Source organism: Urocampus carinirostris, chromosome 8 (assembly GCF_059441175.1).
Source record: "Urocampus carinirostris isolate Australia breed hairy pipefish chromosome 8, RoL_Ucar_1.0, whole genome shotgun sequence".
In the NCBI taxonomy this organism is placed as follows: domain Eukaryota; kingdom Metazoa; phylum Chordata; class Actinopteri; order Syngnathiformes; family Syngnathidae; genus Urocampus; species Urocampus carinirostris.
In genome coordinates this window covers 18,749,441-19,037,798 of record NC_142356.1, presented here as the reverse complement: position 1 = coordinate 19,037,798, position 288,358 = coordinate 18,749,441, and the positions used below count along the sequence as shown (strand labels likewise).

The following is a 288,358-nucleotide window of genomic DNA, read 5'->3' as shown; positions in this document are numbered from 1 at the left end:
AGAAAGTCAGCCATTTTGGATGGATCCAACAGACGCGGTTTGATGTTATCATGTGTTGTGTTCTTTGCCGTTTCAATGAAAGCGGAAGGTATAAAGCATCATTTTTTTTGTTTCCTTGCAAGAATTCTTCTCAGGGTAATAAAAGTAGGGAACTGTCGACGAGGAGGCCGAGAACATGGTTATTGAGGCTTAGCAGATGCAGACCTAACACTCACATCGTATCCATATGTGAGAGTCTGTTCTGAAAATGGTGATCAGGAACACAAAGTCATTTTAGAGTGAATAATAGGGAAACTTGGTTGTGTGCCTTGTTGATTGTCTTTTAGGTACCATATTTTCCGCACTATACGGCGCACCGGGTTATAGGGCGCACCCCGAAAAAATAGTTTTTGGTCCTATATTTGACATACATAAGACGCACCGGATTATAAGGCGCTACAATGGGAACGTCGACAAAACAGTCAGATAGTTCAGTCAAACTTATTACACCCTTAACATTCCGAAAGCTTGCAAAGAAGCAAATACGTGTCGAGAACACGTGCGGATGCGGTGTCCGTACGGTGTCACTCAAATGCATCGTTCCAAATGTCATTCGGAAGGTTAAAGTCTTGGGATTCAAGAAATGCCAACCATTCCTTAGTTTCTATTTTCTTTTTCGCTCGCAACTTTACTGTGCATATGACAATAAACACTTGGAATTGAGTTCAATTTAAAAATAGACACTCCATTCCATCCATTATCTGCACCGCTTATCACAGAAACATCGAGTTCAGTCTGAAACAAGATACAGGGAAAATATATAGCCGGAGTAGCTTGGCATTCGGGGGGAAATCTAGTCGGCGGCTGCTGCATTAGTTGCAAGACTTTGCGACTTAGTATTGATCCATAAATAAGGTGCACTGTATTATAAGGCGCATGGTCAGCTTTTGAAAAAATAAAGGCTTTTAGGTGCGCCTTATAGTGTGGAAAATACAGTAAATGGTTTTCACGCCAGAAATTTGTCTTTCCTGCCTTGTGCCAGCTTCAACATTAGCAGCACTTGGTCTCTTCCGAAGGCTAGCCACCGACTATCAGGACCTTTCTCTGATTCTCTCCACATAACTCAAAATAGTTCTGTCAAATATAGAACCACTAAAGGATCTGTACACCAGCTTGAGCTAGGCAGATGCGCTTTTTGTTACTTAAAGTGACTTGAGCTACTTGCAGTTGATTTTAATGCGATCTAAAGTAACAACGCTCAGAACAGTTTTCAGGTTAACTAAAACAATCCTCATAATCTTAGTTAAACTCTGTTAGAATGCGCGGAGAGCTAAAGACACACACGAAGTAAAGGGACAAATACACCAGAGTAAGCGCAGTCATTAAAACCCTTTACTACCTGAAAGACATCGCCATCTATCTCAAAACACCTCCAAATTAGATGCACCACCCATGGAAAAAAACAAGAATAACAATCAATGACACACATACAAATGCTTGGGGCGGCATTAGCTCAGGAGGTAGAGCACTTGTCTTGAGATCAAGAGGTCGCAAATTCGATTCCCGGCTCCTAAATGTTATACGACAAAGTGTCCTTGGGCAAGACACCTAATGCCTAATGCCCCCGATAGCAGGTAGTTGCCTTGCATGGCTGATGCTGCTATTTGTTAGTTAGTGTGTAAAAGGGAAAAGGGTGAAGCACATTGTAAAGCGCTTTGGGAGGTCTTCATTAACCTGAAAAGCGCTATATAACTGCAGACCATTTACACCATTTGTTTACAAATTGAAATTATACAGCGTTAAACTCCCATTGAATTAGTTGTTAACGTTTTACTCAATTTTTATTCAACATAGAATAGAATAGAATAGAATAGAATAGAATAGAATAGAATAGAATAGAATATACCTTTATTGTCATTGTTACAAAATGGGTTAACATATTGTGACAACAAAATTGGGCATGACACTCCAGTTTCACACACTCACAGTGAGGTAAAAAACCCAAGAAGATAAAGGAACAGAGAAGATAAGGTTATAAAACAAGGAGGATAAGGTTATAGTTATAGTTTACACAAAATTTACACAAGAAATGTCGGCACGTAGGATGTTACATACAGTTTGGTATCGTAAGGTGCAAAAATAGTCATCATAGTGCAAAAATAAGATAGTCAACATTGTGCAAGGTGTGCAGTAAACATAGTGCAGTCAACATTGTGCAAGAAACATAGACATGAGTATCATTTACGTTCGTATGAGGTAGTGTTTTTGCAAGAGTTTTTCAGTTTTTTGTGCGGTGTGTGTTTAGGGTGGTAATGGTAACTGGTAACTGTCTCTGAGTCTGTTTGTTTTTGTTTTGTGTGACCTGTAGCGCTTGCCGGAAGGAAGCAGGTCGAAGAGGTGGTGGCAGAGCAGGCAAAGTCCTCCAGACTGGGGAGAGAGAAACTGATGATTTTCTGGGCTGTTTTGATGACCCTCTGGAGCATTTTCCTGTCTGCTGCTGTGCACCCAGTATACCACAACGTAATGCAGTACGTCAGAATGCTCTCCACTGTGGCTTTGTAAAAGGACACCTGTGCAGCTGCTGTTTTAGATGTTTTTTCCTGAGCACTCTCAGGAAATGCAGTCGCTGCTGGGCCTTCCCTACCACCGCTTTGGTGTTTGCAGACCAGGAGAGGTCGTTGGAGATGTGCACACCCAGAAATTTGAAGGAGTGGACTCTCTCTACACAGTCTCCTTTTATGATGAGTGGTGCTGGATTCCTGCCATTCCTTCTGCCTTGTACTACGATGACGACACATACGGGGTCCCTTCTCTCAAACTTTTTCGTGAAAAACACAATTTGCCCTACCCTTACTCATGTGAACTTATAAGAAAATGTGTTAATAATTTCACACAGAAGTCGCACCCAAGTATAAGTCGCATACCCGGCCAGACCATGACAAAAATTGAAGCTTAAAGTCAGAAAAATACGCTAATGTGTGTATGGGTAAGTACCAATCCGAAACAAAACAACAGCATGTCTGTTTGGTTTCGGTTAGTTGTGCAATACAAAGCTATGATATCAAATGCGCCTCCTGAGGGGAGCATTTGGACTTTTATGAGTGTCGTGTTTGGATGCCAGCGCATCATAATCTTCCTTCGCTCACACAAAGTCGAGGACGCTGTTCCACATAAATCATCCTGACGTTTACAGATGAGATATAATGCCCACAGCACGCGTTCTGACACGGAAAAATCTTGTTCTTCTGCTTGGAATTCCGTGGGGAGGCGTTGCGGCTAGTCGAGATGAGCAAACGCGTTTAGATTGATTTTTACTGGATTTTGTCAACATGACGGGCCAAGGATATAATCGGGGACACCTAAAGGCCACTGCTTTTGACAAGTACATTTTGAAAAACTATTAGGACAAAAAAAGATAAAGAAACTTGGCCGGATTTCATTTTGTACGCCTGTCCTAAATGATCCACAGACGCTCCCCTACATACGACCATTCAACTTACGAGAAACGGTAAATACAAACATTTTTTTCGGGATGTCGAAAGATATACGGACATTTCTGTAAATTGGATTTTCTTATTTCTGTGCACCTTTTTCCGAGTAGAGGACAGTACTGTAGTGCTTCTTTCCGCCGCGTGGCGCTGTGAGAGGTCACCCAGCATCCACCCCAAAGAAGAAATCCGGTTTCTACTTCCCAGTTCGTGTGTAAACATACTACGTGTACTGTATCCCCAGCGCGCTAAGAACATTTTATTGTTTAATATCTCGTGCATCCTTTCAATATGGTTGGTGTAAAGTGTAAAGAAGAGGCGAGGCGTTTCTTTTGAAACGAAAGTGGAATAAGAAAGCTTGATGCGGTTGAGGAAATGTTTGGATTGCTTTTTTTCAGCCACTTTCTACCACGGAGGAGGAAGTAGCCTAACTCTTGAAGCCCATCTTCCACAAGTAAGTTAAACTTCACTTCATTCATCTTTATAGAGCATATTATTTTATGAAATGTTTATTTTTCAGTACAAAACAATTCAGGTTACTTATGCAAGCCTTAGACATACTTATACAAACCAAAATCATACCTGATGTAGCACTGAAGCAACTTACGAACAAATTCAACTTGTCTCGGTCGTAAGTAGGGCAGCCTTTGTATTATTTCCATCACAGTTATGTAAGTATCGGAATTCTCTATGATTTTTTATTGATCCAAGTTTCCTGGTAATGAAGAAATCGCCAATACCAATACTTCAGAGATGTTCTTTTTCTTTATTTGTATTTCCTCTAAATTCCTGGTGTTGATTCATGATAGTGTATTTTATGGTCTATTTTTTTAATTGAATTGTCTTTGTGGTCATTGCAATGTCAGGATAAATAGGCAAAAATATTGAATATGTAGCGCATAGATACTGCCCTGAAATATAATAATAGAGCAATGAAAAAAACGTCCGTGCGATGAAAAGGAGTGCAATAACATTTTGCAGCAACAAAAATTCCCAAATAAGTCACAAGATATGTTTTCCAGTTTTTTGCGCGATTGTTCAGGGTGGTGATGGCCCTGGGGAAGAAACTGTTTTTAATCCTGTTAGTGTTTGTTTTAAGGGAAATGTGTTTTATGGGGATTAATTAAAACATATTTTAAAAACAATATTAAAAAAATGAGCAAGATGATATGTCAAAAGAATTATCTTCTTTTCTGCACTGTCAAAAAGACCATGTTTTTATTTTTTTAACTTATCTTATTTTTTTTAATATTCAGGAGACAGATTGTGTTTTGCATGTAAAATTAGAGTGTACGATAACACCTACCACCTTTTGATGTTAAAAGGTTGACATGTATGCTTTAGAACCAGAAAATTCCAGAAATCCAGTGAACCAGGAATCCCAGTTTCCAATGGTAGGGTTAAGAACCAATCCCTGTTCACCTGTTTTCTTTAAAAGACCCGTGATTGGCCCCCACCCGAGCCTTGAGCAACTGTGATGTCATCTCAACATTTTTTTTTTTGTGCAGTAATCTCTGACATTTTGAAGCAAGATGTTTATACCTTTTTTGAGGCATTGTATAGGTCAACAGGAAACCACAACTTCAGTTTTCTGATGCCACCATTCGCATATTTTGGTGTTATCAGCCAAATCTCAAAGTTTCAGTTTGTTTTTTTGAGGCATTGTGTAGGTCAACAGGAAACCGCAACCTGAGTTTTCTGCTTGCACCTTGGTCTCGTGGTTTCTTGACATCAGGCTGAACTTTGTTCTTTCACTTCAAGTTCCTGACATTAGTTTGAACTTGTAGTTTGCATTGAAAATATCCATTTATAACAAAAGCTGATATACTTCATATACAATAGGTCTACAATATCATTTGATGTTTTACTTTACATTTAAAGGCAATGAAAGACATTTTTCTACTAGTGAATTTGTATTTGTGAATGTAGAATTTCGCTATGATGATGATAAGATTGACAATAAAGGCTTCCTTTGCCTTTAACTTACATGTCTCTGAGTCATATATGCCGAGTACAATATCTTTCCAAAATAATTGGAGACCATTGCCAATCTTATCAGCAATAAAGTGACAGATTTCAGACCGGAACTTTTTCCCATCAAAGCAGGGCCAAAGTGTAAAAATGGCCGCCCCCTAAGATTGATTAAACTACCGGTAAGTGACTTTTGTTGCTTAATTCACATCATGTTTGCCTCTAGCAGACCTCTTGTTAAATGACGGAAAAAAAGGAAAAGTTTTGTGATTAATAGTGAGCCACATATGAAGACTGCTTGTAAACAATAACGTGCAACATATGAAGAATAGTAAAAAAAAGTTAAATCTGCTGTTGACAAGTAGAAAAAATCCTCTTATATACCAAGAATAATTGCATTTATTTGATCCTAATATGTCTTTCTTACATCAGAGGACTTTTAAAAAGCGCTGGATGATTTCAATCATACATAAAACAACATGAAAAATTGTTGCGTGGTTGGCACTCGACAATGCTCAAAACAATTATTACATATTCTTGCAAATTATTTGATGCCTGTTGAGTGTTGACCTACTTTTGAAATTTCTGTTTTGTGTTGATTGCGTGGCAACTTTAAGGCCACAATGTTTGGTTTTATGGTTGATATGTACAAAAATATGATGAACACCAAACGTTTGGCGTGTGTGAAAAATAATGTGTTCTTTGTTCTTATTACCCCTCTGGTGATTACAATTAGTAAACCACTGGCAGATATTTTTTTGCACAATTTAAGTATTGTTTTTGTTCTCCATTCAGGCTCTGGGGTTGTGGAATGCTCTGCCTCCTGAGATTTGATCTGCAACCTCCAGGGAACTGTTTAAATCTAGGCTTAAAGCACACTTCTATTCTATGGCTTATGAATGACCTATATTTCATGTTGACAATATCTGTGTATCGTTTGTTATCGCAACATCCGGTGCAGCCTGGTCATTATGGAAGGGGGATTAGCTCATGTGCAGCCCCTTCTCAAGGTTTCCTTATTTTCCTTATATTGAGGTTTTTGAGTTTTTCCCTTGCCCTCATGTAGGTTTTAGATCAGGGGATGGTGTATAATAGCCTGTGCAATAATCTGTGATCTGTGCATCCCTTTGAGACTCCCTGTGATTAAGGGTGTCACAAATAAACATGACTTGACTTATTTTTCTAAAAAAAAAAAAAGATGAAAATTGTGTAAAACTTAAAAAAATCTGGTTAAAAATGCCATCAAATTCCAAATGGCACCAAAAATATTAACCAAATTGTCAATTTAGGCAACATCCATCCATCCATTATCTGCACCGCTTATCCTCAGCAGGGCCGCGGGGTGCTGGAGCCCATCCCAGCCATCTTCGAGCAGTGGGCAGTGGACACCCTAAACTGTGTGCCAGCCAGTCCCGGGGCACACAGAGACAGACAACTCGCTCATACACAACTAGGGACGATTTGGACCGGCTATTTAGCCCGACATGCATGTTTTTGGAATGTAGGAAGAAACCGGAGTGCCGGAGGAAATCCACGCTAGCACGGGAAGAACATGCAAACCCCGCACAGAAAGGTTGGTAGCTGGGTTTTATCCCATGACCTCAAAACTGTGCCGTGGACGCGCTAACCACTGAGCTGCTGTGCTGCCTTAATTTAAGCAACTGTATCATAATAATTGAGGTTTAAAAACAGAAAACATGAAACTAGTGCCAGGAATTAACTTTTAAATAAATGTATAGTGTGCCTCGAGATTTGTTAATGAAAAAAAATGTATTTTGATTCAAAAAAGGTTAACACTGGATTAAGCCACTGTTTTAGGAGGATTCTTATTATTATGAGTGTTTAGTGGTCTCTTTTATTGGTCCTTTATTTTGCTTACCCACCTGCTCTCCTTTTTTTGTTTATTTTACAGATTTCGATATAAGTCGAATCACCAAGACAAGCAGAAAAAAGGCAAACTGCTGTCTGCACATTGAGTTATATAAAAACAATAAAAGTCACAGGGAAGGAAAAAACAAGATTCATGATCATGGCAACAGAAAAAGAAAGAAATAACATCATGCTTGCCTCCCTCTGGACTTAAATCCTCACTTTGACTTTTCCGGAGCGTAACACAGACCCCCTCCTCTGTAACCCCCCCCCCTTCCATTCTTAGGTCAAGGCAGATACATCTTCAATTCATATGTTCCCTTTTTCATTCTGCGCCTGTGTTTCACATTTACATCCCGGGGCCTCAACTTGTATTCGCCACAGATGTTCTGTCTCTCGCTCCTTTTTTTGTTTGAGTTTTGATGCCAGAAAATACAAAATAAGCAGACTTGATCTAAGGTAGACACTTTCTAATCAGTTTTTCGGAACAGCGTGGAAATGTTTGGTTGGGGCGGTGTTGACGGATTTGAGTCCCCTTGTGGTCTTTGGACCTGGACTTTGTCATTATCCGTCAAGAGCAGCCCAATTGTTTTATGACCAAACCATCAAGAAACGCTCCGGGAGCGCTCATTGGGGAAGACAGCAAGTTTGAAATAATGCACTCCACCAAGACCGGAGCGTGAAAGGTCATCGGTCGGGTTTGTTTTGTTGACATAAGCGGTGAGCCGGTTAATTTTTCCAAAATGGTCCACAAGCTATTGTTGTAATTTCCAGTTTGTTTGATCAGAAGTCAAATTGAGTTTTGATAACAACAAAGTGAGAAATTGTATGAAACCCGATTAAACGTGGCACTCTAAGGTAAGTCATGTAGGGTAAGTCGGGGCGGCATTGGCTCAGGAGGTAGAGGGCTCGTCTTGGGATCAAAAGATCTCAGGTTTGATTCCTGTGTCATATGTCGAAGTGACACTGAAGACTGAAGAGACTGAATCCCTAATGCCCCCAATAAGCAGGTAGGCGCCTTGCATGGCTGCATGGCCGCTATTGGTGTGTGAGTGTGAGTGTGAATGGGTAAGTATGAAGCACATTGTAAAGCGCTTTGGGAGGTCTTCATTGACTTGAAAAGCGCTATACAAATGCAGACCATTTAACATTTACCATGTTTCAAGTAATGTTTATTTGTATAGCCCTTAATCACAAAGAGTCTCAAAGGGCTGCACAGACCACAGATTATTGCAAACCACAGACTATTATGAAACCATCCCCTGATCTAAAACCTACATGAGCGCAAATAATACACAGATATTGTCAACACAAAATATAAGTTATTCCTATGCGATTGAATAGAAGTGTGTTTTAAGCTTACATTCAAACATTTCCACTGAGGTTGCAGATCGATTCTCAGGGGGAAGAGCATTCCACAGGACCGGGGAACGCTCTTGAACCTGCGGATCTCTTCTTGGCTCTTGGGATCACTAGGAGACCAGCATTTTCAGAGTGAACGCTCCGGACCGGAACATAGGGGGAAATTAAATCTGAAAGATATGAGGGAGCAAGTCCTTGCATGATTTTGAATACTACCAACAGAACCTAACAGGGAGCCAATGCAGGTTGGCTAAAAGTAATGTGATCAAACTTTCTTGTCTTAGTTAAAAGCCTCGCTGCAGCATTTTGTACCAGCTGAAGGCCCTTGATTTTGGACTTCGGGAGACCAGAGAATAGTGCATTACAGTAATCGAGACGGGAGGTAACAAGCGCGTGAATTATAATCTCCGCATCAGACAGAGAAGCTGTTCTAGTAATATTCTTAACGTGTGTTTGAAAGGACAGATCAAGGTCAAATATGGCACCTAAATTTTTGACTGAGTCACTCTGGGTGATATTACATTTGTCAATGTTCAGAGCAGTTTTTGAGAACAATTCACGGCATTTAGATGGACCAATAACTAACATCTCGGAGAGTTAAGGCACAAGAAGTTGAGTGACATCCATTCTTTTATCTCAGTGAGGCAGGCCTCCAAATTTCCACAGTTTAATGTGGCAGATTCCTCCATCGGAAGATATAGTTGAGTGTCATCTGCGTAGCAATGGAAACTGATATTATACTTGCGAATAAAATCACCCAATGGAAGCATGTAAACGCTGAAATGAAGGGGGCCAAGTACTGAACCCTGCAAAACACTGCTCAAAATAATACTCCCTAATTCAGTTATTATATGATGCTTTACACCCTCTTTACAATGTATTCAAAACACGGGAAGTTGACTAGAAAGCTCCAAGATTTTTTTCCTGTTCATTTTAGTATTTTTTTTTCATTTTTATTTTACTGGAATAATATGTGATATGTTGGATAAATCATGTAAGGGTGAAATAAAATATCAATTACTTAAAACGAGCAAAATAATACTGCCAATGGGGCGAGATTGTATTTTATATAAAAAAATTACAAAAAAATACTTGCACATTTCTTTTATGGTGTTAAAAACATCACAAGCATTCGTTTAACATGTAGATACATACAAAAATGTATGAAAAACAAGTGCTTGCTTAAAACTGCTTTTTTGGGGCCATTTTCTGTTTTATTGTCAAACAAAACAAACATAAACCAAATAATATTAATTATATTAATTATATCACTTAGATTATGGCTTTATCCTTTGTACTTTTACAATGAATTGTTACCTCTGGAATTTAAACTTAATGTTTTTGGCTTGAATATAGAATTTACAGTAAGTGTGATTTTAATATAGATAGATAGATAGATAGATAGATAGATAGATAGATAGATAGATAGATAGATAGATAGATAGATAGATAGATAGATAGATAGATAGATAGATAGATAGATAGATAGATAGATAGATAGATAGATAGATAGATAGATAGATAGATAGATAGATAGATAGATAGATAGATAGATAGATAGATAGATAGATAGATAGATGGATACTTTATAATAGAGGCCCCAAAGGTTTTGTTTTAGCATGCAGCTTAATGAGAAAAAAAACGTTCTGTTTCAGATTATTACAACCTCAAGTTATTTCCAGGGGGATTTGAGAATAAACATTGTCATAAGGATTAGAAAAATTAATGTTGATTAACATTATTATCAATGATAGTCCCACCCTTGAAATGATTCACTCACTGGTTATCAGCGAAAGACTTAAGCGACTTTGTTTCATGCAGGAAATGGGAGGAATTGTCTCAAATTTGCACTTTTTCTGGCCCCACGACTGGGTTGGCCCCGGGCCCCCAGGGGTTCGACGATCCGAGGACTGACTTTAGTTCAAGCGGAGAGAGCACACGCTGTCGATGGTTGTAATAAAAACCAAATCTGGGCTCAGCTTGCGGCCATCTGTCACCCTGACAGCTACTGTTACCTCTCGACTTAGCTGCGGCCTCCTGCAGGTGCTGCTGCTGAGGTCCGCCATCCCAAAGACCCCCGCCCCATTTTTTTTTCATGTCTAGCGGACATAAAGCCAACTTTCCGACCAACTTTAGTACTAGTTATTTTCAAAAGGCTTTTATAGGGGAGCAGTCTGTAGCTTTGGCTACTAAAGACAATTATTAGTTACCGTTACAGTTAAATGTATCTCAGTTAACCCCAAAATTACTGACACCAAAAAGTAGCACGTTACTCCGAAAGCAAAAATGTAGTTACAAATTACCAAATGTACTTGCATAAAAGCCAACCCCTTAACAGTCTCTGAAACTCATGACATAAAGTTAGCGGACACCAGCCATAGGGTTCCCTGCCCCATTTTTCACAACTTGAAACACAATGAGATGACTAATCGCAAAAAAAAGACATTGTTGCAAAGTATTAAGGCTTGATTATCAGAATATATAACATAGCAACACTTTAGAATTAAGTTTATTATAAATCTACTTGTACCTGTATTTACTTATCTTCATTCATGCAATGTTTGCGTTGTGTCGTCTGCTACAAGCCACGTGAACTCCTCTTTCCAAGATGCTTTTAATGTACGTTTACGTTTTGTAGCGTCATAAATTTTGTTAGCTTCTTTTGAATCTTTCTTCTGAGGCTGAGTTTTTGGCTTGATTCCTAACCATTTATCCATTCTTCTTACTTTGGAAAATGATATGCAAATGCGCAACCTTATAAGGCTCGGGAAAGTCCAGAAGCACGATGGTATTCGATGCAGGCTTCTAATTTGCTGCCGAGTGTGCAAATTGCCAAAAGAACTGAGATTCCAAAATTTCCAAACCGGACGAAGATTATGAAATTGGAATAAACCAAACGTTTGATTTGGGGAAAAAAAAAAAAAAGAAAACGAAAGATTTTTTTTTCTTTCTTGAAAAAGTTGTCAGCCACCCGGGCAGAGACGTTGTGTAAGTTGTACGCCAGACGTAAAATATGCACACCCCGGGCGTCCGGGCAGACATTATTTCAGACACTGCCCCTAATACTGCTTTACCATAATCACATATTAAAAGCAATAGAAAAAATATAAACAGCAACCTGTGGAAGCAGTGAAACCTTCATATTGGTTTGTGCAGTCTTGAGAGTTTGTAAAAGAATACTTTGTCGAGACACTCCCAGCCGTCTTCTAGCAGTGAGCAGGGGACACCCTGAACTGGTTGTCAGCCAATCAAAGGGCACACAGAGACAGGCAACCAATCATACGCTCATTCACACCTAGGGACAATTTGGACCGGCCAATTAACCTGACATGCGTTTTTGGAATGTGGTAGGAAACCGGAGTGCCCGGAGGAAACACACGCAAGCACAGGGAGAACATGCAAACTCCGGAACAAGTGTCACACTCGTAGTCCGTACAATGTGTTTATTGAGGAATTTTGTTTGGTGCGATTAAAACAAAACGAAAACGTGTGCACAGCTGGACAACAAACTGGACTGGACTGCCAACACAGAAGCTCTATGTAGGAAAGGTCAAAGCCGACTTTACTTCCTCAGAAGGCTGGCCTCCTTCAACATCTGCAAAAAGCTCCTGAAAATATTCTACGAGACAGTTGTGGCAAGCGCCCTCTTCTATGCGGCAGCGTGTTGGGGAGGCAGCGTCATGAAGAAGGATGCCTCTCGTCTCAATAAACTGGCGAGGAAAGCGAGCTCTATTGTGGGCACAGAGCTGGACAGCCTGACAACAGTAGCTGAAAAAGCTGCGGTCAATCATGGACAATTCATCACATCCACTACACAGCATTATATCCAGACAGAAGAGCAGCTTCAGCGACAGACTGCTGTCACTGTCTTGTACCACGGACAGACTGAAGAGATCTTTTCTTCCTCATGCCATGAGGCTCTTTAACTCCACCCGGCGGAGTAAAGGCCCACATTAAACCACACCCCCTACATTGCATATTACCGTACTTTTATTGCAGTGTGTATTTTATGCAGCACTATTTAAATACTCTATACAACACGCTACAGTGGGTATTAGCACGTCACATTGGGTATTTGTATATTGTATTCCTTTTGCTATATTATTGCATTGTTCTCAGCTCAGGGATGCTGCTGGAAATGTGAATTTCCCTGCGGGGATGAATAAAGTATCTATCTATCTATCTATCTATCTATCTATCTATCTATCTATCTATCTATCTATCTATCTATCTATCTATCTATCTATCTATCTATCTATCTATCTATCTATCTATCTATCTATCTATCTACGTTTTGCATGAAGGGGGGTGAGATTCTGTGGAAATTAGCCTTAACGAGTCATGCCAAATGCTGGCAATTTGAGATTTGATGTCACTCTGGATAAAACACATTAGCACGCACAGTTAACGTTAGCGTCTTACCTTTGCAATCATGGGGTGCCTCTCCCCGTCAATGAGCAACGAGTACCGTTAACTCAATCAGCAAGGAACTGGTAAGCATCCAGACTTTTATAATCTTCTAAATCAGCAACCGTGTATGAGGATCTACATCTACAAAATAGTAGTACTGTACAGATGATGTGGACTGAAGTTGGGCATACTGGACAATTTGTTTAGATATGTGAGTATGTCAGGAGCAGGGTTGGGTAGGGTTACTTTAACTGGATTACTTTCAATTACTTTTGGATTACTCCAATACCAAATATGCTAGTAAAAGACAGAAGAAACTAAATATGAATAAAATTATGACTGACAACACGTGGTAAGCTTTCTCTCCTGGCTTTGATCTCTTTGATCTCCGGCAAAACTAACATAAAATACGACAGAAACAAAATGAAAATAACTCCAAACAGCTGGCCAACATCATTTTTGCCGTTCCATGTATTCCGTTACTCCCCAAGCCTGGACAAAATTTAGTCATTTTATTCATATTTAGTTTCTTTTGTCTTTTATTAGTATATTTGGTATTGGAGTAATCCAAAAGTAATTGAAAGTACCCAACCCTGGTCAGGAGGAAGACCGTATGGGTCGGTAGCTAGCCCTGCTATTACTATCCTCAGTTTTTCTGAAAAGCGCTCTTTGTGGTTTCCGAGCCATCTCATCCGACAGCTGCACAATATTCGTTTGACTAACCATTGCCAATTGTGTCGAATCATATAGCTTCTTTTGTTGTTGTTTTGTACTGTTTACTGGCCACCAATGTTCCCTCTAATTTTCCACGGGTCTGAGTGTTCACACTAAGTCGGTGAGCAACGCTTGAAACAACAATGAGCAACAGCAATCCCAAGTGTGGCAACTAAGTAATTATTAAACACGTCCAAAACATGACATCACGTTGCATTTTGCTGAGTTCCCTGCAATGCAAAATTATTTTTCACTTTTGAATGAATTGACTAACGTATGATTGCAAATGTTGCAGGGCCTACAAACGTCATTTGTTTTTACAATTCTTTCACAAGATTTCCATTTCTTTTATTCCTAGTATCTTTTGTGGCATAATACTAACATTTTTGCGGGCTTATTCAGTCGGTTGCACGATACACAACTGTATTTAATTACATTTATTAGTGGAAGTACAATGTTGGCAACAATATTAACTTGATATAATTGAAAATTATTTGAATGCAACACAAAATTTTTCCTCTTTTTCTTTGTTTTTTTCTCCTTTTTTTTAATTCCTTTTTAAAAAAATCTCATTGTGTTTATTTTTTCCTAGCTGTAACTTTTTTCTTGCTTTTTTGTTCTCTATTACATTTTTTCCCTTTATTTGTTTCTCTCTTTTCTTCTGGCTTTTTTTCTGAACTTTTCCTGCTCTTTTTTTCTCTTTTTCTCTCCTTTTTGTATAGTTTTTTCTCAGCTTTTCACTACTTTTTCATTTTGGTATCTTTTTCTTTTTTTTCTATCCCCCCTTCCTTTAAGTCATTTTGTGCGCAATTTTACATAGTATTTGGTTGTGTAGGGATTAAAGAAGCAAAAACAACCTGAAGAGCCGTTTGGGACCTGAAAGAGCCGGTTCTTTTTAGTGAGCCGAGCCGAAGAAGCCGGTTCTCGAAAAACTCTACTGACTTTACTCAACTTCGTTCTACTTCGACATTGACTTCAAAATACCACATTTAGAACACAGCGTCAGGGGAACCCGTGTATTTTTACCTTCATGCATTGTAACTTTGACTTAATTCGCTTTTCAATTAGCAATTTCGAGCCCTCGTTTTTGTGAAATGGCTATATTTTCTTGTGCGCGGAAAAGCTCTGGGTAGTGCGCAATTGCGCACACACGCAGCTTAGAGGGAACATTGCTGGCCACCATTTGCTAGTTTACTGCCATTTGTCATGGGGTTGTCACGTTATTCTGGCACCTGTGTACAAAGGGTCATTAAATAAAAGTAATCTGCTGCCACCTACTGATAAGGATGAATCTTACAGTTAATCTGCATTTTAATGGAAAAAGCTAATATACTGAACAACGGCACGTGTTTTTGCGTCATTCTGAAGAATACCAGAAAAAAGTCTCGCGGCACACAGTTGTCATGATTACTAACTCAGATCACCTGGAGCAATCATGTGGCGCCTGGGTGGGCACCTTCTGATTGGCTGGCACTTCTCTCTTAAGCGCGTTGCGTCCAGATAACAGTGTCAGAGTGTACATTTGTAACTCTGTGTGTTTCTCCTGATATCCCGTTCATTTAAGAACTCCGCTTACCCGTTTCTGCCTGCCTCCGATCCGACCTGTTTCTGTCCCACGCCTCCTCTCCAGACCCGGTAAACACGACCTGCCTGATATCCGCACTCCGATTGCCCACTCGATCCGGAGCTATCTCACTGGCACCGCTGCTGACGTCTGACGGCCATCGCGTCTTCAGGAAGCCCTGAACGCTTCCTTAATAAAAGAACTAAAACGAATGCTCTGGGGTCAACTGTTCTGGTTTCGTGATAACAGCTCGATAAACACTGGTATAGAAACGTTTAAAACTCTATCTTGGGCTATGTCAACCTGAAAATAGAACAGTCGCATGCAAAATAGAAAACAGGAATAACATTCTTAAGGAATCCACATCTTCTGACCAATGAATTCCCCTTGAGCCATACATTTTTATCAACAGTGAATATAAATACAAACACCAGCCTTTTTTTGTTAGCATTTTTCTAATTTTCAACGAAACCGTCGTTATAAAAGAAAGGCCCGTTTCTCTCAAATCTTTTTCTACCAGCCTGTCATGTTTAGACACACGGCCTTTTCATTACTTTTATTTCAGGAAAAACAAAGCGCTTGTTATCATTCAATATCGGAATATTTGTTCAACAGAACGAAACGAGTTCTACTCAAGTCTCGGCAGATGAATATGTTACAAATGAAAGGGATAAACAGAGATAAGGTGTCTGCTTCTAAGATTTCAGGCCACCAAGGCAGATGTAGTATGAGTTGGGCACATGAGTGAAATGATGTTATGATTACATTCTTGCATGTGTTGTTTCATGTTGGTGACTCTTTTCTTCTAGTCTGTATGGTGGCCTGGAAGGTCAGCACATGTGCTTTTCATCAGGCAACAATGGCTGCTTGTAAATCCTACCAGCAACTTAAGTTCTGGCAACATGTTCAAGAGGCTCACGTGGAGGATTAATCAGTTGGAAGGAAGATTGCGGCCGAGATAAAGTTACTTTTTTCTACGGCAGAAATATTACTCAAAGTACAGTTTGATATTAAAAGAATGAGCTTGAGGCTCAATCATAACAAACCAACCAAATTATCTTTTTTTTAATATTAGATCAATTTCAATTTTGATTTCTAAAGTTTATCAACTTTTCCTTAAAGATACTGTCCGGAACTTTGAAATGTTCTGCTCGCAGACGCCATCTTATGGCTTATGTCTTCATTGCAGTCTTTTTTATTTCGGGTGGCTAGCATTGGAATGGTTGGAACAATGGAACAACGGCGTCTCCTTTTGGACAGTTCCTGAACGTACCAATTCACCATGTACCATAACTAAATCTGATAACATGAAGTTTTGACTAAGACTAAAAAGTTTGAGCATATTACTCCTGTATTGGCCAACTTGCACTGGCTCCCAGTCCACTTAAGATGTGACTTTAAGGTTCTCTTATTAACATATAAATGTTTGCATGGACTTGCGCCCTCTTATCTCTCTGATTTTATTTCCCCCTATGTTCCTGCACGGAGTCTGCGCTCGGAAAATGCAGGTCTACTTGTGACTCCGAGAGCCAAGAAGTCTGCAGGCTTGAGAGCGTTCTCCATCCGGGCCCCCGTGCTATGGAATGGCCTGCCTCCGGAGATAAGATCTGCAACCTCAATGGAAGTTTTTAAATCAAGGCTTAAGACACACTTCTATTCCAAAGCTTATGATTGATGCCCACCTCATATTCTCTATTGTCCTGTCTTTTTCCGACTGCCTGCCTGGTGGTGATACGAAGAAGGACGAGTTGAGATGAGTCAGTGGACCAGCGCTTGACCTGAAGCATGTGAACACCTGCATGGACCAGCTGGCAGAGATGGGAAGCTAATTTTGACTTGACTTGACTTGACTTGAATGTAATACCAACATCCAAGGCTATGTATTGATAAAATAATGTTCTTACCGTACGTAATTATGCTGATTAGAGGGGCATTCTCAAGTACAGAAATTTCTCATTTCTTTGGCTTTCTAACAAGTTTAGCAACTTCAAACACCATCATCCGATCCTGGTGGTCTCAGATATCTGAGAGCACGCCCAAAGAGGCATAATCTGGTCAAGCATCCCTGGTCCATATAAAAAGAGGAGCTGAACTGTGCACTTAAGTTCAGCACGTGGGCCACACGTTGCGACCATCTGGAGCACGAGACAAAATCTCGCCGCAACATCAAGTAAGAGGACAATTCCAGATTTAACACCATATTTGCTGGTTCTTGGGAATGAGCGTTTTTTTTTTTTTGAACAAGGGAATCTCCCCAAATCGACTGGCATTATAGAAGGAAACCTTTTTGTGCTAGTTACTTTCAGGGGTCGAAAACTCCCATAATCTCCGACGCCTCCTCACCCCTAATTTTTTTCCATCATTAATTCTCTGTTAACAAATTGTGTGTGTGTGTGTGTGTGTGTGTGTGTGTGTGTGTGTGTGTGTGTGTGTGTGTGTGTGTGTGTGTGTGTGTGTGTGTGTGTGTGTGTGTGTGTGCTATTTCAATCAGCCTGGTTCATTGAATCAATTTTCTTGGGATTAGTAATTCATATCAGAACTTAAAGAACTCAAGTAATAATATAGTTTAAATTTCAATCAGTGTAGGAAATTCTAGCATCCTTCAAGAAAATAAAAAGATATATGGTGGAGCACAAGCAACACCTAGAGGTAAATGTGTTTACTGATTGCAGTAGAGAATAATTTGTTTCAATCCCAACGATTTTCAATATTAAAGCGAGAAAAATCCCTACATGTTGGCGTTTGGACTGTATATGAAACAGTTTTTTTTTTTTTACAGTCGACATTTTTATGCTACACTAACAGAAAACTGCGAGGACGAGCACAAACGTGAAGTGGAGAAAAATATATCGGATATTTTATACTTTTATTATCAAGTAAAGAACTGAAAATTGGGGTGTGCAATATTATCCGGCCGGTTTACTATCAGTGCCGAAAACTCACTCCAGAAGTTCGGTGAGGTTTTATGAATGATCTAATATGATCTTTAAAGGCTGCTGATGATGAATAAAATCCACAACCTTGTATTCAAATCTCCTTATAAATACTACATAGTGTGAAGGAGTGATACTCTGTCTGGGAAGGCCTCACCTCTCACGTAAATATTCAATTAAAAGCATTCAAAATGGTAATATTCGTTCAGTGTTTAGGTTCTTTCACATGTTTTTTAATTTTCTTTTTAAAATTGCGTAAATTTCTCAATATATCATGAGTAGTATTAATACAATTAGAATGTAACGTACTATAGTGCTGAGTGTCTGTAGCTGCCGAGTGAGGCATGCAATACTCCTGCCTAATGGCAGGGGGTGATAGTGAGACCAGTGATTCTTATTTGGCGCACACTTCATCCCAAAACAAAAGATTTCGTTTTTACGTTAACAAACTAACAGCAAGTCAAGGCATTTATTAATTTTTTCATAATGGAGGATTACCTATCTATTGATGCTTTGATTCAAAAGGGACAGTGCATAGACTTCAATAAAATAAGATACTACAGTTTATATATCACTTTCTTACTCTGCCAATCAAATGATGAATTTCTATAGGTTAATTCATTTTTAAATCCCACCGGACACAAACATCCCCGCATAACACTGATCTGAGGGTTTAAAGTACACAAAGCATCATAATGACCAAGGAACGCTCCAGTAGGTCTGAGATACTTTTGTTGGGAAGTTTAAAACTTGATATGCGCTCAAAAATATTTCCCAAGCTTTAAATGTCTCAAATGGAAATTTAAATGGAAGCAGAATCAGACCACTACATATTTCCCAAAAACGAAAAAAAAAAAAAAAGTTGTGCCTTTTACTCATCACAGATCCATCCTTGAGACCCATGATCAGTCTGGAAGAACGGCAGAGAACTACAGCTGATGTGGGAAGAGTCTGTCCAAGGGACAAAATCAGTTGTAAACTGCACAAATCTGGCTTTTAAGGAAGAGAGCCAAGAAGAAAGCCATTTCTCAAAGATACCCATAAAACTGCTCGTTTAAGGTTATGCCACAAGCCACATGGGAGTCACACAACGGATGGTTGAAATTGATGGGAGGATGAATGGAGCAAAATACACGACCGTTCTGGAAAAAAAACTGTTGAAGTCTGCAAAAAAACTCAAACCAAGATATATATCTATCTTCTAACCAGACAATAATCCAAAACATAAAACCAAATCTACAATGGAATGGCTCACAGATAAAAGCATCCAGGTGTTGGAATGGTCAAGTCAAAGTCCAGACTTGAATCCAATGGAGAATCTGTGGGCAGAGCTGAATACTGCTGATCACAAACGATCTCCGTTCAACCTCATTGAGCTTAAACTGTTTTGCGAGGAAGAAGGGGAAAGAATTCCAATCTCTCCATGTGCAAAACTGATAGACATACCCCAAGCCGGCTGCAGATGTAATTGCATCCAAAGGTGGAGCTATAAAAGTATTCATGCAAGGATGTGAATTATATTGCACGCCCCAAACTCAGTTTTTGTTTGTTAAAAAAGTATAAATAATGTATCCAAAAAATTAGTTTCCACTTCACACTTTGGGTTGATTGTTGACAAAAAATTGAAATGGGAAAACGGTGGTACATTTAGTAAATGAATATACAGTGGAACCTCGGTTTTCAAACGCCTCTCAGTTCGAACAAATCGGAGTCCGACCAAAAATTTCGAAAAATTCTTGCTTCGCTGTTCGGTCGAAAAATCCGAGTTCGAACGCCGGGGTGGATGTTTCACATCACGTTTTTTTACTCGTTTTAATTTTCTCAGGTGCAATTGCACCTCCAATACAGTAGGGGACGTCCGAGATTAAACAAGTGTGTAGAAAATGGGCCGAGTTGCAGAATTTCACCACACCGATGAAGCTGCAGCCACCAGTCATCATGACTTTAATGACACTGTCATGAACCACTTCCGAAAAGTGCTAAAAAGAAGGCAGAAGCAAGTGTCATTGGATAGATATTTTAAGAGAAAAGAACATCCTGTAGCAAGTCATCCGTAGCAAAGAGATTTGAACGTGTGAGCACTCCTCAGACAGAAGAGCTCGAAGTTTTTATGGAAACAATAATTTTCCTTCCTCCTCCATCCACGCTTTCTGCTGACCACCAAGAAGGTAAAAATCCTATTCATAATTCTTTTCTTTATCCTTTTTTTTTTATTTTTACACGTTCATGTTAGCGTAATCTTTCGTACGGAAGATTACGCTAACGCAAACGTACGATTAGCCTGGGTTACATTTAAGTCATTTGCGTCTTAAAGGTAAAAATTCAGCATGTTGGAACGGATTAAAACGATTTACATAATTTGTAATGGGAAAAATTATTTCTGGGTTCGAACAAATCACTTTTCGAACAGGGTTCTGGAACGGATTATGGTGGAGAACCGAAGTTCCACTGTAATTAGAATGATTGCACTAGTCTAATTTTATCTCAGAGCCATATGTACTTATGAAATGAGCCATCTATGGCTCGCGAGTCCTGTGTTATAGAGAAGTTTGTCGAACAGGCATAGGAGGAGCGTGCTGGAGGTGCAACCTCGCACGTGTTCCCCATGCATGGCACCGTTTGCATCTGGGAACCAGCTGCCAGCCGCTCGATGCGTTCACTCTTCAAAGAAAGCGAGTGTGCCGGGGGCGGAGGACACCGCGGCTAGGTCAAGCGTGGGGCTCATTTAACACACAGCTGATTGAGTGACAGCGGGGAAAGAATTCGATTCGGAGCCGTGCAGCCGGACGTGTGCGCTTTCTCAAGGTCAACGCCGACATCAAGTTTCATACCCCGAGTGTCAGTTATCTTAAGCAGAATGTTCTTGGCGCAAGGAAACAAACGAGCATCCTGGTTTAGGTTTAAAACGCTTTATTGGACAAGGAAGCTTAGAAAGGGTATCTGTCCCGTGCTGGTGAAGATGAAGCGGCTGATTACACGTGTCGGGGATGAAATACCACATGGAAAGGATTAGCAACCACAGATGGGATGTAACAATATACAGGAGAAGCACAATAATGCACTTTTGCCTTGTTAGGAGAATAAATACACAATACATTAAAAAAAAGGTTAATACATCGATAAGTGGATTCAACATACTTTTGACGAATGTTCCTGGACCTATTCAGATTCCATCACTTATGTTTTCTTATAACCAAGGCACTCAACATTTACAATTAATACACACAATTGCAGTAGAAAGACACTCTGCTGGACATTGAATTTTGTTACCCGGAACACCGTAACTTAAATCTACTCAAGTGTCTACCTCAGGGATGGGCAATCTTTTAGTCACAAGTCGCATTGGGTACAAAAATTTGGCCTGGGGTCAGGTCACGAGGAAAAACTTTGTTTTTTTTTGTTCTTGTGTTTGCTGAAAGTTTCAAATCAGACACCTCAGCAATAAAAGAGGAACTAAATTAAAGTATATTATGAAATAATAATACTAATACATTTTTATTTAGAAATGCCTTTCAAGACACCCAGTCACTGTACAGCGTATAGAACAATGATATCAATAAAAACGATAATAAAAACAGACTAAAGTAAAAAGGAAAATTTATAATAAGGTTGGGTGTGGGGTTGGTTACGTCAAGTGAAGCAGTTTATGACATATAAATTGGTCTATGTCAAGTCATGCTTATTTGTATAGCCCTAAATCACAAAAAGTTTCAAAGGGCTTCACAGACTACTATTACACCATCCGCTGATCTAAAACCTACATGGGTGCAAGGGGAAAAACTCAAAAACCTCTTTTAAAGCACTACATTTACTTTTGTGCATTGAAAAACTCTAAATGCAACAGGACTGATGAAAAACAATAGCAAGTACAGAAAAATATAGCTATTTGAATCTTAAGCGCAGCAAATATTAAACTTTTATGAAAACCCCATTTCTTATTTGGGTTGCACAAAAATGGACACAGGGAACAAGAATAATTTTTGCTAGCTTTTCACAAACATTTTTATATATATATATTACAATGAAACATTTTCGTTGGGCAGGCCTGATTAAACAGCCTGACGGCCGTTTGTTGCCCACGGACTGCAGATTGCCCACCCCTGGTCCACCTAACAATTAATAAATCCACCTTCCAGGTTGCTTTATCTTGTATGGGCTCATGTATGGTCCCTATGTTGCGCGCCATGGATTGCCACATGACCAAAGTCCAGGAAGTAATGTAACACAACCGTTGTGTTTTCTTTCCCACCGTTGACATAGTTTTTCACCCATTAAGATATTCAAGTTTTGAAAATAATACAATGTAAATGTTAACAGCAAAATATGTAAACTTGCTGACAGGGTGGACATTTTTTGTGCGGTTTTCTTAGTAAGCCAACCGTATTATTCAGTTTCTATTTTCCTGAAAGGTTTGTACATTAATCTTCATTTCAGTATGACAGAGTGGTGATGTTAACACGTTCATGGCCGCCAACAGCATATAATGTTGATCATCCAATTTTTACCGGTCTGATGCTGAATGACTAACTCAACATTCTTATCACCAATGAAGAAATAATATACAGTAGTGACGTGCAGTCAAGGGAGGCACAGCCTCCTGGATATATAAAATAAAAAATATACAGTATTAAATGCTTATATTTATTCAGTGTTAAATTTCTCGCTTACAATTTGAGGATTTTCTTTTTCAAAATTGCTAATCTTTGCATTATAAATATTACTCATACAATTATTATGTATCATTGGGCCGAGCGTCTGCAGATAAGAGTGAGGCACGCAACTCTCTTGCCTCATAGTAGAGGGCGATAGTGAGACCGAGAATTCTGATTTGGCATGCACCGCAGTTCCAAACATTAGAATTAGTGATAGTATTAGCAAGCCAACAGCAAGTCAAGCACTTAACCACTAGGGTGGTAGGGGCACCATTTCCTGTGGTGTTTCTTGGGGAAGTACAGCCTTGTGGCGCCCATCCCTCTCCAGGCCAACAAGTGTAAGTTTCATTTATTTATAAATCTGATAGCCACTAACCTCACAGCACGTCACTGAAATATTGGTAGTAATGACACTGAAAAGTGAGAGTTAAAGCGGCAAAGTAGACACATGCAAATGTTTTTTAGAGATATATGCTCGAAACATCTTGTTGATCAAATCACTTAAGGACAATAACATTGATTTTTTTTTAAATCATTTGAACTATGATATAAAGATTTGGTATAAATAAGAGCAGGCCTGAACTCAACAAATATACATCCAATGGATTAAACATGATAGTGAAGGAAATTCGTAATCTCATTTCATCCGCTTGTGCCCAAATATATCGCAACAGTCACCGTCCTCCTACAGTTACATGAGTGTTAACTATATTTGAAACTAAAAGAAGTGTTAAAATACTAAGCACCACGCCGTGAAGAGTAACGACTGAATGGTCCCAACACAGACCCGTATGAATGGCAATGAAAAGAAACCAATGTTCCCAGTTTTCCCAGCTGTCGTCTAGCCTAAACCTTTTCCAGGGACTTGTAGTATTCTTTGAGCACAGCCCAAGCCTTGGGTGCCATGAAACCGTCTGGAGGATTGTCTCCTTCGCGGGCCATCCTGCGCATGCGGGTGCCAGAGATGAACTCGTAGTCTTGATGGCTGTAGGGAGAATATGAAAATATTGACTTTGTGTTTGCCTCTACGCATTCAGGACAGGGGTTGGGAACGTATAGCTCACAAGTCAGATGTGGTTCATTAATACCTTATATTCCGCTCTCTAAAGCACATCGGATTATAAAGCACATGGAATCAAAACTACAGTAAAGGCTACCCTACCCTATTCATGCAATTTATAAACTTTCGGTATGAGTGCAATGATTGACAATAGAAAATTGTAGCTGGGCAAAATCACAATGATTGTATGCAACGAGAATTGAACCTGGGTTGTGGCGGTAAAAGCACCAAAACCAGAACTAGACTACAAGTGATCACACTTTTTTACGGTGCCAGAGACAATTGTTGGAGAACAGAAAAAAACAAAGTCTTCCATTTAAAAAAAATAAAAAAATAAAATAAAATAAAAAAAAGAACAGAGGGGAACAACTCTTTGGTGTATGCTATGATGAATCAGACTGTTTTGATATTTCATTCTCTAACGTTTGTCTATTTTACCGTAAGTGATAATGAGATAAGACCCTTGTCATGTGTATCACTGTTGGTCTCTCACTGTACTTTTTTTTTATTTTATTTTTTTTGTAATTTCCCATTTCACACAATATTTTGCAATTTGTCTAGGATTTTTTTCAGATTTAACCAATCACTGCATAAATGCAATAGTATACTGTAAAACCTCGAGTAGTAACGCACACAAATAAAATTCTATGCATTCCCAATTTCATTTACCAGTATTTTCCAGCATATAAAGCGAACCGGATAATAAAACGCACAAACTAATTTCTGGACATTTTGGAGTTTTTAGCTACACCTTATATTCCAGAAAATACAGTATGTCTAGCTAGGAAATTAAAATAGTGAATTTTATTAATTTAGGCTGGTAGAGAAATACCATGTTTCTACCACTAGCAGGAGTAGCGCTGTAGTTTTTTTTCCTTTACTGGTGGGAAGAAATGTATTTAGTATTTTTTTCCACGTTTCTTAGCCAATGAGATACATCAGGATAGACATGTCAGTATGACATTACCTTCTACAATTTCTTGTAATTTTTTTCAAGCGTGTGTATGAGTGTATATATATATATATATATATGTTTACGCATTTAATGAGAATGCTTTTTATGAAATAAGGGCTTTTCAGAAAAATGTTTTTAGATTTCAAAGACTCACATCTATAGAACGGAGTTGAAGACAAAGAACTCTGCTCGCACCATGTTTTGAAAACATTATTTAAGACAAAAATGACAATGATCAAAATGAACCTCAACAATCTTAAGGCATTAAGGAATTTTGATCTTTTTGACACGCTGCCTTCACCTTGGCTTTTGTCATTATTGCAGCCAATCAGTTCATTTATGATGCACGTTCATTTCTTAGATGCGCTTGAATAAACTGTTTCATCTTTCTTGGGGTTCGGTTTGGCCTTTTCTTACTTTCACCATTTTCACGCAACACTAAAATAAAAAGAAAATACCATTAGCATAACATCACTCCACAACACCCTCCGCCTTCATTCCTCCGAAAATAAACCATAAGGGCTCTTAGAAAACAGTTGGGCATTGTTTACATGCAACATGGCTTTGAGGAATTTGTCTTAATTAGAAATATTTCATTTCACGGCTCTTTGGAGTAAAAGTTTCCCGGCTCGTGATTCAGAACATACAGAAGTTGAGGTTTTGGCAAGGAGTCTTTAAGTAGGAATATAACAATGACATTATGGCATTATATGATGCACTTGATTATTTTTCACAAGTTATTTCAGGCCATGTAAATAACTTAGAAGGATTGGTGCTGAAGTTTGGACCGTATGATTTTTCCCCGTCTATTGTTTTCCCTTAGAAGTATTACGTTACCGTCCCCTCTAAAAAAGAGAAGCATGAATGCGCTGACTTGAACCATGCCCAAGCACTATTTCTTTTGTGTACACTTAATTCAAAATTTAATGAGAAACAGCTTTGCTGTAAGCTGAACCACGACATGTTGGCCAAACTGTTGAGAAGTCACAAGAGTTGACTGAACAGATCGAGCTGCTCGGACCTTTGAAGTCCTGGGCTAGGACTGGATGTTCCTGATAAAGTCGACGGCGTCATACGTTGCGCACCGCTGACGAATAAAAATAAGTCACGGTCCTTATCAAATTTCTTATTGTTCTTCCTTTTCCGTTTTGCTCCTGGCAGCGAGGAAGTAAATAACAAAATCAAGGAATGGATATAGATTGAAAATTGAGGTATTTACTTTTTGGGCTCATAGAAGTCCATGGCTTTTTTCACTTTGTTGTAAGCGGCGACCTTGAAGGGGACGATTTCCAAGGTGATGAGGCCCGGGGCCATGGTAAGCACTTTAGCTCCGTGGGTAGGCTCGTACAGGTCCTTCCCTGTGTCGGGATGGGGCATGCCGGCAGGGTCGCGGCCCACGATGTAGAAGTTGGCGCCGGCCACCATTCGGGCTCGGCAGTGCCATTGCACCTGTCAAGGGGAGAAGAAACGTGCAGGGATTTTTAATATGTCTGCAATTAAGCACAGTTTTAACAGTAGACATGTCAAAGACTATTGAAATGATGAGTTCATATTCATATAATCATTTTTTTCTTAAATCTAGCATGAAGTGGATTTATTTACATGATACATGACAATAAACAAGTAAAGCGGGTACAATTAAAAAAAATACATCTTTTATTTTAACATACAGCGATTTATGTAGTGCAGTGGTGAGCACAATCGCCTAACACGCAAAAGGTCCCCGGGTGGAAACATATGTTGGCCTGAATAGGGATGGTCGCCACCAGGCTGTACTTGCCCAAGACACACCATAGAAATGGTGCCCCTACGATTCTAGTGGTTAAGGGATCCATCAAACCAAACAACTGTGGAATTGTGGGGAAAAAAGAAAAAGAAAAAAAAAAGCCCATTCAGAGTCGTCAATCAGGAGAGACATAAGTCCATTAATAAACATCCGTCCATTTTCAGGGACGGGAATATAAATAATAAACTAAAATCAAGTAAACATTTTTTATCCCTGTAAACCAAGAACAGGATTATTAGCAGCAGGCAAAATATAGAAAAAATATGTTGTGCATTATCTGTAACAAAAGTACGTAACATTCTCCAAGGATAAATGATTTGTGGTTCTTTTTTTATTTTACGGTTCAACAACGGATGTTTGTTCTTCGGATTGGATGAACTTCATTTCAAATGTTTGTCAGGCAGTGTGGCATAACACTCAAGCCCTCTTTTATAGCGAGATATGCGTGTTACCATGTAAAATACATGTCATTAAAACTGTATTTGCTTGAATGTTACTTCAGTCTAACCAAGGCGACAGTTTCATTCAACTGTCCGACGTGTTCCCCTTTTAATGTTTGTGCATCACAGAGGTACTGCCATGATAAAGTCTGTGTAGGTACATTTTCTATTTGACATTTTCAGGCTTAAATGCCCCCAAACATCAGAAGTTTTGGTATTTGATGTTGACGCCGCTGTTTATGTATGTACCCGCTCGAGACAAGAGACGCCATTTCGCATGAGCATCTCTCAGCAGAGATTCTAATCATGTGAGATGCCTCACTCTGTCGGAAAAACCTGTCTGGCTACATTTGTCAACAATGAAATGATTGTTGAACTATCCCCGTTGACAATGAAATGAATGTTGAACTATCCCCATTATCAATTTTTGAGAACAGCGTCAACTAAACCTTGTAGTCGTAATTTTTAATAATAACCCAATGGGGGCTAGACCAGGCAGATTTTGATTCAGAGAAAATTTAATTTACTATTTGATAGTTATACACCAATTCTCCAAATAGGGCTTAATTGAAGCAGGAGGTTGGGAAATCTGGATACAAAATCGCCTTTATTAGTTGATGTGAGTAATTCATTATTTTACTAGACATTGAAATTGACCTTGAGGATAGCTCAATCTATAATTGAATTTTCCTAGGGTATGAATATGAATCCCAATTGCAACAAAAACCCTTTTATAAACAGGTATCAATTTCAATCTTTGATAAAAAAACGAGAAAAAAAATAATAGAAGGGGTAAATTTTCATATTTAAATAGAAAATATCAAGGTTGTTTTCAATCAAAGTTAATTTCTCAAATTATCCAATAATTAATGGGACCTAGTATATTCTTAATAAAAAGAAAAATAATATTGATTTGAATAATAAGTGAAAAGAATGGAAAAAAAGAACTATCCTAGAAACAAGATTTTTTTAAATGCTTGTAGGTCAAGAATTTTGTATTTGTTTTACGTAACATGAGGGAGCTGACATGATAGGCTTCTATGGGTTACTCCAAAAAACAAAAAAAACGTGTGAAAATAATGGTGCGGTTTGGTCACTCGGTAGTTTGTATTTTTTCTTGTGTTTTCTAGCAATCGTTTTTGGTTGCACTACACCACATGTGTGAATCTAATGACCCGCCACATCATTTGATGTGGCCCGCGATACAATGCTGAGAGAAGCAAGAGAAAAATGAATGTCAAAGAATGACTTGCAGTTTTAAATATGTCTAATAGACGTCACCTAAGCTAAGCGCCACTCCCAAAGGTGTAAGTGATGACTATCAATAATCAACTAGAGAACATTGAGGAAATCCATCCCAATGCCATTTTCCTTAAAATATGTAACGGATGCACTCTTTAATACCAAAAATACAAAATTAAAAAATTAGCACCTGGGTGTCAGAAGTTTAAAGAAGCTTGAACTTCCTCTTAAAATAGATATGAAATTTGTTAGATTTCATATCCATTTTACAAATGCCCGGATGATAAACACAGATTAAATGTAAGTGAAAAAAGGAATAAAATGGAGTAAAAATACCCATAACTGTTTTATAATTAGATCCTTCATCCCTGAATCATAATTTAATTGTGAGCCTCCAGCTAAGGCACGCTTCTTATGCCATTAATTTACTAGTCTGGCCCCCATTAGAATGTTTTCCTACCATGTGCCCCCCTCCAAGCTAAATGAGTTTCACACCCCTGCACTACTCAATACAGTGACATCTATTGGTCAAACATTACACAGTTATGATTTGGGTCACGTCACCATTACATGGTGAAATCATAATTTAACGGTTCAATTTAAACGAATATGCACTCATTTGGAATATTGTTTCAAATTTCTTTCCAGCAAAACTTTTTCTGTGAAGATCAACCAAATACTTCTTGATATTTGATAGTAGATTAAGGTAGGCCATGCTCACTTTTTTTTTTACAGAAAATATATATATGGCTAGTTGTAGTTGCAAAACCCCCGCTGCAATTGACCTAAATTTTGAGAATTATGTTGTGCCAACAACCAAATAAAACATTAAGATCAAATCAAACCTGCAAGACAAAATCCACTAAGTGGTGATGCCAACAAAGGAAAAAAAAAAAAACATTCACCTCTGTTGGCCCGGCATACATCATGGGTGAGGGGAAGATGGCCACAATGGTGGAGTCGGGGTTCAAGACGCCCTCCTCCAGCACAGCGGCGTGTTGCTTCATTCGCCAGGGCAGAGGCACATCGTCGTCCTTGGTCCAGCCCCCCAGTGGGTGCAGCAGGAGCACGGGCCGGCGGTAGCCCCGCTCGGTCAGGCGCTTGTGGGTGTCCTGCATCAGGAGGGCGTGCCCGTTGTGAACCGGGTTCCGCAGTTGGAAGGCGAATACAGCATCTGTGGAGGGCGGAAAATTTGACAATGATTAGGTGTTTACATACCGATCTTCTGCAAGGGATCATATTAGGTACAAGGATGAAGTTTCTTGTTGAGAAAGTGGAACTCAAACATCCACAAATACCTGCATTCATTTCTTTAAACTTCTGTTTGAGCTCGGTGGGCGTCAGTCGGTACTGGTCAAGTCCGTCGTTCCAGTAAATTTTGTCCAGGACCTGCAGATCTCCGCCGACGAGCCAGTCACCGCTCCCCATCACCATCTGAAACGGAAGACCCGGGGGCGATCAGCGCTCAACACAAACATAGCTCAGACACGAGAAAATCGAGGGCCGTAAAAAAAAGAAAAAAAACTAAAGCGCTGAGGTACAATGCCGTGGCCTCATAAAGCTTAGACTTAATAGGACAAAATCTGCTGGGACGTTAACAAAATTGATGCAGAGAATCCGCTGCAGCAGACAAGCTTTGATAAATGACTTGGTGACGCAGCATGTGGCTGATTGCCCAAGGTTATGCTCTTCTGTTCCATGTAACTATCAACAATCAGATTTTCTGCTCACAAGATGGAAATAGAAGTGAGACAACAGCTGTCATGTTAGTCAGAGGACATTGTTATACTACACATGTGATTTCTGTATGTGTCATCAACTCCTACAGCCATAAAACCTGTACTATGTTTTTATTTTAAACTCTAAATGTGGAAGAATTTGGGTCGAGCTATTCCTAAAGTTAAAAACGTCACCATTTGTCGTTTGCTCTAGTGATATAGGACTAGATTAATTCAAGCTCTGTTACCAGCACGTTAATGAATCCCAAACCTTTGACGAACTTGATTGGCTGCATCAGCCAAGAACTCTATGATGGGGAGTGGAAGATCGGAATAGGCGTGCAAAAAGGCTTTGGCAAATAAATAACTGACCCCCCTCAGAACAACAAAATAAACACGTTAATCACGATGAGTACCTATTTTTAAAACTACAACCTGAATGCATCCTATCGCTACCTGCTACAGTAAACCCCTGGGATACGGTGTTGTTGATATGATGAGTTACGGCTCTAAGATGGCCATCTGCTATGGTCAACCTCATAAAAAATGCTGGTCTGCAATCACAGCATCATGCAAATGCATGATTGCCATTGGCCAAACCACTTTCAATAATGACTCTCCTCAAATTCAGAATATTGTGTACTACTTAAAGACTTTGCAAATCATTCATATAATGTTCTTTCTTTCTTTATTATTTATTTGCTAGCTGTCCCAAGGCTTGCAGTGATTGTAAAGGGGAAGCAAAAACATGGTAATCATGGAAAGAAAGCGTGTGATCATCAAGATATAAGCAGTAGTCGCACAAATAACTACCCTTACTAAGTTCCATGGCCAAGACCAAACATTAATTATTATGGATAAGGAGGCAATGAAACCATTAAGACTCCTAAAGGCATGACAATCATCGCAAGAGTAAGTTTTGTAATCAGCTTCATTTTTATTCTATTCTATCGACGTCTCCTCCCCACTGCATCCATCCGCTACTCAAGTCACACTAAAGGTAAAAAAAAAAGTTTTTAATTTACATGTATATTCATTTATAATTTATATTGTTATCATTACTCGTAGGTAGTACTTACTACATACTAGTTTGTTATCTAATGCTTTTATCTGAGGTGCCAGGGATTCGGGAGGCTTCAGCTACACAATTCCATAGGTTTCGATCCTCCACTATACAGCAATTTCTACTATATGGTGCAAAAAAAGAAAAAAGAAAATATCCATTATTATGTCCACCTGATCCAGGAAACACCACATCTGAACACTAAACAGACAATGCAGCAGAAGTGAGTCAGCATCCCGAAATAAAACCTGCAAAAGCACTGCCCATAGAGGAGCCGTTCAAGTAATTGGGTTGGCCGTGCGGGCAATGTGGAAAGAGCGCCTGACCCCAACTATCAAGTGTTTTGTCTTTAAATCAGCATTTGTTATTTAATGGAGCAGGTTCTGACATTTTAAACTACTTCCAAACTTAACCTACCCTGTTGCGTTTGTCAGAAAGTGAGCTAAACCACCTGTGTTGCTAAGGCTAAATCCACACATACACATTGCTCATTCTTCCTCCCTTAAGGAAACTTGTGTTCTTTTAATGAGCTCTGGGCCTTTTTGCCCACACGCAAAATGAGTGTTGAAGGGCAGGAAAGTGCGTTTTTGGAAATATCTGGTCACAGTCAAAAGAAAGTACCGGTATACTACATCAAAAATAGAGGAACAGCATTACTTTGAGTAATGCACATTTTCTACAACAAAGATGTAATGATACTAATGTCACTGTAGTGTACTCTAAGGATAGGTTCACAATGCATAGCTTAATGCTAAACTCTGATTTTTTGGGGGTGAAATCTGATGTTTTTGTGAGATTGTTCACATTTCCAACTAAATGCTGCTTAATCCCAGGGGAACGGCACAAATGCGCAGAAGGGTACGCGCGACTTCAAACACAATGCGGTCAGTGTTTAAGGAAGTATGCATGGGTCCTAATGGCGAAGCGTATCAAGCATATTTAAAGTTATTGTGCTACCAGAGGCTGAACAATGGCATCTTGTCACAAACAGGTTTTATGAGGAATATGGCAGGCGGCACGGCAGCTAAGTAGTTAGCACGTCGACGGCACAGTTCTGAGATCATGGGTTCGAATCCAGCTACAGGCCTTCCTGCTGAGTTTGCATGTTGCTCCCCGTGGTTGAGTGGGTTTCCTCCGGTCTCCTCCCGCATTCCAAAAACATGCATGTCAGGTTAATTGGCCGGTCCAAATTGTCCCTAGGTGTGAATGAGCGAGTGAGTTTTCTATCTCTGTGTGCCCTCGTCAAGGCATCAACCCAGTATGGAGCACAGAAAAAAACAAAAGTAATGACCAACAATCGCCAAGGTATCGCCACAAACCTCAGTATCAACCACTGAGAGCTAGAACCGGTCACCATATTTAAATATCTTGGAACTGTCATATCAGAAGAGGGGTCAGAACCAGAAATAATGGCCAGGAAAACTCGAACCACAGCCGCACTTGCCAGACTTAAACCCATCTGGAAGGACAGGAACATGGCAGTGAATTCAAAGATCAGACTCATGCAAGCGCTGATTACTTCCATCTTCCTCTACGCTTGTGAGACACGGACTCTCACAGCAAAACTTAAAAAGAAAATCCAGGCGATAGATATGTGATGCAGTAGGAAACTTCTAGGCATCAGCTACTTAACCCATATGAAATGATCTGCATTTATATAGCGCTTTTCAAGTCAATGAAGAATTCCCAAAGCGCTTTACAATGTGCTTCACATTTACCCATTCACACACACTCACACACCAATAGCGGCTGTGCAGCCATGCAAGGCGCCAACCTGCGTATTGCAGGCATTAGGGGTTCAGTGTCTTACCCAAGGACACTTCGACATGTAACACGGAGGAGCCGGGATTCAAAACTGCGATCTCTTGATCCCAAGACGAGCGCTCTAACTCCTGAGGAATGGTGCGCGACACCATCGGAGGTCACATTCGATCCAACGAAGAACTGTTGTCAACCGTGCGGAGATGGAAACCTCAGTGGAATGGTCACGTCACAAGATCATTTGGACTTACCAAGATAATTCTCCAAGGCACAGTCAAAGAGGGCAAAAGGAGAGGGAGACCAAAAGAACTAGACCGACAACATTAAGGAATGGGCTGGTGAGAACTTTGCCTCGACCCAAGAACAGGCCAGGGACCATCAACAGGTAAAAAGGCTGTCCAATGTTGCGTCTTCATTGGTGCCCCAACAACCCATGCGGTTAAGGGATCCGTGAACTTTTGAGTTTATGTGGCTAATTAATAAAACCAAAATAGCCTGCACAGATTTGAAGCTAATACATCTAGTGTACTGTAATTCTGCTTATTAAAAGCTGAAACTAACTTTTTTGTAGCTGTGCCTACTTTGGCTTTTACAACAGTGGGAGTGGAGCACACCAAGCTCAACCCCCCCATTTATTGCTGTTTTTTAATACAGTGTAGTATCTTCCAAGTGGCAAAATATCTGAGATCATGCAATCTGAGGAGACACTTATATGTAAATTAGCTAGGGGAAAGAAATCTTTTCAAAAAAGACTTTCCATTTCATATTTAAAGCTTTGAAACTATTTGTATCCCGGCCAAGAAGTCTCATCTCTTCTTAAACACAACTGAATAAAACAATGAAGGCCTATTAAAAGTACCTTGATATAGGGGTGGCTCTTGCAGGTAGTACCCCACTGCCGGGCGCAGCGCTCCTCCTTGCGGTGCTCGTAAAACTCCGGGTTGCGAAGGATAGCCACTCGCCTGCCTTCATAAACCAGAGCCATCGCTGTCACGCCATCTAGGCGCTCTTTATCCTCTGAAGTCACTGGCAATACCACCGGCACAGAAAGGTTGATCACGCCACCTGCAGCACGAAATCAAGATTTAATCGATAGTCGTTCACAGGTATGGAAAAAAAGTATTTGCTTCGAGAATGAATTTCAAGACCCCTAAAACATATTGAGATATATTTGAAAAAAATATCAGAAACATCATCCGTTATGACTTTAGCTGCTGGAAACAAATAAAATTGGCCTTTTTAAGGCGCATCAGTACAATTGAGTACTCTCAAAAGTAAACACATCACATAAGATAGGATGGATGCCGTTGGCGTGGCGTCAGGAGGAGAGGCCGTGTGCTGTCGTCTAGTCACAGATGAGCAGCTGCTTCACATTAAAACTCAAATAAGCCAGGAAAAGCAGATGCAAACAGGACTTTGTCTTGTTTATCTTAACAGAGTGTTCAGTTTGCTGCTTTGATTGACATTGAGTGAGGAATTCATCGCGCTCCAGCAGATTTTTACTGGCACACGCCACTACATGTCAATCTGTGTGGTGTAGACACTTAATTTACATACTTGAGTAATCATCTGTATGATTTTTTTTATTATTGGTTGGACAGCTGTTCTGAGCGCCAGCCAAAATTTTTAAACGATACGGAGCCAATGCAAATGTATTCTCCTCATAAGTTTTTTATGTATGTGCACGTAAGAAAAACATTTGGCAGAACAACCAGGAATTGTGAAAACGTCATCAGGGAGTTTTAGAACATTCATGAATAATGAACTCCAGTAATTCCACTCCAAAAATAGAGTGGCTTTTGCCAACACAAAGTACTGAAAATGTTTTTTTAAGAAATCGTTGACAACTGATTACTTTAAGAAAAAATGAAAATATTTAGGACAAATCTCGTACTATTACCACGTAGAATAATTCTCCCGTGGTATTAGTCAGACCGTTTACCAGTCTCAAGGTGAGTAAATGCGTCATCTTAAAGATAAGCGCTGGACGCCATCCAGTGCCCCCTAAAGTGTACTGCAGCCATCTACTTTTTCCACTCAAATTGCGTGCTTGTACGGTACTAGCAATAAGATTGCGTTTACCATCCAGGAGGCAGTCAAAGTGGAGACATTGAAGATACTCTCGTTCCCTCATGAAACCGTTAAGTGGTGTGGCCCACCCTTCAGCCAGTACCTGTACCCACTGCATATCGACCTGAAAAATCACACAAAAGCAACAACTAAACAACTATGTCTACTCCCTGTTTATAACGTAAAGACTGTATCACAGTTAAGCTTGTAGTTTACCAAGAACCAAAAATACATTTCATGTGATTTTGCTACATTTTTAAATATTAAGATTTGAATATTTGTGTGAGCACAATATTTGGTGCAGCTCATGCAATGACTCCATTTTTTTTTGTAAAGAGGTATAGCATTGTTTCTCCTCAGCATAAATACAATTACCTTAGGGCTGTGTCAGTGTTTCTGGAAAAAGGACAAAATCAAGAAACCTTTCCAATCTGAAGAGCAGGCAGGGTCTTTGCATCAGCCTTGGCCAAGTCCAGTTTGTTCTCTTGAACGTACAACTCTTTCACCTCGTTGGAGGCGTCCACGGGTACAATATCCTGTGATGGTGACAAAAGAGTGTTACTGGTCAGAATATGAACCCACTGTAATTGAATTTTTGGCCATGTATTCACCCTCTCCTGAAGCAGGTCAACCAGTTGCTGGATGCACTCATTCACATTGCATGAGTCAGTTTTCAATACCAGTTCAGGTGCCTCAGGTTTCTCGTATTCAGAATCGATTCCGGTAAAACCTGCACAGCAGCATGAAAGTGTACAATCTCATGACTTGGGTTTAAGAATCATATGAAGAATGAACTGTTTCCTTAGACCAGGGGTCTCCAACGTGCTGCCACCCAAGGACAGCTGACCTGTTCTGAAAATAGCTCACATGTGCTGGGTCATTGTGAATTTCTTGTAAAATAATTTTTTAGTGGTTGACTGAGTCTATTTAACCGTACTTGCGATATTCTGTCACCATTCAGATTATTGCCACCGTGTGAAGACCCCCTTTACAATCACGGCAAGTTTAATTTGAAGGGACAGTGTGTAATATTTAGTGCCTCCTGGTGGTACAAAAGCTTTCATTCATTAAAAGAAAAAACTTGATATCAATACTTGGCAAAAATACATGAACTATCATAGCAAGGTTAATCTTTATTAACATCATAGGTCGGGAAATTTGTATTTATTTTACACCATGGGCGGCATTAGCTCAGGAGGTAGAGAGCTCATCCTGGGATCAAGAGGTCGAAGTGTCCTTGGGCAAGACAATGAATCCCTAATGCCCCCAATAAGCAGGTAGGCGCCTTGCATGACTGACTCCCTAAAGCGCTATATAAATGCAGACCATTTACAATTTACTTCCAATAATTCACCCGATAACAGGTATTAGAAATGCATATCAAACTTGGTGCGCTTTGCACTAATTAAACATAAAAAAGCTCTCGGCTTGAAAAAGGCTGGTCTCTCCTGCTTAAGCCACCGACCCTGAAAATGAGTAACTATAGTTTTGTTTAATGTTTAATCTAATATGTATAAATCTAAGCTTAAAACATACTTCTACTCTATAGCATATGGATAATTATATTTTATGTTGATAATATGTGTATTATTTGCCCTCATGTAGGTTTTAGATGAGGGGATGGTGTCATAATAGTCTGTAATAATAGTTTGCTCGCTGCATTTTGTACCAGCTACATACCTCGACATAACTAAGCAAACCTCCTATTCCATGAATAATAATTGCAATCCAACACAGAAAGATATTTAATCATCCTTCCTCTGTTCAATGGATTACACTTCACAGATTTAAAAAAACAAAAATAAACTGTACCTCTTATTTCGCCAGCTCTGGCTCTCTTGTAGAGGCCCTTCACATCTCTCTGCTCACACACATCCAGTGGAGCGTCCACAAACACCTCAAAGAACGGGAGACCAGCTGCTTCATGGATCTTTCTGGCATTCAGACGATCCTGCAGACAACTCGTTCGTTAGAAAAATTCAAGTTGTGTGCAACTGGTTTAGATAATTGATGACAGAAAACCTCAATAAAATGTCTCAAAATAGACATGCAAGCACTTTAAAATACATGCATTACTTACTCTGCTGTAAGGGGAAATAAAACTGGCTAGGCAGACCAGACCAGCATCTGCAAAGAGCCGTGCCACCTCAGCAATGCGCCGGATGTTTTCCTCGCGGTCCTCGGGGCTGAAACCCAGGTTTTTGTTTAGCCCTTGCCTGATGTTGTCCCCATCCAAAGTGTAGCACGGTATGCCGTGGCAAACAAGATACTCCTCCAGGGCCATACTCACAGTGGTCTTCCCAGCACCGGAAAGACCTAAACCACAAAAGGAGCAATCGTGAAAAATCTTACGAAACGAGCTTGATGCTGTTTATAGACACTGCCTGGCTTCAAAACTTACCAGTGAGCCACACAGTGCATCCTCTAAAGCCACCTCTTGTGCCCACCACTTGCCCACGCTTGTTCCTGCTTACATGGTGCGCCTGGTAGGTGACATTTGTAGCACGCTGCGCTCCCTGTATTGATCCAAGGGTAAAAATTAATTTGTCATTTATTTCACCATTGGGAATAAGGCGATTTTGTGCTGTATGTATCAGATAGACTTATTTTTCCACAAGACTGAAATGAAAGAAATTTTTAATTTGGATTAAACATCAACATACACTACAGTTCAAAATATGTCGGTCCCTTTAAAATGTCCTTATTTTAGAAGGGGAAAAAAAAGTTTTTTCCAATAAAGACAGCATGAAACGACTGAACAATACACCCCCGATACATGGTTACCGTGGTAAATGACTATCCTAGCTGAAACTCAGTTTTTTTTTTCATTTCAATATCTAGAGGCCCATTCCCATCAAGCAACACTCCAGTGTTCTAAGAGTACACTGTGTTTGCTTACTGCGTTAGAAGGCAATTAGAAAACGCTTGTGCAATGTTCACACAGCTGGAGACAGTTAAACTGGTAAGAGAAGCTATGAAACGGACCTTCCGATGAGCTTGTTAAGTATCTGGATTCTGGAGAATCACATTTGTGGGTGTGAATAACCCTTGAGAAGAACAAAATGAAGGATATTCCATGCCAGAAATCGCCAAGAAACTGAAAATCTCCTACAACGGCATGTACTACTCCTTTCAGGTAACAGCACAAAAATGCTCAAACCGGGTGAGAAAGAGGAGTGGGAAGGACAACCAAGCAATTGAAAAATAGATGCTATGCAGTTCCTCAACGAGCAGTTTCATTAAATAGTACCCACAAAACACCAGTGTCAACATCTACAGTGAAGAGGCGACTCAGAGATGCTGGACTTCGAGGCAGAACGGAGTAAATCAATGTCTGAGACTGGCCAACAAACGGAAGACATTAATATGGGCAAAATGAAATGGAGATTTGACAACTTATTTCATAAATAAAAGTATGACTTTTTAGGAAAAACACGAAACAGACTGGGTGAATTTTAAACGGTAGTGTATATAAACGAATTGTATTCAACTTATAAAGATCTTTTACAAGCTATTAGAGGCTAACAGAAGCCATACAAACAAGCTCATTGTGTCATTCACAACGACAACAGAACTCCATTTATGCTTAAATTAAAAAGAAAAGTAATGGTATTTCTCGTTGAATTTGAAAAGGTTGACCATTGCAAACAAACTAACCCAGTTCTGCGGCGCGTTGCTCAGCTTCTGCTTCTTGTGCAAGTTCCCATACGTCTCCATGTTGTGCCTAACGATATTGCACCGTTTTGAACACTTTTAAAAAGCCGACGAGCCTTTATCCCACGATTTGGTCGTAATTTGTGCCCGACGCAGCGGTGCCCGCTATCACTACGACGACGCGGGTGGAAACCTCAGTCGACAACCCAAAAACTGAGAAGCAACAGGAACCGGTGAATAAAAATGGCCACGTCGCCAGGTAAAAATGTGACGTACATCCGTTTGTTATTCTTCGTTGGTGTCTATTTCATGGCAGTTTGCGTTCCACTTGCTGCGTTAGCGCCCCCCTATTAAGACGGAATGCAATGATGGTTGATATAAGGCAAACTAAATAAAACATTATAATAAAGGAAGAAAAACAACAAAAACTGCATAATATTAATACACTTTGAGATTTGTTTGAGTCATCATGATAACGCAAAGGTACGAAAAATAAAATAATCCAAGCAGGCTTCAAACAAAACGATCAAAGGAAATAATATCATACCTGTCAATCTCCACGGCTCCATGCCTTTACAAACTGTCGTATTTTCAATTACAAAATACAAAATAATCTTAAACTATTTATTTTTTTCCAAACGTGTTTATTTATGTAGTTTAACAAGTTATATTGTACATGTGTTTCGTTATATCATATTGGCTCTCATCCGGATCGTCTCGGTCACTATGAGAAGACAAAAACGTCATCGTAGATTGCTGATAAAGTTGCAGTACACTAGCAAACGATTATCCTCAATCAGGCTTTTTTTCCTGCCTGTATAGCGGCTTTGTCGATACAGAATGATATGCGCACGTGTCTTTTTATATTTGTTTGTATATATTTTGAAGTCAGGCTTTTGTGTTATAATCGAAACGTACACCCATTATAGACGTGAAAGTACCAAGAAGAAAATGGTAAAGGGTCTCCATTTATATAGCGCTTTTCAAGTCACTATAAAGACCTCCCAAAGCACTGTACAATGTGCTCCACACTTACCCTTTCACACACACACTGACACACTTATAGCGGCATCAGCCATGCAAGGCCCCTACCTGCTTATTGTGGGCATTAGTGTCATGATTACCGGCTCGCTGGCATTGGTTTTTCCTCTATATCTCAATAAACCTGTGAGTAAACGTTACGCATCTGGGTCCTCTTTCTGTTCTGGTCTTGACAATTAGGGGTTCAGAGAAGAAGAACTCAAGTATCAAGTTGATAGAAAAAAAATAATGGGAATTTCTCCAAGGAGATTATAGTAGATGGATTAAATCGTCAAAAAAGGTCCTCATTTCTCATACTGCGTGTTGTGTAAAAAGGAAGTGAACTTTTCTGCTAGTGGACTTCTATGTGTAATAAGCAGGCTCGGAGAATAACAGAATACATGTAACAGAGTTAAGCTTAACTCAAAAAATATTCTTCTTTCTGAGATCTTCTGGTTGAAATCATCATTGCAGCCTCTGTTTAGCTGCCTGTGTGCCCCGTGCACGTACCTATTTCTCTTAGGCTAGCTTGAATAAACTCTCCTTTTTTCATCTTTTGGGGGTTTTGGATGGCATTTGGACTGTATTTGAAACAGTTCTTTTCTTACTTTCACCATTTTCATCATAGAATAAACAAAAACAACAGAACCCCCACCGTCACCGTATGTCCAACCTAATGCACTCCGTGGCCGAAACCCAGATGCTAAAAGTAACATAAAAGCAGAAAGGTGAGGTAAAAAAAAAAAGGTATACAAAGACTCTTTGAACTCAGTTGGGCATCGTTAACACGTGCTTAATAGAAAAAAATATTTCATTTTAAACTTTTTAAGAACACCTCAAACTACAAACCCTGCCTAATTAGGTAATTATGTGTTAATGTAATTGTATTCTGCACATTTATTAACAGGTAACTAGTAACTGTATCAGAATACATTTTTTAAAGTAACCAGCCCAACACTTATTTACTGCAAGCGGGGATATAACTAATCAAGATGCTGAAAGAATTGTTTAGTTTTTCGGTTTAAGGCGTCGCACTGCTGAACGTTATCATTCAGGGATGAGCTGCACCTCAGCATTAACGGGCAGCGGCTTGTGACAATACTGAAACTAAATCCTATATTACTGGTAAAAAAAAAACTACTCTGTTCCCAACATGGACACCAACAAAAACAGTTGGGTATTGTGGGGAAGTTGCGTATTCATAAAGTGCTGTGAAATTGTACTTTCTCTACTGACTAGCACAACATACAGTAGAGCCCCAGGATGCGGTGAACTCACCTTGTGGCACTTTCATTTTGCAGTGTGGCATAAGATGTTTTTGTGGCCCTCTTTGTGGCATTTTACCCACATAGACACATTAAGAACTGTAAGGTTTCGGGGGACATTCATTGAAAGTTGGGCAATTACACTCTCTCTCCTTACTACCGCGAGAAAAAAAGGACCCTCGAGATACGGCAACCCTACCTTATGGTATTTTCACTTTGCAGTGTGGAATAAGATGTTTTTGGAGCCCCTTTTACAGCATTTACTACACTACATCAACAACAAATTATTTTCCACACCCAAGTTTGTAAAAGAATATTAAACATATTACCCAAATGAAAATAAAACAGAAAAAGTCCATCCATCCATCTATCCATCCATTATCTGCACTGCTTATCCTCAGAAAGGTCCCAGGGGTGCTGGAGTCCATCTCAGCTGTCCTCAGGGAGTAGGCAGGGGACAGCCAGTCGCAGCGCACACAGAGATAGACAACTCATTCGTTCACACATTTTGGACCTGCTAAGTAACCTTACATACATCTTTTTGGAATGTGGGAGGAAACCCACGCAAGCATGGGGAGAACATGCAAACCCTGCACAGAAGGTCTGGCAGCTGGATTTGATCCCATGACCTAAGAACTGTGCCGCGGACGTCCTAACCACTCATTTGCCGTGCCGGCCGTGACTTGACATGATTAATATCACCCAGAGACACTCTTTCGTCCTAATGCTGTCTCAGTCTGCTGCTGAGATTATAATCTATGCGCTTGTTACTTCCTGTCTCGATTACTGTATTGGACTACTCTCCGGTCCCCCAAAGTCTATCATCAGGAGCCTACAGCTGGTACAAAATGCAGTGGCAAGGCTTTTAACCCAGAACGTTTGATCGCAGTACCCAAATTTTAGCGAATCTGAATTGGAACCCTGTCAAGATGTGATTTTAAGGTTCTGTTAGTCATCCATCCATCCATCCATTATCTGCACCGCTTATCCTCAGCAGGGTCGCGGGGGTGCTGGAGCCCATCCCAGCTATCTTCGGGCAGTGGGCAGAGGACACCCTGAACTGGTTGCCAGCCAGTCGCATGGCACACAGAGATAGACAACTCATTCGTTTACACATTTTGGACCGGCTAAGTAAACTTACATACATCATTCACACCGAGGGAGAATTTGGTTAGGCCAATCAACCTGTCATGTTTTTGGAATGTGGGAGGAAACCGGAGTGCCCGGAGGAAACCCACGCAAGCACGGGGAGAACAAGCAAACTCCACACTGGAGGTTCGATCTCATGACCTCAGAACTGTGCCGCCCACGCGCTAACCACACTGCCGCCATGCTGCCCGGTTCTGTTAGTATTAAAATTATGCATGGATTTGCCCCTTTATATCTTTCAGATTTAATTCCCTCCTATGTTCCTGCTCGGAGCCTTCTCTTGGTAAATGCTGGTCTGCTAGTGATCCTAAGAGGGGGTCACTCAAGGGGGTCTCGCCCAGATAGTAATTTAGTCAAGAACGGCCACTGCTTTCACAAAAAAACATTTTTCTTCGAAGTTTTTTCAGGAAACCTAGCAATGTCTAACTGTTGTTTATTGAACAATGGTAAAAGCTAGAAACAACCTTTTTTGTCTAATGAAAGATGAGAATTCAAGCATCTTTTGATATATATTTATTCATGTCAACCTGTACGTTTTTGCTGTACAAAGTACGTTTATTACGCATTTTAGGACGTGTACGTGTAAGACAAGAAAATCTGTACAGAAAAACGCACATTTTTCAATTATGGGTACCGTACGGTATACACCGACTATCAGGAAACGTCAAATCAATCAAGTCAAATGAGTTCGCCGCAGTAGCCTCTATCTCGGTATCATTTTATTTCGTTGCAAACGAAGCGAGCGGTTTGATGTAGTGAAAGGAAGTCCGTATCTTTTTTTAGAGAACCGGCTTTTTCGGCTCAACTCATTAAAGAGAACCGGCTCTCAAACGGCTCACTTGCTTTGATGCATTATATTACGAATTATTATGCTGTATAAAGAAGTTGAGAAAAAAAGGACGTATAAAAGGAGAAAATGAAAAAAGACAGGTTTGTGGTTATCCCTTTAATCAGTATATTACCAACAATAATTTAATGCAGAAAATGATTTAATAACTTGAATAAGAAAATGTATTATTCTACTTAATTATATTTGCATGTATTTTTTCCTTCTAAAGTGAACGTCCAAGCTACTTATTTTGGAACTGTTTTAATAATAAACCTCATTCATGTCGAGCAACTCAGGATCTCACAACAAAGAGCTAATTAACCATATATATGCTATAACAAACGCATGTACAATATAACATGTTAAACTACGTAAATAAACACGTTTAAAAATATGGTGTAAGATTATTTTGTATTTTGTAAGGGAAAATACGACAGTTTGTAAGGGCATGGAGCTCTGGAGCTTGACAGGTATGTATGTTTGCCCGAGTGTCCTGTGCAATGGCTACAGAACTAAACTATCTGTTGGCCTTTAAAAATGGGTTCAAATGGCAAAAAAACATGGCTGGCACCCTCACCCCACATTTGAGAGAAACGTCTGGCATTGAACGAGTTAAGCCGTTTCCCGTGATGTGTACTCAAAGGATGACGCGCACCGACGGCGTCATCATTTGACCAGTATGACGCGAATATGAGGTCGACTAAAAAAAAGCCAGCTCGCAGCACACTAGGGGTCGCTCTATAGCCGCTCATGTGACGTCGGCGCTGGGTGAGTCTGCGCGATCGACATTCGGAGGGACGGAATGGGATGGACGCGAGCGAAGTCTGCTTGGCGCTCGGAAGAAAACGATGGGCGGCAGGGAGGAGCGAGCCCCGGAAGGCGAGGGTTTGGCCCTTGAGGTGCTGGAGCACTCCTCTTTCTCCTCCTTCTCCTGCTCCTCCTTCTCATCCCCGAACTCAAAGCTCTCAGCATCATCACGTTCTCCTGCTGACGCTGCGGCGACACGAGACACTTACCAGAGGCCCGACGAGGACAGGTAGGACTTCTCCAAAACGAGCGATAATTGACACTTTCCGAACTCATTCTCTCATCTAGACATTCAACAATGTATTTGTCGTTTTTTATACTTTACATTGCTGTACATTAAAGTGTTGTCTCTTCCTTGTCAAGGACAAAGTATTCGTAATCATAATGTTGTAGTGTTACATCATTATTTATTGGTGGCTTTTTCTCTCTTGACCGTTGAATCTTAGCTAATCTGCAGTTTGTAGGTCCTCTGAGACTCCAAGAAAAATTTAACAAGAGTTAATAATCTATCTATCTATCTATCTATCTATCTATCTATCTATCTATCTATCTATCTATCTATCTATCTATCTATCTATCTATCTATATCCATCGTTCAATTGAAAGTAAGGTTAGATAGACTCAGTAAACCACTAAAAAAATAATTTTACAAGAAAATCACAAGGACCCAGCTTTTTTCAGAACCAGTCCGCAGGCTACCGTCCTTAGGGTGCTACTTCTCAACAAGGCCCACTGGTAACTCATGTGGTCCTTAAAATTTAACTTTTGTTTTTTTGCCCAGTGGCCAATCACATTTCTCCTTTAGAATGGGCCAAATATTCGTCCGGCCCCTTTAATTTGTAGTTTTCATGGTAAATGGCCTGCATTTATTAGCGCTTTTCATGTCAATGACCTCCCAAAGTGCTTTACAATGTGCTTCACACTTACCCATTCACACACACACTCACTCACACACCAGCTCAGTAGCCTAGATGGTAGGGCGCCCGCTTTGAGACTGGGAGGTCGCTGGTTCGCGCCTCGCCCGAGTCATACCTAAGACTTATAACATTGGTAAAATGGCGGCGCCCTCTGTTGGCTGCGGCTGCATCGGCTCGCTACAACGGGTCAGGTGTATCGACATTTCGTTCTGTGTACATTGTTACAAAGAATGACAATACAAAGGAAATTATTATTATTATTATTATTATTACCATGTCATCCACAAGGTTCTGAGCCTTTTTCCCCAAGTAGTCATCTTTTCAGCCCATATTTTTATTTATCATTATAGTTACACTTGAATGTTACCCAAGACAGTGTAAAGCAAAACAAGTGTTGGGCAGTTGTCTGTTGTTCCTGCAAAACCCAGTGATATTGTTTATTTTGCATCATTCTGGTTATCTACCTTGCTGCCATGTTTCAAAATATCCACATGAGCTTTATCACACTCAAAATTGTCTCTGTTTGTAAGAATGCTTAGTTTGTGTACATGTCATGCTTTTCTCTCATTAAAAAAAAGATTGGTTTGGTGCCCTTCGACTGGCCAGCAACCTGTTCAAAGTGTCCCTTGCCCACTGCCTGAAGTCAGCTGGTATGGGCTCCTGAGGATAAGCGGCACAAAAAATAGATCTGCAGATGGATGGTTTGGTTGCTCCTACCCTTAAAAGGAAGTGTGCTAAAAAAGATCCCATCCAAAATTATGCGCTTTTCATTAATCATAAACTTAAGCAGCATGAAAGGAGTGTTTTAAAATGTTCTAAAAGCTAACATTTTAAATCCCGGCTCAGCATTTACTTTGACGTTGAACACCACAATGTAGGAGGTCTGCTTGAAATGGAGAGTGTAATTACAAAACTGAGCAAATGACCTGTTGCCACACCCACTTGGAACATAGTGTTTAGCACTGGGCGTTTGTTTGAGAGAACCAGTACAAGGCAGCTCTCTTAAAGAGGAGTTTTGCCTGTCATTACTGATGATGTAAACCTGAGGTGTACCATCAGGACCCTGAGCCTAACCTTTTGTTCAAGACAAGCTTCTCTAAAATTTGCAGTTTTCCAACTTTACCCTCATGTGTTTAAATCCCTCCAGGTCTGCCCTTGAGGCACCAATTGTTGATCCCTCCAGGTCTGCCCCTCCTTAAGGCACCTTGTGTTAAGGTTTTGAGGGTGATGGACTCATGAGGGGAAAGCAAGAACTGCAGGTGGAGGTGCTCAAAATAAGGGATTGTATTGAATAACAAACCACTACCAAAGTAGCAAACAAAGAAGTGGGCACAAACCAACTAACAAAACGTCCAAACGAAAAACAAGAAACAAACATAAAACTTGACAAACTTCAAACTAGAAACAAACAATTGTAACTGGAAACTGTAATTAGCAAACAAAACAAAAAAAAACCCAGCATGCCAGTGGAATGAAATGCAAAGACGATGCCAGAAAAATAAAAAAATGACCTGACAAAGTTATCAAAATGTTCTTTTAAAGGGTTTTAAAAATTGGGCACAGGTGTGTGATCATTTCAAACACCTGTGCCCATTTCAAACGCCGCCTGGGGCCCTCTAGTGGTAGGAGGTATGTCAGACCCTAACACCTTGGCTCACTCAACATCTTACTTAATGTATTTTCTTCATGGTTTGAGGTACCCTCATGTCGCTTCATCATAAGTTTCACCAAGCAGACTTTACCTGTTTTCTGAGGCCCCTTCAAGATCTGCTCCACATCGATATATGGTCAAATCAGGCGTGTATGTACATACCCATCATATCTTAAGCCAGTATTTTTAACCACTGTCTTGTGAGATATTGTCAGGTGTGCCGTGATAAATCATCCGATTTGCGTGCCTGTGCGGTCTAGCAAAAGCTATCTTTCATTCTGATTTACTTTTACCGAATATGCAACGGCACTTACTGGTGGTATAAAGCGGGACTTTTTCAATGACAGCCATGTGCCATGGCTCAAAAAAGGTTGAAAAACACGGTCATAAGCCAACAGGTTGTCAACACCCCTTTAATATCCACATCCCTATAGACATGCCTTTCCTTTATATCAGGGGTGGCCAACCCGGTCCTCAAGAGCCGCATGTCCTGCATGTTTTTGGAGTTTCTCTGTTCAAATACAGGTGAGTCCAATCACCTGGGTCATTATCAAGCTCCTGCACAGCTTGCAAACAATCTTGAAATTTGCATCACCTGAGAAACCTCCAAAACATGCAGGACATGCGGCTCTTGAGGACCGGGTTGGCCACCCCTGCTCTATACGGTCTCTGGCACCCTGGCCCACTCAACTTCTAACCTATACGCTCAGTAACAGGTCATCTCCCGATGTGATCTAAAGGCCCCACTGGTGTACTAAGCGGTCACTGGTTTACCAGAAGCTTGGAACACCCAACTCAACCTTATCTATTTTTTTGAGGTCCCAACTTATGCCCTAATATATTATCAGACTAGGTCCGTCTAATTATGTCTACCCTTCTCACTTATGTCTTCGGCCAACAGGTGATCTACGCCCCAACATCGACCCCATGTGAAATTGTCTGTCCCGAATATCTCTTTTTTTAAATGGCCAGAGAACATCTGCTTAGGTCAGACCCACAATTGGGTTACAGTCTTCTCCTTAGTGTCCATTCCTCTAGGTTGATGCCAAATGTACTCTTCCCAATTGCACCCTACCTATTGTCTCTTGTTAGAAGAGACTTAGGCCTACTTATGACCCGGGTTCCCCCATCATCCAACCTTCACGCCACACATCTTATGGTATGTAATTAGATTAAGATTTAGCAATGCGTAATTCAAGAATCAAAGTTCCTTTTCTGTTGCCTGTGCAGTAAAATACTTACAGATAATCTCAAGCATCGTGCCATTCCTCAGATTACTAAAAAAATTATCCTTTACGACCATTGTAACAAATGTACAGAAACACAACACAAATTATTCCTACATGAGTAGAAACTGACTCTTTGTACAGCGTTCCACATGTGCCCTGCCCGTAACATCACTTATTTTTATCATTCTCTTTGATGGAGACGATCAACATGGCGCCTCGAGGCAAATGAGTGGGGAACAACTGCAGCGTGTTATTACCGAGGCCCCAAAATGGAGGCCCAGCCCTGGTCCATGCAGAACATAAAACACAGCCTTCAGCCGGCCGCTCTGGAAATAGCCTGACCGAGCAGGGCTGGGCCAAGTTATCCATTACGCCGTGTCGACGTGTGGAAGAGCTGCTTTTTTCAGTCATTTTTCCATCACCACCCATTCGCTCTAGAGTACTGGCGGGCACAGCTGCTGGTGGGAGAAAAAAAAACTTGCTTTCCTTCAGAGCAAACAAAATCTTGTATCCTGTTTATGGGTTAGTCAACCATAATGCAAGTTTTGAAGGGATATTTTTTGGAAAGAAATGATGTGGTTAATCTTTTCTACAGTAAACTGCAACAGTAAGAAGAACTTTATCCTCCATACAGAAAATGGGTTACACATTTTAAAATATTTTCTTACATGATGCATGTTTCACTAATGCCCCAGATGAGTACACAGAGCCCTAAATTTTAAATGTGTTTACAAATCAGTTAATTATATTCTCTTGTCATGGGTGTATTACAATTGGCATTCTATTCAACTGTTAAGAAACAACTTTCCTAAGTATTAACAACTGATCTGAGGGTCTCGCCATCCCTGCGTGGGTTTGAATTTTAACTGTTTGCAAATCAGCTAATCATGTTCACTCGTCATAGGTGTAATACAATCTGCATTCTATGTAGAAAAACAACTTTCCCGAGTTCCAACAACAGATCTATGGGTCTCGCCGCCCCTGTGCAGGTTTTTTCGGGCACAATGGTTTCCTTTCACTTACAAAAAACATGCATTCAGGTTAGTTGGTGAGTTGAAATTGTCCCTGGGTATACATGTGAGAGTGCATGATTGTCTGTCTACCTACGTCTCTCTGGCTACCAGTTTAGAGTGGCCCCTGCCCACACTCGAGAACAATGTACACTACATTGTAATCAATGAGAACAAAGAAAATTCTATATCAAAGGTGTAGAAAACGCTTGTCCTCGAGCCACTAAACCAAGACCCACCCCCACCCACAAACTACCCCAACCGAAACCTAATTCAATAATCTAAGCAGGCTTCTACAGAGCTCCCTGATGAACAAATCATTTGGGTAATTAATGTTGGAAGAGGCCCTGTAATTGGCTGGCAACCAATTCAGTGTGATCCCTGCCCACTTTTCGAAGTCAGCTGGGTAGCCCACCTCTGCTTAAGATCAGTGAATCAAGTGTGATAGAGGACAGAATAAATATAGTGCCTCGAGGACAATGGTTTCCCTTCAACATTAATAGAAAATTGATTTGTTATTATCCTTATCACGTACATTGTTAACAAAGATTAGACGTGGCACTCCAGGGTAAACGTGTAACAGACTCATAAGATTAAGATATTAGGGTAGATAGGTCCATGTCATCAAAATTCTCCAGGGTAAAATACTATTCCAGTTATTTTCGTCCCAACTGTCTGACAGCAGAGACATTTCGTCATCTCACGAACGGCTAATGACCTTGTGTTGTTTGTGTTTGGTGGGTAGTAATCGGCCTCCTGACTCCTTGCCGTCTCTCAAACATGGCCATCCTTCAGCTGCACTTTGCCTCTTACATCAGTCATTCTCAGACTTGAACATCACTCTCAACTCCGCAAAAAAATGGATCCAGTGCAACTTGATACCGTCTATTTCTAACCGATTCTCATCTCGGGTGCCATGTTTGTCCACAAGTAAACATCTTATTATCTATGCATCCTAAATGGTTCTCAGTCAAATTGAGTATCCCTGGAGCCATTAGGCACGAACGGCGCCCTTTTAAACCTTTTAGATGTGAAATAATGAAAATATTGAGAGTGGGTTTTGTCATAGGTTGATGTAGGACTTCCTATAACCATTAAGCAGAGCAGGCTAAAAACGTTATGATTCTAGTTTATAGGCCATTTTGTCTTCTGGGTGCGATTTGGCATGATTTACCTCTTGCTTTAGGCACTCACGCTTACTGTTTTGTTTCGGGCAACAGGTGGTGACATGTTTCCTCGTTGATAAGAGTGACCTGAATGAGCATGTATTATTAATATGATAGTAAGACCTTGCAGGTAAAGACTGTACAACCCTGCCACAAAATGTGCCCAACTGATGGTTAATTTTCCGCATCTTAATAATAATAATAATAATAATAATAATAATAATAATAATAATAATTTCCTTTGTATTGTCATTCTTTGTAACAATGTACACAGAACGAAATGTCGATACACCTGACCCGTTGTAGCGAGCCGATGCAGCCGCAGCCAACAGAGGGCGCCGCCATTTTTACCAATGTTATAAGTCTTAGGTATGACTCGGCCGAGGCGCGAACCAGCGACCTCCCAGTCTCAAAGCGGGCACACTACCATCTAGGCTACTGAGCTGGTTAGGTATCATTTTTTTATATTTTATTGTAAAATTGAAATGTGTCACTGGATATTTAGTCATAATTTTGTGAGTTTTCGAGTTGTATCCCTATCAGTAATTAGTTCATCGCATCAATATATTAATCAAGTTAATCATTTAGTGGCAATCAAAGCACCTTATGATTATCCATATATTAGAATGTAATTATTTACTTAGTTGTTTTACAGCTCTACGTTATTCTAATTGGTGTTCTGATTTAGTGGGGGGAGGGGGTTGGCGTTGTTTTAGTCTTATCAAACCACCTGCACGATTCAGTCTGGAAAAAGGACTGGTGTGTAGATGGTGTTTTAGGAATTTTACATTGATTTATGTTTTGTTTTTGTGATGTTCCCTTCCTTATTATTGTCAGCCATTTTGAAAGCACACTTGTGAAACCATTGAAGCCTTGTTCTGTAACAACAAGCACAGAATATTCAGTTTTATTTGTTTTCATCTGCTTTTTTTTCTATCATAAAATCCTAAATAGTACTGCTGAACTCCAGCACTTTTTTTTAGCCATCATGTCACACAACCCGAATGGTAAATGAATATGTGGAGGAAGAAAATGCTATTCTCCAAGTTTTTTGAATTTTATTTATGTAAGATACCATTTTTAATAGGGACACAACACTTTTTTTTACATTCTGACGTAGTTGTTTACAGTTGCAGTGAAATTATACAACTTTGGCAAACTTTACCATTAAGTAGTGATAGAAACTAGAGCTCGTCTTTAACAATCAAAAGAAACCTACAAGACATTGCCCTTTTAATGGGGAAAATATTCCAAATAATATTGCTCATTTTAAAAGGGACACAGAGAAAACCCCATGGAAGCAGACCACACCAAAGAAGTTGTTGATCGATTTTTTTTTGCTATTTATTGGGGGTGCCTTGTAGCAGAACCTAGCTAAAGACACTTACAGAGGCCTAAAGTACATTCATGGAAATTTTTACAGACATCGGTTCAGCCGTTTTGGAGCTTTTAGATCACATACAAACACAGAAATCAGGATTTATAAAGCAGTTTAGATTTAGATGGATTAAATAAATATATTTTTTTACCTATGAGTGTTTAAAATAAAGCACATTTATATGATATTTTTTTACCACTAGGAGATGCAAAATAAAACACAATGCCCTTTTAAGTATCATTATTCTTATTTAAACAGAAAAATAAGATAAATATACCGTACATTATGTTGTTCCTTTGTAGTAGCTTAGTAATTCTCATTGTGTTTTATGTGTTGTATTTTTTTTTAAATACTTTTCGCAGTGCCGACACCTCCGTTCAAAGGGGCCCCAGCTGTGAATGGACAGAGCAAGCGGTCATGTCGTCGTTGCAGGCGGATAGCATGAACTCAAACATGGAAGGCGGCGGGGGACACGGCGGCGAGAAGAAAGCCTGCCCCGTGCACACCTCGGGTTCGGGCGACGCCAAGCGGGGCTTCCGTAAGAGCCGGCACAACGATTACGTGAAGATCTCCATGAAGGAGCCCGAAGTCAACCGGCTGCCGCCCGAGTGGTGGAAGACCACACTTCTCTTCTTCTACGCCGGCCTCAGCCTAGTCCTGACCACGGTGGTCATCACGGTGGTCCACGAGAGGGTCCCGCCCAAAGAAAGCATACCGCCGCTGCCCGACACCTTCTTTGAATATATTGACAGAGTCAAGTGGGCCTTCACCGTTACAGAGGTCAACGGCATCGTGCTGGTTACCATTTGGTTCCTGCAACTCTTCTTCTTCAACCACAAGTAAGAATTCTACACTTTCAATTTGAAATACAAATGGGGGTGGGCGTTACTGGGAATTATGGTCAGTTTTGAGTACATTACTGAAAATAAATTATTTACAGTTGTTAGTTACTTCGTTTAAATATGTAATTGTTATACCCCCAGAATACTGATACCCTAAAGTAGTGCATCTAGGTACGAATGACTGTATATACTCAAATTGAAGCTGAAGCCTGAAAACTGCTTAAAAATAGCCACATAATAAAATAAATAGTTGTCCACTAACCTGTGTAGGCGGTGAATCGTTTCTATTTATTTGCTAGTGCAGTATTGAAAGCCTGCAAACTAACAACCTAGACATTCCATCTTTTTTTTTGTCTTCAAACCACTCAAATAATTCCTTCTCCATCTCTGGGTAATGCCCAAGACAATATCAGGAGGGAAAAAATAAGCATTCTCATACATTGTTCTTGAGACGCCGTAACTGTATTCAGTTGTATTTCTACTAGATATAAATATGCCACCTTACTCCAAATGTATATGCAGTGTTGAGTTGCTGGTGGACTGAAGATTGTATGAAACTTCACAGAAGTTGGTACCATCAGATAAAAGAAGACATTGTAATCCATAATGCTTTTAAAAAGTAGCGGAGGAAGGCACTATGTTGTAAAGATAACACTTGGTTTGGTATCCAAGTAAACACATGGTAGTATTGATCGGTACCAATCTGATATCAATATTTGTCGCAGGAAAATGTTATGATCATTGAATAATTGTAGCCTTCCGCCCCTTGGGGTAGTTTTTTATTGCAGCACAGATCTTGTAGGAACTGAAAATGTTTAGTTTTGTGTTAAATAACTATATAAAACACGTGAACAGTATAAAAAAATAATTTGAAATATTTGTATCACAACTGTTTCAGAACAAAAGCCAAGAGAGTCAAACCAAAAAAAGCAGTAATATAGGGAAAATACTCATACCATATAACAATGTCATCTAGAGAATTAAAATACTTTCCATTGCACAAAATTTCGAAAATAAAGTCGGTAATGCATAAGTTCAATTGTCTCTCATTGGCTCCATTACCATAGTGACAACTGATTTGCAGGTTTTTGTTCAGTAACAGTAACATGTTTACATTTTGGTTGCAGCTTGTTGTTCTGCAGGGAGAGCTTTTTTGTGTTTTTATGTAAAATTGTGGTGTTCACTCAGTAGAAGAGCACCTCACCCTACAAATTACACCTGGCATTGTTCTTTTTTTTAGTTGGAAAAAAGTCTGCTTTCAAATTGTCTTTGTCATTTTTAGCTCCTAGTAGGGGAGGGCGCATCGATTTGGCCCTCTCTTCTGCATCACAGCCAGAATGCAGCAGCAGGCCAGGTAGGGAGAGGCGCTAAAAGTGTGCCTGTCAGTTACACTCAGGCATAAGCGTAGAGTGGCCAAAGGTGCTGGGTAAGGGAGATAAGGGCAGTGCTATTTACATAGATAAGCGGCGCTTAGAGGAAATTAGTGCAGGCGCGAAGTAGCAATCCCACCACAATAGTTTGATCTGATACAAGTACTTAATAATATTGATATTTGGATTGATCCGCCCACCCCTACTGACCAAGTCCATCACTAAATACCATAAATTCCAAACTACAGAGCTTACCTGATTAAAGGTCCCATGCTCAAACTTGGGAAAAATCTCAATCATTTTAGATTTTAAGGCGCAAGTTCAGCCCACAACTCCCACCAACCCAGTATGATATTTTGGTGTCGACGCCTTTGGCTGCAGAACGGCAACAGCACCGTGCGCCCTCACACCTACAATTTGAGCTCTTTATTTCCAGACAATCGCGCCAGGGCAACCTTACTGTGGAGAATAGTGCTATATTGCAACACAGACGTGGTTCTTGTGATGTTGTCATTGGTGGTTGCGCTGTGACGAAACAAATTGTGTTCACTTGTCCTCGCTCCTCGAGGATTAAAGGAATCACAGCGACCTGACAATGACTCTGATGATAAGGAAAGAGAACAAAAGTGTTTTTTATACCCACCAACACTACTGGGTTACACATTAGCCTACCACTTTTTCCCCTTAAAACACCTACCGATTTTATTTAAAATTTACTGTGTTTTCAAATTCAACATAAACAAAAAAATCTTCACTCAAGACTAGTATTTTAGTCCAGAGGTTCTTTATTTCAAAGTCTTTGTGCGTGAATAAACCGCTGCAAAAATCGCATTATATTTCAGTTTTGGTAAAAGTTTGCCACCTCTGGTCTTAAACAAGCACATGTTTTTTTTAATATTCTGGAGACATATTTTAATTTGCATGTAAAAATAGAGAGCATGATAACATCTACCGCTTTGTACAGTATGTAACGTCTACTGCTGGTCAATACAGACATTGAAATTGATTTCATCCGTGGGTTGAAAAATTGAAATATCGTAAGTATGTTGTCAATATTAAATAAGTACCAGCAAACCCCCCGTTTTTTGTATTATATGAATAATGTCGGAAAAAACAAAAACTAAGTTCTCCACTAGAAGGGCACCAGAAATGTTTTTGGACCTTACTTCAGTGTTTTGTATTTAGAGCACATGTGTCGTGGTAAAGGGAAGCTTGTCCTTTTTATTCTGTGCCCCCCTACACTTGAGGAATATACAATAATGGCAGTTTTGAATAATCCTACAATTTAAAGGACCTCTGTGAACTACTCATTTTTTTAATTGCCTTAACTACTGTTGCTGGGCAAAATTTTTATCCCACCACGAAAGAAAAAAGAAAGGTTTAAAACATAGCAAAAAGTGTCGGCTTGTTGTCAGGAACTTACGATAATTCATATTTTGCAGGTCCATAGTATGCAGACGCTACTTCTTCATCTTGGGGACCTTGTACTTGTACCGTTGCATTACCATGTACATCACGATCCTGCCTGTGCCTGGTTTGCACTTTACCTGTGCGCCCAAGGTAAGATCATCATAATACCTCTCGGTGGCAGCAGCATCTCTGATAGAGTCATGGTTGATTTGTATTTTTTCACACCAAACAAAGACAATTGAATTCATCAACTCATTTAACGACATTACGTTTCTAGAATAGCAGTCAATAAGTGACTGTACAAAAAACGACAAGTGTCATTTTGCTCATTCCAAATAATCTTCTTATTTTATCATATTTCAAACTTCTTCTTGTCGTCATATATGCAATGTTGTCCTTAATAGGACAGTGTATTATTTTGCGCCTCATAGTGGTTAAAAAATACTTCAGCAAAAAATATATCTGCTGATCTAAAAATTAAGTAAAAATAAATAAACTATCTAGTAAAGGTAAATACTCGTACGTCAAGAAATTCGTATTCATTTTAGATAACATGAGCCTCGCTTAAAGGAAACTGACACAATTGTCCTCCAAAACCTTTAAAAAGGCTGGGCAAAAAATGAGAAGAAAAATGGGGCGTGTGGATCGCTTTGAGTGTCCGTAGTTTGTATTATTCCTTGTGCTGTGTAGTGTTCCTTCTTCAGTTGCGCTACAATATACAGCGGCATCTAGTGGTCAAATAATCCGTAATGTCCCTTTAATATAAGCAATGATCTAACAGGAGAAAACTGACAATTATTTTCATTTTAAAAATCGTGTTTTTTAATAAAGTTAGCAAAATACTTAAACAATTACTTTGTTTTTATAAAAATAAAAATAAATAATACTAAAATGATCAGAACTTCCTGTCATTTGCTTTTTAAAATGTATTCGACCACTAAAAAAGTTAAATTATTTGCCATTTTTACAAGATGTTTTGCAGGATATACAGATCAAATTTTTAAATCTAAATCTTTAGATCCAGCGTCCTCTTAACTCAGATTTGTTATCTTACTACTTTTTGTTAGCCTCACAACTGCTGGCATGTTGACTTTATAAGGATCCCTGAAACTAAACACCAGAATACAAAATCCCAAACTTATTTTTTTTTTGTATTTTCATTTCTGCCAACATTTTTCCATCTAATTTGATTTTGACACAAAAATAGGAGGAAGTAAAAGAACAACCCACACTAAAACTTCCTGTTTCTCATTGCCAGATGGCAGTGAAGTGCAGTCAGATCACAAATGAATGAACCCACATCTTGTTCGTCATTCAATTGGAAAAAGACAATATATAAATTAAGCAATATACAAATTGTAGCATAAAAAACATTTATTGTCTTACCTTAACTTAAGGTCTATGACAGGGGTGGCGAACACGTTTGACAGAAAGAGCCGAAATTTTTAACTGTGAGAGTAAAAGAGCCACACAACGTACTGACCTGCCATGACAGACAGACACACACAAACACACACAATTAAAAACATATTATTTCCCATAACACACATAACATAACACTATTTCTGTTTCGCTTTGCATTTTGCCATTTTGACCATGAGGGTAACAGTCTGCACGCTCATGAAATGTTTACTTAATTTCCCGGCATTAGGCGTAACCTACGCAGATGATTGGCAGTCAGTTATGTGTCCGGAGCAGTATAAAAACAACAAATCTGCCAAATTAATTTCCAAATATTATTTATTATTTGTTATTAACTCTGTTGGATTTAAGTGTGTTTTAAGAGGGGGGAAAAAACTAAACATGAAACAGCCATAGTATATAGAAAATATGATGAGGCAAAGAGCCGCATTCTGATTGGCCAAGAGCCGCGTGTTCGCCACCCCTGGTCTATGAGATGCTTCTTTTGAATAATTTAATGGAAAAGTAATCCACTTTTGTGAAAAAAAGTCCATGGAACAAGAAAAAAATTACTTTCGCTAATTCTATTGTTTGGGCCTGAGTTAATCAAAATCCTTGATCTCACTATCGCCCCCTGCCATGAGGCGGGAGACTTGAATGACTAGTTTGGCATTTCCAGGCACTCAGCAAAGTAATATGTTACATATAATTGTAATAAAAATATTCATAATATCCATCCATCCACCTATTATCTGCACCGCTTATCCTAAGCAGGGTCGCAGGGGTGCTGAAGCACATCCCATCTTCGGGCAGTGGGCAGGGGACAACCTGAACCGGTTGTCAGCCAGTCGCACACAGAGACGACAACTCACTCGCTCATTCACACATAGGGACAATTTTTTGACCGGTCAATTAACCTGAAATGCATGTTTTTTCAATGTGGGAGGAAATTGGAATGTCCGGGGTAAACCCACGCAAGCACGAGGAGAACATGCAAACTCCGCACAGAAAGGCCGGTAGCTGGATTTCATTCATGACCTCAGAACTGTGCTGCGGATGCCCTAACCACTCAGCTGCCGTGCCGGCTATTCATAATATACATATTTTTAAGTTAAATAAGTTCTAATCACAATATGCAAAAACTATGCGATTTTGAAAATGAAAATCCAAAAATTGTGATGTTAAATAAGAAAGAATTTTAACACTATAAATAGTTAAAACATTTACATATTTTTTATGTTGTATTTCAATGATGCCATCCCTGCATGTCACTGCCAGTTAGCAAATTAGCAAACAAACATTTTCATCAATTTCACCGATATTCACAAGCTCACTCAATATACTTCCCCTTCAGCTGTATGGAGACTCGTACGCCAAGTTCCAGCGAATTCTGAGGTTGATTTCTGGCGCAGGGCTGTCCATCACCAAGTCCCACATCATGTGTGGGGACTTCCTGTTCAGCGGACACACTGTCATGCTCACCCTCACCTATCTGTTCATTAAGGAATGTAAGTCATTTTTCCTTGCAAATAGAACATACTGTAAATTCCTGACTACAGCGCGACTTTGATTAAAAGCTGCATGCCCAAATTTGTGAACAAACTCTACTTTATCTTTGTACAAACCTCACCGGATCTTAAGCCACAAAATGAGCTAATTGATGTCCATTTTTTACATTTTATGCCCTGTGCACAGCAAGCGCCAACCTTGCGGAGAATCTGGCATTGACGCCTATCTCTGCAGAACAACAGCTCTGTGCCACCGCACACTGTTTTCTGCTGCGTAGTTTTTCAGTTCTGCTCCAAGTTGTTTCCGTCACAGGTTTTTGTATCATGTGACCATTCAACATGGCAATTTCAAAGACCAGCATATATTCACTACTGCGACAAAAGAAAACTTGAATGAGGGCTACGTCGCGTAAAATGTGAGCCCTGTATTACTAGATGACAGCGCCAGTACAACCATACTGTGGAAAATAATGCTAAATTGCAACACAGACATTTTTTTGTGTTGTTGTCATTAGGGGTTGCTGCGGCAATGCAACAAAATGCATTTTCTTGTTATCGTTCCTCGAGGATGAAAGGAAACTTCAGTGACCTGCATTGATGCAGATGATATGGAAATAGAAGTGTAATGTTTTTGACAGCAAACTTCCACAGCTGTGTAATTCGGATGTGTAAATTGAGGACTTGATATGCGGCTGAAAAAAGTTGTAAATTTCGTTGTAAATATTGGAAAAAGGACTATAAAACCTCCCATTTTGCTTCTGTTACGTATTAAAGGAATAATGTTTGCAAAATCATGGACTAATTTCTCTTAAAGGGCGTCATACATGTTTCCAGATGTCACCACGTTGTTTTGTATTTTCCTAGGTGCCTCCATTAAAATCTATCTATCTATCTACCCTGGTCATATCCCTCCAGAGGGGTGACCGACAGCCAGACAAACACATACAAAAATAAAGAAAATGCAAAAAAGGGAAAAAGTAGCAAAAAACAGACACAAAATGTTTTGGACCATGGCCAACCCAAAAGCCCAAACACCCAAACAAGTTAATCACCTCGGCACCCAAGTTGGTCATGCTTTCGTCCCTCCAGATGAAACGGGACACAAGAAAGCGGCCATGTCACTCGGGTCAGGGTGACACAACACACTCCTCTGTTCAACAGCAGGGCCCGACAGCTTTCACTGGTTTACCCCTGCCGCATCATACGGGTGCCCTGCCCATCCCTTAGTTCGCGTCCAAAAATCCCACTATCCTTTCACAACACCTCTCCACTCATTCCTATCACCAACAAGAGGTCTAGCTTCCATTATATTTAGACCTCTTTCCTGCAGTGCACTTACACTATTCCTCCACGTCAATCGCGGCCTTCCTCTTGGTCTCCTTCCATTTACTTCTGCTCTGTAGATCCTCTTCAACATTCATTCCTCATCCATCCTCTCCATGTGTCCAAACCAACCGAGTACTCTTTTATCCACACACTTGCTCGGTTCCACTACTACTCCAGTTCTGTCTCTCACAATTTCATTTCCCAATCTATCCAATCTTGTCACTCCTAACATACTCCACAAACACTTTATCTCAAAAACATTGAATTTCCTTCTCAAATCTGCGTTCAGGCTCCAAGTCTCTGCACCAAACAACACAGTCGGCACAATCAGACTCTCATACAGTCCCCTTTTAACATCCATACTCATACTCTTGTTGCTCATCACTCTCCTCAGGGTACCCAAAACCTTGCTTCCTTGATTCACTCTGTGCAACACCTCGCACTGCATTCCACCAACTGCAGCCACATCACAACCCAAGTACCTAAAGCTTTCAACCTCTTTCAGCACATGCCCATGCAACCTTATTTCTAACCATGAAAATAAAAATAAATAAAAAAGTTGCGGTTTATGGATGAAAAGCAACCCATTGTGAACTGAGGGAAGAGATAACATTTATCAAAGCTAGAATAAACACTAGGAGTCCCTCTTTTAATGACGGACTTTCCTCGCAGACTCTCCTCGATCCTTCTGGTGGTACCACTTGACGTGCTGGCTCCTGAGTGCGGTTGGCGTAGTGTGCATCCTGGTGGCACACGAGCACTACAGTGTGGATGTGGTGGTGGCCTACTTTATCACAACACGACTCTTCTGGTGGTATCACAGTATGGCCAACAGACAAGTAGGTCTTTTCCCAACTTTTCGTTTATGTTTATATTTTTACACTTTAACTCTCTATCAAATGTTTATTGCATGATTTTTAAAGCAGATTTAAACTCAAAATTTAAGCTCTCATTGTATTGTGAATGTTTCTGACACTAAAAATAAGATCATCCATAATTATTTCTCAAAACATTGTTGGTGTATTAAAATAATATTTCTTGGGCTTATGATTGGCTGGCAACCAGTCCTGGTTTTTCCCTGCCCACTGCCTAATGTTGCCTCCCTTATCTGTTTTGTTTGTATGTGCAGTGTCAGTGTTCCTCCAGCAACTACCTCACCAACACTTGGTGGAACCCGCTGTTCAACTTCATGGAGCGCAACGTGAGCACACCCGTACCACGCGTGTATGGCTGGCCCGTCAGCTGGGCGCCCGCCTGCATCAAGAACCCTTGCAAGAAATACTCCATGGTACAGAGCACACGTGATGAGTGACGGAGTGGGCGGTCTTCCACAAACTAATGTGCCTAGAAGGAGAATTACGCTTTATCTGTCTGTGATTTTGCTGTCTAATTTAAATAGTTGCCTTGTCGTATGTGTGTGTGTGTATACTGTACATACTTATGCCAGCTTCTAGAGCAGAGGTGGGCAACATTTTGAGAACTTTCCTGCAACATAAAAAACCCCAATGTTTTCAACAAATGCTCTTAAAGAGACACTGTGTAATATTTGACCATTTGTCGTCGTTGTGTTTAGTGCCACCAAAAAAACAGTGCTGTAAAGCACAAGGAAAAATACAAACTATGCAGATTCAAAGTAACCAAACTGCAACATTTTGGTATTTTTTCTACCCTGCCTTTTACTTTTTTTTTTACCCGTAGCAGTAAGTTGGCGTAATCATGTCAGCTCCCTGTAGGTGAGCCTCATGTTATGGAAAATAAATACAAATTCCTTGACCTTTTTATTTTGTATTCTATTTTTTATTTTTAAAAAACGTTTATATGATAGTTCATGTATTTTTGCTTAGTATTTAAATTTCCTTTTTTTAATGAATGCTGTTTTTTTTACCACTAGTAACTGCTAAATAATAGACAATCTTCCTTTAAGATTAGGTCTTGACTGACTATAATCAGCCCAATATGGTCATTATCATATCGACCTAAAATAAAACTAATCAAACAACTACAGTAGAAGTCATCAATCAAATAGTCATTTTTATGATGCTGCATATTGATATGGTTAATAAAAAATCCACATTGGTCAGCCTGTATATAATATCCAGTACATATTAGTTCCCCACCTCTGTTCTAGGCAATTTTAGAAGCATTTATAGTGACTTCACCTCCCAAAGTACCATTTTTTTGTTTTGTTTTTGTATGATCGGACCTCACTACTAGCGTCACAAGGTGCCTTAGAGCAGTGTATTCTGTGCTTTGTAGCGTCAAGACAACATATTAGTATTAATTAACAATCAAACTATATTTTATTCTGGGTCATAATTTTGTCCGTCACAATAAAACATTTCATGGTCGGCAATGTTTGACAATATAAACAGTCTGTGCTTATTTAATGTACCAGTCAGCCGACCACCAGTGGGCGAACACAACTGGTGAAAGCAAGTCGTGCTCAGACAAGAAAGTACAGCAACAATTAGAGTTGAAGAGCACCTTCATGAAAAACTAATCTATCGCCTGAACTTTGTGATCGGGACTTGGCCAAGTGGTGGGAATTCACTGCCTTTGTAGGTTCATGTGTGTACCAAAACTGCCTTGATGATTATGACCTCATTGTATGACTGAGAATTATTGATGATTAAACTTGATTCTAGAACGCTTTGATTTGTGTGTATCATCGCAGTGGTCTGAACATTGTATTAAATGGAATTAAGGACACCCAAACGTCTCATTTGCACTCTTGAAACATCAAAACACAGTATTTGTGAAAGTTCTTTGGATGAATGAGTTAAAATTACAATGGCTGGTGGTCCCAAAATGATGACCCACTTAAACCCATGGGTTCAAGGTACAAGAGGAGGCGCGTCATGCAGAAATGCTAGGCCGACTATCAACAGTCCTGTATTTCCAATTTATTGTCTGAGGAAACCAACTTTATAATCATGAGATAAAACGTGAAAAAAGACGAATTGGCTCTTCAATTTGCAGTTTTCTTGCATCTGGAAGAGTTTTTTCGTTCTATTTTTGTTTGCAAGGACTGTTGAAATCGTAACTATATGTGGGAAACCTTTGGTCTTCCTATAAACCAAGGATCCCCAACCTTTTTGAAGCTGAACACTTTTTTTGTTAATGATTCATGGGAAGGCCTACCAGTTTGATATGCATTTCAAACATGTTATTACTATGTTGTTATCAGGTTCTAACTATTAAATCAGGTTCAGTCAATCACTAAACATGACAGTTAAAAATCAAATTTCCTAGAAAATCATAATGTCAAGTCATGCTTATTTGTATAGCCCTTAATTACAAGAAGTTTCAAAAGGCTGTACATATCACAGACTATTACAGACTAAAGACTATTATGGCACCAACCCCTGATCTAAAACCTACATGAGGGCAAAGAAAAACTCAAAACCTCAGCATGATGTTGTATGATATATGTTTGTAGGACATATCCCTGAAAAAGTGAATTTTTTGAGAGAATATGTACAGCTGAAGAGCTCTCCCAAGTCCAAAATCAAGAGCCTTCAGCTGGTACAAAATGCTGCAGCGAGGCTTTTAACTAAGACAAGAGAGTTTGATCACATTACCCCAATTTTAGCTAACCTGCATTGGCTCCCTGTTAGCTTGAGATGTGATTTTAAGGTTCTGTTGGTATTATACAAAATCATGCATGGAGTGGCTCCCTTATATCTATCCTCATCAAATTTAATTTCCCCCTATGTTCCGGTCCGGAGCCTTCACTCTGAAAACGCTGTTCTACTAGTGATCCCAAGAGCTAAGAAGAGACCCGCAGGTTCGAGAGCGTTCTCCATTCGGGCCCCGGTAAAGTGGAATGCTCTTCCCCCTGAGATTCGATCTGCAATCTCAGTGGAAATGTTTAAATCTAATCTTAAAACACACTTCTACTCTATAGTATATGAATAATCTATATTTTATGTTGATAATATGTGTATTATTTGCCCTCACGTAGGTTTTAGATGAGGGGATGGTGTCATAATAGTCTGTAATAATAGTTTGCAACAGTCTTTGATCTGTGCAGCCCTTTGAGACTCTTTGTGATTCATGGCCATACAAATAAACATGACTTGACTTCACTTGACTTGACTTAAACTACATTCTGAATAATGATATATTTTCAGACCCAGTCCATTGTCTACCTAGGTGGTGTAAGGGGGCTATCTGGTGCCCGTGGGCACCACGTTGCAGACCCCTCCGACAGACTGAAGAACTTATCAAAAATACAGCAGGAATGAGCCCAGACCTGAATTTCAGGTTGAAACCAACGGTTTTTTTTTTTAATGAAAAGTTATTGTACCACGAGGAGGCACTAAATATTACTGCCCCGTTAGGATACCAAAGCAATGAAAAATACAGCCTATCAGAGATTTACATTTCTTTGACCACCAATAGGAGAACAGCTCCTCCCACAACACCGGAAGCATGGCTACGACCTTTGTTTACAAACACAACATGGCTTAGTTTAGTTTACTTTTCGATCTTAAACACTATGATCGCGCTTTTTAGCAACTGGCTACTGAATGTATTAAACGTTGCTACTCTGCTCGTCTTCTCCTTTGTGTTTTTAACCGTGCACTACTACCTGAAACGCCGCCACTACCTGGCCAACATTCCTCCAGGTCCAAAGCCGCTGCCCTTGGTGGGCAATTTTGGATCTTTTCTCATTCCTTCGTTCATCCGAAGAGGGTTCTGCAAGGATTCTAAGCCGCTTTTATCACCCGTGGAGGCGCTGACTCAACAAGCAGCGGTGCATGGCGACGTGTTTAGTTTATTCGCAGGCACGCAGCTAATTGTGGTGCTGAATGGTTATGACGTCATCAGGGATGCTTTGCTCAACCATCCCGAAGTGTTCTCAGACAGGCCGGACATCCCATCGGTCACCATCATGACCAAACGTAAAGGTGCGTTTTTGCAGACGTAGTTTAGTCATTTTATTTGAGGAAGAATATCATTTATTTACTGTATTATCCAGACGATAATCTGCTCCAATATACCCGAAATTTGTGACTGTGATTTATAATCCTGTTCACTTCACCGTAGAATGTAATAGATAAGATTGGAAATAAATGCAGTATTGTATTATTGTGTGAGCGTAACGTTATGGTATACTTTCATATTTTAGCAGTGTTTGATCAATCGATCGTAATTGCTGGCCCAGAATACATTATACGCAGCGACATTCAAACATGGATCCTGGAGGTGAGGTTGCTGATACTTTACCACCAGACCTCCAGTGGTACAGCTGACCTGAGAAAAGGAATTGGTGCTTAACTCACGCTGCCAGAAACACTGATTTGCATAGTGCATTCTGTTTAAACAGTTTCTCCACTTCTTTACTTGTGTGTCAAAAACATTGAGAAATACAGAAACTGAACACAAAGTCTTTAAACAAAATATACAATCTTTCTTACGTACATATGTATTTAACAGAGGATATTGACCAATTAAGATTTCCGTTGTAAACAATAGTTTACACATTTTATCAGTGATACTTGACGACTGATAAATCACTCCACTATTATATGCCGTAAGTGTATTAAATTATCAATGGTTACACACAAATAGTAGCTTTTACTGTAGTTTTTATTTCATGCGCAGAGGAGACCAAGTATATCGACTACGACATTAATCGAACAAGAAAAAAACGTCATACATGCCAAAACTAGTTACTAAGAAGGATTACAAAATAATTATCGAAATGACAGTTTTCGTATTGACAACAGACAAATATGACGTCGCGGTTTTTGTCCCGATATGAAAAATATATCTGACAATTAGTCATCTCCTGTCACACTAAGATATATTATCAGCTGACACGACTTTTTAGAAAAAAAATCCAAAGATTTGTATAATGATTTTTTTATGTAGTATTAGCAATACTAGCCACTCCTTGCACATCTGTTCTCTTCTGCACTATTGTACTACAGTGTTATTGTTACTGTTTACCTGACTTGTTTAGCTGACTGCCCATTTTGCACATCTGGTTAGCTGTTCCTCTTGCACTCTTTGCACTACTGTAAAATACTATACATAGCCATAATTATTTAGTATATTATTAGTACTCAATACTCCAACTCAATACAACATTTTATTTATATCTGTACATTCAAGGAAACGGTGCGGGTCAGATGTATCGACATTTCGTTCTGTATACACGTGTACTAGAATGACAATAAAGTAGATCTGAATCTGAATACTTGGTCTCCTCTTTATCACTTTGGCATGTGCACAAGAGATGGGAGAGCTTAAGATCAGTCGCATGGCTAAGCATGTGTACAGGCTGTTATGGTTGTATGAGCTTCTGAATTTTGGTCTGTACAGTATATTGAGTTTTGTTTTGAGAAAGTTTTTGTCGCATTCATTCATTTATAGTTAATGCCAATTGAATTAGTAGTGACTGCTGCGGACACAGTCTACATACGGGTGTCTTAATCACGGCACAATGTGTTACTTTTCTGCACTAGACATTTCCCCGCGGTTTTTCTCAATATTAAAAAAAGCTATAAGCTTAAGACTTAAAAACTGGTAAGGTTTGTAGAAAACCAAAGTTGAGTTTCTCCCTTAAATTTACATGTGCCCTTTAATCAAGTACACTCTGTAGCCTGGAATTTTTGGTAAATGTTTTTTCTGTTGATGATTATTTCCTAAAGGAATTGTCTTTGCTCCATATGGGCCTGTGTGGAGAAAGCACCGCAAGTTCTGCCACGCCTCTCTTCGGAGTTTCGGCGTGGGGAAGCTTAGCCTGGAACCGTGTATCCTCCAAGGCCTGGAGGCGGTCAAGAGCCAGCTCCTACGACTGCCTCCAGACATCAATAGATGTGGCACGGACCTTACACCGCTAATCAGCAATGCAGTCTCCAATGTCATCTGCTCCTTGGCCTTTGGCGAGCGCTTTTCTCAAGACGACCCCCAATTTGCGACTCTTCTGGGGTTGATGGTGCGAGGCCTGGAGCTGTGCGTCAACAGCCCCGCTTTCCTCATCAACGTCTTCCCTCCACTCTACCATTGGCCCTTCGGCGTCTTTGGAGAGCTCCGTCACGTGGAGCGGGACATCACCATCTTCCTGAAGACAATCATCCACAAGCACCTAGACACGCTGGACCCGGATAACCCGAGAGATTTTGTGGACATGTATCTGGCGGAGATGATGAAGCAGAGAGCCGAGGGAGTGAAGGACAGCACCTTTGACGAGGACTACCTCTTCTACATCGTCGGGGATCTCTTCATTGCGGGCACTGACACCACCACCAACTCCCTGCTGTGGATTTTGCTCTACATGGTTGTGCATTCTAATGTCCAAGGTACAAAGAAATCCTGGTTTAGATGGGTTCCAAACTAATATTCAACTTACAGACATTGCATCGTAGAACAGTGGGTCCAACCTTCTATAAATGCAGTACACCATGATTTTTTTTCCTGCCAAGAACCTTTCTTCAAAAACAAACAAACACCCCCAAAAAACTGAATGATCAGCTGATGAGGAAGGTTTTTCTTAGGGCCCAAGCAACAACAGTTTTTTTTTTAAATTACGTTTGTTTAGTTTGAAAAGAATGCTCTTTGCATAAGAAAAAACACATGTTATCTTCAAAAAAGAGTAAAATTGCCTGATATAGCAGACACTTTCTAAGTATATATAGTTTTTAGTGTAGTAATGAATATATAGTTTCTTTTTTAAGGAGATTGTGTGTTATTCAGCCCCTCCTAGTTGTTAAAAACATTATTCATTAAAAAGAAAAGCAATGTCGATTTGAATAGTAAACATAAGTACATAAGGTACCATATACATGGTAATTTAAGAAAAAAATATTTGCATGGGAAAAATAAATTTAATCCTCATAATAAGCTGATTTGAAAGACAATTTTTAAGTATACATATTTTTAGTGTAGTCATAAATGCTATTGACGGTTTTGCCTTCTTGAAGGCTTTTTTGATTGAATTTTTTTGAAAACATGTTTGTTTTACTTCAAAATAAGTGAGGAGTACTGTCAAATTGGAAAAATGTTAACTTATTATATTACTGTATTCTATAAGAAAAAAAAGAAAGTAGTCTTTATATTTTTTAATATGATTTGTTGTTTTTATTATTCAATTATATCCAAATAATTTGATAAATATCTTTTTTTTGCTTTCAATGACATTTTACTCTATAGTCGAATAAATATATGGGTTAAAATGAGAAAATATATGTGTATGTATTATGTTATTATCTTGTTTATTTTTTTACAATCTTGGTCAAAGGATACAAATGCTGTGATTTTGAATTTGATCTTTTAAAAATCTCAAGTACCTCTTTAAATACCCATAAGTTCCTCCAAAAAACATAAGTAAACCCATTTAAGGACCACTCAGGTACTATGTTCTGACGATGAACGGAACAATAACATTTTTGCTTCAGAAAAGGTCCAGGCGGAGGTGGACGAGGTAGTCGGAAAAGGCCGTGCTCCGTCTTTGACTGATCGAGGTCGTTTGCCCTTCACCGAGGCCACCATCATGGAGGTCCAGAGGCTAACTGCTGTCGTTCCTTTGGCCATTCCGCACATGGCGTCCAAAACCACAGGTGACCTGATACACACACAAAAACACAGTTTAGTGCTAGAGTAGTTCAAAAATACAATAAAAACTGAAGAATGCAGTTCAATGTGGAATAAAGAATAATATGCATCTAAACAAGGTTTATGTGATATTTGCAGTGGAACATCATCAATTTATAACTGCACTTCATAACAAATGCAAAATTACCTCTATGAAAAATATAGTAATTGGTAATTAGATCTACCTCAATCTCAGTAGAAATGACTTAAACACATCTTACCCCGATCTATGATCCGGAAACGATCACTCTTTATCTCCTCTACGTCGTGAACGTTGTAGTTCATTCATGTCAGCCACTGGTTCGAATTGATATGGCTGTGTAATGAATTCCGCGGCTTTCTAGCTGTTCTTTTACCTCTAGACATATCAGACAGGGACATTCCTTTTTCATAATCGACCATAAAATCGAGGTCAGAGAAACTTGGTTCCCTGCAATCGCTGTTTGTTTTCACAGCTCCGCTCACATGTTAAGTGAATGGGTGTCACCATTTAAGCCAACTTTTAGACTCAATTTCACGATTCCCCTGGTGCGTGGAATATTTTGCAACTTTTCTGTTTAATTGTGGGGAAGAACACTACCAACCAGTTGTTTTAATCTTTATATATACAGACGCTGCCCTACTTACGAACGAGATCTTTGCTTGTTGAATTTGTTCGTTAATTGCTTCAGTGCTATATTTTGCATGTTTAAGGTTTACATAAGTATGTTTAAGGCTTGTATAAGTAACGTATATTGTTTTGTAATAAAACATAAACATTTCATAAAATAATATGCTCTGTAGAGATAAATAAAGTTAAGTTTAATTTACTTTTGGAAGAGTTCCTCCTCCGTGGTAAAAGTGTTCCGACCATTTTCTCAACCGCATCAAGCTTTCTTATTCCACTTTCGTTTCAAAAGAAACAGCTCTCCTCTTCTTTACACTCTACACCAACCATATTGAATGGATGCACAAGATATTAAACAATAAAAATGTCAAAGTTTTTAGCGCGCTGGAGATACAGTGTAGGATGTTTACACACAAACTGGGAAAAGGAAGTGGATTTCTTCTTCGGGGTGGATGCCGGGTGACCTCTCACAGCGCCACCAGATGCCAGTAGCGGCGGAAAGAAGCACTACAGTACTGTCCTTTACTCGGAAAAAGGTGGCCACAATACAAAATCTAACTAACAGCAATGTCCCGATATCTTTCGACATCCCCCCAAAAATGTTCGTATGTACCATTGTTCGTAACTCGAATGTTCGTAAGTAGGGGAAACATCCGTATGTATAAAAACAAATATCTATATATATATCCATCAATTTTCTGCGCTGCTTATCCTGGAGCATGTTTATGGAATGTGGGAGGAAACTGGAGTGCCTGAAGGAAACACACACAGAAATGGGGATAACATGCAAACTTTGTACGGAAAGGTTGCGGTAGCTGGCTGTACTTGCCCAAAACACACCTCAGCAAATGGTGCCCCTACGACCCTAGTGGTTAAGGGATCCAACCAATCATCCAAGTAACCAACCAACCAACCAGCCATATGTATCCAGCCGTTTATTATCTGCATTGCTTATCCTCAGTAGAGTCGCTGGGGGTGCTGGAGCCCATCCCAGCTATCTTCGGAAAGTTGCAGGGCACACAAAGACAAACAACTCACTCATTCACACCTAGGGACAATTTGAACCGGCCACTAAACCTATAATGCATGTTTTTAGAATGAGGGAGGAAACTGGAGTGCCCGGAGGAAACCCACCCAAGCACGGGGAGAACATGCAAACTCCACACAGGAAGGTTCGATCTCATGACCTCAGAACTGTACCGCAGACACGCTAACCATACAACCGCTGTGCTGCCATTCAATGGCATAGAGGGTAGAGGTTTCTAATTCACGGAATTTTCTATCACAGGTTCATTTTGAAACATAAACCCCGTAAAAAACGAGGGTTTACTTCGCACGGAATGAAGAGACTATTGTTGTTGGTACTGCATTAATTGAATTTGATGGCAAAAAAGATTCTCATTTGCTTATTTTCGTGCAACACTTTGGTAGACTTCCGGGGCTTCACCATCCCGCAAGGAACAGTAATCCTGCCTAACCTGTGGTCTGTCCATCGAGACCCATCTGTATGGGACCAGCCCGACAGCTTCAGACCAGAGCGCTTTCTGGACCACGAGGGCAAGCTGGCAAGAAAAGAGTGTTTCATGCCTTTTGGGATCGGTACGTTACTCTGCACGCTTGACCAATCCTGGCATCCCTTTCCCATGTTCCACTCCCTGGTCATCAGGTCGACGGGTGTGTATGGGCGAACAGCTGGCCAAGATGGAGCTCTTCCTAATGGTCACCGGCCTGCTGCAGGCTTTCAACTTCCGGCTGCCGGCAGGAACGCCGCCACCTCTCATGCACGGGCGTTTCGGCCTCACGCTGGCACCGTGCCCCTTTGCCGTTTGCGTCAGCCCCCGGGAGTGAACCTGGGAAGAAAGGATAGGCAAAGAGCCCAATAGAAATGCACTTGACACTTTATTAGATCCACTTTGTATTTGTAGCGGAGAAGAAAAAAGAACAAAATCCACACTAATGATATTACTTTTTATGCGGGGATGTTAAATAATTGGGGCAGCACGGCGGCGCAGTGTTAAGCGCATGTGTGGCACAGTTCTGAGGTCATGAGACCGAACTTCCTGTGTGGAGTTTGCATGTTCTCCCCGTGCTTGCGTGAGTTCTTCCGGGCACTCCGATTCCCTCCCACATTCAAAAAACATGCATGTCAGGTTAATTGGCCGGTACAAATTGTCCCTGGGTGTGAATGAGCGAGTGAGTTCTCTGTCTCTGTGTGCCCTGAGATTGTCTAGCAACTAGTTCAGGGTGTCCCCTGCCCACTGCCCATAGATAGTTGGAATGGGCTCCAGCACCCCCGCGACCCACTGAGGATAAGTGGTGCAGATAATGGATGGATGTTAAATAATTGTTTTTATTCTAGGAATTTCACGTTGTCTCACACACACAGAAAAGTATTAGAGCTGCTATGACAAATCCACAACTAATCCAGTATTAATTAATTACAATATTTTCACAATTTATATTTTTCAAATAAGTAGATTATTGTAAATTGTCCTTTAAGCTTCCCAAACATAAACGTGTGGATTTTTGCAATCCAGTATACTTCGTCATTGTTGTGTTATATTCTTTTTTTTTTTAAACTTGGCAAACAAAATTAACATATACCATTTTTTCCTGACATGTAGTGCGATATACAGCTAATCGCATTTTCCCCACCTTGAAATCAAAAATGAAAAATTAAAGACACAGAAATCAAAACTCATCTAGTAAAATCAAATTCATTGACAGTTATGGACAGATTTACTATACTGAAATAATTGTCTTCAATCATAATGTATGACATTAAGTTAGAGCAGTGATGTTTAGGCTGTATCTCAAAAATTGCTTAAAGGGACAGTGAGTATTACTAAGGGTATCTCAGTTGTAAAACAAATCTCTGATTTAAATACAAATTCAAAAATCCATGAACTACCATATGAAAGTGCATTTTTTTGGAAATCCTGGTAGGTTAAGAAATTTGAATAAATTTACATTACATGAGGCTCAACCAAAGGGAGGTGACGTGATTGTCCACCATCTTGCTGCTACGGGTACACCAAAAACAAAAAACCTTGCATAAGGCTGAGCAAAATGAGATAAAATGTTGCATTTAAGGGACTTTGCTCTTCTTAATTTGTATTCTTCCTTGTGTTTTGTAGCACTTACACAGTATAGCGACATCGAGTGGTCATATACTACACAGGGTTTCTTTAAAGCTTGAGAGGACTGGAGCATTTTGTTCACAATTTCTGCTACAGGTGGCCAAAAACCTCACGGAAGGCTGGGGGGGAAAATGAGAAGAACAAAATGGTTTTCACTTTAAGTATTCATAGTTTTTATTCTTACTTGTACTGTTCAGTGGTCAAATAACACACACCGGCCCTTTTAAAACTAAGGTTTATTTAAACCTGTTTTACTGTATTTATGTGTCAACTGTGTAAAGATGTAGGGTTATACGGTCAACTCGCTGTGCACTGGATTGCATTGTGCATTGTGTTCTGCATTCGGATAGGCTAAACAGTTTCTCTGTTTTAAATTCATTGAATATTAAAGAGACATTGTGTATTTAGGGTCTCCTAGTGGTAAATACATCTTCGAGAGGAGATGACACGATTGTCTGCCTTCCGGCTGCTACGCGTACTCCGGAAAAAAATCTGAAGCTGTTTGGTCACCTTGAGCCGCCATAGTTTTTATTCTTTGTTGTGCTTTGTCAAGTCAAGTCAAGTCATTTTTATTTGTATAGCCCTAAATCACGAAGAGTCTCAAAGGGCTTCACAGATTATTACACCATATTACACAGACTATTTTTCAGCCGACGAGAAGAGTAGGTTATTATTCATATGCAATGGAGTAGAAGTGAGTTTTAAGTTTAGATTTAAACATTTCCACTGAGGTTGCAGATCGGATCTCAGGGGGAAGAGCATTCCACAGCACCGGTGCCCGAATGGAGAACGCTCTCGAACCAGCAAAACACTTCTTTGCTCTCGGGATCACCAGAAGACCGGCACTCTCAGATCGTAGGCTTCGGACCGGGACATAGGGGGGAATCAGATCTGAAAGATAAGAGGGAGAAAGTTCATGTATGATTCTGTATAATACTAAGAGAACCTTGAAATCACATCTAAGGCTAACTGGGAGCCAATGCAGGTTAGCCAAAATCGGTGTTATGTGATCATACTTTTTTGTCCTAGTTAAAAGCCTCGCTGCGGCATTTTGTACCAGCTGAAGAGACTTGATTCTAGACTTCGGGAGACCAGAGAGTAGTGCATTACAGTAATCGAGACGGGAGGTAACAAACGCATGAATTATAATTTCCGCATCCGACTGAGACAGTATTGAACGGATTTTAGCATTGTTACGAAGATGGAAGAAAGCGGTTCTAGTAATTTTCTTTACATGCGTTTCAAAGGATAGATCAGGGTCAAATATGACACCTAAATTTTTAACTCTGTGTGATGTGAGATTTGTCAATGTTCACAGCAGTTTTTGAGAATAAGTCACGGCATTTAGATGGACCAATGACTAACATTTCGGTCTTTTCAGAGTTAAGACGCAAGAAATTGAGTGACATCCACTCTTTTATCTCAATGAGGCAGGCCTCCAAATTTCCACAGTTTAGTGTGGGAGATTCCTCCAACGGAAGATATAGTTGAGTGTCGTCTGCGTAGCAGTGGAAGCTGATATTGTACTTGCGAATAATATCACCTAATGGAAGCATATAAATGCTGAAAAGAAGGGGGCCAAGCACTGAACCCTGCGGAACACCACAGTTAACATTAAAGGGCTCAGATGTCATTTCGCCATATTTAACACAGTGCGTCCTATCTGAGAGGTAAGATCTGAACCACAAGAGGACGGTTCCTGAGAGACCAATCCATTTTTCCAACCGTTCTAGTAGGAAATTGTGGTGCACTGTGTCAAAAGCAGCACTAAGATCCAGCAGCAGCAAAAGTGATGAAGCGCCAGAATCCATTGCCAGTAGGAGATCATTTGTTACCTTGATCAGAGCTGTCTCAGTAGAGTGGTTAGCCCTGAATCCTGATTGCATAGATTCAAAAAGGTTATTCTCGGATATGAAATCATTCGGCTGCTGTGCCACTACTTTTTCAAGTACTTTAGAAAGGAAAGGTAGGTTTGACACAGGTCTATAATGACATAAGATTTCTGGATCAAGGTTGGGTTGTTTCAGCGTGGGTTTAATAACGGCGGACCTCACCCATTTTTAGTTGCACTATACCAAGGGTTGATGACCCAAAATGTTGAATGAGTCCAATTGGAACCTCCCAAAAAAATACAACTGCATATCTTGTTGAAAAGTATACGCTTTCTATAAGGGGGACAACGTTAAGAATGTTTGTGTCATGTTTGTCCTTCTGCAGAAATCATATGATTTTCCATAATCAAACATTGTGGAAAAGGCGCCAGGGAGACACTACAAAGCACCTAAAAGCAGAATTCAGTCCAGAGCCGCCTGTTGACGACCGTAGCACCACACAATACAGCAACATGTATTCAAATATTACACAGTGTCCCTTTAATATTATTATTTTACAGTACAGTACTTATTTGTAGAAAGAAAACGTTTGTACAATATACTACTTGAGCCTGTAAAAGAGTTTCTTATTTGGTTTCAATATATAATACAGTAATTGTATCATGGTTCATGGATTCCTTAACCAAATAGGTTTTAAGAGCATCACTTCCTGTGGTGTGTCTTGGAAAAGTGCTGCTTGGCAGCGCCCATCCTCTCCAGGCTGTTTTTGGGTAGGGGTTTGTCCCCCTACATGAAACAGATACTACTGGTTTCCATGATTACCCATAACGGGAGAAGCCTCTAGATCTGACTCAAATACAGCACCTTCATCATATGGTCACCGTCGTTTTTTGAAGCATCATCCTGCTCCCTTAGCTCATTCAGTTATAAATACCTTTTCTGAAGCGTTGTCCCTGAGTTCCATAACATAAAAATACGTTTTTGGGGGGTTTTATTTGAAAAGACGAACACAAAAGTTTAGGCTCAGCTCATTAGTAGATATCAAGCCACTGGGAGTTATTTCAGTAAGAAAAATCCCCATAAGATGGCAGCAGTGACTTTGAGCAGATCTTCGTCCACACATTAAGGAAGCCCAACTTCCTAGTGTATAGAGTGTGGCTACTATTGGCTACGAATTGTTTTGTTTTTGCATCATATTTCGCTTCTCATGGGTGCTTTTTTGTAAGTAACCCCTTGATAAATTAACGTTCATTGTATCGATAAATCATCATGTGGAAAACAGATCAGATAATCAACCATACGATTACATTCATGCCAACCTTTTGACATTGAAAGTGCTAGATTTTTATCGTGCGCTTTATTTTAACACAATCCTTCTCCAAAATATTAAAAACAAACACCATTTGCGTGTTTAAAACTGAAAGTGGAAAACTTTTGCCAAAACGGAAATTTAATGTGGGCAGCACGGCAGCGCAGTGGTTAGCGCGTGTGTGGCACAGTTCTGAAGTCATGAGATCGAACCTCCTGTGTGGAGTTTGCATGTTCTCCCCGTGCTTGTGTGGGTTTCCTCCGGGCACTCCGGTTTCCTCCCATATTCCAAAAACATGCATGTTAGGTTAATTGGCCGGTCCAAATTGTCCCGACATTTGAATCAGCGAGCGAATTGTCTGTCCCTGTGTGCCCTGCGATTGGCTGGGAACCAGTTCAGGGTGTCCCTTGCCCACTGTCCGGAAATAGCTGGGATGGGCTCCAGCACCCACGCGACCCTACTGAGGATAAGCGGTGCAGATAATGGATGGCTGGATGGATGGAAATCTAATGTGATTATCAGAGCGGTTTATCAACGCACAAAGACTTTTGTCTGCCTTCAAAATAAAGCAGCTGTAGACTGAAATACTAGTTTTGAGTCAAGTCAAGTTAAGTCATTTTTATTTGTATAGCCCTTAATCACAAAGAGTATCAAAGGGCTGCACAGGTTATTGCACAGACTATTATTTCAGACTATTATTACACCATCCCCTGATCTGGAAACAACATGAGGGCAAGGAAAAACTCAAAAACCTCAACATGAGGAAAATGAAGAAACCTTGAGAAGGGACCGCACATGTGGTATCCAGGCAAAGGATGTTGCAATTACAAATAATACAGAGATATTGTCCACAAAAAGTATAGGTTATTCATATGCTTTAGAGTAGAAGTGTGTATTAAGCTTAGATTTTAAACATTTCCACTGAGGTTGCAGATCGGATCTCAGGGGGAAGAGCATTCCACAGCACCGGTGCCCGGATGGAGAAAGCTCTCGAACCAGCGGAACACTTCTTGGCTCTTGGGATCACCTACCTTTTTGTCCTAGTTAAAAGCCTCGCTGCAGCATTTTGTACCAGCTGAAGACTCTTGATTCTGGACTTCGGGAGACAAGAGAGTAGTGCATTACAGTAATCGAGACGGGAGGTAACAAACGTGTGAATTCTAATCTCCGCATCCGACTGAGACAGCATAGGACAAATTTTAGCAATGTTGCGAAGATGGAAGAAAGCGGTTCGAGTAATTTTATTCACATGTGTTTGAAAGAGCAGATCGGGGTCAAATATGACACCTTAATTTTTAACTGAGTCACTCTGTGTGATGTGACATTTGTCAATGTTCACAGCAGTTTTTGAGAATAAGTCACGGCATTTAGATGGACCAATAACTAACATTTCGGTCTTTTCAGAGTTAGTCATTAGTCAAGTTGTTATTGTTTGAAAAAAGAAAAAGCGGTAGTCTAAGCAGTAAAGCAATAGTGTAAGCGGTAAAGCGATAGTGTTAGTGTTATGCAATTAGAGCAAATCATTAACATTGTTGTTATTCGATATTTGCGCGTCCTCGGGTGGCACCTGTTTTGTGACGTCATCAAAGTGGGGCAAAAGTCATCCCAACCTCTTGACGTCACGCCTCCTGCGCCCGTCCTCATAACTCGAAGCGGTTGTCACCTACTTAGCGGTCGTCATGGCGTTTTTCGGGCACCAAATATGCAGAACGTTTTCCTCCTCTTCGGCCATCAGGAGTGCAGCCATCAAGCATGTGGTCATCATCGGCGGGGGACAAATGGGTGCAGGAATCGCTCAGGTGGGTACGAAATGGAGCTTTCGAGTGTTAGCAGCTAGTTGGCTAACAAGTGACAAGGAGAGAATGAATCGGTGCCCTCAAAAATCGGGGTTTTAAATGCAAAAATTATACAAGTATTTGCAAATGGCTCTGCTTCAAAAATAGAATGTTTGCCGTAGCTGGGTTGTTAAACTGCATAATGCTCTTAAATATGCAAAGTTTTTAAAGCGAGTGTAACTTCGCAAACGTAGCCACTAGATGTCGCAGTTTCCGTTTCTATTTCGTCAAAGTTTATATTTAACCATTAAAGTCAATCATTTGCATATGTCTACCAATTCTGATCCTGTTATTCCAGTGTGGAGTTAATGGAAAATGTCTATTTGACTAAAGAAAATGGTTGTTGGGAGCGCTACACGCAATTCATACGGGACTGTCTCACAAAATAAGAATATTGTTTAAAGTTCTTAATTTACTGTATTCAACTGGACTATTGTAAGGCTTTTATTATTTCTTGACGATTATGGCGTAAATTCTACTAGTATACTTTTTCATTAAATTCTAATATATTGAGATGGGATTTTGTAGTTTTTGCCATCTTGAGTAATATTAAAACGTATGACAGTTTTGTTTTAATAGTATCACTAAAAATGGTGAACTTTATCACAATATTGTAATTCTCTGAGACAGTTTGTTTCATTGCCGTTTGACTCCTTTCTTTTCTGTTAGGTCGCCGCTTCGACCGGCCACCAGGTGACGCTAGTGGACATGTCAGAAAGCATCTTAACAAAAGCAGTTAAAGGCATGGAAACGAGCCTGAAGAGGGTGACCAAGAAAAAGTTTGCAGACAAGCCAGAGGTAAGTTTGCTAATCTTGGCCCAAAAAGTTGCCTAAATAAATGCCATGTGTGTATTTTGCTTGCAGGCGGGCGAGGCTTTTGTCAAGAAAACTCTGCAAAACGTGTCTACAGCCACAGACGCTGCTAAAGCCGTGCACAGCGCAGACTTGGTGCTTGAGGCCATCGTGGAGAATCTCAAAGTCAAACAGGATCTTTTCGGCACGCTCGACAAGGCGGCGCCTGCGTAAGTTTAGTGAATTCAACGGTTTTTAGCTGCAGGCAGTACCACGTTACAGTTGAACATCAATTAGTGTGAAAATATTGATCAAAATCCTTAAAGCAGGCAAAGGAGAACCTATCGTACATTTGGCCCAAAGATAAATTGGAACTTGCACATTTTGATCTGACTTGATACATGTATAGCTCATTGAAGAAGATGCAAAGCCAAGACCTCACTAGTCACTGAAGGGTTAGGTCCCGTATAATCGGGCCCAGTTTTAACAATAGTTTCCAGTTAAGGTGTCATACCAACAGACCCTATTTGGCTCTACGTGTCTAAAGAATCCTTTATATGGAAGCTTATTAAAAAATATTTGTTAATTGTTTGGACACTTTATGATATAAAGCCACAGAACAAACTGTAAACATCCAAAAACTCTAGCCAAGCACCCAGAGCAATTTGATAAGGTGAGTGGTAGAAATGGACAGAGCTATACACAAAGTCTGTTCATTCTTCCTCCTCGCCCATCTATCTGCACTGAATGTAAATACGATATTTCTCTAGTTTGCAGTTTTGCATTTGTGACATTTTGACTAAAGAACTTTGCTCACACCTTATTTTGAAACTTTTATATAGGACAAAAATGAGCTTCAACTCTCTTGAGTAACTGTGTGAGGGAGACACTTTTTAAGTGATAAAAGTGCCATTATTATTCCATAGACTTTATCAAATCATCAATATATTATGTATTGAAGAGTTTGCTTTTGTTTTGAAAGCGGGTTCAGCAGTTTTTTTTGAATTTTCTCTTAGAATATATATGGTGTGCCTCCCTGGAAAAAAAATCTAAATATTTGAGCTTTTATGGCTCTTTCGGTCAAAAAGGGGCACTGTGCATTGTATGACCACTAGATGTCGCTGTATTGTATTGTGTAATGCAACTGAAAACAAGCGGTGCAAAGCACAAGGAAGAACACAAACTACAGAGATTTAAAGTAATCAAACTAGACAATTACTCTCTCATTTTTTGACCACTGTTTTTCGGGTACCCGTAGCAGCAAGATGGCAGACATTTATGTTATGTAGAATAAATACAAATTTCTCGACCTTCACGTTTCTAATAATGTATTATTATTTGTTATCATTGTTTTTTATGATATTGAAAAACATGTTTATAATTAAAAATGTATAAATGAATAAATAATATTACCATTATTCTATCAATGAAATAGTATTTTGCATTTTTTTTACTTTTAAAGTATAATTAATAATTATTCAATTTAATTATGCAAAATATAATATGAATGATAACATAAAATATTATACTACTACTCTTAAAATGTTAATGAGTAAAATTAATACTGGTAAATATTAATAATAGTTTATTAAAAAATATATATATATTTTGAATCAATAAAATAATCTAAATTCCAAATTAAATAATTTGTTATAATAATAATTATTATTATTATTTATATTATGCTATGGCTTCTTTCATTGGTTTGACATAAATCTTGAGAAAAATAGATAATACAAAAAAATACATACGTTTTTTTTTTCAACTTTCCCATCCAAAAACATGCCTTGTTTTCCCTTTTTCAGCCCAAAACAGTCTTTTTGAACTTTTGAACACCTTGACCTCAACGCACCAAAAAAAACCTGCCTTAACTTTGGTTTCAGACACACCATATTTGCAAGTAACACATCGTCTTTGCCTATTGGCGACATCGCCAGCGCCACTTCCAGACTGGACCGCTTTGGTGGCCTGCACTTTTTCAACCCGGTTCCCATGATGAAGCTTGTCGAGGTTAGTGATTAACAAAAAACTTCTGGCCTGCTCTGAACAGGGTTCCTACAGGTTTTAAAAATATTTTTTGAATTACACAGTTGTGTCTTCTGGGATTGAAAGGCACTTAAGTTTTGGACTAAGCGCTTGTAAATGCTTGACATTGTTGCCATGTTTCACAACAGGTCTTCATACATATGCACTGCTCTCTTTTGGCGGGTCCTTTTCTTCTTCCCTTGTGATTAACGGCAGCTGGCCTTACTTTGTATGGCATTCTCCAATGATGCATCATCGCCCTAAACAGGGCTTTATGAAATGTGTTATAGTGTAAGGATTACCTGTCAATTATAGAAATTATTTATGGGCTTTGCAAAAAAAAACAGTTTTTCCTGTAGTTAATTGTCATGGGAAGAACCCCCTGCAACTGAAAATGTATATCGTTTTGGGAGACCCAGCCACAACCCGTCTTTAATGCTCTTAGGGCAGGAGGTTGTTCCCCAAAATCTCAATACACGGCCCCAGTCATTCTCTCTTTAATGCAGTGCACTCGTCCTGTCCCATGTGCAGAAAAACACCCCAAAGCATGATGCTACCACCCCCATGCTTCAGAGTAGGGATGGTGTTCGACGGAATGTACTGTTCATTCTTCTTCCTCCAAACACACCTAGTTGAATTATGATCAAAATTTTCTATTTTGGTTTCATGTGACCACAAAACTTTCTACTATGACTCCTCTGCATCATCCAAATGGTCACATGCAAACTTAAGACGGGCTTGACATGTGCTGGTTTAAGCAGGGGAACCTTTCTTGCCAAGCATGATTTCAAACCATGACGTCTTAGTGTATTGCCTACATAACCCTGAAAACGGTGGTCCCAGCCCTTTTCGGGTTATTGACCATCTCCTGTCGTGTAGTTCCGGGCTGATTCCTCACCTTTCTTAGAATCATTGAAACCCCACAAGGTGATATCTTGCACGGGGCTCCCCTCCAATTGAGATTTACTGTCATGTTTAGCTTCTTTCATTTTCTAATGATCGCTCCAACAGAGGACCTTTTTCACCAAGCTGCTTGGCAATTGCTCCGTCGCCCTTTCCAACCTTGTGGCTGTGTACAATTTTGTCTCTGGTGTCTTTGGACAGCTCTTTGGTCTTCTCCGTGTTACGAGTTAAAGTCTTACTGATTGTATGGGGTGGACAGGTGTCTTTATGCAGCTTACGACCTCAAACAGGTCCATCTGATTCAGGATGATACATGGAGTGCAGGTGGACTTCTAATGGGCGGAGTAACAGGTCTTTCAGGGTCAGAATTATAGATGATACACAGGTGTTCAAATACTTATATGCAGCTTTATCACACAAATAAATTGTTAAAAAATCATGCATTGTGATTTCTGGATTTTACTTTTTGGTTTATCTCTCTCACAGTGGACATGTACCTACGATGAAAATTTTAGACCCCTCCATGATTTCTAAGTGTGAGAAATAGCAAAATAGCAGTGTTCAAATACTCATTTTCTTCACTGTTTTTGTACACGATTCACCCCGCATTTCTTATTTTAATGGTACTGGAGAAATTGAAAAATTGGCTTTGAAAGTCCTTAAAAAGTGCTTGAATTAGGTGATTTACAAACCCTGTCTGAATGTAAAAGTTCCTTCAAAATGCATCATTTTGCTCCCACAGGTCATCGGAACATCTGCCACAAGCCAAGAGACGTTTGATTCCCTGGTGGATTTTAGCAAAGCATTGGGAAAAACCACCGTGTCCTGCAAGGTGGGTTGGAGGCGGGGTTAAATGTTGCCATTACTCAAACTAGCACGCTAACAGCCAGTCTTCTGTTCAGGACACACCAGGATTCATCGTGAACCGCCTGCTCGTCCCTTACATGCTGGAGGCTGTTCGTCTGCACGAGAGAGGTCTAAAACTTGTGACATTTTAGAGCCCACCTGGCTTATAGGATACTGAAGGAAACCCATCTAATGTAGGCCTTTGTATACATTGCAGGTCACGGCTCTAAAGAAGACATCGACGTGGCCATGAAACTTGGCGCCGGTTACCCGATGGGACCTTTTGAGCTGCTGGACTACGTGGGCTTGGATACAGCCAAGTTCATCTTAGACGGTAAGCTAAAATTGCTACGGAAACATGACGGATGAAGCTTCCAAATGAACATTTCGCTTTGTGATTAGGTTGGAGCGCCATGGACCCGGAAAATCCGCTTTTCACCCAGAGCCCATTGCTCAACAAACTGGTGGCTGATGGAAAGTTTGGTAAAAAGACGGGAGAAGGGTTCTACAAGTACAAGTGAAGCTTGATGAAATAAGCTTCAATAAGAATGATGCGTGCCTTTTTTTTGCCAATGATCAGCTCACGAAATGTGCTAATAATAGAAAGAGAGGAAACTGATCCACTGGTTGATTGTAGCCTTTTTTTCCTTTTTTTAAAAAAAAAAATACATTCGGACAATAAAATATCTTCTTTTCTCGCATTTCACTCCTTATCCCTAAATGTTTCACCCCGTTTTCCTGGAACATGTTTCTATACCGCTTATGAACGCAAGGTGGTGCTGTTTTTTTAAAAAGTGCACGACTGAATTTTCTTAAACCGGTGATAGTAGCGAAACATTACGTTGACCGTGTTTAATAACTAAACGCTCAAAAAAGTTCATACTATACTATTAGATATGACCTACTATTCCTCCCCAATGATCAGTGGCGATCCAAACGAAGAAAAAATGCCCCCTTCTCAAATGTATCCAATGAAAGAATGTTGCAATTCAAAGCAAAGAAAGTAAAATATATTCCTTTTTTTCTCCAAACAAAATTACCAGCAAAACCACACCAAGTACCGTATTTACTCACATATAAGCCTACTCGCATAAAAGCTACCCCCTAAAACTGCTTTAAAATGAACAAATACTAAAATAAAACAATATTAAAGTGTGCACCGAAACATAGATATTTATTTATGTAGTTTAATAAAGATTAATATCCTGGTAAAAACCTAAAATATAACATTTTGAAGCCGTTTACTCTAAATTACAGAAACGCTTCAATGGCATACACTCGTACACCATTTTTATATTTCGCGTTCGTTTCCTTCTTTGACTTGATTTTTCACTTTTCCTACACTTGTCACTGTCTTGGAATCCATTATGGGAAGAAAAAAGGAAATAAAATCCCAATAAAATGAATGGTGGTCTCTATATAATCCACGGATTGAATAAACAGATGTAAGAGATCGAGCAGAGCATTACCGCCATTTACTGTTAAGGAGTGTAAGTAACCCACCTTTTTTTCTTCTTGGCATTAATTTGCCAAGGAAAAGTCCCTGACACACTGATATTGGGCTCACATCCCACTTTTGGGTCCTGACCCACCAGTTGAGAAACACTGTCTTAGAGCAGGCATGTCAAACATTGGATGGTTTAATCCGATTTTAATATACCGGTAATCTAATTTGGAAAGATCGTTTATTCACAATTGGTACACAATATGCATTTACAGGGTTCCCGCGGATCCTTGAAAAGTCCTGAAAGGCATTAAAGTGGTTATTATAAAAATAAGGCCTTTGTTTGAACTAAAAATAATTCAATTTTCCTTTTTTTTTAAATAATACACCGATTTACTTTCGTGGCAACATCGAGTGACCACAAGAACGGAACTATCAAAACAGTGATTTAGTTTCAGATGGCCTTTCAGAGCAGACACATGTCTTCAGTCTATTCACAATACACATAGCAACTCCTGACAAAGAGGTCTACTTTGGACCATGCTAAACTGTCTGTCTAATGAGAAGTTGTTTTTTGTCAACTTGGTCTGAACTTTGATTTCAAAGGGCATTAAAAATATCCTAAAAAGTCTTGAATTTAACTTCCCTTAATCTGCTGGACCCCTGATTAGAGAAAAACGTTTTTTCATACCATACCCTTTTTTGAGCAGTAGGGACATCACTTGTATCAACTGGTAGGATGCCGGTGTAAAGTTGACTGTTTTTGGATGTGTATTTCTCAGACTTCCATGCTATGAAATTAACCTGTTTTTATATTGAGGAATATAAAAACCATCATCCCACACATACACATGGTCACGTTTCAAAGATCAGTCTAATTCCATTTTCTTTGTAAATACATTTCTCAATTTTATTTCATTTTCTTGTCAAGTCGCGCTTATGTGTGACTTAATTTCCTGTTTATGTGTCAAGAAAATAAACCACGCCAACTGACCGATAGGGTGGAGTACGGCCGGGGATTCTGGGAAGATGGCTGCTCGGCCGTGCCTGTTCCATTCGCGAGGGAGGTTAAAACCTAAATGATATTGCCAACAGAGAGTATATCTTGTATATCGCTCACATCTTGTCCTCCACACACACACACAGGGTTGTGGATTTTAGGGTAATGGGTTTGGTTTGATCTAGAATTAGGGTTAGAGTTTTGGTCCTAAATAAAACCACCATTAGCGGCTCAATTGCTAAGATGCTTATGTTTCACTCAGGATCCTGGGTTCACGCCCCAGTCAGGACAGTATACCTGTAAACCTCTAGATTTAGAGTTTATGTTGGAGACACCAAAACCCTATCTCCAACTCAAAAGTCTTACCGTAGAATTTATATTGCCTGAAACAAGACTCGAATCTATAATGCTGTGACTGTAATACCGGCCCCATACTATCTGAACTGTGCTATTTCAAACATCTTCTTAAACTCTAACCCTGACCCCAGCTTCAACCAAAACCATAACCTTTGTTACAGCTAAAACCCCTTACTCTAGCTCCAACCCTAGTGACAGCAAAAACCCTAACTCCAACTAAAACCTAAACCCTCTATAACCCCCAAAATTAACTGTTCTCCAAACTAAACCCCAACACTATACAGGCTTGACTTGGGATTGAATCCCATAAAACTGAGTCTAATACAGGTATCTTACCATTTCAGCTACCTGTGCTGTAACATATTGCAACCAAAACTCTAACCCTAGCTCCAACCAAAATCATGACCCTAGTTACAGGCAAAAACCCTAATCCTAGGTCCAAAATTAAACCCCAAATTCATACTGGCTTAACGTGGGACAGGATCACAACCCTCAATTATCTTACCTTTGGAGCTACTAGTACCTCTTCCGTCTCTGAGCATAACCCTAGCTCCAACCAAAACACCAACCCTAGGTCCAACCATAACCCTAATACTAATTCCAACACTAACCGACTAACTATGGCTTCAACACCAGGGCCTTAACAATATTGTAATGTCGATATGGATGCTAGGAAATTAAAGATACAAACACACCAAATAGATCATTATATAGTGTGTCGGTGTTGAATTAGGTATTACGCCATTTTGTCTGATATGTACCACGACGATGTGGTGTACGATTGACCATTCTCTACCCTGATTGGCTAATAACGCAGAAGTGTGGTTTGATTCGTTCTTCACTCGATCCTCGCTGCTAACTTCACAGTTACACTGCCAAAAAGGTAATTACTTCTGCTTGCCGGGTGGCACTAGCTCAGGAGGTCAAGCGCTCGTCTTGGGATCAAGAAGTCGCAGGTTCGATTCTCTGCTCTTCCGATTTAAATGTCCTTGGGCAAGACACTGACTCGAAGCTAGAAGATGGCAGCAAGGTAACACACCATTTGTGTGCATTTTAGACACGCTCCAACTGACTTGTCTTTTCCCATCTTTTGGGGGTTTGTTCTGCCCCGAACAGGCCTGATAAAAGGTAAATTATATCAGATGGGCGCCATGGCAACTAAAGCATAAGGGCAATGAAGGTATACTGTAGATGAGCAAAACCGTGATCGGGGTCGGATGCAAATAAATAAATTGTAATATTTTAACGGAGTGTAAAATATATTATGTCGGAATTGTGACTAGTGTGGCTTTGTTCTCTTCTCGGATGTGTTGGGGGAGTCGCGTCTCATCTGTCCAAATGTTGAATTAGTTTCGGTATGCTGCTATCGGTTAATTAGTGTGTAAAAGGGAAAGTGATTTGGGAGGTGTGGTGTCGTGTAATACACTCCCCTTCCTGAGGTGTCGCTGAATACTAATGTGCAGTCTTGTACTTGTGCTTGAGAACTACCGAGGAAGAAGTAGTATAGCCGTAAGCAAAATACACCAGCAAATTTTCATTATTTATAATCAACACTGCGGAAGTTGCAGTGCCACTGTTTGCCAAGAGGGGTAACCATTTATAAAACAACAGGGGTTTAATATGTGCGTATTTCTTCATTTATTTGTTTTGCAAACAGCATGTGAAAGAATGCCGTATCCGTCCAAAAGCGGCTAGTCCGAGGCCAACAAAATAGCAAAAACATTGCTGGAAGTAAAAAGCTTACAGCACCTGGTATTCCCAGGCGGTCTCCCAACCAAGTATAAACCAGGCCCGACCCTGCTTAGCTTCCGAGATCAGACGAGATTTTTTTTTTTTTTTTTTTTTTTTTAATATGTGCGTAATTCTTCATTTATTTGTTTTGCAAACAGGTTGTGAAAGAATGCAAATCCGCCCAAAAGGGGCTGCTCCGAGGCCAGAAAAAAATACCAAAAAGCTTGCTGGAAGTAAAAAGCTTACAGCACCTGGTATTCCCAGGCGGTCTCCCATCCAAGTACTAACCAGGCCCGACCCTGCTTAGCTTCCGAGATCGGACGAGATTTTTTTTTTTTTTTTTTTTTTTTTTTTTTTTTTCATTAAGACAAACAGGCACATTGATTACATCACATCTGGTAAAATTATTCTTACACCCTCCCAAGTTATTTGCACAAAAGGATTAGTAAGAACAAATATTTTGTTAAAAACCTCTAAAATTCCGTTATTATTAAAATAGACATACAGTGCTTCCATTATTCTTTTCAATTTGCTTTCAAACAGTTTGCATATATCCAGTTTCCGTCCTTTATTCTTCAAAACCGTTCTTCTTACCCACACTGTATGCCTAGCTACTGACAAAACTATATTGAGTGCCTGGTTATTTTTTCCTTTTTTACCTTGTATCATCCCAAATAAAAACATCTTCTCCCAATTTTCATCAACATACTGTTCATTCTGTCCAAAACCTTTCGTCATTTCCTTAAGCACTGCGGTCAGTTTTTTCAGTTCCTCACAGTTAAAGAACATATGCTTTAAGCCCTCTTTCTCCTTCTTGCATATTTTGCATGTTTCATCCCTCGCAAGTCCCATCTTAAAAAGTCTCATTTCATTAAAAACACAGTTGTGGGCTAAAAGGAAATCAAAATTTTCTAACGAAGGGCATTTCAAACCGGTTCTGATGTTTCTCCACACATCTTTTGTGTTAAAATCTACAAACATCTTTTCCCAATAAGAATTTGCTCTCGGTTGTATAAAAGCCATTTCTCTAAAAACAGAATAGAAGTCTTTTAAAACAAGAGCACTAAAAGGTGTCCCTGTGTCCTTCATCTCTATTCTCATTGGACCTTCCTCTTGTTTCTTTTCATTTCTTTCTATAATTGTCCACCATTCTTTAGGAACTGCTTTTTTTATTGTCATGTACTCATTCCTGATTTTTTCTTCATTACATTCGTCTACTGTTGCACCAATCTCGTCAATGAAAGCCTGAAATGGCAAGAATCCCGGTCTGACCTCGTACAAAAGATCTCTGATTTTTCGGAATCCTGCGTCAAACCAGTGCTTGTAAAAGTTCCCTCCTCCAATTCGTAAATTCGGATTTAAGAACAAGGGTTGATTTAAAATTTCTTCCTTTCCCTCCGGTTTAAAAACTACATGTCCTATAAAATCACTCCAAGCCCTTAAAACTTCCCTATAAAAGTCTGGGATGCCGTTTGTCATATATTCTTTTGTTTTCATCCACAAGGCTGAAGGCCCCATTTTAAAAGTTTTGTCTAAAAAGTATTCCAGAATTCGCGTCGATTCTTTGTCTCCCTCCCTCATGAAATTTTTAACAGTTTTTATTCTTAAAGCCTTCAGTCTTATGGATGGATCGAGCAATCCCAGACCGCCCTCCTCCACCCTTCCAATCAGAGTCTCATAGGCTATTTTAGCTGGCTTACCATCCCAAATAAAATCAGTCACATACTGCTTCAGAGTTTTAACTGTGGGTAATGGCAAACACACTGATCCAAGGACACTCCATATTTTGGATAAAAACAGTGTATTAACAACTAAAACTTTTCCCTTCAGAGTAAGACTTCTCCTTTTCCAAAATGCCAATCTATTTCTTATTTTCCCGATTGTCTCCTCCCACATCAGTTTCGTAGTTTCTTTTTCATTTGGCCCTACTCTCACCCCCAGAATTTTAAGGTTATCTTTTACTTCTTTAAAAGGCAGTGTCCTTGACAAGGCGGTTTGCTTTCCTAATTTTAAAATCTCAGTTTTGCCAACATTCATCCGAGCTCCTGAACCCCGGCTGTATATTTCTATGGCATCCAACGCTTTAAAAATGCTGTGCTCATCTTTTAAAATTAGGGTTGTGTCATCTGCATATTGATAAATTTTGGTTTCTGTGTTAAAATTCTTAAAACCTTCAATCTTTACCCCTTTTATTCCATTGTCAGCATTGATCGCAAGTCCTAAAGGTTCTGCAACCAAAGAGTAAAGTATTGCTGACAGTGGACAGCCCTGTCTTATTGACCTGGTTAAAGGAATAAAATCTGTTAAAAAACCATTGCATTTGACACAACTCTTGGCATCAGCGTAGAGACATCTCAGACACCGGATTATGTTTTCTCCAAAATCAAATCTTTCTAAAACCGCAAATAGAAAATCGTGCTCTACCCTATCAAACGCTTTTTCTAAGTCTGCATTAATTAAAAAGCCACTGACTCCTGCCTTCTCCATGTACCAGACTTTGTCCCTCACACCATTAACTGTGTCTGAGATGTCTCTGCCTATTACCGCATAAGCCTGGTTAGTTTGGATGACTGTTGGTAAGACCCGCTTCAGTCTGTTTGCCATTATCTTCGCCAAAATCTTGTAGTCACAATTTAAAAGGCTTATGGGTCTAAAATTCTGCAGCTCTTCCCTGTCCCCTTTCTTTTTATATATAATTTTAATTAAACCTCTTGACATCCTTGAGCTGAGAGCCCCTCCTTTCCACACTTCTTCATACATTTGTCTTAAAACAGGAACAAGAGAACCTTTAAAAACCTTGTAAAATTCACATGTTAAGCCATCCAGACCAGGACTCCTGCCGTTTTTCATCTCATCTATGGCTCTCTCTATTTCTTCACTATTGATGTCTCTATTGCACATTGTTTTATCTTCCTTACTTACTTTACTCTCAATATTATTCAATAAAAAATCTTTTGCACCCTCTTCCACACCTTGTTTTGAAAATAAGTTGGTATAGAATCTTTTTATTTCCTTTAAAATATTGTCCTTATCTGTCAATCTCTTTCCTTCTCCATTTTTAATACATTTAATTTCTTCCGTTTTCTGTCTGTTTTTTTCCAGTTCAAAAAAGAACTTTGTGCATCGTTCGCCTTCAATCATATATTTCGCTCTACTTCTTATCATAGCTCCCTGGAATTTCTCTTCTTCTATTTTTTTAAGTTCATCTTCTATCTCCATAATTTTATTCGTGTTTTCATTTTTCCCATCACTTTGTTTTAGTTCCTCTTCTAGTTCTTTTCGTAACTTTTCTTCTCTCCCCCTTTCCTGTCTTCTCAGTTTTTTACAAAACAAAATCGAATGTCTTTTAATATCATACTTTAGATTGTCCCACCATATTCCCAAGTTACTTTCATACTTTGTCATGTTCTTTATGCTGTTCACAATTATATTTTCTATTTCCATTTGATAAAAATTGTCTTTTAAGACTTTTGTATTTAAAATCCATACCCCCGGCCCCTTCTCTATTTTATTCAGATCTATATTAAAAACAATAAAGTCATGATCACTAAAATTACATCTTCTGTAGTAAATACTTTTAAAATTCTCCATAAAACTACTTTTTGCCAAAACAATATCAATTCTGCTTTGCTTAATTTCATCTAAAACAATTTGTCTTCTGCTAAACTTTCTAACTCCTTTATTCCTTTCTCTCCATACATCTATTAAATCGAGTTCTTCCATTACCTGTATTAGTTCCTTTCTTCCCCTTTCTGCTCTAAAAACCATATTATCTGCCACATCTTCTTTCTGTAGTGCTATATTAAAATCCCCAGCAACCACAGTTTCCCCCCAAGCCTCGATTAGAACTTTTAATTTCTTAAAAAATTCAACTTTCTCTTTCTCTTCATTCGGTGCATGTATGTTACAAACATTCATTTTCTCATTACCTTCTCCAACACTTATAGTTAGTATTTTTCCTTTTTTATCATTATATATTTCTGTTACTTCCTCAACCATATTCCTTTTAATTAAAAAAGCCACTCCTCTACCTCTTCCCTCACAATTATTAAATAAAACCTCCCCATCCCATCGTTTTCTAAAATCCTCCGCTATCACACTTGTCCAGTTCGTTTCTTGCAATAAAATATCATTTTTCTCAGTCTCTCTGATTAACTTCTGTAATTTTTCGGGATTCGCCCCTCCCCTCATGTTTATTGAAATAAAATTCCACCCCATTAAAATAATAAATGGCAATAAATAATTCAAGCCAACAAAATATTTAAGAAACATAAAACCAACCATTACTATGTACCACCATCATCCTGTAAAACCTCAAATCTCCCTCCAGTTATTTCTATTTGTTTTGCCTTTCTTCTTCTCTCCTGTGCTTGTAATACCTTGTCTATGTTAATACTTGGTTTCAACCTTTTCCTTTTGGTCGTAAAATTGCCCCACTTGTTTGAAATGTCACGGTTAATTTTTCCTTTTCCAACTTCATCCAATGATTCTTCTTTATTTAGTTCCTTGTGTGTCTGGGTCTCCTCCTCCCTCTGCCCCTTCTCCCCCATTGTTTCAGCCCCAATTATTCCAGTTAAAATCCCAATGTCCATGCCTGAGTCCTCGCGCTCTGAGTCTTGTTGTCTGGGGGCCTGAGCACAGGGGGGATCCTCTTCAGGTGACGGTTCCTGGGAGGGACCCTCATCCCCCGCCTCTGATGCCACCATGTTTATCTCCAACTTGCTTACTTCTCCCTCTCCCTCAGCAGAAGAAACGCATGTACAGTGTATGAATGCACGGCAGCAATCAGGGCATCTGAGAGCGACGCATTCCCGGGCATAGTGACCCTGCCGCAAGCACTCCCTGCACGTGAACTCCGGACACTCCCGCAGCACGTGACCAGGGTTCATGCACAACCGGCAGATTTTCACCTGCCGGTCGTGAATCACCCGGCAGTACAGGGGACCGTCCGGAGTCTCGAACCTGGTGGAGTACGGCAGGGAGGCCACATCCTTGGGGAATTTAGCTTTGATGAACCTCGTTCCGTCTTCTACGGATGTGCCCGGGTAGAAGCGCCGCCTCAATGGAAGGACAGGGTCCACTCCCCACCTCTGTAGCTTCTCCAGCACCTCTTCATCCGGTATGAACAGGGGCAGTTGCAAAAAGGAGACCATGATTTCGTTCACTTGAAGTCTTTTTGTCCGGATTAAATTTCCCTTGTATAAAAGACCTCCATCTAAAGCTTCGCACGCCTCCTCGTTTTCCAGCGTTGCTTCATATTGATTATTTTGCTTAGGCCGTAGTCCGAGTAGTTTCCCTGCCCCCACCATCCTCTCAATTTCCTTAATTAAGTCAATTGGTGCTATGTTCTGACTCCCCTCTGTTTCTAAAAGCATTGTTAGTTCCCTCAAATATTTTCTTTGTCTTAGTCTTTTCACATTCCCCATATCTTTTTTTTCTTCTTGGTTATTCTTCTTTTCTTTATCACGTATGTTATGTTCCTTCCTTCTTCTCGCGTCCAGTCCATCGTCCATTTTATCTGCATCATTATTCCGTCCTTGCTCAATCAGATCCGTTGTTTTATTAATTGATCCGTTCATATTATTCTCATCCGCCTCACTTTCTTTCTCTTCACATCGAGCTACTTTGTTAGAATCATTGTCCATGCTCCTTTCCTTTGTGTCCAGTCCGATTTCATTCACAATTTTCGACTTTTTAAATACCTTGTTTGTAGCGTAGTTCTTCGACGTTGTTGGTTTCTCATTGTCGAGTGCCACCTCATTCCTTCTATCAGTCCCCGGAGGCAGATCTACAACTCGGCTGCTCGCCTCCACTCCTTGATTGACGCCACGCTGTCCGTCCATTGTCCTCTCAAAAAAGGAGAGAACCCAAAAAGGCTCCCCAGACAGACACCAAGTCCGCTGGGGACGCAAAAAACGAAAAAAGTAGACAAATCAAAGTACTTAAACTTTCAAATAAACCTTCAAAGTAAGAAAAACAAAGAATGGGGAGAGCCTTTCTCTCCCTACTGCAGCCGTCTACTCGCAATCACACACCTGCAAGTGGTTGCGTTCAGGGTAGTATGGCCGTAAGCGAAAGAAAGGGGAGAATATTCAGTATTTATAATCAACACTGCGGAAGTTGCAGTGCCACTGTTTGCCAAGAGGGGTAACCATTTATAAAACAACAGGGGTATAATATGTGCGTATTTCTTCGTTTATTTGTTTTGCAAACAGGTTGTGAAAGAATGCCTTATCCGTCCAAAAGCGGCTAGTCCGAGGCCAACAAAATAGCAAAAACTTTGCTGGAAGTAAAAAGCTTACAGTACCTGGTATTCCCAGGCGGTCTCCCATCCAAGTACTAACCAGGCCCGACCCTGCTTAGCTTCCGAGATCGGACGAGATTTTTTTTTTTTTTTTTTTTTTTAAATTATAAAACAACAGTGGTTTAATATGTGCGTATTTCTTCATTTATTTGTTTTGCAAAAAGGTTGTGAAAGAATGCAAATCCGTCCAAAAGGGGCTGCTCCGAGGCCAGAAAGAATACCAAAAAGTTTGCTGGAAGTAAAAAGCTTACAGCACCTGGTATTCCCAGGCGGTCTCCCATCCAAGTACTAACCAGGCCCGACCCTGCTTAGCTTCCGAGATCGGACGAGATTTTTTTTTTTTTTTTTTTTTCTTTTTTTTTTCCTTTTTTTTTTTTCTTCTTTTCTTTCCTTCTCTTTTTTCCTCTTCTAAAAAACAAACAGGCACATTGATTACATCACATCTGGTAAAATTATTCTTACACCCTCCCAAGTTATTTGCACAAAAGGATTAGTAAGAACAAATATTTTGTTAAAAACCTCTAAAATTCCGTTATTATTAAAATAGACATACAGTGCTTCCATTATTCTTTTCAATTTGCTTTCAAACAGTTTGCATATATCCAGTTTCCGTCCTTTATTCTTCAAAACCGTTCTTCTTACCCACACTGTATGCCTAGCCACTGACAAAACTATATTGAGTGCCTGGTTATTTTTTCCTTTTTTACCTTGTATCATCCCAAATAAAAACATCTTCTCCCAATTTTCATCAACATACTGCTCATTCTGTCCAAAACCTTTCGTCATTTCCTTAAGCACTGCGGTCAGTTTTTTCAGTTCTTCACAGTTAAAGAACATATGCTTTAAGCCCTCTTTCTCCTTCTTGCATATTTTGCATGTTTCATCCCTCGCAAGTCCCATCTTAAAAAGTCTCATTTCATTAAAAACACAGTTGTGGGCTAAAAGGAAATCAAAATTTTCTAACGAAGGGCATTTCAAACCGGTTCTGATGTTTCTCCACACATCTTTTGTGTTAAAATCTACAAACATCTTTTCCCAATAAGAATTTGCTCTCGGTTGTATAAAAGCCATTTTTCTAAAAACAGAATAGAAGTCTTTTAAAACAAGAGCACTAAAAGGTGTCCCTGTGTCCTTCATCTCTATTCTCATTGGACCTTCCTCTTGTTTCTTTTCATTTCTTTCTATAATTGTCCACCATTCTTTAGGAACTGCTTTTTTTATTGTCATGTACTCATTCCTGATTTTTTCTTCATTACATTCGTCTACTGTTGCACCAATCTCGTCAATGAAAGCCTGAAATGGCAAGAATCCCGGTCTGACCTCGTACAAAAGATCTCTGATTTTTCGGAATCCTGCGTCAAACCAGTGCTTGTAAAAGTTCCCTCCTCCAATTCGTAAATTCGGATTTAAGAACAAGGGTTGATTTAAGATTTCTTCCTTTCCCTCCGGTTTAAAAACTACATGTCCTATAAAATCACTCCAAGCCCTTAAAACTTCCCTATAAAAGTCTGGGATGCCGTTTGTCATATATTCTTTTGTTTTCATCCACAAGGCTGAAGGCCCCATTTTAAAAGTTTTGTCTAAAAAGTATTCCAGAATTCGTGTCGATTCTTTGTCTCCCTCCCTCATGAAATTTTTAACAGTTTTTATTCTTAAAGCCTTCAGTCTTATGGATGGATCGAGCAATCCCAGACCGCCCTCCTCCACCCTTCCAATCAGAGTCTCATAGGCTATTTTAGCTGGCTTACCATCCCAAATAAAATCAGTCACATACTGCTTCAGAGTTTTAACTGTGGGTAATGGCAAACACTCTGATCCAAGGACACTCCATATTTTGGATAAAAACAGTGTATTAACAACTAAAATTTTTCCCTTCAGAGTAAGACTTCTCCTTTTCCAAAATGCCAATCTATTTCTTATTTTCCCGATTGTCTCCTCCCACATCAGTTTCGTAGTTTCTTTTTCATTTGGCCCTATTCTCACCCCCAGAATTTTAAGGTTATCTTTTACTTCTTTAAAAGGCAGTGTCCTTGACAAGGCGGTTTGCTTTCCTAATTTTAAAATCTCAGTTTTGCCAACATTCATCCGAGCTCCTGAACCCCGGCTGTATATTTCTATGGCATCCAACGCTTTAAAAATGCTGTGCTCATCTTTTAAAATTAGGGTTGTGTCATCTGCATATTGATAAATTTTGGTTTCTGTGTTAAAATTCTTAAAACCTTCAATCTTTACCCCTTTTATTCCACTGTCAGCATTGATCGCAAGTCCTAAAGGTTCTGCAACCAAAGAGTAAAGTATTGCTGACAGTGGACAGCCCTGTCTTATTGACCTGGTTAAAGGAATAAAATCTGTTAAAAAACCATTGCATTTGACACAACTCTTGGCATCAGCGTAGAGACATCTCAGACACCGGATTATGTTTTCTCCAAAATCAAATCTTTCTAAAACCGCAAATAGAAAATCGTGCTCTACCCTATCAAACGCTTTTTCTAAGTCTGCATTAATTAAAAAGCCACTGACTCCTGCCTTCTCCATGTACCAGACTTTGTCCCTCACACCATTAACTGTGTCTGAGATGTCTCTGCCTATTACCGCATAAGCCTGGTTAGTTTGGATGACTGTTGGTAAGACCCGCTTCAGTCTGTTTGCCATTATCTTCGCCAAAATCTTGTAGTCACAATTTAAAAGGCTTATGGGTCTAAAATTCTGCAGCTCTTCCCTGTCCCCTTTCTTTTTATATATAATTTTAATTAAACCTCTTGACATCCTTGAGCTGAGAGCCCCTCCTTTCCACACTTCTTCATACATTTGTCTTAAGACAGGAACAAGAGAACCTTTAAAAACCTTGTAAAATTCACATGGTAAGCCATCCAGACCAGGACTCCTGCCGTTTTTCATCTCATCTATGGCTCTCTCTATTTCTTCACTATTGATGTCTCTATTGCACATTGTTTTATCTTCCTTACTTACTTTACTCTTAATATTATTCAATAAAAAATCTTTTGCACCCTCTTCCACACCTTGTTTTGAAAATAAGTTGGTATAGAATCTTTTTATTTCCTTTAAAATATTGTCCTTATCTGTCAATCTCTTTCCTTCTCCATTTTTAATACATTTAATTTCTTCCGTTTTCTGTCTGTTTTTTTCTAGTTCAAAAAAGAACTTTGTGCATCGTTCGCCTTCAATCATATATTTCGCTCTACTTCTTATCATAGCACCCTGGAATTTCTCTTCTTCTATTTTTTTAAGTTCATCTTCTATCTCCATAATTTTATTCGTGTTTTCATTTTTCCCATCACTTTGTTTTAGTTCCTCTTCTAGTTCTTTTCGTAACTTTTCTTCTCTCCCCCTTTCCTGTCTTCTCAGTTTTTTACAAAACAAAATCGAATGTCTTTTAATATCATACTTTAGATTGTCCCACCATATTCCCAAGTTACTTTCATACTTTGTCATGTTCTTTATGCTGTTCACAATTATATTTTCTATTTCCATTTGATAAAAATTGTCTTTTAAGACTTTTGTATTTAAAATCCATACCCCCGGCCCCTTCTCTATTTTATTCAGATCTATATTAAAAACAATAAAGTCATGATCACTAAAATTACATCTTCTGTAGTAAATACTTTTAAAATTCTCCATAAAACTACTTTTTGCCAAAACAATATCAATTCTGCTTTGCTTAATTTCATCTAAAACAATTTGTCTTCTGCTAAACTTTCTAACTCCTTTATTCCTTTCTCTCCATACATCTATTAAATCGAGTTCTTCCATTACCTGTATTAGTTCCTTTCTTCCCCTTTCTGCTCTAAAAACTATATTATCTGCCACATCTTCTTTCTGTAGTGCTATATTAAAATCCCCAGCAACCACAGTTTCCCCCCAAGCCTCGATTAGAACTTTTAATTTCTTAAAAAATTCAACTTTCTCTTTCTCTTCATTCGGTGCATGTATGTTACAAACATTCATTTTCTCATTACCTTCTCCAACACTTATAGTTAGTATTTTTCCTTTTTTATCATTATATATTTCTGTTACTTCCTCAACCATATTCCTTTTAATTAAAAAAGCCACTCCTCTACCTCTTCCCTCACAATTATTAAATAAAACCTCCCCATCCCATCGTTTTCTAAAATCCTCCGCTATCACACTTGTCCAGTTCGTTTCTTGCAATAAAATAATATCATTTTTCTCAGTCTCTCTGATTAACTTCTGTAATTTTTCGGGATTCGCCCCTCCCCTCATGTTTATTGAAATAAAATTCCACCCCATTAAAATAATAAATGGCAATAAATAATTCAAGCCAACAAAATATTTAAGAAACATAAAACCAACCATTACTATGTACCACCATCATCCTGTAAAACCTCAAATCTCCCTCCAGTTATTTCTATTTGTTTTGCCTTTCTTCTTCTCTCCTGTGCTTGTAATACCTTGTCTATGTTAATACTTGGTTTCAACCTTTTCCTTTTGGTCGTAAAATTGCCCCACTTGTTTGAAATGTCACGGTTAATTTTTCCTTTTCCAACTTCATCCAATGATTCTTCTTTATTTAGTTCCTTGTGTGTCTGGGTCTCCTCCTCCCTCTGCCCCTTCTCCCCCATTGTTTCAGCCCCAATTATTCCAGTTAAAATCCCAATGTCCATGCCTGAGTCCTCGCGCTCTGAGTCTTGTTGTCTGGGGGGCTGAGCACAGGGGGGATCCTCTTCAGGTGTCGGTTCCTGGGAGGGACCCTCATCCCCCGCCTCTGATGCCACCATGTTTATCTCCAACTTGCTTACTTCTCCCTCTCCCTCAGCAGAAGAAACGCATGTACAGTGTATGAATGCACGGCAGCAATCAGGGCATCTGAGAGCGACGCATTCCCGGGCATAGTGACCCTGCTGTAAGCACTCCCTGCACGTAAATTCCGGACACTCCCGCAGCACGTGACCAGGGTTCATGCACAACCAGCAGATCTTCACCTGCCGGTCGTGAATCACCCGGCAGTACCGGGGACCGTTCGGAGTTTCAAATCTAGTGGAATACGGCAGGGAGGCTACATCTTTCGGGAATTTTACTTTAATGAATCTTGTTCCATCTTCAACGGACGTGCCCGGGTAGAAGCGCCGCCTCAATGGGAGGACAGGGTCCACTCTCCACCTCTGCAGCTTTTCCAACACCTCTTCATCTGTTATGAATGGGGGCAGTTGTAGGAAGGAGACCATAACTTCGTTAACTTGTAGTCTTTTAGTCTGAATTAGAACCCCTTTGCATAAGAGACCCCCATCTAAAATTTCACATGCCTCCTCATTTTCCAACGTCGCTTCATATTGTTTATTTTGTGTAGACCGTAGTACCAGTAGCTTCCCCGTACCCACCATCTTCTCGATTTCTTTAATTAAGTCAATTGGTGTTATGTTTTCAATCTCCTCTGTTTCCAAAAGCATTGTCAGTTCTTCCAAATATTTTCTTTGTCTTAGCCCTTTCACATTCTCCATATCTTTTTTTGTTTCTTGCTTATTTCTCTTTTCTCCATCACGCATGTTATATTCCTTCTTTCTCCTCATGTCCAATCCATTGTTCATTTTATCCGCATCATTAGACTGTCCTTGTACAATCATTTCAGTTGTTTTGTTAATTAATCCATTCATATTATTTCCATCCGCCTCACTTTCTTTCCCTCCATGCCGAGCTACCTTGTTGAAATCATTGTCTATACTCTTTTTCCTTGTATCCAGTCCGGTTTCATTCATAATTAGCAACTTTTTAAATACCTTGTTTGAATCACAGTCCATTGTCGTTGTCGGTTTTCCATTGTCCAGTTTCACTTCACTACATCCATCAGTTCCTGGGGGCAAATCCACAACACGCTTGCCCGCTTCCACTCCAAACTCGATGCCATGCGGTCTGTCCATTGTTTGTTCAAAAAAGAGAGAACCAAAAAAAGGCTCCCCAGACAGAAACTAAGTCTGCTGGGGACGCAAAAACGAAAATAAATAAATAAATAAATAAATAAATAAATAAATAAAGCACTTAAACTTTTAAATAAACCTTCAAATAAATAAGAAAACCAACAAAGAATGGGGAGAGCCTTCCTCTCCCTACTGCAGCCATCAACTCACAAACACAAACCAGGAAGTGGGCGTGTTCAGGGTAGTATGGCCGTAAGCGAGAGAATGGGGAGAATTTTCAGTATTTATAATCAACACTGCGGAAGTTGCAGTGCCACTGTTTGCCGAGAGGGGTAGCCATTTATAAAACAACAGGGGTTTAATACGTGTGTATTTCTTCATTTATTTGTTTTGCAAACAGGTTGTGAAAGAATGCCGTATCCGTCCAAAAGGGGCTGCTCCGATCCCAAAAAATAGCAAAAACTTTGCTGGAAGTAAAAAGCTTACAGCACCTGGTATTCCCAGGCGGTCTCCCATCCAAGTACTAACCAGGCCTGACCCTGCTTAGATAGATAGATAGATAGATAGATACTTTATTCATCCCCTAAGGGAAATTCACATTTCCAGCAGCATCCCTGAGCTGAGAACAATACAATAATAAAGCCAAAAGAATACAATATACAAATACCCAGTGTGACGTGCAAATGCCCACTTTAGCATGTTATATAGAGTAACTAAATAGTGCTACACAGAACACATAATGCAGTAAGATTCGGTAATATCCAATGTAGGTCGTGTGGTTTAATGTGGGCCTTTACTCTGCCGGGTGGAGTTAAAGAGCCTCGTGGCATGAGGAAGAAAAGATCTCTTCAGTCTGTCCGTAGTACAAGACAGTGACAGCAGTCTGTCACTGAAACTGCTCTTCTGTCCGGAGATAATGCTGTGAAGCGGATGCGATGGATTGTCCATGATTGACCTCAGCTTTTTCAGTGCCTGTCTCTCAGCTACTGTTGTTAGGCTGTCCAGCTCTTTGCCCACAACAGAGCTCGCTTTCCTAGCCAGTTTATTGAGACGAGAGGCATCCTTCTTCTTGACGCTGCCTCCCCAACACGCTGCCGCATAGAAGAGGGCGCTTGCCACTACTGTCTCATAGAATATTTTCAGGAGCTTTTTGCAGATGTTGAAGGAGGCCAGCCTTCTGAGGAAGTAAAGTCGGCTTTGCCCTTTCCTACATAGAGCTTCTGTGTTGGCAGTCCAGTCCAGTTTGTTGTCCAGCTGCACACCCAGGTATTTGTAGGTCTGGACAAATTCTACACATTCTCCCTTGATGGTTACAGGAACCGGGTGAGTTCTGGTTCTCCTGAAGTCCACCACCATCTCTCTGGTCTTGGTGGTGTTTAGGTGCAGGTGGTTTGCGTCGCTCCATCGGACAAAGTCCTGAATCAATTTCCTGTACTCCTCCTCCTGCCCGTTTCTGATACATCCCACGATCGCAGTGTCATCTGCAAACTTTTGCACATGGCAGGACTCAGAGTTGTACTTAAAGTCCGATGTATATAGAATGAATAGGAACGGAGAGAGAACGGTCCCCTGCGGAGATCCTGTGCTGCTAACCACGGTGTCCGATGTACAGCCCCCCTGTTTCACATACTGCGGTCTGCCTGTCAGGTAGTCAGTAATCCATTCTACAAGGTGTGAGCTAACTCCCATCTCTGTCAATTTCCTACTCAGTAGCAGAGGCTGTATGGTATTGAAGGCACTAGAGAAGTCCAAAAATGTAATCCTCACAGCCCCCTTCGCCCTATCCAGGTGAGAGAGGGATCGGTGTAACATGTATAATATAGCATCCTCCACTCCCACCTTCTCCTGGTAAGCAAATTGCAGTGGGTCGATGGCGTGACGGACCTGTAGCCTCAGGTGGTGCAGCAGCAGCCGCTCCATGGTCTTCATCACATGTGATGTCAGGGCGACTGGCCTGAAGTCGTTGAGTTCCTCTGGTCTTGATTTCTTTGGGACTGTGATGATGCAGGATGTTTTCCACAGCTGAGGGACCCTCCCCTGTTCAAGGCTCAGGTTGAAGATGCGCTGTAGAGGGTCTCCCAGCTCAGACGCACAGGCTTTCAGCAGTCGGGGGGATATTCCATCCGGACCAGCTGCCTTGCTGGTTCGTAGCCTTCTCAGCTCCCCACACACCTGGGCTGAAGTTATTTTTAGTGGGGGGATGTCTTCCATGCTAGTGTCCAGAGGGGGAGGGGGAAGGACAGCTGCACAACTCAGGGGTGAGGATGAGGCGGAGTGGTCAAACCTGTTGAAAAAGTTGTTCAACTGGTTGACTCGCCCCACATCTATATCCACAGCCACACTCTGCTTGGTGCTGCAGCCAGTAATTGTTTTCATCCCTTCCCACACCTCCTTCATGTTGTTGTTCAGCAGCTTTTTCTCCAACTTCCTCCTGTACTGCTCCTTCCCTTTCTGGAGCTGGACTTTGAGCTCCTTCTGTACTCGTTTTAGCTCCTGATGATCACCATTTTTAAAGGCCCTCTTCTTTTGGTTCAGAAGGCACTTGATGCACCTGGTATTCCCAGGCGGTCTCCCATCCAAGTACTAACCAGGCCCGACCCTGCTTAGCTTCCGAGATCGGACGAGATTTTTTTTTTTTTTTTTTTTTTTTTTTTTTTTTTCATTTTCTTCTTCTTTCTCTAAAAAACAAACAGGCACATTGATTACATCACATCTGGTAAAATTATTCTTACACCCTCCCAAGTTATTTGCACAAAAGGATTAGTAAGAACAAATATTTTGTTAAAAACCTCTAAAATTCCGTTATTATTAAAATAGACATACAGTGCTTCCATTATTCTTTTCAATTTGCTTTCAAACAGTTTGCATATATCCAGTTTCCGTCCTTTATTCTTCAAAACCGTTCTTCTTACCCACACTGTATGCCTAGCCACTGACAAAACTATATTGAGTGCCTGGTTATTTTTTCCTTTTTTACCTTGTATCATCCCAAATAAAAACATCTTCTCCCAATTTTCATCAACATACTGCTCATTCTGTCCAAAACCTTTCGTCATTTCCTTAAGCACTGCGGTCAGTTTTTTCAGTTCTTCACAGTTAAAGAACATATGCTTTAAGCCCTCTTTCTCCTTCTTGCATATTTTGCATGTTTCATCCCTCGCAAGTCCCATCTTAAAAAGTCTCATTTCATTAAAAACACAGTTGTGGGCTAAAAGGAAATCAAAATTTTCTAACGAAGGGCATTTCAAACCGGTTCTGATGTTTCTCCACACATCTTTTGTGTTAAAATCTACAAACATCTTTTCCCAATAAGAATTTGCTCTCGGTTGTATAAAAGCCATTTCTCTAAAAACAGAATAGAAGTCTTTTAAAACAAGAGCACTAAAAGGTGTCCCTGTGTCCTTCATCTCTATTCTCATTGGACCTTCCTCTTGTTTCTTTTCATTTCTTTCTATAATTGTCCACCATTCTTTAGGAACTGCTTTTTTTATTGTCATGTACTCATTCCTGATTTTTTCTTCATTACATTCGTCTACTGTTGCACCAATCTCGTCAATGAAAGCCTGAAATGGCAAGAATCCCGGTCTGACCTCGTACAAAAGATCTCTGATTTTTCGGAATCCTGCGTCAAACCAGTGCTTGTAAAAGTTCCCTCCTCCAATTCGTAAATTCGGATTTAAGAACAAGGGTTGATTTAAAATTCCTTCCTTTCCCTCCGGTTTAAAAACTACATGTCCTATAAAATCACTCCAAGCCCTTAAAACTTCCCTATAAAAGTCTGGGATGCCGTTTGTCATATATTCTTTTATTTTCATCCACAAGGCTGAAGGCCCCATTTTAAAATTTTTGTCTAAAAAGTATTCCAGAATTCGTGTCGATTCTTTGTCTCCCTCCCTCATGAAATTTTTAACAGTTTTTATTCTTAAAGCCTTCAGTCTTATGGATGGATCGAGCAATCCCAGACCGCCCTCCTCCACCCTTCCAATCAGAGTCTCATAGGCTATTTTAGCTGGCTTACCATCCCAAATAAAATCAGTCACATACTGCTTCAGAGTTTTAACTGTGGGTAATGGCAAACACTCTGATCCAAGGACACTCCATATTTTGGATAAAAACAGTGTATTAACAACTAAAATTTTTCCCTTCAGAGTAAGACTTCTCCTTTTCCAAAATGCCAATCTATTTCTTATTTTCCCGATTGTCTCCTCCCACATCAGTTTCGTAGTTTCTTTTTCATTTGGCCCTATTCTCACCCCCAGAATTTTAAGGTTATCTTTTACTTCTTTAAAAGGCAGTGTCCTTGACAAGGCGGTTTGCTTTCCTAATTTTAAAATCTCAGTTTTGCCAACATTCATCCGAGCTCCTGAACCCCGGCTGTATATTTCTATGGCATCCAACGCTTTAAAAATGCTGTGCTCATCTTTTAAAATTAGGGTTGTGTCATCTGCATATTGATAAATTTTGGTTTCTGTGTTAAAATTCTTAAAACCTTCAATCTTTACCCCTTTTATTCCATTGTCAGCATTGATCGCAAGTCCTAAAGGTTCTGCAACCAAAGAGTAAAGTATTGCTGACAGTGGACAGCCCTGTCTTATTGACCTGGTTAAAGGAATAAAATCTGTTAAAAAACCATTGCATTTGACACAACTCTTGGCATCAGCGTAGAGACATCTCAGACACCGGATTATGTTTTCTCCAAAATCAAATCTTTCTAAAACCGCAAATAGAAAATCGTGCTCTACCCTATCAAACGCTTTTTCTAAGTCTGCATTAATTAAAAAGCCACTGACTCCTGCCTTCTCCATGTACCAGACTTTGTCCCTCACACCATTAACTGTGTCTGAGATGTCTCTGCCTATTACCGCATAAGCCTGGTTAGTTTGGATGACTGTTGGTAAGACCCGCTTCAGTCTGTTTGCCATTATTGTTAGGTTTAATTTTCTAACATTTATAATAAAACACTCTACAATATAGGACAAAGAGAATCGGTTCTTTATAATTAGTTACTTTATTAATCATCATATTGAGAGCCGCCCGTTCTGCGTGTTGCCTCGGCTGACTCTGAAGAAATCTCCGAACCTCCTTTCTTTTTATTATGTTTTTTGCCCTAATACATGCCTCTTTACTGAGGGGCGGGGATTCTATCTAACAAAGGAGACTGCTACGTAGAGTTAATCAGTGTCTTTTTTGGAAAGCTTGCCTTCCGGCTGGTGATGGAAGGTTTCCTCTGGTCATGGGTGAGACTTCCTTTTCTTCATTTCATGCTCTTTGGCATGAAGAGGTCATTCCAGGTCAGGGAACATCCGTTGGTATGTGAGACACGACTCTAGGCCTTGGAGAATAATTTACAAGCTGAGAACTTCTTCTAAATGACTAAGAATATATATATATAGCGTATTAAATGTCAACTGTGGGATAAATATAGTTATACAACCCCAACATCCCCTCCTGTTTATCCAACCGGTGATTTAATACTTCATTCAACTGTCACTTCGCAATACGATTTTTAACAGAGAAATCAAGAACACAACAACAGTTGTTACACTTAGAGGTTGTCGTCATAATGACCAGGATCTGAGTAAAAATCATGAAAATGCAGAGACAGGCAATCATCATCAACATTTGTGTCATTACAATTTTCACCATCATCATTTTTATGGTAATTGCCAGAGTCATCGTCAGCATTGGTATCCGAGGGCAACAGAGCATACAAAGGTACCATCTTTGCCTGTATTGGGGCAAGAGCTTTTGTAATTAGTCTCGTTAGCAATGTTCTTATGCACGGAATACAACAACATCCACACAATGTGAGAATATCCGCAAAAACGGGTATAGTATACATTTTTTTTTTTATATTTTCCAAACGTATCTCCAAAACCATCCCACATTTGTGTGTCAACTCTTTAGTGGTCTTTCATCTTGTTGTTAAGTGACCTGAGGCCTTCCAGGGCCTTTGTCAGACTTCCGTCTGCTGCCGTGTCGTTCGGTATGAACGTGCAACATTGGTCACCAAAGATAGAATAGACCCCTCCCTTTTCAGCCAGTAGCATATCAACAGCAATCCGGTTCTGGAAAGCCATGAGGGAGGTAGCAGTTGCTCGTTATGGCGGAGAAACCTTGTTCTGTTTTGTTTCCTAACTTCTGCACATTGAAATGGATATAGTTTATTCTGTCAATATATTTATTAATTGTACACCAATAACAAATCAAAGATTCAAAAACCCGCTGCTACTTGATTTACTAATTTGTATTCATCTGGTACGCCTCTTGGAACACCAATGCTGTCGATGTATGTAGGATCATTGTCACTCCAGGCATAGGTAGACCTTTACTTTTCCATGCATGTGGTAACAAGCTCTTCACAGATGCACACAATCCTGTGGTATTGTGCGGTAGTCTATCATACAACTTGTCTCCTCCACACCACCATCAGATGTCACTCCGGGAGAGTGGTTTAAATGTTATATTGACTGTCAACATTTTGGTGACATTGTATACCATTCAGACTATCACAAAGTCCGATTCTATTTATACAGGTAAAATTATTTTGAACTACTCTTTTAGAAAACACAGGCTTATGTTTTTCAACTGTCGTTCCGGGGTAGGTTTGATCCCAGAAAGAGCAGTTTCCGTTTGGTACAGCATTATTCATTACGTTTATCAGGCACTCTGAGTTCAGAGTGGATTTTACAACTCTCTTTTGAGGCGAGCACCCATACACACAACACAATCCGTCATGACAGCATGTGCCGCCTGCTCAGCCATTAGCAACCAGTTGTTATCTATCCTTGAAATTCCTGTGGTAACTTTGAACCACCCATCAATGTCTTTGACTGACATGCTTACTGATGTGATATTTGTCGTTAGAGAGTAGTTACTTAATTTTGGCTGATCAGTCGATTTCATACTGTCATTTACACACACTACGACCGGAAAAAGGAGTCCAGTCCCGAGGACCAGGCCCACAACGTGAAACCCCAGCACGTGCTGTTTAAAAAAATCTGACCCCGGAGGTCGAATTGTCTGGTTTGTAACGGTTGTAAATTGCTTCTTTGATGCTGCAATTTAACCCGATTTTTGAAATACTGGGCCTCAGAGCTGTCCCCTGGGGTCCAGTACTCCCCTGCTTCCGTTATAACCAAATACTCCCACGCTTGGAACGCTCCGTGTCCAAACACGTACCACCAGTACTCCTCTTAATACCCCCTGAGCTGCGCGCACCATTACTTTGTTTGGCCCGAGGGTCACATTTGGGATTTGTTCTTTAAGGGTGGTTCTGCACGCCCTAGTATCACAGAGAAATTTTACAGGAGTGCCTTGAACTAATAATGTTACTTCGGGTTTGATTGTTTCTTCAAAGAGAACTCTTTCGAGATTAAAAATTCCTTCTTCCCCAGTTAACTATTCATTGTTTTGATACTGTTCTACTGTCCCTATTTTATCATTACTATCTTGACCCAGTCACGCTGTTTGGTGTTGCTCAGCAGAGCTTTCTTGTTCACATTCAAGGACATGTGACCTTTTGACTCGCCGTGTGTGCTACCCCCACCCCCTTTGAGCGTAGCTGGGATGTGCTCCATATCACTCCCTTGGCCTCGCTGTTGATAAGCGGCGCAGACAATGGATGACTGATGTCTTTTTGTGCAATTCACTGGCACTTGAGAGTCTCGTTAATACCATTGTGCTTACGTAGTGGGATTTTTTAGTAAATTGGCCGGATTACTCTATGTCTTAAATTTTTTCTCTAAATTTAAGTACTAGTAGACATTATCTTAGTTTAATCAATTTCTACCCATTTATTTCTCATGCAATTATTTTTAAATTGGCATGATGTCTCAAAATCAATTAATCCGTGATTTTCATTTCTTATGAACCTCTTCAAGATTGTTCAATCTATTTCTCATTGTCTTCTAAAAATTCTCTTCCATAGAAACCGTTCCCTTTTTAACTTAACCAAACCATAAGTCAGTATTTGTTACACATTTGCTTAACACTTGTTAATCGTAACACTCATTCTAAAAAAAATTCAGTGTGTAATCAATTGTCCTCCCAATTGTCCTTTGGGCTAAATTTGTCAAAATTCCAAACCCTCACACTAAACATCAAAAATCCCAAAAGATCAACAGAAATTATCAAAAAATGCCAAATTGAACTCATGTCATAACTTTTCTTATGTATTTTCTTATCTCTGTAATCATAATCAATCTTTTGTTATTGATTCAATATAGAACAATACATACTTGTCACTTATGAATTATCTTGTTGAGTGTATCTATTTTGTTTATTCATTATCTTTATTCTGCTCAACAATCTTTGTTTCTACGCACTAGATAGATAGATAGATAGATAGATAGATAGATAGATAGATACTTTGTTCATCCCCGAAGGGAAATTCACATTTCCAGCAGCATCCCTGAGCTGAGAACAATCGAGAACAATCGAAAATAAAATGGGAGCTGCTGGAGTGGCTGCCATTCGTGACGGCGCCGGAAGAAAAGATTCAATTTGAATCATGTACAAACAAACAAACAAACAAAACCTCGATGGGTTTCCCTCCAGGAAAAAAAAGAAAAGGCAGGCTGCTTGGTTTCATTTTGTTGACACACATGGTTACCTATGACCTGTCTGAGTTTTTAGGCCGCTTGCATGCACAACATGCCTGAAGTGAATCATGCAACAAGAGAAAAGCTACAAGGTGTGTGAGTGTCTTTGTTCTAAGCATCTTTCCGAAATCCCTTGTATATAAAGCTAAACAAATCTGGTCTGACTATTAACACTAGTTTCTTTCCTGTTTAAAAGGAAAAAAAATTTCATTCAGTGACTGAAATAGCTTCATCTACGTTATTGATTATTTCTAGTCTCGATTCTTCTTTTCTGTAATACGAGAACAACTAAGGAAATAATCTTTTTACGTAATACACCTCTTTTGAAGTTGTCCATTTACGAACAAGAAGATTGACACTAAAATTATGGACCATTTTTAGTCAGCTTCATTGCTTTAATCGTCCTTTCTTTATTAGGAGCAAAACTACACGTCTTAAAGTTATTACCCTTTGCTATTCGCATTTTCAACGAAAAATGATTAGTTGTTCACTCAAATATTCTTTCTTTTTATACTATTCTGTATAATTATCTTGTGTTATATTCTCAGTGTTTTCATTTTTTCACTTACCTGTCTTAAACGCATCATTTATGCTGGGTACGCAACCTTTTTTTTTTCTTTAAATTTTCTTATCATTTAGTTTACTCTTTAACAAAGATTTAACGCATTACAAGTCTTGTCATTATTTTCGAATTCGCTGTACGAGTTTTTATTTTCTTTTCCTGCACGCCGATCTTAGCTAATGAGATCTCGTCTCTTCGAAATTACGTCATTGTTGTGGGTAATTCTTGTCGAGTGACGGTCAGTCTTTTTATTAGACAAACGGCTTTCTTCCTCGTTCAATTCATCAAAGAGAGCTTGCTTTTACGGCTCATTTGCTTTGATGATTGACATCACGAATTATGTTGTACTAAGATGTTAAAGAAAGAAGTAGAAAAATGGAAAAAGACAAGCCTGTTATTCGCAATTACCGTCAACAAATGCAGAAAATAAATTAATAATTCGATGATCAAAACTGAACGAATACGCAGATATCTACTATATCTGTCACCGATTTATAAGTTCGATCTTTGTATCACTAAATTTCAGGGGTTCTGCCAAGATCTTTAAATCTTTTAGCAAGCTAGTACACGGAATTCAAAATTCCTATCATATTATCATTATTGATAGTTCAGTAAAAAAAAATCATATATATCAGGGTGTCCCCTGCCCACTGCCTGATGATTGCTGGGATGGGCTCCAGCACCCCCGCGACCCTTCTGAGGATAAGCGGTGCAGCTGCTGAGATGAGATGAGATATATATTATATATGTGTGTGCAGCACGGTGGCGCAGTGGCCAGCACGTGTGCGGCATTACTAAGGACCTGGGAACAGGTGTGTGTGTCCACTGGCTGCTCTCATTGTTACGATTTACCTACCTCTTTCAAAAAACATGCATTTCAGATGGACTGTTTGGTCCAAATTGTCCCTATGTGTGAATGAGCTAGTGAATTGTCTAGCTTTGTGTGCCCTGCAATTGGCTTGCAACCAGTTCAGGGTGTCCTCCAATCGCTGCTCGATGATCGCTGTAATGGATTCCAACAAGATGAGATCTTCTTATCATAGTTATGGTTCATACCGGCCGAATATGAACACAAAACTTTTCTGGCTCTCACCATCGTTCATCCCATTCAAATGTCTTCATCATCGTTAGTAATGCTACTTTTTTCCCTCACCGTTCTTCCATTTTCTCCTCAGCGGATTGTTGAGCCCAAATGAGACAAGAACCAAATTCTGAAACTCAAAAATATCGTTAGAGCAACACTTTTGCTGTAAAATCCAACTTTTCCTAAGTTTCTTTTGTAGTGTTTTCACGACAGTTCACTAATATATATATACTTTTGTATATATATATATATATTCTTTTTTAGTCTATAATATTTTTCATTATGGCAACAAAATAGTGTAGTTTTTGTATCACTACAGTATTTTTGTAGTCAAATTTATTATTGTAATACTTTGCATTTAATCTCATTTCTTGTTCTAAAGCAAAACAATATGTCATGTCTATGTTCATTTGCCTTCAAATAGATTTTCATCCTTTACATAGTTCTTTTATTTTTATAGCTTATTTATAAAATTACTGTCACATGTTTTGCACAATGTTGACAACCCTTTTTTTTTTTTTTTTTTTTTTTTTACTACTACGGTGGTTGTTTTTCACCAAATGCATATTACACAAATCTCAACTGTATGTAACCTCTTACATGCAAATATTTTTGTGTAAATATTGTATCAATTATAACTTTCCTTAATTTAGTGTCCACTTAATTCCTGCGTCCTCATATTTACCTTTTTTTTTTTTTTTTTTTATCATTCACAGCTTGCTCGGTGTCACGTGTGAATGCCCCTTCTAGATTTAAAACATTATTCAACCCAGAAAGATACTCCTTTTTCTCTTCTTCACTCCTATCACGTCATCTCTTTTAATTATTTACTGCCAAGGTCGTGCTATGACCTGTGATCCTCCTTCAACATCTGCCAAAATTTACTTTCTTTTTCCTTCTTGATTTACTCTCTTGATCCCGTGAATTAACTGCGCCTCCAATTTTGCACAATGACCAATTATCTCAGACCATACGTCCGTCATTCTCCAATCCACCTGTGCGTGTTCTAACAACTCTTTACACAGAACAATTTATCTATTGATTTATTTATTTATTTATTTTTTTTTTTTTTTTAAAGTTAAATGGCCATGTACACATTATTTTCTATCCATGCAGATATATTTTTAAATTCTCATGATCTGTCTCAAGATAATAATCAGCTATTTTATTTTTTAAATTCCTATGATCCAACCTATTCAGGATCAATCAGTTTATCGTTATCTATATCTATTTTTTACTCTGTCAATAAGGAGGTCCACTTGGCCTTTTAGCCATTGAGAATTGGGCGGTAAAACCCTACCCTCTTCACCTATAGGTGAAATAATTTCCTTTGACGAGCTAACTTCCTCCCTCAGTAAAGAGACGCGGTTCACTATATGGCCCCGTATATTCGTTATCCTCCCTTTTAGGAAACATTACGGTATTTCTACAAAGGTAATGCCATAAATCGCAAATGGTTTGCATCTAAACAACGCATTTCAAGTCAATGAAGATCTTCAACAGCACTCTATAATGTGCTCCACACTACCCATTTACTTACTCTAGATGTAAAACAGTTCAATGTTGAAAAAGTAAGGTTTTTTCTTTTTTTTTTTTTCCAATCTATTGTATTAAGGTTAGTCTCACTTAATTTTCACCAAATTATCTCTCTTAATATTTAATTAACTTTCCCCTTTATGTTTCTCTCTCTCTTTTTTTTTTTTTTTTTTTTTTTTTTTTCTTTAAACCAATTAAATCTACTATTTTAGCTTCACCTATTTAATGTGAAAATGGCATCCATTTATTTAAGAGTTATCTTACTCATTTGAATTTCACTCAATTCATTTTTTCCATTTTAATTGAAAGAGAAAAAAAAGTATTTACAAACAATTTTTTTTTTTTTTTTTTTCAATATTTTCGGTATAAAAATGCCCTTATCTCAAATTAGTGTATTCAATTCACTCAATTAGATTTTTCCTAGTCTTCCCAGTCCTTTTTTTTTTACCAATTTTTTGAACTGAAAAAAGGAATGTTTTATCTTATTCGGTATTATTCCGGCATTATTTTGATTTAACGCATCTAAATAGCTCATTTATTTTTTTCCTAAATTTCTCACTTTTATTCAGTAACACAGAGGCTCGATTGCGGTCGGGTCTTCCTTATAAATAACCCTTCATCTATGAGTTCATCGAGTATTTATTATTATTATTATTATTATTATTTTTTATATAAAATACAATTGCCCAGGGGCAACTTTATATTTCATTCGCTCTTTCTCAATCACACAGACGTCTTGTTTTTATCGTGATCACGTTCTTACATCTTGTTCTTTTTCCACTTATTTTCAATTGACAGAGGACTCCGCACATCCTTGTGAAATTTAACTAACTTTAAAGCGCTGGGTTAGGGGAGTCCACACCTCCCGCGGAATTTTAACTGTCTGAAAACTATTTACCTGATAGAGTCTAGAATTGTCAGGGTTTTTCTGTTAAGAATCTGCCCCCCTTTTTAATGGAGGATTCTTAATCTTTTCGAAGGAGGTTCCTTAAACCTTAAGAACCTACCCCCCCCCCCGCTCGCGAGTTATTTTCTTTACCGGTTATTTAATGCACACAATGTTATGAATAAATTTTACTCACGATTCTCTGAGTCCTTGGCTTTCCGTCAACCGTCAGATCCCAGTCCGCGAGGGAAGGTCCAGTCCCGGAAAAAGGGTCTTTATGCTGTGGCCACAGTCTTTTCCTGGATTTTCCTCTCGCGTCCTGGAATCGTCTAGTCTTTTGGAATCCGGCTCGAAGGACCAATTAAATGTTAGGTTTAATTTTCTAACATTTATAATAAAACACTCTACAATATAGGACAAAGAGAATCGGTTCTTTATAATTAGTTACTTTATTAATCATCATATTGAGAGCCGCCCGTTCTGCGTGTTGCCTCGGCTGACTCTGAAGAAATCTCCGAACCTCCTTTCTTTTTATTATGTTTTTTGCCCTAATACATGCCTCTTTACTGAGGGGCGGGGATTCTATCTAACAAAGGAGACTGCTACGTAGAGTTAATCAGTGTCTTTTTTGGAAAGCTTGCCTTCCGGCTGGTGATGGAAGGTTTCCTCTGGTCATGGGTGAGACTTCCTTTTCTTCATTTCATGCTCTTTGGCATGAAGAGGTCATTCCAGGTCAGGGAACATCCGTTGGTATGTGAGACACGACTCTAGGCCTTGGAGAATAATTTACAAGCTGAGAACTTCTTCTAAATGACTAAGAATATATATATATAGCGTATTAAATGTCAACTGTGGGATAAATATAGTTATACAACCCCAACAATTATCTTCGCCAAAATCTTGTAGTCACAATTTAAAAGGCTTATGGGTCTAAAATTCTGCAGCTCTTCCCTGTCCCCTTTCTTTTTATATATAATTTTAATTAAACCTCTTGACATCCTTGAGCTGAGAGCCCCTCCTTTCCACACTTCTTCATACATTTGTCTTAAAACAGGAACAAGAGAACCTTTAAAAACCTTATAAAATTCACATGGTAAGCCATCCAGACCAGGACTCCTGCCGTTTTTCATCTCATCTATGGCTCTCTCTATTTCTTCACTATTGATGTCCCTATTGCACATTGTTTTATCTTCATTACTTACTTTACTCTTAATATTATTCAATAAAAAATCTTTTGCACCCTCTTCCACACCTTGTTTTGAAAATAAGTTGGTATAGAATCTTTTTATTTCCTTTAAAATATTGTCCTTATCTGTCAATCTCTTTCCTTCTCCATTTTTAATACATTTAATTTCTTCCGTTTTCTGTCTGTTTTTTTCTAGTTCAAAAAAGAACTTTGTGCATCGTTCGCCTTCAATCATATATTTCGCTCTACTTCTTATCATAGCACCCTGGAATTTCTCTTCTTCTATTTTTTTAAGTTCATCTTCTATCTCCATAATTTTATTCGTGTTTTCATTTTTCCCATCACTTTGTTTTAGTTCCTCTTCTAGTTCTTTTCGTAACTTTTCTTCTCTCCCCCTTTCCTGTCTTCTCAGTTTTTTACAAAACAAAATCGAATGTCTTTTAATATCATACTTTAGATTGTCCCACCATATTCCCAAGTTACTTTCATACTTTGTCATGTTCTTTATGCTGTTCACAATTATATTTTCTATTTCCATTTGATAAAAATTGTCTTTTAAGACTTTTGTATTTAAAATCCATACCCCCGGCCCCTTCTCTATTTTATTCAGATCTATATTAAAAACAATAAAGTCATGATCACTAAAATTACATCTTCTGTAGTAAATACTTTTAAAATTCTCCATAAAACTACTTTTTGCCAAAACAATATCAATTCTGCTTTGCTTAATTTCATCTAAAACAATTTGTCTTCTGCTAAACTTTCTAACTCCTTTATTCCTTTCTCTCCATACATCTATTAAATCGAGTTCTTCCATTACCTGTATTAGTTCCTTTCTTCCCCTTTCTGCTCTAAAAACCATATTATCTGCCACATCTTCTTTCTGTAGTGCTATATTAAAATCCCCAGCAACCACAGTTTCCCCCCAAGCCTCGATTAGAACTTTTAATTTCTTAAAAAATTCAACTTTCTCTTTCTCTTCATTCGGTGCATGTATGTTACAAACATTCATTTTCTCATTACCTTCTCCAACACTTATAGTTAGTATTTTTCCTTTTTTATCATTATATATTTCTGTTACTTCCTCAACCATATTCCTTTTAATTAAAAAAGCCACTCCTCTACCTCTTCCCTCACAATTATTAAATAAAACCTCCCCATCCCATCGTTTTCTAAAATCCTCCGCTATCACACTTGTCCAGTTCGTTTCTTGCAATAAAATATCATTTTTCTCAGTCTCTCTGATTAACTTCTGTAATTTTTCGGGATTCGCCCCTCCCCTCATGTTTATTGAAATAAAATTCCACCCCATTAAAATAATAAATGGCAATAAATAATTCAAGCCAACAAAATATTTAAGAAACATAAAACCAACCATTACTATGTACCACCATCATCCTGTAAAACCTCAAATCTCCCTCCAGTTATTTCTATTTGTTTTGCCTTTCTTCTTCTCTCCTGTGCTTGTAATACCTTGTCTATGTTAATACTTGGTTTCAACCTTTTCCTTTTGGTCGTAAAATTGCCCCACTTGTTTGAAATGTCACGGTTAATTTTTCCTTTTCCAACTTCATCCAATGATTCTTCTTTATTTAGTTCCTTGTGTGTCTGGGTCTCCTCCTCCCTCTGCCCCTTCTCCCCCATTGTTTCAGCCCCAATTATTCCAGTTAAAATCCCAATGTCCATGCCTGAGTCCTCGCGCTCTGAGTCTTGTTGTCTGGGGGCCTGAGCACAGGGGGGATCCTCTTCAGGTGACGGTTCCTGGGAGGGACCCTCATCCCCCGCCTCTGATGCCACCATGTTTATCTCCAACTTGCTTACTTCTCCCTCTCCCTCAGCAGAAGAAACGCATGTACAGTGTATGAATGCACGGCAGCAATCAGGGCATCTGAGAGCGACGCATTCCCGGGCATAGTGACCCTGCTGTAAGCACTCCCTGCACGTAAATTCCGGACACTCCCGCAGCACGTGACCAGGGTTCATGCACAACCAGCAGATCTTCACCTGCCGGTCGTGAATCACCCGGCAGTACCGGGGACCGTTCGGAGTTTCAAATCTAGTGGAATACGGCAGGGAGGCTACATCTTTCGGGAATTTTACTTTAATGAATCTTGTTCCATCTTCAACGGACGTGCCCGGGTAGAAGCGCCGCCTCAATGGGAGGACAGGGTCCACTCTCCACCTCTGCAGCTTTTCCAACACCTCTTCATCTGTTATGAATGGGGGCAGTTGTAGGAAGGAGACCATAACTTCGTTAACCTGTAGTCTTTTAGTCTGAATTAGAACCCCTTTGCATAAGAGACCCCCATCTAAAATTTCACATGCCTCCTCATTTTCCAACGTCGCTTCATATTGTTTATTTTGTGTAGACCGTAGTACCAGTAGCTTCCCCGTACCCACCATCTTCTCGATTTCTTTAATTAAGTCAATTGGTGTTATGTTTTCAATCTCCTCTGTTTCCAAAAGCATTGTCAGTTCTTCCAAATATTTTCTTTGTCTTAGCCCTTTCACGTTCTCCATATCTTTTTTTGTTTCTTGCTTATTTCTCTTTTCTCCATCACGCATGTTATATTCCTTCTTTCTCCTCATGTCCAATCCATTGTTCATTTTATCCGCATCATTATTCTGTCCTTGTACAATCATTTCAGTTGTTTTGTTAATTAATCCATTCATATTATTTCCATCCGCCTCACTTTCTTTCCCTCCATGCCGAGCTACCTTGTTGAAATCATTGTCTATACTCTTTTTCCTTGTATCCAGTCCGGTTTCATTCATAATTAGCAACTTTTTAAATACCTTGTTTGAATCACAGTCCATTGTCGTTGTCGGTTTTCCATTGTCCAGTTTCACTTCACTACATCCATCAGTTCCTGGGGGCAAATCCACAACACGCTTGCCCGCTTCCACTCCAAACTCGATGCCATGCGGTCTGTCCATTGTTTGTTCAAAAAAGAGAGAACCAAAAAAAGGCTCCCCAGACAGAAACTAAGTCTGCTGGGGACGCAAAAACGAAAATAAATAAATAAATAAATAAATAAATAAATAAATAAAGCACTTAAACTTTTAAATAAACCTTCAAATAAATAAGAAAACCAACAAAGAATGGGGAGAGCCTTCCTCTCCCTACTGCAGCCATCAACTCACAAACACAAACCAGGAAGTGGGCGTGTTCAGGGTAGTATGGCCGTAAGCGAGAGAAAGAGGAGAATTTTCAGTATTTATAATCAACACTGCGGAAGTTGCAGTGCCACTGTTTGCCGAGAGGGGTAGCCATTTATAAAAAAAACAGGGGTTTAATATGTGCGTATTTCTTCATTTATTTGTTTTGCAAACAGGTTGTGAAAGAATGCCGGATTCGTCCAAAAGGTGCTGCTCCGAGGCCGACAAAATAGCAAAAACTTTGCTGAAAGTAAAAAGCTTACAGCACCTGGTATTCCCAGGCGGTCTCCCATCCAAGTACTAACCAGGCCCGAATCTGCTTAGCTTCCGAGATTTTTTTTTTTTTTTTTTTTTTTTTTTTTTTTTTTTTTTTTTTTTTTTTAAATTGCAAAACTTCAAAGTCACACGTCACATTTCGACTCGTTCCATCCACAATGCAAAACAGTGCGTTCACGTGCCTATTTAAATAAAATCAAAATTGAAAAACTGAAAATAGAAAAGTCTTTGGTACCTATAAAGGGCAAATGAAACACTTTTCTTTTACCTTTTCTTTTCTTCTTTCTGTTTTCTAAAAAAACAAACAGGCACATTGATTACATCACATCTGGTAAAATTTTTCTTACACCCTCCCAAGTTATTTGCACAAAAGGATTAGTAAGAACAAATATTTTGTTAAAAACCTCTAAAATTCCGTTATTATTAAAATAGACATACAGTGCTTCCATTATTCTTTTCAATTTGCTTTCAAACAGTTTGCATATATCCAGTTTCAGTCCTTTATTCTTCAAAAACGTTCTTCTTACCCACACTGTATGCCTAGCCACTGACAAAACTATATTGAGTGCCTGGTTATTTTTTCCTTTTTTACCTTGTATCATCCCAAATAAAAACATCTTCTCCCAATTTTCATCAACATACTGCTCATTCTGTCCAAAACCTTTCGTCATTTCCTTAAGCACTGCGGTCAGTTTTTTCAGTTCTTCACAGTTAAAGAACATATGCTTTAAGCCCTCTTTCTCTTTCTTGCATATTTTGCATGTTTCATCCCTCGCAAGTCCCATCTTAAAAAGTCTCATTTCATTAAAAACACAGTTGTGGGCTAAAAGGAAATCAAAATTTTCTAACGAAGGGCATTTCAAACCGGTTCTGATGTTTCTCCACACATCTTCTGTGTTAAAATCTACAAACATCTTTTCCCAATAAGAATTTGCTCTCGGTTGTATAAAAGCCATTCCTCTAAAAACAGAATAGAAGTCCTTTAAAACAAGAGCACTAAAAGGTGTCCCTGTGTCCTTCATCTCTATTCTCATTGGACCTTCCTTTTGTTTCTTTTCATTTCTTTCTATAATTGTCCACCATTCTTTAGGAACTGCTTTTTTTATTGTCATGTACTCATTCCTGATTTTTTCTTCATTACATTCGTCTACTGTTGCACCAATCTCGTCAATGAAAGCCTGAAATGGCAAGAATCCCGGTCTGACCTCGTACAAAAGATCTCTGATTTTTCGGAATCCTGTGTCAAACCAGTGCTTGTAAAAGTTCCCTCCTCCAATTCGTAAATTCGGATTTAAGAACAAGGGTTGATTTAAAATTTCTTCCTTTCCCTCCGGTTTAAAAACTACATGTCCTATAAAATCACTCCAAGCCCTTAAAACTTCCCTATAAAAGTCTGGGATGCCGTTTGTCATATATTCTTTTGTTTTCATCCACAAGGCTGAAGGCCCCATTTTAAAAGTTTTGTCTAAAAAGTATTCCAGAATTCGTGTCGATTCTTTGTCTCCCTCCCTCATGAAATTTTTAACAGTTTTTATTCTTAAAGCCTTCAGTCTTATGGATGGATCGAGCAATCCCAGACCGCCCTCCTCCACCCTTCCAATCAGAGTCTCATAGGCTATTTTAGCTGGCTTACCATCCCAAATAAAATCAGTCACATACTGCTTCAGAGTTTTAACTGTGGGTAATGGCAAACACACTGATCCAAGGACACTCCATATTTTGGATAAAAACAGTGTATTAACAACTAAAACTTTTCCCTTCAGAGTAAGACTTCTCCTTTTCCAAAATGCCAATCTATTTCTTATTTTCCCGATTGTCTCCTCCCACATCAGTTTCGTAGTTTCTTTTTCATTTGGCCCTACTCTCACCCCCAGAATTTTAAGGTTATCTTTTACTTCTTTAAAAGGCAGTGTCCTTGACAAGGCGGTTTGCTTTCCTAATTTTAAAATCTCAGTTTTGCCAACATTCATCCGAGCTCCTGAACCCCGGCTGTATATTTCTATGGCATCCAACGCTTTAAAAATGCTGTGCTCATCTTTTAAAATTAGGGTTGTGTCATCTGCATATTGATAAATTTTGGTTTCTGTGTTAAAATTCTTAAAACCTTCAATCTTTACCCCTTTTATTCCATTGTCAGCATTGATCGCAAGTCCTAAAGGTTCTGCAACCAAAGAGTAAAGTATTGCTGACAGTGGACAGCCCTGTCTTATTGACCTGGTTAAAGGAATAAAATCTGTTAAAAAACCATTGCATTTGACACAACTCTTGGCATCAGCGTAGAGACATCTCAGACACCGGATTATGTTTTCTCCAAAATCAAATCTTTCTAAAACCGCAAATAGAAAATCGTGCTCTACCCTATCAAACGCTTTTTCTAAGTCTGCATTAATTAAAAAGCCACTGACTCCTGCCTTCTCCATGTACCAGACTTTGTCCCTCACACCATTAACTGTGTCTGAGATGTCTCTGCCTATTACCGCATAAGCCTGGTTAGTTTGGATGACTGTTGGTAAGACCCGCTTCAGTCTGTTTGCCATTATCTTCGCCAAAATCTTGTAGTCACAATTTAAAAGGCTTATGGGTCTAAAATTCTGCAGCTCTTCCCTGTCCCCTTTCTTTTTATATATAATTTTAATTAAACCTCTTGACATCCTTGAGCTGAGAGCCCCTCCTTTCCACACTTCTTCATACATTTGTCTTAAAACAGGAACAAGAGAACCTTTAAAAACCTTGTAAAATTCACATGGTAAGCCATCCAGACCAGGACTCCTGCCGTTTTTCATCTCATCTATGGCTCTCTCTATTTCTTCACTATTGATGTCTCTATTGCACATTGTTTTATCTTCCTTCCTTACTTTACTCTTAATATTATTCAATAAAAAATCTTTTGCACCCTCTTCCACACCTTGTTTTGAAAATAAGTTGGTATAGAATCTTTTTATTTCCTTTAAAATATTGTCCTTATCTGTCAATCTCTTTCCTTCTCCATTTTTAATACATTTAATTTCTTCCGTTTTCTGTCTGTTTTTTTCCAGTTCAAAAAAGAACTTTGTGCATCGTTCGCCTTCAATCATATATTTCGCTCTACTTCTTATCATAGCTCCCTGGAATTTCTCTTCTTCTATTTTTTTAAGTTCATCTTCTATCTCCATAATTTTATTCGTGTTTTCATTTTTCCCATCACTTTGTTTTAGTTCCTCTTCTAGTTCTTTTCGTAACTTTTCTTCTCTCCCCCTTTCCTGTCTTCTCCGTTTTTTTACAAAACAAAATCGAATGTCTTTTAATATCATACTTTAGATTGTCCCACCATATTCCCAAGTTACTTTCATACTTTGTCATGTTCTTTATGCTGTTCACAATTATATTTTCTATTTCCATTTGATAAAAATTGTCTTTTAAGACTTTTGTATTTAAAATCCATACCCCCGGCCCCTTCTCTATTTTATTCAGATCTATATTAAAAACAATAAAGTCATGATCACTAAAATTACATCTTCTGTAGTAAATACTTTTAAAATTCTCCATAAAACTACTTTTTGCCAAAACAATATCAATTCTGCTTTGCTTAATTTCATCTAAAACAATTTGTCTTCTGCTAAACTTTCTAACTCCTTTATTCCTTTCTCTCCATACATCTATTAAATCGAGTTCTTCCATTACCTGTATTAGTTCCTTTCTTCCCCTTTCTGCTCTAAAAACCATATTATCTGCCACATCTTCTTTCTGTAGTGCTATATTAAAATCCCCAGCAACCACAGTTTCCCCCCAAGCCTCGATTAGAACTTTTAATTTCTTAAAAAATTCAACTTTCTCTTTCTCTTCATTCGGTGCATGTATGTTACAAACATTCATTTTCTCATTACCTTCTCCAACACTTATAGTTAGTATTTTTCCTTTTTTATCATTATATATTTCTGTTACTTCCTCAACCATATTCCTTTTAATTAAAAAAGCCACTCCTCTACCTCTTCCCTCACAATTATTAAATAAAACCTCCCCATCCCATCGTTTTCTAAAATCCTCCGCTATCACACTTGTCCAGTTCGTTTCTTGCAATAAAATAATATCATTTTTCTCAGTCTCTCTGATTAACTTCTGTAATTTTTCGGGATTCGCCCCTCCCCTCATGTTTATTGAAATAAAATTCCACCCCATTGAACTAAATAAGTAGCAGTAAATAATCCAAGTCAGACAAAACATAAAAACCAAAAAAATATATCATGTGCCACCATCATCCTGTAAAACCTCAAATCTCCCTCCAGTTATTTCTATTTGTTTTGCCTTTCTTCTTCTCTCCTGTGCTTGTAATACCTTGTCCGTGTCAATACTTGGTTTTAACCTTTTCCTTTTGCTTAAAAAATTGCCCAACTTGTTTAAAACGTCACAGTTACCTTTTTCAACTTCATCCGATGGTTTTTCTTTAATTAGTTCCATGTGCGTCTGGGTCTCCTCTTCTCTCTGCTCCCTCTCCCCCACCGCCTCGGTCTCAACCGCTCCGGTTAAAATTTCGATGTCCATGCCTGAGTCCTCGCGCTCTGAGGCCTGTTGTCCGGGGGGTTGGGCACAGGGGGGATCTTCTACAGGTGCCGGTTCCTGGGAGGGACCCTCATCCCCTCCCTTTGATGTCTCCATGTTTATCTCTGATTCGTTTTCTTCTCCCTCTTTCTCGGCAGAGGAAACACAAGTGCAGCGTGCGAGTGCACGGCAGCAGTCTGGGCATTTTGGAGCGTCGCATTCCCGGGCGTAGTGACCCTGCCGCAAGCACTCCCTGCACGCGAACTCCGGACACTCCCGCAGCACGTGACCAGGGTTCATGCACAACCGGCAGATTTTCACCTGCCGGTCGTGAATCACCCGGCAGTACAGGGGACCGTCCGGAGTCTCGAACCTGGTGGAGTACGGCAGGGAGGCTACATCTTTCGGGAATTTTACTTTAATGAATCTTGTTCCATCTTCAACGGACGTGCCCGGGTAGAAGCGCCGCCTCAATGGGAGGACAGGGTCCACTCTCCACCTCTGCAGCTTTTCCAACACCTCTTCATCTGTTATGAATGGGGGCAGTTGTAGGAAGGAGACCATAACTTCGTTAACTTGTAGTCTTTTAGTCTGAATTAGAACCCCTTTGCATAAGAGACCCCCATCTAAAATTTCACATGCCTCCTCATTTTCCAACGTCGCTTCATATTGTTTATTTTGTGTAGACCGTAGTACCAGTAGCTTCCCCGTACCCACCATCTTCTCGATTTTTTTAATTAAGTCAATTGGTTTATGTTTTCAATCTCCTCTGTTTCCAAAAGCATTGTCAGTTCTTTCAAATATTTTCTTTGTCTTAGCCCTTTCACATTCTCCATATCTTTTTTTGTTTCTTGCTTATTTCTCTTTTCTCCATCACGCATGTTATATTCCTTCTTTCTCCTCATGTCCAATCCATTGTTCATTTTATCCGCATCATTATTCTGTCCTTGTACAATCATTTCAGTTGTTTTGTTAATTGATCCGTTCATATTATTCTCATCCGCCTCACTTTCTTTCTCTTCACATCGAGCTACTTTGTTAGAATCATTGTCCATGCTCCTTTCCTTTGTGTCCAGTCCGATTTCATTCACAATTTTCGACTTTTTAAATACCTTGTTTGTAGCGTAGTTCTTCGACGTTGTTGGTTTCTCATTGTCGAGTGCCACCTCATTCTTTCTATCAGTCCCCGGAGGCAGATCTACAACTCGGCTGCTCGCCTCCACTCCTTGATTGACGCCACGCTGTCCGTCCATTGTCCTCTCAAAAAAGGAGAGAACCCAAAAAGGCTCCCCAGACAGACACCAAGTCCGCTGGGGACGCAAAAAACGAAAAAAGTAGACAAATCAAAGTACTTAAACTTTCAAATAAACCTTCAAAGTAAGAAAAACAAAGAATGGGGAGAGCCTTTCTCTCCCTACTGCAGCCGTCTACTCGCAATCACACACCTGCAAGTGGTTGCGTTCAGGGTAGTATGGCCGTAAGCGAGAGAAAGGGGAGAATTTTCAGTATTTATAATCAACACTGCAGAAATTGCAGTGCCACTGTTTGCCGAGAGGGGTAACCATTTATAAAAAAAACAGGGGTTTAATATGTGCGTATTTCTTCATTTATTTGTTTTGCAAACAGGTTGTGAAAGAATGCCGTATCCGTCCAAAAGGGGCTGCTGCGATCCCGAAAAATCAGCAAAAACTTTGCTGGAAGCAAAAAGCTTACAGCACCTTGTGGTGTCGTGTAATACACTCCCCTTCTTGCAGTGTCGCTGTATACTAATGTGCAGCCTTGTACTTGAGAGAACTACCGAGGAAGAAGTTAAGTAAACACTCTATGAATGTACCATCCGTGCCTATCTCTGAATCCTACTACAACCGTACTACATACACAACATATTGGCGATGAGGATGACTTGGATCGGAATCTCACAACCCCCTGCTTTGCTTGAAACCCCGGGTGAGCCTACGATGTCGTACACCACGTGGATTCAGATGTTCGAAAATTACCTGCTAGCATTGACTGCTAACGACATACCGGACAAACAAAAACACGCACTACTGCTGCACTGTTTAGGCACAGAAGGGCAGAGAATTTTTCTTTCCCCTCCCGACACTGGCACTTCTTACAAATCCGCCTGTGATGCGCTAAAAACTTTCTTTGTACCGAAGATGAATGTCGTGGCTGAGCGTAGCAAATTCCGTCGGTGTGCTCAGAGACCGGGCGAGACCACTGCTCAGTTCATTGTCCCATTAAGGCAATTAATTACAAACTGTGACTTTGGCACGTTTGCTGATGATATGATTAGGGATCAATTCATTGAGAAGATGTCCTCTTTGAGGATCAGAGAACGCTTGCTGTTGGAGACGGACTTAAAACTTGACAAAGCGATCGCTATTGCTACACAAATCGAATCCGCTATGTCAGAAGCTAATGTTATTGCTCCTGTGCACGTGCCCGACGTCCCTGTGAAGCTCGTGCAACAAAGAGATAAAAGGAATCGGAGCAGCACGCATTCACAGCGCTCGAGAGATAAAAGGAATCAACACAAAACCTGCTACCGTTGTGGCTCCAACTCTCATCTAGCAAATGACCCCAGATGCCCTGCTAAAAATGCAAGATGCAACCAATGTGAAAAAATTGGACATTTTAGTAAAGTGTGCCGCAGCGCAATTCCTACTCGATCAGTGAGAGAAGTTACTGTCCCAGACCTTACTGTGTGTCATGTAGCCCCTACAGCTGCAGTCCCAAAACGCCTTACATGTACAGTTGCTCTCCATGCGAATGATGAACAGTCAATTACTACTGACCTGCTTGTGGACACTGGTTCAGCAGTCTCAATTCTGCCAGAGAGAATTTACAGACATTCATTTATGCACGTGCCTCTCTCAAAGCCTACTGTACGCCTGGTGACCTACATGAAGAAGCTAATTCCAGTGTTGGGCTGTCTTCAACTTACTGCTACATACTGCAACCAGAGTGCACATACTGACTTCTACATAGTTCCTGACAGTACTCCACTACTGGGAATGGACCTGTTCACTGCACTTCGCCTCCACATACAAGATGGGCAGATTGCAACACCTGCCGCATCGGAGATGAGTCACACTGTCAACACTACAAATGCTTTAGGCGTTGCTACAAGTGTCATACACAAAGTTAAAGTGCGTGCTGACGTGCCTCCAGTCCAACAAAAGCTACGCAGACTCCCATATGCCGTGCGTGACAAGGTGTCGGAGGAGCTGACGAAACTGGAAACGAATACAAAAGCAGATTGCTTGTCACATTTGCCTCTCCCCATCACAGACGACCACGAGGAGATGGAGTTGGAGATGGTAGCTGCTGTGTCTCCTGATTTTGCTGCAGTCACTGCTGATGAGCTCTCCAGTGCGTGTGAGGAATGTCTGGTGCTACAGAGGGTGCGACACTACATGCAGAAGGGATGGCCTCTACAGAAGGTGCAACACTACATGCAGAAGGGATGGCCTCGTGCTGCAAAAGGCGTTGACCCCCTCATTGTGCCATACTTCCATGTGCAAAATGAGCTTGCCGTGCAGAACAGTGTCTTTGTGCGTGGCACTTATCGTGTTGTGATACAACAGCTACAGGAAAAAATGATCCAACTTGCTCATGCTACACACCAAGGGATCGTCCGCACAAAACAAAGACTGAGAGACTTGTACTGGTGGCCTGGAATGGATTCTCACGTTGAGCTCGCCATCAAATCATGCACCACCTGCTTGTAGCATGACAAAACCGCAACCACACGTACTGCTCCGTTACAGCCTGTGCCTACCCCAACTGCTGCCCGGGAAAAGGTTGCTGTGGACATTGTTGGTCCTATTCCCTCTGCGCCTGCTGATTGCCGCTTCGCCATCACCCTCATTGACTATTACAGCCGATGGCCCGAGATTGCCTTCTGCTCAAATGTTACTTCTGCCTCTGTTATGACTTTTCTTTCCATTGTGTTTAGCAAAGAAGGTAATCCACAGGAAATTGTTACTGACAATGGCCCTCAGTTCGTGTCAACCGAGTTTGAAGCATTCCTTAGTGACAGGAACATCACACACCGTCGCAGCTCTGTGTACTACCCACATGCCAACGGTGAAATTGAGCGTTTCAACAGAGTCTTCAAGGACTGTCTACAAACAGCCAACATCGAAGGTAAACCACTGAAAGCCTTCTTCACTGAGTTTTTACACACCTACAGAGCCACACCACATGCCGTGACTTCAGTGTCCCCTGCTGAACTGTTGCATGGTAGACCACTGAATACAAAGCTTCACATTACAGGACTTCACTCCATGCGCCCCACTGCTGACAAAGGCAACATGCTACAAAACATACAAAACAAACAACGGAAGTCAAAACGATACATCGACAAACGTCGCGGTGCAAAATCACCCAGCTTCCAGATTGGCTCTGTGGTTCGCATCCGCAAACCTGGAATCATTGCCAAAGGACACTCAAAGTTCACTAAGCCACTGACAGTGGTAGCCCAAAAGGGTCCAGACACTTATCTGCTCTCTGATGGAAAGGTGTGGAATGCTTTCCACCTTGCCCATTCTTCCACCTGTGCTGCTGCTTCAGCGCCACAGCCTGCTGATGCTGATGCTTGCCTCCTGCCAAGCAACCAAGGTGCTGAGCCACCTGAAACTGAAACTGTGCCCTCACCACATCCCTCTCCGAGTGCCCCGAGAATACGACATGCTCCTGCATGGCTTCAAGATTACGTGACTTGAAAAAAAAGATACAGAAAAGATGTGGTGATGTTCAAAAAAAAAAAATACACACATATATATATATATATATATATATATATATATATATATATATATATATATATATATATATATATATATATATATATATATATATATATATATATATATATATATATATATATAAAGAAGGTTATATTTATATATATATATAAAGAAAATTAAAAAAATTGTCATGTTTGTTTATGATGTGATCCTCATACAGTCTGCTTACGTTTACAAGGTTTACACACTTTTGCTTACCAATATTGACAGTATAGTTCCTTACATTATTGCTTACCTTTGATAAATATTTACCTCTAATCTGGTAATGAATATTGAAATGTATGTTTTCTATAAGCTCATACTTACCGATGAGTTATTGCGTATTTCAGATAAATGCTACTGTTTGTGTCCTATTCTAACAAAAAGGGAATATGTGGTGTCGTGTAATACACTCCCCTTCCTGCGGTGTCGCTGTACACTAATGTGCAGCCTTGTACTTGTGCTTGAAAACTACCGAGGAAGAAGTTAAGTAAACACTCTATGAATGTACCGTCGGTGCCTGTCTTGAATCCTACTACAACCCTACTACATACACAACAGGAGGTCTTCATTGACTTGAAAAGCGCTATATAAAATTTACCGTATTTTCCGCACTATATGGCGCACCGTGTTATAAGGCGCACCTTCAATGAATGATATATTTTAAAACTTTTGCCATACATAAGACGCACCCCATTATAAGGCGCTATAAGTGCATGCTGGTTTAAGATCAGGTAATTGTGCAATTTTGTAATTGTAATCCTGTGCAGTCCTTCGAGACATTTTTGTGATTAAGGGCTATTTACGGTAAATAAATGTGACTTGACTTGACTACAATAGAGAATGTAGTTACGTTATGCAACCTCTAGATGTTGCCACGCTCAAGGGAATGTCAACAAAACATTCAAAATGGTCAAACTTTATTGTTAACAAACAAGCTTTCCACAACTCCATTCACTCCCAAAATAAATAAACAGCCGTTTTATTATTTTCTCTGAGGTAAAGCATTTTCGTGACACATCTTTAACATCTTTGAACAACATCAAGGCATATCATTTTACTTTTCTTCCATTTAGTCAACACGCAAAAAAAAAACGTCTGATACTGTTATTTTAAATGAAACGTTAGTGCAATCGCAATAAAGTGACACTCGTAATGTGCAAAAACAACAAGTGCAAAACAATAACAATAAAGCAATAACATAATAACTGTAAAATGTAAAACATAAACACACAAAAGAAAAACAAAGATCACTCTATAAGCTCCTCATTGACGAATCCCTCGAATTCTTCTTCTGCAGTGTTCGAATTGACCATCTCAGTGAATCGGCCATCCAACACGTCCGGTGTTGTGCCCAAATCCGGCTCCGTCTCATCAAGGTCGTCATTAATCGAGTCAGTGTCGCTGTTGTTGTCTGGCAGTTCGGGGGGACAATTCCCGTCTTCTTGAAAGCTCGGACCAGAGTTGAGACTGATATATCAGCCCATGCATTTACGATCCACTGACAGATGGTGGCGTATGTCGCCCGGCGCTGTCTCCCCGCACGTATGAAAGAGAATCGTTGTTTAATATTTCCCAGTATGCACAGCGCGAAAAATGGAGTCGGCGGCTGTTTCTCGTAGTTGCGAGACCTTGCGAATTTAATATTGAGCCATATATAAGGCGCACTGTGTTATAAGGCGCATGGTCAGCTTTTGAAAAAAATTTAGACTTTTAGGTGCGCCTTATAGTGCGGAAAATACGGTACATTCATTTACAAACTACACTCGTTTTAAATCAATCGCACCACCTCAAGCCCCCACTATACAAAATCTCACAAAACTCCACCCTCCTACAAAATCTTACTCTTCGGAATTACACTGTTTACCCATTTTGACTTAAAAACGGCAAATTTCACCAAAAGGATAGAGATTTTTATGCCTGAATTATATTTATTCGCCAATAAAATATGCAGGATTTGTTCACCATTTTCCAAGTACTTTTTGAGGACTTTCAAAGCCAATTTACCAATTTTTCCAGTACCATTAAAAGAAAAAAACAGTGTGAATCGTATATTTTGCTGAGTCACAACTATATCTGTGATTCTTAATCTTGTGTGTGCATTTTGTCATGAACTACAAATTTTTAGATTTTAAGTAAAATGTGTATATATTTGTTTTTGAGACAAATCCTAACCAAGAATTGGGTAAAAATGACATGCAATATGTAGCTTACATTTGACCATGAGGAAACTACCTTAATTTTTTGCATGGCCTATAATAAATGTTCATAATTGATACGTTAACCTAGCACTAATACACAATTGGGATTGACTCGCAAGTGGGGGGGACGACGCTTTATTGGACAATGCTGTAATGAGAGCAGTTAATCATGAGGGGGAAAAGAAATGCAATGGCAAAGTGAAGCCACTAGAGAGCAGTGTCAGCATCATTTTTAAGCAGACTGTGTAAAAACATGGAAACTGTTTAGAGCATTTACAAGCACTTCACTTTAAATTTAAGCACTTTTCAGTCCTTTTAAGGATTTCAAGCACATGTGCGAACCCCGGATTTCTTTAAATGCAAGTTTATTCGAAAAAATATGTTCTCAAACATAACTGTTTACACCATGGATGTCAAGCAGGCGGGCTGTGGGCCGGATCAGGCCTGCTGAGGGATCTCTCTCTTTTCTCTCTCGATTTCTCCCCTTCTCTCTTTCTTTGTCCCACCCTCTCTCTTTTTCTCCCCCTCTCTTTATCTTTCTTTTTCTTTCACTCTAATCTACTAGTCCGTCCCCCGAGAGAATGTTTGTTCTATCGTGTGGCCCTCAAGTTAAAATGAGTTTGACACCCCTGGTTTACACTTTATATTTATTTATATAAAAAATTATATATTTAATTTAAGTTACAGATGCCTAGACCTACTAGCAACCTGCATGGAAACTATTTATTTCAGGATACCAAAAATTTGAAATTTTTTGCCTGACCGGGTTGTTAGTGCAAATTTGGTGCAAACTTTTAAGCACAGGTTGGTAGAGATAGATTTTTCAAATTTTCTTAGGCGAGGGGGCGTAAGGTGACCAAATTTGGCCATGCTCACTCTCAGCATTAGTTTTGTGTCATGTTTTGATTAATGTATCTGTCACGAGGCAACAATACTTTCAATAAACATTACCGTATTTTCCGCACTATAAGGCGCACCTAAAAGCCTTTATTTTTTTCAAAAGCTGACCATGCGCCTTATAATACAGTGCGCCTTATTTATGGATCAATATTAATTCGCAAAGTCTTGCAACTAACTTGCAGCCGCCGACTAGATTTTCCCCCTAACGCCAAGTAGTACGCGGTGTATGCTGGGATTTATTTACCGGCGTTTCATTGGCTAACCAATGTGTCAATCATCATTTGAATCGATCACTATTGGCTCAAGTTATTCGGAGGTCAAGGGGCGGATCCTTTTTATCATTTACAGGCTGGCATTGGCTTAAACGGCGAAACAAAGCCTGCAATTGGCCGAAAAAGATAAATGTGTATAGCATGTGGCTGACGGCATAGAGAAAGCATTTTTTTCTATTCTGTATTTGTAAATATTGTATTCTCCTGGATTTACTACCCTTACGGACATAAGAGGACATTGGCTGCACATTATTATGAACACAACGACTTCGGTGAGCTACTCCGGGTTTTATATTGTCCCTGTATCTTGTTTCAGACTGAACTCGATGTTTCTGTGATAAGCGGTGCAATTAATGGATGGAATGGAGTGTCTATTTTTAAATTAAACTCAATTCCAAGTGTTTATTGTCATATGCACAGTAAAGTTGCGAGCGAAAAAGAAAATAGATACTAAGAAATGGTTGGCATTTCTTGAATCCCAAGATTTTAACCTTCCGAATGATGGAACGATGCATTTTAGTGACTTCTTACGGACACCGCATCCGCACGTGTTTTCGACACGTATTTGCGTCTTTGCAAGCTGTGGGAATGTTAAGAGGGTAATAAGTTGGACTGAACTATCTGACTGTTTTGTCGACGTTCCCATTGTAGCGCCTTATAATCCGGTGTGTCTTATGTATGTCAAAAATAGGACCAAAAACCATTTCTTCGGGGTGCGCCCTATAACCCAGTGCGCCTTATAGTGCGGAAAATACGGTACATTATTTTATTTAGGAATAACGTGTTTCTGTATTTTCTGCTATATTTCTTTTAATTATTTTCCTCTCCCTAAAAACATATGACTTTTATAGTCTTCCTCGTGCATCGACACAACTCTTGACACATGAGCAAACGGTGCCTTTTTATTGATTTTTCTTAAAAAACAACAAAACCAAAACGTGGAAACAGTTCAAAGACGAGCACTTGGGAAGCAAAAGTGCTCCTCCGAGACAACGGCGACCCCGAATCCAATCGACGCGGGATAAAGTCGTCATTGTCATCAAAATAGAGAAAATATCACAGAGATGCTTGCGAGGTGAGGTTGGGGGCGGGGACGACATAAAAAATCAAAACAAAGAGCTCACTATTTTGCTACAAGGAAACAGAAAAGGTCCGTTGCAATGAAAGAGTCTGCCAAGTGCTGTCGTAAATATAGAATATCTGTTTCATTTGTCTGCTTGTCCATCAATAAAATATAGGCCGGCTTCACTCTTGCATTTTGCTTAGAAATAAACAATTAAAAGGACCTGGAAAAAAACAAAATTCAAAAGACACCTGCACACACACACACAGCATTAGTTTACAAGATTATAAAAAAACAGAAGAAAAAAAGAAATGGCTTTTCTGTGTGTCCGAAGCTTACGTTCATACATCGCACTATTTATATTCATATATTAAAAAAACAAAAACATAAATCAAAGAAATGTACACCATGAAAAAACAAACAAGGGCTCAAGTTCTGAAATAAAAAAGGTAAAAAGATTGAACATTTCAGCCAACCAACTGGTAATAAAATGCAAAATAAATCAAAAAGTGTGGAGATGACATGAGACGAGATCCCTCCATGTTCCTTAGTGCAATCTACAAGAGGTGATTGGTCCGTTTGGTCGGGAGGGGCGGGACACCCCAAAATGTCACGGTACTCAAGTGAAAAGCGGAAATGTGGACCCAAACTAAAATAATTTATGTACCATATTTTCCAGATTGCAAAGCGCACCTGAACACCCCAAATTTCAAAGAGCGCCTTATAACCCGGTGCGCCGTGTATAACGCAAAAAACGGTGGATGAGATTGGAAATGCATGCAGTATTTATACGTGTGTTTTACTACACGAGGTATACTACAGTATTTGTGCAATCATTGATCAATTGAGAATGATTGCTGACCAATTTTTGCATGTAACGGGAATCAATCCCTGATTGCAGTGGTGAGAGCGTTGACACTTAACCACTAGACCAACAGTTATATAGATCGCATAGAAAAAAGCATTTGGTTTTATCTCATTATCAAACCATTCTTAATCACGTTGCCAGAATGTTAAAGGTGGGGAGCATAATTTCAAATTAAATATTTTCCCTGTTAAGTATGTGTTAACAATGTCCAACTGAGTTCATAGAGCCTTTATATATATTTTTGCCACCGTGCTTATCTGATTTTATCTTACTTTTATCATTGGTGTTCCGGCCATGGGCCACATTATGCTGAAGGGAAGGAGGCGAACGGTGGAAGGAACAGAGTGATATCACGCGCTTAGTTGTGGGTTTCTTTTATTCCAGGATGAAAATGTTGAAAGTAAGAGTAGGACTGTTTCAAATAATGTCCAAATGCCAACTCAAATCCCCAAAAAGATGAATTCGGGAGAGTTTATCGGAGCGCTTCTAAGAATATCACATACTTAAACGGAGCTGCAATGATTCCAGCCAGAAGGTCGCATCAGCTAGTGGAATATTTTTATACACCGTTATACAACAGTTATATACACCACATTAAAAGGATGTAGAAAGCAGAAAGTAATCCTGAAAAATATACAACGCAAGGTACAATTCATCATCAGATGCAACAAAGAGTCGTTTTCCATGTCGTGCTTTTCTTTTTTGCGTTTATTTATATCTTTCAGGAGGACTTTCTTGTTTGTCCATTCTTTAAATAGAATTTGTCTCTGGTACCATGAATAAAAATAGTGTAATGATGAAATAAAATCGAATGCTTTTTTGTATGTTATCCGTATCACTAATGGTCTAGTGCAGGGGTCAGCAACCTGTGGCTCTAGGGGTGCATGCAGCTCTTGCGCCGCCCTAGTGGCTCCCTCAAGGTAGGGTCATATATGTATTTTTTGGTCCCTGTCGGAAAAAAAAAACACCAAAAATATATGCTTAACGTTTCTCAATGCTGTAAAAATAAATACAGCGCTACTTAATAGTACTTAATACTATGAATCTTTAGTTTATAACATATTACAAAATACACATTTCCTATGAAAACTACGAAAATCCCCAAAATAATCAAGTGGTGCTCATTTTTGTATTGACAATATTGATTTTTCTTTTGGGTTATGATACATCAGTGACATCTGCTGGAAACTTGCAGTAACAGCAGGTTGAATGTACGCCTTTTGAATAAACGATATCCTTGACTTAAAAAATAGCGCTCTTAATTGCTGTTATGGATAATTATTAAAATCTGCAAATTCTCTATCCATTCTGATATATTATCTTCAATATTTGGAACTTTTAAAATATTATATGTGTAACTTTTTATAAACGAATCCTTGCATTTTTATTTAAAATACAGGGCTTTTATTTTTTGACTTTTTTGTTTGTTTGTCTATTATGGCTCCTTCAACCTTTTTGGTTGCTGACCCATGGGTTTGTGCTCTCACGGGTTTGATTCCTGTTGCGTACAATGTTTTGCGATTTTGGTCAGCGTCATTTTTCGGCTGATCGATCATTGCACTAATATTCCGTAAATAATAATAATAATAATAATAATAATTTCCTTGTATTGTCATTCTGTGTAACAATGTACACAGAACGAAATGTCGATTGCACCTGACCCGTTGTAGCGAGCCGATGCAGCCGCAGCCAACAGAGGGCGCCGCCGACCACTTTTTAAGTCTTAGGAATGACTCGGCCGGGGCGCGAACCACCGACCTCCCAGTCTCAAAGCGGGCGCCTTAAATACGGTAGCTCTTACTGAAGTTTTAATACCATACAGTCCAGTGTGCCTTATATATGACAAATATATGAGACATAACCATGTTTTGGGGGTGCGCCTTATCATGCGGAAAATAGGGTACAGTTGATATTTTGCGCTTAGTGATATTCGAAGCTTCTAATTGGGTTTGTTGCGGAATGTGAGCTTCCCAATGCGGAATTTTGACAAAAGAAGTAACAAATAACTTACAATAACTTATTTGGAGGATGTGTTGTGTGTCTGTGTAACACAGGCTTGAAGTGAGAGAGGGTGAGCGATGGTGATTGTCGTGTTCAGTTCAGTGTCTTTCCAGCAGGGGGCGTGTGAGAAGGGACTTGTTGGGAAGGAGTGACGCGTGATTTCGCAGGTAGGGTTTTCGGGGACAGGGTTGGTCCTCTGAGGGTCTTTATGGAATCTTAGCAGGCCTCCATCTGGAGCAGAGGCCCCGCAGAGGCTGCTTTCGCTTTGCATGTGGAGAAGTTGTTCCGTTTTTCTCCTGTGGGGGCAAAAAAGGACGAGAATTGTGGTCACTTGCCGCCATAGCAACAGAAGCAAAGGAGTCGGGCCAAGTTTATGCAAGTTTATCATAGTTATCAAAATAGAAAAAATGAGCAGAAAGTTTCCTGAAAATATACCACTTAATATGGGAAATATTTTATAAAATGCGGCGCAGTGGTTAGCGTGTGTGCGGCACAGTTCATGTCATGGGAACTTGTCGTGGGTTCAAATCCAGCTCCAGACTTCCTGTGCGGAGTTTGTATGTTCTCCCCGTGCTTGCGTGAGTTTCCTCCGGGCACTCCGGTTTCCTCCCACGTTCAAAAAACATGCATTTCAGGTGAATTGGCCAGTCCAAATTGTCCCTAGGTGTGAATGAGCGAATGAGTTGTCTGTCCCTGTGTGCCCTGCGATTGGCTGGCAACCAGTTCAGGGTGTCCCCTGCCCACTGCCCGGAGATGGCTGGGATGGGCTCCAGCCCCCCGCGACCCTAATGAGGATAAGCGGTACGGCTAATGAGATGAGAGATGAGATGAGAGATGTTTTCTTTCTTGAAAATATTCTTCTTAAAGAGACAGTATGCATTATTTGACCATTAGATGTCACTATATTGTGTCGTGCAACCAAAAACAAGTACTAAAAAGCACGAGGGAGAATACAAACTACGGATACTGAAAGTGGCCAAAGTGCACCATCTCTTTTCTTATTTTTTTGCCCACCCTTTTTCAACGCTTTTGTTTTTTAGCGTATCCGTAGCAGCAAAATGGCACACAATGATGTCAGCTGCCTCTAGGTAATGATCATGTAATATAAAATGAATGAAATTTTCATTTTCTACATGTATTTTTAAAAATTGCATGTTTATATGACAGTTCATATGTTTTTGCTTATTATTGAAAAAAAATATTTTTACCTATAGCAGGTGATAAATAATACACAAGGTCGCTCTTAAAAATACACTGAGTGGATTGGGTGCCAGTAGTTACCACAACAAATATTTGTGTTGCTTCAGTTAAACCCTCTGATTTCAGGGTTTGTACAGCAAGTTAAAAAAAAAACCTTTAAAATCAAGAATACTATATTTTCCGGACTATAAGGCACACCTCCAAGCAGATTTTTTTTTTACCAAAAACTCGAAAGTACACCTTATATTCCAGTGCGCCTTTTGGACTGGAAACACAGTAAATTAAATGGGGATTGCCTAATTACAATGAAATGCTTCTACAAACATTTCCCATTTAGGGAATAAGCAAGTTAATCTTGCTGTTGAACCAGAATTCACAATATGATCTATGAAATAAGTTTTTATTTTCTGAGGTTTTTCTTTTTATGCAACGCTCGCCCTTACTGTAGTCTTTATATAATGAGTCCTATAGTACAGTGCACTTTATATGTGAAAAAACAATAAAGAAAAAAATTGAGGGTGCGCCCTATATTCAGGTGCGCCTTATAGTCCAGAAAATACCGTAACAATATTAAATAAAATATAAATAAAATATTCGGGCAGAAGCCAATCCTTTTGAGTAGTTCTCGCAAACAAAACAGTATAATAATACCACTATTATTCATCCATCTAAATTCCTTTCTCTCCCTCCAAAAATGACTCATATTTTTTCAAAAATACCGAAATTACATGTACATTATTCATTTCTATACTACTTCCAGTTTGTGAAACACCCACAAGGGGGCACTAACCCTCAACTTTCATTAGAAGTATCAACCAATTGAATTAGGTTGATATCGGCAACTATACCAATATCTTGAAATCTCAATTATTAAACTTATTTTACATAAACAAAAAAATGCATCCCCTACCCAAATCTCAAAAATTGACCGTAAAAAAAAAAAGTGTAGGAAACTGTGTAAAGAAAATTGTTAGATATTTAGAAGGAAAAAGAGTTATTTGTCTAGTTTTTGAATCAAAAGCGAGTGATGAAAAAAAATAAAATGTTGTGGGAGAAAACAAAGAATTTGCTAAAATTTTGTATAATTTAAATTAGTGTGTTGTTAATGATATATCAATTAAAAAATAAATATTTAAGAGAAAAGGGCAGTTAATATAATTAAGTCAAGTCAAATTTATTTATATAGCCCTTAATCACAAAAATGTCTCAAAGGACTGCACAGGATTACAATTACAAAATTACACAATTACCTGATCTTAAACCAATTAGCATTTAAGAATGTAAAAAACTGATTCGAGTATTTCAAGGACAAATGAAAAATGTTCCCATTTTTTTCAACTAAAAAGCAAGTCATTTATTTTCCTAAAAAGCAGAAAAAACACAAGATCTTGTGGGGAGAAAATACATTATTTTATTTTATTCTATGTTTAAGTTTTGTATGTTTCAAAATAACCAATGATTTATTACAAACATAATGGCCCGGCAGTGCTTGGGGTTGTCCGGTATTCTATTTGGGAGAAGTTGTTGGGGCTGTGGTTTGTTGAAAAAGCGCCAGAGAGCCACTAGGGAGTGCTAAAGAGCCCCATGGTCGCATGGAGCTGCAGATTCCCTTGTACACGAAAGCAGATGTTTATCGATTTTATCGGTATCTATTAGGGGTACCTTGTCACTTAACATAGTTAAAACACTCCCAGACACCTAAAGCACAACTGTGTACATTTTCACAAAAAACTGTTCAGCCGCTTTAGAGCCTATAAGCCACATACAAACACATACACAGGCAATCTGGATTTATAAAGAAGTTTAGGTAGATTAGATTTAGATATTCTGTTTAAAAAAATAAGATAAAAATGGCAGAATCTTTGTGCAAAGGCATGGCATGTCAAGCACAAAAATAAAGTCATCCTTGAGAATGGAAATCGAAGCGCCAACTTGTGTTTTTAATTAAAAATAATCCGAGTCATCAATCCCGAAGCGAGCGTCTTCCTGTTAGTCGTTTTGGAAACATTTTCAGCACATGTTGCATGAAAGCTGCCGCCGCCTCCACCCTCCCCCCGTCCTGACTTCGACCGCCCTATACTCCCTTTGCAGAAGCCGCACACATCAAAGAATTTTGTCTTCCTGCTCAGGGAAAAGACTGTGCGTGTCTGTGTGTTTTGTGCATTGGACAGTAACTCGTTCTTTTTACTGTAATTAGTTTTTAATAACATTTTGTAACTCTACAGTCGTTTTAACATGGTTTGTTACTTCGCTACTAGTTAAGCACAATTCATGAATTACAATGTCTATTGTTCTTTGACGGATCTTCTTTTGCTTTCATAGTAAAATACAATTCATCGGGAACACAAAGCAAAATCTAACATTTCGGTGTTTGGATCTACATTGGTGAGAACTTCTTAACAAAAGAAGTTTTACTTCTAATGAAAATCTTTCTGGGCATTGTTAGATTGTCAAAATAGGTCGCTGAGTATGTTGTCACCATTACATAAGTTTTCCAGTTATATTAGGTTTATTATTTAATCATCACAGCATTACTTCAATAATAACATGACTTATTTAATTGCTATAAAGACACTTATGTTCTTCCACATAATTTAATGAAGTATTTACTTGCTGTATCCTTTCATATCAGTACTTCCCCCAGAAAGGGTCTTCTGATGCGTCAGCCCTTACCTTAACATACAGTTGTGACCAGTTTTAACAAAGGGTTCTTGAATAAGATGTGAGTTCCTTTCTTTGTCTGTTGAAGTTTTATGTTCCATTTCGCAAATCCACACCCCTTTCCTATTTAAACTGAGTTTAGCAAATTTCGAGTGCACTCTGATTTTGTCCTGATTTTAAACTTTGTCATAAATGTCCTCAACTGCATTGCTTCTCTCCAGTTCTGTTTTTTCTAGTCCTGGAAAAGCGAGAGATCGGAAATTTTGCCTTTTGCCTTCAGCATACAAGGGAAAATCCATGCCACGTGCATTCCCAGGGGCTGCCACTAGAGACCGCTCACCAATTGTGACTGCTTACTGCCAGCAACAGTTCGTCCAGTTTGCAAAAATAACAAAATAAAAACAAAGCGCTGGAATTTTTGTGTGTGTGTCTGTGAGATCATTTAATGTTACAGTAACTTTACTTTTAAGTGTACAGTAAAGGCTCACATATCATCAACTGTCTCTCGATTTCATACATGTTTACCTCTGGCAATTGCTCCCTATATTGTCAATTATTTGTATGAAGCAAAAATAAACCTTACAAACACAATGTGGCACCTATTTACTCACAGCAAGACACACTATGTAGAATACCACAACCAGTCACAAAGATGATCTGGCTTGGAGCCAAAATGGGCAAGACAAGATTGGTCTTTTTATTTATTATTTTCCCGTATGAAAATTGTTATGTGGCGTACACAATGTGAAATGATCAGAAAACATAAAATACGTATAGGTTGACCTGTATGCGATTTTTGCGACTCCTCATTGCAAACTTTGCCTCCTTTTAGGTAGGTGATTGTGGCTTTTCGTTTGTGTTTTTTTTCGCTTTGTGAGTCTGGGTCCGTATAATTTTGTTGGGCTATTTTCCTGTTATGTTTGGGGCTGACAAGAGCTTTCCTGTTTTGTTTGCTCCAGGGTGGTGCTCCTTTACTGTCCACCGTGTGTTTGGTTGGCTAGCCTAGTGCCAGTTTTGCCTTGTCCCTTGGGTTATTCCCTCACTCACTGTTGAGACACTATGTGATAAAAACCCACAGAACAAACTGAAAACACACAAAAACACCAGCCAAGCACGCAGACTAATTAGATTGCGTGTGCGCTAGAGGTGGGCATATCCCTGCACACACAGCAACCCCCCCCCCCTCTCGCACACACCCACTGCTCTGAATGGAAATACATTCATGAACTTTTGTTTTGCAATTTTTTGTGATATTTTTACAAAAATTACTCTTGCACATTGTTCTGAAACCATTATTTACGAAAAAATAAAGGCAAAAATGAGCCTAAAGGATTTAAAGTAACTATGGGAAGGTGGTACCTCTACTTCCCAATGACTCTACTTACAATAGTTTCAGCTTTCAAAGTACCTGAACGGGAAAATGTTGCCTCTAATTACAAGATTGCGTCTAGATACAAAGTCAAAAATACAGTATGCGTCATGATCACTGATTTGACTCAGCTGTGCCTGCTCATTTGGCACCAAGCGCCGCAGGTTCTGATTGGCCCCCTGTCACTATTTGAACACAGTCCTGTCAATCCCCTGTGGTCAGTCCGTCTGCGAACCTCAGTGTATACTAGGCAAGCCTTTTTCGACCCTGACTCCCACCTGTTTTTTGCTGCCGTCTGTCCCCCGGCTTCGACCCGTTTTTTGATCCTGACCACGTCTGCTCTCCCGTCCCGACTTACGACCCGTTTTGATCCCGACCACGTTTTCTCTCCCGTCCCAACTTACGACCCATTTTTGATCCCGACCACGTTTTTGCTCTCCTGTCCCGGCCATAGACCTGTTTTCCTGTCCTTGACACTGGCATCGCTCGCTACGGAAGATCCACTTCCGTGTTTGGATCACAAACCAAGTGCGAGAGCGACTTGCTTCCCGCGCCTAGCGAAAGCCGGATTGTGGGCGCAGCCCTTTCTCTTTCCTTTAATAAAAGTTGTGAGAAACGTAACGCAGTTGGGTCCTGTTTCCATTCTGGTCCTGACAGTACGCGCTGCTATTAGCCGCTCCCAGAGTTTCGCAAACGTAAACAAACTGCCTATCGCTTCGAATCTGCATAGAAAACTGTGCGCATGCGTGCTCTCAGCATCTTTTTCGTGTCACCGTCACAGGTCAGAGTTCACAGATTTGAAGGAGGAGGGTTTCTGGCGGGACGCAGCCATTATTCAGTCAACCCAAATACATTTTTTTAAGCAAAATTCTTTAAAGTCTCGGAATTTTGGGAAAGGAGAAGTGTTGACAAGTCGGGCCATCTTTGCCTCTGCCTTACGCATTTCCTATTGACAAAAGGCAACAAAAGCAGACGTTATCGGATCAGTTTTTCAAAAAACTGCAGGATGGGGTAACACAATTACTTTTAAATGAAGTAACTAGTAATTGTAAGTAATTCCTTTTTTTCAGTAACACTTTGTGTTTGGCGCTGTCGGCACGGCTCCAGCACTTCACAAGGTCCATCCGACACAAGCAGCAGGATTCAGGAGCAACTTGACCCTTCCTCTCCACCTCCTCCCTCCTGCATTAGCACTCAGGAATGCTGGCTAGCCTTCTCCCCTGCCCATTTTTTTCTCCTTTTTACAGGAAATGAAGCACTCCTCTGTTCGCGCACACACACAAGCATGCAAAGGGCGATCCCTATCCCGGGACCCGAACTCTCCGCCGAGCGTTTGAAGTACGTGAGGTTAAGATAACTGGCGCGGCCTCGGGTCTCAATCGGCGCTTTCAACCTCCCGCGCGGCCAATCAAAGGAGGCCGCGGCTGGGAAAGGCCCACCTCTGAAAAGCCAGATCGACTCCCCAACCCTCCCACACATGCAACTTCTCTCTTTTGGTGCTATTAGGAAGGAGAACTTGGAGGACAAGTTGGACCTTTTGGCAAGAGCTTGGGAGTGAGGCCATCAGGGACAGAACAGAAGGACAAAAGTATAGGGACATTATCCAGTCCTCCAAAAATGCGATACATTTTTATTGCATTGTTGTTTGCATGTTTGAGATGATTACATGCATAAAAACCATCAGCAGGTCTTTAAAGTCACACTTTGTTTAGAACAGAGGTTGACAAACTTTTTGAGTCACGGGCCGCATTCGTTTTACCAATGTGGCCAGGGGGCCAGTATTGGAAACCAATCTAATTTTTGTAATTTAGGAATGAATAATACATGCAGACAGCTACATGTTTTATTTATATTTATACTGGTATATATTTTAAACCCCCCACCACTAGATGGCACTATATTGTCTAATGTGAAGGAAAACCAGTGCCACAGAACAAAGCGTAGCAGTTAGTTTTTAGACAAACATGGAGGTGACCTTAGGTAGGGATTCTACTATATAACATTGTTTTGACCTATGTTTTTTGTCATTGGTATGATAGTTCAGGTATTTTTGCCTAGTATTCAAATCAATGTTTTTTTTTTACTGAATGAAAGAATTCTTGTACCACTAGGAGGCACTAAATATTACACACTGTCCCTTTAAATAGATTGCCATCATCAAATGGGTTTTGAAACACTATCAATTAAAGAATAATAACATATTGGGTCCCTGTTTTAAGCACTTCATTTGATATTTAGTTTTTGTACTTTTACTGTCGTATACTTTTTGTAGTTTTTCTGTAGTAAGATTTTTGTAGTATGAGTTTAATAGGGTTTTCATAGTATTACGGTAATACCATTTTTGTAGTATTTCTGTAATAACGTGTCATAATTTCCGCAGTGCATTTGCTAGCACATTCGCCTGACACTCTAAAGGTCCCTGGTTCGAGACCTGGCGGAAACATATGTTGTATTGGAGAAGGATGGGTGCCACCAGGCTGTACTTGCCCAAGACGTACCACAGGAAATGATGCCCCCACAACCCTTGTGGTTAAGGGATCCAACCAACCATTTGTGTTGTATTTCTATAGTAGTATTTATCTAGTGGTATTACTTTAGTGGCAATTTTGTAGTATTTCATTAGTATATCATAAAGAAAGCAAAAAAATCCAGTTTTAAGCACAAAATCTGTTGTTTCTTTTGCAGTAATGTTTTGATATCATTGTAGTATTTTTGTGGTAGACACACACAGGGTCTATTCAGTACTATATTTAGTATATATACATATATATATACTAAATATAGTACTGAATATATATATATATATATATATATATATATATATATATATATATATATATATATATATATATATATATATATATATATATATATATATATATATATATATATATATACTCACACACACACAAGAGTAGATTGCCAGATTGCCGTACCGCCAATTGGCCTTTTCTTTCGGCGCTTAGGAAATACTATATTCGTAATCTCTATGTAACTATGTGGTATTTAGTATGGGGACATGGTCCCCAAAGACGTGATGTAAACAACTCGGAGGAGAGCGAAAAAAACGCGCCGCTATAAAAAGCGTCAGCTGTGCGGAGACACAGTGTTATACCCAACACTGAAAATAACACTTAAGTAAAATAACACTTAAAACAACAAAAAATATATGCCATTGGAATGACAGGTTATAAAAATAAGGTAGTCTTTTTTTAGACTTATAATGACAAAATGGGGAAAAAATAAAAATAAAATTGGGCAAGTTAGCAGAAAAGAAACCAAACCAAAATTGTCATGATTGCTGATTCAGGGCACCAGTGACTGCCCAATTGGCGCCAACAGCCCTGAGTGCTGATTGGTTCAGAGACTCTTTTGAAACCCACGGCTTCCAAGAGGAAGCCGTCAGGCTGTTTGCGAACCTATGCTCCCAGCTAGGCAAGCTCATACCTTCCGACATTTTCCTGCCCTGTTTTCTCCTGCCTGATACCTGTTGCCAACCCGTTTCTGGACCCGTTTCTGCCTGCTCTGTCATCCTGACCACCGACCTGTTTTGCCCTGTTTCCTCCCTGATACCTGTTGCCGACCTGTTTCTGGACTCGATACTGCTCTCCCTTTCCAGCTAGTGACCAGTATTCCTGCTGCCTACGATTATCCTCGCTCGACACGGAAGTGCCACTTCCGCGTTCCAGCCACCTGCTACCCGTGTCCGTCGATCATCGGATCGTGGAAGCAAGCACTGCTCTCCATCTTTATCAATAAAACTGAGTAAACGAACGCTACAGGATCCTGTCTTCGTTTCTGGCTTGTGACGCAAAATAAATGTGAAATGAAATGAAAATGAAATGATCTGCACTTATATAGCGCTTTTCAAATCAAGACTTCTCAAAGCGCTTTACAGTGTGTTTCACATTTCCCAATAGCAGACGTGCAGCCATGTAAGGCTAACCTGCTTTTTGGGGGTATTAGGGGTTCAGTGTCTTACCCAAGGACACTTCGACATGTAACACGGAGGAGCTAGGATTCGAACTGCGATCTCTTGATCCCAAGACGAGCGCTCTACCTCCTGAGCCACTGCCGCCTCAAATATTAGAAATGGAAAATCTTGGAAGTCAGGCAGCCACCTGGTTGACTTTTTGCAGCTGTTGTGCCATCCGGCGGGTTTTTCAAAAGCGGTAGTAAAGTTACGCTGGGGAGGGATAAAAACCAGCAAGCCCATTAAAGGACGCACCTGGAGGAGGAGGTAGAGGTTCTGCACACTCAGCGCTTTCTCAATATTTGGACTTTTTTTTCAGGCGGTACGGAAAGGCTAGCCAGGAAGGACTCGGACCTGAACCCGCCCGCCCCGAACCGCAGGCATGCGTGGGTGTGACTAATGGGAGGCGCTAGCCACATCAGACGCGGCCGGGGGCCACCACGGGGGGCCCGCATGGCTCAAGTCTGGCCGATCCGGGGGCCGCGCCTTCAAAGAGTCTGAACAATCACGGGCCCCTTCACTGTGGTCCCGCAGGCCGAGGGTGGGGGGCTTGCAAACTTGAAAGTACTTTCAGGACTCGTGTTTCTTCAACACTCAACTCTTTCTTTTCAAAAACAACTGCCTTCAAATGTAAGCGGGGTGGAGTTTGGGGGGCGGAGAATTGAATACAAAATCCCGTGCTCTTAGAGTTAGGGTTTGGCAAGGTCCTGCTACTCGGACTCAGGAAGCGTAGGAGACGTGACAAAGGGTCTGCCGGAGTTTGGCGCCTCCCTTCACAATGGGCCCCTGAGGGGGGGCCGACAATCGCAACAGAGCAGACTAAACAAGGCCACGTGTCAACAAACACAGCCCGGCCTCCTTCTCATGGTGGCTTCCTCTTATAGGAAGGATGACAAATATCACACACAAGAGACCGTCACATGCGATGAGCATCAAGTACTTGTTTAGGATATAACGCGCACTAAGATGAATGAACCAATCATTTTAAAATATAGGAAATAAAATAAGTACTGGTTTTGCTTGCAATAGAAAAAATACTGAATATATTGTTTACAATATTGTGACAAGAGGTACATACCTGTCAACCTCCAGGGCTCCATGCCCTTACAAACTGTTGTATTTTCCATTACAAAATACAAAACTATCTCACTCTTTATGTTTATTTATGTAGTTTAACATGTTATATTTTACATTTCTTTCGTTATATCATATATATTGTTAATAAACATTTTGTTGTGAGATGCTGAGTTGCTCAACATGAATGAGGTTTACTATAAAAAAGGTTCAAAAATTAAGTAGCTTGGGGGTTCCCCGTTGAAGAAAAAAATACATGCGAATATAATTAAGTACAAATAATATATTTTCTTTTTCAAATTATTAATTCATTTTCTGAGTTAAATTATAGTTGGTAATATACCGATCAAAGGGATAACCACAAACCGGTCTTTTTTCATATTTTCCTTTTATACTCCCTTTTTTTCTCAACCTCTTTATACAACATAATAATTCGTAATATAATGCATCAAAGCAAGTGAGCCGTTTGAGAGCCGGCACTCTTTAATGAGTTGAGCCGAAAAAGCCAGTTCTCCAAAAAGAGACGGACTTCCTTTCACTACAAAACTACCACATGAAATCCGAGGCGGCACATGCATGCGCACAGTAGCATCAAACCGCTCGCTTCGTTTGCAACGGGGGAAAAAAACGATACCGAGATAGAGGCTACCGCGGCAAACTCATTTGACTTGATTGATTTGCCGCTTCGTGATAGTCGGTGTATACCGGATGGTACCCATCATTGACAAATTTGCGTTTTTCCGTACAGATTTTCTTGTACGTTGTTCACGTCTTAAGATGTATAATAAACGTACTTTGTACGGTAAAAACTTACATGTTGACAGGTATGCATTTAGATGAATGAACCAATCATTTTAGAATACAGAAAATAAAATAAGTACTGTTTTTTCTTGCAATAGAAAAAAATACAGAATGTATGGTTTACAATATTGTGTCTAGAGGTATTATCTTAAGCCCAAGACTGACTCTAGCTCTACCCGAAATCTGATCGAATCTCTTATTGTGCCCTTCAGTGCCAAAGCTACATGCAAAATGTAAAGAATAAGCAGAAAAAAGCACTAACTGGTCAATTTATCTACAAATTTAGCCCATATTTGCAGAAATAATAATAATGTTTTATACTCTTCTCAACCCCCCCCAAAAATATGAAAAACGAGCATGATGCAATTTAAAAAAGTAATTATTTACTTAAAACGTATCGGGGTGTTTTAGGGAGAAAATCCATGCGTCCATTCACCCAACTCAACCATCCATCCATCCATCCATTGATTTATTAATTTTTCAACCAATCCATTCATCCATCCATCTACCAATCCATCCATTCAATTACCATCCCATCAATCTATACATGCCTCCCACCAATCCCCCATTCTTTCGATGAACAACCCGTCTATTTACTCATTTATTTATCCAACCATCCACCCACTCATTTATCCATTAGATCATCTGTCCACCCAAATGTCTATCCAGCCTTCCATCGTTGCACAGATCAACCCGCCCGCTCATACATCCATTCATCCATCCATTCGTCAACCCATTTATCCATCCATCCATCCTCCTTACCTCCCTCCCTCTGTCTGTCCGTCCATCTATCCATCCATCTATCAATCCACCCAGAATGCAACTCAATCAGCATCACACCAACCACCTAATACAGCCCATCCTATCCATCCATCTATCAATCCACCCAGAAAGCCACTCAACCAGCATCCCACCAACCACCTAATACAGCCCATGCCATCCATCCATCCATCCATCCATCCATCCATCTCTCAATCCGTTCTTCCTTACCTCCCTCCCTCTTTCTGTCTGTCTGTCTCTCCATCCATCTACCAATCCAGCCAAAATGCCACTCAACCAACATCCCACCAACCACCCAATACAGCCCATGCCATCCATCCATCCGTCCATCTGTCCGACCTTCCATCAGTTCTTCCTTACCTCCCTCCCTCTGTCTGTTCATACCTCCAACCGTGCATCAGTCCCTCCTAACCCCCCTCCCTCTGTCTGTCTGTCTCTCCATCCATCTACCAATCCAGCCAAAATGCCACTCAACCAACATCCCACCAACCACCTAATACAGCCCATTTTATCAATCCAGCTTATCAATCGATCGACGATCCATCCATCCATCCATCCATCCATCCATCCATCCATCCATCCATCCATCATCCATCCATCATCCATCCATCCATCCATCCATCCATCCATCCATCCATCTATCCATCCATTTGTTCTTCCTTACCTCCCTCCCTCTGTCTGTTCATCCCTCTGACTGCCCATCAGTCCCCTTCTTACCTCCCTCCCTCTGTCTGTCCGTCTATCCATCCATCAATCAATCCACCCTAAAATTCCACTCAACTAACATCCTAACAACCACCTAATACAGCCCATCTCATCAATCCATCGATCGATGATCCATCCATCCATAAGTCCGTCCGTCCGCCCATTCGTCTGTCCATCCAACCATCCTTCCTTCCTTCCTTCCTTCCTTCCTTCCTTCCTTCCTTCCTTCCTTCCTTCCTTCCTTCCTTCCTTCCTTCCTTCCTTCCTTCCTTCCTTCTTTCCTTCCTTCCCTCCATCCATCCAAACTGCTTCTAATAGCACTATGGTGAAGTTAAATCAAACAACCCCAGATGTTCGACGGGTTGGGAGGAAAACAAGGAATCGCGTGATTTTCCTTTTTTTTGGTAACATTTAAACGGAGCAAACCTCAACGCAGCTCTGCGGGATCTGCATAAATTGAGGGCTGGGAATTGCGGCAGGATGGCGGGCATTATGCATACGGCGTCAAGGGCTGTCACCAAGAATCAAGCGAGGTGTCCATCCTGCTGCGGCTAGGCTCTGCTAATTATTGGATCAGAGATAGACGGGCTTCTTAGCGCTTTGAAAGCCAACTGTGGCGAAAGGAGAAAAAGAAAAACGGATGGGAGGAGGGGAAAAAAAGAGGGAAGATGGCCAATTTGGGGAGCTAGTGGGTCGTAAATCGATGGACGGGGTGGAAAGCTTTGTGGCATTTTTGACGTTAGAGAAGATTAGTCACAAGTGACCGGCTTTTTGGAGGGTGGAATAACAGGATGCCAGAAAGGGGGGCAAATACCCACCTGTCCATTTTCAATGGCCTCATTAGGGCCGGCTGCAGCTGACATTGGGACAAAATGGGTCAAATTGTTAATAATAGTAGAATGTTTTAGAAAACGCCTTTTTATTTTAAAAGATATAGAACCGTAAAGTTTTCGAAAGCTGGCAACTCCGCCGTGATCACTACATTAAAGACAGCGTCAAATTCTATAAAGGCAAAGAAGCACATTGAAAAAAATCACTTGATGAGATGGTAAATGTTGACTGTACGGCGCAATAATGAAATCAATATAATCAAATAAAAATAACAGTTCTGGATTTATCCATGTAATCAAAATTGATAAAAAAAAGATCTTTCTTTACCATCACTGCCTCAAAACACACACAACTTAATGGAGACAATGACTATGGTTATGGACCTTACTTAGGATTAGTCTGTTATTCTTATTATTATTGCCTATGTGATGACCTATAAGGAAGTAATGCAATGGATGTGATTCTTACCATTTTCTCAGATGTACGCCGTTTTCATTCTCTGGCCCGTACCTGCAGAAAGCAGCATTTTTTAAAACTGGAAGATAATTGAGGCAGCAGAAGCTCGTTTATCTGTCGGTGGGTTTAAACAAATTGAGAGAATGACAACGCAACCCCCAAAGTCCAAAGTACTGTTTGAAATTTTATCCAAACCTATTTGCAAGAAGTTACTTTTTCTTAAGCCTCCTGGAGGGCCAGATTATAGATGAAGAACCAGGACTTGACTAGGATTTACAGAGCAGTTTAAGATTTTTTGCCAAATAAATGATAAAGTTTGAAGTTACCATTCACTGTAGAAAATCTAGACTGAAAATAAACAAAGAACAAATAAAATATTTTCTATTAATATTTTGCAAAATCGGGCAGCACGGCGGCACAGTGGTTAGCGCGTGTTCGGCACAGTTCTGAGGTCATGGGTTCAAATCCAGCTACCGGACTTCCTGTGCGGAGTTTGTATGTTCTCCCCGTGCTTGCGTAGGTTTCCTCCGGACACTCCGGTTTCCTCCCACATTCCAAAAACATGCATTTCAGGTGGCCGGTCCAAATTGTCCCTAGGTGTGAATGAGCGAGCGAGTTGTGTGTCCCTGTGTGCCCTGCAATTGGCTTGCAACCAGTTCAGGGTGTCCCCTGCCCACTGCCTGAAGATAGCTGGGATGGGCTCCAGTACCCCCGCTACCCTACTGAGGATAAGCGGTGCAGATAATGGATGGATGTTGCAAATTCCAACTCTTTTTCCCAATTTCTTGAGGATAAAAAAAATAAATAATTTTGAGCAATTGATAGAAAAGAAAAATATTAAAATATATGTATCTTTATTTGACAAATAATAATTAAAAAAATATGCAAAATGGGAAAAAGTAATGTATAATTTTATCATAGTAATCTGCCAAATTTACATGACATGCTAAATCAAAATAGTAGAGTAATTTGCCTCTCGTTCCCCCAGCTGAATTTAAGGTTGCACAATCAGATATGTAAAGAAGAATACAAAAATAAATAATACGTGGGAAGATAAAAATGTCATAATTTAACTCTAAATTGTGCTTTAAGGCACTTATATACTGTAAATACTTTGATTTGGAAAGAAAATGCAATAAAATTAGGAAATAGTAGAAAAATTTCCATTGCTATACAATAAAACATAGACAGATACCAGAATTCAGCTCTTTTTAATAATTTTTGAGAAAATATAAAATATAAAGTTTTTTCATTAAAATTATCCGTAAACGATGGTAACTCAATATTCTTATATATAGTGGTTGTATGTAAAAATGGCCAATAGAGAGCAGTAAATTCTTGTGTCGGTCACTTATACGAGTGCCAATACCTTAAAATAAGGCTGGTATTGTCACTGATCCGATACTTAAGATACTATAAAAAAAATTGCATAACAAGGGAGAAATATGTTGAACTTGACTTTGGAAGTTGCACTGTTCGATCTAACGATAACGTCATCAGCTAATTACGAGTAGCGCGTCTCTTAAATCAATCTAAAGTGAGCAGGCAGACAAACAGACGTGCAAAGCGCCAAATTACAGAGATAGAGAACGGCCAGACTAATCCTAAAGAAGTGATGTGGACAAGATGGAGGTGATGTTTAGGGGGCGAGCGGAGTCTTACCTGCGGCCGACTCCTGGATCTTCTCCCGCTTCCGCTTCTTCTTCTTCCCCTAAGAATATACAGAGGAACGCGTAAAGTGCGGCTCCAGCACTCACGCTCACTAGACCACTCGGATCGGCTGCTGCCGTGTTCACTTTGTCCCCTGCTGGACATCACATCGGCCGGCCTGTCGCCGCCAACCACAGAAGCCGGGGGAGTATTGGGAACGAAAAACCTGGGATGGTGTTATTTTGGTGGTGTTCTAGGGTTTCCTTAGTCTAGTGGTTCTCTAATAGTAGGGCTCGCTTTACCAGGATCAATTACAATTGCACCTCCTCTACACTAGGGAGCAGTAGCATATTTTACATTCATCCTCCATGTTGCATACAGCAAAGAGTAAGGGCATTGATTATGAAGTTTTGACCTGAGGTAGAGTAATCCCATGAAAAAATATTCAACATGGATGAGGAGACAGGCGGAGAAGGACAAGGTGAAGAGACTAACTAAAGTTTTCTCCCCAACCCGAAAGCTAAGACGAAGAAGTATGGCGAAGCGCATGTAGGCTTCCCTGCAACCACAGAGGCAGATGAACAAAGACTGGAGTGCTTGCCATGTTAACATTTTTGGCAGCGGGCAGCATGAAGCCAAATGAATTAAGCTGTCATTTAAATACATTACACCCCAATCAAGCTTGAGTTTTTGACAGTGGAACATGCCAAAAGGCGGAGATTTGTCATGGACGGAGTTGACGTATTACCACCAATATTCAGTAATCATTAGTTTGTCACCACCAATACTATGTGATCAATCAAGGCAGCGCAAAAATGGGTTCCTGAAGCGCTGATGCAGCGGACAAATGTATTGGCGCCACCTTTCCCCTACTTGACGTGAGAATTATGTTTCGTTATGATTTGGTCCTCATTAACGCCAAGCCAAAATCTACATGCTTTTTGCTGATGTGACTCCTATGTCATTAAACCAGCGAGCTTTGTTGGTATCTAATCATTGAGAAGGAACATACAGTACAGTGAAACCTTATGTAAAACGTGCACCCAAACTTTAATTATTTTTTTTTTAAAAAGGGGGTAAAAAAGTTTTAAAAAGTGTGATACACACGAATAAATTTGGTAAGTAAGTAAATGAATGAAATAATTGCTGGCATCAGCCCAATATCTTACACCCCAAAAAATTAATAAATTACAATTAACATGTGTGGGTAATCCATTAATAAAGATTTAAAAATATATAATTATTTTGTGAATTATTTGATGGAGTAAACTTCCTGTACTGTTAAAGATAATGTTATTTAAAATACCATCCGGATATCATTTGATTTGGTCCTAATGTGGCAAAATAGCTGAAGTTGTTCAACATTAATTTACAAAGTATAGTAAAATAAAAAAAACCAAATGTTTAGACAAATAAATAAAAACATTGATTTAACGATAAAAAATGAACAAAATAGACAAATACATCATCAAAACAAACAAATAAATAAATAGCTGGGCATTAGGCCAACATTGTTATACCTGCTGCTTTTATCATATAGAGTATGATAGAAATTATACATCATAAATGTTTAAATATTAATCCAATAATTCAAATGAAATAATTCATAAATAGATAAAGGAAGTTGACCAAATTGTGACTTTTTGCCAAGTCAACACCAACATATCAGTCTTCTATAATGGTGGACAATAATAATTACGGAGGGCTCGTATGTTTATTTTATTAGTATTTATTTTGGGTATAGAATTTAATTTGATTTACTTTATAATATTCCACTCTTATATATTTTTTTCAATCATAGTGAGTCTCAATTCAAACTTTTCTTAAATGTTTGTTATTATTCAAATGTATCGATTACTAGGAACGTGCAAATACTGAAAATGTAGCGGTTGGTATTTTTACTTAATTCATTTTACTGAGTAATATTTTGAAAGGGAGGAAAGGTATTGTACTGTTAATTTTGTATTAGATCAATGACTACTCCAGAGCTAAATATCCTTAAGGGACTGAAAGAAGTGATAATGTGCATCCTTAATGAAAATTGTACAGTATTTAGTGCTGACAAGTCTAAATCCTGATGAGCATTCAGTCTCCCAAATGAAAAATGTTAAATTTATCGTAAATTGATCACCTCAATAGTGGATGATAAAAATAAGTCGGCATTGTCTTTGAAGTTTCCCATCAATGACATCAACATCCAAACCCAATTAAAAATGCTCCACACGTTTTCCTCCCTGAGTGATGCTAGGGATTTTTTCCCCACCGCAGGGAGATGCTGCCGGGGCTCGACGAGAGCTATGGATTGTCCACGTTCTCAAATATGAGCAGCACTTTTGGTTCCTGGCTAATCCACTTATTCAAGAGCTAATCTGCCAGCAATGGGGCGACGCACACGCGCCGTCGGGGGTGCTCCAGGAAAAAAATTGCAAACTGACACAACGCGCCATTCATTTCGAGATGAATGCTGCATTTTATCGGGGATCCCTTTTCCAGTTTTTTTCCTAATTGTTAGAAAAAATGTACAGACGATATCAATATCGTATTTTTCGGGCTATGAGGCCCACCCAAAACCCCCAACTTGGCCGGAAATTTGAATGTGTGCCTTATAATCCAGTGCACGTTACATATATTCAGACTAAATTGAAATGTGTTACCATATTTGTGCAATTATTGATTGGTCAATTAAATTTGATCGCTGAGTATTGGTGGCAACAGGAATTGTACCAGACACTAGCAATAGTAAGAGCACCTAATCCTAACCACCAGGCTTCTAGGAACATGCTTGGTTATTCACTGAATCTAGTTAGCGGCTGTAAGAAACTACAAGGGACACAAACGGTACATGAAAAGGCATTAGGTTATATCTCATTTTCACACTATTTTTAGTTCCGGTACCAGATATAAAAAGAAAGTGATTAAAAATCGGTATACACTTTTCTCAGCTAAAACTAAGCATTGTAAGTGACAAACATTTGAAAAACATGCGACTGTGCTTTTATTTATATCGTCTAGGACCTTATTACTTTCAACAAATTCTTTCTGTCCAATCAGTTCAGAACAACCAAAATACTTCCCACAATGCCTTTCTTGACATTCAGTTCAGAATCATGTGCGCTTCGTAAAGACTTTGCGAGTCAAAGATACATGATGATAACATAAAACCTAACCGTCTTATGGCCTGGTGCGCTTTACATATGAAATAAAATCATGAAAGACTATTTATCGGAGGTGCGCCTTATAGTCCAGTGCGCCTTATACTTATAGTGCAGAAAATACAGTATATTTACAACTGAGTCAGGAACTATCTCTGGCGTTTGTGGTTGGTGGCGCAGGTAGCATCAGAGGCCAAAAAAGATGAAAAGATGCAATTGATGTCCAGTAGGAGGCAGATAAACACCATAACATTTTTTTCAATTGAATAATTTTCAATTTTGGGTCGTAGTTTTGGGCCGGTGGTGGAGTGAACGCAAGTGCCGGAGCCACACTTTACAGAAAGGATGGTGCTCACTTTCACGCCATGTCTCTCTCTCTCTCTCTCTCTCTCTCTCTCTCTCTCTCTCTCTCTCTCTCTCTCTCTCCCTCTCTCTCTCTCTCTCTCTCTCTCTCTCCCTTTTTCTCTCTCACACACATATGTACAACAGAGTAAAACCTCATTCTAAACACTCAATCTCCCAATTTTATTTTCAATTATTTGCAGATTCGACAATTTAAGAAAGATATAGAAATACCTTTTTTTAAATTATGGTAATTGTCCAAAAATATATTGTCTCAATAATTTCTGAGCATTCTTAATAAATACAAATATTATAAGTCAAGGACTTTCAAAAAATACATGTTTTTTCTTTAAAATAAAAATTATATTCCTTTATTTTTAAGCTTCAATCATTGAAATATACAGATTTCCCTACAAAATAACGTGACTTTGTTTTTTCCCTTCAAAAATGAATAGAACGTTTGAAATATCATTTTCAACTTTTAAAACTTCTTTAGCATTGCATATTTTAATCTTAACAGTTTGAGTTTAGTCTCAAAGACCAACAACCATATCTTTTAAATAAAACGTTTGTTTTTCCTTCAGAAACCTATACTTTTATTTTTGTATTATGGCTTTAATCTCTAAATTTTGCAGTTTTTTAAAGTAAAATACAATGACTTTGTGTTTTCCTTTCAAAATATTTTTCATAATATTACTTTAATTTCAAATAGACTTTATATTTTTTTTAAGATATCAAACTCAAAAACATTTTGTTGAATTAAGCAAATATTACATTTTTATTGTCGGACTTTACTCTCGAAGCTAATCGTAAAAATGGCCACGATTCATTTTACCCATTTATAAAAAAAATATTTGGGTTCTTTCCTTTAAAAATATCAAAAATATTTGTTTGTATTATGACTTGAATCTGAAAGATATAAAACTTTATTCAGAAAATATTCAGTCTTCCTTTTTTTCTCTTTCAAAGATAAACAGATTTTATTTCCCAAAATATGACTCTTATTCAAAATAATATTTGTTTTTCTGAAACTAGTCTACCTAAGTAACTTCTTTCATATGCAAAGTATCTTTAATTCTTATATTATCAAAAAAAACCAAATATTTTTCTTGCTCAAAATCGAAATATTTATTTAAAAAAACATTTGTTGTAATATGTTTTATTTAACCTCTTATATTACAGGTCCAAACACGCACAAGAATGTTTTTTGGGGTTTGTATTAAATCTAAACATCAAACAAAAGTGTAATTATCAGCAGGCTAATTTCACTGACTACACTAATCTCCTCAGCACTATGAATTGCACATTAGGCTGAAACAAAGAGTCGGCCCAATTGGAGTCCATTAAGCATGCAGGGGACAATTCAGGGCCCTTTTAGTTGTTCCTATTTTTTAAGGGGTTGGGGGATAAACACATGCACGCCCTTGCACAGTCATGCACACTCACACACACACAGGCACCTGTGCGGAGCTGTACTGTTGGTACTTACATAATTGTCTCTTGCAGACCAGCCCGGGTAGAGTTGCATGTGGAGCTGCCGTTCTTTGCGGGCTAACTCGTAATACTTAGCTTGCTCTTCCCGGGATAACGCGTGCCACTGTTTGGAGCACAAAGGGAGAAAAAAAGGGACGGTTGTTGGTGCTTCTGAATATCTAATTTAAAAAAAAAAACAATGGAACAAAACACTTGATTCTTTGGTGTGGAGGGAAACAGAAATGGGGTCATGAAAATGAAGTATCAAAGAGATATTAGGTGCACAAAAAAACACGTTAATAAAAGTCCGATTAATGATATATTTTGTCAAAAAGAGGACAATTTACTGATGGGAATTGTCATTTTAAAAGATTGAGTCACGTCTTTTTGAGATACAGACGCTACGCAACTTGAGAACATTTGACTTACCTAAAATGGTAGATTTCCAACATTTTTTTCGGGATGTCGAAAAATATCCGTACATTGCTGTAAGTTAGATTTTGTATTGTGTGCACCTTTTTCCGAGAACAGTAGTGCTTCTTTCCGCCGCTACTGGCGTGTGATGGCGCTGTGAGAGGTCACCCAGCATCCACCCCGAAGAAGAGATCCGGCTTCTACATCCTAGTCTGTGTTTAAACATACTACGTGTACTGTCGCGCACGCTAAGAACTTTGACATTTTTTATTGTTTAATATCTTGTGCATCCATTCAATATGGTTGGTGTAACGTGTAAAGAAAAGACGAGCCGTTTCAATTGAAATTCAAGTGGAATAAGAAAGCTTGCTGCGGTTGAGAAAATGGACGGAACACTTTTTTTCGTCCACTTTTCACCACGGAGGAGGATCTCTTGAACCGCATCTTCCAAAAGTAAGTTAAACTCCTTACTCTCTTTCTTTTGTCTCCTACTCTCTCTTTCTCTCTCTCTCTTTCTCGCTTGCTTGCCCCTTCTCTCTTTCTCCCCTTCTCTTTTCTCTCCTTCTCTCTTTCTCTTTGGATTTTTCGCTCTCTATCTCTCTATCTTTCCCCCTCTCTCAGTGTATGTGACTACTCAAGTGTTGTGTACTTGCATTGGTGCCTGGAAAAAAACAGTGGTGTCATATTATGTAGGAGAAATTAAATGCATCAAAAGTCCTAATTTTATCGGTACTTGATATGAGTATCAATGACAACTTAAAGATTATCGGTCTGAAAAAAAAGTGGTATCGTTTTTGAGAGAAAATGTCATGCATCAAGAGTACTTATCTTAACGATTACCAGTATGAGTAATTACTTATAAAGTAAGTACTCACACTGTGGTATCATCCCTTCTTGATATTTACATTGTGTAGATGAAATTCTCCAAATTAAAAAAAAGGAAAAATGCGCCTTTTCGAAACGACCATTCGAGCAAGGACGCGACCTACCCTCCGTCCCAAAATTTGATTAATGGCCGCGCTCTCCTTGAGCGTGCACTCGGCCACCACGTTGGCGCGCATCTCTTTCATGTAAAGCATGAAGGCGTTGAGGGGCTTCTTGATGTGCGGTCTTTTGGGCTCCTGCTCCTTGCGCTGTTCGTGCTGTGGCTTCCTGCCATCAAAACACATCGAGCGATACTGTGACTGAGAGGCCATGCTGGGTGAAGATCTAGAGCCACATGAAAAGAGTAGTAGAGTTAAGTAACTATCAACCAGTATGCCATGAAAGCTTGTTTGTTGTGCCCTGTGTATGAAAATTATTCTATAATAAATTGAATTATCTACCATATGTTGCTAACTAGGGCAGGTGCTAGCAGGTCCTACTGGTAAATCATTTTGCTATTTAAATGGTCTGCATTTTTATAGCACTTTTCAAATCACTGAAGACCTCCCAAAGCGCTTTACAATGTGTTTCACACTTACCCATTCACACACCAAAAGCAGGGCAACTACCTGCCTATCGCATTTGGATTCAGTGTCTTGCCCAAGGACACTTCGACGTATAACACGGAGGAACCGAGAATCGAACCTACGATCTCTCGATCCCAAGAAAAGCGCTCTACTTCCTGAGCTACCATTGAGTAATATTTGAGTTTGTACCGCAAATAAATGTTTCAAAGCTAAATAATTTTGATATTTTCTTTTATCGAGGGACAAAAGCATAATTTTTTTTAAGGAGTAATTTTAATTTATTCTATATTTTAAATCTAAATATGGTGTCCATAACTACAAAATATTCGACTCGCTGACACCATCTTCTGACTAAAATCATCACTGCAGCCGCTGTCAAGCACATTTTGTTGCATGAGCAAGTATGTGAAATTCTTATATGCGCTCAAATAATCTCATCCTTTTTCATCTTTTTGGGGGTTTGGTTGCTATTTGGTTTGTATTTGAAACAGTCCTTTTCTTACTTTCACCATTTTTATTCTAGAATAAAAGAAAACCAGCAGCATGCGTGCGATCACACTCTTCCCGCCATATCCCCCGCCTCCTTTCCTCCAGCATAATGCGTTCAGTAACTGGAACACTGATGGTAAAAGTAAGATTAAAGTAGATAAGCGTGGTGGGAAATTTTTTTAAAGGCTCTTTGAACTCAGTTGGGCATTGTTAACAAATACTTGATAAAGAAAATATTTGATTCTGAACTTATTAAGGACACGTCAAACTGCACATCCGACGGTGAGACATGAAAAAATATTACATTACATTCTCTAATGTATTAATAAAGGTCATCAATTTAAATACATTTGAAAAATGTAAACGCTATATTTTCTACAGGGTGTTTCAAGATTAATTTAATCGAAAAATTATGCCTTGGCTCAAAAAAAAGGTTTGGAATTACTGGTGTAGTGAATGAAGTGATGACTCTATGAGTCAAAATCCTTTGATTGTCTTATATAACGGGAATCCGTTTCCCCCTGCAGCAAATTGAAGCCAATAAGGTTACATAGCTTATCATATTCATTTTCTTGATATATTTGACCGACACAGTGAGGAAACATATTAACCAGGCATGTCAAAACATACAATCCGGTCCGCCGTAAGTGTGTGAAAAAAAAAGAAAGTTTCGAGCTCATTTCCATCAAATAGTATGATTTTTTAAAGTTAAATACAAACCGAAGGCTCCTTCCCGCTGCTAAAAACAGGAAAAACATAGAAAGAGCAATCAACACAGCCCAAAACATCATCGGCTACTCTCTGCCTAGTCTACAAAACATTGGCGGCTTGCGCTTCGTAGCAGAACCATTAACATTATAAAAGACAATTCCTATCCCCGCCACCACGTCTTTGACCTGTTACCCACTGGTTGGCTTCCCTAGGACAATGTCCACCCTAAACAAATGCACAAAACTGTGAAAACATATCTTGCGACTTTTTTTGTTTTTATTTCTTCTCTTTTTTGTTGTTGCTAAAAGAAAATGTGAAAAAACATATAGCTTTGCAGGAAACTGTGAAAATATAAACCTTGTAAATTAGAGGGTTTTTTAATATTGATGCTGCTGAATGTCGCACATGTTTTCATCGCACTATTGTTACAATTCTGAAATCATTTTATTGCATTATTACTATAACCATTTTTCTAAGCGCTACATTCTAATGATTGTTTTTACCTATTTATCCTGAATATATTTTTCTCTTCAAAGTCTTTATTACTTCTTTTACCTTGGAGTGCCTTGTCCAATCTCTTTGCATACAATGTTTCACAATGTTGATATCAATGACAATAAAGACTATGCTATTCAATTCCATTCTGGAGGGTAGCAAAGGGGTAAAAGAGTTGAGTTTCATTCGGGTTTCATGTTAAAGACAATATTCTGCAGTAGTTTCTCAACTTCAGTAGGCCCAGGCTGGTAGTTTAAACTTTCCTGTTCACTGCTAAAACTCTTATTTTGTATTTCTTTTTTATTTCAAAGCAATATGACAACTGTGGCAAGCGTATTTTTATTAGCTCCCACTCGACTTTATGTTGGTGATCTTTGTGGTGAGTTGATTTAGATGTAAAACTGTATTTACTCAACTGTTAAAATAAACAAATTGTTAACACATTCAATGCCAAAAGTAATTTTTCCATTTTTTGTGAATACATGTGTTTTGGCTACAAATGTAAGCTGAATTCAAAAGCATAGTACTGCGAAACCAAGCTAAATATCTGGTGTGGATTTGTGTTTACTGATCCGGCCCACGTGAGAACATAAAGTCTGGATCCGGCCCCAGGGCCAAATTAAGTTCGACATGCCTGATATTGACAAATAAGTTACCAACCTATTTGGTATTGATCAGTGCGATGAGCTAGCAGTTTGTTATGCCTTTCTAAAACAACGGTTGTTGTGTTATTACTATGTTATTATTATCTTAGTACTATTTTTTTAAGTTTATAAGTGGGACTAAAAAAGTCTCAGTCAACTACAAAAGCATCATTAGACTATTCTATTTCATTTAATGGTTGAAACTTTCCAATATGACGGCAAGATGGCTGTGGCGAATTCGGCTATCAGAAATCTTCACTCCAGGCGTGCTGCGGTATCAACCGTAACCAGGATCTAGTGCAAACCGAGTGCAGCAGTACTAGCATCCCTGAGGCTAAAGGAGCTTCTCTTGAACAGATAAGCTGCTCACTTCAAGGGCGGGCTAGATTGTCAGCGCAGCGGCGGAGTATCGGAAAGTAGCACCCCGGCTAAAGCCGTCGAGACTCACATGTGCATGATGTCGGTTTCGTGCAGGGGCTCGTGTTTGACCTGGGGGTTGACGATGGCTGGGTGGGGGATCCCTGTGGCGTGAGGGCCGGGCGGTCCTGGGACCATGTGGTGTGAAAACCTGCGACGTGAAGATTTTTGTTGACTTGGTTTCAAAGCAAGAGAGGAAAAAAGATGAAATGGAAAAATTGCTTACCATCCCAGTGGCGGAGTGAGCTGTCCCACTCCACCTGGAGACAGGGAGTAGTAGTTGGAGATTTCTGGGCCTGGGTGATGCCTGGACATTCCTACATCAGAAACAATGGATACAAATGAGGATAAATTCATATACACTGACATAATCTAGTTTATTTATTATTATAATTGTTTGACTTCTGTACCCGCCAAAGGTACGGAATGTGTTAATATCATCCAGGATCTGGACACAGTAATCCCTTGTTTTTGGGGTGGGGTTGCATTCAAAAAAAGGACCCACGATACGCAAACCCAGAGTTTCTTTACAATTATTATACAGCCCAGATGCGGTGCGAGGGATTCGGTGCGCCAGGTGTGGGCAGCGACTCTGGACGCATAGGCCTTCACATGGATCTCCTGGCGGCCTTGTGCTGGATAGCCCCACACCGGACAACATGGCGGTCATGCTGCAGACGACGTGGCAGACCAGAAGAACTAAAACAAAGCATCACGAGAGTTTGTGGAGTTGACGCTATGTGATTTCTGCCAAATGCTCTGAATGTCAAAGCAAAGAAATTCAATGGAGTGTGGGTAGAGTGTGAGTAACTGACTAATCACCAGAATGCAGAATACAATGCACGATGGAAATTCATGTTGCAAATTAGTGAAAAGTGAACCGTGGTTAGCAAGTGACTACCATATTGTAAAATTAAAAACAAGCAAAATGGGCCATAGCATAAGTAGCTGTAACTGCAACCGAAAACCTTTGTGGGATGATTGATAATCATGTAAATAACCTCAATTTATACAATATAAATAGTATTCTGTTTGAGAGGATTAAAAAAAAGATTAAAATTCATTGTTTGTACGAAAGCTGTTTTCTGCAATGCAAACATTTGGGAAACCACTACACTCCTAAAACACTGCAAAAATAAATGAATAAATAAAAATGAATAAATCTTGTGATTGGGAAAAAATATCGCTCTATAAAGGGCTGTTTTTCTTATTATTATACTTTGGCACAAAAGAAGAAAATATTCTCCCAAAACACAAATAAATACATCAATATTTGACATACTGGTAGGCAGAAAATATTGGTCATTCTAAGCGTAAATTTTTGATTATTCTACCTTAAGAAAAAGTTCCAAATTTGTAAAATAAGAAAAAAAGCCTTATAATGACTAATACTTTATGTTAATATGGCAAGATATGTTTTTATCAAGATAAGAAAATTAATACTTACAATGAGCAAGGTTATAGACAATGTACTGCATCAGATAATTTTGTTCATTCAACACAATTGCCTTTAGTTTGTAATTCAAATCAAGTTTAAGCCAATTTTAAAATAAGGAAAGTAAACAAAAGTCAAAATAAATTAAAATCAAATTAAATCAAAAATAAAATAAACTCTTCTTCTTACTTTAATTGTTTCTCATCCTATTAAACCAAAAAACGCGTTTTAAAGTAATCAATATTTTTTTTCCAAAGCAGCAATTTTTTGCAGATACAAACTAAAACTATTTTTTTAATTTTTATTTTTAAAATAAGTAGAAACAAATTGAAAACGGCCGAAGGGGGATCTTACAATTTTTTACTGATTTCTTTTCAAATAGTCACATTTCTCTACAATTGTATTTTTGTAATAACACACACAAATGTTTCCCAAGCTGAAAAACAAACCTTGCAGTTGGAAAACAGTAAAATATTTTCTGTACTATAAATTGCTCTAGAATATAAATCGTATTTTGGGGTGATTTCATTTGATAAATCCAACACCCAAAACATACAAGTCATCCTGAAAGGCGATTTAAAAAAGATACATGAAAGAATGTCTCCCCTGTGTGAAATACCCCCCGAGCGTTTTACGTCACTTGTGCACACGTTACTTAAACTAACTTCGGATCTGATTTTTGGGTAATGTATTAGAACAGTGTAATACAGAGCATTTTCACCTTGTATAAAAATCATTTTTGAGGAAGTTGTTTACTTTGGCGAAAACGACGTGTCCTGAGTTGTTAAAAAAGGCTGTGTCATTTCGCAAAAGTAAATATGTTCAACCTGCTCAAATAGTGATTTCTTTACACGGTGCAAATGTTCAGTGGTTTACTGATCTTGTCACGGTTGCCATGGCGTCCAATTGGCCCCGCCCGTGTGGCGCCAGTGGTGGCTCGTTGACATATTGGCTTCCCTTCTATTTAAGCTCAGTGCTCTTGCTCACCCTTTCTCAGTCCGTCAATGAAACTCTGCTTCGCAAGACGTGAGTTTTGACTCTGTCCGGTTTCCTGCCTGCGTTTCCTGTCCGGAATAGTTCCCGTCTATTTTTGTCCTGTTTATTATTATCTCCAGTTTTTGTTCCCGTCTAGTTCGTCCTGTTTAATTTCGATATCCTGTTTTGATATCAATCCTGTCCGTCCCGTCCTGTCCGATTTCTGCTCAGGCCATTGTCATCGATCTCGTCAACCTCTGGCTTCCTGTCATTCCACGCCAGACTGCTGTCTAACGTGCATGACTCCCCATTTCCCGTAAAATAAAAGGCTTGTGTGAGAAACGTCCCGCATTTGGGTCCTGATCCTGTTCCGTTTCATGACAGATCTATTGCATTTACCTCCAAAAATTTATATACGTAGTCATTTTAGTGACGTCTGCGCGAGTGACGTATGCTGGGGGGAAATTCACGCGGAGGGACATTTTTCAGCACAACATGGCCTGGAGCGCCCCCCTTGCGGTTTAGTGTGAAATAATTTACCGGTGATGAAAATTTTAAACTCAATGATATAATAATGTGTTAATAATTTCACATATAAGTCATACCGGAGTATAAGTTGGACCCCCAGCCAAATTTGGGCGACTTATAAACAGGAAATACGGTAATGATAAATTGCTGAGGAAGGTAACTGAAGGTATTTGCACTTTCGGATGCGGGCGTTGTCCCAAAGTGATAGACACACTGGTGCACAAAGAGGGCAGGTTTTTAATTCCCCTTTTTCTTCCCACCTCAATCTCTGAGACACCCCCTCCTCAGAGAGAAGGCATGAGCAGGGGGCTTAGATTTCCAAAGCTTGTGTTGCGGTGCTGGATCCATGGCGTGCGTAGCGCTGCCCCCTGCCCACTAATCCACCCTCCCAAAAGAAGTCTCCTGAGGCCATAGGATGAAGGAGGAGGGAGAAGCGGCATGTTAACCTTGTCACTCACACCCGAGAGGTGACTAATGACCCCCCTACCCATTACCCCATAATACTGTTCTGTGTCCTCCCCTTTTCACATGTTTCCGTTGACACCCGGCATTTCCTTTTCTCGCCTTTAAATCACCTTGATTCCAATAATAATGAAGAATTTCATGTTTTATACCTCAGGAAAAGAGGCAGTGAGGTTCGAACACGAGCGTTCAAAGGCCCTGCGCCCGACCTTCGGCCCCGCCCATCCACGCATAATACGTCCCGTAATGAGAAGATCTGTGATTGTTCTTCCTAATTAACTAGCAGATCAAAGTGTGAGCCCGCTGAGGAGGCCCTCGCTCCATGAAGGACACAGCGGCGAGAAGACGGATTCCCATTTAAACATTTATATGATAAACAAACATACGACAGAATTAGAGTTGCAATAATATTTTAGATGTAAAAGGGTTTTCCATATGACAGGGACATGATGATCAAAATGTAGAATTTAAAGTGCAAACAAATCATTACTAAAATGTCAATTTTTTTGTTCATTTTTTGCATGAAAAGAAAATGGACAAAGAGCAAATTGTAAAAAAAAAAAAAAAACAATGACAATAACCTGTCATGATTACGGATGTGACTCAGCTGTCCCCGCTCATTTGGCGCCAACTGCCGCGGGTTCTGATTGGCTCCCAACCCATTCCTGTCAGTCCCCTGTTGTCAGTCTGTCTGCGAACCTCAGTGTATACTAGGGAATCCTTTTTCGTCCCTGACTCCCACCTGTCCCGTTTTTGCTCCCGTCTGTCTCCGGCTACGAGCTGTTTTGCTCCTGACCACGTCCGTTCTTCCGTCCCGGATTACGACCTTTTTGTCCCCGACTAAATCTACTCTCCCGTTCTGGCTTACGACTCGTTTGCGACCCCGACCACGCCTTGCTCTCCCAGTCCCGGCTACCAACTAGTTTTTCCATCCCTGACACCGCCATCGCTCGCTACGGAAGATCTACTTCCGTGTTCGGATCCCAGTCCGAATCCGAGAGCGACTTGCTTCCCGCGTCCAGCGAACACCGGATCGTGGGCGCAGCCCTTTCTCTTTCTTTCAATAAAACTTGTGGTAAACGTCACGCAATTGGGTCCTGTTTCCGTTCAGGTCCTGACATAACTCAAAACAGAAATAGATGTCATTGCGATATAGCAGTGAAGAAATTCATGAGAAATCCTTTATATGGCATGTATACAGAATGGTATTTTGAGAACAACTAAATAAATAAATGAAATGACGATCTAAAGTTGAGCTTTTCAACTAGTGGGTCGAGACCCAAAAGTGGGTCACGGACCGGATTTCAGTGGGTTGCGGGCCTTTGGCTTGGTAAAAGAATGCTATGAAAAAACAAATCCTGCTCGTATATCCTGTCCGGTATCGATCCAGTCTATCTTGCCCTGTTTGATATCGGTCTCTAGTGTCTGGTATCGTTTCCGCCTATCTCGTCCTGTTTGATATCGGACTCCAGTCTCCAGTGTCTGGCATCGATCCCGTTTGTCTCACCCTGTCCGATTTCTTGCTACAATCTCCAGTATCAGGTAACGTCCCTGTCTATCTCGTCCTGTTTGATATCGAACTTCAGTCTCCAGTGTCTGGTATCGATCCCGTCGGTCTCGTCCTGTCTGATATCTGTTTCCAGTCTCCTGTATCTGATATTAATCCTGAATGTCCCGTCCTGTCCAGTATCGTCCCATCTGTCCGGTATTTGCTCGTGTAACTGGTATCGATCTCGTCAGCCTCTGGCTTCCTGTTGTTTCACGCCAGACTTCTGCCTTATTTTTTCCGCCCAGCGATCGCCGAATCACTGGCGTTTGTGTTAACGTGCATGACTGCCCCATTCCCGTAAAATAAAGCTTGTGTGAGAAACGGAACGCATCTGGGTCCTCCTCCTGTTCTGGTTCTGACAAAAATACCCTTAAATATGATAAAAAAGAGGAATGGGGGACAGGGAGTGCTGGAGTGTAACTTCATGCTCGTTACTGTAGCGTGATGGTGAAAGTAAGTAAAAGCCTGTACAGTCCAAAAGCCAACCCGAACCCGAGAAAGATTAAAAAGTACATTTTATTCAAACGTGTCTAAGAAATGCACAAGTAGGCACAACACAAAGAGCTTGACAGAGGCTGCAATGATGACACAAGCCAGGAGATGGCGGCAGAGAGTAACAAAATTCCAAATTCCGTACAGCTTACTTAACAGTAGATTGCGATAATTAACCGCTAGCAACTTATGTTATCCCTATGCTGTTAGGCTAAAGTAGGGTTTAAATAAACACAGTCAACCACTAATGCTTTATTTTTAAAGACACCGATCATGTCCATGATTTCTCATGCCAGTTAGAGATCAAATTTCCTAGAAAACCACTGAACCATCACTGATGAGCTATTTTCAGAACCAGTCTGTGGGCTACTCATAGGGAGCTACCTGGAGCCCGTGTTGTAGAGGTTCTTACATTGTCAATAAAACCCAACGTTTGTATCTACTGTACGTACAGCATATCTGAAAATAGTAATATGAAAGGCTTCGAGTTTGCCAAGTGTAATAAACGTTCTACACTGCCGTCGTAGCCTGCGCTAGGCAAACTTTGTCACCTGTACAACGCGACGAAGACGTTGGAGTTCTGTTATCATCAGAGCGTCTCTGATGCCCGATCCGTCTGACAGATGTGGAGCAAGCGCAGTTTTCTTTAGACGCCTTCATCTGGCTTCTACCTTGTTATTTATAGACGCTCCCTTCAGAATCTCATCATCATCATTAGGAACGGCATCATCGTCGTCTGATCACTGTGCCGGTTTTCAAGCGGTAGAAAAAGAAGGAAGTAAAAGTGTGCGACGGATATAAAAAACACAGAGCGGCTGTCAGCTCGGCCGACTTGATGTCGCCGCAGGAACGGATGGAGGTGGCGAGTAAAGAGGACTCGCAACATCCCACAGGCGCCTTCAAATGAGTTTGGAGCTTGAACCTCGGCGAAGACGCCTCAGATGTGACAGTTTGGGAGTTTTTTTCATCTTATTTTGATGGCGGACCCAAAAGTATATTCGAGTTTATTTATAGCGACCTCACCCTTCAGCCTCTCTTTCAAAGCTAATGAAAGCAGTGAAGATGAAATAGACAAGACAAAAAAGACAAAAGAGTTTGAGTGTTAGTGCTAATGCTATGTGCTCTTATGACAATACATTTAAAAATACAGTGGGTCCTCTTTATACGAGCACCTCTGAAGACGAGAATTTCAGTATTTCGGAACGAATATCTTGTTTGCTATACAAAGGAAAATCCAGTTCACGAGCGTCCCAGAGGCTACCACTAGAGACCGCTTCAGACTCCTCAACACTTGTGACTGTTTACTGCCAGCAACAGCTCTTGCAACTTCAGAATGAAAAATGTGCTGTAAAAATTCTTGTGTGTACGTTCATTTAAAGTAACAGTAACTTTAATTATAAGTGTATAGTAAGTTCTTACGCATCATCAATAGTCTCACCATCTCATGTCTTTCGACCACAGCCAATTGCTCGCCTTATTTATAGTTGAAACCTACCTTATTAAGCGATAATGGATCTTACAAACACAACGTGGCACCTATTTACTCACACCAAGACAGATCAGGCAAAATACTGAGACAGTATTAGCAAACTACGAGAACATCGTCTGCTACCAATGCCCAAGACGATCCAGATTCGAGCCTAGATAAGCAAGACAAGGTCAGTCTTTTTTATATATATTTATTATACCGTATAAAATGTTTATATGGTGTGCACAGTGTGAAATGATCATAAAACGTAAAAATACAGAGAGAATGTAAAAGTTGACAGGTATGCGATCACTGGAACTCCTTTTTGAAATCTTTATAAATCACTTCTGACATCACCATCCTAAAACTGTAATTCCTTCGTTCACTACAAGTGTGTAAAGGGTGTTCCGCAGGGGTGTGAACGCAGTACCTTGTGGTTTGGTATCCTGAGGGTGATGGCCGGAATGGGAACTTGGGGCGAAGTGCTCGTCGCTGTACGTGATCAACGGCGTAAGCGGGTGGATGGCGTGGGAGGGCTGCACCACGGGAACTTTGTTGGACTGTGAAGGACAAGAAAAAAATAAAAGATTAAGCACATGTTTGACCATTGCTATTTATATGCACCCATACCGTATTTTTTGACTCTAAGGCGCACTGGATAATAAGGCGCACCTCCCAAAAAATAGTCTTTTGTCATATGTTATTTATAGATAAGGCACACCGCACTATAAGGTGTCAGAAATTGAGACTACAGTAAGAGCTACCATTGCTCTGCCACTGCCCGCACATTCTCAGTGCACAAGAAAATCTAGCCAGCGCACAAAAACGAGGGCTCAAAATTACTAATTAAGAAGCGACTATAGTCAAAGTTACAGTGCATGAAGGTAAAAATACACGGGTTCCCCTGACGTTGTGTCCTAAATGCGGTATTTTGAAGTCAATGTCGAACAAAGTTGAAAAGCAAAGTTAGTAGAGTTTGTCGAGAGCCGGCTTCTTCGGCTCGGCTAACTAAAAGGAACTGGCTCTTTCGGGTCCTAAACGGCTCTTCAGGTTATTTTTGCTTCTTTAATCCCAACATGACCAAGTATTATGTAAAACTATGCACAAAATGACCTAAAAGAAGGGGGGAATAGAACAAAAACAAAAAAATACCAAAATGAAAAAGTAGTGAAAAGCTGGGAAAAAAAGAAACAAAAGGAAGAGAAAAATTTAGAAAAAAAAGCCAGAAAAAAAGAAAAGAATGAAACTAGGAAAACAGTAAATGGAGAACAAAAAGAAAAAAGTAACAGCTTGGAAAAAATAAACACAATGAGACTTTTTTTTAAAGGAATTTTAAAAAAAGTAGAAAAAAAACCACGGAAAAAAGAAGAAAAAGTTTGTGTTGCATTCAAATAATTTCCAATTGTATCAAGTAAATCTTGTTGCCAACATTGTACTTCCACTAAAAAATGTGACTAAGTACAGTTATGTATTTTGCAACCGACAAAATAAGCCCCCAAAAATGTTAATATTATGCGACAAAATATATCAGGAAAAAAAAAGAAATGTATATCTTGTGAAAGAATTGTAAGAACAAACGACGTTTGTAGGCAGTACAACCTTTGCAATAGTACATGCGTCAATTCATTCAAAAGAGAAAAATAATTTTGCATTGCCAGAAACTCAGCAAAATGTAACGTGATGTCAAGTTTTGGACATGTTTGATAATTAATTATCTTGCCACACTTGGGATTATGGTGGCTCACTGTTGTTTCAAGCGTTGCTCGCCGACTTTGTGTGAACGCTCAGACCCGTGGAAAATTAGAGGGAACATTGTACGTAAGTATACTTTGTGTAGTAATGCACACCTATAATTGCTGCATGCATTTCCAATCTTATCAACCATATTCTTCAGTATACATGAAACACCGGGTTATATAAGGCACGCTTTCTAATTTCTGTCCAATTTGGGGTTTCTGGGTGCGCCTTATAGTCTGGAAAATACGGTACTCTGCCAAGAATGGCTGATCATAGAAACTGCCAACTTTGTCGTTTAGCTTTTTGGATCGGGAGCCGCTGGCCAGATAGGAGTGCGCCGGAGAGGGGGAGGCAATAGCGAGGGGGCTTTCAGACGGGAGATCAAAGGCGGTCATTAGCCAGTGAATAAGGGGAGTTCATTACAGAGCAAGAGCAGTAGGGGAACCCTGGAGAGGATGAGAAAGGTGGGGGAGGCTTGGGAAGCGAAGAGAGACGTCTGCAGCTGAGTTGGAAACCGGTGGCCCGGCACAAGCCTTCCTAGAATCAGAGTTGACTCACAGCTAAAACGGTCGAGAGCCAAACCCTGAAAAGTTGTGGCTGGACTCTCCTATCCCGTGGTGCCCCCCACCCTCCAGCTCTGTAAACACTCCTTACATGCTTCAACAGCAGAGAACACATGGTAGCGCTTAAGTGCCGGGACCACGCCTTCACCTCGGCACGATGTAGCCTGGATTTGATGCTTGCCAGATTTTCAAGATAGGCCTCCTTAAAATAGGTTTAGCTGTATTTTTAGTGTGTAACGTACTTTTTTTTCATTTCCCCAAAAGAACTCATGTTAAACAAAAAGTTAAACGGTATTTGTGCAATGATTGATTGGATTCACAAAGCATTGAATGCAATAGGAATCAAACCTGGGTTGCGGCGGTGTGATAGATGAATCCTAACTGCTAGAGTACCAGTGATATATATAGGGTTGGGTAGGGTTACTTTAACTTGATTACTTTCAATTACTTTTGGATTAGCAAGTATATCATTGTGTTGATTTAATAGCATATTGGTCAACCTACAATGGCGGATAAGAAATGGATTTGGTCGCAGACTTACTGTTAAAGCCATTTTTTAGACGGACTCTGCGAGGAAAGCTAGACATCATTAAAAATGTCTAAAAACTCTGAAGCCCGAACAAATAACTTCGCAGAACTGATCCCAAAGCAAACCCAAAATTTCATAATTTATTTGTGAGGACTACGAAGGAGGAGAGGTGATTTGGGCTGACCCTGACTGTAAAAATATTTACATCATTTATATTTGTGTTCTGCAGAGGTTACCTTAATTAAAAAATGTCCATAAATTTGGGTTTTCTGAAGAGTTTAAGGAAACATTTTAAGGCCGTTTGTCATTTTGATGGTTTAAAAATTCTTTAAGATGCGCAGCACATTGAAAAGAGGGTGTGGCATTGAGACAAGTATCAATAATGACGGATGAACGATAATCTAAAAAATTCTGCAAGAGAGAAGGCCGGCTGGACCCAACCTGAATGTAATGATTGACATTTTAGGCCTGATGGGCCCGGGCTTAAGATTTGACCTCTACTAAAGACCTAGGTGTGAAATGCACAGCCCGCCACTGATTAAGCAAATGATAAAAGTAGGGATGTCTGATTGCTAGCACCCCCAACCTCTTTACTACATGTAGTAAATGCTGCTGTTTTGGTGAGCAAACCACTTTAAAGATCTGGTCATTTTGAATGGTGCACAGAATGCCAATTGCTCTGCGTGTCCTCCATATAGACCAACCAAAAAAGATCATTTGGGGTAAATAAATAATCACTTCTAAGTGAAATGGGATCATTTCCCGAGGTACAACTGAAGGAACAGTGGTCGGGAACGCATTGAAGCAATTACACTTGTCTCTTTTCCCCGGGGGTAAAAAGGCGGAGTCTATTTGAAGGCGGCGTTTATTTGTCTTAAGCAGATGACACCCCAGGCAATTCATTCGGGGCACGGTGTCTGTTACGGTATGGCAATCATGTTCTTTTTATACCTCTTTCTTTGTTTGGGTGGTGATTTTGAGGTGGGGTGCCAAGGCGACATTCCTGAGCACTTAGCGGCGGAGGCCGGCCAGCACTGGCTTGCCCAATCTGACACACACAAAGTTGGACTCAGGGGTGACTGGAATGCGTGCATTTCCCAGAAGCCCTCACAGGCTGGCACGATCCTCCATCGGTGGACCCCCCACCTTACGGGAAGGTCCCGAGCGGGTACGGGACGATACTAGCGTGCAGCGCACCAGCTCCGCAAACCACATGATGCTTGCTGGTGCGCCACACTCATTACTTGAGAATGGAGCTGGTCCTCCTTAAAAACCAGCTGGAAAATATTTGACCACTTTTGCTCTGCCCTTAGAGATTCGATCTGCAACCTCAGTGGGACTGTTTACATCTAGGCTTAAAACACTTCTATTTCATAGCTTATGAAAGACCTATATCTCACGTTGACGATTTCTGTGTATCATTTGTTCTTGCAACCTCCATTGCAGCCTGGTCATCATGTTTGGTACCTTCTTCATTTTCCTCATGTTGAGGTTTTTGAGTTTTGGCTTGCCCTCATGTAGGTTTTAGATCAGTAGATGGTGTAATAATAGTCTGTACTTTGCAATAATCTGTGGTCTGTGCAGCCCTTTGGAACTTCTTGTGATAAAAGGCTATAGATACATTTTGACATTTTGTGCTGCAGTTCAGCATGATAAGTGCCAAAATTTACAAAAAACTTAAAATAAAATTATGTTGATATTGCTTTGTGTCAGGGTAAGCTATAAAGGTGCTACAGTTACATCTGACCAAATCATCGACAATTATCATCCTTTTTGGACTATAAAACTCACTTAAGAACTCCAAATTGGCCAGCCATTTGAAAGTGCACCTTCTTACCCACTACGCCTTATACGTGGATACAATTGGAAATGCATAGAGTTTTATATGTGTCCGCCAGACGTTTTACGAACTATAAGTTGTTTTGCAATGATGGATTAATCGAAAAACATCGCTGACCAAAATCCAAAAAACATTTCATGCGATGGAAATCAAACCCAGGGAGCAACAGTGAGAGCACCAAAACCTAACCACTAGTCCACCAGATTAATGGGCCACTATTTCTATGATCAAGTGTTATATTTTTCCACCTCCATATCCATTTTTCTCCCAGAACATAAATCGATGTATCATTAGGATTCATTTTGTATTAGAAAATAATGTAATCTTCACAGCCGTAATATTTTTTTTTTTACTTTGGTCAATTTAAAATTATTATTGTCATGATTACCGATGTGTATCACCTGTGCCCGATCCTTTGGCGCCAACTGCCTCTGACTCTGATTGGCTCCCGGTCGCTATTTAAACCCACTCCTATTCGTCCCCTTTTGTCAGTCGGTCTGCGAACCTCAGTCTACACTAGGCAAGCCTTTTTCGACCCTGACTCCAACCTGTTTTTTGCTCCCGTCTGTCCCCCGGCTTTGACCCGGTTTTGATCCTGACCACGTCTACTCTCCCGTCTTGGCTTTCGACCTCTTTTTGTCCCCGACCATGTCTACTCTCCTTTCCTGGCTTCCCACTCCCTTCCGACCCCGACCACATTTTTGCTCTCCTGTCCCAGCTACTGACCCGTTTTTCAGTTCCCGACACCGCCATCGCTTGCCACGGAAGATCCACTTCCGCGTTCAGAGCGACCTGCTTCCCGCATCCAGCGATCACCAGATCGTGGGCGCAACCCTTTCTCTTTCTTCCAATAAAACTTGTGAGAAACGCAACGCAATTGGGTCCTGTCTCCGTTCTGGTCTTGACATTAATGGGTGTTATTTGACAAATGATTGACTCATTTTCAGTGTCAAAATGCAATTTTAACTGTTGAAAAATATTTGGAGACTAGTTACTAATGATTATTTTTCCTTGGTGGTCAAATATATATTTTCTTCCATTTGGAAAATGACTTGTAAATACATTGTAATACAGGTACATTTTGCAAATTTAAACATTAATCCTTTGAAAAAATACATGAACTTTATCATTTTTGCTTAATCAACAAACTTTGTTCAAATAATAAAAAACAACAATTATATGGAAGTTATTTTAAATTATATGAGCACTGTTATTTGAGAACTTCACATACGTGAAGATTAATTCTCTTATCTGAAAGCTTCTCTCCCTGTTTCTCCTTGCAATTTCGAAACCCATGGATGTCTTCTCTCCTTATTTTGAGTGTCTACTCAAGTTAAAATTAAACAATTAGGCTCACAGACTAAAAGGTTGAGCTTAAGATCTCAAGGCATCGCAATGGTGAAGAGTTTTATCAGATAAATAATGCTATAGTGGGATTATATTCATTGTTTTTTTCAAACCTGGTTTAAGTTATAGCTAGCATGTTTTCACAAGGATTGGTATTTAGCTCCTTCCCAGCTTGCTAACGATCACCTGTGTTGGAGAAGATCAACCTCCAAAAATGCAGTATACGTGGCCCTCAAGGACTATGTTGCCCACCCCTGATCCAGCCCCTTTATAGGTACTCATAGAAGCTGGTATTTTCACTGTCGTGGTTCTTCCACTGATTGCTCACTCACAGTCTAGTTGTCTGATTAGGGGATTGGTCTCTGTGTAAAAGCACACCGTGCCAAAGACAAAGAAAAGCAAATACTGATTTCATTATGTCATTTTACAGTAACTGTGTGAAAGAATCCTGCACAGGTGAGCAATGCCGTCTGAAGAAGGTGACAGGCTAATCCGCTAGCGTGGGAATTTTAGCCCTTATTTACAAAAGAAGGTGGGCTTAAAAGTCTTAACCTTCAAAGAGGGCGGCCGGTACGTGTCATACTCCAGGGGCTACCCCTGCACAGACACAGGTGGGGCTGTGGGAATGAGATAAGAAGTGGCAGGATTATTATCTTCTCCACTGGGGGTCGGTAAGGTTTGTTCAAATGATACACTTTGGAGAGGACAGCGACACCTGCAGTGAAAGCAAAAGCCCGGGCCACACAGCACGGAAGCCGGCTTTTATTGGCGTTTGTCAGATGGGATTTGAGTCAGCTTGTTAATAAAGAGCGACCCATTGTAGTGAAGTCAGCCGAGGAAAGCGGTTAGGCCTCTGTGACCAATACGCAAATTTATGTGCGAACGTTGCAGCCACAACAGTCAATTGGCGAGAAATGCAGCCAAGAGAAAACAGGCCAGAAGTACAGGACGTTCTAGGTTTCACAATGGATACCAACCGAACCCAAATTTGTATTTATCTATGGGTTTTTTCCTGCTTTCATCAAATTATTTAATAAAAGACATTCTGAACACAATGCCTCCTTATCGATGCCACTTAATTGTATCCTGCACAAAAACCTCTTTGATGATTGGGGTGAAGCAGCAGTGGATTTAATCAAGCCTTCTGGGAACAGGCTGTGCAGTCGGGTCCTCGCTACTTAATATTTCACGGCATTTTGACATCATGCTGCAGTTTAGCAATCATGCTTAGTGTGTTTATATTCAGAAAAAATTGAATATTACCTATAGTAAAAAATTATTTTGTATAGCACTCTTCGTTCAATTGCAACTTTAAGTACTGTACGGAAAAAATTCAATAGGAAAAATAAGAACATTTACGAACCCAATAACCCGAAACGCCAAATACAGATACACAAAATGTAAGAAATTCAAATATGCTCTTACTTGGACAACTAATAGTCCAAATAAGAAGGTTAAGTTGGTGCGAAACATGAATAAAATGGTCTTTTGTTTGAATCAAAATGTATGTCTAACGATGTCTATTTGGGCAATACCATTGTTCGTGCTTTGCCCTTTTCAGTCGGATTATTCCCAAAAGCCACGTATACAGGGTTAACTTTTTCCAAGTAAACTGATTATTTGAATGTGTCCTAAAACCCGAATCTAATTACTGTAAAATAAGGCCTAAATTCTGGTTTGTTAGTCATGGAGATGTTATGTTATGTTTTCAGCTTCATTCACCCAATTTGTCAGCACATATTTACTACTGCGTGAAAAACAATGAGAATGAGGGTTTGAGAGTTTTTAAATTTATTTTGTCATTGGTGGTTCCTGCGGTAATGGACCAAATTGCATTAGCTTGTCATCGTTCCTCGTGGACTAAAGGAAACTCCAGCGACCTAACATTGATGCAGATGGTACAGAGAGAGAAGCGTGGTGTTTTTGATGGACAACTTCCACTGCGGTTAAATTCGGATGTACTGTATATATTTAGGACTTGTTTTGTGGGTGCAAAAGTTAAAATATTGTGAGTTTGTTGTAAGTATTGAATACAGAACCTGCTGTAAAACCAATTTTGCTCCTGTTATGTATTAATAATATATGAATAATGTAGGAATGATATTGGCAAAAACATAGCGATTTGGCAAAGTTAATCTGGTTAGAAACAGACGACGAGGATTATGATGCATGTGATATGATACCAGTAAAAAAAATTAAAATTTTGCACCAGCTCTTTTTTAAAAATATGTTTTTATGTGTGTATTTCATTTTGTAATCAATACTAAAATAAAACACAACCAAACTCAGTTTTTATTTTGTTGTTTTTTTTTTAAATCCGCACAATTGTATGCTTGTCGATGTTGTTGTAACAGAGCCCCAGAAGAGTGCTCCCACGCCCTATAGTGCGGTGCACCCTGTGTAGTGTTAAATAAAGAAATAGAACCAGCTACGGAGACGGCACCTTTTAACGCTTATGATGAAAATACAGTTAAAAAAAAGGCATTTCCCAAAAAACTGCACAACCACCCATCAACTCCTAGGATGTTTACCAACCAGCTCACATGCTTTCTGCATACTTCATTGTCGCTGCAGGCACGGGGAGTCCTCATTGCATATAAATTACACGAGTGGGAAGTGATTATTATAAAAAAAGAGAGAAAAAAATCTCCCCCACCTCCCCCACCCAGCAAATGTGGTATAATTGAGTACAAAAGCTGTGCTGTGAGATGACGGGGGAGAAGCAAGTTGGTGCGTGAATTGGCGCTTGAACTATTGCAGGAAGGATGGAATCATGCGCTGACAAATAAAAAAACAAGATTGAGAAAGAGAATAAAATGAAGCATTTCCTTCCCCACCCCAAATGGAACCGGTGTGCCAAGTGTGTGGTTGCCTTCGCTGCAACGTTCTGGAGCGGCTCCCGTTAGGAGACGGCTCCATGCCAGCTTCAGTTATGCACAATGAGTTTCCCTTAAAACACACGCACACACATTTCAGTAAGTCTGCCTCTGAAGAGCCGCCTGACGCTTGATAGGACGTCCAATTTCTATGTTTTTCTTGTCAATTCTGGGACCTCGCCTCTCGCACTCTCGTGGAAAATACAAATAGAAGGGTCCTCCAGTATTTAATTTCTCTTGAATTTAAAAAAAAAATGAGGAACCCAAAAGAGAAAAAATAGGGGACATTCAGTTTGGTTGCCCGCAGTTTCCAAATTTTAGCAGCTTGTTTAATTTTGCTAATTTAACTACTGAAATACTTTCGAATTAGTTGGTACTTAAAGGAGCTGTACAGAAATTTAAACTTTGTTACTCTCGCCTCAATCTCTTGGTTTAAAGTCGTGATCACAACCTCAGTCAGCTAATTTATGATGCACATGCAAGTAGGTGCATTTCTTAGACCCGCCCAAACAAACTTATTTCGTCCTTTTTTGGGGGGTTTGGGATTGTGTTTGTACTCCATTAAAAGCAGGTATTTTTTTTCTTTTACCATTTTCATGCTAAACTGACAAATAGAAATTTAAAAAACATTTGGTTACAAGCATGACGTCAAACTCTAGCACTCCCTCCTAGCTCCCATTCCTCAAATGCAATGTGTTCGTCCCGAATAACTAATAAAAGATAAAAATGTGGGAAAAAATCACAAGTGCTCTTTGAACTCTGTTGAGCATTATTAACACATACTTAATAGAGAAAATATTGAACTTTGAACTTCTAAAGGAAGTGCCCTGCAATTGGAGATTGCTCAGAAAAGCAAAACAAAACAAAAGAAAAACAAAACAATGCAAAAAACCCCAAAACAAAATAAACTTACTTACTGTGTATTTTGAATAATAAGTCGCAGTCTTTTTCACTTTTTCACAGTCTTTTTCATACATATATATATATATATATATATATATATATATATATATATATATATATATATATATATATATATAAAAGGTGGTTAGCACGCACAGTTCTGAGGTCATGGGTTTAAATCCAACTACCAGCCTTCCTGTGCGGGGTTTGCATGTTCTCCCTGTGCTTGCGTGGGTTTCCTCCAGACACTCTGGTTCCCTCTCGCATGCCTAAAACATGCATGTCAAGTTAATTGTCCCCAGGTGTGAATGAGCGAGTGAGTTGTCTGTCTCTGTGTGCCCTGCGACTGGCTGGGATGGGCTCCAGCACCCCCGCAACCCTATTGAGGATAAGCGGATGGATGGACGGATATGTATGCTTTTGGACTGCAAAAGAAAATTCAGAATACAATCCATTTAAATAATCAATTTACTTATTTTTGCTAAATAACTCATACTCATACTTTTAAAAGATAAACAGTAGAACATATAGTATATTATTAAAAAATAATCATTAAAAACCAATGTAATATGCCAACGGGAAAATATTTTTTGTTAAAAAAAATTTGTTCAGCGTAATTCAACCCACGATTTTCACCCAGTCAGTTAAGACAGGCTTCAGCTCACCCATGACATTAATGGGAAAAGGCAATAAAAAATGAACAGTCTGATAGGTTCAAGTGACAAAGATCCAATTTTTGCTTTTCATGTGGCTCTATTTGGACGGGTTGGATACCCCGGATCGGAAAAGGGCCCCTTTCAAATGTGGCCAAAAAACCCTTTGCGAATCAAAATGGAGACAGTTGTCTTTACCCCGTCAAAGCATGTCAGACACTAGATTTGTTTGAAGTACTGAAAAGGCAGAAAGGTGAAGCGTCGGCCAATCAAAGGCTACGTTTGTAACGGACAATATCCTCATGTTGTTGCTTTGGCACGATGAGACTTCAGCAAACATAAACATTGTGATGTAAGCGTTGAATGGGAATCGTGCCCGCAGTGTAATTACAGCATAACCTCCACAGGCTTCTTTTCCACACTTGGAAAAACCAATGCACTGCAACTCGTTCCTGCTGTAAAGTTGCAATAAAATGATGCAACACTTAGCTTAGGAAAACACTCCAGATGCTGTGACGAGTTCACCCACATTTATGCAATTTCTCCTTTCGTTCCTTGTTTCTCGATTAGAGCATTTGATATTGCTTGACAAACAGTTACAGATTTCAGGTCTGCATATTAGTTTTTGCACAATCGAAAGTCTTAGACACATTACCTCTTTCAGTTACTTCATTTAAAAAGTAATTGTTTTAAAAGTAGCTGCAAGTAATTATCTAGTTACAAATTACCGTATCCACTAACATTGAAGCCGACCCCCTAAAACTGATTAAAACACTCAGATAATAATAGAGATAGAAAACGTGTTAACCAATCCATGGAAAAGCAGTAAGGCCATCATATTTCTTGGCTTGTGCAATCTTAAGAGCTTACGAACTAACAGTTGAGATACTCCATATCCATTTTGTCTTAAAACTACACGACTATTTCTTAATCGATTTCTGGGTAATGTCCAAGATGTGTATAATAAAGAAATTATCTATCTATCTATCTATCTATCTATCTATCTATCTATCTATCTATCTATCTATCTATCTATCTATCTATCTATCTATCTATCTATCTATCTATCTATCTATCTATCTATCTATCTATCTATCTATCTATCTATCTATCTATCTATCTATCTATCTATCTATCTATCTATCTATCTATCTATCTATCTATCTATCTATCTATCTATCTATCTATCTATCTATCTATCTATCTATCTATCTATCTATCTATCTATCTCTCCCTTTCTCTGTCTCTCTCTCTGTCACTCTCTCTCTCTATCTATCTATCTATCTATCTATCTAGATAATAAGTTTACAATAAAATGACCACAATTTCGTACTCATTGACCATAGATTCTGTGATCACGTTTTCCCCGTTCATATCGTTGTTCCTGCAAAAGCCATGCCCCTTTCCTCACACGCTGCCACCTATTTGCTACTGGTGAGACACAACCAAACACGTATGCGTGTATATACTGATCCCTAATTTTAGTACTTTATTTTATAGTTGTAAATATTGCTAGGATGCAAAAACACCTGGTAGGAAAATTATCAGAATATCAGTAGGGAGAAATTATGTTCCCTCTTCTTTGTGTTTGAGACAGCACCTCCGTAACTGTATTCAGTTGTATTTTGTAGGTAGATATAAACATCCCAGCATTGCTCAGTTGTTGTATTTGGCGTTATATTGCTGGCAGAAGGAGGGTTGTATGTGACATCATGATCGACTGCCAAATCATAGTAGATAAGTAGGAGCGATTGCCATATTGTAGTAGAAGTTGTGATTCCCAATCTGCTTTTAAAAGGTAGCGGAGTAATACACCAACGATTGAGTTACAAAATGTTAATAATAGTATTGTATTACAGTACTCGTTACAGAGAAAAGTAATTGCATTCCGGGAACCCATTCCATTGTAACGCGTAACTTCCAACGTTTACAATCAATACCTTAAAAATGGGATGGAACTGTAAGCCAGTATTAGGCTGGATCAGGGTCACAGAACCGGCAGCAAAAAGCCTTCGTGAGAACGCCACCACTATTTCCCAAGCGTGAAACAAAGCAAATGACAACCAGGCGAGGGAGCAGCCTCAAAGTACACTGAATGAAATTGTTCATCATCTGAAGGCAATTGGGAAGAAGACGGTGACCCTACTGTGGTAGAAGGACATAAATCATGCAAAGCCTGCATAGCCCTCCCTCACTGAGAAGGCCTCCTCTAAGCATCTCCAGTATTAGCCTTTTTCCGAACCCGTTTCTGAGTGGTTAAGAGTGGAATAGTTTAAATCGATTAGGGTAGCTTAAGCTAGGTTAAACTCAAGGCCTATGCCAATGGAGTTTTTGTCAGGACCAGAACGGAAACAGGACCCAATTGCGTTACATCTGCGTCCAGCGAACACCGGATCGTGGGCGCAGCCCTTTGTCTTTCTTTCAATAAAACTTGTGGTAAACGTCACGCAATTGAGTCCTGTTTCCGTTCTGGTCCTGACATTCCCGTATTTTATACGTTTTTTGATTATTATAAAATGTGTACGGCGTATAACAATTTAGGCCGGGAAATTAAATAAAAATTGTTGTTTTTTTGTTGAACCAATCTTGTCTTGCCAGAGGAGTGAAGGAGATAACATACCTATGAACTTTTCCTGTAATTTATAAATTTTTTGATTATTTCCAATTGTGTACACTGTATAACAATTTAGTATGCGAAATAAAATAAAAATCGTAGTTTTTTTCTTTTTTTAAACCAATCTTCTCTTGCCAGAGGAGTGACAGAGATCGCATACCTGTCAACTTGTGTTTTTCCCGTAATTTACACGTTTCTGATCATTTCAAATTGTGTTTGCCGTTTAACAATTTAGTCCGGGAAATTTAAAAAAACATTTTTTTTGTTAGGCCAATCTTGTCTTGCTAGAGGAGTGGCGAAGATCGCATAACTGTCAACTTATGGTTTTCCCGTATTTTATATGTTTTTGGATTATTTGAAATTGTGTATGTTGGATAACATTTTTTGTAGTTTTTTGTTAAACTAATCTGTTCTCTAATCCGGATCTTCTCGGTCACTGGTAGCAGACGACAACGTCATTTTAGATTTTAGCAATCTATGCGGTACTCTGCATAGTCTGTCTTGCTGTGAGTAACTAGGTGCCGCGTTGTTTATTATCGCTTAATATGAAGAATTGCAACCATTAATACAGGGAGCAATTGGCTGTGGTTGACAGGTATGATTTAGATAGCCCACCCCTCTTTTTTATTTATTAATCTACATTCGCCAACACATTTTATGTGTTTAAGGCAGAAAGAAAAAATGATCCAAATGTAGAATGTATATGAAGGTCGTAGACTATCTGGTTTCCTCGAGAAACAGATGCAACCTCGCGAAAACTGAACCATCTACCCCTCCTCTTTGAAAGCAGAGACTGACCTGAGGAAGCTTAAATAAACAACCAATTAGCATTTGGTGCAGCGGTTTGAACCCGACCAGCTCGGCGCGCATGGCTAACTAGGGAAGCGTCGGTTAGCGAGGACGGCTCTTTTGTCCTGGGGGGCTTAATGTAACCAAACCCAATTAACGAAGAAGAAAGCCCCGCCGCCAGCGAGGTGCGGAGGAGCGCCACAAGCCCGAGGGTAATGAGTGGAACCAACCCAAGCCAGCGCTGGGACCCGAGTGGAGGAGGCTACGAATAACAGAAAAAGCCTGCCCCCGAGACAAATTTACATCTGTGAAGACACCCCCTGATCTCCTGCCTCTCTCTTTCTGCATTTTAATCATAAATCCTGCACGCTAGTCAAGAGTTGACGCTGAAGGGAAGCGCTGACACCATAAGGCCGAGGCCAGTCCCAGGAAAAAAACTTTTAAAGGGGATAAAGGGGATGGAGCCGTAAACTTCCGAGTCATTTGGATTTAATGTGATAGGACCGCTCAAGCTCAAGAGACCGAAACGGACGGAAAAATCCGAAATGGAGGGAGACATTTAAATGTTTTCTTACGAAACCAAACCAAGACCTTCAGCAGACACTTGAGTAAAAAAGTAAATTGAATACGATCAGCAAAATGACTTTCGATAATTTTAGAGACAGTAAAAATTGATTTAAAATAGTTCACAACACTAGTACACACTACATTAAAACAATAAAAACATGAATATTAAAATGCATGAAACAAGGAGGTTTAAAAAGCATCTGTGTAGTATGTAGCTGATGCGCGGAATCTTAGTATTAAAATTTAAATCTTCATTTACAAATAAGAACATTTAAGTTTTCATTTGAAATGCCCAATATACATCTGTTTATGGAATTGCATACGATATATCGTTGCTGTATTATAACAATAAATTGTTAAATGGACAGAGTGGAATTCTTAGCGCCCCCTAGTTATAAAAAAGACTATTGATTAAAATAATAAGTAAAAACACACAAAATACCATATAAATATCCATGTCCAGAATTTTGCTTTTAGACATTATTGTCTGCCATCTTGCTGCTATGGAAATCCCATTACCTCAAAATGGCTGGGCAAAAAATGAAAAGTAATAGGGTCACTTAGTAGCTCCGTAGTTTGTATTCTTTCTTGTGTTTTTGAGCACTTGTTTAGAGTTGCATGACAACACAGAGCAGCTTTTAATGGTCAAATAATACACACTGTCCCTTTAAATTTGTTTTTTGATTGCTTATTAAGTAGTTACTTAAAGGGACAGTGTGTATTATTTGACCTCGAGATGTCGCTATATTGTGTTGTGCAATTGAATCTGAGTGCTAAAAAACACAAGGAAGAATACAAACTACGGAGACATAAAGAAACCAAAATAAACAATTTTTTTTTTCCCCAAGCCTTTTGCAAGCATTTTGGGTTATTAGCTGCCGATAGCAACAAGATGTCAGCGCCCTCTATGTGAGCCTCATGTTACGTCAAATAAATTCGAATTTCTTGACCTGCAAGTGTTAAAAACAAGGGTTTCAAACTCAATTGACTTGAGGGCCGTCTTAGCTAGGGTCGGAAGAAAATTTTTGATTTAAAAAATTCACTATTCTCAAATATCTTTAAAAAAATGCTACACAAAATAAAATTAAAAAAAACATAATGAATTAATGAGAAAATAAATTAATTGGTGTTAAATCAATCCAAAATTTGTGTTGGCTGTTCTCACATTAAAGGAACAGTGTGTATTATTTGACCACCAGATGTTGATTTACTGTGCTGTGCAACTGAAAACGAGTGCTAAAAAGAAGACAATCTACAGAGGACTTAAAATGACCAAACCAGAAGATTTTTATTTTTTTATTTTGCCCAACCTTCTGAAAACAAAAATGAGAAAAGAAAACGAAAAAAAGTAATAAAAAGACAAAAGGGGGAAAGAAAAAACAAAGAAAAACATTTAAAAAAGGAAATAACAAGGATACCTACAGCAGCAAGTTGGCTGAAAATGATGTCAGCTCCATCAAAATGAGGCTAATGTTATGTAAAATAAATGCAGATGTCTCTAATATGTTAAATCGTGTATTTGTTCAATAGTTAATGTATGTTTGCTTATTTTTAAACCAGTATTTGCTTTTTAATTAATTTTATTTTTGCCACCAGGAAGCGCTCTAAAATACGCACTGTCCTATTGGACTCTCATATTAAAGCTGGGGCCTCAAACTATCACGCCGCATGTTCCTATGCACGTTCAAGAATTTCAGCTTGGTTTTAAAATGAATATTGTTTTTTTCTTTTGTATGAATGACGTTTTTAACCAATTCGAGGCCCTAAATAATACACACTGTCCTTTTAAAGAATAAGGTTCTGTAATATTTCGAATTAAATGCATCTTTGCTTTATAATAATAAAAATAATATCCAAAATTTATGTTGTTTTTATCCCTGTGAGAAAAATACTTTCGGAGATTTTTTCTGCGTTACAAGGAAAAAACGCCAATTAATAAAATTAACGATTGTAGTCTAGAAAATATGTTAACATTCAACAATGGTGCATGACATGAGTCACTTTCAAGAGGCCAAGATGCTGTTACCCAAGAAAAGGCAGTCGTAATAGAGAACAACAATAGCGAATTAGATACAAATTTGTTTACACTATATTTGGACTACTGCATTTATTTTCAAAATATTCTGCAACGAACCTCATTAACCTTGTATTTCTCTTACACTATTTGCTTTTTTGGTTTCACTCCCCAACATTTGTTCTTAAACAGTTGTTGTCGTAAAAGTATTTTATTTTTATACTGCAAAAGGTTTTTATTTAGTATTGTTTACGCTGTTTGCACTTTGACTTCATTTTCAAAATATTGTGCAATGGAAGGTAGTGCAATTGTCATGTTGACTTTGTCATATTAGTATTTTTGTTACGTTTCTGTTTTTTTGGTTTGACTCTCTTGACTTTTGTTCTGAAAATGTTGTAATAGAAATATTTATATTTGCATATGGACGCTCCCCTACTTACAACGGTAGATACAAACATTTTTCTCGGGATGTCGAAAATATCCAGACATTGCTGTAAGTTAGATTTTGTATTGTGTGCACCTTTTTCCGAGTAAAGGACAGTACTGTCGTGTTTCTTTCCGCTGCTACCGGCGTGTATCGCTGTGAGAGGTCACCCAGATATCCGCTACCTCTTCCTCGTTTGTGTTTAAACATTCTATACTGTATCTCCAGCGTGCTAAGAACTTTGTTATTGTTATAGTTTATTATCTTGTGCATCCATTCAATATGGTTGGTGTAAAGTGTAAAGGAGAAGCGACCCGTTTCATTTGAAATGAAAGTGGAATAAGAAAGCTTGATGCGGTTGAGAAAATGGTTGGATTGCTTTTTTTCGGACACTTTTTATTACGGAGGAGGAAGTCGCCTAACTCTTGAAGCCCATCTTCCACAAGTAAGTTAAACCTCACTTCATATATCTTCATAGAGCATATTATTTTATGAAATGTTTAATTTTTAGTACAAAACAATACAGGTTACTTTTTCAAGCCTTAAACATACTCATACGAACCTTAAACATACACAATATAGCACTGAAGCAACTTATGAATTAATTCAACTTACGAACAATCGTCCGGAACGTATCTCGTTCGTAAGTAGGGCAGCGTCTGTACTGTAAAAGTGCTCAATGAAGTTATTCAATGAGAAACAGAACATTTTAGTACCTACAATCTCTGTTGCCGTTTTATCATAATTATCAACTAATTCAAGGGGGGAAAGGTTCAGTTATTTCATACAATTTCTGAGCGTAAAGTATCTCGATACTACCCTGTATTTACTTGGATCGGATTGATACCAAAAATCCTGCTATCGCCCAACCACAGTAAACAGCATTACCTAACCATGTGATAGAAACTAAAGAAACATAAAAATACTTGATATGAACTAATAAAGAAAACTTAAACTTAAAAAAACAAAACAAATCTGGAGCACGTGTCGTCCCTCATTTCAGACTGCAAACCCCAGTTTGGAAACCCCCGATGTGTTACACTCTGCAGTGTCAAACGCGGTCACGCTCAGTGGCGCTTTTTGAATGAGCCTCCACGCCGGCACAAAGGCGCTATTAACAGCCGAGTGTCTGCAGCAGCACGAGATGGATTACCCATCATCCTCCAGCTGGCAGGAAGAACGTGCGCTCCGAGCGAAGCCATCACACTTCCATCACGTCCGTCGCCTGTTTACCGCGCTCTCGATCTCCGCCAGGGTAATTTGTGTGAAATGTGCCTGCCCTGGATCAGAAACACTCAATTCCATTTCTCAAAACAGCGTTTGCCCTTTTAATTTTTCAACCGTCAAAAGCTTATTAAAAAAATGGGGGTTGCGAGAGGAAAAGCCCATACAGATACAATCCAACTGCTTCCTTAGTTTTAAATAATAATTTAAAATGATAAAAAATACCATCCTATAGAAAAGGTTATAGAAATATAAATCGTTCTAGACTTTGGTGTAAAGACCCATTTCCAGCCTACATCATCACAGGATCACCCCAGTGACCCAAAACAGCTGGAGTAGCAGTACGAGATTGCATGGAGTGAAGGCAGTGGTTGACCCTAAGGGCCTGCAAGGCCTTTTCGGTTGGCCTGGAAAATAACTGAATCATGTGATGTTAATTATATCTTGTCCATCCATAATTGTTAAATAATGATTAGTGTTGTTTGTTGTGTTGTTCCGAAATAAAGTCACAAATAATAAATACAGTAATTCCAAATTGTCTCTCAGCTTCTTTTCATTGCTTCTCCTCTGTTTGGGATGTATCCAGACGTGTGCTTTCATGTTTAAGAATTTAACCAATCACATTTCAGGATTACTAGGTGCTAGGCTCAGGAATCTACCCAGAGGCCTTCAATATGTTATATGCAGGCGTCGTGCAGCATAGCATAACTGTAATACTGCTGTAGGGTTAGCCAATCATATTTACAAATATTTCAAATTAAGGCATAGAGAAATGTTGCCGCTTTCCCAGAGCTCGGGGACGGCAATTTACCAAATTGATCAGGCTAACAACCCACTATTAACCAGCTGCACAAGCAAATACAGTATATTGTGTCGTTTTAATAGCGTTTTTGTCAACCCACAATGGCTGAGAGACGAAAATAAATGGATTTGGTCGCAGACATACTGTCAAAGCCATTTTCAGGGAAAATGTTTTGTCTGCCACTTTCAGCCCACAAACTACGAGTGGTACATCAAACAAAGGGAACTCTGTGAAGCCTGATTCACGTATTGCTGAGAGTGACACGGATCTATGTAAACTACCTATCTACTAATAAAGTGTTTGGGGGGGGTCGGGCAAAATACAAAACAATGTGATCACTGCTTTTGCTGAAGTGATGGGCAAGAGATCAGAAAGGAAGTTCTTAATTATTCGTCTCTGTTATGGTGGAGGAGATGACATATGCGAGTAATGGCGCGCAGCTCGCACTAGCGTTGCGTTACAGATGCAGGTATCAGTCAATGTGTGCGACATCTGATTTAAAATGTTACCAATGAGAAGTGAGCCAAGGACATCACAGGTCTTATCATCCATTTTTGGGTGAAAAATGAATTTTTGGGTAGAGTTGTGGGATGTTGTGAAGGTGTCATGTCTTCTAGATTAAATGGGACGCAGGCTAAAGTTAAGAATAGTGCTCCATTAGCTTTCCGAGGTTTTGTTTTTGCTTTACACATTTAATGGTATTTTAAACCCATCAAATTCAAAATCAACAACACAGAATCCCTCACTGAGCCGCTTCGTTTGTGTACGACATATCACTAATTCAAACCAGAGAGAAGGCCCAACGGTAAAACTCCCGGCACGCCACTGAGCGAGGTATTTTTTACATGTTGAATTGCGTTGTTAGAGTCCCAATATTTCGCACCGTCAAACAATAACTTTCGCAATTCCCAGAGGTAACAGGTATTTTCAAAAGCACCAAGGAGCCTGTGGCTGCAAGCCATTGAAATAACTGAACGGACCGAGGACATCGTTCGGAATGTCCGAGTTTGCGGTCCGCATTTAATATCTTGGAAGTTATCGTGGCGATCTGGTTGGATTTGATTAAATGCTGGATGCCTTGGTAAGTTTAAGAAGAATAGTATCTGGGAATTTGTGTTTGCTACCACTCCTACAATAGACCTTAAGTTTGCTACTTCTGGTGCAAGCTAGTACAGTGGAACCTCGGTTTTCGAACGCCTCTCAGTTCGGACAAATCGGTGTTCGACCAAAAATTTCGAGAAATTCTTGCTTTGCTGTTTGGTCAAAAAATCGGAGTTCGAACGCCGGTACGCTAGGGTGCGATGCTGAGCGGCGTACGGATGTTTTAGCCCCTAATTATGCCTCCGAAGAAGGTCGGTGCAAGCAGGACAGGTGAAAAAAGACAAGTTGTTCGTCCAACTCTTGCCTTTAAGAAAGACATAATAGCTAAATATGAAAGACGTGTACGAATTTCCGATCTTGCTAGTGAATACAGCATGGCTAAATCTACTATCAGTACGATAGTAAAGAATAAGGAGGATGTGAAATCGAGTGATGCGGCTAAGGAAGTTAGCGCTATAAGCAAGCAACTGCCACAAGTTTTGGAAGAGGTTGAAAAACCTTCGAGGATTTTTCTCTCCCCACTACAAAGGTAAGAAATCCTATTCATAATCCTTTTTTTTATTTTTACATGTTCGTGTTAGCGTAATCTTTCGTACGGAAAATTACGCGAACGCGAACGTACGATTAGCCTGGGTTAGCTTCATGTTTACGTTCATGTTAAACATTCAGGGTGTTGGAACAGATTAAAACGATTTTACATTACTTTTAATGGGAAAAACGATTTTTGGTGATCGACCAAATCGGTTTTCAAACAGGGTTCTGGAACGGATTATGGTCGAGAACTGAGGTTCCACTGTAGATATTTGATTAAAATAATAATTATACCAACAATGATATTAACATTATTATTACAGTACATTTTATTTACATACATATTTAATCATAGATTATTATATTGTTTGTAATAATAAATATTGATTAATTGTCATTATAGGCAGCACGGCGGCGCGGTGGTTAGCGCGTATGCGGCACAGTTCTGAGGTCATGGGTTCAAATCCAGCTACCAACCTTCCTGTGCGGAGTTTGCATGTTCTCCTCGTGCTTGGGTTTCCTCCCTAGGTGTGAATGAGCGAGCGAATTGTCTGTCCCTGTGTGCCCTGTGACTGGCTGGCAACCGGTTCAGGGTGGCCCCTGCCCACTGTTCGGCGATGGCTGGGATGGGCTCCAGCACCCCCCAAGACCCTACTGAGGATAAGCGTTAAAGATAATGGATGGATAATTGTCATTATCATTATCATCATTGATCTCACTAACATTACCAATGTATTTAAGGAGGGTGCAAACCAAGTAAAGTCAATTCTTCTAAAATGTAAAAGTAGGGGCAGCGCGTGCAGCAATCTGGCAATACTGCGGGCAAACTGCAGGGGAGTCACCTTATTATCACAGCGGGGCCTGGTCACTTCAAAGGAACCCATAAAACAGGCTTCTGTTCCATCGGCAAATATGTACACGTGCTTGCTTACACGTAAATAAACAAAAGGAAAACCAACACCCCCAAAAAACCCACATGGCTATGGGCACTAATTTGACCATTAAAACGGAGAAAAAAAAAAAACACAGCAACATAGTTTGCTGTTTGTCTTACCAAATGCTAACACGGATAAAGAGAAAAAACAAAGGAACATTTAGAAATCTATTTTTACGATAATTTTGGTTTGAATTGAAAAAAAAAAAAACTGAAAAAGAGCAAGTGTTATGTTATTTGTACAGTGAGAAAAAATTATAGTGATTCATAACGGTAGCAGTGCAACTAACCTGGTTAGCATAATCATTAATAAAACAAAGTTAAGCACTAACATGTGTTGACAACACTTATTTAATACTTATTCAAACAAACCTATAAGTTGCTGACAGAAAAAAAGCCTTTGTGTTGCGTAATTTGAAAGATAACTACATTGTTAGCAAGCAATTTAGCTAGCAAGTAGTACTCTTGGGTAGTACTATTTGTTTACCTTTTTTTGTTGATTTTTTGTGCAATATTGAAAATCGTTAGCTACTCTTTCAATAGCTTTTTAAGTATTTAAAATTTCAAGCTCTTGATCTAGTTTTTGTCTAGCAAAAATAAAAAGTGATGACAATTTTGAGTGACTTTTGCCTATAAGTTTGTAAAACATTTAGATAAATGTGCTAAGTAGCAATCAACTAATGGATTCAGAGCTGCCAAACAGTGAAAATGATCTTTCAGAATAGGTAAAAATACTTTTCAGATTTTCAATTATTAATTCATTTATTTTCGTGGTAGCATTTAAGGGTGCCATTTTTTAAGTCCAAAGTGATTCTTAGATTAAAAAAACGTGCCTCAAACCTGCCGTTACCACAAATATCTAGTGAATGGCACTATTGCACTAGAATAACCATCAACATTGTCAATGCAAAAATGAACATTGATTGATTTTTTTTTCTTTTTTGATTTTCTTAGTTTTCATAGAAAATACGTATTTCGGAATTTGCTATAAAATGGTGGTCAACTACGGAAGAGTTGCTGATTACTTAGTTCATGGACAGCTTCTTGCCTATTGCTTAAAAGCTTTACAAATTTTCTTTCTGCTTTTTGGCAAAATCTTTTACTATTTACAGCTTGTAATCTACAGAGTTTGATTTTCTTTCCAGTGCTATTTTGTTCAGTTTCACTTTCATTCGCTGCACGTCGGCGAGACGCAAACTTTGACACCAAACGTTCATTTCGGAGCTGCACCCGCAGTGCAAACTTGATATTAGGGACTCGGCCCCAAGTAAACCCCAAGCTGCGTAGTTCAGTCGAAACGCACAGTTCAAGTTTGAAGTACGCGCGGCCAAATTAAAGCTTCGGGTTTATTTCGGGCTCGGTTATCAAATCAAGTTCATCCATTGGGTTTGGGTGGGTTCGGATTTATACAGCTGTGACTTGGGTCGAGTCGGGCTGAATTCTTTAGGCCCGATCTTACCTCTACGTCACATGATCAGCAGGACTGGCCAGGATCATTCTCCAGGAAACAGTCCAAGGGGGTAGGAAGAGAGGAAGACCGAAAACCAACTGGGCCGACAACATTAAGGAATAGAGTGGTGCCAACTTTGCCAGGAACCATCAACAGAGGAGAAGGCTGTCCAGAGTTGTGTCCTCATTGGTGCCCTGACGACCCAGGCAATTAAGGGATCTGTGAACTGTGAACTATAAAATATTTTTTTCCCTCATTCATGCCTTACATCAGGGGTGTCAAACTCATTTTAACTCAGGGGCCACACGATAGAACAAACGCTCTGCGGGGGCCGGACTAGTAGATTAAAGAGAAAGAGATAGAAAAAGGAAATAGATAGAAAAAGAAATAAGAGAAGGAGGGAGGGAAAAGGAGAGAGGGAGAGAGCGTGTGAAACAAAAGATAAAATGTCATGAAAGAGGGGGAAAAGAAAGGGAGAGGAAGAAAGAAATCCAAAGAGAAAAGAAAGCACAAAGGATATGAAGAGAGAAAGAGAAAAGAGGGAAAAGGAAAAAAGGAAGTTAGAGCAAAAGTGGTTGAAAGACACAGAGAGAGAAAGAGACAAAGAGCAACAAAGGAAGAGAAAAAGAGACACAGAGAGTGAAAGAGACAGAGACAGAGTGGGAGAAAAGGGGTGGAAAAGAAAAAAAAAGAGAGAGAGAGAGAGAGAGAGAGAGAGAGAGAGAGAGAGAGAGAGAGAGAGAGGGAGAGTACAGTGTCTTTGTGAGAGGCACCTGGCTTTGGCAACATCAAATTGACATATTTCAACCTGCAGCTTGTTTTTCTCTTGCGCTTCTCTGAGTGTTGTCTCGCGTGCCGGATTCAATCCCTTAGCGGGCCTGATCTGGCCCGCGGGCTGCCTGTTTGACACCTGTGCCTTACATCATGGATAAAGCTGCACCAATCTGGTGCTTTTTGAGATGCATGTTTCCAGAACAGTAATGTAAAGTTGCTTCATGTTTCTCGAGGCAAACTTAAAGAAAACCATCAAAGGTTCCCCAGAAATGGAAGCATCACTTCAATTTGTTCTGGTTACTTGCAAATTAAAGACTGAGGGCAAAACCTGGTCTAGACTGCGCTGGCTTCCGTCTACTTTGGGTTTAGTGGTTTTTAACCGCATTCAGTCAGAGTTGCATTCATCAAGCATGTCAAACAATGCTGAAATCAAACATGAGGAAAACGCAAAAATACATACAGGAGTGCAATATAAAACAAGAAATGAGGATCTCGGGGGTCGTTAGCTGCATTTAGGCCGCATCAATGGCTAATTGCTGCAATCCAGTGCCTGTTTTCAAACTCGGGGAATGTTAATCTGGGTGCCTTAACTCGGATCTCCGCTGCAAAGCTGGACCACGTGCGTGGAGGAGGGAAATGTTTGGAGCGCAAAGGACTTTGCTCCCTCGATTCAATTGGCGTTATTTATAGAGACGCTGCGTGAGTTGCCATTAACAGCAAAGCTGGGAGAGCTCTGGCGCTGACAACATATGCACTGAACGAGGCCCCGAGAGGTGTACCGAAATAAAAATGGCAGCGCCAGTGAACTAACTTTCTAGCCTTCGCACTATCATAGCCAACCAAACTAGAGTAGTGAACCAAATCAAAGTGATTACTTTTAAAATTTAAATTGAAATGGTTAAAAAATTATGATTACTAAAATACTTTCAAATGTATAGGTTATCTAAAAACATCATCTGTTTTAATTTTCATTTAAAAAAGATAAATAAAAGAAAACTATATAACTGCAGATCATTTCATAATAATAATACAGTAATCCCTCGTTTATCACAGGGTTATGTTTGAAAATGAGCCCTTAATCGGTGCGTAAAATAGAAACCTTAATTTTATTTGTTATATTACAATTAAATTAATATATATAAATTAAATTAACAAATAAAAGTACTGTGGATGGGTGGTTGTTTGTATCCCTTGACCACTAGGTTTGTAGGGGCACGATTTCCTGTGGTGTGTCTTGGGCAAGTTCAGCTTGGTGGCGCCCATCCCTCTTCAGGCCAACAAAGGTTTATTTATTTATTAATTTTTAACCCCCCAAAAAAATACTGTTCCATCAAATAATAATAAGCTGGGAGACTGTTTATCCGATCAGGAAGCGTAACACATTGCAAATCCGTAAATAGCAAAACTGTGAAAAGTACACCGCATTATATCCATGGAGTACTTTGTTTTCAAATACTTTAAGTTTTTAATCAGTACAATTAATATAAATTAATTAATTAATTTTAATTAATCTACAGTTATACTTAATTAAAATCAAAATTTAAATAGCAAAAAATACATAATATTTATGTTCTGTTTCAATGCTAATTTAATTGTGTTGCTTCACAATAACATAATTTGACCATCTTTTTTAACAAAATTTACAGTTTAGAAAACATTTTTGTCTAAACTCATACTGTATTATTGGCTGGTTTGTGTGTTTGCTTATTTACTATTTGTTTTAATATTCTTAAAAGCACATTATAGTTATAAAAGGCATTTTGAGCTTGAATAAATGATTCATACATGAATGTTTTATCAAACCAATTCCACAAATGTCATTGCAAGCGATTTGAAACAATAAAACAAGAGATATATTGTTATTGAGATAAAAAAATATCACCCCAAAAATCCAATTGTATGTAACAAGGATTTATTTGTCGAGTAATGAAATTCCGTTATTTAAATATTGCCAAAATGTTAAACATGTTCATAATATAAAAAGATATTCTACTTCCAGCTTTTTAAGGACACCCTTAACCACGCAGAACCACTTCAAAATATAAAATATAAATAATCCATCCATCCATTTGTTATCTGCTCCGCTTATCCTCAGTAGGGTCCCGAGGGTGCTGGAGCCCATCCCAGCTATCTTCAGGCAGTGGGGAGGGGACACCCTGGACTGGTTGCCAGCCAGTCACGGGGCACACACAAACAGACAACTCATTCACAGCTAGGGACAATTTGAACACGGACTATTAACCTGAAATGCATGTTTTTGGAATGTGGGAGGAAACTGGAGTGCCCAAAAGAAACCCACACTAGCATGGGGAGAACATGAAAACTCCACACAGGAAGGCTGGTAGCTGGATTTGAACCCATGACCTCAGAACTGTGCTGCAGATGCGCTCACCATTCAGCTGCCATGCTGCCCAATATAATTTATTTTTACATCAATATATTCATTTATTTTTGTTGGTTTGTATCCGTTTCTCCTACTCTTAAAGCTACTGTTACTAAAACCGTCCATCCAGCACAAGCTAATTAGCGTGCTAGCCTTCCCTTCGACAATAAAAGCGCCGTGAATGAGGTTGCCTTGCACGTGACGACCAAGAGCGGATTTGCCTGCGACACCTAGATAGCGCGCACCCCCGCTACCCCCCAGCCCCATTTCCCTCGACTCCCAGCTCGAACCCAGGTATATTCTCGGAGTGAATGGCTGTCACTTTGGATTTGGGTGCTCAGGTTTGACGGGCTGGGAAAAAAGGAGTCTGGCGGGAGTCTCTTTGTGCGACTCTACCTGTGGAGAGGACAGGGCAGGAGTAAGCTATGTTACACAATACACTTTCAGAGAGGAAAGGGTAAGACCGGAGTTGGCTGTGAGCGTTTTTCAACAGCTGGGAGAAAAAGAAAAATGAAAATGAGGTAGGGATGGCGGGTTGAGGAGGGGCGCTTTTGGAACGAGAGATGGTATTGACCTAGTTTTCCGACGCACGCTCCCCCGCTCTCGTGAAGAGCCGGAATAGAAGTGACAAAAATATCAGCAAAAATGACGTCTTCGGGGTGGATTACAAAATGGATCAGAATGGTGCCGGGCAGGGGCTGCATCTGTTGGGGCAGGGGACCCAAGGGACCCTCAGGTGGCAAGACACCTGCATCCCAACCCCTGCCTGACCTTGTCATCATTGAAAGTCACTGGACTAAAAATAGGTTGTTTCGCCTCAATGACTTTGCCCCCAGATTCCAGGTAAGATCTTAAACCCAAGCCCAGGTCTGGGCACGACCTGAATTTCACCCTGTGTCGGGCTCAACTTCCCTCTAGCAGACTTTTTTTTTAATTATTCACGCGTCATTGTTTTTCTTTGTCTCTCTCTAGCTCTAAGTACCGTGCTAGATTCTTAAGGACCTACTGTTGCTGTAGTTTATGGCCTTATTTTCAACCCGTCAAAATGATGGATGGCCTTAAAATATTCCTGTCAACTCTTAAAAAAATCCCTCAATGATGGATAATTGTCTGTTAATGTAACCTCTACAAACATAGGAATATAAAAAAGAGATACATGTTTATATAGTCTTATTTGACTTTCATTACAAGAGACATAATCACCACTCCTCCCGAGTTCTCACAAATAAGATACGAAATTTCAGGTTTGCTTCAGGCTCGGTCCTGCAAATAAAATTAATTGGCCAGGCTCGGGCTTTAATACTGGGTCGGGCTGGATTTTTGTAGGCGTAATCCCACATTGGCTCTATACAGTGCCCCGCAACCTATGGCCTGCTGGCTGAACATGGGACTTGGGCTCCAGCACTCTAATGTGATTCGACAAACAAATACAATCCTTAATGAACTTCTGCTCAATAAGACTTGTGAAACAACAAAAAACAATTCTTGTGATTTAGATTTTCAAGATACAATCCAACCTCTTTCGAAAAAGTGAGATACAAGTAATACTTGTGGCACCCGAGCTCCATCTAGTGGCACGGCAATGATTTACAACATAAGTACAGTTCTTCAGTATTCATTTTTTAAGATAATGCATTTGTATTATATTATGAGATGTTTTAGATAGGGCAGCACGGCGGTGCAGTGGTTAGCGCGTGTGCGGCACAGTTCTGAGGTCATGGGTTCAAATCCAGCTACCAACCTTCCTGTGCGGAGTTTGCATGTTCTCCCCGTGCTTGCGTGGGTTTCCTCCGGGCACTCCGATTTACTCCCACATTCCAAAAACATGCATGTCAGGTTAATTGGCCGATCCAAATTGTCCATAGGTGTGAATGAGCGAGCGAGTTGTCTGTCCCTGTGTGCCCTGCGATTGGCTTGCAACCAGTTCAGGGTGTCCCCTGCCCACTGCCCGAAGATAGCTGGGATGGGCTCCAGCACCACCGCGACCCTACTGAGGATAAGCGGTACCGATAATGGATGGTTGGATGGATGTTTTAGATAATTATATTGAGATGTTATATCAGGTATTTGAATTGATTTTGCTAGTAGGACAAAATTTAGTTTACACTAAAATTAAGGAGAGAAGACATCAATGAATTTTGCTGACAAAGAGAACAGGAATAGATTCTACAAACAACCCTCATATTGCTGTTTCCTTTTATCAAATCGCCTGTTAAACAAAAGCAGATCTGCCCCAAAGGGTGTGGAATCAAAGAACAGCAACATTATTGGACAATTGTGACAATGATGTAAACATTGCATAGTAGTCAAAATAACAAAAAAAAGTGAGGTATACTAGACAAAATAACAAACTGGCATCCAATGTAATGTTCATTGCAGGTGTCTAATATAAAAAACATAATCAACTTATTAAACTGTTACTCAAGTACAGTTTGCTGGCCCTCTAAATTTTTAGATATTTAGATAATTTAAGATATTTCCAACAAGACTTTTGACAAGAAAGAATGAATAAAAACATTCATTTGAATATGATGTTTTGAATTTCATCTCATAAAGGATTTTATGTTCTAAATGAAAAAAAAACACACATATAAATAACATTATAAAAAATTGTGACTGGCCAAAACGTCCTGATGATTTTGTAATAGGTTTCATAAGCTGGGCTGAAATGCATCAGTTCGAACAAATATTGTATCTGTGTATAATCTAATGCAGGGGTCTCCAAGATTTTCCATGCTTATAGCTTCTTTTTGTTATTAATTAGCGCATAGGGCCACCAGTTTGTTTTGCATTTCTAAAACAACAAGGTTATTGCTACGTTATAATGGTGTTATAACCAGCTTAATCATTGTAAGTAGGGTTAAATAGACTCAGTCAACCACTAAAAAAATAATTTTAGTTAGAAATCACAATGGTCCTACACTGGTGAGCTATTTTAAGAACAGGTTTATAGAAACCTCAGTTGTCCTTAGGGGGCACCCACGTTGGAGATGCCTATTGCCTAATTTTTTTTTTTTTTTTATTTTTTTTTTTCAAAATGGCGGCGCGACTACACGCAGCGGCTTCACGTGTCTCTCCAGTAAATCTTTTTACTTTAAGTGTTCTTTTATCTCTTATCTTTTCTTTGATAAATACCTGTTCGGCAACTATCACCTTAAGTCGCCAGGAACTTATTAACCTGGGTCTAAGATTAGATTTCGACTCTTTTCACGATTACAACACCAACAACAACATTCCAAAGGACATACGAAGACCACCGGGGTCTCCCTGGGTTACCTGCCCGCCCAACAAGCGACGAAGACGGCGGAGGGAACGTAAACAAAAACGAGGCTCTCGGGGAGGCCTAGCGAAGAAGCTAAAAAGACGACCACACCGACAAGCGCTTCCGAGTATCTTCCTGACCAACGCCAGATCCATCGTACACAAAATCAGTGAGCTTGAGCTGCGGATAGCTACCAACAGCTTTGCACGGAATAGCAATATTTTTGTGATCACGGAGTCATGGCTTGACCCGCGGATCCCCGACGCTGCAGTTCAGCTAGCAGGACGCACGCTACACCGATACGACCGCAACGAAGACTCCGGCAAAAAAAGAGGTGGGGGACTATGCATTTACGTACATAATGCGTGGTGCAATAACAGCAGAATTATTGATGCACACTGCTCGCCCGATCTAGAGTTTCTCGCGGTATCGTGTAGACCATTCTATATACCGCGAGAGCTAACTGTGCTCATTGTGATAGCTGTTTACATTCCTCCGGATGCTAACGCTAGCACAGCGCTAAACCTTCTACTCGCTGCCATAAACATTCAACAGCTTGCACACCCCGACGGAGCTTTCATTATCGCTGGCGACTTTAATAATGCATGTTTAAGGACTGTTCTTCCAAAATTCTATCAACATGTGAACTGTGCAACAAGGGGTGAAAAAACTTTGGACCGCGTTTACAGCAACATCAAAAACGCATACAAAGCTTCCCCCCTCCCCCACCTAGTAAATTCGGATCACATATGCCTATCCCTTACCCCCTCATACACCCCCATCCGAAGGAAAACAAAACCTGTAACGAGGACAATACAAACGTGGCCTGAGGGAGCCCTCTCCAAGCTGCAGGACTGTTTTGATCAAACTTGCTGGGAGGTATTTGAACACCATGACCTCCAGAAATTCACTGACACTGTTTTATCCTACATCCGTTACTGCACGGATGAAGTCACAGTATATAAAAAAGTCAAAAACTACCCAAATCAAAAACCCTGGATGACCAGCGAGGTGCGCACCCTCCTCAAACACCGCAACACCGCCTTCAGGTCTGGAGACAAGGCTCTTTACGGGGTGGCCAGGGCTGACCTGAAGAGAGGCATCAAGGAAGCAAAATCAGCCTACACAAGGAGGATCGAGCACCTCTTCGCTGGAAATGACCCGAGGAGGATGTGGCAGGGCCTCCAACACATCACCAACTTCAGAGGCCACAACCTGGCAACTGTTGAGGCTGAGGCTTCACTAGCTGAGGACCTTAATCAGTTCTTCGCTCGCTTTGAAGCTGGTAGGCCACATACAGCCACATCACACCCATCAACAACCAGCAGCAACTCCCTCACATTTCAGGAGCACGAAGTCAGGCGTGCGCTGAATACCATAAACCCCAGGAAGGCAACTGGCCCGGATGGAGTACCAGGGAGGGTACTCAGGGACTGTTCCAATCCGCTGGCTGGGGTCTTCACCACCATCTTCAACCGGTCCCTGTCACAGGCGACCGTCCCACCTTGCCTCAAAACCTCCACCATCATTCCCGTCCCCAAAAAGTCAGCAGTGGAAAGCCTCAACGACTACAGGCCTGTAGCTCTCACGCCTGTGGTCATGAAGTGCTTCGAGAGGTTAGTGTCCCGGCACATCAAAAACTCCCTGCCACTCACACTGGACCCCCACCAGTTTGCCTACAGGGCAAACCGCTCCACTGACGACGCCATAAACACAGCACTTCACACCGTGCTGAAACACCTGGACCACCGGGGGAGCTACGTCAGAATGCTCTTCCTGGACTTCAGCTCAGCCTTCAACACCATTATCCCGGAGATCCTGGTGGAGAAACTTGCACACCTAGGACTCTCTCCCTCCATCTGCCACTGGATAATGGACTTCCTCTCCAACCGCCCACAGTCGGTGAAACTCGGTACCCACGTCTCTCCCACCCTAACACTGAACACTGGCTCCCCCCAAGGTTGTGCACTGAGCCCCCTGCTTTTCACCCTCTACAGCTCCGACTGCTCACCGACCCACCCCACAAACACTATTATTAAGTTTGCTGACGATACCACCTTGATCGGCCTCATCTCTGAAGGGGACGAGGCGGCATACAGGGATGAGGTTGAGTCACTTTCAACGTGGTGCTCGGAAAACCACCTCATATTGAACACAACAAAAACAAAAGAACTGATTCTGGATTTCAGAAGGAATGGCAGGAATCCAGCACCACTCATCATAAAAGGAGACTGCGTAGAGAGAGTCCACTCGTTCAAATTTCTGGGCGTGCACATCTCCGACGACCTCTCCTGGTCTGCAAACACCAGAGCGGTGGTAGGGAAGGCCCAGCAGCGACTGCACTTCCTGATATTGCTCAGGAAAAATAACCTAAAACAGCAGCTGCAGGTGTCTTTCTACAAAGCCACAGTGGAGAGCATCCTAACATACTGCATCACGGTGTGGTATGCGGGGTGCACAGCAGCAGACAGGAAAAAGCTCCAGAGGATCATAAAAACAGCCCAGAGAATCGTCGGCTGCTCTCTGCCCAGTCTGGAGGACATTGCCTGCTCTCGCTACCTCAGCAGAGCAGAAAACATCGTCAAGGACTTTTCTCACCCCGGCCACCATCTCTTCGACCTGCTGCCTTCCGGCAAGCGCTACAGGTCACACAAAGCAAAAACGAACAGACTCAGAGACAGTTTCTTCCCCACAGCCATTACCACCCTAAACAGACACCGCACAAACAACTGAAAACTGTTGCAAAAAAAAAAAAAAAAAAAATACCTCACACGTATGTAAAATGGTACTCACGTACATGCTGTCTGCACTATGTTTGTTCACTGCTCAACAGACACCGCACAAAAACTGAAAACTCGTGCCAACACTACCTCATACGAATATAATGTTACTCAAGTCTTGTTCTTGCACATGTCGACTGCACTACGTTTAATGCTCAAATTGCACAATGTCTGACCATTTCCTTTTTTTGCACTATGATGTCTATGCTTGCACCAATGTATATGCGGACTATTTTTGCACCATGATGACTTTGCACCAAATGCAATATTGCACAACCGTTACGATACAACGTTATCACGACAACCCTGTATGTAACATCCCACATGCTGACATTGCTGTGTAAATACCATGTAAATTATAACTATAGCCTTATTCCCCTTGTTTTATAACATTATCTTCTCTGTTCCTTTATCTTCTTGCTCATACCCTCACTATGTGTAAAACTGGAGTGTCATGCCCAATTTCGTTGTCACAATATGTTAGCCCATTTGTAACAATGACAATAAAGGTATATTCTATTCTATTCTATTCTATTCTATGTACAGTATAACCATCCATCCATCCATTTCTGGCATTGCTTATCCTCAGTAGGGACGCGGGGTCCTGGGGGATACCCTGAACTGGTGGCCACCCAGTCACAGGGCACACAAAGACAGACAATACACTCGCTCATTCACTCCTAAGGACAATTTGGGCCCACCAATTAACCTGAAATGCATGTTTTGGAATGTGGGAGGAAATCGGAGTGCCCGAAGAAAACGCAGGCACAGGGAGAACTTTAAAACTTAGCACAGAGAGGCGGGTATCTGGACTTAAAACCTGGATCTCTGCACTGTGGGGCTGATGTGCTAACCACTCATCCGCCGTGCCATCCTCTAAAGCACAGGTATCAGACAGGCGGCCCGCGGGCCAGATCAGGCCCACTAATGGTTTAAATCCGGCCCGCAAGACAAAAAGTAAGAGGAGCGCAAGAGGAAAATAAGCTGCAATTATGAGCTTAAATATGTCCACTTGATGCTACCCAAGCCAGTTAACACTTGTAAAACAGCTGTGGTAGTATTTCTCTATTTCTCTCTCACTTTATCATTTTTTATTTTTTTTCTCCCTCCCTTTCTCTTTCTTTCACTCTCTCTTTTTCTCTCTTTCTTTTTTCTCTCTTTTCTGTATTTCTCTCTCACTCTGCAGCTCTTTCTATTCCTCTCTCTGTATCTTACGCTGTAATTATCTATTTTTCTTTCTATTTTTCTCTTTCCTTCTCAACTTCTCTTTCTCTCCCCTTTTTTGGTCCCTCTCTCCCCCTGTCTCTCTTTTTCCCCTGCTCACTCTTTTACTTTCTTTCTTTCTCTGTTGTTTCACTTCTCTTATTCTTTTTATCTTTCTCTTATTCTTTCTCCGTTCATTTTTTTCTTTTTTCCTTTATTTCTCTCTTTATTTTTCCACTCAAATCTCAATTCTGCTCTTTTTCTCTCACTGTTACTCTGTCTCCCTTGTTCTCCCTTTCTGTTTATCGCTCTCTTTCCTTCCCCCTCTTTCTCTGTTTTTCTCCCTCTCTCTTTCTCTAAAACTTACTAGTCTGGCCCCCGTGAGATTTTTTTTATAGCATTTGTGGCCCCCAGCAAAAACAAGTTTGACATCTCTGCTCTATAGGATATGTTATTGTTAATATTTAAATTTTTACCTTTGATTTGGGATATTTGCCTTTATCATTCCTTTTCTTGCCACATAATGAGTTTTAGCATAGTTCTTTATTGTGAAAACTTAATTTTATGTAGGTCTTGCGATAATCATATTTAGGCTAGGTTCAGGTTGCGATGATAAGTAGTATTCATGATAGTGGATCACATGACAGACCTTTGGGCTTAATCACATGATAGACTGCACAACAATACTATCAAGACCACATTTTGGGTGTGTTTTAGGGGATTAAGTGGTAAAGACGTCCAACATCTGCCTTTCAGCCCGGTATTAGCCCTTAATCAGGCCATACACTTCGAGGGTCCCCGCTAGCAAGAGAATATAAAAACAGCTATTCAGATCTGATCCCCCGCAGCCTAACAAACGGCTTTTCTGCCTCTCCGAAAAACCTCAAGGAGCTCTCCAAGGAGCTCAGCCTAATGTGTGAGGACCCCGCCCCTTGTCAATTATCTTTACCGTAGCTTTTTTGTAGCGTCCGCCTCAATGCAAACAAAGCAACGAGCGCGTACGACACGGTGGCCGACAACGGCTGCCTATTCGCCTCCCGCCCTCCGTCCGGATAGTTGTAAAGAGATGCTAATGTCGGATTTCGTGAGCACAAAACATGGTCCTTAAACCCGGTCGTATGTCGCGGTAGCGCTGGTGCACCTGATGCCACACTGACAAAATGAGCCATGTGCAGCTGCATTTGTGTTGCTTGCAAAACCAAGTAAACACTATAACAAGGACAACACATGAATAGGAATAATAGTAGGAATGTTCGATAGCATACAGTGCATCCGGAAAGTATTCACAGCGCTTCACTTTTTCCACATTTTGTTATGTTACAGCCTCATTCCAAATTGTATTAATTTAATCTCTTATCTCAAAGTTCTACACAAAATACTCCATTATGACAATGTGAAAAAGTTTTTTTTTAAACTTTTTTTAATTTATTAAAAATAGAAAACTAAGAAATCACATTTACATAAGTATTGACAGCCTTTGCTTAATACTTTGTTGATCCACCTTTGGCAGCAAATACAGCCTCAAGTCTTTTTGAATATGATCCCACAAGTTTAGCACACCTATCTTTAGGCAGTTTTGCCCATTCTTCTTTGCAATAAGTCTCAAGCTCAATCAGGTTGGATGGGAGACGTTTGTGCACAGCCATTTTCAGATCTCTCCAGAGATGTTCGATCGGATTCAAGTCTGGACTCTGGCTGGGCCACTCCAGGACATTCACGGAGTGGTTCTGAAGCCAATCTTTTGAGATCTTGGCTGTGTGCTTTGGGTCGTTGTCCTGCTGAAAAATGAACTTTCGCCCCAGCCTGAGGTCAAGAGCGCTCTGGAGCAGGTTTTCATCCAGGATATCTCTATATATTGCTGCATTCATTTTTCCTTCTATCCTGACTAGTCTGCCAGTTCCTGCTGCTGAAAAACATCCCCACAGCATGATGCTGCCACCACCATGCTTCACTGTAGGGATGGTATTGGCCTGGTGATGAGCGGTGCCTGGTTTCCTCCAAACATGGCGTCTGGGATTCACACCAAAGAGTTCAATCTTTGTCTCATCAGACCAGAGAATTTTGTTTCTCGTGGTCTGAGAGTCATTCAGGTGCTTTTTGGCAAATTTCAGACGGGCTTTCATGTTCCTTTTACTAAGGAGTGGCTTTCGTCTGGCCACTCTACCATACAGGCCTGATTGGTGGATTGCTGCAGAGATGGTTGTCCTTCTGGAAGGCTCTCCTCTCTCCACAGAGGAACGCTGGAGCTCTGACAGAGTGACCATCGGGTTCTTGGTCACCTCCCTGACTGAGGCCCTTCTTCCCCGATCGCTCAGTTTAGAAGGCCGGCCAGCTCTAGGAAGAGTCCTGGTGGTTCCAAATGTCTTCCATTTACGAATAATGGAGGCCACTGTTCTCATTGGGACCTTCAAAGCAGCAGAAATTTTTCTGTATCCTTCCCCAGATTTGTGCCTCAAGAGAATCCTGTCTCGCAGGTCTACAGACAGTTCTTTTGACTTCATGCTTGGTGTTTGTGCTCTGACATGTACACTCAACTGTGGGACCTTATATAGACAGGTGTGTGCCTTTCCAAATTATGTCCAATCAACTGAATTTACTGCAGGTGGACTCCAATTAAGCTGTAGAAAGATCTCAAGGATGATCAGTGGAAAAAAGATGCACCTGAGCTCAATTTTGAGCTTCATGGCAAAGGCTGTAAATACTTATGCAAATGTGATTTCTTAGTTTTCTTTTTTTTTTAAATTCAAAAAAAGTAAAAAAAAAAACTTTTTCACATTGTCATAATGGAGTATTTTGTGTAGAATTTTGAGATAAGAGATTAAATTAATACAATTTGAAATGAGGCTGTAACATAACAAAATGTGGAAAAAGTGAAGCGCTGTGAATACTTTCCGGATGCACTGTATTGTTTTCAGACCGATGGGTTGATTAAATCTTGAATAGCCATCCATTCTTATACCATTAGATCACTTCCCTAATAGATGACTCTTGAATAATAATTCTAGAGAAATAGTTTTAAATTCCAAAATACTATTTTTGTGCGAATGGCAATTTACATTTTCCTTTATTTTCTGGTTCACGATTGTTAAATGGCTACTAGAATAAAAGGATATGCTTGTATAGCTGCCAAAGTATATACAGATAGCTTAAAAAGGCTGTTATCAGCACTGCTACTGCTACCTGGACTATTCTTTCACTACAGTCACTTTCAACTGTGTTTTATTTTATTTTTAACCTATTGCCTTAACAAGTGTTCATTTTACCTCTGAAAAGTGATGGGTCCCGGGGACTCGCATGCTCAAAAATCTATGGGTCCCACCAGAGATCTATGGGTCCCCAAAATTTAGTGTTATCGAGGTTGAAATTGTAAATCGGCGACAAATATATAAGTAAATATATAAATCTATATATTTATTCAGTTTTAATCATCACACTTAATTGGTAATAGAAAGCAGTTATCACTTCAGATTTTTCAGTTCCCAAAAATATTGTACATTATACCAAATAATATTGCTGAAATATTAGTTATTCATGCAGTTTTAATCACTTCAGATTTTTCAGTTCATATATTCTTCGTGGTTTGCTGTCCCGCCACATTTGTAATGCCTTCTCAAGGTCCAATTGCAGCCACGGAATTTCCATAGCTAATTTGTGGTTTTCATTGTTGTTGTGCCGATCCAATGTGCTTTTCTGAAAGTTCGTATTGCAAAATGATTTATGCAATACAGTTTTTTTGTCACGCTGGGTGCACGCATCACAAAACATGTAGCCTCCATTATCATCCTCCTCATAGCGTAACCAGGAATATAATTGAGTCCATTTCGACAGAAAAGTCATTTTCTTACTAGGAGTATTCTTTTGTCTATCTTTCGTCGAATTGTCCGATTTAAAGCACGTGTTTTCCTTGCCTTCGCGGTCTTCTGAAGAATTTCTCCGCTGTTTTTTCGTGCCGGAATTATTGCTGTTGTTACCACTTTCTGTATTATGTTTCGACTTATTACCGACACTGAAAAAATTACCATTTTTGTGTTGATTTGCACCTAATAGCAACTGTTTTTACAGAGGCATACTTATCTTTCACTCGACAACCACCAAAACAATGACGTCATCTCGAAGCAACGAGATCTCGTTTGCCGAGATCGGCGCGAGACCAAAACAACAATGGCGGATCTGCCTGACGAAAAGTTTGGAGTGCGGTAAATCTTTGTTAAAAAGAAAAAAAAAGTAATCGTAATCGTAATCGTAAGTAATAATGACAATTTGGTGTTAAAGTTGCGTCCCGGGGATGCACGTTGATTTGACACAATGCGTCCCCAGCAAAAATGATGCGTCTAGGACGCAGGGACGCGGGCAAACGAGAACACTGCTTAACCTAATCTTGTATTTTTATCTTTTTAAAATTCATAATATTCTTTTATGTATACATGTATATAGTTTCCTAAGTTTTATTACGCTGGCAACTGTGTGGACAGCAAAGTAAGAATTACATTGTGCAGGGAATTGTAGTTCTTTACTGTGCATATGACAATACACTCTGAATCTGATACAGGGTCCTTGCCCATCTTTATTTGAAAACTGTGTGAGCTAATTAACAACCACAGGGACGGGGAAGTTCTGAACTTAATATAACAAATGATCATCATAAAAGAATGACAAAATCATAAGCAACTAGATCAGTTTGTTTAGGGTTGGATAAGCATGCAAGTAAAACGGTACCTCTTTAAACGAGCACCTCTAAACACGAGGATTTTCGATATAGTTTCATTCGCAACAAAAATCTTGCTCACGATACGAAGGTAAATCCATGTCACGAGCAGTCCCAGAGTGACCGCTCACCGCCACCATCGGCTTGTTGCGGTTTGCGCATGCAAACTATTTCAGGCAAAAAACAAGCGTTGTGATTTTTTTTGTGTTTACATATATTTAAAGTTACAGTAAATGTAATTTTAAGTGTATAGTAAGTGCTTATGTATCATTAACAATTTCGACACATGTCCACCTCAGCCAATCGCTCCCCGTGTTAGCAGTTGCAATTTCCCATATTAAGCGATAATAAACATTAAAAGCACTATGTGGCAACTATACACTCACAGCAGTAAAGACTATGTAGAATACAGCAACAATATAAGCAATCTACAATAACGTTGGCGTCTGCTACCGGGGAACGAGGAGATCCAGATTTGAGCCAAAATGGGCGGGACGAGATCAGTCTTTTCATTTATTTTTTCCCGTATAAGAACAGTTCTACGGCATAAACAATCTGAAATAATCAAAAAAACGTATAAAATACGGGAAATATGTATAAATTGACTGGTATGCAAAGTCAGTCACTGCTCCTTACAACCCTAGGCCCATCACTTCCTCCGTGCATAAACCTCCGTTACGTCAACTTTCTCCCTGGTAGGTGTTCATAATAAACTAGCATTTCATTTCGTTAAAATCATCTTGTTTATCTTGTTACTGTATGTTTATGTTTAATTACTATTTGGATGTGTTTTTTATTGATCAGGAAGATGGGTTTTAGAGCTTTTTAAGGTTCACTTGGAAGCTTTTGGTAGGATGGGAACGGACCAAATAGTTCTTAATTATTTTTGGGAAAAATTGCTCTTTATACGAAAAAATCGAGCTATGAGCACCATCCTGGACTGAAGCTCGTATCAAGAGGTACCTCTGAGTTTCTAAACAATATCAAGTTGTATACGCTCCTACTCATCTGAAAATTCTGGTTACAGTAATGTTTTTATAACAAGAAAGTAAAGTAATAAATTAAAAAAAAAAACTGTTTTTATCCATGACCGTAGGTGGCCATTTTGCCACTTCCTCTTAAGGTCTTAACCAATCACAGCACACTTTTAAGCTAATTCATAATTGGTTGGAACTTAAGGCACAAGGATCAGAAATGTTATTTTTACTCAAAAACAACTGTCAAAATGGCCGCCTCTAACCGGAAAACAATTGATAAAGCTTAACTTAACCAGGAATTACAGGACACAGCTAGTAAATGACCAAGCGTAGAAAACAGGTGAGCGGTGAGTCTATGACCATAGAATCCTAAAATCCAAGGCCGATTTTCTAAGGATCCGATTGGCCGCTCGCCACGAAGCACGGCATCATTGAGCTTCAGCGGTCTCCAGCTTTCATCCCAGGAACAGAGAAGAGTCGGATAGATCTGCCGATTGATGACGGTCAGCTCAAAGTGGAGGACGCCCGTGTGATGTCTCTCCATTGCCGAACATAAAACGCTTCACCTGCTTCCCCATCCCCTGAGCGGACTTCATGACCCCTGGTGGGTTTGAAGCCCTCCCGCTGAGACGGATGCCGCTTTTCCATTGATGCCGCATAAATACATTCAGCGGCCAACCTTTATATATTTTAAAAGCCGTGGGCCCCTTCCTTCGCGGCTTTGTCTCTACTCAACCCCGATCATAATAGGACAGTATATCTCATTTATTTAATGCCTTCATCCCGCGAGAGAAGCGGGCCCTTCCATCAGCCCGAGTCAGCCAGAGAGCAGCTCCATGATCAAAAGAAACACGGGACGCTAGGCGAGCTCGTCAGAAGAACTAATATATTCTTGCTAGATATCTAAGTGGGTTTCATCATTCGGCATCAAGTGACTGCGGAGAGGAAGAGAAAGAAAAAACAAGGCCTTGTTCGTTCTCACACCAGTGACATCAGCGAGTATGGAGTGCGAGTGGGGGGTTGGTGGGGTGCTGGAGAAGATCAGTTGTTTCCTGCTGCGAGTGTGCAAATGCTGCTAAGTTTGCTCGCCAAACACAACATTTGACTCATCTGGATTTCGGTTAATTGTGCTAATGCGATGCGAGTTATCCAAGCCCAAACGGCATCTAGGCATTCTGCAATTTCGTCACGGGGAACGAACGATGAGGCAATGATGTCACGGGCCTCAAAGCGAAACATCCAATCGGGATCATCCAATTTTATTGGTGGGCGCGCGGCTTTGCAGCCGTGCGAAAATTCGACAAAATGATGTGGAGCTGAATTCAGACGGGCGGGGCAAAGATGTAGCGTAATCGTGAAAGGAGTGTACGAATCATGTTTTACAAAGTGTGTAGTTGAAATACACAATTAGAGGGAATGCTTGAGGCAATTATTGCCCAAAAACTTCCAATTACGAGTTGAATATTATCAGGCAGAGACTTCCACACTAAAACATATTGGATTTAAAAAAGGATTAATTAAAATATCAAATTAATTTTCTTGTAAATAATTACACACACACACACACACGTTTTTTATATATATATATATATATATATATATATATATATATATATATATATATATATATATATATATATATATATATATATATATATATATATATATATAAAATATTTTTTAATGAAAACAATTAATTTAAAGAAAATATCTTGTTTATATAGAATTGAAGTGTTCTTATCACAGCCAGAAATAGATTTATTAAAAACATAATTTTTAAACGTCTTATTTTTCAATACATTTGGAAGACCTTTTACAGCTCAGATTTGTCAACGTTTTAAGTATTATAGTTCACTAGAATTCCAAACAATTGCAATCTATGACAAGTGAGTGTCCTTAAAAAAATCCAAAATTAAATGTTTTTTCTATTATGTGCCTGACTGAGTTCAAAGAGCATTTATGCCCTTTTCCCATCTGCTTTTATCATACCTTTAGCAAAGCTGTTCAAGGCGGAACACATTTAGTCGGAGGAATGAAGGGGTGGATGAAGTCACACTCGTCCCTGCGATTTTTGTTTTAATTTGATTTGTTAGTGGAGCAAAAAAGGGTGAAAGAAAGAAAAGGCCTGCTTCAAGTAGAGTCCAAATACCAACTTAAAGAAGATGAAAAAAAGAAGAGTTTATTCAAGCACTTTTAAGAAATCGACATTTGGTACTTACACCATGAACAAAATGACTGAAGCTACAGTGGCGAACCAAGCCAGAAGATGGCGACAGCGAGTAAAAAGACTTTTAAATTCCGTACAACTCTTTTAAGTTTTACATAATTTATTTAATTTTGATTATGAAAACATTTAACGTAAAATAAAATCAAACTTGAATGAGGTTTTATCATAGTCTATATGTTAAAGAGAATCACATTTTCCTAATTTATATTTTTCATTAATTCACATTGAAATATTTTGGAGCTACTCAAAGACATATTGAATCAAATGAATTCAAAAATCATGATGTATCAACAGCCCTAAAATATTTTTAGTGGAAGGGATGAGATTTCAACAGTCTCAGTTTGTGTAAAAGTACCATAACAGAATGTCCACCTACATTTAATTATTCAATCGTGTTCGTGGAGGATTAGCTAGCAGTTGCATGTTAGCGAAAACAAAGCTAAACTAGTCCACCAGATTCCTGTGGAAATCCATGCATGCATGTTAGAGAACTGGCAAGTTATTCAGACTTAGTGGAAGGGATGAGATTAATGCAAAGAACGCCTTGGATTGCTTAGAACTCAGGCGGACGCTAACAGCTAATCAATCACTAGCTGAAAAGACAAGCAACCATTTTGATCATTTACACGGTGATGATTACGTTGTTTTGTCCCCAATGTTTTGCTACCTTCCATTGACAACACTGCGGTGTGAGACACAATGGAGATGGGGCACATTCAGCCATGCTCCGCTTTAGTCTCTAACTTCGCCCCCATCTCCCACTCCAGCCATAGTAAATTGAGAGCCCGAGGCAAGGAACTTGGCCAAGTTAGCATTTGTGAGTCGGTTGTGGTAGCGTGTGAGGAACAGAGATACGGCACTGGAGGAGATAAGCATAGGGGGGATTGGGTGGTGGCGATAGGTGGCAGAAAGAGACGGAGAGAGTAACCTATGGCGGAAGCATGAAACAAAAAATGGTGGCACAAAGAAGAATTTTGCCATTTTTATTCATTCCGTAATGTAACTCAAGACAAAAAGTGTTACTTATAGATGGTTAAATGGATATACAGCACATACAAACCTGCTACTGTCATTAACAGCAATTTGTTACATACCCACCCAGCAGCCCTACCTAGCACACTCATTCCACTAGGATTGGGTAGCCGAAAGTTGGTACTAATATAGCATTGTTTCTACAGTGGTGGGCTGTCAGGGCCAGCAAAGCCTTCCCTGATGGCTAACACAACCAAATGTCATCATCAAAATTGCAACGAAAGTTAATTTATTTTTAAATGTATTTTTCCAAAGTGCATAGATGTTGATAGTTATTCTCTAAATTTTGTCATTTTCATGGTAACACTCTTACCTGTAGTTTTAGGTAATTTATCCAATCCGAATTCAGATAGCCTGTGTTGTCAGCCTGTATGAAATCTGCCAGAGGCCTTCAGAATCAACAGTGCGGACAACTGAACGCAGCAAGTGAATAGCACATGTAGCTCCTAGAGAGTTGAGATAGATTTTGAGATGGCGAAAGCAAGACCAGCTAGAAAGCCTCATGTTAAACATGAAAGGGGCTGGTAATGGAACCAAATGATGGTGTCAACCGCTGTTAAATTTGAAGAAGAAGAAGAAGAAGTGACTTGTGCGCATCTTGTGATTGGATACTCACTTGAGTTAAGCAAAGGCAGCGCTAAGCAGACCAACCAAGCTACATCATAGCTTTTTTTTTAAGTCAAAATTTTTTAAAATGTGTCATGTCAAAACTATCAACCCATCATGGCTGAAGGAGATGCCAACAACAATTTGGTCACAAATATACTTGCAAAGCCATTTTCAAAACGGACCTTTAAGAGAAGCCAGATCTTGTGAGCAGTTAAAACTTTGAGGACAATTCATTTTGAATTCTTATTTTTAAATGCTTGTATTGTGAATAGTAATACATTTTAATTCTTCACTAAGGTTTATTAATATTTAAGCGATCTGGATATTAGCCTGTGTTGTACAGGAATGAGGCAATGTGACTCTCAGCTGTGCTCACGTGTGCTTGTGTGTAGGATTTCCAGAACCGTAATGCCTTAAATGATCAATCAATGGATGTTTGTTCAAGCTGGACTAAGTAGGATATCACTGAAGGCCAAGGTGTGAAATGCACGGTCCACCACTGCGTTCTCGGCATAGACAGTAGTAAACAAACAGAATAAAAACAAAGATTCTAATGCCATTCTTCAGCATCAAGTTGACGTGCTAACTCAATAGCACAAACCTAGAATCTATTAAAATGTCAGTGGTGCTTGTTTACATTTTCAAGGGTCATCTATAACTGCAGCAGAGAACTGTTGCTAGCTTTAGCAACAATGAGCAACGTTAAGGCTAATTATTGTCGCATTTACTTAATCTTGTTGCGACTAAACGGGTGCCTCTCACTATCACAATCGGCAAATTTGATGTCTTGTTTGTTCTTTGAAATCAAGAAAGCAAAGCCCCATCAAGCAGAGCATTATTGACGAATGCAAATTTTACACATGCATGCTTTATGTGCAATAAAATCAAGTAGGGCATGAGAAATAGTATTGGCATTTAAGAGCGCCATTCTAAAATTGAAAGTGTTTCTTAGACAATGTTAAACGGTATATCAAATCTGCTGCATCACAAAAAAACAAGGAACAATAAACATTGTCAATACAAAAATGAGGATTGCTCGATTTACTCATGTTCTCTGATACTCGTAGTCTTTTGTTATTTTCTAGAAACCGGCAAACCAAACTGCGAAACATTTGTAGCGTTTATTATAATTGCTATTTAAACAATATTCACAAAATATATTTCACTGACTAAAATAGTCAGAACAATTTGACAATCAATAACTTGTCTTTAGAGGTAAGATCTTAAAATGTCAATCATTAAGTCTGACCATTATTTTTATTTTTTTACCCTTGGTGGAGGGTCTGCACAGCTTGCACTTACTTTTAATCAAGTAATTGTTTAACGAAAGACTATGCTTACCCAACTATCAGTTTGACTCCAAATCACTTAATCCAAATACATTTTCATACTCGTTGTTGGGGTAAAAGATGCACCGCTTCTTTTTTCCACCTCCCTCACATCAAACGTCATTTCCGCTTCTTGCCAATAGCTTACAAGCTTTACAAATTTTCTTTCTGTTTTTCGTGTTTACTACGTCGGTGAAGCTTCAGGTTTATTTCAGGCTCGGTTATCAAATCAAGTTCATCCGTCGGGTTTGTGTGGGTTCAGGTTTATATATCTGCGACTCGGGTTGGGTCAGGCTGAAATATTTAGGCCCGATCTTACCTTTAGTTTAGTTTAGTAATTTGTGCACCTGTGACTTCAGAATTTACCAATGTTTAACTAGCACTACACCAATAACAGTAAGTGAAAATTCCTAATTTCCTACAGCAGACCTAATGATATCTACTACACACTATTGGTGGTGAATAACAGACATGCATACAGGCGTTTTCACACAGGGCACATCTAAATAACACTTAGTGGCCTCGCACCCCATCATAAATATGGCTTCATCTGCAAGTGTAATCACTTCCATTGTGCGACGATTTTCTGCTCTGCTGGACCAGAGTTCACTGGCCCTCAAACTCCCCCTTTCCCTAAAGCGGCTGTGTCTGGTGCTGCCAAACCCTGGTTCGTCTCCCAGATTACTGGTTACAGGAGTCACTAATCCGCACACGGGTTGAATTATGCACTGCACCCAAGACAAAGCACTTAAAACAGTATTACGCTATTCGCTGCTGAATGGTTTATAGTATTTTCTCAGTTGCACAAATCAAGAAAAAAATAAAAACAAAATAGTTGATAATGAACAATAAATGTAGTAGATAAATAATGGTGAACTCATGTTACATATCCTCACAATCATGTTTGCAATGATAACATTTTATAAAGGCAAAAAAATTAAATATGACCAAAAAATGGAGATGTGTTTTTTCATATGACAGTGCCATTATAGCAATTTAATTAGAATTTCGGAAACAGAGTTCAATAAATAGCCATGCTGAATAGCTACAAATTTTTCTGCAAAATTTTAATATTGTGGGGTTTTTTGATCCATTTTTTATGTTTTGGGGACAAAATGTTATTACAATTTAATTTTCCAATAGTAAATACTTAAACAATTGTCCTTGACATAATCCAATATAAATAAAACATACATGAATCAATTAATTTGTTCCCCACAATTAAAATTGGTTAATTCCTCAAAAATAATAAGTAGGGTCACATTTTGAATCCTACATTATTAATCAAGAATGAAAAATACTGCACTCCTGAGAAAAGAAGGCATCTAAATCAGAGATCTGCAACCATTGGGTCATGGAATGGAGCCGGGCCGTTGGGCTTTTGTTCCCAGGCCGCGCAAATGGACAACAAATTCCCTTATGCATTGCTTATATCATATTTATTCCTGTATAACTCACATTTTTTCATTTAAAGAAACAAACTCAAAGTTTGGCTGCATGTTTTACATATGGTTTCACTGTACTATATTACCATATTTAGGCAATGATTGATTAAAAATGATCGCTGACTGCGTTTGCACAAGATTGGACGCAGCAGGATTCGAACCCGGATCGCGGAGCTGCTTGCTGAACATGAAACACGAAACCCTTATAGATATAAATGGCATGGGGAAAAGTTTTAGATTTTATCTCCTCATCACACTATTTTTACTCAGAGTACGACGTTGTTGAATATGTGGAGCCATCATTAAAATGATTTAAAAAATACGAACACAATACCAAAATAACATTTGCAATGTATTTATTTAATGTCCTTCTTTTAGGTCGTTTATGTGTACAGACGCTCCCCTACTTACGACCGTTTGACCTACAAAAAACATTGTTTTCGGGAATCCGAAAAATATCTGGAAGTTAGATTTTGTATTGTGTGTACCTTTTTCTGAGAACAGGACAGTACTTTGGTGCTTCTTTCTGCCGCTATCAGTGTATGGTGGCGCTGCGAGAAGTCACCCGGCATCCACCCCAAAGAAGAAATCCGCTTCCTAGTTTGTGTGTAAACGTTCTGTACTGTATCTCCAGCACGCTAAGAGCTTTGACATTTTAATTGTTTAATATCTCGTGCATCCATTCAATATGGTAAGTGTAAAGTGTAAAAAAGAGGTAAGCAGTTTCTTTTGAAATTAAAGTGGAATAAGAAAGCTTAATGCGGTTGAGAAAATGGTTCAATCGCTTTTTTCATCCACTCTCTACCCCGAAGTAGGACCTCTTAAAGCCCATCTCCCAAAAGTAAGTTAAACTTAACTTTATTTATCTTTATAGATCATATTGTTCTATGAAATGTTTATTTTTTAGTACAAAACGATACAGGTTACTTATACAAGCCTAAATCATACTTATTTAAACCTTAAACATACAAAATATAGCACTGAAGCAACTTACGAACAAATTCAACGTACGAACGATCGTCCGGAACCTCTCTCGTTCATTAGTAGGGCAGCGTCTCTATCTCTCAGGGCGGTATTGTGACTAAATGTAATCTGATAACGAGTCATCTATATCTCTAATGGTCTAGTGATTACACAGTTTTAGGCTTATTATTACTATTATTATTGATGTTGTCTTTATTGAATTATATTATTATTATTTATCATTATTGTTATCACTAATGTTATTTTTGGGCTGGGTCACAAGAACATTGTCAGAGATTAGACCTATGTGTGGTGCAGAATAGATTGGGGACACAAACACGAAAAATTCGATGAATTAAACCCCAAAATCTGAATAAACCTTGCCCTGTGTTTTGTGTGCAGCACAAAAATCGCTAGAAATATGTTCTTTTCAATTTTAAGATAAACGAAGCAGCCCCACTCCCACAAAGAATCTGGGAATAGGTCAATCGACGAAGCGACAGTATAATTGCCCCGGAACTGTGATTGGGGCAAAATGTGATGGCGAATACCCCCCCTTCCCTGCAAGCACCCCCTTCCGACCCCCATCCCTGCTTCTCTGGCACTCGCTCGTGCAGCCAAGACTCTCCATCTAGTAGGAGGCAGGAGGCTTTGAAGAGATCAAAGCCAAGGCCGGGAGCAGTTGCGCGCCCTGGGAATACGGGAGAGAGGCTTTCTGCTCCTCAGCCCTATTTTCTCGCGTCATGTCGGATTGCAGCTGTATTGCATTTCGCCGCTTTTCTTAATGCTCTTGGTTTTGACTTTGACATCAGAGCCTCCACCACCACCGCCGCCGCAACCTCTCAGTTGCTTTGAAAAACAAGGAGAGGTAGAGAAGGTGAGGGGGAAAGAGAAGAAAGTAAGGGGGTTTGGGGACAAGATCTGCCGAGTTATTCCTGTTTATGCGTAATTGGACGGTTCAAAAAGGGGCGGGGGAGGACATTTGTTTTCAATACCGACGTAAGAGGAGCGACAAACTTTGTGCGGTTACCAAAAAATTGAAGACAGGCTTTTTTTTCTAAGACCGGAACTGTCAGAAGGCAAGACCACACAAAATTTAGCAACAGCTTTGGTCCTCCCACGGCATTGTGTGACGCTAACGCACCAGGTGTCTTACATTACTGTTTAAAAGTTTGGGGTCAGACAGATAATTTTGTGTTTTAAAATGAAAAAAAATCACACTATTATTTATCAAATGAGTTATCAAAAGTCTTTGTTCTTTTGCTCATAGTAATCTCTTCTTTCTGTTGGCCAGACTCAGATATAGCTTTTTCTTTGCTACTCTGCTTTGAAGGCCAGCATTTCGGAGTCACCTCTCCCTGTGGATCTTGACATTGGTGTTTTGCAGGGACTATTTAACCAAGCTGTTACTTGAGAACTAATGCATTTATTTCTTAAACTAGAGACTAATGTACTGGTCGTCTTGCTTGATTGTGAAGCAGAGCCCCCACTACTCTATCTACTCTGGTTAGAGCCTGTTTGTGCTGTTCTCTGGTGGGAGTAGTAAACACCCTTGTAGGAGATCTTAAGTTTCTTGGCAATTTCTCACATAGAATATCCTTCATTTCTTAGAACAAATATAGACTGTCGAGTTTCACACACGAAAGTTCCCTGACAGTTTAACCTGACCCACAATTTCTAGTTCAATGGAAGGTGAGTTTTATATCATTTCCAACCAGCTAAAATGTTTTCAACAGTGCTAACATAATTACACAAGTTTCTAATCATTTATTAGCCTTCTAAATGAATTAGTAAACACACTGTACTGTTACAACACGGGAGGGCTGGTTGCTGGGAATGGGTCTCTATACCTCCTATGTAGATATTGCATTAGAGAACAGACAATTTCCAGCTAAAAAGTCATTTACTACATAGTAATGTACGGGGTGTATATCTTAATAGTTTAATGTTATCTTAGTTGGGAAAAAAACTGTTTTTCCTTCAAAAATAAGCATTTTTTAAAAGAGATTCTAAACTTTTGAACATTAATGTGCATGTAAGCAAGCATTTAAGCACCCTATCACAACGTACAGTCCGTTTCAGTGCATTTTAGGCTCACGAAGCCTGAACAACCCCCAATCCCCCCCACCCCTCTGCTTTGTACTTTGTAACTATGCAGGTCTACTTTACCAACCTCCTACACTGGGGAACATTAATATTTCATTGCAGTCAGATACATGCATGCACCCACAGCAGAAAGAAATAATGAGCTTCTGAAAAAATATGAAACAGCAAAGAGGAGGAGGATGAAAAGGGAGGGGGATCGGGGGGAGTAGGATGAAGAGCACTGACCATCCAGCTTGGTACCACAGAGCAGCTATTGATCATAGCGCTCACCCGGGGAACAAAGTAAGCTCTGTTGATGCGTCAGTGAATTTTGGACGCAGCCATCGGCGTTTGCACCCATTTTTCGCCCTTGTGGTCTTATTGTCAAACACCCCCAACCGCCCCCCGTCCCAAATCAGCAGCCTACCAAGCTCCTCAATGGCCGCGATTCATCATTTCATTTAAAGTGAGGGTTGCGTTCCAATGCTTGCAGCTATGCTTAACCTGATGCTAGTGTTGTGGTTTACTTGTCTATCTTTAGTGCAACTAGCCTGGCATGGTTTTATGTAATACCAAACATGTGTTTATGCTGGCATTTTTCCAGTATCTGCCTTGTGTATCACAAAATGAGCAAGAAAAATTGACGTGGAAATGTTATATTCAGACTTCAATCGTTTTAATTCATCCAGAAGCTTTCGATATAATATTGGTTTAAATTAAAGCACCACAAATAATAATAGGAGGTAACTTTGCAACAGCATCAAGAAATGTTGTTTGCTTGCAGTAATAAGTTAACAAAAGTAATTCACTTTTACTCATCCAAAACAAAATTCATGGAATTATTTTATCATAGATCTAAAAGACTACATTCAAGGGAGAGATTCAGTTAGGACCTTGAAGTTGTTGTTTTTTTAAATTCAATATATTTGTATGCATTGTTTTTTTCTTGTGACAATGTAATAAATAAACCAGAACTGTATAAAAATATTCTATTCTGCCAGGGAAGGATAACGACCTATTGTCAGGAACCGGAACAGGAGGAGGACCCAGATGCATGACGTTTCTCACGCAAGCTTTTTTTTACAGGAAATGGGGTAGTCATGCACGCTAACCCAAACGCCAGTGATTCGGCGACCGTTGGGCGGAAAACGTAAGGCAGCAGTCTGGCGTGGAACGACAGGAAGCCAGAGGCCGACGAGATCGATACCAATTGCACGAGCAGATATCGGACAGATGGGGTCGATACCGGGCAGGACGTGATAGACAAAATTGATATCAGGCACTGGGGACTGGAGTCCGATAACAAGCAGGACAAGATAGACGGGAACAATACCAGACACTGGAGAACGATATTAAACAGGACAAACTAGACGGGAACGCTACCAGACACTGGAGATCGATATCAAACAGAACAAAATAGACGGACAAGAACGATACCGGACAGGAAACACAAGCAGGAAACCGGCCAGAGTCAAAACACACGTCTTGCGGGTGCAGAGGTTCTTTGACGGACTGACAAAGGGTGAGTGTGAGCACTTAGCTTAAATAAGAGGGAAGCCAATCAGTCAACGAGCCGCAGCTGGCGTCAAACCGATTGTGCGCCATGGGCAACCGTCACACTTATACTTGTTAGTAGAACTGTATTGACTGAATAACCTTTGTTGATTGATAAATTTGTCCTATTTTGAATACTGGACACCTGTAAAAAGCGATTTCATAGGATGCCAGTTCCTTATTTGGACCTGTATTGCGCACTGTTGTTCGTTGTCCTGACTACTACACCATTGTCTCTATAGACCAATCATGTTGCTGTTCTTTCTTAAGGCTGATCTGCCTGTTGTAACATTGATGATTTAATAAAAAGAAAGGGCTCATGGGAAGGCCTTAAAACAGGTTGGGATTTCTTGTATGAAGGCTTCTTTCCCTGTCCTCCTGGCAAGAAAATTCATTGATGTTTTCTCTCTTTATTTTAAGTATCAACTTAAGTTTAAACACATCATTCAGCTTCATTGTTTTTAAATTTCATTTTCTTATTTTTACTAAGTTCATAAACACAGTGTATGTTCAATGAACCAAAAAACCCAACCCAGACGTATTGCATTTATAACAGAGGTGGGACAAAGTCTGTGGGAGATTCACCAAATGTTGTATCAATGGGACTAATTCAGAAGGGTGAGTATCAGATCCATTATAAAATATATGAATCAACACAGAATTAAGTTAAACAATACACTTGGACATTTTCAACCAATTTATGGTTTCAGAAGTAGCACAGATAGTAGCCAGTACACACATGACGGTATGAAGCCAACCAGTGTGATATCTGACTCAAGAAATACGGTTGCATCTTTATTTAGTACTATTTAAACCATCAGAATACAGAAACAGAAAATAAAGTTTTGAAAGTTAGCTGTCTTTTTTCATCTTCGAAGATAGTTAAAAAAATCTACTAAAAGTAAGGATTTAAGCGCTGAATCAAAGGTAATCCAGTGTGCTTTTTACTACAAGGATAGTATCACAGTGGTAGCAGCATGATGACTCCGTGTTGGCATGTTTAAACCAGGCTCTGCTCTTCTATTTAAAGGGAATAAAGCTTTAACACGGAATGGAGGGTGCTAAGTCAATCCGGTGGCTGTTTGGCTTTGGAGTTGCATCAGAGCGGTAAAAAAGGTGGGAAGTGCTAATTTAGTGTCAGCTGAATCAACACAGTGAAAAAAAACATCTATATAAGAAGTATCAATGCAACAACAGTATTACTAATGCATATTGTATTGCCAATTTCACACTGTTGCCTCAAAAATGTAAAAAGGGAATTAAGGGCAATCTTGGCCAGACTGACCCTGGAGATCGGCGTCAGACTGCATGTGCAGAGTGAAGCCCTCTAAGCAGCTGAGTGACTGAGTGACCGACTCCTGTGCTCAATTTGGTTAGGCCGCATCCGATACTGCGGAGAGGACGGTTGTCATCTCTTCGCTTTGAGGGAAAACCCACGCCCAGGAACTGCCGCAGACTCAGTTCAAGTCTTCAAATTTCTCTAAATATCAAACCAGAGACACCGAACAACACTTTGTAGCAGCACCCGTTAACCCATGTTGTTAGCATTCCGAATGGGCCCTCAAATATCAAAGACGGCGCTGAAAGTTTTCGACGTGTGTATCGACTTATGCCTCCGTTTTAAACCAGAGCACAACTTAGCAGCTGAATCGAGAAAATAAACTTACATAGATCGTCACAGCTGTCTGTGCTGATGCATGAATTTTGACTTTAAGATACATATGCGATTGATTTTGATTGAAACAGAATAAATAAGAATTCAATACGGCATCTGATGCAATTTTATAAAAAAAAGTGGAAAAACATGTATTCACTATTTAAATGCTTTGCACATTTCTATAAATGAATTACAAATAAGGGGGTCATTTTCGTATGACTGAAAAATGACAAGCAGATTTACTACAATTACACATCTACCAAAGCCCAAACAATCCAAATACAATGGTTTTGTTTCCAATTTCCAATTAAAATATGTTCATTTGAAGCAGAGGTAATATCTTATGCCTAGACCCAAGTCTGAGCCCACGAGAATTTCAGGCCTAAAATATAAAATGTCAATTATTACGTTCGGATCTGACGGGGCTTATCTCTAAGTGACTTGTTTTTTGTTCACCCCTCATTGTTTTCTTTGTCTCTCAGAATCTCTTAAAGTGCCACAATAGATTCTTTGGAACATACTGCTGCCGTGGTTAAAAATGACAGACTTTTCCGTTAACTCTTAAAAATATCCGTCAATAATGGAAATTGACGGTTAATATAACCTCTGCAGACACAGAATTATAAAAGATCTAAATGTTTATACAGTCTTGTTTAACTAAGATTTTAGTACAAAAGACAGGCCTTAATTTGTTATAATAAATCACAGCTCCCCCTCATGAAACCTTCAGGCTTGGTCCTGCAAATCAAGTTAATTGGTCAGGCTCGGGCTAAGTCGGCCTTTAATATCCACGAACCTGGGTTGGGTCGGACCGAATATTTTAGGCCCGATCTTACTGCCAATTTAAAAACAAATTGCTAAACAGGTGTAATCAAAAGTAGTTCATTGTCAAACAACAGGACTTGGCAATAATGCCCACAAAAAATAAATGTTGATTTTAACAGGTTCGACGATTACAATTTTCATCAATTTCAAACAACCCAAAAATGTTCAAAATAATTTGTTTTATTGGCTAATAATTACTTGCATGGTTTACTCTTGTTTTTACTCTGAAAGGCACTTCAAAATAAAATGTATTATTATTATTATTATTATTATTAATATAAAAAAAGATTCTTCATTTAAAATACTTTCCAATGGATGGTGACTCATTTTATTAGACGCCCTATTAAACAAGTTGTCGTGATGACTGATTAGTATCACCTGTGCCCGCTCGTTGGTGCCAGCCGCTGCGGGCTACCTGATTGGTTCCCTGTCCTTTTTAAGCCCAGCCATTTCACTCGCCTGTTGTCAGTCCGTCAGCGAACCTCTGTCTCTACAAGGCAAGCACTTTGACTCTGACTCCCGCTTTTTGCACCAGTTTTTCCACCAGTCCATTCCTGATCTGCCCGTTTTTTTCCAGCTACGACCTGTTTTTTGACCCCGATCACGTTTGCTCTCCCGTCCCGGCTTACGACCTGTTTTTGATCCCGACCATGTTTTTTTGCTCTCCTGGCCCAGGTATCAACCTGTTTTTTCCATTATCGACACCGCCATCTCCCGCTCCGGAAGATCCAATTCTGTATTCGGAACACGATCCGATTCTGTGAACAGCTTGCTTCCTGCGTCCAGCGAGTACCGGATCGCGGGCGCTGCCCTTCATCCTTCTCTCAATGAACTTATGATTAATGTTACGCATCTGGGTCCTGATTCCGTTCTGATCGTGACACAAGTAAGTAACGATCGTTTGACAATCAGCACTAGCTTTGAATAATTACATATACTTCAACTCCTGCCCTCAACTTATCAGTTAGCAAGTATTTAATCATGGTTAAAGGAACAAATCGTGGGAAAGAGGGTAAATCATTTTGATGAATAATGTGTAAATAATTCAACTCATCTAAGCTTATGTTTGGATCATTTTTTTCATCTGTTCACCGGATTTAAGGCTACCATTAATTCAAAATCAACAACTTTAATAAACAGTTGAGAAAACAAAAGGAAAATAAAGGGGTGAAGGGAAAAAGCCAAAGCTTATTCATCTTGTCTGACAATTGTTTCTTCTCGAACCTTCAAACGCTAATGAATTGATATAGAGCCCCCTATGGTCCTGGGGGTGTAACTATAAAACGATAGCCCCTAAAAATATCTCCATTCGGTTACATCGTCAGCGACAACATTCAAACCTTGACTTCTGTTTTTCATATAAAAAAATAAAAAAACGAGGCACTCAGAGTACAGCCAAGCGCCCAGCTCTATTTCACCGCATGAAAGACTCAAGATAAGGCGATTGCAACCACATGGCGTGGTTATATTACAGCCTGTACATATGGAGAGAGTGTGTCGTGGAACCCCGGGCGTTAATGGCGTCGTTTAAAAAAAACTGCCGAGCTGCGGCGGAACTACAAAGGCTTTTGAAAAAAAGGCCCGAGTGTTTTTCGTGTGTGAGGTCTCCTTGGCACAACTCAAGTCTTATGGTGCTCGGTAAAGGCGGCCTGCACTGCAGATGACATCAATGTCACTGGGACTTGCTGGCTTTATGGAGCCCATTTAGCCAGAGACTAACTGAGAGCTGTGATCACGTGCGATCCAGCTGCTTCGTGAAAATTATGAGGACTTTTGCAAGATGAAGTTGGGGGTCCCAATTGTCTGGTGGCTAGGGTAAATAAAATATGATAGTCTGGGTCAACGTTTAATGAGGGAATTTCGAAAACATGATTATATTCTCATTAACTTGAGTGTTTTATTAAAGGAAGGAAGGACTTCATTTTCCAGAAAGAAAAAAGGGTATCCTGAGAAAATGCCTGGTCAAGTCAAGTCCCATTTATTTGTTTCGCCCCTATTCATAAAATGTCTCAAAGGTCTCAGCACAGACCCCCATTACAACAGTGCCCCTTTCCCTCATAAAAAACAGACAATTCTTTAGAGTACATTAATCCCTTGCTGCTTTGCAGTTTCAATATTTTGCAGCTTCTCACCATGCATAGTGTTCTGCGTTCTGATTGGCTAAACAGTTGCACCACCTCTTTTCTGCCTGTGTCTGCTTATGCGTCAATACCAATGCAGTCTAAGTTGTACACAAACAGCTTGACAAACCTACTTTACAAACATATTTTTTTTTACAATTTCAAGTTTCTCTAAAAGTCAACATGTCAACAAAATGCTTCAGACCCACAAAAGCACCAAAAGGCAGAGGAAGATGTTTTCTTTCGGCGATAGAGTTGGACTTTTTGACATGCTAAAGGAAGGTGAAAGCATTTTTATGCCACTTTTTTGTTTTGCCAATAACGTCTACATGTGAGCAAAGAAATAACATCTAAAGCAAGGATAGTGTCCTGAAATCATTGTCAATGCTAAAGTGCAGTACAGTACAGCAGCAAGATTATTTTTAAAATTCAAATTTGAAAGTTTGTAATGGTTACAAAGTACAGTACGGATACTTTTATTTATCAAACAAATACTTGATCCTGTAAATAGGGTTCGTTTTGGGCTTTTAATGTTTAATAGTGTATTTGAATTATTTGAATGTCATGATTGACAAAATGAAGACACTGGGGGCAATCATTTGGCGCGCAGGAGCGCGCTCTCTGATTGGCTGGCACTCTCCTCTTAAGCTGTCAGCGCCCAGAGGAGAGTGTCAGACCGTACTTGTGTCTCCCTGTTTGTTTTGCCAGATTCCAGTACCAAAGACTTTTCCTGTTTGATTCCTGCCTGTCTTTGGCGCCGACCTGTTTCTGCCCCATGCTTACGACCTGCTCTCCTGCGCTGGCCATCGACCTGCCCGCTAAGACGTATCGATTCTGCCTACCTGTCACGGAACTGCCATTCCGTCCAACGCTGCTAGCGACCGACGATCATCGGCTTACTAAGCAAGCTTTGTCAGCTCAATCCAATAAAGACTCCTTTAAAACGAACGCAATTGGGTCCGAGATTCCATTCTGGTTCCTGATAGAGTATTTGAGTATAAATTAATAAATAAATGATTCTACTTCGCCGATTTTAACTATATTGGTTCTTTTTGAAACGCAACACCCAGGAAAAACGAGGGTTTACTTAATACTCCTTGCTGGTATTCCTCAAACAGCTGGACCTTGTCTGGTTTACTGTAGGAACCTTCACAGTTCATTTAATTGGTGAATTGGAGAAATACAAAATATAAACAAAGTACACCCAAAATAGGTACTGCTTGACGATACAAGTTTAAGAAGACTTTCTGTAAAGCAAAGTTTTTCTGCAGCTTTCTTTTACTTGAACTTTTAAGCTCTAAAACACTTCAAATAATTTGATCAGTGTTCCGTGTGTAGCCTGAAACAGCACAGCCCACCTAAACTGGCGATTGAGGACTGCTGCTTTTAAGAAGATGTAGGCTTGCAGTTAAACACAGTGTTCTCACTCTCCCAATTACAGGAATCCTCCACAGTAGCGCTAAGGGCAAGAGCAGAGGCCATCCGAGCGGTCCTACCAAATCCAGTTAGGTAAGCCCGGGTTAGTGATTCCACGCTGCGAGACACTGCCCGGCTAGATCAGTCACATTCCCGCTACATCAAGAGGAAATTGTGGGGGCACTCTAAGACTCATAGTGCCTTAACCAATCCCTTCTATTTTCTTTGCCATGAGGATCTGCAAGAGAGAGACTCCATGGTTTTGGATAATAAGCAAGAGATAACCCTGAGGGCACCAAAATGGTTTGGTACTGTGGGTTTGCGGATGCCATGGTGATATTGCAGTTGTGTTTCCATTAAAACAGAGGCAATATTTGTATAGTTTCGATCCAGATTAATTTAGCTTATTTAAAAAAAAATGTTTACTCCTCCACAGTGTTTTTAATGTAAGCTGTTGCTTTGACAGTTTAAAACATTAAACTTTCCAATGCACAAAACCTCAATTTTATGCTGTTTAAAATTAATGCTTGACTGCTTGTGTTAAGGAAATATCTATGTTGCTGTTAAGGAAATATCTATACATGCATGTTTAAGTTTAGCCCACACTTCTTCCTACTCTTTTAGAGTGATTGTATTGACTACTTTGGGTGTGTGTATTTTATCATCATTATTATTATCAGATTTATTATTGTGTTTTCATGTTCATTTAAATCAGGACCACAAATCCATGGCCATTACTTGAGTAACAAGAAAGGACATGTGCATCATTAGACTGCATCAAATGATGTTTGAAAAGGCGATCAAAGTGTTTCTTTTAATTGTGCCCATTACAACCACACGGAAGAACTGTAATAGCTGGACTATGACAGTGTTCTCGTTTGCCCGCGTCCCTGCGTCCTAGACGCATCATATTTGCTGGGGACGCATAGTCTTAAATCAATGTGCGTCCCTGGGACGCAACTTTTTTGACACAAAATTGTCATTATTACCCGATTATATATTTTTTTCAAACAAAGATTTACCGCACTCCAAACCTTTCGTCAGGCAGATCCGGCAGATGTTGTTTTGGTCTCGCGGTTCGAGTTTTCGTCTGCATGCCGATTTCGAGTTGTGTGGTGAAAAGTCCATCTATTTTAGAGAACCGGCTTTTTCGGCTCAACTCATTCAAGAAAGCCGGCATGCGAGTCCCCGGAACTCATCACTTTTCAGAGGTAAAATGAACACTAACCTGATTATAAGCTTATAGTACGAATTTTGCAATACTATAACAACACACTTAAATGGTATTGAATGCAACACTCAGTAACACCATCCTTTCTAGTCCTGCAGCTGTTGTAGCACAGATGGTATTCACCTGCCCGTCAAGCGAAAGAGCATGCTTCGGTTATTTTCTTCAAAACCCAAACTCGTGTGTGTGTGTGTGTGTGTCTGTGTGGTTTAATGCAGCAGAGCCAGGACATGAAGGCGGCAGACTATTCCTGGAATAGATCCATCGCAGAGTCTTTATTTAGAATCTGTCATTTCGAAATCCCGATTTAGAGTTCGGTTGACTTGGACAAACATCCTCGCGAGAGCTACAAAAATGAGTGAGATCACCACATTCGGAAGGTTCGGCCGGATGACTGTGACTCAAGGATACACACGTCATCCGTAAAGACAAGCCAGAGTCGTTTCATGCCAATCACCCACACGGTAGCTTATTTTACACTTAGATCAGGATGTGGGTGTTCTTACGTAGAACTAAACATAAATAATCAAATCTTATTCCCTACATCTTAATATAGTAGACACTTTCAAGCCAATTGGGATAATTACGATTGCTTGCAGGTATTCCCATAAACCTAGTAGAAGCTTAATTACGTTAGCATCAGCACACTGCTTAATCAAGTGGATACCTCCGGATAATGCACATACAGCAAAAAAATCCCCACCACATAAATAATAACGTTCTTTGATTTGGTATTTCTAGCTACAGCACTTTAAAATAGCTAACACTATGCTATCCTTTGTTTAAAGAATTCTTCCCAACTCTGACATTGGGAATTTTCAAAAAGGCTGATGATATGTTACACAAATGGTCAGGATCAAGCCCACTTTTAATAGATGAAAACCACAAAAAGACTTTGCAATTTGATCAAGAGGATTAAAAATCCTTGACCATCATGAGTAAGTATGGTCAACACTACATTTTTTCGGAGATATACTCACAATCAGTCGTTGATACAGAGTAGTACCAAAATCGTTAGTACATACAATTCGCTTTCCTCTGACTGTATGTTACTGTAACATCTTGTTCGTTTAATATCATTTAACTCGTCTTTATGTTACAGTTCCTGATTGTTCAATGGCCTCTAGAATGCAGCCGATACTGGTATTGATTACCATTGCCAGTACCGATACCTTCATAAAAGCTGGTAACGGCCCTGATACTGTATTGGTCGTAGCCTATCCTTATTTGTATTTTTTCTAGTTTTTCTTCGAACAACTACTGTATTATGATCTTAAAAAGTGAGACTGAAACTGAGACTTTTTTCACTTGTTTCTGTAGGAAAATAACTAAGTAGACGTTTTAAATAAGCAACATTGTCTAATCTAGCAGGTAGTAGATTGTTTTGTCTATTTTAAGTATTCATTTAAAAGTCAGACAAAGTATATTCATTGAAATGAGCAAAATAATATGTGTGCTGGATAAGAAAATGTTACGTATTTTGAGGATATTTTCTTACAGTTGTTCGTGAATAACCCACACTAGTGTATAAGGCACACCCCAAAATTTTTGTTAAAACTCTGTATAAAAATTACTTTTTCTCAGCTCACAATTTGCAGTTGGGAATCCAATTAGGGTCACAGCCTCACCACCGATTCCTAACTACTGGATTACCAGTAGTATAGATGACGAACAATAAGACATTCGATTTTGTCTCATAGTGGCACTATTTTTACTCAAGGTACCAGGGGCAAATGTTTTTTTCGTTGTGCATTTCACATGCTACAAGGACAACAAATTATATTCTATTTTTCTATTCTGAACATTGTAAGTGACGAAGGTTGTTGAATACGTGTGGCCAGGATAAAAATAATTTATTCTCAACATAATCTATGAACACAATACCGAAATAACATTTACAATGTATTAATATAATGACCTTCAAAGTCCGATTCATCATCAGATACACCAAAGAGTTGTTTCCCTCCACAGGCTTTTTGGCGATTATTTAGATATTTCAAGACGACTTTAGTTTTTCTCCATTCCTGTACTGTGACTAAAAATAGTGCTATACTGTGATAGAACTAATGCTTTTTAATCTGGGGTCCAGTGGTTAGGATTAAACGTTCAGCACCTGGGTTCATTTCTTGTTGCATCCAATGTTTTGCAATTGTTCTGAGCAATATTTTTCAAATGATCAATTATTTCGAAAATACTGTTAAACATAGTGTAAAATGGGCACCCAAACTTGAGTTCTTTTTCACATTCTTAACAAATCTTAAAAATAAGAAAATATATACCTAAAATAAACAACTCTCCGCAAATGGGGTAGGATATCATGTGTGCAGTGGTGTGTCATGGCATCAGATGTCTGTAGTATGAAACAAAACATCATAGAGAAGTTCAGATTGCAGAATCTTAAAAAAATAATCTTTATGTATTCCAAAATCGGAGCTTGACTGCAGCCTATTTGTCGCCGTACGCCAGCAATTTTTGCAGAGACAGCAAGTTGTAAAGGAGGGAAAAAAAGACATAAAAAATCTGCTGACAATCAAGGGCCCAAGAGCTCTGTCATGGCTGGACGGCATGTGTGCAGGAATGTCACGGTGAATGGAAATCAATCCGAAACGACTGTGACGGGCTCGGAGGATGGAGGGGAATGAAAGAAAGAGGGAGCCTTTGATGTGAGTGAAAACTGATCCCAGGCCTGCAGATATGCCGCGCCGGCCGCGAAGTCACTGCCGCCGGGCGAGACACAGTCGCTAAAAATGACTACCGTTCTACTCAAGCTCTGAGCGAAGACAACTTGGTGAAGAGAAAGATGAGTGACGTAAATGAAAATCAATGAGAGCTCAATAAACAAAAAACTGTCAGCAAGCACGCCCTGGCTTGACCTTGTTAAATGTATCTGCTCCAAAAGGTAATTTCCTCTGGTGGCTCTCCAAACAGGCCCCTTCAAAAGCTCCCATGTGATCAGAGACCAGAAGAATATGGCTAGCGTCTGGCCCGAATGTTTTTTTCTTCATTTTTGCAACTTAGTCAACATTTTACCTAACAAACTACACACCAAAGCTGTTACATTGCAACCAGCAGAGGTGCTGTTGACTCTACAGACTATATTGTGAGCAGAAGAAGAAAATTACTTGAAATAGAGTGAGGGCTAAACATTTTACCTCGTTGCATATACCAGGATCACCAACGTCTAAAAATAAGTCATGAGTTATGGGTCATTGTGATTTTCTATGGAATTTTAAATGTAAACATGGAAACGAGTATAAATACATATGTTTAATGGTAGTATCTATTTTTAACTGTCATAAGAAATCATTAATAGCATAATTGTCTTTACAGCCATGATAAAATCATACTGAGAACTCTAAATCAGGCGTCTGCAACCTTTTTGAAGATGAGAGCAACTTTATGGTCACTGATTAGCAAGAATGGCAACCAGTTTTATCCTCATTATTAAAACAAAATGTTATTACTATGTTGTTACTAGGTTATTAATATATTATTATTAGGGTGTAATAATCAGAGGTTAAAATTAGGCTCATCAACCCATAAACATCATAACGGTTAGAAATCAAATTACTCACAATCAGCCATGATATCTTTCCAGGACCACTCTTGAGCTAATCAGGTGGACTCAGAGGTCTACGTGGTGCTGCGTACACCACGTTGGAGACCCCTGCTCTAAATGCATCTTTTTATATTAAACCTATCAATTACCGTATACTGCATTTGTTATCACAGAGTGCCCTTTTTCCAAGATTTGTTTTCCGTTGATTGACGGTCTTTTTGCCATATGCCAATAACATAGTCATAACGTAATTGTAACACAGTAATAACGTGCCAAAGGTTGTTATTTAGGAAATGCATATCAAAAGTATATTGCACCAAAAGTATAAGAAACTAAAAAGTAGTTCTCAGTATCAAGAAGGTTGGTGAGCGGTGACTGGTTTATATCGTAATTATACGCAAAAAAGTTTGATGAAAGATTTCAGAATCACTTCAAACTGATAACAAGATTTCCTCTAAAAATATGTGTCTTGATTTGCATGGGAGTTAGGTATAAATTTTAGAAAGTTACTTCACTCTGCTTAACATAGCTAAACTATGTGAAAAGACAGAAGCATAACAAAAATATAAGCAAATAGTAGAGATGAATACAAAAGAATTTTGAATGAAAATGTGAAGATATATGAAAAAAAAATAGAACACCAAATAGAGATATGCAATTATTTGAAGAAAAGTATGATAAAATGTCATATATATATGGCACAATATACACAATCAAGCCAAAAGTTTCAAAGTACTCACAAAAAAAGCCAAAAGGTGTTAGTAAGTACTGGTTTAATTTCCCAAGATGCACCTTGAGTATGTATTTTTGCAGGTACTGACCGTTCTGGGCATGGGCGGTGAGAGGGAGCCATTGGACATGTAGGAGTCGTTCATGTTGCCCATCATGATATAGCTGGGATAGCCCGGGTAGGCGTGGCCTTTGCTGTACAAATCCTGATGTTTCACTGATGCCGCAACAACAAACAAAAAACAACAACATTTAAAAGGCGGCCTTGAAAAAACATACTCAAAATACAAGTTAAATATTATGACTATGGCTGCGCGGTGAATGAGTGGTTAGCGCGTCTGCGGCACAGTTCTGAGGTTATGGTATCTAATCCAGTTAAGCGGTGCAGATAATGGAAAGATGGATGGATGGATAATTGAATGGATGGATGGATGGATGAATGAATGGATGGATGAATGGATGGAATATAATGACGTTGAATTATCATTATCTGCAATTATACATTACTTATAATGTTTTTTAATGATGTAAATTAATTGTCTCATTTTTAAAAGTTATTAATTTTATCCATGGTTTATTCGGTTAGACCAACGTTTATATTTGAGTTAAATTGTCCAAGATCTTGTGCGGTCATGTGACAGCTTTGGTTGCTCCGACTGGTGAAGTGAAGTTGCTAGTGGTTGTATCAGTAAAGTTCTTGGAAATTTTGGGGGCATCTGCAAAAGTGCTTATTTATATAAATTTTGATCAAATGGTTTAAAAAGTGGAATTATTCTATTATTTTTCAAAGAAACTCTGTTAGGAAAGGAATTAATTTGTGCTCTTCGCCCACTTGAGCCAGGAGAGCTGTGGCACATTTTTACCATAAAGAACAGGAAAGCATTCATGTCAAGTTTTTTCATTTTTTTAAGATGATTTTTTTTCTTGTTCTTTTAGCCACGTGAAGGTTTTGTGGTCTTCTTATAATTTAAGTTCCTTGGGAGACGTTTAATGACTGAGGTTTGTGTCATTTCTGAAAAGAAGTCCTCAATGGGATAAAAACGTACCCGTGTTGGGGTTTAAAATTCTTAAGTTAGCCCATTTGACACTGTCCCTATCAGAGCTGCAGCAATTAGTCAACGTTGTCAACAAAAATCGATTATAGAAATCGTCGCCAATGGAATTCATTGTTGACTATTGTTGGTGGGCATGTTTTCCAACAGACTGAGAGTCGCTCATGTGCTGTAGTGTCTCCGTCTCAAGAAAATGGCTGCATTCCAACATCAAGTACATGTCTCAAAACAACCAATGTTCGGGAGCATTTTAGCCTGGATACGGAAAATAAAAAGAATGCTTGCAAAGTTTGCAAAGCCAAAGTTGCAAATAATGGCACTAGCTCGGTGACGCATGAACATTTTAAAAAAGCATGTCAGACAGTTGAACGAAACAGAGTCTGACTCGCCTCAGTAAGATTCAAGTAACTTTCAATCTCATGCGGATTTGATAACATGCATTGTACATTTTATACGCATATATTCGGCTATAAAACGGAGATTGAGTGTTATGCCGGACTGTGCATGACAATGTATTTGAAATTAAATTCACGCAGTCCAAAGAACAGACATCAGTTGTTAAAACATTAATAACGACAAACGTTAATTGTAAAAAAACATTTGATTTCAAACTGGACAAATTGTTAAAGACTTTGCAGTTGAAAACTGAATCTACCACACACAATTCACACATTTGTTTTATTTACTGTTCTACTGCTGCTAATGAGCCTGTTCTTAGTTTACAGGGATTAAAAAATGTTTATTTAAGTTCAGTAATTTGGTTACATTTTTGCATGTCACTAAAAAGTGGACAGAAGTTTATTCATGGATTAATGTTTCTACTGAACACTGTGTAATTGGTTTTAGATTTTTATTGAATTTCTGAACAATCCTCACTATGTTCTATAAAATATGCGTTTCATTTGACCCATTTTTTGTGTTTTCCACCTATTCAACTTCATGCTAAATTTAAGAAAAAAATAATAATTATCCGCTTATTCCACCATTCGTCTAAATGTTGGTGACTAGTTGACCATTACAATAGTCCTTAGCTGCAGCCCGAGTCCCTACAAGGCCTAAATCACTGGCCTTGTACTGTAACTGTTTTTGACAGAACTACTCTGACAAGTTTAACTCATCTAGGAAGTTACAAAGATAAAGGCTGTGGTTGAGCCCTACTGAATAATATCGATTTAACCCGCATCAGATTCAGCTCGGGTCTTTTGTCCGCAGCCTCGCAACACTGGACTCTGAGTAAATTGTATTATGCGCAGGAACAAAGGAGCCCCTCTGTGCCAATTAGCGCCAATTAGAAGAACATACAGAGTGAGTCAAAACAGGAGACGCCCCAACTGCTCCTCTGTGACCCGGCAACAAGAAAAAGGAGGAGGAGGCGGTGCTCAATACAAGAGGGCCCAATTCAACGCCACTCGACAGCGTAATAAAGCCACAGGCGGGTGTGAGGGGGTTTGAGTGGGGTGCGCGAGTGTGTTTGTGGTATTTAGCCCGACGGCAATGCGGACCTGAAGAAAAGGCAGTGTTTGGTTTGGTTTGTGAGAGAACTGGAGAGGGTGGAGCGAGAGGGAGACAGAAGAGAAGGCACGCTTGGCCTGAAAGCCCCCGCCGATGACCCGCCAAGCGGAGGTCATGGCACAATGAGCCCGCGTGTGAACTCCCGACGCCGTGTTTATTGCGGCGGCAGCATGACTGTTGCCCAAGGGGTTGATCTAAATGTGCTGATGGGACAGCGAGATCAAAAACAGTGATGACCATTTGAGAAAAATAAGACTTAGAAAGGTAGCTGAGTGGGCTACTGCAGTGGTTGGGAACCAGGGACTGGTATCAGCCCGTTCGCAGTTTGGTACTGGATCGCACAGAATTAAAGTAAGTTCTATTATGTTTTACCTGTTGTTGTTTGACACTGCTACGTTTCAAAATAAATTCGAACTGTAGCTTTGAGGTGGTATTTTTTAATTAAAATCAGCGTGGTTCAGGCAGGCGAGCGTAGTCACCTGGAAGGTTTCCTGCCCGCCAAAGATACAGTGAAGGTGGAACCAAACCAAAATGTATCACAAATAGCCAATCAGCGTGGAGAATCGTCCATTACGTCATGCAAGAACGATTGTAAACACACTTGTGGCCATGGAAAAACTTTAAGCAACGGAGTTGGAGAGTGCATGGATCCCTAAGTCAAGAACATGACACAGAGACAACAGAACATCAACAAGCTTTTCAAGGTAATGGTTCATTTGATAAGCTTGTATTTTTAATAATAGTGGTACCCTCTAATACGAGAACTTTTGGTATACGAGATTTTTTCACAAAAATCTTGCTCGCTATACGTAAGAAAACCTAGGTCATGAGAAGTCTCAGAGGCTACCACTAGAGACTGCTCAAGACCGCTTACAGCTTGAGACCGCTCACCGCGCGTGACGGCTTACCACAGTAGCCTATCCAGTTTGCGCATGTAACCTTCGACAGGCAAAAAAAATTGTGCTGTAGATGTTTTTTGGTGTAAAGAGATCCCTCTGTCTTTTCAAAGTTAAAAAGTGAAAATCCGCTAAGTAGCATCACACCTTCAAAAAAAAACCCCAAAGGGTTAAACTTACTTCGAGATGACGTTATTACCGACTGAGAGAATACCACTTTAACAAAATAACAACTATAGATCGACAAATAGTAACACACAACACATAATTGCAGTTGAATGAATGGTTTTATTGTCATTATACAAAAGTAAAATGAAATTCGAGGCCTTCTGTCAGTGTGAGAAAGTGGTTAAGAGAGCTCTGGCTAGCTGCACTCTAGCATCGGGTAAACTCAAATGGCGACAGATCTCCGCAATATATAAAATGAGACAGTGACAAAAATTGTAACACTAGCTCATCCGTTTCATAGATAACGGACCTGGCGTTGGCAAGTCCGCAGCTGTGGGTTAGGTGAGTTGTTAGCCTAGCCGTAGTAGTAGACCTTCAGCCTCACTATTGCTTTCTCTCCTGATGGTGCCTCAGTCAATTTCTGGACATGGTAACAATCTATAGAACACGCGTAGTGATCAGCATTTCTTTGCGTTCTTCTGACTTTCCTCTGAGTCTAATTTAATTGGTGAATTTCTTTTCGATTAAATGAGCGGCGAAAAGCTAGCTGTAGTTGTAGCCGTGCATCGAGACAACTGCGCATGCCCATCCCGATTGACAGCATACACGAACCTATCAGAGCCGTGCTCACATACAGTCGCATCAGCCTATCATGGACGTGCACACAGAAAGTCACACCCACCAATACAGAGCGCCCTCAGAACACTTTCTGACAGAACACAATGCACGATACAGTGATACCAATTACAAAAAAAAATGTTTTAAAAATCTGCGAAGGAGTGAACCAGCAATAACCGAAGCGACAGTATTTGCAAACTACGATGACGTTTTCATCCGCTAGCAGTGACCGAGACGAGCTGTGCTAGGGCTGAAAGAGAAAATGAAATCTGTCTCTTAAAAAAAAGCATGCACAAAAAATGTCATACGGTGGATACAATGTGAAAAGATCAAACATATAAAATATGGGGAAAAAGGTCCAAGTTGACAGGTATGCGATCATCGTTGACTCCTCGCTACCGACACCACCATTCCTATACGCTCATAATAAACTTGCATTTTATATTGTTAGTATAAACTTATTCATCCTAATACTGTTTTTCTATGTTTGATGACAATTTGAATGTGTTTGTAGGGATCAGGAAGATACATGTTATTTTTCCTCGCTAGTGTCATGTCATGGAAAGGCTTCGTGATGCGTTCAAATGCAATCCTCCCATGCCTGGCATACAAAAGAAAAACGTATGTTTTAGAATTAGTTTTTTGATAGTTCATATCGGGAAAATTCACTCGTTACCTGAGCGATTGCGTGAAGAGCACGATCCTAAAACGAATTATGCTCGTATAGACACGTTCCACTGTATTTTGCTTTTGATTTTTTTCTAGTACTCTAATTTGAACATTTCTTAAGTATTTATTATTCCACAAGTAGTGGATTTGTGATGAACCAAGACACATTAGGATACCAGTATTCTAAGCAGCAACATAAAACATTATTAGGTGTAATCGTTTTGATTAACTTGGCTGCAAATTGTGTTAGCGCTAAGATAAATTCAATATGGGAATGGGCAATAAAACGAATTGCATCAAAGCATTTGTGATTTTAAAAATTAGTTTTTGACAAGTTTGCTTAGCATAGAATTGAGGGTTGTTTTATGTTATTCAATGCTGTTGCTGCTTATCAAAAGATAGGGGCTAATCAGTTCATTGTGGTATCCGAGCATGTTTGTCATAACCTATTAATTGTTTTTGTTTTTTTAACAAATTTCATTTAAAATCAGTTAATATTGTGCTTTACCTTGGGTTTATTGTCTGAAATTGACTGAAATCGTAATCTTCCAAACTAAATGGTAAAAATGACATATTTATTCGTTCCGGGAGTAGATTTGTAACCTGAAAAATTTGTAAGTAGAGGCCCATTTTCAACGTAAATTTGGTAATCCGTTCCGAGAAATGCAAATGTATGATTTTTTTTTTTTATAAATCTTTAAAAAAGTAAAAGAACATGAAACAAATACATGTTAACATTACAATACCACACGAGAGGCACACAATGTAAAAAATCGAAGAATAAAAAAAATAATACAAATATTCCTTCCTTCTTCGTTTACTGGTTCTCAGCAGTGATTTTTGCATCCTGTTTCTTGAAGAACTGATCCAATGACGTCTGGTTTTGCCGGCACTTGACAATCCGTCAGAAATGCGTGAGGCAGATGTCCTCATAATGAGCAATAGGCCGACCAGTCAAAATTTTTTGGGGGTTCCACGAATTTTGAGACTTCATAAAAGATGTCTTTAAATTTGCCTTTGCGCAAATTATTGCCTCGGTCACCGTGTCGCCGGTAATTTATTTTCCTTTAATCCACTAAAGTAGCACCCTCTCCATCTCATCGTTCGCAGGAGATCAAGGAAGAAGCCGTACATTTTAGCGCTTCCTTCTGTTTAATAATCGTGGCAATCATAGCCATATTTTTGGGCGACATAACAAATATGCATCCCCTTTTCATACCGTACAATTATTTCCTGCTTTGTTGCAATGTCCAGAAAAACTCTTTTCCGTTTTGTTTCTCCTTGTGGCTCACTTTTCCGAATGTCGTTTTTGGGGGTCCATCGTTAATGTTTAGTATTGCTAGCATATAGTAGAGTACAGTACTGTTGACAGAGCGGGAATGGGACCGGAAGTGGACACAAAGAATAAGCGGTAGACACAAGAGCATGCAGGCGCTCACGCATACGAATCGGGTTTCCAGGTACAGTACTTCCGAGTGACAAAAAGCAGCGCGCACGGTACTGGTCTGTTTATTCGTATCCTGAAAAAAAATGGTTCCTTGAGGTAATTTTTTTACGCTCAGTTTGCTCATAACCTGAAAAATTTGTATGTAGAGACGTTCAGAAGTAGAGGTATGACTGTATTGGACATATTGCCCAGCTCTAATTCAAGATAGCAGTGCCAGCCTCCATTCTACAAACCTTTGGTTTTTGATAACATTTATAAAGAAGCTTGAAACACTAGCTAAGCTGTGGGATCATATGATAGCGTAAGAGTCATACAATTTTAATCGACAAGAGACGCAAAAGAATGTACTGTAGTGAACAAACAACTTTTTAGCGTAGCGTCTCCGATTAAGATGCACACAACATAATCCTGCATGACTAAATCTGTGGACAAGTGGTTAGCACATGTAACTGTCCCGGAGCTTGTGGGTTCAAATGTAGGTTGTATTAGTACTGCCACTAACAGCAGCATACTTCAAACTTTGGAATCTTTTACATTTTGGCATCTTTGTCCTCTATTGGAGGAAATACTGTGTTATTTTTTTATTACTATAATTACTATTGCATCTGGCTGGCAAGCAGTTGAGGGTTTCCCCTGCCCACGGCCCGAAGTTGGCTGGGATGGGATCCTAGTGAGGAGAAGTGGTGCAGAAAATGTATGGGTATAATTACTAGGAAATTAAGAATAAAATGAGGCATGTGAGGGCTTTTATTATGCAACATCTCTGCCATACACGGGCTGCTCAGTACCCAAAGGCTGGTTACAGTATACAATGATTAACTTCCTTTTACACTAGAATAACCTTGAATGTGGATTATTATTCTTATAATTGCTGCTCAGTGCTATACTATCATTAACCCTGTGCCCCAAGGGTATCTCAGCCTTCCTCCTCCCAGCCAAAAATATGACCGCGGTTGCAAACTTTATAGCTTATTTTGTTTTCCAGGGGTTAATTTATTTTTACACATGTGGTGAAGGCCAGGCTATGCTTCACCTTCACTTTCTGCACCAGAAATATCCCTAAAAATAGTGGAATAGCATTGACTTTTGTTATTTTTGAGGTGACTATATTTGTCTGGTCTGTTGTGGGACAATTTAAATTCAATCCAAAAAACCTAAGTAAAAATATTAACAACATGAAAAATACAATAAAAGCTGAATGCTCTTTAAAAAGGTTTGTTTATTGTCACTTCTTTTCTTGTTTTTTTTTTAGTTGTAGATTACAGTTTAAGCATTTCATGAAGGCCAAAAACGTAAAAAATAACAAAAAGAGACGGATTAAAAACAAATGTATATCATATTACAGACGCTCCCCTATCTACGACCATTCGATTTGCAGTCCTTTGAGACATTGCAGTCCTTTGAGACATTGCAGTCCTTTGAGACATTTTTGTGATTAAGGGCTATATAAATAAATTTGACTTGACTTGACTTGACTTACTAGATACGAACATTTTTTCCGGGATGTTTTTCATGGCTGTAAGTTAGATTTTGTATTGTGTGCACATTTTTCCGGGTAGAGGACAATACTGTAGTGCTTCTTTCCGCCGCACTGCGCTGTGAGAGGTCACTCAGCATCCCGAAGAAGAGATCCGGCTTCTACTTCCTGGTTCGTGTGTAACGTGACGTTTTTGTTGTTTAATATCTCATGCATCCATTAAAATTTTAAAGAAGACGCGAGCCGTTTCTTTTGAAACGAAAGTGGAACAAGAAAGCTTGGTGCGGTTGAGAAAATGGTCGGAACCCCTTTTTTCAGCCACTTTTTACCACAGAGGAGGACCTATTGAAGCGCATCTCCTCTCCCAAAAGTAAGTTAACCTTCACTTTGTTTAACTTTATAGAGCATATCATTTTATTAATATTTTTTAGTAAAAATTGATACAGGTTAATTATACAAGCTTTAAACATACTTATATGAACCTTAAACATACAAAATAAAGCACTGAAGCAACTTCCGAACAAATTCAACTTACGAACGATCGTCCGGAACTCGTTCCTAGGTCTGGCAGCGTCAGCAATTCATGATGCTAATTATTATTATTATTATTACTGTGAACAATTATATTCTTATGATTGTAGCAGTAGACTACAATAGGAATATTCCATAAAGGCAAAAGAGTAGAAAATGAGAAAAGCAAATAAAAAACAAAGAATAAAAAAAATCACACCACAGTAATAAGAGGATACTATTATTACTAAAGATCTTATTATGTAAATGAATAAATATAATAATTAAAATGAGCAAACCTTTCTGTCACAGCCAATTTTTTATTTTTTATTAAGAATAGTTAAAAAATAATGCTTAAATAATGATCATCTGCAAGTGGATCAAGAAAACGGATGCTTTTTTTAACCTATTTTATGACATTTTCCTCCTCAATATTCTAACTTGATTGTTCACAGTTTTGAACTCAAATGACCGACTCCCTGTTTGTGTTTTGTCATTGGAACATTTGTGAATCTTGTGATGCCAGGCAATGACCACCTAATTCCTAGTCAATCATCAGCAGCATTATTTATTTTTTACGTAATTGTCATGTTTCGATGAGTGACAAAGTGATGGTGACACATTTTATTTTTCCTCACTAGTGTCATGTCATGGAAAGGCTCCGCGATGCGTTCAAATGCAGTCCTCTCATCCTCGACGTAAGAACGAAAAAATAATTTTTTTCAGTCACTCACCATCGTCGGGATGCTCCCGGTGCTTTTCGTGATACGCGTCTTGGGACTGTCTCGCTGCCTGCATGTGTGAAATAGAAGACAAAGAGAAAAGGGGAGAAATTAAGTGACGATGAATCGATTTGGGAAGGCCTCTCGAACACACCCGAGCTACTGATGCGGTCAGAAGACCGAAGAATAGCATGCTTGGGATGCATGTGCTATTTTATATTTTGGCTTGACAACAACAAACACAAGCGTCACTACCACTCAGTTAAGGCACCCTGGTCTTAAGGGGATTCACAAATGAACTTGTTTTCCTCTGAGTTCACCCATTTTCATTCCTGCCACCAATTAAAGGCTTAAAGCTTTTATTTTAATTATTCCGGTTTGAAATTTTACATTCAACCCACCTCAAATTACATTTCATGCACGCAGTTTCTGTCGGTGTTGAGAGAAGACGTGAGAAATACACACTCACACATCAACACACATCTGCAGGGCGGCTTCCAGCTGTGCAGGAGGAACTTCTCGTGCATCCCAATTAACATTCAGTCAACGTCAGCTTCGAGTCTCAGAATGTTTGGGGGTTTCAGACCGGAGTGGGGTCTCCAAATTTCATTAACATGGCGACTAATGATAGAGCAGCCCAATATCTAGCTTATTTCTTATTTCTACCTTACACTACGTGTGTGTGCGTGCACACGCATGTGTGTAAGCAAGAAGCTTCAGCCTTTATGAAGATTAAAAACATGGACATGGAAATTAGATTTTGAAATATTCGGGAAAAAATGTGATTATTGAAAAAAATGTGATCATGTATTTATAAAATTATTGGAGTAAATTTAGAACATTAAACTGTAGCACCTAGATATTAAAAAGACTTGTATAAACTTTATAAGGATGCATCTAATATTCATAAGAGGTGCTGCAAATATTTTAAAACTGATTTAAATAGAATCTTTTTTGAATGAATGAATCAATCAATCAATCAATCAATAAATGAATTAACAAATGAGTGAATAAATGAGTGAATGAATTGCCTTTATTATGTTCGTACTTTCAGTGCAAGTAAAACTAATTAAAAAGGTAAAAATGTGCAAAAAAAGGTAAAAAAATATATATATATATTAATGATATATAATAAATATGTGCAGAGTGGCAGTTGTACAGAACATAAAGCTCATGAACTCTGAAGCTATTAAGGACATATTGTACTGTTTTTTAAATTAATCTACTACAAATAGTTGGACATCTACTATTATTATTAATTCAAAAACGCAAAACTTATTTTTGAAGTAATATATTGCAATTTTTTATAAATTATATTACCAAAAAAAAACATTGTAAAAGTGTAATCATTCCATATAAAATTTGCCTAAATCAGACTCCTGCAGCTTGTTTCCCGGATTCACTGAAGAGGGGCCTGACAATAACAATGAACCACTAGAATTTGAATATGCTCTTTTTGCATACTAAACATCTTTTGACACTAAAAATAAAATTGATTGAATATGCTTGTTTTATACTATAAATATTCACAAGTATTTTGGAATGATTTTTGGAAACATTTTAATTATTATTTGAAAGTGGTATAAAAGGAATAATCACCCCCTAATGCAGCAAAATGCTTGGACGAAAATGTGCAATAATGACAAGTGATGATTCAGTTATTTTTTTGTTTTCTAATTTGTTTATTTTTTATTTAATGATACTCGTTTTAATTTTATTATCCTAAACGGATATTTTATCTTGTAAATATTCTTGCACCATCAGCATGGCCCTTTTTAGTTTCATTGTACATTTCACTTATTACAATGACAATAACATTTTATTATTATTTATTCTAATTACTGATATGCATTTAATTCTTTTAAATAAGTACTACTCTAACATTTAATTTCTATAAAATATCAAAATATTACGACATATCCATTGGAACCCCTGTTTTTGGCAAATCCCAGCAAGGCCTTTATAAATGGAGACAAAGGATTTAAAATGAAATTGCATAATTCAGTGGGAGCAAGGGTGGGCAACTTGTAGTCGGTGTGTCATTAAAAGGCCCGAGAAGATTTTTATTTGGGCCGATACATCAGTGAGACAGATACTAACAGATAAGTTTAGAAAAAACAAACATATATAACATAATAAAATAGAATTTAAAAAATGTGGAAATCCACTCTGGCCTTGAATGACCCCTTCATGTGCATCTTTGAGGACCCAAGCTTGTTTTTCCAGGTGAATCATGGAGGAAATAAAAAGTAGAGACCCCCTGAGTGTGTGTTTTTAGACCAACACGAAGTAACAACATAGTAATAAGATAAGATTCTCTTTTAGAAATGCATATTAAGAAAATATAAACATCTTTGAAATGTCAGGCTCATGTGTTTTTTTTAAACCAACACGGGGTTATAACATAGTAATAACATCATATTCTATTTTGGAAATGCATATTAAGGAAATATGAGCGTCTTTGAGATGCCAGGCTTGTTTTTTAAGGTAAAGCATGAATGGAATAAAAAGTAGAGCCATCCTGTGTGTGCGTTTTTAACCCATTACGAGGTTATAACATAGTAATAACATCATATTCTATTTTGGAAATGCATATTAAGGAAATATGAGCGTCTTTGAGATGCCAGGCTTGTTTTTTAAGGTAAAGCATGAATGGAATAAAAAGTAGAGCCATCCTGTGTGTGTGTTTTTAACCCATTACGAGGTTATAACATAGTAATAACATCATATTCTATTTTGGAAATGCATGTTAAGGAAATATGAGCGTCTTTGAGATGCCAGGCTTGTTTTTTGAGGTGAAGCATGAATGGGATAAAAAGTAGAGACATCCTGTGTGTGTGTTTTTAACCCACTACGGGGTTTATAACATAGTAATAACATCATATTCTATTTTGGAAATGCATATTATAGCAATATGAGCGTCTTTGAGATCCAGGCTTGTTTTTTGAGGTGAAGCATGAATGGAATAAAAAGCAAAGACCTCCTGTGTCTGTTTTTTTTTTTAAACCAACACCAAATAAAACGACTCACATCGTGGCTGTTACTGTTAGGGCTCTCCTCTGACTCGTTGACCAGCGAGGACTTGATGTCAGCCAGGTCGCCCTCCTCCTCGGAGTGGCTGAGTTCTGCAAAGATCTGTTCCTTGTGCGGATCCCCCTCGTCCTTGAACGGGATCATTTCGTCCGTGGCGCACAGCTCCGGGTCCCCACCGCCGCCTGACAACTGAGGCATGTCGTCTTGCCTCCGTTCGCACCCACAGTCCCCCCCTGACTAGGGGAAAAAAAACAACCAAAAAAGAGTGGAGGAACTTCCAGAGGAAAGAGCCAAGTTGTTGACCCCCTGCAGAGAGGTAAAACAAAAGGGCAAACGGTCCACAAATCAGCGCTTTTCACTCAGGGATGATTTATCCGCAACAAAAAAAGGGCATGTGATAGTCCCTGGTCCTGAGAAGCAAAGGTAAAAAAGAATGAGAGGATTTGCACATCCGCAGTCTCAGGATTTAGAATCGGGAGAATGTGAGGTGAAAAACCCAAACACACACTCGGCGGAGAAGAAGACTTTCCCAGTGCTCCTGCAGAGTTTCCACGGCGTAATGTAACCGGTGTGTGAGAGCGTGTGTTGGTAATAGAGCTGCTCCCTCCTCTTTTTTTCCTCCTCCTTTTTCTCCTCCTCTCCAGTAAGAACTGATTGACACTCCCACTTTACTTCTCCCAAACAAACGGGGCGAGCGCAAAAGCCCCCGCGTGGGCCTGACGCCTCAAAACAAGCAAGCGCGATGGCGATGCTGGTTCTAAAAGGGCCCCTAGTTGAGACTTCCTATTGGAGGGGGCCAGCAAAGGCCTGGTTTCATGTTGAGCCACTTGGAAATTGTTTGTATTTTATTTGGGCAATTTTTCCCGAGTTTTTTAACATTAGTAATCATACCTGTCAAGCTGTACGTTTTTGCCGTACAAAGTACGTTTATTATGCATTTTAAGACGTGTACGACGTACAATAAAATCTGTACGAAAAACATTATTTTGTCATCTATGGATACCATCCGGTATACACCGACTAACACGAAACGGCAAATCAAGCAAGTCAAACAAGTTCGCCGCAGTAGCCTCTATCTCGGTATCACTTTTTTTTTCCGTTGCAAACGAAGCGAGCGGTTTGATGCTACTGTGCGCATGCATCTGCCGCCTCGGATTTCATATGGTAATTTGTGTAGTGAAAGGAAGTCCGTCTCTTTTTGGAGAACCGGCTTTTTTCGGCTCAACTCATTAAAGAAAGCCGGCTCTCAAACGGTTCACTTGCTTAGATGCATTATATTACGAATTATTATGTTGTATAAAGAAGTCAAGAAAAAAAGGAAGTATAAAAGGAAAAAATGAAAAAAGACAGGTTTGTGGTTATCCCTTTAATCAACAATAATTACCAACAATAATTTAATGCAGAAAATGAATTCATAATTTGAATAAGAAAATGTATTCTCATCTCATTAGCTGCACCGCTTATCCTCAGTAGGGTCGCCGGGGTGCTGGAGCCCATCCCAGCAATCATCGGGCAGTGGGCAGGGGACACCCTGAACTGCAGGGCACACGGGGACAGACAACTCACTTGCTCATTCACACCTAGGGACAATTTGGACCAGCCAATTCACCTGAAATGCATGTTTATTCTACTTAATTATATTTGCATGTATTTTTTCTTTCTACAGTGAACGTCCAAGAGACTTCATTTTTGAACTTTTTTATAATAAACCTCATTCATGTCGAGCAACTCAGGATCTCACAACAAAATGTTAATTACAGTATATATGATATAACGAAACACATGTACAATATAACATGTTAACCTACATAAATAAACACGTTTACAAAAAATATGTGGTGTAATATTATTTTGTATTTTGTAAGGGAAAATACGACAGTTTGTAAGGGCATGGAGGCCTGGAGCTTGACAGGTATGGATTAGGTGACCAAGCCCCACCATTCCAAACCCTAATGCCAAGTGCCAAGCAGGGACGCAATGGACCAGTGCTCTAAGTCTCAGGTATGACTCAGCCGAGGCTTGAACCTGTGACCTCCCAGATCCAGAGCGCTCCCAACCCTAAGGCCACCGACCCGGTCACCACTGGGAATCTCAATGGTGCAATTTTCTGGGGGGATGTTTTAAAATTATGTTCTTTAAACAGATTTTGATCATTTTAAAATTTAAATTTAAAATCAAATTTGTTTGATATAAATTTAGATTTTGAAGCTTTCATAGCTTGTCTAGTGGGTTTTTTTTTCAATTCCTCATGAAAACAAGCTCATTTAATTTCATACAATGAATATTGACAGATTGAAAAAAACTATTTATTTAACTCTTTGTCAAGAGACCGGACCCGAACGGAGGCAGGAAGGGAGAACTCATTTGCGTTGACGATCAGAACTTTTATTTAGCAAAATAAAAGTCGTCCAACTCTCAGGGACAAAACAAAACAAAAACACGCTTACAGGCAAACAGGAACTTAGACGAGGAATACTAACAAAACAAGCTTTTACTCAAAACGTGCAAACACAGGTTTCCTCCGACTCAAACAAAACAGGACAGAGCAAAACAGAACAGAAAATGTAAATGAACCAGCACCCGCAATACCCACAACCCACCCTTAAGTAGCACACACGCAAATTAGCTGATCTACTACAGCCAGTGCCCAGGGGGCGGGGCCAGCCGGTCGCCACGGCGACCATGCTGGACACGACACTCTATAGGAAATGAGGGATGATTTACGGTCCATAATAAACAAAAAAAACATTCAACAACAGCAGTAATATACTAAGTACAAATTTGTCAAAAATGGATTACATTTTTACAGTGTTCAATATTGGGCTGAGAATATCAACATTTGAATTTCTGAAAGACTCCTTGAAGTCATTTGCTTGGTTTCAATTAAATAATAGTTTTATGGCTCATCAGAGACACTTTCTTCCCCAGGGCTATCACCACCCTAAACAAGCATGCAGAACTGTAAAAATATATATCTTGTGACTTGTTTGGGAATTTGTTTTGCTAATAATTTTATTGCACTGCTTTTAATTGCACTATCATTATAACTTGGGCTAGATTGAAAGCACCACATTGTAAAGATGTTTTTGCCTATTTATTCTGACAGTCATTTATCTTATTTTCCTCTTGAAAGTCTTTATTATGTGTTCAGTCTGGAGTTCCATGACTAATCTCATTGCATACAATGTTTCAACATGTCAACATCAATGACACTATTCTATTCTTTTACAGGTTTTACAGTTCAATAAGATAGTACAGATACTAAATGATTTGTACTCATTGAGACTAATTGTCACAGTTGCCATGGCACCCAATTGGCCCCACCCATTTGGCGCCAGCTGTCTGTGGCTCGTTGACTGATTGGCTTCCCTCCTATTTAAGCTCAGTGCTCTCACCCTTCGTCAGTCTGTTAACGAACCTCTACCCCGCAAGACGTGGGCTTTGACTTGGTCCTGTGTTCTGTCTGTATTTCCTGTCCGGTATTGTTATCGTTTATTTTGTCCTATTTAATATCGGTTTCTAGTTTTGTTCCCATCTAGTGTGTCCTGTTTAATTTTGATATACTGTTTTTATATCAATCCTGTCTTTCCCGTTGTTTAATATCGGTTTCCAGTTTTGTTCCCGTCTAGTTTGTCCTGTTTAGGTTTGATATCCTGTTTTAATATCAATCCTGTCTGTCCCGTCCTGTCCAGTATCGACCCCATCTGTCCGATATCTGCTCGGGCAATTGGTATCGATCTCGTCGGCCTCTGGCTTCCTATCATTCCACGCCAGACTGCTGCCTAACGTGCATGACTCCCCATTTCCTGTAAAATAAAAGGCTTGTGTGAGAAACGTCACGCATTTGGGTCCTGATCCTGTTCCGGTTCATAACACTAATACCAAATATGATACCACTATGACATTAAAGTAATCCCTTTCGCTCTATAAATGACATATAATTATAAATACATATTTACAGACTCCTACATAGTAGTATTGCATCAAGCTAGTACCAATATTTCTGGCAACTAGTGTACCTAAAACTGGTATTGGCCACTGCCATGAAAACAGATACAATAAAATAAGGCTGGTCCGGTACCGATAACTGCTAGTATTGGCATTAATACTTATACATGGCTTTGGCAATCACCAATTCCAGACTATAATATTACCTTTTGTTACTGCTACAAAAAGCAAAAGGTTACATATACTGTATTCTACGTTGGTGTCACGGTTGCCCATGGCACCCAATGGGCCCCGCCCGTTTGGCGTCAACTGCGGCTCGTTGACTGATTCGCTTCCCTCCTATTTAAGCTCAGTGCTCTCACTCACCCTTTGTCAGTCCGTCAACGAGCCTCTGCACTTGCAAGACGCGGGTTTTGACTCTGTCCGGTTTCCTGCCTGTCATTTCCGTCTCGTCCTGCTTGTTATCAAACTCCAGTCTCCAGAGCCTGATATCAATCCTGTCTGTCCCATCCTGTCCGGTATCGACCCCATCTGTCTGATATCTGCTCCTGCAATTGGTATCGATCTCGTCTGCCTCTGGCTTCCTGTCATTCCATGCCTGACTGCTGCCTTACGTCTTCCGCCCAACGATCGCCGAATCACTGGCGTTTTGGATTAACGTGCATGACTGCCCCATTCCCAGTAAAATAAAGCTTGTGTGAGAAACGTCATGCATCTGGGTCCTCCTCCTGCTTTGGTTCTTGACAGTTGGGAACATTATTTGTCGGAATTGTTATCATAACATCAAATTTTTTCCTGGATATCCCAATTGCAACATTATAAATCAACACATGATCTATTTGTTCGTCCTTTTTCAAAAGGGAAGACATTTTTTATAAGCTTTACCACTCCTTACCATTTTTTTTGATCAGTGCTCCACAACAGACCTGTTTTATGTCTGGCCCAATGATAATGCTAGTAATATAAACGATAATAACAATAATAATAATGATAATAATATTTATAATAAGCCTAAATCTGTTATGTAATCATAAGACCGCTAGGGTTCTAGATGACATAGGAAAAGGCTTTATATTTTATCTCACCATCACACTATTTTCATTCATGGTACCAGATTGTACAACATTAATTTGGCTGAGTTCTTTCCCATAATACACCATTACAACGCCGTACAACAAATAGTGTGATTAGGATATCAAATTGAATGCCTTTTCACATGACATCGACATTCCTAGTGATCAGGAAATGTTGCTCTTACCCTCGCGATCTGGGTTCGGTTCCTGTTGCATCCAATGTGATCAGCAGTATTTGACGTCTGATCAATCATTACTCAAATGGGGTAAGCAGAAAGTCGTACTGAAAGATATAAATAAATGCAAAAAAGCTCGACGAAGGAAACCACTAATTGATAACAAATTGGACTTTGTTTTTATTCATATCTTTCAGGACAACTTAGTGTTTTCTCCATTCTCTAACATTGGTTTCTGGCACCATAAAAACAGTGTGATTGTCACGGTTGCCATGACGCCAAACTGGCCCCACCCGTGTGGCGCCAGCTGCGGCTCGTTGACAGATTGGCTTCCCTTTGATTTAAGCTCAGTGCGCTCTCTCTTCCGTTGTTAGTCCGTCAACGAATCTCTGCCCCGCAAGACGTGGGTTTTGACTCTGTCCGGTTCCCTGCCTGTTTCCTGTCCGGTATTGTTCCCGTCTATTTTGTCCTGTTTAATATCGATCTCCAGCTGCCTTCGTGTCTAGTTTGTCCTGTTTAATTTCGATATCCAGTTTTGATATCAATCCTGTCTTTCCCATCCTGTCCGGTATCGCTCCATCTGTCTGGTATCAGCTCATGTAACTGGTATCGATCTCGTTGGTCTCTTGCTTTCTGTTGTTCCACGCCCGACTTCTGTCTTTCTTCTTTCGCCCAGCGATCGCCAAAACACTGGCATTTTTTGTTAACGTGCATGACTGCCCCATTTCCCATAAACATAAAGCTGGTATGAGAGACGTCATGCATTTGGGTTCTCCTCCTGTTCCGGTTCTCGACAGTGATAATGAGATAAGCTAGATAAGCTAGGGTTGTGGATTGTGGTTGTGACATAGGAAAAGGCTTTATATTTTTTCTCACCATCACACTATTTTCATTAATGGTACAATCTGGTACCATTTTTTTGGCTGAGGTCTTTCCCATAATACTCCATTACAATGTCGTCTAACAAATAGAGTGATTAGGAGATCAAATTGAATGCCTTTTCCCATGTATTTGACATGGCAAGTGATCCGGATATGTTGCTCTCACTCCCACGACTGTATTCGGTTCCTGTTGCATCGAATGTGATCAGCAGTATTTAATTATTAGTCAAATACATTAATATATAAATCATAAAACCTTGTTTTGGGGGCTAAAAAATATATGTTTGCATGAATAAATACTGTATAAGCAAAAGGTCAGGTAACCAAACTACCCACGGTACCAAACTACCCACGGCCCGGTACCGGTCCCCGGCCAGGTGGTTGCTAAACCGATTGCATACCTGTCAACTTGTACGGTTTTGCCGTACAAAGTACGTTTATTATGCATTTTAAGACGCGTACGACATACGAGAAAATCTATACTTAAAAACGCAAATTTGTAAATTATGGGTACCATCCGGTATACACCGACTATCACGAAACGGCAAATCAATCAGGTCAAACGAGTTCGCCGCGGAAGCCTCTATCTCGGTATCGTTTTTTTTCGTTGCAAAGGAAGCGAGCGGTTTGATGTGGTGAAAGGAAGTCCATCTCTTTTTAGAGAACCGGCTTTTTCAGCTCAACTCATTAAAGAGAGCCGGCTCTCAAACGGCTCACTTGCTTTGATGCATTATATTACAAATTATTATGTTGTAAGAAGAAGTTAAGAAAAAAAGGAAGTATAAAATGAGAAAATGAACAAGACAGGTTTGTGGTTATCCATACATCAGTATATTACCAACATTAATTCATTGCAGAAAATGAATTAATAATTTGAATAAGAAAATGTATTATTCTTCTTAATTATATTTGCAATTATCTTTTCCGTCTACAGTAAACATCCAAGCGACTTAATTTTTGAACTTTTTTTTTTATAATACTGTAGACCTCATTCATGTTGAGCAACTCAGAATCTCACAACAAAATGTTAATTAACAATATATATGTAACGGGTGTAATAATAACTTTTGTTTTATAGAAATTCCTACTGAAATATGTTGTATAGTTTCTGTATCAGTGTCCTGCAATGATGAGTCCAACAGTGCCACCTGCTGGTATGCGGTAAGGTTTTGTTTCGCTTTAGACTTTGCGACAGGAAGGTGGGGGTTTTTGGCAGTCTACAACGAGCTGCCAACGATAAGACACGATCTTTTGGTGCTCCGCAAAAAGTTAATTTCAAACATTAAAACCACAGCTGACAAATCTCTCAACATGCACAGGAATGTGATTGATGTTGTCAAGCTGTTTGGATTTATTTTCGTTTTGTTTCTGTCGCCTTTTATGTTAGTTTTGCCGGACGTTTCATATTGTGCTAAAATGCTAATTCCCCTTATAGAGATCAAAGCCAGCAGAGAAGCTTACCACGTGTTGTTTTGTGACTCATTCATTTGCAGGTAAATTGTACCTGATGTTATACTCATTATTGTTATTATTTCTATTTTCTCATATATAGAAAAAGGATGATGTTGGTTAAAATTCAGACTAAAGAAATATATGTTGAATTCATTGTAAACGTTAAAAAAACCACTGTACAATCTCATGTTAAAAGTATCTGTCATGTCCTGCACGGTTGTCATGGCACCCAGCTGGCCTCTCCCCTTGACACCGGCTGAGACGCATTGAACTGATTGCTTGTGGAGTACTTAAACGCTCCTTTTGGGACTGCCCGCTGCCAGACCATTGCTTTACCTTGTTGAAGACCTGTTCATGCCTGTTTACTCTGAGTAAGGCCTAGTTTGTAATTTTGATTGCTGTTAAACCTGTTCTGTTTTGTCTTTGGTCCGTTTGTGTGTTGGACAACTTTTATTTCTTAATTTAAGTGACAGATCGTCTACGCATATGAGTTCCGACTTCCTGCTTCCCGGTCCGTTTCCTGACAGTATCTTGTTAAAATGGATGTAAAAATGTATTCTGTATTAAAATGTATTTTATGTAAACTGATAAGAAAGCTCTTTGATATGTTTTGGGCAGTCTACAACGAGCTGCCAACGAGATCAAAGCCAGCAGAGAAGCTTACCATGTGTTGTGACTCATTCATTTGCAGCAACTGTAATAAAAACCTCATCATCCAGTCGAGCATGAATGTGTCAGGCGGGACGGAAGGAAAACTGAGACTTGCACTCGTTTCTTGGTTTTTATTGGAAGGAAGGAATGACAAGGCGTGATTCTTCGATCCATTGTTTGACCGATTGTCGAGGCTTGACAGGCGGGTGAAGGTTTGGCGGGAATGGTCGTGGACAGGCGTTGTCGTCGTGTTGTTGGTCAGGGCTGGAGAAGAAGGACGTCGTCGTGTTCGGAAGAGTGATCAGGAGTCAGCCGGGCAGGGCAGGTCGTAGGCAAATTCGGAAACGGGTCGGCAACGGAGATCAAGTAGAAAAACAGGAGGCAGGCAAAGAGTCGGAGGTACGGGCTTTCTGAGCAGATGGCAACAGGTAGCATAGTACAATCAGACAAGTTGTTTCCGGAAGCTGAGGAGTTAAATGGACAGGGTGCGCCAATCAGCTGTCCTGGCTGTTGGCGCCAAATCATGAGCACAGGTGTTTGTGACAGAATGTGGATCTTTGGTGGGACAGGTACACCGCGGTTACATATATGATATCACGAAACACATGTACAATATAATATGTTAAACTACATAAATCAACACGTTTGAAAAAAAAATTATTTTGTATGGGAAAATACGACAGTTTGTAACGGCATAGAGCCGTGGAGGTTGACAGTTATGCGTTTGTGATGTCATATTTACGCTAAATCGCTATATTTCATTAAGCATTTCCAAATTACGAGCCTCTATAATGCAGCAGTGATGTGGCATGCGTGAGAATTCCAGTCTGACTGAGCTGGCTCAACTTTATAAAGTGCAGCGAGGGAGGAAGGGGGGGGGGGGGGGGGGGGCGGTGAGGAGGACGAAGGGAGGGAGGGGTGAGAAGGAAGAGGGTGGGAGCGTGGGGGTGAAGGGGGGTGAGTGGGGGCGGAGCTGCGGCTGCCTTTGATCTGGCAGCGGCTGGCTCTTTCATCCCTGTAGCCCCCCCCCTCCCTCATTCCCTCCATCCCCTTTTGCCGACCCGCTTCCTCACCCCCCTCCCTTCTCCTGACTCCCCCCTGGACACCCCCCCCCCCCCCCCACACACACACCCTCCTCCCCTTTGTATGACTAAATTTGGTCCAAGTGTGGAGCCAGGCCAACATTTACAGCAGCTGAGAGAGAGGGATAGAAAGAGAGGGGGAGGATAGAGAGAAGGGGAGGATAGAGAGATGGAGAGAAGAGAGAGAGAAAGAGAGAGAGAAAGATCAAAGGCTTGTGGGGTTTTGGAAGGCGCGCGTGGAAAAGAGCTGGGACTGGCGGCATTCCAGAGTATAGCGGTAAGAGAGTGCACACACACATACCCTGACACAGACACTTTTATAAGAGAGTTAATTAGAGCCCAACAACCGAGCATTCGGAAAAAAAATCTTACAATTTCGTCTTGTTTTTAGCAACAGCAGCTACAAAAAAAGTGGAGATACCGCAGGTTGTGCCTCGTTGTCATTTTTTAATCGAATTAGCGGTAGCTGGCGTGTTCATAATGAAACCTCCCCATTTTTCTAAAATCGTGACGTGAAACGTATGATATTACCTGGGTTGGGTAGGGTTACGTGAACTTGATTACTTTCAATTACTTTTGGATTACCCCAATACCAAATATGCTAATAAAAGAAAAAAGAACCTAAATATGAATAAAATGACTAAATTATGTGCAGGCTTGGGGAGTAACGGAACACATGGAACGGAAAAAAATGATGTTGGCAAGCTGTTTGGATTTATTTTCACTTTGTTTCTGTCGCATTTTATGTTAGTTTTGCCGGATATCAAAGAGATCAAAGCCAGGAGAGAAAGCTTACCACGTGTTGTGAGTCATACTTTTATTCATATTTAGTTTCTTTTTTCTTTTATTAGAATATTTTTTATTGGAGTAATCCAAAAGTAATTGAAAGTAATCAAGTTAAAGTAACCCTACCCAACCCTGGATATTACTGTATTTGTTCTAGAAGTGATTTTAAGGTCACTGTTTTTGTAACATACCTGTCAAGCTCCAGGGCTCCATGCCGTCGTATTTTCCCTTACAAAATACAAAATCATCTTACACCATATTTTTTTTCCGAACGTGTTTATTTATGTAGTTTAACATGTTATATTGTACATGTGTTTCTTTATATCATATATATTGTTAATTAACATTTTGTTGTGAGATCCTGAGTTGCTCCTCATGAATGAGGTTTATTATCAAAAAAATTAAGTCGCTTGGACGTTGACTGTAGAAGGAAATAATACATGCAAATATAATTAAGTAGAATAATACATTTTCTTATTCAAATTATGAATACATTTTCTGCATTAAATCATTGTTGGTAATATATGATTAAAGGGATAACAAAAAACCTGTCTTTTTTCATTTTCTTCTTTTACACTTCCTTTTTGGCTTAACTTCTTTATTCGACATAATAATTCGTAATATAACGCATCAAAGCAAGTGAGCCGTTTGAGAGCCGGCTCTCTTTAATGAGTTGAGCCGAAAAAGACGATTCTCTAAAAAGAGACGGACTTCCTTTCACTACACAACTCAAACTCGTTTGAATTGATTGATTTGCCGTTACGTGATAGTCAGTGTATACCGGATAGTACCCATAATTGACAAATTTGCGTTTTTCCGTACAGATTTTCTAGTATGTCGTACACAACTTAAAATGCATAATAAACATATTTTGTACAGCAAAAAGTACAGGTTGACAGGTATTTTGTAATGACCACATTTTCTGCACTATAAGGCGCAACAGATTATAATGCGCACCCCAAAAAGGTATTTTTAGGGTTCTTACACTTTTTTTCATGGCCAAACTCGAGCACTTTTTTGTCACAGTTGCCATGGCGCCCAATCGGCCCCACCTGTCTGGCGCCAGCTGCGGCTCGCTGACAGATTGGCTTTCCATCTATTTAAGCTCAGTGCACCCTCTTTTCCTTTGTCAGTCCGTCAATAAACCTCTGCCCCGCAAGACGTGGGTTTTGACTCAGTCCTGTTTCCTGTGGGCATTTCCTGTCAGGTATTGTTCCCGTTTATTTTTGCCCTTTTTAATATCGGTTTCCAGTTTCGTTCCTTGTCTATTTTTGTCCCATTTATTATTCTCTCCAGTTTTAGTTCCCGTCTAGTTTGCCCTGTTTTATTTCGATATCCTGTTTCATTATCAATCCTGTCTGTCCCGTCCGGTCCGGTATCGACCCCATCCAATATCTACTCGGGCTATTGGTATCGATCTCGTCGGCCTCTGGCTTCCTATCATTTCACGCCAGACTGCTGCCTAACGTGCATGACTCCCCATTTCTCATAAAATGAATGAATGAATGAATGAAAATTTGTATATCGAACATTAAGATAAAAACATAAAATAAAAGAGTCCTGGTCCTGTTCTGGTTCTTGACACTTTTTAAGGACTTTTAAAATACATTTTGCAATCTCTCCAGTACCATTAAAAGAAGAAATCTGGCGATTTACATATGCAATATCTAATTTTGCGTGTGCATTTATTGAGGCATATGTTTTTAAGGTCTTGAGTAAATCGCAAATATATTTGTGGATCTGAACACTACGTGCGTAAATATTTTCAGAAACATCTCTCCCCATGTACGGTTCATTTTCAGTTGCAGGAAGTTCTTCCTATCACAATTTACCACTGGGAAATACTACATTAATATTTTGTCTGTCGGTTTCTTGCTCCAGTCTTCGGTATCCGGTATCGACCCCGTCTGTCTCGTCCTGTCTGGTATCTGGCTCCCGTCTCCAGTATCCGGTATCGATCCTGTATGTCTACTTTTGTCCGGTATCTTGCTCCAGTCTCCAGTATCCGATATCGATCTCGACTGCCTCCTCCTGCCCGGTATCTTGCTCCAGTCTCCAATATCTGGTATCTATCCCGTCGGTCTCATCCTGTCGGTATCTTGCTCCAGTCTTCGGTATCCGGTATCGATCCCGTTTGTCTCAACCTGTCCGGTATCTTGCAACAGTATCCGGTATCGAGCCCGTCTGTCCCGTCCGGTATCTACCCGTGTGTCCTGTATCGATCCCATCTGTTCTGTCACACAAACTAATGCCAGCTGCTGCGAATACGAGGGAAAATGCGATGGCAAAGCGAAGCATCCAGAGAGCAGTGTCATTGTCATTTATAAGCAGACTTGTAAAGAAACATGGCAAAAATGTCAAGCATTAACAAACATTTTACCCAAAATTAAATCTTTGAAAATTTAACATTAAAATTCAAGCATTTTCAAGAATTTCAATTTCATATATAATTGCGCACTGGATTATAAGGCATATTTAATCAATGCTGGTATAAAAGGGTGCAATGATTGATCAGTTAAAAAATGCAACAAAAGTCTAACCTGGATCACGTCAGTAAGAGTGCCGAAATCATACCATTGGACCACTAGTGATACAGATGACACACGAAAAGGCGTTCGTTTTTATCTCATCTTCACACTATTTTTACAGTGCCAGGAATGCAAACGGGGTAAGCAGAAAATCGTACTGATAGATATAAATGCAAAAAAGCACGACAAAGGAAACCACTCATTGGGGTTTCTGATAACAAATTGGACTTTGTGTTTCAGTACATCTTAGTATTTTCTCCATTATCTAACTTTTGTTTCTGGCACCATAAAAACAGCGTTATTGTCACGGTTGCCATGGCGCCCAATTGGCCCCGCCCGTGTGGTGCCAGCTGGGACTCGTTGACAGATTGGCTTCCCTTCTGTTTAAGCTCAGTGCTCTCACTCACCCTTTGTCAGTGCGTCAATGAACCTCTGCCCCGCAAGACGTGGGTTTTGACTCTGTCCGGTTCCCTGCCTGTGTTTCCTGTCCGGTATTGTTCCCGTCTATTTTGTCCTGTTTAATATCAATCTCCAGTTGCGTTCCCGTCTAGTTTGTCCCGTTTAATTTCGATATCCAGTTTTGATTTCACTCCATCTGTCCGGTATCAGCTCGTGTAACTGGTATCGATCTCGTTGGTCTCTTGCTTTCTGTTGTTCCACGCCCGACTTCTGTCTTTCTTTTTTTGCCCAGCGATTGCCGAATCACTGGCGTTTTGTGTTAACGTGCATGACTGCCCCATTTCCCGTCAAAATAAAGCTTGTGTGAGAAACGTCACGCATTTGGGTTCTCATCCTGTTCCGGTTCTCGACAGTGATAATGAGATAAATTATAATGCCTCACATTTCGTCCATATCACTGTTAGTCCAGTGATGGTACTCTCTGCTTCATAAACTCAGTTGGAGTCCTGTTGGACCGGCAATGTTTTGATTGATCTAATGCACTATATTTTGCGCAATTTCAAATTTTTAGGTGCGGAAAATACAGTTCTTAAAAAGGTATTTTGTTTTCAGCAACAAAAAAGGAGGAGATGCTGCAGGTTGTTCCTCCTTGTTGTAATTTTCTAATCGAATTAGCAGCCGTGTTCAGGATTAAACCCGCGCAGACACTGTAATCACCCTGGCATGAAAATGTAATACTACTTCGTTTATTTTAGAAGGTGATTTTACCTTAATATATTTTCTTTCGATTTTTTTCAATTCCTCAGGATCCAGGCCCGCAGGGTTCAGAACTGTAGACAAAGCAGAAATATCGACCCAATTTGATCCATTTCCAAGGGCAGCCATTTTTAACTGATCAGCTAACAAATTTCAAGTGATCAAAGTGCAAGTACAAGGTGAAATGGACGCTCCCTGATATGGACACAAGTCTTGATTCATTGTAGCAACATTATTATTTGTCTTCTTTTTTGGGTGAAATCAGAAAATTTTAATTGCACACCTACGACAGATTCAATGCTTTTTTTGTGTGTGTTTATTATATAGAAGACCAGTTTGATAAACTGTACAAGGATAAAAATGGTAACTCAGATGAATACATTTAGATTTCGTTCAATCATATAATCGGGGGTCTCAAATTTAATTTGAGCAGCTAGGTTTTGTGTGAGGTTGGGCTAAATTGGGTTTTCTACAAGAAAATTTCTTAACTTTTCTCAAATAGCCTTTTGTTACTCGAGCTTTTGTTTTCTCTTTGTGATCGTCATTAAAAAAACAACAACATAAGAATTGGGATCAGTATTATACGAGCATTACTGCAAAGTGTATCTCATATCTGAAAAGCAGGAGGACGTTTTACATGGATAACAACGGCGACCAGATGCTGAAAGTGCCGTATCTGAGTCAGATTAGGAGGCTATTCCGGCTACTGGTAACTATGGAAACCAACACTTTCTGTATCATATAGAGGAGTAAACCCCCTACCCAGAAAAACAGCCTGGCTGTACTTGCTCAAGACACACCACAGGAAGTTCCGCCCTGACGACCCAGTCGGTTAAGGGTTTCATAAACCATAACATATAAATAAATACTCCAACTGCAGATCCCTTTTATTCTGAGATGTTTTGGAAAAAATCGGAAGGGTTTATTGTCCAGTACAGTTTTCACATGTAGTTCAGTTTGAGTTATCTAAATCAAGCAGAATGTTTACATTTAATCTCGAAGATCGTTTATCAATGCTTTGTTGTTAGAGATATCTAAATCAAGCAAAATGTTTACTTTTAATCTCGAAGACCGTTTATCAACGCTTTGTTGTTTTTAGGTAACTTGAAAATGTACTCCAATTGAACTATGAGTCATAAAAAAATCCACTATCTCTAACTGCAGTGCTTTGGCGCCTACGCCATTACTGTTTTTAAATAGCGATGAATTATTTTTTTTTGTACTGGTCCTTAGAATCCATGATGCAGACGCCTGTATACAGACACCACCTTTGTCTGCGGTGTGACAGTGTCGAAGCAACACCAAGAAAAAAACAAAATAAAACAACAATTTGGCGTTGGCGTCAATATTCAAAACCATTCCAATCAAATTTGGATGGGAATAAATACGAGGGAAGGGGGAAAGAAGGAGGTGTGTAAGTACAGAGCGCTGCATTAGCATTTTTTTATACTAATGAGTTCATAAGAGTGACCCCTCTGCATGGCACATGAAAAGGAAGCATTCCTGCTGCGTTGTGACCTCGATTCCCTTTTTTTTACACTACACAGATACTACATTTTGCATGGTATATTAAAGCAAAGTGTATATACCATAGACATGTACACACAAAGGGCATAATTTAGAATCAGCACCATTTGATTACTGGTCTTGCTGTTATATGTTTAGAAACAGTGTGAAAGTTAACATTACATGTAAAAGTCCTTCTAAAGTAATTAGCACATTGTGATAAAGTTAATTATTTTCTGTAATGTACTGATAAACATTAGACTTTCATATATTTTGGATTCATGACATACAACTAAGGTAGTAGTTCAAACCTTTTATTCAGCATTGATTTGGCAAAAATAGTAAAGAAAAAACAAAAATCCCCATATCAAATAATAAGCATATATCATCCGACCAATAAAAAAGTGTTTTTAATCAAACCTTATAATAATTATGCCATGCACTCAATACTTGGTCGGGAATCGTTTTGCAGAAATAACTGCTTCAATGTGGCATAGAGGCAATGAGCCTGTGGCACTGCTGAGGTGTTATAGAGGCCCAGGATGCTTCGATAGGGGCCTTAAACTCATCCACAGTGTTGGGTCTGGAGTGTCTCCTCTTCACATTATCCCAAAAATTCTCTTTGGGGCTCAGGTTAGGAGAGTTGGTAGGTCAATTGAGCACAGTAACACAATGGTCAGTAAACCATTTACCAGTGGTTTTGGCACTGTGAGCAGGTGCCATGTCCTGCTGAAAAACAAAATCTTCATCTCCATTAAGCTTTTCAGCAGATGGAGGCATGCAGTGCTCCAAAATCTCCTGATAGAGAGCTGTATTGACCCTGCCCTTGATAAAACCCAGTGCACCAACACCAGTAGCTGACATGGCGCCCCAGACCATCACTGACTGTAGGTACTTAACACTGGACTTCAGGCATTTTGGCTGAGGGCTGAGGTTTTGGCTTGATTCCTAACCACTTCTCCATTTTTCTTGTGTTCTCTGTGCGTCTACGTTGGAAAATGTTCAGGCAATTTGGCATTTTGTTCTCCTGGAGAACTACAGTCTTCTTCAGACTCTGGCACATTGATTTCCGAAAGTCATGCAAAATTTGCTGTCATCCGAAAAAAGTACTTTTTTCCACCTAGCAACAGTCCAGTGTTGCTTCTCTGTCAGCCGTTACTGCGCTGTTTCTGGTTCAAAAGTGTCTTGACCTGGGGAATGCGGCACCTGTAGCCTATTTCCTGCACACCCTGTGCACTGCGGATGCTTCTACTCAACTCAGTCCACTGCTTCCTAAGGTCTCCCAAGGTCTGGAATCGGCCGTTCTCCACAATTTTCCTCAGGGATCTGATCACCTCTTCTGGTTGTGAATCATTTTCTGCCACACTTTTTTCTTCCCACAGACTTCCCACGGAGGTGCCTTGATACAGCACTCTGGGAACCAACCGCCTTTTCGCTCACAGGTTTCTTTTTATGTCTTGCCCTCTTGCTTGAAGTGGGGTCCAATGGTGGCCTTCGGGACAGCAGTCAGGTCAGCAGTCTTACCCATGATTGCAGTCTTGAGTAATCAACCAGGCTGGGAGAGTCACGACCAGAACGAAAGTAGGACCCAGATGCGTAACGTTAATCACAAGTTAATTCAGATATAGAGGGAAGGCTGCGCCCGCGATCCGGTGCTCGGTGGACGCGGAAGCAAGCCGCTCACAGAATCGGAACGTGTTCCGAATGCGGAAGTGGATCTTCCGGAGTGGGAGATCGTAGAGTAGTAGATGGAAAAACAGGTTGTTAGCCGGGACGGGAGAGCAAAACGTGGTCGGGGTCAAAAAACGGGGCGTAGCCAGAAAAAAGGTAAATCGGGAACGGACGGGTGAAAAAGCGGGACCGACGGGAGTCAGAGTAAAAAATGCTTGTCTTGTGAAAACAGTTTCGCTGACGGGCTGACGAGAGGCGAGTGAAAGGACGGAGCTTAGGTAGGACGGGTAACCAATCAGGAGGGCAGCAGCGGCTGGCGTCACAGGAGCGGGCACAGGTGAAATTAATCAGTCATCATGACAAGGAGTTTTTAACAGCCTCGGGAAACATTTCCAGGTTTGTAGAGTTAACTCAATGACTCAGAAGATTAAGTCGGTAGATCGTTTAGAGCACCTTTACATGCTATACTAATTTTTTGAGATAGGAATTAGGGGTTTTCATGAGCTAAATGCCAAAGTCGATAATATTAAAATATTTCAGTTGGTGTGCAATGTATCTAAAATATATGTATTACACTTTGGAAAATAATGAACTTTATCACAATATGCATTTTTTTAGAACCTGTACATGAATTGTTAGCCAAGAACGTCGTTATATTTTCAAAATAGACTTCAGAGCAAGGGTGTGCAAATTTTGACTCACGAGCCGTATCGGGTTAAAACATTTTTCAAATGGGCTAGGCCGGGAGTAAAAGAAAATGACTGATTGATTTCATTTTTTGTTAACTCTCCGGTCTCCCGAAGTCCAGAATCAAGAGTCTTCTGGTACAAAATGCTGCAGCGAGGCTTTTAACTAGAACAAAAAAGTCCGATCACATCACGCCGATTTTAGCTAACCTACATTGGCTCCCTGTTAGCCTAAGATGTGATTTCAGGGTTCTCTTAGTATTATACAAAATCATACATAGACTTGCTCCCTCATATCTTTCAGATCTGATTTCCCCTTATGTTCCGGTCCGAAGCCTTCGTTCTGAAAGCGCCGGTCTACTGGTGATCCCAAGAGCCAAGAAGTGTTCCGCAAGTTCGAGAGCGTTCTCCATCCGGGCACCGGTGCTCTGGAATGCTCTTCCCCCTGAGATCCGATCTGCAACCTCAGTGGAAATGTTTAAATCTAAGCTTAAAACACACTTCTACTCTATAGCATATGATTAATCTATACTTTTTGTGGACAATATCTCTGTATTATTTGTAATTGCAACATCCTTTGCTGTCTGGTAATCCTGAAAGGGGGATACCACATGTGCCGTCCCATCTCAAGGTTTCTTCAGTTTCTTCATGTTGAGGTTTTTGAGTTTTTCCTTGCCCTCATGTTGGTTCCAGATCAGGGGATGGTGTAATGATAGTCTGAAATAATAGTCTGTGCAATAACCTGTGCAGCCCTTTGAGACTCTTTGTTATTAAGGGCTACACAAATAAAAATGACTTGACTTGACTTAATGCTGATATAAACTTATCATACTCTAAAACTTCAATTTTGTACTTTAATAACTGTATAAACACAAAGCCAACAAGGCAGAGCTGACATACGGTATGCAGAATTTTGGCCTTGATAACGTCTTTTAAAATTGTAGTTTACTGTTGCAAAATTCTCTTTGTGAGAACAACACAGAGTCAACGTTGTGTATTATTCTCTCGTTTTTAGCCTGCTCTATTTTCATATCTGTGATAAACACTTCAAACAAGAAGTCCTGCTAATTGTCTGCAGTTTGGCTCCCCGCTGCTGTTGTTGCGGAGTGTGCTGGTTGTCAGTGAGACGCTGCTACGTCACTTACCGACTTGAGCTCAGAGGTTAATTCCCTCACACGACTTTGTCCCTCCACCTGTTCATCATCCACTTCCACTACCTTGATGTGAAAATTACAGCCCTGCCTCAGAACGGGAAACAAACGTCAAATTAAAATGAGAAAGGCCAGCAATTAAAAGTGTGATGAGACACCATTTTTCAAAAAAAATGTAACATACAACTGCTTGAGGGAGGTCCAACCAGAGGTGAGCGATTATTGTGTTTGGATTGGTAGGCGGCTTCATGAAGGAGAGAAAAGTGTCTTGGGGGTATGGTGCAGGGAGACTGATGTATGATCTGGTGATTTATGACCCCACACTATCATTAAAATGAAACCATCTTGACGGAAATGCTGCCTCATGGAAGGAGACGCCGCAGGCGATAAATACACAAGTCCATTAGCGCTCAGAATATGTTAACATAACAACAATCTTGTGAAAAGTTTCAACCGAACCTCCATGAATGAACCACAAAATCTGTAAAAATATCAGTGTTTAAGAGGTAAAAATTGACTGAGAACGCGGTATTTTAAATTGAAGGCTTTTTTTAATGTACTTGGTTTAGAAAAGCTGTGACTTCTCAGGTGAAAATTGAACAATGATCATCTGAATGCAAAAGTAATGTTGGATTCTGGATTGAAGTACAGTGGAACCTCGGTTCTCGACCATAATCCGTTCCAGAACCCTGTTCGAGAACCGATTTGTTCAATCACCGAAATCATTTTTCCCATTAGCAATAATGTAAATCGATTTAATCCGTTCCAACACCCTGAATGTTTACCATGAATGTTTAACGTAAACATGAAGCTAAACCAGGCTAATCGTACGTTAGCGTTATCGTGATCTTCCGTACGAAAGATTACGCTAACATGAACGTGTAAAAATAAAAAAATTAGGTCGTTTACAAGTCATTTAGCACCACAAGTGGCTAGCGCTTCATGGAAAGGGGGCTGCGTTCCAACACCCTGAATTTTGGGCTCAGTTCCAACACCCTGAATGTTTACCTCGAATCATAAAGCTAACCCAGGCTAATCGTACGTTCGCGTTATCGTAATCTTCTGTACGAAAGATTACGCTAACATGAACGTGTAAAAATAAAGAAAAGGATAAAGAAAAGAATTATGAATAGGATTTCTTACCTTTGTGGTGGTCAGCAGAAGGCGCATGCTGTATTCCCTAACAAGATCGGAAACTTGCACACCTCTTTCATATTTAGCTATTATGTCTTTCTTAAAGGCAATAGTTGTACAAACAACTTTTCTTTTTTCACCTGTCCTGCTTGCACCGACCTTCTTCGGAGGCATAATTAGGGGCTAAAACACTCCGTTCACCGATATTAAAAGCGAAAGCAAAAAGACGCAAGTACGCACGTGATAACAGTTGGTCACGAGGGGTGGGGGCGATCTACACGATCTTCACCCGTACGCCGCTCAGCATCGCACTCTAGCGTACGCACTCAGGCATTACTGGCGTTCGAACTCCAAATTTTTTACCGAACAGCGAAGCAAGAATTTCTCGAAATTTTTGGTCGAACTCCGATTTCTTCGAACTGAGAGGCGTTCGAAAACCGAGGTTCCACTATAGATTGTTTTGTTTACAGTGTGAGATCGTGCTCAACTTGTCTACAGGTTTGGATAAAATGTGTAAGGTTTGTTTTTTTTAGATAAATAGAAAGTCTATGCATGAAAAAAAAACTAAAACGTAATCATGGATCATGCAGATCGACTAGATGCAATTGTACACTAGGGGAGCTTTGATTAGTTTACACAGTAAAGTGTTGAAGTCATGATCTGCATCGGCAATTAACAAAACTCCCAATAACTACGCTAACAAGTTTCATGTTCTAAATGACTGGTTTTGGGGGATGTAATAGATCAAATTCGAACCAGTCTTGATTTTTCTAGGCCAACAAAACAGTAAGAATCTGATCAATTCCTTCAGGAGATCTACTTTTAATATTAGTGAAACCGTCGTTTTGAAAATTCCAGTGATTTGCACCTAAGGGTTCTCAAGACTTATTGTGAGTCTACCTATGACTGCCATTACTATTCAAACTGTCTTTATTGTCATTGATAACAACATAGTAAACCTTTTTTAACAACAGGATTACAGCTGACACTCTAGGATAAACACATAACCAGCTCAGTAGCCTAGATGGTAAGGCGCCCGCTTTGAGACTGGGAGGTCGGTGGTTCGCGCCCCGGCCGAGTCATTCCTAAGACTTAAAAAGTGGTCGGCGGCGCCCTCTGTTGGCTGCGGCTGCATCGGCTCGCTACAACGAGTCAGGTGCAATCGACATTTCGTTCTGTGTACAATGTTACACAGAATGACAATACAAGGAAATTATTATTATTATTATTATAATAAAGACTTAAAAGAAGATAAAACGATTGTCGGGATAAATTGGCAAACAGATTTACAGGACTGGCCTAAGTTGTGAGTGCATTAGAACAATAGTGCTATCAAAAAGGAGCAGCAACATAATTCAAAAATAAGATATGAAAACCAATTTTTCCAATTATAGACAAGATGTATAATTTGCAGTCTTGTGAGCTTGTTTAAGGTGGGGAAGAAACTGTATCTGAGCCTGTCCGTACTTGTCCGTACGTATTTTTTTGACCTTTTCAGATATTTTTGTAGGAGACTTAAGATGCAGAAATGAAACCGTTTTTAAGTAGATTGTGTTTTAGTAAGTTTGGGCCTGAAACGTTGCGATATGGCATCTTTGGGCTTTGAGACAAGCAGGATTTGTGTACCTGTATTCACTTTGAACAAATATGATGAAAAACTGTGTGTTTATTTGCAGTATAATGTATAACATGAATATTAACATCATGTCTTTATTTATGAATGAGTCATTTTTTAGTCAAAAAAACATTTTAAAAAAGTGGAAAACTTTTTTTTAGTCCCCTTGTTCGGCCATGTTCTGGCCTCTTCTCTGCTACTTTATTTCAAGTGATAGTTTCCTAAAACAGTTATTTTCCTCTGTGAGGCAAAGGCGAATATTGCATTTGCTACACTGCAGGCTGGTGTACCCCTTTGAAATGCCTGCAGCGTCCTTTATTTGTTTTCAGTGGGAAATGTGCCATCAGGTCCTCGCGGGCATCCAATAGAAGGTGTCCACATGACTTGTTGGTTTGTGTCCCTCTCCCATCACCAGAGGATGGCCGACCTCTCCTTGTCATACTGTTCACCTAATCAGAACAGCAACAATCAATATACAGATAAAAATACAGAATGATACAAGTCAGAAATATTACAAACCAACAAATATAAAGAAATACAAAGAACAAAAATGCATTCTCATCACTCTCATCACTGTCTAGTCTCATCTCTAAATCAATGCCACCATCTTGGATGGCGGAAATCCAATCAAGCACACTGTAACGATGACCTCTCTCTGCTAGTGGCGTTTTGACACTGAAGCAGTAAAACATTAATCAACATACCAATCCTATTTGCAGACCCCACATTCCAACAGTTGCATACATCTTTTCCACCCAAACAATTCAAATCGCGTCTCAAAAGCATTCTACTCGTCGAACCATTCTATTCTCTACTTTGCTCATTTGTGCATTTTGTCTACGACAAAGGCTCAAGTAACATTTGATGGATGTATTTCAAGGAAACTAAATCTGTACATGCTCTAGACATTTTAATAATAACAAAAACAAATATTTAAGAATTTTCACTTACCTGAATATGACAAATCTAGTCCAATGATTCAAAGGCCAGTTGAGGTTCAGATGTTTTGCAGGGTCTGTGACTTCAGGGCCAGAGGTCTTGACTTATAAACACAACCACTGTCCAATGACAATCTGGGCAGGTACAACAGGATCCATTTAAAATGCAAATTTGATTTTAAGGGAAAAAAACATTGAGATGTTTGGGGGGTGGTAACTGTTATGTTGCCATATGGCAACGCAGGGCCTTACAAGGTTTTAGGACCTGAAGCGTCTACCAAAAGGTAGCAGTTCAAAGAGATGGTGGCCAGGGTGACAGTAGCAGAGGTAAGAGTTCATGCCCAAGCCCGTCCTGAATTTCGGGCCAGGTCGGGCCTAAAAAGTCAATCCTTACGTTCGGGTCGGGCCGGGCTTCTCTCTTAATGTTCTTCTTTCTCATTCCGCCTCTTTCTCCCACAAATAAAACATGAAATTTGGGGTTTGCTACGGTCTCGGTCCTGCATATCGAGGTTAATCAGTCTTGCTTGGGCTGGTTTGAGTTTTAATACTCGTTGGCCAAGGACAGGCTGGATTTTATTTTTAGGCCCGATCTACCCTCTGGAGCAGTCCTTTAGGTTTTTGGCTCTTCTGCGGAGAGCCTGTACTTCAGAAGTCTACCAAAAAGCCTGAACAAATTATGTTTGGTTTTGCCAAAGAATAACAATGATGTAGGAGAAGGTGTAGACCGTAATCGAGCCATGCAAAGCGGCACAACACGCTTTGTTTATTGAGGCCCGGCATAAATAAGGCCCGGCCCGCTTCTCCACTGTGCGCTGTTTGTGTTGCTTTGTTCAGTTTTGAAAAGGAAACGGCCTAGTCTTGCAAGCACACAGGCAGGACGCTCGTTTTATCCCACTGTGTTAGTGGGGAATGCGCGGCGTGTTTCGTCAGAGCTTGCCGTGCAGGGATCATGGGTCAGCGCTGACCCTCCTCAATCCCACTCTCTCATTCAGTTTCTAATCGTGCACGCGCTGCACTTGGCTGACCCTGCTCCCGAGGCTATACCCGCTGGAGATCAAACACACAGCGGCGCTACCTCTGGCCTGCTCTTATCAGCCTTGTTGTCCCATCACATCAACACGCGGAGCTAGAACAGTAAACATCAGCCGGCCTGCTTTAAATCTCAGCGGACAGGATTGTGTGTTTGCGTTCGTGTGGAGGGTTATCAGTTCCTTTTCAGATAGAAAGCAATGTTACGTATGGATGTGGGATCACATTACGTGGTTATTTGAATTCCTTACCAGAAAAACAAGTATTTGTCATCATGATCCAGAGGTTTGAGGGTTTTGACCTCGTGTTCAACTCAGGCCTTTGTTCTGACGTGTAAGTGGTTGTTTGTCCGAACGCGTAATTGACTGGAAGGCAGTCCAGGGTAGAATCTGCCTGTTGCCAAAAGTCAGCTTGCAGGGGCTACCACTCAATGAGGACAAACACTGAAGAAAACGGATAGATGGATTTACTGTAATTGACAAATAAGTATGTTAGCAAACTGTTGCAAACATTAAAGGGACATTGTGTTTTATCTAGCTCCTCCTAGTGGTACATTTTTTTCTACATTATTTAAAAAACAAAAATTTTTTGAATAATAAACAATAATACATGAATTTAACATGCATTTTCTAAAATATTCGTTGATTGAGAAGTTTTTATTCATTTTAAATTAAATGTGGCTCTGCCCTGCAACTGGCTGGCAACCAGTTCAGGGTGCCCCCTGCCCACTGCCCGAAGATAGCTAGGATGGGCTTTGGCACCCCCTGCAGCCCTGAGGATAAGCGGTGCAGAGAATGGATGGATGGATAGATGGATAAATGAGGCTCACCTAGAGACGTTAACCTACTGATTTGTATTTCTATTTATATTACTGATTTTATACATATAAATATATGTATACACATATTCATGCTTTTTGTCACGAGAGCGTGGTGACATGGAAGGTGACCGGACCAGAACGAAGGCATGAAGGGAGAACTCAAATGCGTTGACGATCCATAAGTTTTATTTTACAAATAAAAGTCGCCCAATACTCCGGGGCAAAACAGAACAACACAGAGTTCCTCCGGCACGAACTCAACAGGACAAGGCATAACAGACTAAAACAGGACAAGGCATAACAGACTAAACAGGACAAGGCATAACAGACCGGGATTGTGAAGAATGAGTAGTAATGAACCCGCAACCGCAGAGCCCACCATGCAGCCTTAAATACAGACCCACCATTAGTGGAACTGCTTTCAGCTGTTGCCCAGGGGGCGGGGCAGACTGGTCACCAAGGCGACCGTGACAGAGCCCCCCTCTTAAGGGACAGCTCCCGAGGTCCCAAAAAAGAAAAAATTACAACCTCACGCCCCGGAATGGTTCGACGCTCACGATTGGGGTAACCCCGCTCCCTCCTCCGAACACGCAGGAACGGGGAGAGGCAGGCGCCATCTGCGTCGGGCGGATCGGAATCGGCGCTCGGCAGGGGGGGGTCCGGCGGGCAAGCTGGACAGGGGATAACCGACAGGCAAAATCAGAGCAGAATCAGAACAGGTAGACAGGACAGGCAAAATCAGAACAGGTAAACAGGACAGGCCTCTACAGAAGAGTCGCACTCAGGTCAGGCCTCTGCAGAAGAGTCGCACTCAGGTCAGGCCTCTGCAGAAGAGTCGCACTCAGGTCAGGCCTCTGCAGAAGAGTCGCACTCAGGTCAGGCCTCTGCAGAAGAGTCGCACTCAGGTCAGGCCTCTGCAGAAGAGTCGCACTCAGGTCGGGCCGATGCAGAAGAGTCGCACTCAGGTCAGGCCGATGCAGAAGAGTCGCACTCAGGGGGTTCAGATGCAGAAGAGTCGCACTCAGGGGGGGATCAGATGCAGAAGAGTCAGACTCAGGGAGGGGATCAGATGCAGAAGAGTCAGACTCAGGGGGGATCAGATTCAGAAGAGACAAGACAGGACAGGAAAGACTGAACAAAATCAGTACAGGGAGACTCAAGGCAGGCATAGGAGTCGAACAGGCAGGCATGGGAGCCGAACAGGCAGGCATGGGAGCCGAACAGGCAGGCATGGGAGCCGAACAGGCAGGCATGGGAGCCGAACAGGCAGGCTTGGGAGTCGAACAGGCAGGCTTGGGAGTCGAACAGGCAGGCTTGGGAGTCGGAGTCGGCCCGACGGGCAGCGGAGTCGGATTCGGACATGCACGCAGGGGAGAGGGAATAGCAGGCAATCGGCACGGGAGTCGGGCAGGCAGGCGTCAATTCTTCCTGGGATCCCATTCGAGGCACAGCAAGGGCCACGACGGGCGGGGCCATGGTTCGAACGGGCAGGGAAGGCCAACTCAGTAGGCGCCTGCCAAACTGCGCTCTCCAGCTCTCCCCAAGTCGCGCTGGGATCGTTCGCTGAGTTCAATTGTTGGCGGGTTCATTCTGTCACGAGAGCGTGGTGACGTGGAAGGTGACCGGACCAGAACGAAGGCAGGAGGCATGAAGGGAGAACTCAAATGCGTTGACGATCCATAAGTTTTATTTTACAAATAAAAGTCGCCCAATACTCCGGGGCAAAACAGAACAACACAGAGTTCCTCCGGCACGAACTCAACAGGACAAGGCATAACAGACTAAAACAGGACAAGGCATAACAGACTAAAACAGGACAAGGCATAACAGACTAAACAGGACAAGGCATAACAGACCGGGATTGTGAAGAATGAGTAGTAATGAACCCGCAACCGCAGAGCCCACCATGCAGCCTTAAATACAGACCCACCATTAGTGGAACTGCTTTCAGCTGTTGCCCAGGGGGCGGGGCAGACTGGTTACCAAGGCGACCGTGACACTTTTGGCCTATGTGATCCTGCGTTTAAGTTTATTTATTGCGATAACAGGATATTTGCAGTTTTATTTTATTTGACATGCATAAATAGAATATTGTAAGACTTTTTCAGGATGTCAGTATTTGTAATGGTTGCCAATCCCAGTATTGACTGCTTTTATGAGACCATCAACAATCTTGAAAGGAATATGAAATTAACATTAAATAAATGCAACGTAAATTTAAAAAACAGGTTGCGATTTAAAGGTTTTTCTTTAAAAATCTCATATTTTGTAGAGGCAATGATGTATATACAAATTTTACTGTCATATGGTATCGGTGTCAATTAGATCCCAGGATTTGGGTATTATATGTGGTATGAGTAGTAATCACTACTTAAGATTCGGTATCGTACTGAGCAGGAAAAATTTCGGTATTGAACTTCCCATAACTGTAATTTTCATCAGCAACTGCTAAAAAAAACACACTGTACTGTTCTTGTGTGTTCCTCTCTGAATATGATTTTGTTTGTAACTGTTGTAAAACTAAAGTTACTCAAACACTTTGGGAAAAACTTCATGTATGTTTTGACATAGTTGGCCAGAAAAGAGGATTCCGATTCTGATGAAATCCCAAAGGAAGTCCATTGACGCCAAGCCCTTCTGGCCTAGTCTCGGCTGCCACATGCTCCACAGAGTTTGGGCACAAATGGCCCTGCTAGCGTGTCCTTTAGCACCAGTCCATCTTGAAGACATGTGACAACAGTGGAATTTTCTGTAAATATTCACCCCCACACCAAACGCCCTCGTGTTTGAATAAAATATACTCTTCAGTTTTGGTGCCCTTCCAAGCCTGTTGCTTTTCTTTCCCTTTTCCGCCCACTGCTTGTTTGTGACGTCCACCGCTGTTAATATCTTACGCCTTATTTTGGTTTGACGGCTCCCATGGAGTTGTTTTAGCGTTGATGCTCACAAACACGGCGCTCCTGGGGGAAACTTTCTGTTTTCATCTACGTCCTATTACCTTATGATTTTTCCGCAATTACCAAATTGTCCTGAGGTCACCTTCTTCCTGGGTAGCTGTGGCAGAAACCGGACTTTCATTTGAAAGACTGAAGCAGATGGTGTTTATTGACTTACAAGTGTGAGTAATGGGCTTGTATTGAAAGGCTTTAATTTGAGACGATTTGTACAAATGTTTGTGCAAAAGACATGTCTGTTTATTGGATGGTCATCACAGCGTCTGACTCTAAGTTGTTTAAGGTTTGAAATACGTGTAACATATAAATGGTTGTTTGTTTCAATGAACCCTGCAAATTGGCTGACCACCAATCCAAGGTGTATCCAGCAATATATCCAATTTATCTATGGTAGTATATTAAAAATAACGGATTATTTACGTGTACTGTACAACTTTTGGTGACTTTGGTTTGTTAAAGGCAATGATATATTTTCAAATGTAGAGTTTGGCAGAATTTAGAAGATTTGTATTATTTTTCTAAGTCATCTGAAGTTCGACGTGGCTTTTTTGGGAAAATTACACTCTTGCTTTTGGTAAGGTCAAAAGTAGGGAAGAACAAGTACCGATACCTGATACAGACGCTCCCCTACTCACGAACATTCGAGTTACGAAAAACGGTAGATAAGAACATTTTTTTCGGGATGTTGAAAAATATCCGGACATTGCCGTAAGTTAGATTTTGTATCGTGTGCACCTTTTTCCGCGTACAGGACATTACTGTAGTGCTTCTTTCTGCCGCTACTGGCGTGTGGTGCTGTGAGAGCTCACCCAGCATCCACCCCGAAGAAGAAATCCAGCTTCCTCTTCCTAGTTCGTGTATGAACATACTACACTGTATCTCCAGCGCACTAAGAACTTTGACATTTTTATTGTTTAATTTCTTGTCCATCCATTTGATGTGGTTGGTGTAAAGTGTAAAGAAGAGGCGAGCTGTTTCATTTGAAATTAAACTGGAATAAGAAAGATTGATGCGGTTGAAAAAAATTGTTGGATTGCTTTTTTTCGGCCACCATGGAAGAAGAAGTAGCCTAATTCTTCAAGCCCATCTTCCAAAAGTAAGTTAAACCTAACATTATTTATCTTTATAGAGGATATTATTCTATGAAATGTTTATTTTTTACTAAAAAACAATACAGGTTACTTATACAAGCCTTAAACATACTTTAAACATACAAAATTGTCACGGTTGCCATGGCGCCCAATTGGCCCCGCAGGTGTGGCGTCAGCTGCGGCTTGTTGACGGATTGGCTTCCCTTCTATTTAAGCTCAATGCTCTCACTCACCCTTTGTTAGTCTGTCAACAAACCTCTGCCCCGCAAGACATGGGTTTTAACTCTGTCCGGATCCCTACCTGTGTTTCCTGTCCGGTATTGTTCCTGTCTATTTTGACCTCTTTTGATTTCGATCTCCAATTTTGTTCCCATCTAGTTTGTCCTGTGTCATTTCGATATCCAGTTTTGATATCAATCCTCTCTGTCCCGTCCTGTCCGGTATCGCTCCATCCGTCTGATATCAGCTTCCTTTGCTTTTGTGTGTGCAGCGTACCCAAGGTACGCATATTAATACTTCTAAAGATATTTCTAGGTCCATATAATGTTATCAAAAGTTCATGTTTTCATGTCTGAATAGCAATCAGATAAAATGAATTACGTACAATCTAGTGAGATATTAAAAAATTCAAATATTATAGTTTAAGATGTGATTTTACGGTTCTGTTGGTAGTATACAATATCATGCATGGACTTGCTCCCTCATATCTTTCAGATTTAATTCCCCCCTATGCTCTGAAAATGCTGGTCTACTAGTGATCCCAAGAGCCAAGAAGAGAACCGCAGGTTCGAGAGCGTTCTCCATTCGGGACCCGGTTTTGTGGAATGCTCTTCCCCCTGAGATTTGATGTGCAACCTCAGTGGAACTGTTTATATTCTATAGTTTATTAATGACCTACATTTCATGTTGAAAATATCTGTGTATTATTTGCAACATCAGTTGCAGCCTCGTCATCCCGGAAGGGGGGTTACCTCATGTTTGGTCCCTTCTCAAAGTTTCTTCTTTTTCCTCATGTTGAGGTTTTTGAGATCTTCCTTACCCTCATGTAGGTTTTAGATCAGGGGATGGTGTAATACTAGTCAGTGGTTTGCAATAATCTGTGGTCTGTGCAGCCCTTTGAGTCACCTTGTGGGTTACAAATAAACATGACTTGACTTTTTCCCCAAAACATTAAAGAAAATGTAAGAAAATAGCAAATGCAAGCACATACATCTTCAATATACATTCATATTTATTTCATGTTTACCTGTCAAAACTGATTGAATGTTAACAAGCTTACTGGTCCCACAAAGCCCGAACAGACCACGTGATTGATTCTGAAACGACACTCCTGGAAAAAAAAGACAAGGTCCCAACCGTATGCACGGTGTCTCTCTCATTTTGAGCAGATGACACTTTCTTAGCATACATTACACATGCATATCATCTCCCCTAATCACACTATTTGTGACGGTTGATTGCGGTGTTGCTTAAGACGGGGGGTTCCTTTGTGCCGGAGCTAATGACGTCCCTTTGTGACGGGGCCCGGGCGCGAGGGCTGAGGACACCGCTATAGACTCGACAAGAGCTGTTGTGCACGGGTCTTAGTCTGACTGGCAGCTGCGATAATCCGCCCTTTGTATCTTGCGCAGGGCCCCACTGAGATCCCCTGACGGGTACCGACGTTCCCGACTCCGGCAGACAGCCCAGATGGGCCGGGTGAGACGAAGGCGGAGGGAGAAGGACGGTTCCGAAGATCCACCAGAAGCTCAAGTATCGAGATAGGAACAATAAGGCCTGAAGAAATTCAAATGGGATGTACTGTCCTAGTCGGCCAGTAGTATGCAATATAAACATGTCCGACGTGTCATTTTTGTTTCAAAGTACAAAAAAAAGCTTCATTGCATGCCTGATTGTGCCTAATTAATACACATGTGATCAGCTTATAGGGGGTTTCCCAGTTCCGTATCCTTGAAGTCCTGCGGGTGTCCATCCTTAAAACACACCCGATTCTCAAGATTAAGATCTTTGTCAGGTTCACACCAAACTTACTAATGAGCCAATTATAACAATTAAGTCTGTTGACAGATGGAAACATCTAAAACATGTAGGATTCCAGTCCCGGGAACAAGGATGGATGGTACTTATCCTCAAACCAGTCAGGGAACTGGAGGGAAGTGGTCGGCAACCACCAGGCTGTGGACGGGTGGTCATTTGGTCCAGGGCTACACAGAAAAAAATGCCTTATTTTTTGTTTATACCATATCTATTTATGTATACAGACGCTGTCCTACTTACGAACGAGATTATGGGGGATCGTTCGTAAGTTGAATTTGCTCGCAAGTAGCTTTAGTGCTATATTTTGCTTGTTTAAGGATTACATAAGTATGTTTAAGGCTTGTATAAGTAACCTGTATTGTACTAAAAAATAAACATTTCATAAAATAAAATGCTCTATAAAGATAAATAAAGTTGAGTTTAACTTACTTTTGGAAGATGGGCTTCAAGAGTTAGGCGATTTCCTCCTCCATGCTAAAAAGTGGCTGAAAAAAAGGCGGTCCAAGCATTTTCTCAACCACATCAAACTTTCTTATTCCATTTACATTTCAATTGAAACGGCTCGTCTCTTCTTTGCATTTTACACCAACCATATTGAATGGATGCACGAAATACTAAACAATAAAAAGGTCAAAGTTCTTTACAAACAAACTAGGAAGAGGAAGCGGATTTCTTCTTCGGGGCCACACTTCGGTAGCAGCGGAAAGAAGCACTACAGTAATGTCCTGTACTCAATACAAAATCTAACATACAGCAATGTTGGGATATTTTTTGACATCCCGAAAGAAATATTAGTGTCTACGGTTTTTCGTAAGTCGAATGGTCGTAAATAGGTGAGGGACTGTATTTTTTTGCCACCCTTGTCACTCAACTGAAAAAAATCATGGCTCCCCCACAGAGTGTAACTGAGAGTAAACATGAATTTGGACATTTTGCACATATTTCCATCAATACTTATTTCCCTTATATCATAAATTTCCCAGATGAAGTCATATTTCAACTTGTAATTTCCGGTTCCGTTTTTTCACATCAACAACCGCTGGTAAAAGAAGAAAAAACTGCATAAGAGCAAAACTTTCCAGGGAGTTTGTGCACGATTCACTCAAGTTCATGTTGGGCTTGTGCACGAACATGATGAAATGGTCCTTTTAAGAGCTCTCTGAGGGGGCCGGTACTTCAAGGGCGCCTCAGAACCCTTAGCGCTGCCTTGTACCACCCCAGCGGGAGGAAGCGGGAGGAAAAAGAGGAGACAAACACGATGAGGAGGAAAAGCTCTAAAAACACAAGGAGGGAAAAAAAAATGTGCAAAAAGAGTTACAGATGAGCAAAAAGAAAGTTGGAATGAAAGATTTTTTTCAGAAGCGATCCTCTGATCAGACCAGATGAGAGCACAGTCAATTCAGCCGGCGTTGGCTTAGGAGTTCGGTTGCTTCGTTTTTTTTCAAACTTTAAGACGCGAGGAGCGAAAGCGGGCATGCCCCCAACCAGCTTTTTTTCTTCTTCTTTTTTTTCGACTCCGGGAAAGCCTAATGAGTTCCTGTGGGATGGGTGCCGGCTGTCAGTCATAGTGACTCTCCTGCAGCTTGGCCCGCGCATCTCGAACCGAAGGGGCATGAAATCATTAAAAGATGGCCGCTTTTGCCACTTCGGGACGGAAGGAAGTCGCGGCTTGTTTCGCCCGCTCCTCTGAAAAGGGGCATTTGGAGAAGTCTCGATGCCCGTGGTAATAAGCGTTGACAATGAGGCAACAACGTTACAAGCTATTGCGTAATGCAAAACAAGGAAGGAAAAAGATGGCGCGCCGGTATGACGTTAAAGGGACAAAAAAGGAGCGAATGAGTCTTATTCTTTAGCTGGCTAATGCTTTGATTTCTTCTGAAGAGCTTGAAATGGAAATATCAATGAAGAGTCGTCTACAACCGATGTTCCTTCTATGGCAGGGGTGTCAAACTCATTTTAACTCGGGGGCCGCACGATAGAACAAACATTCTGTCGGGGGCCGGACAAGTAGATTGAGGAGAAAGAAAAAGAGAGAGAAAGAAATAAGAGAAAAAGAGGGAGAGAAAAGTAGATAGAGAGGGTTGGATAAAGAAAGGGGGAGAGAGAGAGAGATCCAAAGAGAAATGGAGAGAGAGAGAGAGAGAGAAAGTTCCAAAGAGAAATAGAGAGAGAGATCCAAACAGAAATAGAGAGAGAGAGATCCAAAGAGAAATACAGAGAGGGAGAGATCCAAAAAGAAAGAGAGAGAGAGAGCGATCCAAAGAGAAATGGAGAGAGAGAAAGAGAAAGATCCAAACAGAAATGGAAAGAGAGAGAGAAAGAGAGATCCAAAGAGAAATGGAGAGAGAGAGAGGGAGAGAGAGAGTTTTAAAGAAAAATGGAGAGAGAGAGAGTTCCGAAGAGAAATGGAGAGAGAGAGCGTTTCAAAGAAAAAATGGGAAGAGAGAGAGAGAGAGAGAGCTCCAAAGAGAAATGGAGAAAAAGAGAGTTCCAAAGAGAAAGACAGAGAGGGATCCGAATGGAGAGAGAGAGGGAAAGATCTAAATAGAGAGAGAGAGAGAGAGAGAGAGAGAAATAGACAAAGATGAACAAAGAGCGGGAAAAGAGAGACATGGAGATAGAGAGAGAGATCCAAAGAGAGATGGAGAGAGAGAGAAAGAGCGAGATCCAAAGAGAAATGGAGAGAGAGAGAGAGATCCAAAGAGAAATGTAGAGAGAGAGAGAGAGAGAGGGATCCAAATGGAAAGAGAGAGAGAGAGAGAGACAGAGAAAGAGAGAAATAGACAAAGATGAACAAAGAACGGGAAAAGAGAGACATGGAGATAGAGAGAGAGATCCAAAGAGAAATGGAGAGAGAGAGAGAAAGAGCGAGATCCAAAGATAAATGGAGAGAGAGAGAGAGAGAGAGAGATCCAAAGAGAAATGGAGAGAGGGAGGGTCTGAGAGAGAGTTCCAAAGAGAAATGGAGAGAGAGAGAGTTCCAAAGAGAAATGGAGAGAGAGAGAGAAAAAGAGAGAGAGAGTTCCAAAGAGAAATGGAGAGAGAGAAAGAGAGAGGGAGAGAGATATCTAAATGGAGAGAGAGAGCGAGGGAAAGAGAGAGAGAAATCCAAAGAGAAATAGAGAGGAATAGACAAAGATGAACAAAGAACGAGAAAAAGAGAAATAGGGAGATAGAGAGAGAAAGAGAGAGAAAGAGAGAGAATGAGAGAGAAAGAGAGAGAAAGAAAGACATACAAGTACAGCGTCTCAGTGAGAGGCACCCTGCTTTGGCAACATCAACTGGACATATTTTGACCCGCAACTCCTTTTTCTCTTGCGCTTCTCTTGGCGTTGTCTCGCGGGCCGGATTCAATCCCTTGGCGGGCCTGATTCGGCCCGCGGGCCGCCCGTTTGACACCCCTGTTCTAAGGTTTCACAGGTCTGAACGTTCACTCAACTCAAAGTCTTTGAGTCTTTGAGCATTTGAGCAACATCAATCCCAAGTATGGCAACCAAATCGTTGAATAATAAATTATTTTTCACTTTTTAATGAATTGACTTATAAACTATTGGGAAGATTGTACGGCCCACAAGTCTTTTACATAAGATTTCCATTTTTTAGACTTTATCTTTTCTTACATAATACAAACAATTCGGGGGGTTTATTATTTAGATGTACGGTATGGAAATGTAATTAATTTTTTTCGTGGAAGTACAATGTTGGCAACAAGATTGACTTGATGTATTTGGGAATTATTTGAATGCACACAAGTCCCCAGAAATTGTATTTTTTTTACTCGAAATGAGTATAAAAAATGAGTTGATTTGATGCCACTCTTGTCCACTGTATCCCCCAACATTCTAATAGCTTGCAACATTTTTCGTTACATGTTATTTATTTTCCCAGGTATTCATTTTATCTATCAGGATATTCATCAAATTCAATGGAAACACACTAAATTGGTCTATTAAATGGTCTATTGTTTATTTATCGCTGCAATTCTAAAAAGATTGATCTCAATTCTTTTTTGTCATGTATTATTGTTTGCATAAATGGAATGTTTACAAAAAAGGCAAAAAATAAGATTCTTTTTTAAAAATAGCAGCGATGATATGAGAACAATTGGATATGCTTACATTACATATATTACCACATTGTCAAGGTATCGCATCGGAGACTATTTTGGTAGATTAAATAAATAAATGAATTAATGTTTTGCTGGTTTGACCCTTCTGCCATCTTTTTAACTCAATACGGCCCACAAATAAATAAAAATGCCCACCCATCGTCTATAAATATCTACATCTTTAAAAAAAAAACACACACACAAAGTTTATATCGTTGCTGTAATATGAAAAATTCATACTTCTGAAATTGTCCATCAAAGGATTAGAAGAGGTATTTTCATTAATAATCATTTTCTAAACAATTTTCTAAATAATTCAATAAATTATTTGTTAATAATACTGATCTTTTCTTCCTCCTAAGTAAATCTCTCTTATTTTAACAGAATAATTTCATTAAATTGTAAAAAGAAAAAAAATAGGAAAATAATTCTGATCCCTGACAATCTGATAAGTGTTTATATAAATTAACAACAAGAAAAATACAACATCTTTACCCGGAAATATAAGCATAATTTGCTACATTTTCTTACTGGATATTTTGCAGTGCACCTTCTCCCAACAACGGCAACTTAAATGATTGATGCGGACAACCTTTTTTATTATTATTTTTTAATCATTATTAACAGGGGCCAAAAACATTTCCTATTTTCTATATTAGTAACATACACAAAGAAACATTTTTATCTTTTATTTTATCAATTTTGATCATTTCAAAATTGAGCATTGAATTATCAGCGAAATGTGTTCTAGTAGAGTTTGTCCATTGAAAGGTTTTTCAATAAAAAAAATCGAAGCACCAAATATATTGACACATAAACATACATTTAAGTCTCGTATATTCAACACAATTCATAAAAACAAGCATTTACTTATTAAAAGCTTATTTCGTAGGCATTGTGCAAAATGCTCTTGCAAGTATAACCATTAGTGATGGCCAAGTGCTGAAACAGGCCTTATTATACTATCAGTGGTGGTCCAGATGCGTATTAGTTACTCACTAGTATCCATCCATCCATTATCTGCACCGCTTATCATCAGTAGGGTCGCGGGAGTGCTGGAGCCCATCCCAGCTATCTTCGGGCAGTGGGCAGGGGACACCCTCAACTGGTTACCAGCTAATCGCAGGGTACACAGAGGCAGACAACTCACTCGCTCATTCACACCTAGTGACAATTTGGACAATTAACCTGACATGCATGTTTTTGGAATGTGGGAGGAAACCAAAGTGCCCAAAAGAAACCCACGCAGGCACAAGGAGGACATGCAAACTCCACAAGGGGAGGCTGTGGTAGCTGGACTTGAACCCTGATAACCTCTGCACCGTGGGGGCTACGCGGTAACCACCCAGTCGTCCTGCTGCCCTACTCACTAATATGAATATTGAAATCAGTAAATAGAAATGAGATTGGGATTCATAGGCAAAATGCTCAGTCTTTGAAACCTGGTCTTGAAAAGTCAACGAAGCCATACCGTTTGCAACACCTTTTTGCTTAAATCCACAAAGGAAATACTGCATCAGGAAACGAGAGGCTCCTGAAATAAAGCCCAGCTAACATCTGCATGTGAATGGACAGAAAGGGCTTCATGTAATTGTTGGGTCAGCAATATTATTCAGTTGAAAGACATTATGGGAGGAGGTTTTTTGATGGACTAAAAGTGTAGTTGGCTCAAATATTCAGTGTTCCAAAGAGGATGAGAGTTTCAACTCCTTAAGTAAAAAAACGGAAACAGTAAGTTATACAAAAATAGAGTTCTAGAGCAGGAGTCGGAACGTTTTTGACCCAGAGAGCCCTAAGAGCAACATATTATTTCAAGACAAAATTAAACCAAACCGCCAAACCCGTTCTAGTCAAGTCATATTTACCGTAAATTCCGGACTATAGAGCGCACCTGATTATAAGCCGCACCCACCACATTTCAAGAGGAAAACCGATTTTGTACTTACACAAGCCGCATGCACCCACATTAAAAAAATGTAACACAATCACAAAATTAACCCAGACCTGACTTTAAGTCCCGTGATTGTAACTGAATATCCTTCATTAAAGTACACAGTCCAAAAATCACAGCCGACAAAATGAACGGAAAATTATACCGGTACTTAAGGTTTGATGCAGACCAGCAGAGTCCGGGTCCCGTTGAAAGTAATCCAAAGAAAAAAGTGAATATTTCCAAAGGTAAGGGTGGGAAAAATCTATATCCACTATTGTCCGCCGTGTCCACAAACACTCACCTTTACCGGTCCCCACTTCCCGTCAGCCCGCGTTTGTTACGCCCCTTCTTTTTAATTCGCCCGTCCAAAACATATCAGAATAAATGTCCAAAATAAATACAAATAAATACATTACAAAAATATACAGTTGGTAATACATATTATACATGGTTACACATATTTACAAAGAAAGACGGTACACCGAGAGAGTTTTCAAAGCTTTAATAATAATAATATAACTTTCATCCGGGCAGTAAATGGTAGCAACACGCTAGCAACACGTCCGTAACACAGTAAATGGGTCTGTTAAAAAACATACCGTACTTGTAAAAATCACGGTAAACCGTCCTCATCTTCCTCCTTAGAATTGTAGCCATCAAAGTCGTCTTCCTCAGTGTCAGAAAGAAACTGTGTCATATAGACGTCGTCCCACGCTCCCATCCACTCCTAATTCTGTGCCCTCCTCGCCGCAGCAGACCAGCTTTTCGGAACCAGTTGGTGATAGTGGAATATTTGATGCTGCCCCACGCTGTCAGGATCCACTCGCAGACTTGCGAAAAAGTTGCCTTTCGCATGCGGACAGTTTTAGTGAAAGATTTCTCGCCGCTAGTTAGGCCAAGAAGTTGCAGTCTTCCTCGGCGCATATATACCACCGGTCTAAATCTTACCTTTTGTACTCGAGCGCCGCTGGAGGCCGTTAGAAAAATTACATAAATTGGCCGCATCACTGAATAAGCCGCAGGGTTAAAGTTTGGGGAAAAAGTAGTGGCTTATATTCCGGAATTTGCGGTATTTGTATAGCCCTTAATCACGAGGAGTCTCAAAGGGCTGCACAGACCACAGATTATTGCAAACCACAGACTATTATTACAGCATCCCCTGATCTAAAACCTACATGAGGGCAAGGAAAGACTCAAAAACTTCAACATGAGGAAAATGAAATGATCTGCATTTATATAGCGCTTTTCAAGTCAATGACTTCCCAAAGTGCTTTACATTGTGCTTCACATTTCCCAATAGCGGCCGTGATCTGTGCAGCCATTTAAGGCGCTAACCTGCTCATTGGGGGTATTGGGGGTTCAGTGTCTTACCCAAGGACACTTCGGCATGTAACACGGACAAGCCGGGATTCGAACTGGGATCCCTTAATCCTAAAACGATCGCTCTACCTCCTGAGCTACTGCCGCCCCTAAAATGAAGAAACCTTGAGAAGGGACACAGCGGTGAGAGCGCAGAATCCAAACCACTAGACCACCAGTGATATAGAAAATATACTATAATGAATATGATTTTTTCTAATTCACACTATTTTTAGTCATGATACCAGAAAAGAATGTAACAAAATATAGAAATTAGCAAGTCATCCTCAGAGTTGGGTAGGGTTACTTTAACTGGATTACTTTCAATTACTTTTGGATTACTCCAATACCAAATATGCTAATAAAAGACAAAAGAAATTAAATATGAATAAAATGACTAAATTTTGTGCAAGTTTGGGGAGTAACGGAACACATGGAACGGCAAAAAGGATGTTGACAAGCTGTTTGGATTCATTTTCATTTTGTTTCTGTCGCATTTCATGTTAGTTTTGCCGGAGGTCAAAGAGATCAAAGCCAGGAGAGAAAGCTTACCTCGTGTTGGGAGTCATAATTTTATTCATATTTAGTTTCTTTTGTCTTTTTTTAACATATTTGGTATTGGAGTAATCCAAAAGTAATTGCAAATTCAGCCCCCCCCCCCCCCCCCCCCCAACCCACCCCTAGAGCACTGCAAAGATGTGGGATTCCCGGTCCTTTCCCAGTGTTCATTTTACCTCTGAAAAGTGATGGGTCCCGGGGAGTCGCATGCTGAAAAATCTATGGGTCACAACAGAGATCTATGGCTCCCCAAAATTTAATGTTATTGAGGTTGAAATTATAAATCGGTGACAAATATATGATATAAATCTATATATTCATTCAGTTTTAATCATCACAGTTTATTGGTAATACAAATCAGATACCACTTCAAGATTTTTCAGTTCACAACAATATTGCACCTTATTCAAAATAATATTGCTGAAATAATTATATTAATCTATATTTTCATTCCGTTTTAATCATCACAGTTAATTGGTAATACAAAGCAGTTATCACTTCGGATTTTTCAGTTGATATATTCTTCGTGGTTTGCTGTCCCGCCACAGTTGTAATGCCTTCTCAAGGTCCAATCCATTATCATCCTCCTCATATCCTAACCAGGATTTTAATTTAGTCCATTTTGGCAGAAAAGTCCTTTTCTTGCTAGGAGTATTTTTTTGTTTGTTTTCTTTCGTCGAATCGTTCGCTTCGACACACGTGTTTTCCTTGCCTTCGCGATCTTCCGAAGAATTTCTCCTTCGTTTTTTCGTGCCGGAATTATTGCCGTTGTTATCACTTTCTGCAATATGTTTCGACTTATTACTGACACTGAAGAAATTACAAATTTGGCGTTGATTTTCACCTTCCCTCGACGACAAGCACCACGACAATGACGTAATCTCGAAGCAACGAGATCTCGTTTGCCGAGATCAGCGTGCAGACGAAATCTCGAACCGCGAGACCAAAACAACAATAGCGGATCTGCCTGACGAAAAGTTTGGAGTGCGGTAAATCTTTGTTTAAAAAAAATGTAATCGGGTAATAATGACAATTTTGTGTCAAAAGAGTTGCGTCCCGGGGACGCACGTTGACTTGACACTATGCGTCCCCAGCAAAAATGATGCGTCTAGGACGCAGGGACCCGGGCAAACGAGAACACTGCTTTCCACAAATTTGTAAAAGCACCCGCCGTCTGAGGTTAATTGAACGTCCAACTCTTCGACAAAAAAGAATCGCACCCGCCTCAGTTTGTGTAAACATTTGGCAGTTAGGCCACGGACGTGGATGCCAGGGGAGGTGGGCCGGGCTCAGGCTCAGAGAGGAAGGAGTCGACAGCCAATGTTGGGCCATGAGGTGGGCCAGCGGACCTGGCTCCACATCAGAGGCAGCGGTGTCGAGGACGCCAGGGAGCTGCAGGCTAAGCGCCAGCCCAGATTTTCTATGCGTTTCTCGTCGACTGGCAGGCCGGTAACAAAACTGATGTCACGAGCAGATCACCCAAAAAATGTCTAAACCTGTCTACACAATGTATTCTCTCTGTAGAAAACTTTGAAAAGTTTGTCAAGAGCGTAAACCGGGTTAAGGTAGTTGGATTTTGTATTGTGTGCACCTTTTTCCAAGTAGAGGACATTAAATGAAAATGAAATGAAATGATCTGCATTTATATAACGCTTTTCAATTAAATGACTTTCGAAAGCGCTTTACAATGTGCTCCACATTTCCCAATAGCGGCCTTGCAGCCATGTAAAGCGCTAACCTGCTTATTGGGGGTAATAGGGGTTCAGTGTCTTACCCAAGGACACTTCGACATGTAACACGGACAAGCCGGGATTCGAACTGGGATCCCTTGATCCCAAGACGAGTGCTACCTCCTGAGCCACTGCCGCCCAGGAGTGGCTGTAGTGCTTATTTCCGCCGCTACCAGCATTTGGTGGCGCTGTGAGAGGTCACCCAGCATCCGCCAGGAAGAAGAAATCCGGCTTCCTCTTCCTAGTTCATGGGTAAACATTCTATACTGTATCTCCCGCGCGAGAATAACTTTGACATTTTTAAAATTCAAAACACACTTAAGGTCGCGGGCCAACCAGGATAAACATTTATTGAACACACTTAAACTGTTTTTGGAACATAAATATGAATAAAAATGTAAATAAAACTAAAGAACTAGAACTTAACTTAACTTAAACAACTTAACATTAAAATAACATTCAAATTCCTTTGCTCCTATGTCAATGTATACATTAAAAAGAATTAAATATCCCAAAAGATTTTGCTCTCCTTAATATATCTCCTGTCAAAAGTAGAAATATGAAAATGCTACACAAATTATTTTGGAAAAATGTCACATTCTGAGAACAGGGAGCCTGATGTGCTTACCTTTGGCGCAGACGCAGTAGGGCGAGAGATGGGAGGGAGTGCTTGCACTTTTTGCATAGCTCCACCCATCCCTCCCACTCACCCAATCAAATAACTTTAAGTTCTCTTCCGGTGTTTTGGCGTATTTACAATTCGTTCATCAAAAAGTATCCGAACACTGAACACAGATTATATAGTGAGCTTTTATATAAAGGAGGTTTTTTTGTGTGACACCTTGACTGTAAATCGTAGTGAAAACGTGCCCAGTATATTCTGAAAAGTACTGCTACGCAATTCAGCTTTGGTTTTATTTTGCGTGTATCCGAACAGGATTAATGGCTCAAGTTTTGAACGAGATGGAGAAAATTTCCATGCAATTAAATTTGTCTCTGAGCCATAGGTACTCATAGAAAGAGCCATATATGCTTCGCGAGCCATAGGTTCCCGACCCCTGGTATATAGTATAGTATACGTCATATATGAAGGAATAGGTACAGTGTCTAAAACGTCAGAATATGATGTCCAGGGATAAGACGGCGTTGTTCATATTGATGGGCCATTAATAACAATAATGTAAAATGGTCTTTCGGGCCGGATATGATTACACGGCGGGCCGGACGTGGCCCGCGGGCCGGGAGTTTGACACGTGGGGTGTAAAGGGTTAAGAAGGAGCGAGCCGTTTCTTTTGAAATGAAAGTGAAATAAGAAAGCTTGATGCGGTTGAGAAAATGGTCGGAACACTTTTTTTCGGCCTCTTCTACCACGGAGGAGGAAGTTGCCTAACTGTTGAAGCTCATCTTCTAAAAGTAAGTTAAACTCAACTTTACCTATATTTATAGAGCAGGGGTGGTGAACAAGTTTGACAAAAAGAGCCGAAATTTTTAACTGTGAGAGTCAAAGAGCCACACCACGCACTGACCTGCCATGACAGACAGACAGACACAAACACACACAATACAAGTGTTGTTTTTGTGTTGATTTCAAGGAAAGTGTCCACCCTCAATACACACGCAAAAAAAACTAAACATGAGACAAGGCAAAGAGCCACAGTATGTAGAAAATATGATGAGGCAAAGAGCCGCATTCTTATTGGCCAAGAGCAACATGCGGCTCTAGAGCCACGTGTTCGCCACTCCTGTTATAGAGCATATTATTTTATTAAATATTAGATGTTTAGTACAAAACAATACAGGTCACTTATAAAAGACTTAAACATACTTATATAAACCTTAAACATACAAACTATAGCACTGAAGCAACTTACGAACAAATTCAACTTACGAACAATTGTCCGGAACCTACCTCGTTTGTAAGTAGGGCAGCGTCTGTATACATGAATAAATATGGTATAAACAAAAAATAAAGCATTTTTTTCTGTGTAGCTACAACACCCTGAATGTTTTTCCTGATGTGTTACATTATCCAAGACAGGGGTGTCAAACTCAGGGGCCACCTTGTAGAAAAACGTTCTCACGGGGACCGGTCTAGTACATTAATGGCATAGAATTAGCCAGAGGCCAAGGGATATTTTCAGAGGTTCATAATTAGGTAATGATTTCGGGATGTATGATTTGATTTTAAAATGATGATTTAAAGTTTGTTTTTCTCAATATGTTTTTCCTCCATTAAGATATAATTCATCGTAATATTTATCAACTGTGCATTTGTGAAAAAAAGGAAGCAAAACAACTACCGTAAATTCCGGACTATAGAGCGCACCTGATTATAAGCCGCACCCACCACATTTTAAGAGGAAAACCGATTTTGTACATACACAAGCCGCACCTGTATATAAGCCGCATGCGCCCACATTTAAACATGTAACACAAACACAAAATTAACCCAAACCCGACTTCAAGTCCCGCGATTGAAACTCAATGTCCTTCATTAAAGTCCACAGTCCAAAAATAACAGCCGGCAAAATGAACAGAAAATGATACCGGTACTTAAGGTTTGATTCAGACCTGCAGAGTCCGGGTCCTGTTGAAAATAATCCAAGGAAAAAAGTGTATATTTCCAAAGGTAAGGGTGGGAAAAATATATATCCACTATTGTCCGCCGCATCAACAAACAGGTCTCACCTTTACCCCACTTCCCGTCACCCAACGTTTGTTACGCCCCTTCTTTTTCATTCGCCCGTGCAAAACACATCAGAATAAGTGTCCAAAATAAATACAAATAAATACATTTCAAAAATATACATTTGCAAATACATATTATACATGGTTACACATATTTACAAAGAAAGACGGTACACCAAGAGAGTTTTCAAAGCTTTAATAATAATAATATAACTTTCATCCCAAACGGTGCCTGTGACAGGGCAGTTAATGGTAGCAACACGCTAGCAACACAGTAAATGGGTGTGTTAAAAAAACACACCGTACTTGTAAAAATCACGGTAAACCGTCTTCATCTTCCTCCTTAGAACTGAAGTCATCTTCCTCAGTGTCGGAAAGAAACTTTGTCATATAGACGTCGTCCCACGCTCCCGCAGCCTCACTCGCGCTGTCACTGTCGCTTGAAGTCTCATCCACTCCTGATTCTGTGCCCTCCTCTCTGTCACGCTGCAGACCGGCTTTTCGAAACCCGTTGGTGATGGTGGATTTTTTGATGTGCCTTTCTTTTTGCATTTTGCATGATGAGGGTATGTTTACGCTAATTTAATTTGTGCACAAGCTAAGAAGTTGCAGTCTTCTTCGGCGCATATATTCCACCGGTCTAAATCTTACCTTTTGTACTTGAGCACCGCTGTCGACCGTTAGAAAAATTACATACATTGGCCGCATCACTGAATAAGCCGTAGGGTTGAACGTTTGGGGAAAAAAGTAGCGGCTTATAGTTCGGAATTTACGGTATTAAAGAAAAGTTGCCTGCCCAGCCATAAAGTTGCCTGCCCCATTTTTCCTAACTTGAAACACAATAAGACGACTAATCGCAAAAAAAAAAAACATTGTTGCAAAGTATTAAGGATTGATTATCAGAATATATAACAAAAAACACTTTAAAATTAAGTTTATTATAAATCTACTTATAACATTCATTGCATGTATATGACATCGCTGTTTTCCATCTGCCATCAGTATTTACCTGTATTTACTTATCTTCATTCATGCAATGTTTGCATTGCCTCGTATGCTACAAGCCACGTGAACTCCTCTTTCCACAATACTTTTAATGTACATTTACGTTTTGTAGCGTCATAAATTTTGTTAGCTTCTTTTGAATTATTCTTCTGGGGCTGAGGTTTTGGCTTGAGTCCTAACCACTTATCCATTTTTCTTGTGTTATCCGTGCATTTACTTAGGAAAATGATATGCAAATGCACGACCTTATAACGCTCGGGAAAGTCCAGAAGCACGAAATTATTTGAGGCAGGCTTTTGATTGGCTCCTGAGTATGCAAATTGCCAAACGAACCGAAATTTCCAAACCGAATGAAGATTTCGAAATAGAAATAAAGCAAACGTTTGTTTGGAAAAAAACAATTATTTTTTTTCTTGAAAAAGTTGTCGGCCACCAGGGCGTATACTGTGTAAGTTGTACACCCGATGTAAAAGATGCACACCCGGTGCGTCCGGGCAGACGTCATTTCAAACACTGCTTTAGGAGTTGGGTTTGGCTCTGGCTACATCTAGTAAACTTATTTCAAACTGCATGTCATTGTTTGACCTTCTTTAGCTTCTCTCAGAATTGTCTTGTGGGCCACATTACGTGGCGGCCCAAATTTGGCCCGTAGGCCATGAGTGACACATATGATCTCAGAAATAACCCAAATGTAAAGGGTAGAGAATAGATTATATGCTACAATCCAAAATGGGTTAGCTCATGTTTTACATACACAACATTGATCAAAATAACATGTTTTGACTAGCGAAGGCCGATTCGAAAATATTTGGGGTGACGTCCAATTTAAATTTTCATTAGATGAAAAAAAAGTATGTAAAGGAGACATTTTTTCCCTGTAAAAAAAGCTCTATTTGTCAGGACCAGAACAGAGACAGGACCCGCTTGCATTACGTTCCTCTCAGTTTTATTAGAAGAAAGGAAAGGGTTGCACCCACGATTCCGGTGATAGCTGGGTGCGGGAAGCAGGTCGCTCTGAACGCGGAAGTGGGACTTACTTGGCGAGCGATGGCGGTGTCGGGATCGCAAAAACGGGTCAGTAGCCGAGCAAAAACGTGGTTGAGGTCGGAAACGAGTCGTAAGCCAGGAGAGGAGAGTAGACGTGGTCAGGATCAAAAACGGGTCGAAGCCGGGGAACAGACGGGAGCAAAAAACAGGTGGGAGTCAGGGTCGAAAAAGGCTTGCCTAGTGTAAACTGAGGTTCGCAGACGGACTGACAAAAGGGGACAGATAGGAGTGGGTTCATATAGGGACAGAGAGCCAATCAGAGTCTGAGGCAGTTGGCGCCAAAAGATCGGGCACAGCTGATTCACATCAGTAATCATGACACTATTTCCAGTAACCAATTGCTCCTTTTTTATTATATTATAATACTGCATCTTGTGAACCACGCGGTCTCCAATGGTTAGGAGACTGTTCGCTGCATAGCCTGACTGCTCCAGTCGAGGCCTCATTTAGTGATGTTGGAGGATTATTCATCCTGTTCATTGGGCCGTGTGCAACTGTCACATTCGCAACCCATTTCTGACAAATAACCAATATTTCCCTGTCCTGGGATTCCTGACAAGGACACACTTTGATGTGAGATGTGTCATCCAAATGGTGACACACAAGTGCTATTACTTGGAGTAGTGTTGATTTTTTTTTTAAATAAATAAAGTTTTGAGCAACATATACAGTACATTTAGAAGTGCATATAAATAAGATAAAGGTGTTTAAATACAGATAATGTGCGCCTCATAGTCATGTGTGAAAAAGGCTCACAGTCTTGAAGTGCCACTGTGGTGTTGGTCGAGTTTGGGACATACCCAGAAATTACCAAAGTTTTTAACTACACACTCTGGTCATGAACCTAACAAGCAATTGACTTTCTGTCTTGGTTGCGCCTCAAATACCACCACAGAAGCAATTTGCAACTTCCACTTCCATCCCACTTTGTCTTATGGAGGATAAAGCATTGGCTGAGATGGCCGGAGTGAAAGTGAGCTAATGCTTGGAATACAAGACTGCTTATTACTTATACAGGGTAAGTATGTGTGTGTAAAATCCGGACTATAAGCCGCGACTTTTTTCCTAAGCTTTCAACCCTGCGACTTTTTCACTGAAGCGTTTAATTTATGCATTTTTTCAAACTGCCGCCAGGGGCGCCCAAGCACTCGAGTCAAGAGTGAGACACATCGAATATATGTGTCGAGGAAGACGCAAGTTTAATGTACCTTCGCCCTTTGTGTATGAATAAAACTAGCATGAACAGACCCTCATCATGGGAAAGGTGTTAATCGAAAGGGGAGAGCTGACTACCATATTTGGAATAATTTTACTAGTCTGTTTATTTGTAAACGGAAATAATGTGGCGAAACCAAAGGATTATAGGAAGGAAGGTCCAATGAAGCAAAAATGTTCAAGGCGGTTTCCTATTTATCTCTCTGCATTCTTAAGTGTTATGGAATAAATGTCTTACTCTGTTGGATTTTATGGATTGTCCTTGATGTAACAAAGCCATTTTTGCCCAAGTTGAAGACGGCCCAGGTGACATACTGGTGAGTTACGCCGGCTTTATAGTTTCCGGGTTTCTTGTTTTAGACTGATCGTGACGTTTCTCCGATGAGTATATTTTGGAATGGTAATCGTATCTTGAATCTCAAGAGTTTAAGCTTTCCAATGATATTTGGCTTGACGTATATCAGTGAATGGTGACATCGTACGGACACATATTCTTTATTAAAAGTCTGGCGGCCCACTGGCGGGCCGGCAAAACATTAAGGGCTTAAGGTACCATATATTATTAAAGCTCTTTCTGTGTATGTCATGATGACTGACGTTTTATGCCAGCCGCTGCAGGCTACAAGATTGGTTCCCTGTCCTTTTTAAGCCCAGTCCTTTCACTCACCTGTTGTCAGTCCGTCAGCGAACCTTTGTTTCTACAAGGCAAGCACTTTGACTCTGACTCCCGTTGATCACGCTTTTTGCACCCGTTTTTCCACCCGTCGGTCCGTTCCTGATCTCCCCATTGGTCTCCGGCTACGACCTGTTTTTGACCCCGACCACATTTGCTCTACCGTACCGGCTTACGACCCGGTTTTGATCCCCACCAGGTTTTTTGCTCTTCTGTCCCAGCTATCGACCTGTTTTTTCCGTCCTTGAAACCACCATCTCCGGCTCTGGAAGATCCACTTCCATATTCGGATCACGATCAGATTGTGTGAGCGGCTTGCTTCCGCGTCCAGCAAGCACCGGATCGCGGGCGGTGCCCTTCTTTTGTATCAATAAACTTGTGGTTAACGCTACGCATTTGGGTCCTGATTCTGTTCAGGTTGTGACAGTGCACTGTATGTCCAAAACTTTTTTTCCTTTAAAAATGTACTGGGTGCGGCTTTTAATCAGGTGCGCCTTATAGTCTGAATTTTACGGTACTTGTATTTGTTACTTCCTTAGGGCCAATTTTAGGTTTATTACAATCATCGCAGCAACCAACAGTCGTAGTTGGGACATTTTGGTGGTCATAATGTGGCTAGACCCCTTTTATAGGGTTAAAACGGGGTTTTAGAGTTAAGCTTTGAGTTAGTTTGCGGTGGGAGAGTTAGACAATCAGTTTTCATGGTTAAAATTGGTGGAAGGGCTAGGAAATACATTATTTCACTGAAATGTCTGAACTTAAGTGTCGTCTTTTATTTCTTTTGTAACACTTCTTGAAATTCTGTATGAGAAAAACTGATTAATCACAAATAGTCAAGATCTAGTGACAGTCCAAAGTTTAAAAGATATGCTGTATTCAGAAAGTTTTCAAAAGATTGCTAGCCATGGATATTTTTGAAGTATTTATTCATTGGCATATTCTCACCACAACAGAGTAGCATAATGTACATTTCCTTCGGTTGTGTTCCTTTTGGTATTCTTGCTGATAACATTTATGACTACTCAGTGTGTGTCTGATTTAAATAGCGCTATTCTGGTCGAAGGACGCTGGACTATGGGAACCATTTGTGATATACTCAGAAATTCACACTCTGGTCGCAGCCCTGGGACAGACTAACGAAAAACTACAATTTGTTTGATTCAGACAGAATGTTAAATTTGAGTGTTAAAAAAATGTGACCTTTTATAAACAACCTACTGTTGAACTTAGCTCTTCCCTTGCAGGGAAAAGTTGTCATTGTGGTATTTTTGACCATAATTTGACAACCCTTGTGTATTTTGCATTATTACGGCCTCCATTTCTAAATTACGGGCCAGACAACTTCAAAGATTCCACATCAATGTATTCCCTAAATTGGAGAACAGCAAATTGGAGACATAATTAAGTTTGTTCCAGACCACGCTCAAATTAGACAGATGCTGTTGCAGACTCTTGGTCAATGGTGCCATGTACAATGTGTGTTTCCTGACAGCAGGCTGGAGTCGTTTTGGCAAACAAAGGCGTACTTTCTAACTGATCTAAAGGGCCACGTGCCAGTCTTTGAGGGCTGTGTGTGTTAGAATTTTTTTCTTGGGGGTCTCAGGAGGAATTCAGGGGCATCTCCTTAATGGCAGCGAGGGAGCTGCCGATGCAAGGGGAAACGGCACAGCTCCACATCACCTCATTAGGGCCTCGGACTGGCGAGCTTGGAGCCACATTAAAGGGCCGCTGTGCCTTTCAACATGTGCCGACTGCTCACCCTTCAGCTGAAGCAAATGCATTCACACCCAAGGAGTTGTTTTTTTATTATCACCCAGGCGAGCATTTGTACTATTTTGCCATGGTCTAAAATCTCTACAGATTTTAGAGCAAACAACTTCATACAATTGAAAGTAATTAGGAGTTTCTTGCTGGACAGCTCCCTTACTAACTACCAATTGGAACTATCCAAGGAAATTGCACTTAGCCCCCAATTTAAAAAAAAAACAGTTGCCTGGTGTTTTAATACTAATCACCATTTTTAATGAGGCAGTAATGCATACTTTTTGTGTATCATTACCATACAATTAAGGCTACACAAATAATAGCCATAGTTGGATATAAAAAGAATTAGAGTATTAGAAATTTGACATAATATTAAGAAAAAAAAGCTGAATATAAATGAACATTGAAAAAATTGAATGCAGCTGCAAAACTTATTAAGTTGTAAATATTCATACTGTTTTTGTGGGAGTTTTTTAAAACATATTAATGTGTTTTTGAGTAAAATATATTTTTTCGCCTGTGAATGTATTTGGAAAAGTTTTCTTGTGTAGAATTAACTGGCATGCTAAAAACATAGTAGATACTGTAACTTTCTAAGACATTCAATAAAACAAGTGGCAAAATGATATTCATTGTGGGTAATGCACATTAAAAACAACTAAAATAGAGCTGAACAATTCGTTAATTGTTTTCCAATTAAATTTGGTAATTTAAACATCAGCTAAAAACAACTGACAAGTTGACTGTCATAAAACTATAGAAACAAAAAAAATGCACCATTTCACTTGTATATTATTAGCAACTACCACTTAAAATGTAAAATGCAAGATTTTTTGGTCACAATGCATTTTCTTAATGACACTCATTTGGATATTACTACACCACCAAATAGAGTATACTAGTACTTTTCTCATGTTTTTTGCATTGTAAACTTCAGTGGTATGGTCACACAACAAGATGATCAGGACTGGCCAAAATAATTCTTCAGGGAACAGTCCTAGGGGGCAGGAGGAGAGGAAGACTGAAAAAGAACTGGACCGACAACATAAAGGAATAGACTGTCAACTTTGCCTTGATCTAAGAACAGGCTAGGGACCATCAACAAAGGAGAAGCCTGTCCAGAGTTGCATCCTCATTGGTGCCCCGGAGATCTATGCGGTTAACGGATCCGTAAACCTGATTTTTAAATGTAAAGAGTACTGTTTGACTATTAGATATCGCTGTATTGCATAGTGCAACTGAAAATAAGTGACAAAAAGCACAAGGAAGAATACAGTACGGAGACTAAAAGAGACCAAAACAAGTCTGCCTCACGTTTTTTGCCTCGCCTCTTTAAGGCTTTTGGATAGCCGTAGCAGTAAGATGGTGGACAAATATGTCAGATCCTTTAAGTGTAAAATAAAGAATAATTCCGCAATCTACTACTTAAAAAAATGCATGTTTATATGATAGTTCATGTACTTTTTTCTTATTATCTAAATCATTATTGTTTTTGGTTACATGGACAGGTGCTGGAAGAAGTTGAAAGCTTTAGGTACTTGGGTTGTGATGTGGCTGCAGTTGGTGGAATGGAGTGCGAGGTATTGCACAGAGTGAATCAAGGAAGCAAGGTTTTGGGTGTTCTAAGGAGAGTGATGAGCAACAAAAGTATGAGTATGGAGGTTGAGAGGGGACTGTATGAGAGTGTGATTTTGCCGTTGTATGGTGCCGAGACTTGGAGCCTGAATGCAGATTTGAGAAGGAAATTAAATGTTTTTGAGATGAAGTGTTTGATGAGTATATTAGGAGTGACAAGATTGGATAGATTGAGAAATGAAATTGTGAGGGACAGAACTGGAGTAGTAGTGGAACTGAGCAAGCGTGTGGATAAGAGTACTCAGTTGTTTTGGACACATGGAGAGGATGGATGAGGTGTGAATGTTGAAGAGGATCTACAGAGCAGAAGTAAATGGAAGAAGATCAAGAGGAAGGCCGCGATTGACGTGGATGGATGGTGTTATGAGTGCACTGCAGGAAAGAGGTCTAAATATAGTGGAAGCTGCAGCTCTTGTTGATGATAGGAATGAGTGGAAAGGTGTTGTAAAAGCATAATGAGATGTTTAGAAGTGTTCTAAGGGATGGGCAGGGCACCTGTATGATGCGGCAGGGGTAAACCAGTGAAAGCTATGACTATGAGACACTAAATAATACACACTGTCCTTTGACTAATTGATTTATCAATCAGTAATTGCTTATTATAAAAAAATCTCTGATGTATTGGTCTAAGAAAATCTCTATTGGTTGGGTCCGAAGAGCGCTGTGAATCTCTGGGTCATCAGGATCATGCCTTCAAAACAGCGACTGTGCATAACAGAAATGAACAAAATGAGAGAAAAATACCCGCAAAGTGTGAGCACAGGCCAGCCGGTAGCCAGAAAGCAAGTGGCATCTCGGCCAAGTCCTGCACAGTTGAAACGTCTTCGTGTGAGGACGTCCTGACACACAGAGCAATCACGGTGGCGGTGGCTCCTCCTTTCTGACTCCAGGGATCCAAATAATCCAGCAGAGTCTTCTTCACACA

General features: G+C 39.9%; 5 protein-coding genes and 1 long non-coding RNA gene across 15 annotated transcripts; 4 read left to right on the top strand and 2 right to left on the bottom strand.

Moving 5' to 3' along the window:
- Window positions 1–21,183: 21,183 nt before the first annotated feature.
- Window positions 21,184–38,955, bottom strand: papss1 (3'-phosphoadenosine 5'-phosphosulfate synthase 1). The gene is made up of 12 exons (XM_088341865.1): window positions 38,695–38,955; window positions 37,439–37,553; window positions 37,118–37,353; window positions 36,850–36,988; window positions 35,649–35,767; window positions 35,460–35,573; window positions 35,050–35,161; window positions 33,827–34,032; window positions 29,724–29,859; window positions 29,331–29,599; window positions 26,177–26,406; window positions 21,184–23,927 (listed from the first exon to the last, which is right to left on the bottom strand). The coding sequence occupies exons 1-12, from the start codon at window positions 38,752–38,754 to the stop codon at window positions 23,789–23,791; spliced, it is 1,875 nt and encodes a 624-aa protein (XP_088197991.1). The 5' UTR covers window positions 38,755–38,955; the 3' UTR covers window positions 21,184–23,788.
- Window positions 38,956–43,667: 4,712 nt separating this feature from the next.
- sgms2a (sphingomyelin synthase 2a) lies at window positions 43,668–61,684 on the top strand. The gene is made up of 6 exons (XM_088341864.1): window positions 43,668–43,990; window positions 51,475–51,951; window positions 54,767–54,884; window positions 57,490–57,643; window positions 59,642–59,808; window positions 60,099–61,684. Exons 1-6 carry the CDS (start codon window positions 43,803–43,805, stop codon window positions 60,279–60,281), a joined length of 1,287 nt encoding a protein of 428 aa, XP_088197990.1. The 5' UTR covers window positions 43,668–43,802; the 3' UTR covers window positions 60,282–61,684.
- Window positions 61,685–63,384: 1,700 nt separating this feature from the next.
- On the top strand, window positions 63,385–71,727 carry cyp2u1 (cytochrome P450, family 2, subfamily U, polypeptide 1). Its single transcript, XM_088341863.1, has 5 exons — window positions 63,385–63,882; window positions 65,632–66,282; window positions 67,378–67,539; window positions 69,612–69,779; window positions 69,847–71,727. Exons 1-5 carry the CDS (start codon window positions 63,471–63,473, stop codon window positions 70,026–70,028), a joined length of 1,575 nt encoding a protein of 524 aa, XP_088197989.1. The 5' UTR covers window positions 63,385–63,470; the 3' UTR covers window positions 70,029–71,727.
- Window positions 71,728–76,072: 4,345 nt separating this feature from the next.
- Window positions 76,073–81,563, top strand: hadh (hydroxyacyl-CoA dehydrogenase). The gene is made up of 8 exons (XM_088341862.1): window positions 76,073–76,260; window positions 76,966–77,094; window positions 77,161–77,318; window positions 78,972–79,098; window positions 80,759–80,848; window positions 80,919–80,991; window positions 81,080–81,196; window positions 81,265–81,563. Exons 1-8 carry the CDS (start codon window positions 76,141–76,143, stop codon window positions 81,381–81,383), a joined length of 933 nt encoding a protein of 310 aa, XP_088197988.1. The 5' UTR covers window positions 76,073–76,140; the 3' UTR covers window positions 81,384–81,563.
- Window positions 81,564–131,281: 49,718 nt separating this feature from the next.
- On the bottom strand, window positions 131,282–238,071 carry lef1 (lymphoid enhancer-binding factor 1). 10 transcript variants are annotated; one of them, XM_088341854.1, is made up of 11 exons: window positions 237,352–238,071; window positions 234,334–234,391; window positions 225,343–225,467; window positions 163,922–164,051; window positions 156,809–156,899; window positions 156,614–156,733; window positions 153,365–153,584; window positions 151,978–152,085; window positions 147,007–147,055; window positions 145,357–145,398; window positions 131,282–131,790 (listed from the first exon to the last, which is right to left on the bottom strand). In XM_088341854.1, the coding sequence occupies exons 1-10, from the start codon at window positions 237,550–237,552 to the stop codon at window positions 145,364–145,366; spliced, it is 1,137 nt and encodes a 378-aa protein (XP_088197980.1). In that variant the 5' UTR covers window positions 237,553–238,071; the 3' UTR covers window positions 131,282–131,790; window positions 145,357–145,363. The 10 variants fall into 10 exon arrangements, with proteins under 10 accessions (XP_088197980.1, XP_088197982.1, XP_088197985.1 ...); XM_088341856.1 differs by having other exon boundaries at window positions 147,007–147,049; XM_088341859.1 differs by having other exon boundaries at window positions 147,007–147,046.
- An 8,682-nt stretch (window positions 238,072–246,753) lies between these two features.
- LOC148360982 (uncharacterized) lies at window positions 246,754–267,573 on the top strand. The gene is made up of 2 exons (XR_015851214.1): window positions 246,754–246,894; window positions 267,313–267,573. It is a non-coding gene; the product is annotated as an uncharacterized LOC148360982 (long non-coding RNA).
- The last annotated feature ends 20,785 nt before the right edge of the window (window positions 267,574–288,358 follow it).

What these genes read in the sequence shown, in the direction of transcription:
- cyp2u1 (XM_088341863.1), top strand. Translation starts at nt 63,471, where the DNA reads ATGATCGCGCTTTTTAGCAACTGGCTACTGAATGTATTAAACGTTGCT. An exon ending in CATGGCGTCCAAAACCACAG is followed by an intron (nt 67,540 to 69,611) that starts GTGACCTGATAC and finishes ACACTTTGGTAG; the next exon opens with ACTTCCGGGGCTTCACCATC. An exon ending in TTTCATGCCTTTTGGGATCG is followed by an intron (nt 69,780 to 69,846) that starts GTACGTTACTCT and finishes CCTGGTCATCAG; the next exon opens with GTCGACGGGTGTGTATGGGC.
- sgms2a (XM_088341864.1), top strand. Translation starts at nt 43,803, where the DNA reads ATGGGCGGCAGGGAGGAGCGAGCCCCGGAAGGCGAGGGTTTGGCCCTT. An exon ending in ACTTTACCTGTGCGCCCAAG is followed by an intron (nt 54,885 to 57,489) that starts GTAAGATCATCA and finishes CTTCCCCTTCAG; the next exon opens with CTGTATGGAGACTCGTACGC. An exon ending in ACAGTATGGCCAACAGACAA is followed by an intron (nt 59,809 to 60,098) that starts GTAGGTCTTTTC and finishes TTGTATGTGCAG; the next exon opens with TGTCAGTGTTCCTCCAGCAA.
- papss1 (XM_088341865.1), bottom strand. Translation starts at nt 38,754, where the DNA reads ATGGAGACGTATGGGAACTTGCACAAGAAGCAGAAGCTGAGCAACGCG. An exon ending in TTGACCTGCTTCAGGAGAGG is followed by an intron (nt 35,574 to 35,648) that starts GTGAATACATGG and finishes TCACCATCACAG; the next exon opens with GATATTGTACCCGTGGACGC. An exon ending in CTTTGACTGCCTCCTGGATG is followed by an intron (nt 34,033 to 35,049) that starts GTAAACGCAATC and finishes TTCGTGCTGCAG; the next exon opens with GTGGCGTGATCAACCTTTCT.
- hadh (XM_088341862.1), top strand. Translation starts at nt 76,141, where the DNA reads ATGGCGTTTTTCGGGCACCAAATATGCAGAACGTTTTCCTCCTCTTCG. An exon ending in CCATGATGAAGCTTGTCGAG is followed by an intron (nt 79,099 to 80,758) that starts GTTAGTGATTAA and finishes TTGCTCCCACAG; the next exon opens with GTCATCGGAACATCTGCCAC. An exon ending in AGCCAAGTTCATCTTAGACG is followed by an intron (nt 81,197 to 81,264) that starts GTAAGCTAAAAT and finishes CTTTGTGATTAG; the next exon opens with GTTGGAGCGCCATGGACCCG.
- lef1 (XM_088341851.1), bottom strand. Translation starts at nt 237,552, where the DNA reads ATGCCTCAGTTGTCAGGCGGCGGTGGGGACCCGGAGCTGTGCGCCACG. An exon ending in CCGGGAGCATCCCGACGATG is followed by an intron (nt 225,468 to 234,333) that starts GTGAGTGACTGA and finishes TTGCGGCATCAG; the next exon opens with TGAAACATCAGGATTTGTAC. An exon ending in GATCCAGGAGTCGGCCGCAG is followed by an intron (nt 131,791 to 147,006) that starts GTAAGACTCCGC and finishes TTGCCCCCACAG; the next exon opens with GAGAAAAACGGAACAACTTC.